Source organism: Pseudorca crassidens, chromosome 15 (assembly GCF_039906515.1).
Source record: "Pseudorca crassidens isolate mPseCra1 chromosome 15, mPseCra1.hap1, whole genome shotgun sequence".
NCBI lineage: Eukaryota > Metazoa > Chordata > Mammalia > Artiodactyla > Delphinidae > Pseudorca > Pseudorca crassidens.
The window spans coordinates 37925205-38142706 of record NC_090310.1 but is presented as its reverse complement, the minus strand read 5'-3'; the positions used below and the strand labels follow the sequence as shown (position 1 = coordinate 38142706).

The 217502-nt window shown below is 55.7% G+C and overlaps 12 protein-coding genes and 1 long non-coding RNA gene across 30 annotated transcripts; 6 read left to right on the top strand and 7 right to left on the bottom strand.

Moving 5' to 3' along the window:
- Positions 1 to 1107: 1107 nt before the first annotated feature.
- Positions 1108 to 2637, bottom strand: LOC137206382 (tryptase-2-like). Its single transcript, XM_067705134.1, has 5 exons — positions 2569 to 2637; positions 2230 to 2401; positions 1853 to 2118; positions 1537 to 1700; positions 1108 to 1463 (listed from the first exon to the last, which is right to left on the bottom strand). Exons 1-5 carry the CDS (start codon positions 2627 to 2629, stop codon positions 1299 to 1301), a joined length of 828 nt encoding a protein of 275 aa, XP_067561235.1. The 5' UTR covers positions 2630 to 2637; the 3' UTR covers positions 1108 to 1298.
- An 18640-nt stretch (positions 2638 to 21277) lies between these two features.
- On the top strand, positions 21278 to 22805 carry LOC137206381 (tryptase-2-like). The gene is made up of 5 exons (XM_067705133.1): positions 21278 to 21346; positions 21514 to 21685; positions 21797 to 22062; positions 22215 to 22378; positions 22452 to 22805. The coding sequence occupies exons 1-5, from the start codon at positions 21286 to 21288 to the stop codon at positions 22614 to 22616; spliced, it is 828 nt and encodes a 275-aa protein (XP_067561234.1). The 5' UTR covers positions 21278 to 21285; the 3' UTR covers positions 22617 to 22805.
- Positions 22806 to 29399: 6594 nt separating this feature from the next.
- On the bottom strand, positions 29400 to 35620 carry LOC137208025 (tryptase gamma-like). Its single transcript, XM_067708487.1, has 6 exons — positions 35593 to 35620; positions 35024 to 35136; positions 33747 to 33835; positions 30923 to 31166; positions 30506 to 30571; positions 29400 to 29582 (listed from the first exon to the last, which is right to left on the bottom strand). Exons 1-6 carry the CDS (start codon positions 35618 to 35620, stop codon positions 29400 to 29402), a joined length of 723 nt encoding a protein of 240 aa, XP_067564588.1.
- Positions 35621 to 62193: 26573 nt separating this feature from the next.
- On the top strand, positions 62194 to 64880 carry LOC137207361 (uncharacterized). The gene is made up of 2 exons (XR_010935047.1): positions 62194 to 62279; positions 64466 to 64880. It is a non-coding gene; the product is annotated as an uncharacterized lncRNA (long non-coding RNA).
- A 3381-nt stretch (positions 64881 to 68261) lies between these two features.
- UBE2I (ubiquitin conjugating enzyme E2 I) lies at positions 68262 to 83621 on the top strand. 3 transcript variants are annotated; one of them, XM_067707144.1, is made up of 7 exons: positions 68262 to 68379; positions 74231 to 74306; positions 74478 to 74561; positions 75502 to 75574; positions 80198 to 80307; positions 80432 to 80511; positions 82996 to 83621. In XM_067707144.1, the coding sequence occupies exons 2-7, from the start codon at positions 74241 to 74243 to the stop codon at positions 83057 to 83059; spliced, it is 477 nt and encodes a 158-aa protein (XP_067563245.1). In that variant the 5' UTR covers positions 68262 to 68379; positions 74231 to 74240; the 3' UTR covers positions 83060 to 83621. The 3 variants fall into 3 exon arrangements, with proteins under 3 accessions (XP_067563245.1, XP_067563243.1, XP_067563244.1); XM_067707142.1 differs by lacking the exon at positions 68262 to 68379 and adding an exon at positions 68644 to 68793; XM_067707143.1 differs by lacking the exon at positions 68262 to 68379 and adding an exon at positions 69084 to 69147.
- A 6174-nt stretch (positions 83622 to 89795) lies between these two features.
- Positions 89796 to 104000, top strand: BAIAP3 (BAI1 associated protein 3). Of its 2 annotated transcripts, none has more exons than XM_067707124.1 (34): positions 89796 to 89927; positions 94010 to 94150; positions 94405 to 94492; positions 94645 to 94725; positions 95047 to 95154; positions 95644 to 95703; positions 95835 to 95901; positions 96010 to 96205; positions 96454 to 96498; positions 96627 to 96704; positions 96816 to 96918; positions 97230 to 97337; positions 97430 to 97525; positions 97657 to 97760; positions 98000 to 98120; positions 98574 to 98698; positions 98791 to 98881; positions 99030 to 99086; positions 99195 to 99292; positions 99396 to 99447; positions 99536 to 99666; positions 99822 to 99945; positions 100024 to 100167; positions 100260 to 100352; positions 100453 to 100644; positions 100724 to 100792; positions 100890 to 100969; positions 101038 to 101146; positions 101563 to 101634; positions 101779 to 101859; positions 101944 to 102064; positions 102148 to 102271; positions 102354 to 102559; positions 102652 to 104000. In XM_067707124.1, exons 2-34 carry the CDS (start codon positions 94020 to 94022, stop codon positions 102753 to 102755), a joined length of 3459 nt encoding a protein of 1152 aa, XP_067563225.1. In that variant the 5' UTR covers positions 89796 to 89927; positions 94010 to 94019; the 3' UTR covers positions 102756 to 104000. The 2 variants fall into 2 exon arrangements, with proteins under 2 accessions (XP_067563225.1, XP_067563226.1); XM_067707125.1 differs by lacking the exon at positions 89796 to 89927 and adding an exon at positions 89949 to 90302.
- TSR3 (TSR3 ribosome maturation factor) lies at positions 103784 to 106399 on the bottom strand. 2 transcript variants are annotated; one of them, XM_067707140.1, is made up of 6 exons: positions 106205 to 106399; positions 105906 to 106104; positions 105336 to 105529; positions 104672 to 104851; positions 104435 to 104498; positions 103784 to 104157 (listed from the first exon to the last, which is right to left on the bottom strand). In XM_067707140.1, the coding sequence occupies exons 1-6, from the start codon at positions 106314 to 106316 to the stop codon at positions 103998 to 104000; spliced, it is 909 nt and encodes a 302-aa protein (XP_067563241.1). In that variant the 5' UTR covers positions 106317 to 106399; the 3' UTR covers positions 103784 to 103997. The 2 variants fall into 2 exon arrangements, with proteins under 2 accessions (XP_067563241.1, XP_067563240.1); XM_067707139.1 differs by having other exon boundaries at positions 105885 to 106104; positions 106205 to 106398.
- A 9-nt stretch (positions 106400 to 106408) lies between these two features.
- Positions 106409 to 124458, top strand: GNPTG (N-acetylglucosamine-1-phosphate transferase subunit gamma). The gene is made up of 11 exons (XM_067707141.1): positions 106409 to 106518; positions 106647 to 106704; positions 106789 to 106856; positions 123042 to 123096; positions 123163 to 123246; positions 123328 to 123421; positions 123489 to 123603; positions 123688 to 123770; positions 123850 to 123981; positions 124058 to 124139; positions 124234 to 124458. Exons 1-11 carry the CDS (start codon positions 106467 to 106469, stop codon positions 124329 to 124331), a joined length of 921 nt encoding a protein of 306 aa, XP_067563242.1. The 5' UTR covers positions 106409 to 106466; the 3' UTR covers positions 124332 to 124458.
- On the bottom strand, positions 124436 to 169542 carry UNKL (unk like zinc finger). 13 transcript variants are annotated; one of them, XM_067707127.1, is made up of 15 exons: positions 169415 to 169541; positions 167916 to 168125; positions 157147 to 157323; positions 156666 to 156799; positions 153719 to 153854; positions 152148 to 152265; positions 150663 to 150747; positions 150033 to 150118; positions 143441 to 143503; positions 137073 to 137250; positions 129720 to 129812; positions 128676 to 128903; positions 127875 to 128077; positions 127532 to 127789; positions 124436 to 126185 (listed from the first exon to the last, which is right to left on the bottom strand). In XM_067707127.1, exons 1-15 carry the CDS (start codon positions 169489 to 169491, stop codon positions 126039 to 126041), a joined length of 2193 nt encoding a protein of 730 aa, XP_067563228.1. In that variant the 5' UTR covers positions 169492 to 169541; the 3' UTR covers positions 124436 to 126038. The 13 variants fall into 13 exon arrangements, with proteins under 13 accessions (XP_067563228.1, XP_067563231.1, XP_067563239.1 ...); XM_067707138.1 differs by lacking the exon at positions 124436 to 126185 and adding an exon at positions 126410 to 126857 and having other exon boundaries at positions 127528 to 127789; XM_067707126.1 differs by lacking the exon at positions 124436 to 126185 and adding an exon at positions 126410 to 126857.
- Positions 169543 to 172664: 3122 nt separating this feature from the next.
- UQCC4 (ubiquinol-cytochrome c reductase complex assembly factor 4) lies at positions 172665 to 173744 on the bottom strand. The gene is made up of 2 exons (XM_067707121.1): positions 173588 to 173744; positions 172665 to 173511 (listed from the first exon to the last, which is right to left on the bottom strand). The coding sequence occupies exons 1-2, from the start codon at positions 173617 to 173619 to the stop codon at positions 173136 to 173138; spliced, it is 408 nt and encodes a 135-aa protein (XP_067563222.1). The 5' UTR covers positions 173620 to 173744; the 3' UTR covers positions 172665 to 173135.
- A 7831-nt stretch (positions 173745 to 181575) lies between these two features.
- Positions 181576 to 182452, top strand: PERCC1 (proline and glutamate rich with coiled coil 1). Its single transcript, XM_067707120.1, has one exon. The coding sequence runs from the start codon at positions 181576 to 181578 to the stop codon at positions 182371 to 182373; it is 798 nt and encodes a 265-aa protein (XP_067563221.1). The 3' UTR covers positions 182374 to 182452.
- Positions 182453 to 183029: 577 nt separating this feature from the next.
- On the bottom strand, positions 183030 to 192415 carry CCDC154 (coiled-coil domain containing 154). The gene is given in 18 exon segments (XM_067707123.1): positions 183030 to 183169; positions 183287 to 183402; positions 183404 to 183475; positions 183766 to 183849; positions 184282 to 184399; positions 184772 to 184848; positions 184923 to 185042; positions 186065 to 186202; positions 186281 to 186407; positions 186757 to 186878; positions 186961 to 187089; positions 187162 to 187263; positions 189190 to 189313; positions 189664 to 189759; positions 190086 to 190132; positions 190320 to 190494; positions 190583 to 190802; positions 190917 to 192415. Coding segments are annotated over 18 exon segments (1959 nt in total). The 5' UTR covers positions 190927 to 192415; the 3' UTR covers positions 183030 to 183087.
- A 151-nt stretch (positions 192416 to 192566) lies between these two features.
- CLCN7 (chloride voltage-gated channel 7) lies at positions 192567 to 217179 on the bottom strand. Of its 2 annotated transcripts, XM_067707118.1 has the most exons (25): positions 216952 to 217179; positions 209360 to 209431; positions 206122 to 206193; positions 205962 to 206027; positions 205439 to 205571; positions 205097 to 205206; positions 204367 to 204447; positions 203433 to 203495; positions 203235 to 203318; positions 202635 to 202728; positions 202306 to 202370; positions 201796 to 201912; positions 201056 to 201110; positions 200658 to 200718; positions 199925 to 200063; positions 199026 to 199119; positions 197726 to 197895; positions 196185 to 196236; positions 195820 to 195947; positions 195548 to 195633; positions 195174 to 195303; positions 194545 to 194604; positions 194267 to 194443; positions 193925 to 194005; positions 192567 to 193775 (listed from the first exon to the last, which is right to left on the bottom strand). In XM_067707118.1, exons 1-25 carry the CDS (start codon positions 217102 to 217104, stop codon positions 193689 to 193691), a joined length of 2430 nt encoding a protein of 809 aa, XP_067563219.1. In that variant the 5' UTR covers positions 217105 to 217179; the 3' UTR covers positions 192567 to 193688. The 2 variants fall into 2 exon arrangements, with proteins under 2 accessions (XP_067563219.1, XP_067563220.1); XM_067707119.1 differs by lacking the exon at positions 209360 to 209431.
- Positions 217180 to 217502: the final 323 nt, after the last annotated feature.

The following is a 217502-nucleotide window of genomic DNA, read 5'->3' as shown; positions in this document are numbered from 1 at the left end:
CCTCTGGGCTGGGCTAGGTGGTGGGAGGTGCCATCCAGGGCTCTACCTGGCTGAGGCCGGGGCCTATTTGCTCTGACACGGGTGGGCAGTGAGTCCCCAGCATAGGGCCCAGGGCTGCACCCAGCCCCTCCCCCACTCTCCACCTGCCCAGCCCCTCCCCCACTCTCCACCTGCCCAGCCCCTCCCCCACTCCCCACCTGCCCAGCCCCTCACAGGAGGTGCCAGGGCTCCCTCTGGTGGAGGCTCCTGGAACTGCAGGGCTTCCCAGAGTGGGCGGCCCTGGTGTGGGCTTCGGGGCGGGGCACAGCTGGACCTGGAGTGATGGGGTCTGCAGACTCTCCTGCATGTGACCTTGGCCTCAGTTCCCACAGGGAGAATATGCTGACCTGGGCCGGACCCAGGGCTGCGGCAGTGGTTCTTCCCCCAGGCCCAGCCTCTGGCCTGCAATCTCCCTGCTAGAGAGGGGTCATAGGTCAAGGGTTAGAGGGCAGGAGGATGGGACAGTTGACTAGTTTCTGTGTAGAAACAAGGATGCGGAGCACAGCCCCTATCCAGTTCACCACACCGCCTGCAGTCAAGACCTGGCCCCTGGCCAACTAGAGGCCCTCCAGGTCATCCTGGAGGCAGAGGGAGTCGGGGAGTCCCCATCCTCAGCCTCGCATGCCAGGGACTGCCTGCCGGCCCTCCCCGGGGGCCATCCCCTGGGCTGGGTAGTCCTGGTGGTTGGTCTTGGGATGGGTGGGGTGGCGCTGGGGGAGGGGACAGGCTGCAAAAGCAAAATGGAGGGACCTGGCTGAGGGGGGTGATGCTCCGGCCCTTGACCCCATTGCTGGGTACCTGGTGCCCCGAGAATCATCTAAATGGCCCGTGTTTCTTTATCTGTCCCGAAACCACGATGCCACTCACCAAAAAGAGACACAAGCCAGTGTGCAGAGAAGTCAGCCCCGGGCACAAGGGGCAGGGTGAGGGCCATCCCCACAGCAAGGCATTTGCTCAGGGACCAGGGACCAACAGAGAGGGTGGCTGCACCTGGCTGGGCCCTGGACCCTTCCCTCTCCCTCAGCGACACCCACAGCCAGAAACACAGCGATGACCACATCTGCTTTTCATGATCTTTAATAAGCGTTAGTGCCCACTGCCTGCTCCCTGGGCTCGGGGCAGGGGCGTCAACAGGGGGTGCTCAGGGCAGGGGGCCAGGGAAGGTGGGGAAGGATGCCGCCTCAGCAGGAAGCAGCGGTGTGGGGACAGGAGGGGACTGGCTTCTCCGCTGATCCAGGTGGCAACCCTGGGGACCGGGCTCAGGGCTCCTCGGGGACGTACTGGTGGATCCAGTCCAAGTAGTGCGTGATGCGGGTGTAGATGCCTGGCCGGTTGGGCTGAGCACAGCCGTCGCCCCAGCTGACCACACCCGCCTGCAGCCAGGTGCCATTCACCTTGCAGACCAGGGGCCCTCCGGAGTCGCCCTGGGGAGGGGAGGGGTCAGCGGTGGCTGTGAGGCCTGGGCGGCTGGGGGCTGCAGGGGGACGCGAGACCCACCTGGCAGGAGTCCCTCTTGCCATTTCCGGCACAGAGCATGTCGTCCCGGACGATCGGGATGTTGTTCCCTGTGTACAGGCCAGTGTGGTATTTCATGTCACAGATGCTGTTTTCCACGACGGGGACCTTCACCTGCTTCAGGGGAAATGGCGGTGGCAGGGGTTCTGGGGGTGAGAGGAGAGGAAGGATGCTGCATCAGGAGAGTGTGGGATCACCGCCCTGAGCTGGCCGGTTGGGACCCTGTTCCCCAGAGGAAACCCCAGGTGGTGGAGCCGCGATGTGCCCAAGTCCCCCTCCAGCGGTCCCTGACACTCACGTCCCCTGTGCAAGTTGCCCCAGCCTGTCACCCAGCACCGAGTCCCCGGGCGAAAGGTCTCCGAGGCAGGGGGCAGGGTGACCGGATGGACGTGGCTGGAGATGTTCACGGGGTCCCCAAGCTCCAGCAGGGCGATGTCCGCCCCGTTCTCAACTATGTAGTAGTTGGGGTGGGGGATGACCCTTCTGATGGGCAACAGCTCGTCCTGGTAATAGAGGTGCTGCTCCCGCAGCTGCACCCTGAGGACTGTGGGGTCTTGGACTTGCCTGGGGAGAGAGAGGGCCACCTACTCAGGGGCTGAGCCACCTCCGGGACACCCAGGAGCGTGAGTAGAGCCCCAGGCCCACCCCTACCCGCCAGGCCCTGTGGAGACTCACGGTCCGACGCAGTGGGCCGCGGTCAGCACCCACCAGGGGTGGATCAGGGAGCCCCCGCAGAAGTGTTTCCAGTACTGGGTGCTGAATCTCAGGCTCACCTGCCAGGGCCACTTGCTCCCAGGGGCCTCCCGTCCCCCTACGATGCCTGCTCGCTGCAGGGCCTGGTCTGGGGCTGGGGCAGGAAGTGCCTTCAGGACACGACACGACCCAGCCATCGGGCTCAGCCCTTCCCTGTGCCAGCACCACCCTGGGCTTCTCTGAACCCACCCACCCATCCCTGGGCTTGTGGGGAGTGGGGTGAGGGGACAGAGACAGAACGGGCCCAGGGTCAGGACTCACCAGCGGCCGCATGGACCAGGCTCACCAGGAGGGGCAGCGCCAGCACCAGCAGATGGAGCATCTGGAAGGAGCGCGGAGGGGCAGCTGGAGCTTGGCTGGGGGTCTGTGGGGTTTGGGTTCTGTGGGGTGGGGTGTGTGTGGGGTGCGGGGTCTGCAGGGTGTGGGGTCTGCAGGGTATGGGGTGCAGGGTGTGGGGTGGAGGTGGAGTCGGGGCCCCTGGTGATCAGGGGCTCTGTCCAGGCCAGGGGGTCTGGGGCCTCAGTGCTCCGGATCTGAGGCTCGGCCACCCTGCTCCACAGTGACACCCAGATGTTGGGGTCCCGCTGGGGGTTCTCACCTCGGTGGGCCCAGCTGCTTTTGCCCAGCCCTCTCTCCCTGCCTCTTATCCTCACAGAGCAGGACAGGGTCAGGGGAGGGATGCTGGTCATCCAATCCAGAGGGAGGAAGTGGATGACTCAGACCCAGTGCCCGAGTCCCTCTGGCCAGGAAGGGGCCCTGCCACACATCCCTGCCCCCCACCCTGCGATGGCAGAACCGATTCCTCAGTGAGGTCAAATAACGTCCATCTCTGGGTGTTATCTGAGCAGTTAACTCTGCCATCAGTGGAACCTTATTATCTGGGGATCTGAGTGCCATCCGCAGAGGGAAGTGAGGGGGAGATGACAGGAGAGGCCAGTGCCAGCCTTCGCTGGACACTCCCCACCAGGCCCACCACCCCTGTCCCCGGTCCGTCCATCGACCCCACTTCCTTACTCTCCCCTGGGCCTGCTCGTCACCCAGGGCCTCCAGCCCACCTCCTCACCCTACGGCATCCTGGACCCCTGCTTCCCCCGACACCGCCACCTAAGTGGCTCCTCCTGTGCCCTAAGGGAGCCTTGCCCTGTCCCCACCCAGGACACCAACCTGGCTCTGGGGCCCGCCTGTCCCTGGCTATAGCAGAATCCGTCCCAGGTGACCAAGTGCTCAGCCCTGCCCCCTCCAGATTTTGTGTCAGCTGTTTGCCCTGTAACCTCGGGTCTCTAATGGGATCAAGAAAGTGTGTTGATTTGCAGTTTGTCTGGGGTGTGAGCAATGCTCTGTCTGGCTGTGGACATCTCTGAGTCTCTGAGTTGTGTATGATATTAGGTCAGACCCAGGCTCTGATTTTCCCATCAAGGTGTCTAGCTGTTTTAACACATTTTTGAAAAAACCATCCTTTTACCCACTGAATTACCTTGTCATCTTTCTCACAAATCACCTGGCCTTGTGTACGTCTATTTCAGGCTTTCTCCAGTTCCGCGCATTTTAACTAGAGCGCACTGTTGGGATTAGTTTGCTGAGAATTTCTGTTCGCCACAAATGGGTGTTGAATTTTGTAAAATTCTTTCTCTGCATCTAAGGAAGCGATAATACTTTTGCTGTTTTAGTTTGTTAATATGGTGAGTTACCTTGATTGATTTTCACATGTTAAACTAACCTTATATTCCTGCAATGAATTGTACTTGGCCATGATCTGTCATTCTTTTTATATTCTTAAGAACTCAATTTGCTAAAATTGTATTAAGTATTTTGGTGTCTCTTTATAGGACAGATGCTGGTCTGTGGTTTTCTTTTCTTATAATGTCTCTGTTTGGTTTTCTTATCAAAACTCCTCTTGGTCATGATGTATTATCTCCCTTGTATTTCTCTGCATTCAATTTGCTAATATTTTGTTTAATTCTTGTATCTATGTTGATAAGGGATATTGGTTTGTAGTTTCCTTTCTATAACGTCTTTGTCTAATTTTGGTAGACAGAGTAGTCCTGACCTTATCAAATCATTTGGGAAGCGTTTCTTCCTCTTCTATTTTCTGGAATAAATTATGTAGGTTTGATGTTATTTCTGCCTTAAATGTTTGGTAGATTTACCAGTGAAACCACCTGGGTTTGAAGTTTTGTTTGGGCAGTTGGGAGAGGGGGGCTAGAAATTCAATTTTAAAAATAGACATAGGACTACTGAGTGTATCTATTTCTTCTTAAGTGTTTTTGTGGTAGTTTGTATCTCTCAATGACTTAGTTCAATTCAAATTTCTGGGTACGGATTATTGACAATGTTCATTATCAGTTGGACATGTCGCAGGTCTGCAATGACGCCCCTCTTTCCTTCCGGGCGTTGGGGTTTGTGTCTTCTCTCTGTTTTTCTAGTATAGTCTGGATGACGTTTAATCCACTTTGCTTCTTTTCAAAGAGCCAGCTCTTGGGCTCGTGGGTTCTTCTTTGTCACTTCCCAGAGAGCGAGCCCCGTGCTGTCTCTCTCTTGCCTTGGATTTCAGGTTGGTTGTTTGCCCTGCAGCCCCAGTTCCTGAGACTTCAAGAAAAGCTGTGAGCTTGCAGTTTGTCTGACTTTTTGTTTTCTTTTAATGGTGAGAGTGATGCTCTTTTGAGTGTCTGAGGTCCCCAGGCAGAAGCCAGCACATGAATTCATTCTCTGCGTGCTCAACCCCCATCTAGTCTTTTTTTTTTAATAAGTTTATTTATTGTTGGCTGTGTTGGGTCTTCATTGCTGCGTGTGGGCTTTCTCTAGTTGCGACGAGCGGGGGCTACTCTTCATTGCAGTGTGCGAGCTTCTCATTGCAGTGGCTTCTCTTGTTGCGGAGCACGGGCTCTAGGTGTGTGGGTTTCAGTAGTTGTGGCACATGGGCTCAGTAGTTGTGGCTCGCAGCCTCTAGAGTGCAGGCTCAGTAGTTGTGGCACACGGGCTTAGTTGTTCTGCGGCATGTGGGATCTTCCCGGACCAGGGCTCGAACCTGTGTCCCCTGCATTGGCAGGCAGATTCTTAACCATTGCACCACCAGGGAAGTCCCCCCTGTCTAGTCTTGAAGGCAAGCTCCTGCCACACCAGGATCCCAGGCCTAGGCTCTAAATCTACCCCCTGCCCCCCCTCCACACTGGCTGCGTCTCCTGCAGCATCCTCTCATCTGGATCGGAACGCGCCCACTGACAGCCATGGCTGCACAGTTTGGTGGGAGAACGTGAGGGCCTCGGAGTGACCAGGCGAGCACGCTGATGCTCCCGCTGCTGGCAGGCCTTTGAGGGTGACCACAGGTCAGGGGGAGGGGCACCTGGCCCTCTCCAGACCCCTCCTGCCCTCCTTCTTGGCCCTGTGCCCTCACAGACCCCAACCAAACTCAGGCCCCAGGGCTCTGCTCTCTCAGGATCCGCCTCTGTGCAGATGGCCCTTGATGGATCTGACCACCAGGACCCTGCCCAGCCAGATGGAGGGGGATCAGTCACTGCAGGGGGTGGTGGCAGGAGAAAGAGCCTGGGGTGCTGAGGGCTGGAGACAAAGGTCCCTGCAGATGGGCTCCCGGAACATTGGGACAAAGAGTAGGGAGGGCCAGGGTCCATCGGGCAAGGTGGGTGCTGAGGGCCCCGGGGTTCCCCATCCTGAGCGAGCCCTTGCAGCTATTCTATGGCTGGAAGAGGCTGCTGTTGCCCTGGCGGATCCCAGGGTCACTCAGTAGAGACCGAGTCACAGCAAGATGCAGCCTGGGGGAGGGAGAAGGAGAGGGTCATGGCACAGCCCCAGCCCCAGCCCCCCTCCCGGCGTCAGGCTGCTCCCCCCGAGGATGGGCAGATGATGGCCTCCCGGAGGAAGCTCCTAACTGGAGCAAGATCTGAGGCAAGCAGCGCCCCCGCTTTGTGGGTTCTCTATGTCGGGGGCACCCTGGGCCTTGGAAAGGGGCGGCAGGGCTCGGGGGCGCTTCTACCCCAGAGAAGGGCCAAGCTGAACCAGCATCCTCCCTAGGGGATGGCACCTGGGTGCTCAGGGCCCTGCACTCCGGGGCCCCGGGCTTATGGGCTGCAGGAGACCGCCCCAGGCCAGGAGGGCATCGCTGGGGCCAGGATGCCCCTCCCTGTGCCTCCGCCTGCTTGCCTTCAAATGGGGACAGAAACAGCACCATGTCACAGAGACCACGTCCAGGGGACCACACAACAGTGCCAGGATGGCCTCATTGGCCCGTGGGCTGTGCCACCACTTGGAGCCCCACACTCAGAAGGCCTCGTGCCCACTCACTGCTCTGCTGTCACCGTTTTGGGATCTGGAATAATTTTTTAACAAGGGGCCCTGCATTTTCAGTTTGTGCTGCCACCTCCCCCACCCCACCCAGATTACACAGCGGATCATGGGTGCCTGTGGCGTTTCTTCCAGGCAGCAGGCCTGAGCCCTGCAGGTAGGAAGCCTTGCGGGGAAGTGTGGTGTGCTCCTTTCCCATGGCCTCTGGAAGGAGTTACCAAACTTTGTCGTGTACCGACACATTTATTACCCTATGGTTCTGGAGGTCACGTGTCTGACATGGGTCTCCTGGGCTAAAGTCAAGTGTCGGCAGGTTGTGCTCTTCCTGGCGGCTCCAGGGGAGAATGTGTCTCCTCACTTTTGCAGCCTCTGGAGGCACTGCGTTCCTGGGCTCCTGGCTCCTCTGCCATCTTCAAAGCCACGTGGTGCAGCTCTCTGACACTGCAGCCTTCTTCCTGGCTCCTCTGACCACAGCTGGGGAAGAGTCTGTGATTTTTAAGGACTCACATGATGACATTGGGCCCATCAGGTAACCCAGGGTAACCTCCCATCTCATCACCAGAAGCACATCTGCGAAGCCCTGTAAACTGGCAGGATCACAGGTTCCGGGCATTAGGATGAGGACATCTTGGAGGGGCCATCCTTTTGCCCCCCACATATGCGATGGGGTGCAGGTGGGGAGTGGGGTCCCCAGTGCTGCAGTGAATTGAGCTGGGACAGGTGAGGGCCCTGAAGTGGGACCCAGGGATGGCCCTGGGGGTCCCAGAGTCAGAGGACCTGGGTCTTTCCAGACCTGCCTCCGCCCTCCACACAGGGTGACCCCAGGCCTCCTGGGCCCTAGGAGGGGCAGCCTGGGCTCCGATTCCACCCTCCCCCACCCTGTGCCTGGCTGATGGGGACAGGTCTCCTCCCCCAAGGCCACCCTCTCAGGTGTGTGGTCCTCACAGGCTCAGCGCAGGCCCCGTACACAGAAGTGGTGTCACTGTCATCCTTATGCGTATTTGTCACCGGGTCAAACGTGGAGCATGCGCTTTTTAGCCGCGGCTCCAGGCCTGGTGCTGGCGGGAAGGAGACAAGTCTGTGCCCCCCTCCCCCACCCTGTGGATCATCAGGCAGTTCTCCACCCTACCCCGGGATTCAGTTTCCCCCCACCTAAGAGGGGGTGGCTGACCTAGAAGATCTCAGAGGGACCCACAAGCGTGTGCTTAGGAGCCGGGCTGGGAGCTGGGGCAGGAAGGAGGGAGGGGCAGGAAAGTCCCGGCCCCTCCCAGAGGCCCTAATCAGCTCTGTCATCAGGCCCTGGCCGCACAGAGGACGGTTAGGAAGGGCAGCTGGGCAGCTGGTGCTGTGCCTGACTGATGGAGACCACGGGACCTGGGGACAGGGACACTGGGCAGGGGGGCGAGCTGGCACAGAGACTCCAGTCACAGGGCCTGAGCTATCTCCACTGGGCTCAGTCTGGGCCTCAAACTGTATTCTGTATTTCTTTTTTTTTAATGTAATTTTTTAGAACAAGTTTAGATTTATAGAAAAATTTCAACGTTAGTGTAGATGCACCCGTGTATTCCTCATCCAAGCTCCTCTCTTGTTTTGTTTTGTTTTATTTGGTTTTGCTGGGTCTTAGTTGCAGCAAGCAGGCTCTTTAGTTGCAGCTCAAGGGCTCCTTAGTTGTGGCATGCGAACTCTTAGTTGTGGCATGCCTGTGGGATCTAGTAGTTCCCTGACCAAGGATCGAAACCAGGCCCCCTAGGAGCGCGGAGTCTTAACCGCTGGACCACCAGGGAAGTCCCTTCCTCTCTTGTTAACATCTTCCATTGGTATGAGTCATTTGTTAAAATGATGAACCAATATGATGCATTACTTAACTAAAGTCCATAGTTTATTCACATTTCCTTACTTTTCCCCTAGTGTCCTCTGTCTGTCCTAGGCCCCCTGTCCAGGCCCCACTTGACATTTAATTGTCTCATCTCCCTGGGCCCCTCTGGGCTGGGACAGACTCTCCAGGCTCATTTGGTGTATTTCCTGCCTCAGTCCCAGAATCGGTCCCAGCATCATTTCTACGAGGAGACCACTTCCCTTTACTGCAGGAGGACTTAGAGACCCAGATCCAGGCACAGGATGTGCTCGTTGCTCTTGGGGTGTCATTGCCCTCAGGCCCCCATGGCTGACAGAGCCAGGCTGTGTGTATACTGACTGGTGTGTATCCTCATAGCCATGGTAACTTTATACGCATCCACCTGCGTCTACGTGAAGCTGCACTCTACTTCAGACTCACATCTCCACCTTGGATGCACCAGCACAGGGGTCACTCCAGCCTCCACCCCTGATGATCTGGAACCTCCCACCCAGGCGAGAAGCTGGCTCCCTCGGGTCCCCATCCCGTCCCTCAGCTGCTCACGTCCAGCCTGGACGGCAGTGGGGAGACTACTCCCTACACCCCATGGGAACTGACTTCATCAACAGAGTGCATGCCCTGTGTGGCCCCTTAGCCCTCAGTCTCACGGTCCCACTCAGTCCTAGGGTGACCCAGGCAGCACCTGGTGCCCAGGGAGGTGGTTCCAAACACTCGTGAACGGTGGGTTGTCCTGCCTTGTCTGCACTTGGGTAGCAGGACTGCACCTCAGGATGTTCATCTCGCACCTGCGGGGGGACTTCTTGCTGTTTCCTGTTGGGCGCATGAACATGGGGCTGCTGTGAACGGTGCTGTTCAAGTCTTTTTGTGGAGGTCTCAGCTCTCTTTGAATGTTTCCCTGAACAAGAGGATTCCAGGCCCCTCCCGTCACTTCTCCAGGGAGCCCAGCGCCTCGGGGGCAAATGGTGCTTAGAAACCGAACCTTGTGATGGGTGACGCTGAGGCTCTTGGGGTTTCCTGGAATATAGCTAGGGAATGCGCACACGGGCTGACACGTGAGCACACACGGGCTCCCACACCCCACATCTACAGTTCAGTATCTATATTGAAACCACCAGCTCTCCCCAGTCCCAGTTCCACACTGCGGGGTTTACTGCAATCCCCTCACCTGCCGGCAGCCCTCTCTGGCAGGTGAAACCTGGTTCCAGTCCCTAATCCCTCAACTTGTTTGGGTAGTGCTCACGTGTCACCATCTCCCACCCGTTACTCTCTCCCGAGCACAAGCCTTTTCGCTCAGCAGCACCCTCGCCTCTTCTCTGCAGCGTGACCCCCTCTCGGGCGAGCACAACTCCCACCCGAATCTGCCCAGCCCAGGCTTTGGACTGCACGGCTCAGAGGAAGGTGGGGGAGACTGTGGGCAGAGCCCGTGACTTTCCAGCATTTCAGAGGGTGTGTGGCAGCGTCTCCTTCCATCTGCACTTTCCCGATGGGTGAGCAGGTGTTTCTTGGTTGTGGTTCATGTTTGAGGAAGTATCTACACAAGCTGTTCCCCATTTAAATCATGTTGGGTGTTGTCTCAGACGGTTGTAAGAGTTCTCTCCCCTCCCTCCTTTCTTTCTAAATCTGGATACAAGTCCTTTATCAGATACGTGCATTACAGATATTTTTCTCCAGTTAGGGGATTGTACTTTCATTTTCTTAACAGTGTCACTCTAAGTGTAAGTTTTAAATTTTGGCAAAGTCCCATTTACCAACTTTTTGTTTCTTTCAGTGCTTTTTGAGTCCCCTCTGCCTTCCTTCAGGTCATGAGGATTTTCTGCTATGGTTTCTTCTGGGTGTTTTACAGTTTTAATTTCTACATTTAAGTGTAAGATCCATTTGGAATGAATTACAAGTCGAGCATCAAGTCTCTTGTCTTCTCCCACACAGGTGACACAGTTGTTCCAGAAACATTTGTTAAGAAGGCCACACTTACCCTCTCTTGAAAACAAGTGACCATGTACGTGTGGGTCTTTTTCTGGGCTACTGTTCTATTGATCTGTACATTACCCTCCATTAATACCACACTCTCATGGTTACTGCATCTTTGTAGTAAGTCACCAAGGGCTCAGTGTGCAATCCACACTGTGAGTCGGTGCCTGGGGTCCCATGTGTGGACTTGTATCTGGGTAACTCCACAGCACAGGGCTGCTGCCCCCCTTTCCCTACAGCCTGTCCCCTACCCCAGAGCCTCCCCCACTGTCCCTCAGAGACCACCAGCCAGGAATACCCGGCCCAGGGGGCAGCCCCAATTGGCCAGACATGCTGTGTCCCCACGGCCTGGAGGCATGCCAGGCGAGCCCAGGCATGCGAGGCAGAGGATGGGGACTCCCTGACTCCCTGGCATCCTGGTCCTAACCCCACCCTGCCCCCAGGACAACCTGAAGGACCTTTGGTCGGCCAGTACCTGACTGCAGGTGGTGTGGTGAACTGAGTGAGGGCTTTGGCCACCCTAACTGACCCACATCCCAGGCTCTCCTGCCCTCCCGCCCTCTGACCATTGACCCATGACCCTTCCTGGCAGGGAGGGCGCAGACCACAGGCTGGGCCTGGAGGAAGAACCACTGCAGCAGCCCTGGGTCCGGCCCAGCTCATCATCCTCTCCCCGTGGGAACTGAGGCCAAGGTCACACGTAGGAGAGTCTGCAGACCCCAGAACTCCAGGTCCAGCTGTCCACCTCCCACGCCCACGCGCAGTGCCGCCTGCTCCTCGGAGGTCCCAGGCCAGGGACGCAGCTGCAGTCGGACCTCCACTCTGCGACCGCGACCCAGTGGGCAGGTAAGGGGTGGCCGGGCGTCGAGTCCCTCTTGCCCCAGCATCTGTCCAGCCCTGCCCGGCAGGTGCTACGGGGCCTCTGCTTTTCAAGCCAGGCGCTCCCTCTGGTGGACACGCGGGAAACTGCAGGACTCCGGACGGAGCTGAGCTCGCGGCAGAAATAAATCCACTTTACTTGTGGGTGACACGATCACATACATAGAAAAACAAAAATCTTCTGCAAACACCAGAATAAATGAATTCAGCGAGGCTGTGAGGCACAAAATCAATATGCAAAAATTACTGTATTTCTAAATATCATCCACCAGTAATTGGAAAATAAAAAACACAAAACAATTTCCTATAGAATTAAAAAAAAAAACCAAAACCCACTGATGATACATTTAAAGAAAGGTGTGCAAAGTCAATACAACAAAAAGTACAAAACGTCGCCGAGAGACATTTTAAGAGCCCTAAAGAGAGATGTGTCATGTTTCTGGATTGTTAAGATATCAATTAGATCCATTTTGATTTATAGCCTCATGCAATCCAAATCAATATGCCAGCGGCCCTACCTCTTGCAGAGATTGACAGTCTGATTCTAAAGTTAATATGAAAAGGGAAAGGACCTGGGATGGCCAAGAAAATTTAGAGGAAAAAGACAAAGATGGCTCACTCATCCTCTCCAACATCAAGACATACTCTAGAGCTGTAATAACCAAGACCATGCATTGGGGAAGGATGCATACAAAGATAAAAGGAACAGAACAGAGTAGATATAGATCCCAGAACTGCAGGACCACTTGATTCACGACCACGATGTCACTGATATTGAATGGGGAACGGGTGGCCTTTTCGATCAATGGTGCTGGGCTGATAAGATAAGCGTGTGGGAAGAAGTGAAACTGGGGCCCCATTTACATCAGACACAAAACTTAATTCACGATGGGTTTATGTGAAACGGGGATGTTGACACAATGAAGCTTCTATACAAAACAGGAGAGTATCTTCAGTACCATGGAGTTCTTCTCACCCACAGAACGGAGTCAGTTCCATATGCACACAACCACCTGGGTGGAACTCAGCATCGTTCCGCTGAGCAGAGGACATCCGCACGGCACATGTGACACTTCCATGTGCAGCGTTAGAATCAGCAAAACTAACCCACAGTGACAAAAATCATAACAGCGGCTGCCTCTGAGGGTGGTGGAGGAGGGTCTTGACTAGAAGGAGACATGAGGAAACCTTCCAGGTGATATGTCTTATTTTGGGTGGTGGTCACACAGGTGTTACAATCGTCACACTTCATTGAACTGGAGTCTCACAGTCCGTGAATTCTGTTGTATATTAGCGTTATCTCAGAAAAATATACATCTATAGACTTCCAGTTTCTGCTCTGACACATAAAGAGCTTGGAAGTCATGATTTCCATCCTCACAACAAGAAAGTGAAGAACAAACTGAAGGCCAAGTGAAGTCCCATGGGAGAATCCAGGTCACAGGGCAAACCTCTGTCCCCAAACTGGACAGGCAGATGATTACAGAGAAGCTCCCACTGAGCAGAAGCTGCAGAGCCTGAGAACACATGCAGAGTGGCTGCTGGACACTGAGCCTGGAAGCTTGGGCGTTAAAACTTCCTGGGGCACCAGTCCTGGGCGTGCTTGCACTTTGATGAGAGTTTCCTGCAGGAGCTGCACCAGGCTCTCAGAGAGAAGATCCAAGAAAAAAAGCCTTCAGGTTTCAAGCAGGGAGAGCGGAAATAATCAACTAGAAATGCACCCAGAGCTTTCTGTTGTCTGTGACAGAAGCCTGCCCTCAAGGAAAACCACTTCACCAGACCTGGGGAAGGACAGGTAGGCCACTCAGTCCCCTCCAGCCTTCCTGTAAGCCCACTAAAAAACTGAGACTTACTCATGGGATTATTGAACCTTTCCCCCACCCAATCAACAGGGCTCCAGCATAATAACACTGGATCACAACTGAGAGGGCTGTGGACACAAACTCTATTTAAGGAGGAGCTTCTAGGGAAACCAAAGGCAACAGAAGAGAAAGGACCAGGACACCAGAGGAATTTGAAACCTCACAAACAGTCAACACACCCCAAGTCCAGCCAGGTAAACACAAATCCTCACACTAAAGACCTATTTGTCTCGGCTCCTATTAGCCAGTACACTGTAGCCAGTTTCCACCAAAAAAATCACAAGGCATGCTAAAAGCAAGGAAAACAGTCTGAAAAGATAAAGCAAGTAATAAAACCAGACTCAGATAAGGCAGAGATTGGCAACTATCAGACTGAGAACTTAAAATAACTATGATAATATGCTAAGGGCTCTAATGGAAAGAGTGAACACTATGCAAGAACAGATGGGTAATGTAATCAGAGAGATGAAAACTCCAAGGAAGAACCAAAAGGAAATGCTAGAAATTAAGAACACTGTAACAGAAATGAAGAACTTCCAGTCAATATCTTACTGGAGTCCTCAATGATGTGATAAGAAAAGGAAACAAAATGTGTACAGATTGGGAAGAAGACATAAAATTTTCTCTGTTTGAAGATGCCATGATTGTCCATTTAGAAAAATCCCAAAGAATAGACAACAAACAAATTCCTAAAACTAATATGGTATTGTAACAAGGTTGCAGGGTAGGTTAATATTACAGAGTCAGTTGTTATATTTTATATATTGCTATATACCAGAAGTGAAGAATTGGAATTTGAAATTAAAAACACAATGCCATTTACATTAACACTCCCCAAAATTAAGTACTTAGGAATACTCTAACAAAGTATGTATAAGATCTATATGAGGAAAACAACACAGTTCTGATGAAAGAAATCAGGAGTCTAAATAAATGGAGAGACATCCATGTTCATGGATAGGAAGACAGTGTTATTAAGATGCCGAACATTCCCAACTTGATCATAGGTCCAGCACAAACCCAATCCAAATCCCAACAAGCTATTTTGTGAATGTTAACAGACTGATTCTAAAGTTTACGTGGAGGCTTCCCTGGTGGCGCAGTGGTTAAGAATCCGCCTGCCAATGCAGGGGGCATGGGTTCGAGCCCTGGTCCGGGAAGATCTCACATGCCGTGGAGCAACTAAGCCTGTGCGCCACAACTACTGAGCCTGTGCTCTAGAGCCAGTGAGCCACAACTACTGAAGCCTGCGCGCCTAGAGCCCATGCTCCTCAACAAGAGAAACCACCGCAATGAGAAGCCCATGCACCGCAACAAAGAGTAGCCCCCACTTGCCGTAACTAGAGAAAACCCACGTGCAGCAATGAAGACCCAATGCAGCCAAAAATAAAATAAGTTAAATAAATAAATAATTTTTTAAAAAAAGTTTAAAAATATAAATAAATAAGGTTTACGTGGAAAAGCAAAAGACACGAAATAGCCAACATGATATTGAAGAAAAAGAACAAAGTTAAAGGACGGACACTACCCAACTTCAAGACTTACTATAAAGCTATGATAATATTGATGAGAGAATAGACAAATAGATCAATAGAATAGGATAGAGAGCCCCAAAATGACTCATATAGAACAGTCATCTGATCTTTGACAAAGGAGCAAAGGCAATTCAATGGAGAAAAGACAAGCTTTTCAACAAATGGTGCTCAATATTGCTCGTCCACATGCAAAAAATGAATCTTAACACTGACCTACCACAAAAATTAATTCAAAATGGATCATAGACCTAAATGTGAAATGAAAAAATATAAAACTTCTAGAAGATAACATAGGAGAAAAATCTAGATGACCTCGGGTTTGGTGATGAGTTTTAAGATACAATACCAAAGGCAAGATCCATGAAGGAAAAAAATGGATAAGTTGGACTTCATAAAAATTATAAACTTCTGCTCTGTAAGAGACACAATTATAAGAATGAAAAGACAAGCCACAGAATGGGAGAAAATCTTTGCAAAACATGAATCACATAAAGGACTGTTATCCAAATATACAAAGAATTCTTAAAACTCAACAATAACAAAGCAGGCAATCCAAATACAAAAATAGGCAAAAAACCTAACCAGACACCTCACCAAAGGAGATATAGAGATGGCAAATGAGCACATGAAAAGATGCTCAACATCATACGTCATTAAGAAACTGCAAATTAAAGCAACAATGAGCTACCACTACACACCGATTAGGATGGCTAAAAATCAAAAACACTGACAACACCAAACGCTGGCGAGGATGTGAAGCAACAGGAACTCTTGTTCATTACTGGTGGGAATGCAAAATGGAACAGCTACTCTGGAAGACGGTTTAGCAGTTTCTCACCCTATGATCCAGCAATCATGCTCCTAGGTATTCATTTTCGCAAGTGAGTTGAAAAATTATGTCCACACAAAAACCTGCACACAGATGTTTATAGCAGGTTTATTCATAATTGCCAAAAACTGGAAGCAACCAAAGGGTCTTCAGTAGGTGAATGAATAAGCAAATTGTGGACCATCTCGACAGTGGACTATTCGGTGATAAAAAGAAATGCGGGGGGTGGTGGTGGTGGTGGGATGAATTGGGAGATTGGGATTGACATATATTGACTAACAAGAACCTGCTGTATAAAAAATAAAATAAAATTCAAAAATAAAAAAGAAATGCACTTTCAAGCCATGAAAAGACCTTAAATGTATACTGCTTAGTGAATGGAGCCCATCTGAAAAGACTGCATACATATGATTCCAACTCTAAGACATTCTGGAAAAGGCAAAACTATGGAGACTATAAAAAGATCAGGGGTTGCAAAGGGTTCAGGAGAGAAAGATGAATCGGGGGAGCACAGATGATTTTTTAGTGCAGTGAAACGCTTCTGTATGATACTGTAATGGTGGACACATGTCATTATGCATTTGTCAAAACCCATAAAATATACAACACCAAGAGTGAACCCTAATGTCTACTGTGGATGTTAGTTAATAATAATGTATCAATACTGACTCATCAGGACTGACTTCCCTGGTGGTCCAGTGGGTAAGACTCTGTGCTCCCAATGCAGGGGGCCCAAGTTTCCCTGGTCGGGAACTAGATCCCACAAGCCACAGCTAAGAGTTCGCATGCCACAACTAAAGACCCCGCATGCCATAAGTAAGACCTGGCACAGCCTAAATAAGTAAATAAAATAAATATTTAAAAAATACCAACTCATCAATGATAACAATATACCTCACTAACACAAGATGTTCATGATGGGAAAATTGTGGGGGGCGGGTGTATCGGAACTCTGTACTCTCTGCTCAACTGTCTGTAAACCTAAAACTGCTCTAAAAAATAAAATTTTAGTTACTTTTAAATGATTATACAACTTCACATACAACTTCGCTTCATAACAATAGGCTTTAAATGTCTGCAGATCTTTTGTGTTACTGTGGTCACATACTTTACCTCCAAGTAGGCTATAAACCACACGGTACACTGTGTCAGTTGTTGCTTTAAAATAGTAACTTTTATCCTTTAAATGTTTTTTAAATGAGAAAAAAATATCTTCTTATTCAGGCATTTCCATTTCCAGAGCTTGTCTTACTTTGTCCAGCTGTAGAGTTTTCCTCTGCTATCACATCCTACTGTCTCCAGAACATCCTTTTACATTGCTCGCAGTGCAGGTACACTGGCAATAGAGTCTCTCGGCCATTGTTTGACTGAAAAACTTTGTTTCACATTCCTTTTGTGAACGATATTTACTCTGGTTAAATAACTCAATGTACATAGTCTCTTTTTCTCTTTTCTTTTTTTTTTTTTTTACTGATTTAACGATGACTCCCCCTCAGATTTTTTTTTTTTTTTTTTTTGGCTACTTTGGGTCTTCGTTGCTGCTCACAGGCTTTCTCTAGTTGCGACGAGCGGGGCCTACTCTTTGTTGCAGTGTGTGGGCTTCTCATTGCGGTGGCTTCTTTTGCTGCAGAGCACGTGGACTCAGTAGTTGTGGCTTGTGGGCTCTAGAGCGCAGGCTCAGTAGTTGTGGTGCACAGGCTTAGCTGCTCTGCATCATGTGGGATCTTCCCACACCAGGGATCAAACCCGTGTCCCCTGCATTGACAGGCGGATTCTTAACCACTGCGCCACCAGGGAAGTCCCCTGTCTTTGTTTCTGTGTACTGTGTTTTTCCTCCTGGGGATGTTTTTAATCTTCTCTCTCTCTCACTGGCTTTCAGCAATACACGACGTGCTTTGGCATGTTTTTCTTTAGGTTTATTCTATTTGGGATTCATTGAGATGGTTAGATCTCTGGTTATAGTTTCACCAAATATGGAAAGTTCAGGGCCATTAATTCCCCAAATATCATTTTAGTTTATTCCTCCTTCTCTCCTTCTGGGGCCCCAGATAATTTATGAGAGACTGTTCAATACTCCCAGGTGATTCTGTTAATTTTTTCCTGGCTTTTTCTCTCTGTGCTTCATTTTGGATGGTTTCTGTTAGTATGTCTTCAATTTTACTGTTCTTTTCCTCTGTGTGTAATCCGTCAGTAACTCCATCTAGGATGTATTGTTTTCAATGTAGAGATTTTATCGTTTGTGTCTAGATGTTTCATTCAGGTCTTTTTACAGCTTCCATTTTTCTCATCACACTCACGTTTCCTCTACCTGAACATACTTGTAACAGCTCTTTCAGCATCCCTGCCTGTGAACGCCATCATTTCTGGATCTGTTTAGAGTGACTGACTTTTTTTCTGGTTACAGGTCATCTTTTCTTAAAATTTCTTTTCATGCCTGGTAATTTTTAAAAACTTATTTTTTTAACTTGTTTCAAAATACGTATAACATAAACTTGACCATCTTAACCATTTTTCAGTGACAGTTCAGTAAAGTACATTCACATTGTGGTAAACCAATCTCCAGAACTCTTTTCATCTTGTAAAACTGAAACTCCATCCCCACTAAACAACCCCCCTCCCCATTCCCAAGCCCTGGCACCCAACTTTCTACTTTCTGTCTCTATGAATTTGACATCTCTAAGGACCTCATGCAAGGAGAGTCATACAGAATTCATCTTTTTGTGACCGTGCCTAGTAGTGTTTGATTGGACGCCAGACCTTGTGCACACTCTATGGTTGGTGGCTGGATTTTGCTATGTTACTTCAAACGTTTGGGGCTGTGTTCCTGAATGCCATTAAGTCATTTGGAATCTGCCAGATCCTTCTGAGCCTTGCTCGTCAACTTTGTCAGGGTGGGTCTGGAGAAGCGGTCCCTCTTGTGCTAACTTCACTCCACTGCTAAGTTGATGGGACTTGGCCAGAGCCGGGTATCACAAGGTTTCTCCAATCAGCTGGGGGACCATGAGACGTTCCCAGGCCTGTGTGAGCTCCCAGAATCCTCTGCCTGCTCCCCTCAGATGGTTCTTGTCCCTGACCTTGTTCCTGGTGTTGATGCTTTCCTCTCAAGCACTGGCAGGACCCCAGGGGACCCCTCCGGGGGCCTCTGGAACTCACTGTGTGCAGGTGTCTCCTCCCTGGCTCGCGGCCTCACGAGTTCTGGCTGCCTGGGGCTCCCCACCCCCTCACAGCTGCCTCCAGGTGCACTGTGGTCACTGTGGCTCTCGCCTCACCCTTTGCCCTTCTCTCAGGGGCAGTCCCACGCTGCCCCGTGCCCAATGTCTGAAACCACTATTTCGTGTACTTTCCCCAGTGTCTAGCTGCCTACAGTGGGGGGGTTGCACATGTCCCCTGTAACCCCATCTTGGCCGGAAGCAGGTATCCTGGGTGGAGGATCCTTACTGACCTCACTGGGCTGGATTCGGAAAGGTGGAGACGGCCTGGAGCACACGTTACCCTCACACGGAACGAGCTCCCCTCCCAACACAGCAGAGCCTCTTCATCTCTTCTTTTCACGAGAACAGCGCTTGGAGCATGCCTGGTGGAGACCCTGAGGGTCCTGCGCTGGCTGTGTCCTCTGTCCTTCTGTTCACACTGTCCCAGATGTTACAGGGACCCTGAACTCCAGGTAGTTTGGAGAATATGGGCCAACAGTCCAGGGACAGGAGCATCTCTCTCTCTGAGATGGCTGGCAGGGTGGCTGTGCCTGTCCTGGAAGATGAGTGCCATGGGACACAGGCCATGTCCTCAGTGGATAGGTCTTTCCTTTACTCGGCTGTCACCAGGGCTGCAGAAGACAGTCCCCCCCACACACACACATGCCCCCAACTCTGATCTCCTCCATGCTCCCCCTGTCACCCCCAGAGCCCACCCCTGGGGAGGCCCACCCCCCAGGTCCCTCCTCCCCAGGGCAGCAGCCCACCCACCAAGGGTGGCCCAGCCCCACTTTCCTCTGGGTACCCCTGTCCCTGGCTGGCTGAGGCTCTCTGGGCATCTCCCAGGCTCCTCCCTGGGAGTCCTCCCCCTGACCCTTCTTACTTCAGGTCCCACCTCAGGCCAGTGGCTTGCGACGCCTGGGGAAGCAGGACCCCCGTGTCTGGCCCCAAAGACCACAGCCTCAGCCAGAGACCTCCCCATGGGCTACCCTGGAGCTGAATGCACCCATGGCCTTCACTTGTCACTCACTCATTCCACAGTTAGAAATCCACAGTAAGGTCAAGAGATCACTTGTTTTAAGGCCCTTGACGACACCACTTGTCAACAGCATCTCTTCCCAAGCCCGTGGGACACGTGGGACACAACCTTGCAACACAGGGAACTGCGTCTCAGAAACCTTGCAAACGTGACCCCCAAGATGATCGCTCAGTTTATATTGCATTTTCGTTATTAACTAGGTGAAATCTTTCTAATGTGCACATGGTCATTTACATTTCTTCAATGAATTGTTTATTTATTTGGTTATTACTGATTTTATATGAGGGACTTAAACTTTTTGTTATTACTGGGTTGCAAGAGTGAGGAGGTGGTCCTTGTGTACTAAGGATACTCACCTGAGAGGGTCTTCAGGGGGACCCATGTGGGATCTGTTAACTCCTTCTCATCACCTAGCCCCCTCCCACCCCCTTCGGTCTGGCCAGGTGTTGGTCCAATGTTAGCCAGTCAGAGCAATCACATCCTCGAGCTGCTGATTGGTCTGCTTCCCAGGGCTGAGCCAATCAGAGTCTTCCTTGGAGGTGCGGCCCTCTGTGCTCCCTAAGCCCCGCCAAGTCCCCTGGCGGGCCCTGGGCACCAGGGTGTCACCTGTTGTCCCTGCCTCCTCCACCGTGGTCTCCTAGGGTCCCATCTCCATCAGTCCGGTGCATGGGACCCGGATGCAGCACCTGGAGGCGCTGGGACCAGTTTGTTGAGAGAATAAGTGAGCACCATCTGCTAGAGGGAGGCCTGAGGTGGGGCAGTGGGCTGGAAGCCAAGGGTGACCAGCAGGCTCAGGGGAGAGTAAGGAGGTGGGGCGGATGGACGGACAAGTACAGTGGTCGCCTTGGCACTGCAGGACCGGGGACAGGGGTGGTGGGCCTGGTGGGGAGTGTCCAGCGAAGGCTGGCACTGGCCTCTCCTGTCATCTCCCCCTCACTTCCCTCTGCGGATGGCACTCAGATCCCCAGATAATAAGGTTCCACTGATGGCAGAGTTAACTGCTCAGATAACACCCAGAGATGGACGTTATTTGACCTCACTGAGGAATCGGTTCTGCCATCGCAGGGTGGGGGGCAGGGATGTGTGGCAGGGCCCCTTCCTGGCCAGAGGGACTCGGGCACTGGGTCTGAGTCATCCACTTCCTCCCTCTGGATTGGATGACCAGCATCCCTCCCCTGACCCTGTCCTGCTCTGTGAGGATAAGAGGCAGGGAGAGAGGGCTGGGCAAAAGCAGCTGGGCCCACCGAGGTGAGAACCCCCAGCGGGACCCCAACATCTGGGTGTCACTGTGGAGCAGGGTGGCCGAGCCTCAGATCCGGAGCACTGAGGCCCCAGACCCCCTGGCCTGGACAGAGCCCCTGATCACCAGGGGCCCCGACTCCACCTCCACCCCACACCCTGCACCCCATACCCTGCAGACCCCACACCCTGCAGACCCCGCACCCCACACACACCCCACCCCACAGAACCCAAACCCCACAGACCCCCAGCCAAGCTCCAGCTGCCCCTCCGCGCTCCTTCCAGATGCTCCATCTGCTGGTGCTGGCGCTGCCCCTCCTGGTGAGCCTGGTCCATGCGGCCGCTGGTGAGTCCTGACCCTGGGCCCGTTCTGTCTCTGTCCCCTCACCCCACTCCCCACAAGCCCAGGGATGGGTGGGTGGGTTCAGAGAAGCCCAGGGTGGTGCTGGCACAGGGAAGGGCTGAGCCCGATGGCTGGGTCGTGTCGTGTCCTGAAGGCACTTCCTGCCCCAGCCCCAGACCAGGCCCTGCAGCGAGCAGGCATCGTAGGGGGACGGGAGGCCCCTGGGAGCAAGTGGCCCTGGCAGGTGAGCCTGAGATTCAGCACCCAGTACTGGAAACACTTCTGCGGGGGCTCCCTGATCCACCCCTGGTGGGTGCTGACCGCGGCCCACTGCGTCGGACCGTGAGTCTCCACAGGGCCTGGCGGGTAGGGGTGGGCCTGGGGCTCTACTCACGCTCCTGGGTGTCCCGGAGGTGGCTCAGCCCCTGAGTAGGTGGCCCTCTCTCTCCCCAGGCAAGTCCAAGACCCCACAGTCCTCAGGGTGCAGCTGCGGGAGCAGCACCTCTATTACCAGGACGAGCTGTTGCCCATCAGAAGGGTCATCCCCCACCCCAACTACTACATAGTTGAGAACGGGGCGGACATCGCCCTGCTGGAGCTTGGGGACCCCGTGAACATCTCCAGCCACGTCCATCCGGTCACCCTGCCCCCTGCCTCGGAGACCTTTCGCCCGGGGACTCGGTGCTGGGTGACAGGCTGGGGCAACTTGCACAGGGGACGTGAGTGTCAGGGACCGCTGGAGGGGGACTTGGGCACATCGCGGCTCCACCACCTGGGGTTTCCTCTGGGGAACAGGGTCCCAACCGGCCAGCTCAGGGCGGTGATCCCACACTCTCCTGATGCAGCATCCTTCCTCTCCTCTCACCCCCAGAACCCCTGCCACCGCCATTTCCCCTGAAGCAGGTGAAGGTCCCCGTCGTGGAAAACAGCATCTGTGACATGAAATACCACACTGGCCTGTACACAGGGAACAACATCCCGATCGTCCGGGACGACATGCTCTGTGCCGGAAATGGCAAGAGGGACTCCTGCCAGGTGGGTCTCGCGTCCCCCTGCAGCCCCCAGCCGCCCAGGCCTCACAGCCACCGCTGACCCCTCCCCTCCCCAGGGCGACTCCGGAGGGCCCCTGGTCTGCAAGGTGAATGGCACCTGGCTGCAGGCGGGTGTGGTCAGCTGGGACGACGGCTGTGCTCAGCCCAACCGGCCAGGCATCTACACCCGCATCACGCACTACTTGGACTGGATCCACCAGTACGTCCCCGAGGAGCCCTGAGCCCGGTCCCCAGGGTTGCCACCTGGGTCAGCGGAGAAGCCAGTCCCCTCCTGTCCCCACACCGCTGCTTCCTGCTGAGGCGGCATCCTTCCCCACCTTCCCTGGCCCCCTGCCCTGAGCACCCCCTGTTGACGCCCCTGCCCCGAGCCCAGGGAGCAGGCAGTGGGCACTAACGCTCATTAAAGATTATGGAAAGCAGATGTGGTCGTCGCTGTGTTTCTGGCTGTGGGTGTCGCTGAGGGAGAGGAAAGGGTCCAGGGCCCAGCCAGGTGCAGCCACCCTCTCTGTGGGTCCCTGGGCCCTGAGCATCTGCCTTGCTGTAGGGATGGCCCTGCCCTGCCCCTTGCACCCAGGCCCACTTCTCTGCATGCTGGTTTGTATAGAGCACACATCTCCTAAAGGGAAGAGCCGTCCCCTGCTATTGTCAGATCTCAGTCCCCAGAGGACTGCACCCCCCACGATTGTCTCATTTCATCTCACAGTCACGCCTGTTTCCCCTATCTCCCATCTGGCTTTTATTGGGAGTGTGTTCCTATTTATGAACAAGGCTGCTTTTCGATCTGCATTCTAGCACCGTCTCCTTATTGGTGATTGTGCTCTGGAGCAAATTCCCGGACAACCCCCGGGGGCGTTGCTACATCATTTCCAGAAAGGCTGTTCCCCTGTCTCCTCCTACCCGTGCACATCACAGCACTCCCCTCATAACTGCCAATGACAGAGATTCTTTGCTTGATCAAACTTTAGTCAGGCTCCTGAACCTTCTCCTGGGCCCAACTGTGCCCTTCCTGGTTATCTCCCATTTTACCAAGAACCCTGCTGAGTTGGTTTAGCAAGAACCCCTGCCCTTGGTACCCAATCTCCCTTGATATCTGATCAAAACCCCTCTCTCCCCGCCCTAGGTTTCATCTCCCTGGGATGTGTCAGTAGAAGCCTCTTTAGGGTGGTTTAAACAGAATTCCCCCAGACCTGCTGTCTCCTCTTGGAAATTCTCTGACCACCAACCCCTTGCTCCTTGGCTACAATCCCCACTTGTCCCTGCTTTCTTCGGAATGGCGCCCAGTTCTGTACTGGGGTCTCTTTTCCCCTGTTGCTCTGGTTTTCTTTGAATCCAACACCGTGACACAATGTGAAACACACTGGATACAAATGTGAGACGTAATATATCGTGTCGAAGTGTAATAATGTAAACATGATACAAGACACATAGTGTAATACATGTAATACACAAAACATAATCAAATCAATGTATCATACACTACACTGTGGGCAAAAAGGCATCATCCATATTCAGCATTTGAAATTCTTGTAATGAGTAGCATCCTTTTGCTGTTTCATTTTGCAGATTGCATTTATCTCATTCCTGGGGTGAGGGGAGGTGAACACTCCCTGTGTTTGTCTAACAGATCATTTCCTCCAGCAGCTCTGCTTCTCCTTGTTAGTGAGGCTCTTGGAGTCCTCGGTTTCTTTTCGTCATTTTAAGGTATTCAATGAAATGACTGCATTAACACTTTGTCTTCCACAGTTGCTGAAAATTGTTTTGTTGGCTTTGCAAAGTTGGAGGTGTTTGTGTTTACAGATTGAAGATTTGAATTGTTGCACACACAGGCACAGATACACTCATGCACATGTGTGTGCACTCACACACACAGACATACTTTGACGTTAATCCTCTAGAACCGATTTCCACGTCAGGTGAGGCTCCAGAACCACTGAGGCAAGAGTTTCCTTTGTGTTTCCAAGTCCTTCCCCAGCCCCACCGGCCTCTGTCCCTGCATCCCTGCCGAGACTTGGGGACCGAGGGGCACTGAGGGTCCACCCAGCAGAGCCCTGGGGACCAGGGCCCTGGCTCTACACAGGCTCTCCCCCAACTTCCGACTCTGACTTGAAGCTACGTAATGGGGGAGGGGCCAAGGCTACTCATTATTCCTCTTAGTCTTGAATCATTTTTAATTACAAACGTGGAGCATGCCCACTGTAAACCCTTGAAGGATACATACATGTTACGAAGAAACCTCCTTCCCCTGTCCCACCAGGGATCATTCCTATCTGTTGTTGGGGTGATGACTTCCAGAATTTTCTTAAGCCTGTACAACATGGCCTTGGGCTGGATGGAGTGTGGAGGGAGGGGTATTTCAGGGGATCAGGTAGGTGGGAGGGTAAGAATTGGGCACTGGAGTCCCGGAGCTGCAGACCTGAGATGCTGCAGGCCGGGGGTGGGGCAGAGGAACAGGGCAGGGCATGAGCTTACACCCGGGGTGTCCCCGTATCCCTGAAAACCAGACCCAGATACTGACTACAGGTAAGAGTGAGCACGGCTCAATCTGGGAGGGTCAGGGCTCGGGCCAGAGGACAGTCTGAGTGGGTGAGCTGTTGGTGCCAGGGGTGGGAGCCAGGAGGAGGGTCCAGTCCTAGATTTGGGACTGTCCAGGTGTCCTCCCAACATGTGGGCCCACATGACCCAGTTATGCTGGGCGACAGGGCCCCTCACCCCGTCCTGGGCCACGAGGGCATCCCCAGGGAGGGAGCACTTCGGGCAGCACACACCCCTCCCATGCCCCATGCCTCAGTTTGCCCTCCTGTCAAGTGGGAACAGAAACAGCACCGTGTCACAAAGATATCAAGGGGACATCGAGGGGATGGAATTCTGAGTTTCTTTCTCAACAGCAGGCTGGAACCCTGGGGGTGTTAAGGGCCCTGCAGGGAGCCATGTGATGGGGTGCAGGTAGGGAGAGAGGTCCCCAGTGCTGGAGTGAGTTGAGCCGGGACAGGCGGGGGCCCAGAAGTGGGACCCGGGGATGGCACTAGGGTTCCCAGAGTCAGAGGACCTGGGTCTTCCCAGACCTGCCTCCGCCCTCCATACAGGGTGACCCCAGGCCTCCTGGGCCCTAGGAGGGGCAGCCTGGGCTCCGATTCCTCCCTCCCCCACCCCGTGCCTGGCTGATGGGGACAGCCTCCCAGGTGTGCGGTCCTCAAGGGCTCAGCACAGGCTCCCCACACAGAGGTGGTGTCACTGTCATCCTTATTTGTCCTTATTTGTCACCAGGTCAAACATGGAGCACACATGTCCAAGCCGTGGCTCCGGGCCTGGTGCTGGTGGGAAGAAGACAAGTCTGTGCCCCCCTCCCCCACCCTGTGGATCATCAGGCAGCTCTCTACCGACCCCTGTGCCTCAGTTTCCCCCCACCTAAGAGGGGGTGGCTGACCTAGAAGGTCTCAGAGGGACCCACAAGGGTCCCGGTGCTTAGGAGCTGGGTTGGGAGCTGGGGCAGGAAGGAGGGAGGGGCAGGAAAGTCCCAGCCCCTCCCAGGGGCCCTAATCAGCTGTTATCAGGCCCTGGCCGGACAGAGGACAGTTAGGAAGGGCAGCTGGGCAGCTGGTGCTGTGCCTGACTGATGGAGACCATGGGACCTGGGGAAAGGTGGGGGGAAAGAGACAATGAGGGGAGGGGGTGAGCTGGCACAGAGACTCCAGTCACAGGTCCTGAGCTGTCTCCACTGGGCTCAGTCTGGACCTTGAACTGGGACCCTCCTGAGAAACCCCAAAGACCAGGGTTGAGGAGAGGAGACAGTATGCTCAGCAGGAACCAGGGAGGGCTTCCTGGAGGGGGTGGCACTGACTCCAATCCCTGCCCAGGTGGGGAGAAAAGGCTTTGCAGCCAGGTCGCATAGGGTCTGACCTGGCCCTGCTGTAGTCTGTGTGCCCCTGAGTCGGCCACTTGCTACCAGGCCACAGTGTCCACATAGGGACAAATGCAGGTGACAGGCCCTCCCTGCCGGGTGTACAGAAGGAACAGGTGGAGCCTGCCAGTAGAGCCTGGCCTTCAGCTCCTCCTCTATCCCTCCTCCCCCATCCTGGGACTTCCCTGCTCCCTCTCCAGTTTCTGTGTGGGGAGGAGACTGGTTGCAAAGGGACAGGAGGGAATGTTTGGGATGGTGGGAATGTAGTAAACTTGATGGTGGTGGTGGTTACAGGGCTGTATACTTTTGTCCAAGTCTTTGAACTGTAGACTTAAAATTGGCAAATTTTAAATAAGTGGTTTTTTTTTTTTTTTTTTTTTTGCCACTTTGCAGCTTGTGGGATCTTAGTACCCCAACCAGGGATCGAACCCGTGCCCCCTGTAGTGGAACCATGGAGTCCTAGCCGCTGGACCTCCAGGGAAGTCCCAATAAGTGTGTTTTTAAATGATACCATAATAAAGCTGAATTTTTTTAAAAAGTTTGAATCATGGAAGTCTTTTTCCAAAGGTATTTGTCTTGAGATATGTGAGCACAAACCCATATTTGTCCCGGAAAAACAGTAACTTAGCATGGACTGAGCTGTGGGCACACAGACTTTCAGCTAATGAATATCTACAAAGCAGCCCCTGGGATGTGGTCATTTTCTAGCTGTGAGACCTCAGGCCCGTCAGCAAATCTTCCTGACCCTCAGCTGATTTCATTTATAAAAGGGAACTGACGTCGTTCCTTGGGGTCGTGGTGGATGAAGCATGTCACGTGTGGGTCTGGAGCGGTGGGCGGCCCTGGGGCTCACGGGTCCCTTCCTCCTTCCTAATTTCTGGCCCTTGGGAACTCTGGCCCCGCTCAGAAGAAATCTTGCGAGGTGCCTAACCCACGCCACTGCTGCGTCTTGCTTGCTCCTCAGCCTCTCCCAGTGCCCCCACCACCCCACTACCAGCCCCTCTCATCACCCCCTCCCTTCCAACCCTCACTCAGCTCACAACAGCAATTTGCTACCGAGTAGGATGTGGCTGAGATGCTGGGAGACGCCTCACGCACCCAGAAGTCTCCATGAGGTGCCTGCACCCTAATCAGGAGAGGCGTCCTGAGCCACAGCACCAGGGGGCCTCAGTCAGTGGAGAGCCTGATTCCAGGGCTCGGAAAGGAGACCCCGGGTCCCAGAGGGTGCTGGACCTGGACAAAAGGGAATGTCTGCGGCTAGCTCAGCCCTTCTCCCAGTGGTCGGGGGCATTGGTGATGTGAGGGAATGCAGGTCTCCCGCCTCCAGCCAGGGCTGTGTGTACAGGTGCCTATGCACTTGTGTCTGAGCATCTCTCTCTCACGTAGGCTACCCTGCCCCCGGGGATGAATCCCAGGACTTGGAGTTGACACCAAGAACCCAGGGAGGAGGATGTGGGGGCTCAGGTTAGAGGTGCCCAGGAGCTGAGTTAGAGCATCTATCCCAGACCATCCTTGTATTAATGAGGAGTCTGGGGACCAGGGGGGATGTACTTTCCTGAGGCCATACAGCAGACAGCGGGAGCCGGGGGTTCTCAGGATCCATGCAGCCCCTCACCCAAGTGTCCCCTAAGAGCAGCCTCTTTCTCACACCCAATCAGCACACACGTGCACTGGGCCTTTCTCCGTACGGACGCCAAGGTCAGTCTAGCTGGTCAGCATCGGGAATCCAGAGGCTCCACCACAGTTTTTAGGTTTGGTGGGGGGGCCCCAGCAGGCTTTCAACAATGACCGTGGATTCCTCCAGGGAGGGAAGAGGCCTTCCCAGGCTGGGACAGGCTACAGCAGCCGGGCCTGCCCTCCGCACAGGAGGCAGGGCAGCCGGGGGTTGCTGAGACGCGGACAGGAGGCAGGGGGTGCCTCGCGGTTCCACCAGGGACTCCAAGGCCCCAAGACCCCACCGCAGTCCCCTTTCGGCCTTGTCTGGACCCAGGAGCTGGGGCCCTGCCTGCTCGACCCCCGGACTGAGGAAGGTCCCCTCGGACCCTCTTCCTAGCCAGGGCCCGGTCCGGGTATAGGCAAGAAGCGGGGCCGAGACCCCCTTCCCAGCCAGGCCCGCGGGATTAGGCCAAGTCCTGGGGACCGAGCCCGCACAGGGACCCAATCAGGGCCTCCCTCCCTCCTTCGCCAGGGGCCACAGGGCGGGCCGGGCGCGCAGGCGCAGACCGCTGAGCTCGCTGCTCTCTCTGTAGGACGCCAGCAGAGCCTCTGACTTTAGGTGTGTGGCACAGGCAACTGGGCGGCTGCAGGTGAGGTTGGGAACTGGGGGTGCGGGAGGCACACCACAGGGTGGGTGTGGGGGGGCGCTCACGTTCTGTGCCTGGAAAGGCTGAGCAGGGCGGTTTTGGTGAAAAGTCCCGGTGAAGTCCCGGGATGGCGGAGCTACTGAGCAAGGTGGGGCAGGCCTGCTTCCCTACCCTCCCGGCTGCGCCCGCCCTGGAAGCTCCGCGCTTGCCCCGCAGTGTCCCGTGCCCCGAGGAGCGAGACTCATGGAGAGACGCCAAAAGAATGGGAAAAAGTCATTTCCTGCTTTTTAAACAAGAGACCCTGCCAATTACACAGCCTACCCCGCCTAGGGCGAGCACCAGGCCTCTGCTTTGAGAGCTGGCACCGTCCACAGCCTGCCCCCCTCTCCCCACCATACACACACACCCCACCCCAGACCACGGGCACACAGAGCACCCCTGGAGGGTCTCTGCTGAGGATAAGTGGTCCTGCAGCACCCCCCTGCCCCATGACAGTTCAAATGAACAGGCCAGAGAAACAGGTTACCAAGCGTTTAGTGTTGGTGGGTGGGAGGCGGGTGGGTGCCGGCAGCCCCCAGGGACCCCCCAGCTTGTGCTTCCATCCTGGCCCAGCTCTTTGCCTTAAACAGGTGCAAGTCAAACCGCTGTCATGCCTTGGCCATCTTTTGTCCGCTGGCCACATGGGGGTCAGGGTGGGGGTTGGGAGAGGCAGGGACAGCAAGGCAGAGTGGGGAAGAGTCGCTCAGAAACGGGCAACTTGGGAGAGACGATGCAAGAATGGCAGGCTGAGCCCTGGGGAGGGGTCAGCCCCTGTGCAGGTACCCTGGCAGGAACACTTGGAGCTGGATCCAGGGCTGGTAGGCAGAGACCCTGGCATACACCCCCGGGAGGCTGGGCTCAGCGCAGCCCCTGATGGAGCTCACCACTGCCACCTGCACCCAGCGCTTGTCCTGGAGCTGGCAGACCAGGGGGCCTCCAGAGTCACCCTGAAAGAAGCAAGAATAGCAGACAAGTCCAGTGGGGCTCAGGTCTAGGCTGCAGGGGGTGCGAGCTCTCAGACTGAGGCTGAAGTCGGGGAGCACAGGGACCGAGATGGCTGGATGCTGGGGCGGGGAGTGGGGGAACGCACAGGGCAAGCTCTTTGAGGCTCCAGGTAGCCAGGCAGGATCTCTGTCCTTGATCTGGTCCTCCTAGCAGCCCTGCATATCAGCTCTATCTGCCTCTTTTTTGTTTTTAAGAGCTGAGGCCTCTGAGGCTCAGAGAGGTCAAACAACTCGCTGAAGGTCACACAGCTAGTATACAGCATCGCTGAAATTCAATCACTTTATTATTATTCTGAAGCCTGGATGCTTCCTCCGATGTATGCTGCCTCCCTTACTAGTCACGTGGCCTTTTTGAGCCTGGACTCCTCTGTGTCTTTGCGGCACCTGCTCACCTCCCTGTGACAGCCGGAGCCCGAATTTTCTGGCTTTTTATTGTCAGAATGACTCTGGACCCATTCTTGTAAAAAGTATTCATCGAGCTCTGACTCCAAGCCAGACACTGTTCTACCTCGGGGATGAGACAAAGCCCCCAACCACATGGAGCAAGATTGTAATATGTCCCCCCTGGCCCAAGTCCAGGACCCAGCCTGCCTCTTGGGGTCACGTAGGGTAAGAGGGGACCTGGGGAGCCTGGCTAAGCACTGGGGAGGTGCATCACAGATCCTCTGTGAATGGGCCTCTGCTTCCTCACCCCACTGTACTTAAGGGGAAACAGGCCCAGAGGGAGCCAGTGACTCCCCAGGCCCTGCGGAGGATCGGGCCAGGAGCACTGGCCAGGGGTCCGACTTCGCAGAAGCCCTTCTGGCCCTGGAAATAGCCAGCACACAGCATCTCCTTGGCAATGGGCTCTGGGCGGTAGAACCTGCGGCACCCTGCAGGCTGACGATGCGCACATCCACCTCCTGCAGCCGGTGGGGGCTCCAGCAGAGCCACTGAGGGCAGAGTGGGCGTCAGGGTGGGAGAAGGGGTCCTCGGGGACCACAGGTGGGGTGTGCAACCACGCCTGCTCTCTGGGGATGGCTAGGAGCAGCGATGGATGCGCCCCCTCCCCGGGTGGCCAGCTGCACGTCGTGTGGGCGGTGAGGCAGATGCCTGACCCGAGGTGAGTGGTGGTGCAAGATGAGGGCTGGGCCAGGCCCTTGGGGACAGGGTCGGGCAGAGAAGCTGTGGGTGACTCACTGCCTCCTCGCAGTGCGTTCTGCTCCACCTTGGGGCAGCTCCCTCCAGCCCCAGCCCCTTGCCTCTCACCCACCATTCTGCCTGAGGTCACCCCAGCCAGTCACCCAGCAGAGGGTGCCCAGCAGGAAGTAGGAGCCTGGCGAGGCCAGAGGGGCCGATCTGATGGTGCAGGAGAAGGGCACGGGGCATGCCAGCTTCACCAGGGCCACGTCGCTGCCCTGCAGCACGTTCCCGTTGAAGGAGGGGTGCCGGACGATGCTGATGACGGCTGTGGAGACGGAGTCTTGGGGATTGGTGTACAGGACAGACTCTCCGAGCTGGATGGTCAGGTCCTGCAGATTCACGGAGCTACGCGGGAAGCAGGAGGAGACATGATGGGCCATGAGGACAGAGAGTATGGTGGTGTCGGCCCCACCCAGACTGGCTCCTGCGGGGGGGAGAGGACCATGCACCTGGGAGCTTTGTTCAGTCCTGCAGACCCTCTCTGCTCAGCCCTGGCCCATGGGTCAGATCTAGGCTTGGGGGACACAGGGCTGGCCGCGTCTGGATGGGGAGAAAGACTCCAGCGTAAACATCCAGCCATGTGATAAGACGATTCATCCTTTGTCCAGAGCCCTCTGTGAGGCGGGGCCTGTGCTGCTGGGGGACAGAATGGACTGGGCCCCACTCTTCCCAGGCTAGACAGACAGAGAGGCAGGTGGTGCCCAGATGGTAGAGGGTGAGACCAGCAGTGGGCGGCAGGTGGGTTCTATGCCGGCAGGTGGGCAGGGCGGCCAGGGGAGCACAGTGGTTCCACAGGAAGTTGGGGAGGCATGTTCTCTGCAGGGGGTGGGGTGGCGGAGGGAGGCGGATGACCCCCTCCCAGCATTTGAGGACAGCTGAGCTGAGCCCTCAGGCAGGTAGGAAGTTGACCTGAGATGGGGACAGAAAGGGATCCCCTGAAGAGAGGAGTGTGCAAAAGCCCCATGAGGCAGGGGACTCTTGATCAAAGCATCTTCTGAATTCCCACCAGGAAGCTGGTCTCTGCCCGAAGCCCTGTGCTTATTCAAGAGTGTCCTTGCCTTCCGGACACTGAGCGAGGTTTAAGTCACCCTGCAGGACTGTTCCTATTCCGAATGTCCCTTCTCAGGGTGTTGGGCTCACTGGGGCTGCAGAGGGACCCACACTGCCTGGGTTCACATCCTGTATCTGCCGCCTGCTTATCATAGGGCCTCAGGCTCTGTGCCTCAGTTTCCCCATCTGGAAAATAGGGGTTTTAGTACCTACCTCAGGAGGTTGTCACGAGCAAAAAGTGATCCATGTAGTGTGCTTGGAACCATGCCTGCCTGCAGGAAGCCCCCAGGGACTGTTGATCATTATTCCTGGGACTTAATTCTACCAGGAACGTTCCAGAAAGTGTTCCAGCACCAACAGAAAGTGAAAGGTTTATTTACCCCCACATTACACTTGGGACCAGCCAGTTAGGTATTAATTATTGCACCTGTTAAAGTTAAGCTGACACCTTGGTTCAGCCTCGAGAGGGACTATCTTTGATTTCGAATTATCTCCGTGTGGAATTCAGCCTTGAGTTGTTTTAGGTTGGCTTTGTTTTGGTTTTGGTTTTCAAATACTGTCAAAGAGCATTTTGCTCTTTAAATGTTTTCTGCTTTCATGTACACCCATGTTCTTCACAGCGTTATTCACAATAGTCAAAGGTGGAAACAACCCAAGTGTCCATCAGTGGATGAATGGATCAATAAAATGTGGTCGGGGCTTCCCTGGTGGCGCAGTGGTTGAGAGTCCACCTGCCGATGCAGGGGACACGGGTTTGTGCCCCGGTCCAGGAAGATCCCACATGCCACGGAGCAGCTGGGCCCGTGAGCCATGGCCACTGAGCCTGCGCATCCGGCGCCTGTGCTCCGCAACGGGAGAGGCCACAACAGTGAGAGGCCCGCGTACGGCAAAAATAAATAAATAAATAAAATGTGGTCCATCCATACAGTGAAATATTATTCAGGCTTAAAAAGGAAGGAAATTCTGACACCTGCCACAACATAGATAAGCCTTGAGAACATTATGCCAAGTGAAATAAGCCAGATACAAAAGGACCGTTCTGTACGATACCACTTTTGTGCGGTCCTTACAGGAGTCAGATTCATAGAGACGGAAAGTGGAAGGCTGGGACTTCCCTGGTGGCGCAGTGGTTAAGAATCCACCTGCCAATGCAGGGGACACGGGTTCAACCCCTGGTCCAGGAAGATCATGCTGTGGAGCAACTAAGCTCGTGTGCCACAACTACTGAAGCCCGCGCGCCTAGAGCCTGTGCTCCGCAACAAGAGAAGCCACTGCAATGAGAAGCCCACACACCGCAACGAAGAGTAGCCCCCACTCGCCGCAACTAGAGAAAGCCTGTGCGCGGCACCGAAGACCCAATGCAGCCAAAAATAAATTAATTAATTAATTAATTTAAAAAAGAAAGTGGAAGGATGGTCGCCAGGGGCTGGGGGAGGGGGATGGGCAGTTAGTATTTAATGGAACAGAGTTGCAGTTTTACAAAATGAAAAGAGTGCTGGAGAGGATGGTGGGTTTGGTTGTCCAACAACGTGAATGTATTTATTACCACTGAACTGGACACTTAGAAATGGCTGAGGTGGTAAATTTTATGTTATATGTATTGAACCACAATTTTAAAAATAGGAAAAAAAGTGCCTACTTCCAAGTACTGTCAAATAATTAAAATATGTTTTCTTTCACAGTTTGAAGAAAATGCCAGTGTCTGAGGCAAATTGCTGAAGGAAAGCTGGATGCTGGAGTGACCCCAGCCTGCGGGCATCTGAGTCACCTGCAGGGGGCTGCAAACGGCAGTGAGTCCTGGGGGTGGTCGGGGGCCGGCACTGTCTTCCCCTCTAGCTGCCTGGGGCCTCTCAGCGAGTGGGAAGCAGGACTCACTTGGAGAAGAAGTGGGCGGCGGTCAGCACCCACCGGTGGCTGACGAGGCTGCCTCCGCAGACATGCTGTCCCTGCTCTCTCAGGCTTACCTGTCAGGGCCACTGCCAGGGGGACGCCACCATGCCCCCAACGATGCGGACCTCTGGGACAAAGCCGATCACTGGTGGAGAGATGGGTGGAAATGGCCCGAGGGTCACGGGTCAGCCCAGCAAGCCCCCCAGGTGGCCCCCCTATGAGAACAAGGCCCAGGGGTGGGGCCCAAGGGTTGGCTCCCCTCCCACCTTCACCTCTAGATTCTGTCTAGATTCTGAACCCCAAACAGCTGCCCCATGGAACTTTCCACAGTGATGGACATGCTTGGTACCTGAAATGTGCTTGTGTGACTAAATTTTTAATTTAATGTTAATTAATTTAGATGCAAATGGTCCCTGTGGGTGGTGGATGGCTTCCAGGTTGGAGACCTGGGGAGGCCTCAGTCCCCTTGCTGGGAAGAGAGGCAGGGTCCCCTGGCTGTTCTGAGGTTTAGGTGAGAGAAGGCCCGGGAAAGCTCGAGCACGTGGGGGGTTAGAAAGTCTTGGTCCCCCTTCTGGGTCTCAGTTTGCTCCTGAGCTGTGCACAGATGAGCTGCCTTGGGGAAGGACTTTGAAAGTTGTAAAAGGCACAGGACTATGCGGATTCTCACACAGACCCGCAGGGCGCAGGGAGCAGGTTACGGTGCTTCAAGAACCGGTTGTTTTGGATGCAATCCCACACCTGTCTCTTGGGGGACAGAGCTGGGCAGAAAAAGTCAGGACAATTTGAGGGCCCAGGATGGACCTCAGAGCGAGGGGGACACAGGTGACTGGCCCCTGCCTCCCGGCCAGAGAATACCCAACACGGAGGGACCACAGACTGCCCAGGGGGGTTCTAGGGCAGCCGGACGCCCTGCCTCGGGACTCAGCCCTTTCTCCCAGGAAGGGAAACACGAGGAGCGCCAGAGGCAGCCACATCTACAGGCGGAGGAAGGTGGAGGATGCTGAGCCCCAGCACGGGGATGAGGGGGGGCAAGAGAGGCCTCCCAAGCTTTCCCCACAGCCATGGCCACGGCTGGGACGTGCTGCTGCCAGGGCTGGGGCACCTTTGCTCGCGTCCCCCCGCTGGAAAGACCAGGGATGCTGGAGAACCTGGCTCAGAGACGGCTTTGGCCCGGGGACCTGCCCGTGGGGGCCACAGCACCCCAGTCCCAGAAAGGACCACAAGAGAAGGTCTTCCCTCCTGCCCTCCAGGGACCCCCTCACCTGGAGGGACGTCTGCCGAGGGCCCAGTGGGGACTCCAGGTTCTCCTTGTGCCCTGGCGCCATCTGACACGGGGTTTGGGGCTCGGGGATCTGGTTCTCCACGTGCCAGCAGCCTGCGGCCAGGGTGATCAGCTGATCCCGGACAAGGCAAGGGCATTCTTCACTCCTTCCCTGCCCAGCCCGGCATCGCCTCCCCCACCCCTACCCCATGGGTCCTGAGCAGGCTGAGAGCACTGTCTGGTGGGCCCCACCGGCCCCACCCAGGGCTGGCTGTGCCCCTGCCCAGCAGGGGGGTAAATCTCTCCTGGTCTGGGCTTACCTCCCATCAGGCCTGAGCCCTGTCCCCCCTGCAGGAGCGACCACAGGGTCCCCTGAGCATGAGTCACTGCCTGGGCCCTCTGGGCTTCCTCCTCTGGAAACTCTGGCCTCCAGTCTGTGGCCACGAGCCCCAGGGTGATGGCTTTTCCTCAACCCTGCCCCTCACGTCCAAGCCCCTCAGAAGTAGCACTTCCTGAGGCCTGGGCTACGGCTGGAGAGGCTCCCAGCCCAGCTCTGTCCCCTCGTCCTACCCTCCCCGGGGAAGAGGGCCTGGTCCATCGCTGGCCACCCGGACCCCAGCTCTAGGCTCAGGGACATAGCTGCCTGAGGGAGGGACCTTACCTGGGGATCATTTTTCAGGGAACCAGGTGGGAATTCAGGGGAGAATCCCTGGCCTTGCGTGACGTTAAGTGTCTGCCTGGTCCAGGTACTGAGGAAACCAGAGGAGGAGGGACGGGAGTTCCGGGAGCACCTGGCCTAGGAGCTGTGTCCCTGTTGACTCTGACAAGTGCCCGCGACACTGCAGCCGCCCTTATCTCTGGGCCCCTCAGCCAGTCACTCCCCTGCCTGCACCTGCCCTTGTGGCCCTTCAGCCTCGTTGGTGGAGGAGTGGTCGGAGGTGCTTAGAGCAGAGGCCCCAGGCTGAGGCCTGCGGACTCAGTGCCTGCGGACTTGCTGCCAGATCCAGGCCACAGGGCCCCAGAACGAGGCAGGAGGCACCGGAACAGGCCGTGAGCCCAGTGCCCGCAGGTGCCCGGTGGGACCTGTCACAGGTACAGCTGGACAAAGCCTGGAAATGCAAACAGGGTCCTACCCATCCTGGAGGCATTTGGGGAGGAGACCCGGCAGCTGGGGGAGACCGCTCCACTGGATGTTTCCTGTTTGAGTCGGTTCTTGGAATTATGTAAGATGGAGCAGCTGTGTCATGGCTACAGTCTGGTTATCCTGTAGTTAACGTTTTCTTTTCCAGCCTTGCCACACAGCTTGCAGGATCTTAGCTCTTCGATCAGGGATTGAACCTGGGCCCCTGCAGTGGAAGCACAGAGTTCTAACCACTGGACCACCAGGGAATTCCTGCAGGTAGCTTTTTTTTTATTTGGTGGGAATTTCAGTATCTACAAAACAGCTCAAAGAATATAGCTCAGAATATTATCTGTGGCCCTTGAGAAGACACTAAAAGTCCTTGACTTTGTTCAATGGCTAAACTATTATTTTTTTGTCTTGCTTGACTGTTTTCCTTTGTTTCTGCATTTTTCTCATTTCTCTGATTAAATGTATTCTTTGGCTAAAATTTTCCTCCAGACAAGAGGCAGACGGAGGCATGGGGAGAGGGAGTGGCCTGTGCAGGGAAGGCCCCAGAGGGTCCTGTGCCATTACAACAGTGCTGTAACTCGGGGTTCCCAGAAGCTGGGGGACGGACGCCACCTCCCTGGATGTTCACATCTTAAGGAGAGACCCCCAGGTCCTTGAGAAAGACTCTCCGGGGTCACAGAGCTGACAAGAGACCTGTCTAGGCTTCAGAAGGGTTAGCAGGCATTTCAAAGAGAGGAGGGTGTTTACCCGTCTTCTAAGTAAATGATCTGAGGGAAGGGAGGGGGGATCTCTCCCCTTATTTTCTTTTTTAAAAAATTTATTTATTTTATTTATTTATTTTTGGCTGTGTTGGATCTTTGTTGCTGCGTGCGGGCTTTTTCTAGTTGTGCCAAGCGGGGGCTACTCTTGGCTGCGGTGCACAGGCTTCTCATTGCGGTGGCTTCTTTTATTGCAGAGCATGGGCTCTAGGTTCGTAGGCTTCAGTAGTTGTGGCATTCGGGCTCAGTAGTTGTGGCTCGTGGGCTTAGTCCCTCTGCGGCATGTGAGATTTTCCCGGAGGAGGGATCAAACCCGTGTCCCCTGCATTGGCAGGCAGATTCTTAACCATTGCGCAACCAGGGAAGCCCTCTCCCCTTATTTTCTTTTTAATTAAATTAATTAATTACTTAACTTTTGGCTGCCTTGGGTCTTTGCTGCTGCGCGTGGACTTTCTCTAGTTGCGGCGAGTGGGGGCTACTGTTCATTGTGGTGCACGGGTTTCTCATTGCAGTGGCTTCTCTTGTTGTGGAGCATGGGCTCTAGAGCGCAGGCTCAGTAGTTGCGGCGCACGGGCTTAGTTGCTCCGCGGCATATGGGATCTTCCCGGACCAGGGCTCGAACCCGTGTTCCCTGCATTGGCAGGAGGATTCTTAACCACTGTGCCACCAGGGAAGTCCTCCCCTTATTTGCAACGGGGAACTAAGCCTTTTATTTTAATCTTATTTGTCCTTAGAACACACACACTCACAAGTATTGGGTGCTTTCTGTGAAGAATTCCACAGGGAGGGAACAATACACTGGATACCACAGTGTCCACCAGGAGCTGAGGAAATCTTGTCTTGCTGTGATGGCTCTTTACTTTGTTGTTTTGGGTTTTTTTAAATTTTTTAATTGAAGTAGAGTTGATTTACAATGTTGTGTTAGTTTCAGGTGTACAGCACAGTGATCCAGTTACATATATGTATGTATTCTTTTTCATGTTCTTTCCATTATAGGTTATTAAAAGATATTGAATCTGGTTCCCTGTGCTCTACAGTGGATCCCTGTTGGTTGTCTATTTTATATATGGTAGTGTGTGTCTGTTAATCCCAAACTCCTAATTTATCCCTTCTCCTCCCCTTTCCCCTTTGGTCACCATAAGTTTGTTTTCTAAGTCTGTGAGTCTGTTTCTGTTTTTTAAATAAGTTCATTTGTATCATATTTTAGATTTCACATATAAGTGATATATGAAATTTGTCTTTCTCCCACTGACTTCACTTAGTATGATCATCTTAGTATGATAATCATGTTGCTGCAAATGACATTATTTCATTCTTTTTTATGACTGAGTAGTATTCTGTTGTATATATACCACGTCTTCTTTATCCATTCATCTGTCGATGGACATTTAGGTACAATTCCATGTCTTGGCAATTGTAAGTAGTGCTGCTATGAACACTGGGGTGCATGTATCTTTTCCAATTAGAGTTTTATCTGGATATATGCCCAGGAGTGGGATTGCTGGATCATATGGCAACTCTATTTTTAGGTTTTTAAGGAAACTCCATACTGTTCTCCACAGTGGCTGCACCAGTTTACATTCCCACCAACAGGGTGGCAGGGTTCCCTTTTCTCCACACCCTCTCCTGTGTTTGTCGTTTGTAGACTTTGTGGTGATGGCCATCTGACAGGGCAACTCTGCCTTGAATATGCTGCAGAGGAGCCGGGTGGCGCTCTCACTGTAGGGCGCGCTGCTTCACTCACTTGGTGTTTTCAGTGGGTGATGCCTCGGCATCCGCGTGCCCAACCCTGTCCCCGTTCACGCACGTCTGCATCTGCAGTGACACCAGCATCGCCTCTTTCCGCGTCTGCCTGCAGTAGCCTGGACGGTAACAGGGCCACCCCCAACTCAGTCATTCATCTCAAACCTCAAGTTTGAGGTTGTGTCCTGATTCTGCTACCACAAACATGCACAGGGTGTTTCTGTTTGAATCAAGTGCTGACAGGGCCGATCTCCCACCTCACACCCCCGAGGGCCGGCGGCCTGGCTCTGGAGCCTCACGGCCTCCAGCACCCGCCCTGCAGAGTGGTGGCACCTGTCATTGGCCTGAGAACGTCTGTATCCCTCGTTCTCCCATCTCTGGGTACCATCCTCTCAATCTTTACCCATCTGGGCTGCAAAATGGTACCTTCTGGATGCTTTAAAGAGCACTTCCTAGGGACGGGGCTGGGGGACCAGTTTTCTAATGCTCACATTCTGTCCCGTATTCTGAGAAGCCCCCTCAGTGTTTGTGGTCTGTCTCTGGGGCTGAGACTTGTGGCCTGTTCATGGCAGCACATGGCACCACGTGGCACCACGTAGCCTGGGCTTGGAGCCCCCATCACTCCCTGTCCTCACCCTGCCCTCAGCCTGAAAGGACCTCAGATCCCTGTTCTCCCGCATAAATCCCATCCAGATGACAGGAACCAGCTCAAAACTCGGCTCTCATCAAACGTGCCTGGTGAGAGCAGGGGCACGTGACCCACCTTCTTCTCCATCGTCAGGATGGAGCCCCATGTCAGCCACGCAGTCTACAGGTGAAGACTCATCCCAGCAAAGACTCTCACACCCTGGCCCTGCTGTCGGTGCAGCTGGCTCACCTTCCAGAACCTGCACAGCAAGACGGGATATCGGGCAGTTCCACCCACTGATGGGCTGGCTCCCTGGTCCCTCGGAAGGAATAACTCGGAGCCATATGTTCTCCTGGCTCCCGAAGAGCCTCGGTTACCCATAGTGGGAACACTCTCCACACACGTGTCACCAGCCATTGTCTCTTCCCCGCCACAGTTCCCTTCCTTTCCACATGGTGCCTCCCCTGAATCTTCCTCTCAGGGCAGAACTGAAAAAAAAGGCAGCGTGCAGCACCCTCCAGGGGCAGGGCTGGGCCGGGTGAGTCAGGCAGTTGGGGGATCCCGACTATGCCTAACATTTTGAGAAGTCATAGATCATTTAAAAGAACACAAACCAGATGTTGTATCAGATCATTTGACAGCAAGTGGTGAAGAAAACAATTTAGAAGCAATTGAATGGCTATTTGAGGATGAGGGCAACATAAGCATATTCTCAGAAACCTTTGAACCAGTTTCAGTAAAGCTCTCATAAAAGGAAAATGTCCCAAGAGATATATTCGGCAAAGGAAATCAAATCTCATCATCAAGCCTACTGTTATCTTTCTAAAATAGATCATGTCAGAGAGAAAGAGAAGAGAGAACCACAGTAACCCAGAATTAACAGTCTAAATGATATCAAGATGTCAGATTCGAGGGGATGTGAGACCAGGAGATGTGAGCAGCTGATAAATGTCTTCTCTTATTGAGATTACATACAGACGTCTGTTCTAGAAGAAAGGGGAGAAGGAGGAAAAGACACAGAAATATTGGAACAGTATAAATGAGTAAATTAAGGTGGGAGAAACCAGTCTGACCATATCAGTGATTATATAAATGCAACAACAGTGAAGTCAACAATTAAAACACCACTGTTGAAGGTGGGTATCAGAAACACATCCGGATGCACACTGTTTACAAGAGAGAAGCAAATGTGGAAAGTAAAAGGATGCAAAAAGATATTACAAGCAAATACTAGCCAAAGGATAGCATGATTCATAAAAAGAAAATTTGGGATAAATTGATTTCACCACAATTTAGAACCTATGTTCCTCAAAAATCACTCCTAAGAAAATGGGAGGAGGAGTCACAGGGAGAAAATAATTGCAAAGCATAAAATACTTGTAACCAGAACATATAAAGAATTCCCCAAATACCATTGTGAGAAAACAAAAACCCAATTAGAGAAATTGTTCAAAAGATGTAAACAGTTTGCAAGAGAAGCTATGAGGATGGCAAATAAGCACATGAAAATGCTCGATGGCCTTAGTCATTAGGAAAATGCAAATTAAAATAAAAGCAAACCAGTTAAAATGGCATTTTAATGCCATTGACAAAGCCAAGGGCTAGTGAGGATGAAGCAAAACACAGGCTTTCCGTGAACAAGGGAAATGGAAGCACATTCCCATGAAAACCTATATAAAAGGTTCAGGTTGGCCTTATGCATAATCACCAAAAACCTGAAACAATACCAATGTCCTAAACTGGTAAATTCAGGTGAAAAAAAAAAGAAAGCAAGAAACTTCAAGTAAAAATAAATGAGAGGTCTTCCCTGGTGGCACAGTGGTTGGGAGTCCGCCTGCCGATGCAGGGGACACGGGTTCGTGCCCCAATCCGGGAAGATTCCACATGCCGTAGAGCAGCTGGGCCCGTGAGCCATGGCCGCTGAGCCTGCACGTCCGGAGCCTGTGCTCCGCAACGGGAGAGGCCGCAGCAGTGAGAGGCCCGCGTACCGCAAAGAAAAAAAAAAAAGAGAGGTAAGCAAACAGCAGTGTATGCATGCAGGGGACAATGGATGCAGCCCAGAGGCCAGAGGCTGGGGCTGGGAGCGTGGCACACGGGGATTTTTTGGAGTGAGGTCATTGTTCTACACCTACAGTACAGTGGTGCATCTGTCAGAGCCCATAGATCTGTATCCTAAAGTTGACAAATTTTACTGGATGTCCCTTACACCTCAATAAACCAGACCCTACAGAGAGATCATGGAAACAACAATTTGTGAAAATAATCATGAAACTGGGTCCATACAAAAAATCTTAAGGGAAAAATAAAAGCTCCAGGCATGGATATTTTAAAAATGAGCTCTACCAAAATTTCAAGCAATTGATCAGCCCAATTTTACACAAAGTCTTCCCCAAAGAGAGGGAAAGAGGGAGCCTTACACATCCTATTCTAAAATATCACCATAAGACTGATGTTGACACCAGATCAAAATCATAATAAGAAAGGAAAATGTAAACATCAACAGGGTTCTAAAAATTAATAAGTTGTACCCACCTGGGAACACAAGATAACATGACCAGGCTGGGTGTGTGCAGGAATTCAAGTTTGGCTTATTAATAATAGTCCATGAATGTAATCCACCACGTGGACAGACTAAAACAGAGAAATCATATGATCATCTCAATAAGCACAAAAAAAAAATCATTCAATTCATTAGGTAGAAGAATAAATCTCTTAGTCACAAGTGTTAGAAGGAAATGCCTTTACCTAGTAAAGCACATCTATAAAAATAAAAACCTAGAGGAAACATTACCCTAAGTGGATAATGATTAGAAGTTTCTTCTATAAAACAAACCAAAAAATAAGCCAAGGAATACTAGCCCCACTTTTATTTACCATATGGTACTGGAAGTCCTAACAAGTGTAATGAAAAGAGGGGAAAAAAGTGTCGCCTTTTTATATACCGTCAGCAAACAGCTAGAAAGTCTAATGAGAGTACACCATTTTCAGAGTCTCTAGGAATAAATCTGTTAAAAGGGGTGCAAGAACTCTAAAAAGAGAAACTGTAATACATTATTAAGATTTTTCCAAGTTTTTATTGTCGTAAAATACACATAACATTTATCATCTTAAACACTTTTAGCGGACAGTTCAGTGGTATTAAATACATTCGTATTGTTGTACAACCATCCCCACCATCCTCTCCAGAACTCTATTCATTTTGTAAAACTGAAACTGTTTCCATTAAACACTAACTCCTTATCCCCCTCCCCCAGACGCTGGTGACCACTATTCTACTTTTTGTCTCTGTGGATTTGACTCCTCTAGGGACCTCATAGAAGTAAGATCATAGAGTGTTTGTCCTTTTATGACTGGCTTATTTCACTCAGCATAATGTCCTCAAGGTTCACCCATGTTGTAGCCTGTGTCCCAATTTCCTTCCTTTTTAACCTGAATAATGTTCCACTGTACATATGGACCACGTTTTGCTTATCCATTCATCTGTCAATGGACACTTGGGTCGCTTCCACCTTTGAGCTATTGTGAATAGTGCTGCTATGAACATGGATGTACTATTCGGATGCGTTTCTGAAGAGACCTAAATTGATGGAGAGATAGATCTTCGTCTTGGATAGGACAACATATCATGGAGATAGATGTTAATCTTTCTCCAAGTGACCTGCAGATTCAATGTGATTCCAGTATAAATCCCAGCTGGATTTTTTCATTGACTTTAATGAGATTTTCTGAAAGTAATACAAAATTCCTTTGGGCCAGCGATAGCACAGACAATTCCAAAGAACAGGGAGGGAGGACTTCCTCTATTAGCATCAGGACCTATTACCGACTGTTCTGGGGTCGTGCTTTCTCCCACTTCAGGTCAGATTGACTCTGGGCAGCCTGCCCCTCCCCCTTCCTCCTGGAGGGTGAGTGCTTGGCTGCCCCGTGTGGCCCCAGGTGGAACTGCAGGTCATTTGGCTCATCTGTCAGGCCTGTCCAGGAAGGTCCTTTGGGGGACAGGGGCAGGGGGGGTGGGGTGCGCCCAGGGGCAGGCAGGCAGCAGGTGACTTCTGCCTCGGTAAATGCAGCGAAGCTCCTGGAGCAGTGCCCAGTGCTGGGATAGTCAAGGGTGGCCCTGCTCAACCTTAGGCCGCCAGTCCCAGCCAGGCCCGCCCCAGGGACCAGACCCCCAGGAGTGCTATATCAGAGGGGGTTCAGCTCCCGGCCTTGGGGGCCCAGCATCCCAGTGCCTTTTCCCTCTGGGAACAGCCTGCTTCCGACGGTGGTGGTCTCCACCCACTGTCCCGCCACATCCGAGGCTGCCGCCATGGGTACAGGTCCTCCACAGTCTTGTGGGGTCGTTCCCTGTGGTTTGAAGGTGCCCACGGGGGCCCTCCAGGATGGGGAGAGCCTCCTCTGCCCATTTGAGGAAATGTGCTCCCGTTTCATGGAGGGGGTGGCTCGCTACCCCAGGGCTGTCCCCCTCCCCGTCACAGTCCGATTGCAGGTGTGTTCATCTACAGGAGGACAGTCAAGGTCCAAACACCTCCCAGCGGTTGCGGTGAGGACCACGTGAGAACCACGGGAGTGCCTATCGTGGCCTGGCAGAGAATAAAGGCCCCGAATCCCCACGAACCTGCCCATCCGAGACCCCGGCCCTGTGCACATTCAGGTTCAAAGCAGAATTCCCCTCAAAAGATCAAACATAGAATTAGCATATGGCCCAGAAATTCTGTGCCTAGTATAGACCCAGAATAATTGAAAACAGCTGCTCTAACAGGTGCTGGTAGCCTCAGGCTCACAGCAGTGCGATTCTCAGGAGCCAAAAAATGGAAAACACTCAGGTGTCCATCAACGGAATGTGGTCCATCCACACTGTGGAATATTACTCGGCCATAAAAAAGGTCCATCCACACTGTGGAATATTACTCGGCCATAAAAAAGGAATGAAGCACTGACACTCACTACAACGTGGACGAGCCTTGAAAACATGTTCAGTGAGAGAAGTCAGACACAAAAGACCACACGATGTATGATTCCATTTATATGAAGCATCCAGAACAGGAAAATCCACAGAGATAGAAAGTAGACGGCGGTCGCCAGAGGCTGGGGAGGGGGAGTGAGTGCTTAATGGGGACGGAGCTTCTCTTTGGGAGGATGTTCTGGTGACGGATGGTGGTGATGGTCATACAACCATGTGAACGTACTTCATGCCCCTGAATTGTACAGTTAAAAATCATCAGAATGGTAACATTTTGTTGGGTATATTTTACCACAGTAAACAAGGAGAGGATTCGCCCAAATCACAGAGAATAAAGCATTTTCAGCAAAGCCACAAGCACCTGTATTCAGCTAACATGACCCCTGTACCTCCTGGTCAGACTGGAGTAGGTGGCCACTCGATCCAGTGGTCGATGTCCTTGTAAGAAGAGGTGGAGATACTGGGAGATACACAGAGAGGACGGCCATGTGACCACGGAGGCAGAGGTTGGAGTGACGCAGCCGCCAGCCCAGGATGCCGGCATCACTGTAAGCTGGAGGCATCCTCCCCGGAGCCGCCCGGACACCTTGGTTTGGACTCCTGGCCTGCAGACTGTGAGGGTGCCTTCCTGCTGTTTTAAGCGCTCCCCCCACCTTCCCTAACCTTGATGCCCTCACCAGGAAGATCCCACCCACCAGCTGCCTTGGCCACACCCACAGGTAAGGACACAGCCCAGAGCCTGCTTTTCATGAGCTACAGAGGGAGGCAGGGGTCCTGGATACTCCCCCGACCCAAGCCCCATTTTAGGGCACAGTCTGGCCTCTACTTCTCAGCTGAGGGCAGGGCCAGGTGGGAGAGTCTCAGGGCAGGGGGACGGTGGAGGACGCCAGGTGAGGTGAAGAGCTGGCATCAGGGGCCCCGAACACGCTGGAGGGTCTGCCTTCAGCTCGTGCCGGCAGCCCCCTGCTTCCTGCCCAGGGCTGAGGGGGTGAGCGGCCGCAGCGGTGGCCCCAGCACAGGTAGGTGGTCACTCCAGGAAAGCTGGGGCGACTGCAGCCCTCCGACAGCTCACCACCCCTATCTGGAGCCAGGTTCCCTTCCAGGTACAGCACTGCACCGAGGCGAGGCCAAGTCTCCAGAGACCCTCACTCCCTCTTAGGGCCAGAGTCACTATCATCCTTGCCAAGATCCTGGTTACTCCAGGGGGGCCCAGAATCCCAGGAAATACTCAGGAAACAACCATGATCCAAAATGGCTGGGGGGGCAGCAGGGAGGGGGAGTCCGCGTGCAGGAGGGTGGGGCCCCGGGGCACAACCTCTGGGTGGGTGAGGGGCTTCCTCCCCTCGTCCTCTGCTCACCGGCTGTGGTGGTTGTGAGTTTGGGGCCTGTTCCCAGGGTCCAGCTGACAGGACAAGTCACAGAGGTGACAGCAAGAAGCCACAGGCCCTCGGGCCAAGCCTGATGCTGGAGCCAGACTTCCCGTCCCCCAGGGCCGGTGACCACAGCTTCTGAGAGGAGCCCCTGAGAGGTCCCTGGGGGCAAAGACAGCATCTGAACGTGACCCTCGGATAAGCCAGAACCAGAAATAAGAGGTTTGAGGGTTGTGGGAAAAATGTCTCACGACTATTATTGGCAAGTAATAGGATTTTCTTCCCGGAAAACCCAAAAGCCTCAACTGAAGAGGTTTTTAAATTAAGTTTCTTAAAGTGTCGAGAAGGAAGATAAATGTTTTAAACACAAATAAGTAGAGAAAGAAGAAACTCATTCTTGTTTCCCAGTAATAACTGGGAGGGGCCGTAATGGTAAGGACTCGGTTTACAGCAGCACCCGCAGCACTGCACCCCCCATAATAGCTTTACGAGAAACGTTCAGAGTCCGTGATGACTACAAAACTCTCCTGAAAAGGAAAACAAAATGTCATGCAAGGTTACTGTCATCAAATGTCAACTCTTCAAAACTCCAAAGTGACATGAACTGCAGGAGAATCCGGTCGTTTTCATGAATGTTGAAGTGATTACCAAGTTTGTCTTGAGGGAGACACAGGGGAGGACGTCCACGGAGGCCACAAAGCAGAGCACGGGGCAGCCGGTGTCACAACGTTGTCACGGTGAAGACCAGGGCCTTCCAAACACACAGCAGTGGACGCGCTGGCTCTCGAGCTCACCCCCTAAACCCTAGCCACAGAGACGGCAAAGTGGCTGCAGATAAATGGCAGCGAGGGACTTTCCTGGTGGCACAGTGGTTAAGGCTCCACGGTCCCAAAGCAGAGGGCCCGGGTTCGATCCCTGGTCAGGGAACTAGATTCCCACATGCTGTAACTAAGAGTTCACATGCCACAACTAAGGTGCCCACCTGCCACAACTAAGAGCGGCACAACCAAATAAATAAATATTTAAACAGCATCAACTCAGGGGGACGAAGACAGAGGCCACAGCATCGATGTTGGACAGGCAACAAGCGAGTGTCTGGACACCGGATGGAGGAGACAGAGAAGCGGGGCCAGGGGAGCACAGCCCACTTTGCTGGTGGATTGAAGCCCCCTCACTCTGCTAGGAGGACACCTGGTGAAGGAGCCGCCGTGTTCTAAGGGACCCAGGCGAGGGGGCTGGAAAGACAGTGTCCTCACAGGGTCTGTGAACAGGGAGGTTGTTTGAAACTCTGGTCACAGAGCTTCAGAGCCTCCTCGGGCGGGACGATGAGTTGCCCACCCGGGACACGGGCCCAGATTTACTCTTGGCAGAAAGTGAACAAGACTCAAGGCTTAGGACCACCCAGCACGGAGGAGGGTGGCAGAGGGGCATGAGGCTGAACACAGAAGGATTAGGAGGTCAGGGGAATTCCCTGGCCGTCCAGTGGTTAAGACTCCGAGCTTCCACTGCAGGGGGCACAGACGGGTTATATCCCTGATTGGGGGACTAAGATCCCACATGCCGCATGGATTGGCCAAAAAAAAAAAAAAAAAGGATTAAGAGGTCAGGACCCCAGCCTCCTTCCCCCTCCTGCACCCAGGGTCATGCCCCAAGGAGGAGGCTGAAAGATCCAGCTCTAGGTGACTGTGGGTCCCAGAAAAGACCAACAAACATGGGAATGGCACCTGGGAAGCCCAGTTTCTTGCCCAGTCATCTTAGAATAAAACAAAATAGTCGACAAGCCCAATGAGGGTGACAGATTCAAATCATCACCTGAGAGCCTCACTCTTATTGAACTTTTGATAAACACAGTTGTTCTCGTCCATTAGGAAAATACCCTTGGCTATTCTGGGAGCTTTGGACATAAACCACCCTTAAAACCTAGGGATTTATTCTTTTTATCTTTTTTCTTTTTTTTTGGCTGGGCTGTGCAGCTTGTGGGATCTCAGTTCCCTGACCAGGGACTGAACCCAGGGTCATGGCAGTGAAAGCACCAAGTCCTAACCACTGGACCGCCAGGGAACCCCCTTACTCTTTTTCTTTTGTTTTGAAGTATAGTTGATTTACAAGGTTGTGTTAATTTCTGCTGTACAGCAAAGTGATTCATTTATATATACATACATTCTTTTTCATATTCTTTTCCATTATGGTTTATTACAGGATGTCGAATATAGTTCTCTGTGCTATACGGTAGGATCTTGTTGTTTATCCATTCTAAATATAATAGTTTGCATCTGCTAACCGCAAACTCCCACTCCATCCCTCTCCCACTCCCCCTTCCCCTTGGCAACCACAAGCCTGTTCTCTATATCTGTGAGTCTGTCTCCTAGATGAGTTCATTTGTGTCGTATTTTAGATTCCACATATAAGTGATATCATGTGGTGTTTGTCTTTCTCTTTCTGACTTACTTCACTTAGTATGCTAATCTCTGGGTCCAGCCATGCTGCTGCAAAGGGCATCATGTCATTCCTTTTTGTGGCCGAGTAGTATTCCACTGTATATTTATATACCACATCTTCTTTATTCATTCATTTGTTGATGGACATCCAGGTTGTTTCCATGTCTTGGCTACTGTAAATAGTGCTGGAATGAACATTGGGTTGCATGTATCTTTTCGAATTATAGTTTTGTCTGGGTATATGCCCAGGAGTAGGATTGCTGGATCATATGGTAACTCTATTTTTAGTTTTCTGAGGAACCTCCAAACTGTTTTCCATAGTGGTTGCACCAATTTACATTCCCACCAACAGTGTAGGAGGGTCTAGGGATTTATTCTTAAATAAGAAGGAAACAGTTGGGGGTCCCCGGAAAGTGGTGAATTAGAGAGTTAGAAACCAAAGTATAAAAACAAACCAAAACAAGTTATTCAAAGCTATTCAACTAACAATAGAGAGAATTAGAAGTTTAAGGAAACTCAGGGAGAAGATGCTGCTTTTATGAAACAAGAACTACATACTGTGTGTTTTTTTAATATAAACTTATTTATTTATTTATTTTTGGCTGTGTTGTGTCTTTGTTGCTGTGCACAGGCTTTCTCTAGTTGCGGTGAGCGGGGGCTACTCTTCGTTGCAATGCTCAAGCTCTAGGCATGTGGACTTCAGTAGTTGTGGCACACGGGCTCCGTAGTTGTGGCTCGCAGGCTCTTTAGGGCAGGCCCAGTAGTTGTGGCACACAGATTTAGCTGCTCCGCAGCATGTGGGATCTTCCCGGACCAGGGCTCGAACCCATGTCCCCTGCATTGGTAGGAGGATTCTTAACCACTGCGCCACCAGGGAAGTCCCACTGTGTTCTTTTAATATGAAATAGAGAACAACCAGGTGCCCTTGAAAATTAAAAATATAACAAATTAAACATTCCATAAAAGAGTTGGAAAATCAATTCAAGGAAACTTCTTAGAAAATGGAACAAAAAGACAAAGAAGGGGTCTTTCCTATTCTCTTGACAACCTGAAAAGAGAACTGAGCTCAAGGTGGCCCCGTCCTGGCTGCACCAAGGGCTGTGCCTGCCCCAGCTGCCTGCCCTTCCCCCGGGGCAAGATCTCGGGAACAGCCAGACAGAAAAGCAAACAGCTGTGACTCAGGCATAAGCCGCCTCAGCTGGGGAGGCAGCTGTTACTGGAACTCCACGGAAGCCCAGCCGCCCGGAGCCCATGGGCTCCCAGGGAGCCATTGCATGAGAAGCCAAGCTCTGGAACAGCCCAGCATTTGGGAGAAGTTGCAAAGTTGCAACCGTGGAGCCATCAGACACGGCTAGCCATTCTGGGTCACTCCAAGAGAGTTCCTGGGGTCACACTCTGAAAAAGTCCTGCTTTCTCCACAAGAGTGATGTCACACATCTCAAGAGACTGGAAACGAGGGAGGGGGCTCAGAATCCTCTACCCCCAGGGTGCAGGCGGAGTGGAGGTGTACTTGGCATGCAGAGACTCAGAGCATGCACCCCAAGGTCCCTGCTGCAGGTAGAGGGCAGTGTGCAGGAGGTTTCTGGGGAGTCAGCCCCGGAGGGAGGCCCTGCTTCTTCCCAGCCAGGCCCTGGCCTTGGCAAGTAGACCCCGCTTTCTCTGCCCTGAGCCCCCGGCGGCCGGGCTGCGCTCATTCTCAGCCTTTAATTGCTCGTTAATCGCTCCCAGCTTCTTCTCTTTTAACGGGCACCTCCACCGGGTTTACAATCACTACTAAGCTCCCGGGACCCAAAGCCCCCATCCTCCCCAATTTCTCACACTGCCTGCTCCCCCGGCACAGCTGGACCCCACACTGCAGTCTCGTGCTACCCAGCGTCAGTGTGCGGGCCCAGCTCCAAGACCCCGCCCGGCTCCAGCTGCCATGGATCAGGCTCAGGAAGCCCACACTCAGGCGGGACTAGCACACAGGGAGTTTTATGAGGGTGGGGAGGAGGGCAGGACCGGGCAGAGGGAGAAGCTGGGCTGCCACGCAGTCAAGGGCTCAGCCGATGCCACATGGGGTTTGGGAGCAGGGCGGCCCCAGGCAGGAGGCTGGGGGGGGCCTATATAACCTCCTGTCGTCCGTTCGGGATACGGACGCCCGGGAGGGGGCCTGGCCTTGGTGAGCGGCCCCCCAGCCGTCCCTTAGAGATGAAGCGTGAGGGGCCTGCCCGCAGCCCTCCCAGCAGCGGGGGCAGCCGGGTCTCCCCAAAGGGATGTGTGAAGGGCATTTCTGAAGGAGCCACCGCTGACCACACAGCGCGTCCCAGGGCTGCGGGAAGGTGAGTCGGCCTCTTGCTTCTGTTCCTGGACAGGCTGTGTGGCCAAGCCTGATTCCCACAGGCAGGGATGCATGACCCACTTTGGGGGGACAGTCACTACAGGGGCACAGACTAGGGTGGTCGGCTACACACCTCCCCATGTGCCAGGGAAGGAAGGAGAAATGGAGTTCCAGGAACAAGGGGAGCAGCACAGGGAAGGGCCTTCCATGCACCCTGGGATCCCGTGATGGAGGGAACCCGAGGAGGAGGGGTGCCGGGGCCCACAGGAGGCCGTGACACCCCTGTAGTGACGGTGGCTATGCAGTCAGTCATCCCTGGAGACCTGGGCGGGATGCCATGAACCAGGCCCCGGGTCACTCCCTCAACAGTTGCACCAACGTCCTGGCATGGCCCCACCTCCCCCCAGGCCCTGGAGGAAGTGGGGGCCGTGCAGATGGCCGGCCATTATGTCCTTCCTCCTGCTTCAGAGGGGGAGCCCCTAAATGCCCCAGAAGGAAGGGGAGGGAGCTCAGGACCCTCCGCTGCAGGGTAGTCAGCATCTCCCAGCACCTGTCACCATCCAGGTGTCACTGCTGAAATCTGCCCCCGTTTCCCACCCACCACAGCCCACCTGCAGGCGCGGCTCGGGGCTCAGGCCCCGGCGCCCTGGGAGGGGTCCCCACAGCTCAGCGCTGACCCCGGCCTGGGGAGGAGTCGGGGAACTGCACTTTCCTCCACTCCGACCCCTCTCCAGCCGTTTACTCCAAAGCACCAGCCTTCCCGGGAGCCCTTGAGGGCAAGGCCGGGTCTCCAGTTTGTCTCTGGCCCCCGGGGGCTGGGGGGCTGGGCACGGAGTGGACACGTCTGGCGTTTGCACCACCCAGACGCCAACAGAAAACTGCCCAGGGGAGGGCGTCCGGCAGGCTGCGGCCACCAGGGGGCGGCAAAGAGCAAAGGCAGCTGCTCCTGGGAGTCCTTAACCTCCCCCATCTCCTGCCCCACGTTTTGTCTTTAAATTTGTTCAAATGTTGAATGAAACCTGGAATTTAAAAATCACATTGCTGTCGGAAGTGGAAAGCCAATATCACATTTCATGAGCAGAAAACCGACATTAAAGTGTGGAAAGTGGAAACAAAACATCTCTCGGCTCTGGGAGATGGGGGAACTGCCTGGCTCTCCAGCCCAGGGTGTGTCTGATGTGGGGGAGGGGAGAGAAACTGCCACTGTTCGGGGGGAAACCCCATCCCCTCTGGGCTCCAGCCTCCTGGCTGCAGATGCAGGGCAGGCAGGTCACGGGAGCCTCAGAAACTGGGTGCTGTGGGCCCTCAGCAAGGCTCTTGACCTCTCTGAGCCTGGGCTTTTCTGTCTCAAAATGAGGGGCGTTGTCTGCCCCTGGGGCATGGGAGGTGCAGGAGAGCTCAGGTCCTGCCTGGCCAGGCAGGCAGGAGGAAGACCAGGCTGTCGTGCTCGGAGAGTGAGGGGCCTCCATGTTCAGCAGGGTGATGTCTGCACCCCGCCAAGGCCAACAGGCTTTGGTTTAACTCGGGGTGCTGGGTAATATGGGTCATCTTTGTCGGCTGGCTGTGGTGGTAACATTTCAGCTGCCCAACAGGGACCCCATGTTTTGCAGTTATATAAGAAAGTGGGGGTGGGGAGTTCTGAATGTTGGCTGTGCCCCTTCTGGAGCGTTCTGCAGGGAGTTCATCTGGTCTCTTCTTGGGGAGGGGCTGGACATCCCCCCACAAAACTTTTTAAACAAGATGCTCTTCTGTAATTGTCAGGTTGGAACTTGATGCAGGAAAAGCATCCCCAGGGGCTGACAGGGTCAGAGGGGACCCAGCTTGGTGGGGATCATCCAGGGAAGGTGTCGTGTAGGGAGGATACATACCTTTGTCGGACCGACAGAAGGCATGACATGGAACCAGCCTGGGGTAGACGGGGGTGGTGGTGGGGCTTCAGCCAGCAAGACTGTGTCCATATCAGATCATCAGTCCTAACATGGGCACCTCAGGATGAGGATGGCCACAGAAAACTGTGTGAGACCTGGACTTCCTGACAGTTTTTCTCTAAATCTAAAAATGCTCTTGGGAATTCCCTGGAGGCCTAGTGGTTAGGATTCTGGGCTTTCACTGCCGAGGGCTCTAATTCAATCCCTGGTCGGGGAACTGATATCCTGCAAGCCACATGGCATGGCCAAAAGAAAAAAATATATATTCTTAAAGAATAAAGCCTAGGGACTTCCCTGGTGGTCCAGTGGGTAAGACTCCATATTCCCAGTGGAGGGGGCCTGGGTTCGATACCTGGTTGGGGAACTAGATCCCACATGCATACCGCAACTAAGAGTCCACATGCCACAACTAAGACCCAGTGCAACCTAATAAAATATATTTTTTAAAAAAGAATAAAGTCTAGTTTGTATATATATATATATATATATATATATATCTTTTTTTTTTTTTTTGCCTATGTTGGGTCTTCGTTGCTGCGCGCGGTCTTTCTCTAGTTGCGGCAAGCAAGGGCTACTCTTCATTGCGGTGCACAGGCTTCTCATTGCGGTGGCTTCTCTTGTTGCGGAGCATGAGCTCTAGGCGCGTGGGCTTCAGTAGTTGTGGTGCACGGGCTTAGTTGCTCCGTGGCATGTGGGATCTCCCCGGACCTGGGATTGAATCCGTGTCCCCTGCATTGGCAGGCCGATTCTTAACCACGGTGCCAACCGGGAAGTCCCAAAGTCTATTTTAAATTGCTTGTAATTAACTAGGGGGAAGAAAAGAAAGTCTAAGACAGGCTCAAGGCATAGAGGGTGAGCTGGGGGAGGGGGGGCAGGTGTGGAGGTGACCAGTGGGGCCAGGCGGCCACAGAGCAGGATGCAGAGTGAAGGCACCACCAGATGGGCCGGCGTGAGATGTCACAGGAGACGCTGCATGTCCGGTCGCCAGGTAGAGTCCTCGGGGAGAAAGTGGCAGGAGCAACCCTCTCTATCCGCCCACCATGTCCACGGGAGAGAGGAGTGGTCCCTTCACTTGGCTGAGACACAGGACACCAGCGACCCCTGCCACCTGGGCCTGCAGGACCTTCTGTCACCCAGGGGCAGAGGAAGGAAGGTGAGAACATCTGGCATCTGTGAGGACACCCTGCAAGTCCTGGGGACACATCCACGAGTGACAACTGCTGCAGGTGTGGGCAGAGCAGGGTGGAGGGGATGAATTGGGGCGCACGACCCACTGACCATGCACCGGGGCTGCAGCCTTAGGAAGCCGTGTGTAGCTGCATGGCCGTGGGGTAGACGTGCAGGAACGTATGGGTTGGAAGTTACGTATCACCCAGTAAGCCGGGCAGACCTACAGGATCGGGGTGGGGGTCTCTTGCTGGCCCCTGCCTATGTGCCACCCTGCATCACACCGGTGGCGGTCCCCTGACCACACCTCTGGCTGACTCCTTGGTCAGTGACACCTGGGTGCCAGCCTCAGACACTGACTTCGCTGACTCAAGCAGAAGAGGGATTTCAGGAAAGGATCCTGGGAGTGCAGCTTCCACCTGGCGGGAAATAGGGCCCCATAGACTCCTGGCTCCCTTTCCCAGACTCAGTGGATTGGAATAGCATCCGCAAAAAATCCTGTCCACCCGGAACCTCAAAAGAGGACCTTATTCGAAAATACGGTCTTTGCAGGTGTAACAAGTCGAGGTCATACTGGATTAGGGCATCCTTAGGAGAGAAGACAGAGGCAGAGGGTGGAGTGATGTGTCCACAGGAAAGAGGATGACAAGGATGGCCAGGAGCTGGGAGAAGCCGGGGGGGCTAGAGCAGGTGCTCCCTCAGAGCCTCTGCAAAGAACCCACCTGCTGGCACCTCAATTGCAGACTTCTGGCCTCCAGAACCTTGAAAAAATTAATTTCTGTTGTTTTAAGTCATCCAGTTTGTGACACTTTGTTACAGCAGCCCCAGGAGAACAATACACCAGCCGAAACAAAATAATACCCTGGGAGTAGAAGGACGTGTGAGTTGGGGGCTGGGATCCCCGTGACAGAGGGCAGCCAAGGCCTGGCGTTGAGGGGAAATGGTTCAGGGCAGCAAGGACACCAGGACAGAGGGCTGAGCTGCTCACTAATTTCTCTGCCACATCAACCAGGCCGAACGTGAAGTCTTGCGTGATTGTGTACTTCTGTCAAAAACTCATCACATTGTATACTTAACGCTGATGAGTGTTATTAAATTACACCTCATTAAAGCTGCCTTTTTTAAAAGAGACTTTACAGGTACTGAAATAATGCACGCAGGACATTGGTGCAGAATTCTAAAGATCAACCGTCAGAAAGGAAAAATTTAAAACCTAGGTAATAACAAAATTTGGGGGAAGGCAGAGAAACGGGCGCTCTCGGTTCCAAGGTGAGTGGACTTGTTTCCCATGGCTGCTGTAACAAGCACCAAACTGATAGCTGAAAACAACAGAAATGTGTTAATTTTCTCTTTTTTTTATTGGCGTGATGGCCACATCACTGCTGTCTCTGCCTCCATATCCACGTTGCCTCCGTGTCCCCTACGTGTGTCTATTATTAAGATGCATTCGGTTGCATTCAGGGCCCACACATGAAATCAAGACAGGCTCCTCCTCTCAGGAGCCGTCATCACATCGTTTGCCATATGATGTAACACCCACTGGTCCCAGAGGTGACGACACGGACAGATCTTTGGGGGTCAACATTCAACCCACTGCAGTGGAGTGGCGACAAGCACGGTCATCGGCCTGGTACTTAGTGAAGTGAGGCGTGCCTGTGCCCTGGCCTGACGTTTGCACCCCGGGCAGAGAGCCCAGAGAAGATTCCCTCACGGAGAATGAGATCACAAATCATCAAGATGCGAGCAGCATATGGAAGAAGAAGCAGCACATGAGAAGTTAACTCAGAGATGTGGCTGGACTCCCCAGGCTTCACGCTGAGTGAGAGGATGAATCCCGGACTTCAGCTCTGCTTGGAGGGAACCTGACCCCAGATGGGCCCAGAGCAAACACCTGGGGGCGGGCTGGCAGGGAGGCCCTCCTGACCCAGCAAGTGTTGCAGCAGGGTTCCACCAGGGGGCGCAGCAAAGGCGGGTGGGAAGGACTGGGCGATTTCACACCCCAGGAGTATAAATCCCAACCGCTCGAACCCAGCACAAAGAGCAGGGCCCTCGGTCTTTCCCTCTGGGTCCTGATTCACCTTCCCTGAGGCAGGCGGGGCTGAGATACGAGGAGACGCATCCTCTCTGCCCTCAGACCTTCTGTCTGTCCACCAGGCTTCCTCCCCTCCTCTCCACAGCCCCGGGGTCACTCCCACACCTGGCTCCGAGGGCAGGAAGAAAACTGCAATGCTAGAGGTCAAGGGTACAGACGGGGCCAGCAGCACACTTCACACTACAAGTGTCCACAAGAACCATGCGCGCGAAGGTGGAACTTTATAACCAAGATCTTTTTTCCCCTCTCAAGTCCCTGGTCTGTTTGAGTCAGCCAACTCAGTGCAGACGTTTCAGTTAGTGACCAGCGAGGGTTTGGCACGCAAATGTGAGCAGTTTCTGCAGCCCTAAAGCCCGTACCCGGAGCAAGAGTTTAAAAATCGGCGGTGGGTGGAGTTTACAGCGCCCGGCCGGCCGGCCCCCGGGGGGTGGGGGGCTGGGGCGTCCCAGCAGCGCCGCCCCCACCTGCAGAGCCGCCAGGTGTCAAGAGACTGGTCCCACCTGCGGCCCGACCTTGGCCACGCCCCTCCTCCCGGCCCGCGCGCTCCCGTGTGGCCTGGAGGGGTAACTGCAGGCCCCATCTTTTTTTTTTTTTTAAGATTTTTTTTTTGCTGTGGACAATTTTTAAAGTCTTTGTTGAATTTGTTACAGTATTGCTTCTGTTTTATGTTTCGGTTTTTTGGCCGCGAGGCATGTGGGATCTCGGCTCCCCCAACGAGGGACTGAACCCGCACCCCTGCATTGGAAGGCGAAGTCCCAACCACTGGACCACCAGGGAAATCCCTGTTTTAAGCATCTTAACAGGCAGCGAGCAGTCAGTGCGCGGGCGGTCAGGGCCCCGCGGTCCTGCGGAAGCTTGTCCCCGTGTCCCACCCACCACAGCCCACTTGCAGGCGCTGCTCTGGGCTCAGGCCCCCGTGCCCTGGGAGGGGCCCCCACAGCTCAGCTCTGAGCCGGGCGGGGCGCACTTCCGTCCACTCCGGCCGATCTCTGGCCGTTTCCCCCAAAGCACCAGCCTTCCCGTGTCTGCGGTTTGTCTCTGGTCCCCGGGGGCGTGGGGGGAGGGTGCCGGGCACGGAGTGGACACTCCGTTTACACCACCCAGAGGCCAACAGAAAACTGCTCAGGGGAGGGCGTCCGGTAGGATGCGGCCACCAGGGGGCGGCAAAGAGCAAAGGCAGCTGCTCCTGGGAGTCCTTACCCTCCCCTATCTCTGCCCCACGTTTTGTCTTTAAATGTGTTCAAATGTTTAGCTAAGATCTGGATTAAAAACAAAAACTATATAGCACAATCAGAAACGGAAGGCCAGTGTCACTTGTCATAAATAGAACTACAACACAATAGTTAAAACGGTGAAAAATAAACTCAAAATGGATTAGAGACCTAAATGTAAGACTGGACACTTAAAACTCTTAGAGGAAAACATAGGAAGAACACTCTTTGACATAAATCACAGCAAGATCTTTTTTGATCCACCTCCTAGGGTAATGGAAATAAAAACAAAAATAAACAAATGGGACCTAATGAAACTTAAAAGCTTTTGCACAGCAAAGGAAACTACAAACAAGACGAAAAGACAACCCTCAGAATGGGAGAAAATATTTGCAAACAAATCAACGGACAAAGGATTAATCTCCAAAATATATAAACAGCTCATGCAGCTCAATATTAAAAAAACAAACAACCCAATCAAAAAATGAGCAGAAGACCTAAATAGATATTTCTCCAAAGAAGACATACAGATGGCCAAGAAGCACGTGAAACGTCTGCTCAACATCACTAATTATTAGAGAAATGCAAATCAAAACTATAATGAGGGGCTTCCCTGGTGGCACAGTGATTGAGAGTCTGCCTGCCGATGCAGGGGACACGGGTTTGTGCCCCAGTCCGGGGAGATCCCACATGCCGCGGAGCGGCTGGGCCCGTGAGCCATGGCCGCTGAGCCTGCACGTCCGGAGCCTGTGATCTGCAACGGGAGAGGCCACAACAGTTAGAGGTCCGCGTACTGCAAAAAAAAAAAAATGAGGTATCACCTCACAGCAGTTAGAATGGGCATCATCAGAAAATCTACAAACAACAAATGCTAGAGAGGGTATGGAGAAGAGGGACCCCTCTTGCACTGTTGGTGGGAATGTAAATTGATACAGCCACTATGGAGAACACTATGGAGGTTCCTTAAAAAACTAAAAATAGAACTACCACATGATGCAGCAATCCCACTACTGGGCATATACCCTGAGAAAACCATAATTCAAAAAGACACATGCACCCCAATGTTCATCGCAGCACTATTTACAATAGCCAGGTCATGGAAGCAAGCTAAATACCCATCGACAGACGAATGGATAAAGAAGATGTGGCACATATACACAATGGAATATTACTCAGCCATAAAAAGGAACGAAACTGGGTCATTTGTAGAGATGTGGATGATCTAGAGACTGTCATACAGAGTGAAGTAAGTCAGAAAGAGAAAAACAAATATCGTATATTAACGCATATATGTGGAATCTAGAAAAATGGTACAGATGAACCAGTTTGCAGGGCGGAAATACAGACACAGATGTAGAGAACAAACGTAGGGACACCAAGGGGGGAAAGTGGCGGGGGGGGGTGCGGGGGTTGGTGGTGTGATGAATTGGGGGATTGGGATTGACATATATACACTAATAGGTGTAAAATGGATAACTAATAAGAACCTGCTGTATAAAAAAATAAATTAAATAAAATTCAAAAACAAAAACAAACAGTGAAAATGGGGACTTCCCTGGAGGTCCAGTGGTTAAGACTCCAAGTTCTCAATGCATGCGGCACGGGTTCCATCCCCGGTCGGGGAACTAAGATCCCACATGCCGTGTGGTGTGGCCACAAAAAAAAAAAAGAAAAGAAAAGAAAACGGTGAAAATGAAGCATTGTTGCCAGATTCTGACTCTGTACTGCTGTCCATCAAGAGGTGCCACCTCCTCCATCCCAGGACTCAGGGGAAGGAGGACAGAGAGCAGTGAGCCCCGTTTTCCCAGAGGGAAGTCTCAGATCCGCTGTGGAGCCTTTATGGTGGGAAAGCCTTCTCCTCTCCCAGCCAAGTCTGTAAGTCAGATGCAACAGGACATCCAGCAGGACCAGCCAAGACCGGGCCACACTCAAGACTGCAGTGATGCAGGGTGGTCCTCATCACGTCCCCTGAACACACCACTACAGCCCTGCAAAAACCACACAGATCCTGGTGGATATTTGGTAACTTTGACTGTAGATGCTGGGCTGGAATCTTCACCAGGACAGATCAACAAGCCTATGGCACCTGGAATGTGGCTACGGATCTGGTGGGTGTGTTCTTTCCAATCCTCATCAGCAAGGAGGATGGAAGAGTTTACCTGGGGGGGACACCAGTGCATGCACGTGGTCTTGCCCTGGAGCATCCAGCCATCCCGTTGATGACATCATGATGATGGGACTTGGTAAGACACACACCTGCCAGGGGTGTGGTTCATTGATGAGTTTTTCAGGGTACAGTGCTTTGGGGGCATCCCTTCCAAGAAAAAGGACAACTTCCATGTTGCACCTCCTGCTGTCAACAAAGCAGCACAGCACTCAGCAGCACCTCTGGTTCTGGAGGTGTGTGGACCACACTGGGAATGCTGCACCAACACGTTATCAGGTGAGGACCAATTATCAACTGCCGATTCTGAGTGGAGCCCAGCAAGAAGGGGCCCCACAGCAGACTCAGGCTAGTCCAAGTGGCCCTGCTGCCTGGGCTGTACGACTTGGTGCTGTGAAGGCATGATCTTCCCAGGGTCTCACCGCGTAGAGCTGGCACTGGAATTCTGTGCCCCATGGCTTGTGGTCTATTCAGACCCCCTGAGCATTCAGCACACAGGACTGGGGCTGGGGCAACGGCTGGGCTTTCTCCCACCTCACAACGACCACGCCCACACTCCACACCCCCACTCCAGCCAGGAGATCCATCCCAGGTGTGAAGAGGCCCTCCCGCACGCTCTCTCTGCCTCAGGATCGGGCTGGTGTGAAACAGGCAGAACACTCCTGCCCTGTGCTCCCAGTTCCTCCCCGGATGCAGGAGTGCCATTCCCTCCTGCCGGGCCTTGGTAACACGTCCTCCCACCCTCCCGCCTCTAGGACTTCTGAGCCCTCCTTTCTGAGAGCCCCACGCGATTCATTCATTTGTTCATTGATTCAACACGCCTCTCCCCAGGCTCTCTGCCTGCGCTGAGCACCATGAAAGTGGCCTGAATAAGACACTCCCCCGCCTCAGGGCTGCTGCACCGCTGACCTGGAGCTGCTCCAAGGATCCCTCAGGCCCCTCTGCACCCGCCTGCCACTTCTCCCCCTGAGCAGGCACCCCTGCTCAGCTCTCGGCTCTCTGCCCTCTGCAGACCACCAGGGGGCACCACTTAAATAGCAGGCCCCGTAGGTGGGCAGCCAAAGGGCCGGACACATGGAAGGACAGTGGACAGTCACCCAGGCCTCACAGCAGTGGATGGTGTCTCAGTCTGCTCGGCCCCGTAACAAACCACAGACATTTACTTCTCACAGCTCTGGAAGTGGGAGGTGCAGGACCAGTGTGGCTTTAACGTAACAGATTGGCAGGGTCACAATTCAGCCCAGAGCAGACAGTGTGAGCACCCAGTCCTGCCTCGCACCCTGAGTGATCTCGGAATCTGAGCGTCACCCCTCAACCCGGGCAGGAGGCGGTGTCCTGTGGGGTTCCCCCCACTCTTCTTCTCCAGCTTTGCTCCCCAAGCTCTCCTGCTCACACATCCTTCCTTGCAAGGCCGCGGAGAGGCTCAACATCGACCTCCACACGTTCTCTGTCCCAGTCTGTATATGGTGGTGACCTGCCATCCTGACCTGTCCAGACTGAGGGGGCTCCCAGGAGGTGAGATTTCAGGACATTATTACAGTATTATTACCATTATTATTAGAAAACACACAACATAAAATTTGCCGTTGTAGTCATTTACGGTGAAGGATCCAGTGGCATTTAGTGTATTTACAATGTTGTGCAACACCCACCTCTTTCTGGTTCCAGAACATTTCCAAGCCCCAAAAGGAACCCCATCCCCATGAATCCATTGCTCCCCATTCCTCCTCGCCCCCAGCCCCTGGTGACCACCGATCCGCTTCCTGTCCGTCTGTGGATTTCCCTGTTCTGAACACTTTGCCCGGGTGGAGACACACGCTCTGTGGTCTTTAGTGTCTGGCTTCCCTCGCTCAGCACGTTGCCGGGCGCGTCCACATGGTGCGGGGCGTGGGGCCTGACGATGCTCCACTGTCTGGATGGAGCAGTCTGCTGCTCCCTCTTCCGCTGACGAGCCTGTGAGTTGCTCCCGCTTTTTGCCTGTCGTGAACAGCAATGCTGTGAACACGTGTGTACACATTTTAGTGTGAGTGACTGGTTTCAATTCTTTTGCGTCTACGCCTAAGAGTGGGATTGCTGGGTCCTATGGGAAGGGACTTTCAGTGTTAAAACCAAACTGGGTGGTGGGCCACCCCCCGCCCCCATATTGCCTGACCTCCCAGCTGCCTTCACCCCACTCTTCTGGGCTCCTTGACAAGCTGCCTCCGCCATCCTGCTCCACATCCACTCCTCCGCAGGCTCCTCTGCCCGAGCCCTGTAAGTGGCATCACAGCCTGCCAGGTGGGGAGTGGTGGGCAAGGCCAGGGAGGTGGCAAAAGTGGCTGTCAGCCCCTGGGAGAGGCCCTGTCGGACAGGGGCCCTGGTGACAGGGAAGGTGGCAGGGGAGCCCATGACAAGGCTGGGCTGCCCTCCCTGGCTCAGGGCTCTGGGCCATGCATCTGCCGCCTGAGACTGTCCCCCTCCTCAAGGTCAGACTACCAGGGACAGAGACCCCGGTCAGCTTCAGGGACACACACGCTTGGTCCTGAGCATCACTGAGACCTGGAGACCAGGGTGTGGAGTCTGAGCACCAGGCAACTGGGAAGGGATGCATCAAAATGGCCTTGGAGCATGTTGGCTTTGACTCTACGCAAATCGTTCAGAGTGGGGACAAGGAGAACATGTGTCCACAGATGGTTCTGGGGGCTCAAGGAGCCTGTGTTTAAAAAAAACATTGAATTATAGAATGAAGGAGACATAACAGTTTCTTGTAGAATCCCTCAGATTAAAACAAAGAGAAAGGTTTCCCTTTGGGCCACTGTGGTTACTTTTTTTTTTTGGCCATGCAGCATGTGGGATCTTGGTTCCCCCACCAGGAGTTGAACCCGTACCCCCTGTGGTGGAAGCGAGAAGTCCTAACCACTGGACAGCCAGGGAAGTCCCTAGCCACTGTGGTTGCTCTAACACATCTCCAAGTCCTGGCGTCCTCGACCCCTCCCACCCCCCACCCCCACTTTAACAAGGACAGGTGCAGCCAAAATCTTGTCAGGTAACCTTATCAGGCTTCAAACTCAAAGTATGGTCAAGTTTGCACTGTATTTCTTTGGGTGCAAGGCATAGGGACCCAGCCCCTATTCAGCTGTGATGGGAAGCCTCCTTTCATCACGCTTACTTGCCAGCTGAGTGAGCAAACAAATGGCTAGCCTGCCGCCGCAGCACCTGGCACACAATGGGGCGGGCGGGGGTCGAACCTGCGTTACCTGCCGCTGCCTCCGTGGGGCGGGGGCGGAGAAGCGGCGCTTTGCTGCCACTTGGCGGCCGAGCGCAGGGCAGGGAGGCGCCGCTGCCGCATCGGAACAAGCCGAACCAGGTAAGCGCTGTTTCCTGATTCTTCCGCCTGACACATTATAAACTCCTCCCACCACCTGGGCGCAGGTTGGGAGGGAGCCCCCCAAACCGAGGGTTGTAGCTCCAGCGAGCAAGGCCTTCCAGCGCTGGGAGAAGGCAGGGAGGGGCTGGGGTTTAGAGCAGGTAGGAGGGGAGGGGTGGAGGGAGCCACCTGGCTGCAGTGTTGGGGGAGAGGAAGGGAGGCCGGCGGAGGGGACAGCGAGCAGAGGCCTGGAGGCGGGAGCGATTTGGTGTCTCAGCCTCATCCTTTGAGGCAGAGTTGCTGCGGGGGGTGGGGGCGGAGGGGCGAGATTGGGGGATTTGACCTGCCCAGATGGGCGAGGAAGAATGCTGGCAGCGGCTCTGGGGTCCCCAGAATGCCTATTTAGATGTGGAGGACTGAGTCTGATAGGGGGAGATGCTGAAGCAAGGCTCAGGCTGGGCGGGGGGAGTTCTGGCAATGCCTCCAGGAGCGTGTGCACCTGCGGGGGGGTGGAAGCCAGGTCCCTCCACTGTGTGCCCAGCTCCCGTGTGCTCTCGATCCATGCCTCTCTCTCTCTCCCTCTCTCTCTCGCACACACACTGTCTTGGGGTAGCAAACATATTCTCCAATCTTAAGATGAAATAAAAACCAACCAACCCTTCTTTGGCCCCACGCTCAATGACCAGGGAGAGAGGGAGTGAATGAATGTATGACCAGGTGGGAAGTCACCTGGAGAGAGAAGGAGGCCCCCCCCCACCCCATGTGTCCTCCATCTGTTTCATGGGGGTTGGGGCCCAAGCTCTGTTAGTGCCACATTCTTCCTACACAGCAGTGAAGAGGCTGTCCAGCTGCCCCAGGCAGCCTTATTCTCCACTCACGGAAATGCTCCTGACAATCAAAAACTATCTCTCATCCTGGTGGCTCATCTCTCTGCAGGCCAGGGGGAGTGGAAGTAGAGACTCACCCTCTCTGAGTCCCACCACCTGGGCGCTGGGAGGGACGCACAGCAGGGGGTCCACCCTCCGCCAAGTTCTGAGCATCCAGCCTGATCCCAGCCTCTCTCTTCGGTGACAGTGGCAATTTAGCAGCCGGCAGTGATGGGCATCCAACGACCATCTTCCTTTCTCATTTGGGACACAGAAAAGCAATCACACCCACAGTTCACAGCACAGGCAATCAGAGACAGTCCCAGACTTTGCTCCTTCCTGTTCTAATGTACAAAACCATCCAGTGGATGAGACAAGCAAGCTCGGGGACCCTGACCAGGTTAACACGTGCACAGATGGGGGGGAGTGACACTTTCACACGGCCCCAGCATCCCAGCTTGGGCCTCTAGAAAGCGTCCTCTGGGCCCTGTGGGGCCAGGCCAGGGCCTGAGGAGCCATGCGGGGGTCTGAGAGGTGCCCCAGCCCTTTCAGGTCAGAGGGTTCCCTCGGGGAGCTTGCAAGGGGAGCCCCTTGAAAAGGGAACAGTAGAACCCATCACAGCTGAGTCACTGCTACTTAGGAACATCTTGCAAAGGGCTCAGCCTGGCTCAGCTGGACTGCAGCGGGGGAGTCTGTCAGAGGCTCAGGGGGTGTCCTCTATGGACCTGGAGAGCCTGAGGGCAGCACTGCCCACCAGAGCCTGGAGGACGAAGCAGAGGGCACTGGGGCTGGGCCTGAGGAGAGGGAGACTTTGGGGAGCAGATGTGGGCACCCATCCAGTGCCTCTCAGCACCCCCTGCAATCCACATGTACCCCCATAGCAGAAAGATGGGGCTCCTCATCCTCCAAGGACTGTTCCCAAGCTCAGGGAGACAGATGCAGCCCTTCCCAAGCCCCTGGCCTTCCCGCCTTCCAGATTTTTCCACAGCAACTGCATCATTTTACATAACCACCAGCAATGCTCAAGTCTTCCCGTTTCTCCACATTCTTGCCAATGCTCATTATTTCCTGTATTTATTTATTTATCTGCCACACCGCAGCAGCATGCAGAACTTCCCTGACCAGGGTTCAAACCCATGCCCCATGCAGTGAAAGCGCAGAGTCTTAATTAACCACCGGAGGCCAGGGAAGTCCAGTTTGTTTGTTTTTAAAATTACCATCCAATGGGTGTGAGGTAGTATTTTAGAGGGGTTTGATTTGCATTGTTCTAGTGACTAGTGGTGTTGAGCATCTTTTTTTTTTTTTTTTTGCGGATCACAGGCTCCGGACGCGCAGGCTCAGCGGCCATGGCTCACGGGCCCAGCCGCTCCACGGCATGAGGGATCTTCCTGGACTGGGGCACGAACCCGTATCCCCTGCATCGGCAGGCGGACTCTCAACCACTGCGCCACCAGGGAAGACCTGTTGAGCATCTTTTCACGTGCTTATTGGCCATTTGTATGTCTTCTTTGGAGAAATGTCTTTTCAGACACTTTGCCCATTTTTGAACTGGGTTTGTTTTGTTGATGTTGAGTTGTAGGAGTTCTTTATATATTCTAAATATTAACCCCTTATCAGGTATGTAATTTGCAAATATTTTCTCCTATTCTATGGGTTGCCTTTTTACTCTGTCAATAATGTCCTTTGATGCACAAAAGTTTTCAATCTTTTTTTTTTTAATACATTTATTTATTTATTTTTGGCTGCATTGGGTCTTCGTTGCTGTGTGCGGGCCTTCTCTAGTGTGGCAAGCAGGGGCTACTCTTCGTTGCGGTGTGCGGGCTTCTCATTGAGTTGGCTTCTCATTGCAGTGGCTTCTCTTGTTGCGGAGCACAAGTTCTAGGTGCGCAGGCTCAGTAGCTGTGGCACATGGGCTTAGTTGCTCCATGGCATGGGGGATCTTCCCAGACCAGGGCTCGAACCCTTGTCCCCTGCATTGGCAGGGGGATTCTCAATCACTGCGCCACCAGGGAATTCCCGAAAGTTTTAAATCTTGATGAAGTTGGATTCATCTAGTTTTTTCCTTTACCTGCCTGTGCTTTTGGTGTCACATCCAAGAAATAATTGCCAAATACAGTGTCATGAGGGTTTTCCCCTGTTTTCTTCTATGAGTTTTATAGTTTTAGCTCTTATGTTTAGGTCTTTGAGTTGGTTTTGTATGTGGTGTGAGGTAGGGATCCAACTTCATTCTTTTGCATGTGGACTTTCTTCCTTTTTAATCCAGCCCCTGGAGCAGCAGCCCCTGCACACAAACCTCCCAGATGCCCATGGCCTGACCCTCAGCAGGCACCCGGGGGAGCTGGGGGTGCTGCCCCTACTCTAGGCAGCTCCCAGTCACACTTACCCGCTCCCCACATGGTGGGCACATGACCTGGCTCAGTCAGCCAGAATCCTTCCCCAGGGCTTTATATTTACTGACATTGCACAAAGCTCCCCCCCTGCAAGCCTCAGTTTTTCCGTTGTACCCAGGGAGCTGGACCCAATCAAATCCCCCCTCTCTCACGAGAACTGTTGCACTTTGGACACAGCAAACTCCCCAGCACAGTGGAAATGTCACTTGTGGTCTGGTCTCAACTGCCTATCCCACCCCACGCCTTCCCCTCCTCCCCTCCCCCTTGCTTGCTCTGCCCCATACACACTGGCCTTTCCCTACTCAGCCCACCTCCCTCTCCTTCTGCCGGGAAGGCTCTTCCCCCAGCCCTCCCCATAGGCCTGTTTGGAGGTCACCTCCTCGGAAACCTCCCTGTCTAAACCAGGTGCTTTAGTCAGTGCTTGCTGTGTAACAAGTCACCACAAACTCAGTGGCTTTAAAGAAGGCACCTCTTTTTTTAAAATCTTGGTTTCTGTGCATCAGAAGCCCTGGCTTAGTGGGGTCCCCTGCTCAGGGTCTCGGAAGACTGGGGTCACCTTCTCCAGTCCTCTTGGGGCTCAGGGTCTCCCGCAGACTCCACGATTGTTGGCAGCTGTCAGCTTCTTGCTATTGAAGGCTTGGGATCCCTGCTTTCTTGCTGGCTGTCAGTGGGGGGGCCATTCTCAGTTCCTGGATGTCACCCCCTGTTCCATGCCATGTGGCCCTCCCTACAACATGGCAGTGTGCTTCTTCATGGACTGTCAGTTCTGGATACACGTTTGTGAATGACTGATGAGGGGGATCACCGAGAGGCCACCATGGAGAACCTGTGTGCAGGGGTGCAGGCTGCTCACATAAGGCTTCTGAAGGTTGAGGATTCCAGAGCCTGCCCACTCCCTGCCCTCCTCCAACCCACCCTCCAGCTAAACGTCCCTCCTCTCTCCAACGATCCCAGCACCCTTTCTCCCCGCCAGCATGAGGACCCCACACCACCTTCCACTGGGATAGGAGTTCTCTTTGCTGGTTGGAACTCAGCCACCTGGGCTGAGGGCCACACCTCCGCCACCTCCGGGTGTCCCCTCACCAGGACTTTGTCTTGCATCTCCTGCTCCACAGCCTTCTATGGCTCCCCATGGCCCACAGAATCAGGCCCAGGCCCTCCACAACCACATGCCACATCCAGTCTGCCTCCTCACACTATACCCACCATTACCCCTCCAGCCCACCTGCCCCCACCTCACTGTGAGCCCTACCCTCTCTTTGCCCCCTTGACTGTGCAGAGCCCATGTGGGCCCCTAGTTCTCCTCTCCTTCCTCCAGCAATGGCCACCACCTTTCACTGGCCACTGCTACTTGCTGGGTGCCTTCCTCATGCAGCCCTGTGCAAACCTCCTGGTATTCTCACAAGAAAGATGGCACTGGCACCTGAGACCTATGCTCCTGGGGTTTCTTAAAGTGTAGCTCTGCAGCCAGGTGCTGTGCAGCAGGCCCACCTGGGGCATTTGTTAAAATGCACACTTGCAGGACCACTCAGAGCCAGCGAACCAGGGCTGGGGACCCAGAGAACAGATGTCTCAGACAATCCCTGATCCTGGCATTTGCCTCAGTGGAGGGACAAAGGGAGGCAGCGCCTCAGGCCAGGCCCACGCTGGGTCACTGTGGGGACCCAGGAGTGGGCAGTCCCTTTGGACTTCAGAGCCTAGGAGAGACTTGGAATGCTCACATGCGGCTCAAGGGGGCTGGGCCCTCTGGCCTTTGTTACCTGGGACCCCAATCACTATAACCAGGCCCTCTCGCTGGGCCACTGCTGACCAGGAGGTACCCTAGACAGACCCCCTCTCCAGCCCAAGAGAGCCACCAGACCCAGCAGACTACCCCCGACACACACCGCTGCCCACCCCCCATCTCAGGGCTTGTGGCCTTCCTCACTGTACTCCTCCAGAATAACAGAACTGCTGGGAGCACACGCAATTCATCCACTGAACACCCGCTGAGAGCTTTGGGCCAAATGTGGGCCTTGGGACACCAGACCTAGGGTCCCTGCCCTGGAGACCAACAGTCTCAGCACAGTGCCAACTAGGGGACTGGGGTGGGGAGGGGGAATGCAAGGAAATGGAGGGAGGAAGGAGGAAGGAGACAGAGGGAGACTGTGAAAGGGAAAGAAGCAGTGAATGAGAGCAAGCCCTCTCTGCTGTCCAGGGCCGCCAGGAGCCCTGCACCGGCCGCGCGGCCCGGGTCGGGGCCCGGGACACCTCTCGCCACCTGATCCCAAAGCGCCCAAGGGCGAGGCGGCCTGACCTTGGAAAGCACCCTCTCCCACCGCGAGCGGGGGAGCGGGGTTCAGGGGCCGCCCGACGGGGAGGCGCCCAGCGTGGTCGGGAAGGACCCGCGTTTGCACACAGGTTCAGGGTGGACCGGAGACCGGGACGTCAGAGACTTGGCCGTGATTCGGCCAGCCTCCTTTCCCCTCCCCCACCTGCTCCCAGCCCCGACGCCCCTCCCCCCAGTGCCAGCCCTCGGGTTAGGGAGCGTCCGCACTTCTCCTTCCGTCGGTCGGGCCAGCACTCGGCCTTTTGTACGGGGTCTGCTCATTGGGCAGATTCGACAAACGCCCCGCCCAGAGCCCCGAACTGGCCAATTGCAAGGGGCTTCACAGTGTGCCGTACTCGAGGGATCGTCACCTTGCTGCGACGCTTTGGGGATCCCTAGGCCTCAGTAGTCTTTGCTCCCCTGCCCCGGATCCTAGCCTCAAGGAGACCTCTGGGAGCCGTGCCCGGGGAGGTGCCCGCGGGGCATCCGGGGAGCCCTTGGAGATCTCGGCCTCCCCGTTACCCCGCCGCTCGCCGGTGTGTCCTCGGGTGGACGCGTGCCCCGCGAAGGGGAGTTTGCAGACGCTCCCTCACATCGGGGACGCGGCTCCTTTAAGAGAGCAGGTGTCCAGGGCGCCGCCTGACTGGAAAGCCGCCCCCGGGCCGGGCTCCCGGGCCGGGCCCGGGGCGCGGGCGCGCGGCGGCGGAACGCGGGCGGTGGGCGGCGAACGGCCTAGCGGGCGGGGCGGGGCGGGCGGCGGCGGCGGCGGCGGGTTGCGGGGCAGGCGCGCGGTGGGCAGGCCTCGCAGGCCCCGCCCCGCCCCGCCCGCTCCGGGGTCCTCGAGCGCTCGGGCTGCGCGCGGAGCGGGCTCGGGAGGGAAGTCCCGAGACAAAGGGAGCGCCGCCGCCGCCGCCTCGTCCGCCTCGCTCGCCGGGCCGCGGCCGCCCGAGGTGAGCGCGCGGGGCGGACGGGCCGGGGGCCAGGCCTCGGCGGGCCGCAGCCTCCGGCGCTGTCGGGCCCGGCCGGGCGGGCGCCCTACACCCGCGGCCCGGCCCGCTCCCGGGAACCGGCCCGCCCCGGGCTGCTGACGCCGTGGCGGGGGCCGACCCGCTGGGCTCACCGGCCCGCGGCCCGAGCCCCGGCCCGTCGCAGCCCGGGGGGGCGGGGGACGTTCGCTCGGGCGCGCGCTCGGGCGGTTCGCGGCGCGCGGGTCGCGTCCGGGGCCGCAGACGGCGCCCGCCGCTCGGGCCGCGGTGACAGGAGCGCCGAGCCCTCCGCCAAGGCGGAGCGTTTCCGGGGTCAAGGTGTGCGCGCGAACCTGTGGCGCGTTCTAGCCCGGGAGAGGACGCACCGCACAAAGAGTGCAAAGCCGCGCGCTGCAGAAGCGCGGGCGCGTTTGGGGGGGTGGCGTGTGATGCCTAGAAATGAAAACAAGTCCGAGCTCTTGCGCCTCCGGAGCTCCGCTCCCAGTTGGTGGGACACTGAGTGTTAGCGCTCCCCTTAACGGGGAGATTTCCTCCCAAGACTGCTTTGTACCAATTGCATGGAGGCTGGAACTGGTAGTTAGGCGAGTAGGAGGAAGGCGAGGCGATGATTAGCTGGGATCATGGTAACAACGACAACACCTGCTCCTAAATCACGGAATTAACTGGTCTGGTTTGTATGATTTGGAAATAAGCTTAGTTCTTCAGTTAGCAAAGTTACTGTTCTGTGTTTGCGGAACTGGCTTTTGTTGGTCTCCTTTTAAAGCCTGTAGTCGTAAATGTTTCTTGTTCTTAAGGAAACCGTGCGTTTGGATAGAAAACCTACCCAACAGAAAAGAGAGATGGATCCCAAGTTTGTCCTGACTTGTTTATGGCCTTTCGGGTGGTTTAGGCGTGAATTTTGTATCTTGTTGCACCTTTGTCTGGTGAATCTTGCTGGGGGTTTGGGGCCTTGCTTCAGAAACGGCTTGGGGTCCTGGGAAGTAATGTCAGGAAAGAACAGGGAACTGCACCTGGTCTGGAGTGTCTCCTGAGTGCAGGGTGCCTACATCAGGTGAAGCCAGTGCCTTCCCCTGGGGAGTTTACTTTGGGTGAAAAAAACCCATCCGGGGCTGCTGATCCTTTATCAGTTTCATCCCCGGCCAACCTGTGGGGTCACAGTGCTATTGTCCATTTTACAGGTGAGAAGGTTGAGGGTGGTAGAATCCACTCGCCCACATATGCAGCCAGTAAGTGGCTCTGAAGTCTCCTGTCAACTAGAAGAGCGGGTTCAAGTACAGCCTGATCTGGAAGAAGGTGACGGCAGATTTCCAGGGTCTCCCTGGAGAACCCGGGTCCTCCCCTGCAGGCTGTGTTTAGCAGTTCATAGATATCTTATTTTCATATCTTATGATTTTGCTGTTTTAAAGTGTCTAGTAACACTTAACTGCTCCTTAAGTGCCTCTCTGTCATTTGGGGAAGGCAGATTCGATCCTAAGTGCGATTCTGAAGTAGTGGCTCCATGTTGTAATTAAAATGTACCAAATTGGCTGCTTTCTCCTGGGGAGCAGGAGGCCAGGTCTCTGCTTGGGACAGTGCAGGTGTGCACCTGTGGCTGTTTGCCCTGGTGGTGGAAGCGGTCTTTTTGGTTCCCACTCTGGTCCATTGGCACCCCTAAGGAAGGGGCTGCAGGAACTCCTGTGGGGACCCCCCCCCGTTACCTTTTGCACCTGAGACAACCACAGCTGGTGCTTGGACAGGGCCTGCAGAGGCAGCTTTGTCCGTTGTCAGCAGAAGAGGTGGCCTGTGGCAGGGTCCTGGCATGCGGTCAGTATACAGGCGGTGCTCAGGATTGCCCTGCTGGCCTCTCCTGCGTCCTGGCCCAGCCCTGCCCCTCCAGAGCCGCCCGAGTACTGGCTTGCCCATTCCGGAATCCACGGATCCTCGGTGTCCAGAGTGCTGCCCTGGGGCTCCAGAAACCAGTCTTGATGCCTGGCCGAGCGCAGACTCGGGAACCTCACGCCAGCTGCTTGTCTTCTGCTGCTGAACTTCTGCGTTCATTAGTTCAGAGGTGGCCGCCAGCCTATGCTGCGTGCTCTGCCCTGGCTGGTGAGGGGCTTGCTGTGGACATCCTCCACATCCCTCAAGCCCCGTGGGGAGGGGTCGTTCCCACCAGCCCTGGGGATGAGGTGGGGTTGAGCCCTATTTAGAAGAGCCATTTGAAGGGTTTGAAAAAGTCTCAGGAATGAAGGTTTTACAGTTTTACAGACTTTGGGGTTACTGCTCTAGCCTCCGACAAGAGAGTCTTAAAGACAAAAGCGGCTGGCGCTCTCCTGTGCCCTGATCCGCTGCATCTCCCCGCCTCCCTCAAGCAATCCCAGGCCCTCAGGACCAGTGCCCACCCTTCCGGCTCTTTCTTATGTTCCTGCACTGAGCCCATTGCTGCAGGCTGTGTCCAGGCAGCCACCTGACCACCATTAGGACCCAGGTGCCGCCCGTCTCGTAGTCGTCCTGCTTTGTGTCTCCTGGCACCTAGCACTTCTCCCCATGTCAGCCGTCCGGGCAGCGACACTCATACCATTCCTCAATTTATGTTGCATGAATGAATGAAAATAGCAGATAGAGGTGTGCCATCCAGGGAAGGAGATCGTAGACGTGTTACTGACGGTCGGGTCCACGGATGGGGAGGAAGCGGGCAGACCAGAGCTCTGGGGTTGGGGGTGGCAAAGAGAAATTGTGTTTTGGGTGCAGGCCTGGTGTTACTTGTCTTGGACTTAATCTTGAGGTTGGGCAAGTTTATAGCCTTTTAGAAGGTGTGCTTGGGTCAGAGTGCTGCCAGGGCAACAGCTCCTGTCACCATGCCTGCTGAGTGGGGGCTTTGATTTTTTTATATATATAAATTTATTTATTTTTGTCTGTGTTGGGTCTTCGTTGCTGCACGCGGGCTTTCTCTAGTTGTGGCGAGCTGGGGCTACTCTTCGTTGCCGTGTGTGGGCTTTTCATTGTGGTGGCTTCTCTTGTGGAGCACGGGCTCTAGAGTGCAGGCTCAGTAGTTGTGGTGCAGGGGCTTAGTTGCTCCACAGCACGTGCTCGACCAGGGCTCGAACCCATGTCCCCTGCATTGGCAGGCGGATTCTTAACCACTGTGTCACCAGGGAAACCCGGGCTTTGATTTTTGACCCTCGCTTTTTTTCATGATGACATGAGTATATGTGTTTCTTGATGACACACCACATCCCGTTGCTCTGGTGTTTTGCAGTAACTCACCCCACTTCCTGAGACCTGGGCTCGTGGGTGATGCTGGAGGCTGCGGTGGCCATCCCAAACCCGCCCTCCCCCCCAGCTATGCTTACTTCTTGGGGAGTCGTCCAAGAGCCAGATCCCCGCAGAGTTCCTGGCTCCATGGGGCCACTGGGCCTGGGGACGTGCCCTTGTAACCAGCACCCAGTGAGGTAGCCGCCCAGGGCCCCACTGATCGGCTGGTCTGCTGTTGCATTGTTGACCTGACTCCACCTCTCCTGCAGGAACGTGGGCGTGTTTGTGTTGTCTGAGGCCTGGGGGCAGAGTGTCCCAGCAGATGCTGCAACAAGGTTTTGATTTGGATTGCTGGAGCACTTGGGGGTCAGCCTTAGCCAAGGGAGGGGGCTGCAGGAGTGAGTATGAGGCAGGGGCTGCAGAGAGGAGCAGCCCTCCTGCCGGAAGTGGGAAGACCCCCTGGGTTTGAGTTGAGGCTTCTCCCTCAGTGGGCAGGTTACTTCTGATCTTCCCTTCTCAGGTCTAAAACGGGCTTGGTGGTCCCCAACTCTGGGTCAGGGCCGGCACAGCTGGGAAGCACGGCTGGTTTCCAGTTCTGTCTTTGGCAGAAGTTTGTTCTTCTGTGCCTGGTTGAGAGCTGTGTTGTGGTTGCGGAGGGTGCCCCGTGTTGTCCTAGGGAACTCGAGGTGCTGGACCTCTTCCCTGCCAGAGGTGCAGAGGGGGCCTGTCCCCGGGCCCTCCAGTGCAAGCCTGCAGGGTGGGGACAAGCCACCGGCCATGCACGTGTAGGATACACTCTCTTCGGTCTTGTTAAAGTCTTGCTTAATGGAAATACTTGATTCAGGGTATCTTTAATGTTCCCATGGACTCTGAAGACCAGCAAACACACTTGGGATCAAATTCTTCAGCAAGTTTTTGGGTCTTAGTTGCGGCGTGTGGGCTTAGTTGCCCCGCGGCATGTGGGACCTTAGTTCCCCCATCAGGGATCGAACCCGCATCCTGTGCATTGGAAGGCAGATTCTTAACCACTGGATCATCAGGGAAGTCCCTAAGGGTCGCGTTCTTGTGGGCAGAAGGAGGCCGAGGGCAGCAGGGGTTACGATAGAGTGCCACATGCCTGGTCTGGTCTGGTCTGCGTGCTGCATTAGCAGCACCTGGGCAGCTCCGGGCAATGAATCTGAGTGGCTGATGCCGCCAAGCCCTGAGGGTCTGTGGTCCAGAGGTGCAGGGGAGCCGATATTCAGGAGAGACCAGGAGTTTGCGTAGCTTGGCTGCAGGGCCTGCTCCCCCTTTTGTTGACTTTCCCAAAGTCACTGGGAGACAGGTCTTGGCCCACTCACAACAGGTGGAGTGGCAGCGGGTCCTAGGGTGGGGCTGTAGGATGAGAAAGTGGCAGGGGCCAGGGAAGGCCCGAGCCCCCAGGCCTGGTGACAGGTGGGTCTGTTGGATGCTGGTGGGAGGGGGGGTGCTGCCTCTGGACTTGTGCAGCCCCCACCCCTTGCATGGTTAAACTGCTCTCTGCCCAGGGCTGCCTTCCTCTTGGTTGCCTTCCAGGACCAGGGCTCTCCTCCTGGCCGGGCATGAGTCTAGATTCTGAGCCCCTGATTCTGGGCCGGAGGCCTGCCAGCACCCCCACGTCCCTGCACCGGGAAAGGGGAGTGCTCAGAGACTGCCCCTCCCAGGTCTCGGGCCTGCGCTCTGGACATCCCCATCTTGTCCCTGCCTTTGCTACGGAGTCTGGTGGAATTGGGGTCCCTGTCACTCCAGCAGGTGCACAGGAGAAAGAGGGCAGGGCTAGTGGGCAGGTGGCTGCTGCGAGTGCACGGCGCCCCTCCCCATGCAGCACCTGGCAGCTATGTGACCTGGGCCTGGGGCTTTGCTTCTCTGGAGCTCTGTGTCACCAGGAAATGCAGGTCACAGCGTATGCCATGGGGGCCTGGGGATGGGAGACCCGCTCCCTGTTCCCTGGTGAGCTGCCTGCACCAGGAGGCTGGGAGGCTGGGGTGGGGGGAGCCGTGACAGCTTGTCCAGAGCGGCGTGTGGGGCCGGGCGGGAACCTTGGTTTCCCTGCTTCTTGGAAGCGAGTCTGTTGGGCTGGGCTGGGCACGGGGTGAGGGGGCAGAGGGCCCACAGCTGCCGGTGCTCATCGCACACTGCCCATCTCTTCTAGGGACGCAAACATGTCGGGGATCGCTCTCAGCAGACTTGCCCAGGAGAGGAAAGCTTGGAGAAAAGACCACCCATTTGTAAGGAAAGCTTTACTTCTGCGTGTGGCAGGGTGATGGTTTCCCCTTGACAAGAACGTCAGGTCCCTGCGGGTCAGCCATTTGGCCTCTGGGCTGATGCTGGCGGGTTTATCCCGGGAGCAGGGAACTGGCTGCCACGGCGCTGATGTGCCCTGTGTTGTTTTCTCTCAGGGTTTTGTGGCCGTCCCAACAAAAAATCCCGACGGCACGATGAACCTCATGAACTGGGAGTGCGCCATTCCCGGGAAGAAGGGGGTAAGAGGGGCTGCCCCCCTTCAGAAGGACTCAGGTTCAAGTGTGTGTGATGATTGTGATGGTCACGCGGGCCGTGGTCCCATCCCCTGGCCAGGGGGACAAGGTTAGGGTGACATGTGGCCCTCCGGGCAGTCTTAATTCAGAAAGAAGCTGGGCTCTAGCAGATGGGGAGGGGTGGCGTCATGCAGCCCCCCTGCCACGTCCCAGGAGCAGGAGGAGCCCTGGAGGGGGTGGAGGGGGGCTGAGGTTGAAGCAGCCCGGACATGGTGGTGCTCTGGGGCACGGGGGGTGTGGGTCTTGAGCCTGGGACACCTGCAGATCCTTAGACACAGAGGCCCGGCATCAGCCACCTAAGACAGCCATGTGGGGCCCCACATGTCCTGCACTCATGGGCCACGGTGCTGCCTCCTCCGCTCACCTGAGTGTGCCTGGGTCCGTTAGGACTGGCACGTTGGAAGCATTTGGGAGGGAGGGTCTCTTCTTGGGTGAACTGGAAGGAAGGAGGAGACTCCTGAGGTGTCTGGGTGATGACAGAGCTTCATCGTCTCCATTTTCTCCTACCCATGGTTGGTTGTAAGCATACAGCAGTAGGCCTGGGGGTGGCGGGTGGGGAGGGGTGTTGGGCCGTGGAACTGGGAGGTTGCCCAGGGACCCATGGGACCTGAGGGAGGAGCCTCACAGAGCCGCCAAGTCTTCACTGTACCCACTCAGTGTCGGCGGGAGCCCCCAGGGCCTCCTGTCTCTCCAGGGAAGGCCCTTTCCAACTCGGGGGTCATGGAGGCCCCAACAGTCCTGCTAGTGGGCTGTGAGCCATTAGGAGCTGCCTCTGGGGGGCCCTCACCATCCTGGGGTGCAGCTGGAGCAAGCTCCTTGCCCTTCCTGGGCCCAGCCCGCCGCAGAGACCCGCAGCACACCTGATCACAGTTTTATTTCCCAACAGACTCCGTGGGAAGGAGGCTTGTTTAAACTACGGATGCTGTTCAAAGACGATTATCCATCCTCACCTCCGAAATGTAAGTAGAACGCAGTCCTCAGAAGTCGGTCGGCTTCTGCCTGTTCCTTCAGAGAGCTTGGGCCTGTGGAGCTTCAATTATGTCCTGCTCTGCTCCTGGGGTGGCTCCAGGGACTCTGATCCCTGGGGCTGGCTGTGGATTTGAGTCTGTACCCCCAGTGGCTAGAGGTGCACATAATAGGCCCAGTCTCAGACCCAGAATCCCAGCTCTCATCACTGAGAGGTGGGCCCTTAGTGCTACCAAGTTCCAGCCCTGGATGGGGTAGACATGCAGAAGGACAGCGGTCCAGAGCCTCACCCCACAGAGGGTTTTGTTGCCTGTTAGAATTTGATACTTATGTGGTGCAGCGTGTGCACCCTGGGTGGATAGCGTGCTGAAGTCTCCAGAGAAAGCGGCAGGAAGAAAGAGCCAGGGCTGCATCTGAGATAGTGCAGTGGCCAGACCATCAGAACACATTTCAGCAAAACTCAGAAGGGACCCCAGGTCCCTCCCCTTTTGTAGCTGGAAATGAGCAAATGCTATCTGTGTCTGGTTAATTGGGTGTTTTAACGCATGCCCCAGCATGTGAAGAGTGCCCCCAGCACCAAGACTGTCAGCGTTCACTCTGGTGATCAGTAATTCAAGATGTCTGTTATAAAGACACAACCAGAAGAATTTCTAAAACTAACAGTTAACCACTGGGATGGAGACTTATTTCATTTGGGGTGGTTCTTTGCTGTTTGAATTTTTTTGCCACGTGCAGGTATTACCTTAAAGAATGTCTTTAATCAGGGACTTCCCTGGTGGCGCAGTGGTGAAGAACCACCTGCCAATGCAGGGGACATGGGTTTGATCCCTGGTCTGGGAAGATTCCACATGCTGTGGAGCATCTAAGCCCATGTGCCACAACTACTGAGCCTACACTCTGGAGCCCACGTGCCTGGAGCCCATGCTCCGCAACAAGAGAAGCCACCGCAATGAGAAGCCCGCACACTGCAATGAAAGAGTAGCCCCCTCTCGCCGCAACTAGAGAAAACCCATGCCAGCAACAAAGACCCAATGCTGCCCCCAAAAAATTTAAAAAGAATATCTTTAATCAAGAAATGAGACATTGTAGCTACGTTCATCACTTCTATTCTACATTGTATTGGAATTCCAAGAAGATAGAGCCCGACAAGAAAAAGAAATCCCAGCAGAAGAACTGGAAGACAAGACTGCAGACAATCTTTCCCTGAGTCTAAGATTGCTGAATAAAAGACTAATTCACAAAATTTTTTATTTAATTTAAAAGGGGGGGGGGCTTCCCTGGTGGCGCAGTGGTTGAGAGTCCACCTGCGGTTGCAGGGGACACGGGTTCGTGCCCCGGTCCGGGAAGATCCCACATGCCACGGAGCGGCTGGGCCCGTGAGCCATGGCCGCTGAGCCTGCGTGTCCAGAGCCTGTGCTCTGCAACGGGAGAGGCCACAGCAGTGAGAGGCCCACGTATAGAAAAGAAAAAAAATAAATAAAGGGGGGGACTTCCCTGGTGGTCCAGTGGTAAAGAATCCGCATTCCAATGCAGGGGACATGGGTTTGATCTCTGGTCAGGGAACTAAGATCCCACATGCCGTGGGGCAGCTAAGCCCGCGCACCACAACTACTGAGCCTGCGTGCCGCAAACTACAGAACCTACGCCCTCTGGAGCCCGCGTGCCACAGCTAGAGAGAGAAAACCTGCACACCACAACTAGAGAGAAGCCTGCACGCTGCAACGGAGTATCTTGCATGCCCAACAAAGATCCCACGTACTGCAACTAAGACCCAGTGTAGCCAAAAAAATAATAAATATAAATTTAAAAGGGAATTCTCTGGTCCAGCTTTCACTGCCAAGGGCGTGGGTTCAATCCCTAGTCGGGGAACTAAGATCCCACAAGCCCCAAGGCGTGGCCAAAAAAAAAAAGATCTCTCCGCTGAAAATGATCAGATGTTTCTGCAAGGATCAGGGGCAGCCTTGATCCCTGGCAGGGCAGGCCGTGTGCACAGCTCGGAAGACTGAGTGCATGTGCCTGTTCTCTCCCAGCTCTTCTGCAGGTTCAGTGTGATCCCAGTCACAACACAAGCAGACTTTTTTGGAAACTGTCACGCAGACTCTAAAATGCAGGAAATGCAGGGTGCTGAGAACAGCCATGCCCTTGGAGATCTGTGGGGGGAGATTGTGAGGCCTAGGCTGAGGCCGCTTGGGTGAGGAGAGCACCCAGACCTGTAGGACGGCAAGATGGAAAGCGGGCTGAGATCTGCTGCAGGGACACTGAGACACAGGCCTGCAAGGCAGAGTCCAGAGAGGCCAGCCGTATACAAGCTTGGCTGATGACAGAGGCAACTCTGGGAGGCATGGGGGGCCCAGTGGAAGGAGAGCTCGCTCTCCTGCGGATCTTGGTGCCCGGTGGGAAGTACAGCTGTGGAGGAGACGGGAGGACCTCTCCATCACGTGGGCAGGCTGAGAGCACTTTAACCATAAGGAGAGAAAGGATGAGGTGGACTGCATTTAAATCAAGACCATCTCCTCATCAGGAGACACCAATGAGAGTGAGGAGAGAGATGGGATGTGTTTGTCAGTTCTCGTTCCAAATACATCAAGAGCGTTTGCACTTCAGTGAGAAAGGGCAAACTGCCATTAGCTCAGGCCCTTCCCAAAAGAGGCTCTCCACCCAGCCAGTGGGCACAGGGGAAGGTGCCTGACCTCATCACCAGACACTGCAAGTGACAACCCAGCAGGAACAGGCAGGCAGTGGGGAGCGAGGGGCCCAGCTCTAGAGAGCACTTCCCTCGGAAAGCTCTCGGTTTGTCTACTGAGGCTACACTTAACACCTGCCCTGGGACCGGCTGTTCACTGAGGAGAGACCCAGTGCAAGTGTGCACACCGAAAGGCCTGGGCGGCATGTGTCTGGAAAAAGCTGGGGGCAGTGCAGGTGTCTGTTCACAGTAGAATGGACAGATGAACAGTGGGACAGTCTGCAGCAGAGAGAAGGAAGAGTCTGTGAGTGTTCATGACATGAGTGAGTCTCCCAGATGCCAAGGAGCTGGACCAGGTTCCGTTTGTGGAGGTCAGCAGTCCATGTGATGGCAGTGTTAGGAGTCAGGAGGGTGACCTGGTGCAGAGGGAAGGCAGCCAGTCACCTGAGATGGGGGTGAGGGGCTGAGGGGTGCTGGGAGACAAATAACAAAGGGCCTGTGTCCTGCGTATATAAAGAGCATCTGCAAGTCAACAAGAAAAGCGTGTGAGAGGTTTAAAGAAGAGCTTCTCCAAAGAAGCAGCAAGTGTGTCGCAGGGAGTGAAAGGAAAATGCAAATCAGAACCATGAGAGGCAGCCACTGTCATCAGGGTGGCTGAATTCCATGGCTGACACCACCAGGGGCTGGCAAAGTCACAAAGCGTGGGAACATGCAGACCCTGCTGGCGGCATGTAAGTTGATACAGCTGCTGTGGAAATGAGCAGTATCTACTCAAGTTCAACATGGACACCTTAAAACCCCGCATTTTCACATTGTGTGCACTAGAATTCACGTTCAGGAATGTTTGCAGCTTCAGTCGTAGTAGCTCAGATGTGCACCTACGGTGGGGTGGGCAAGTCCATGGGCAGCTTCTCCCAGCGAGGCCTGTGTGGCAGCAAGGTGCAAACTGACCCCTGGGTGTAGAGCCGCGAGTCCTGGTCTGGGGGTGGGGCGGGTGTACAAGTTGGGATAATGAGGCAGGTGAGGGAGGGAGTTTTCTGGAAGCTGTTGGTATGAGTGGGTGTGTTCATTTTTGGTAATTCATCAAGTGTACTAGCTGAACTTTTCTGGGTATAATTAAATAATGTTTTAAAAATCAAGAGAAAGGGGGAAAGCGCCCAGATGAGAGAAAAACACACGTTAGGTGAGTTAACGGACCCTGGGTGGGGCTCATAATGGCAATTTTTTCCTACCTTTTTTTTTTTCCTTTATTATTTTTGTCCATGTCACAAGGCACGCAGGATCTTAGTTCCCCAACCAGGGATTGAACCTACGTCTCCTGCAGTGGAAGCGCAGAGTCCTAACCGCTGGACCATCAGGGAAGTCCCTGCTGCTCTCTGCTCTTTTATGTTTTCAAATTTCCTACATGTATTCTTTCTTATTTTTTTTTTTTAAAAAGAAAATTAACTTTTTTTGCTTTGTGTTATTTTATTTTTGAAGGAAGAATGTGGGGTCATAAAAGTCTCTGTTTTGAAGCAGGATGATCTGCTTTGAAAATGGCCACTTGTTTGGAAGGGCCTCTGAGTTTCTGCCCTTGGCCTTCCCGCAGGACCCTCCTCACCTGCTGCAGTGGCCCCTTCCCATTTTCCTGAGTCGGGCCGCAGCCCGGCTGGGAGGACATGGGGGCAGCCATCTGGGGCTCTGTGCTCTGAATGCCAGTACCCCGGGTGGCGTCCTGGGAGCACGTGGCTTCCCCTCTGAGTCTGTCAGGAAGGTGGCTGCTTACTCCTCCCACCTCAGGGCCAGTTTCGTTTTTCTAAGTAGTTCTTGGCCAGGTGCCTGGTGACCAGCCGGTGCCCCAGTGTAGGGGGAGAGGCCCCGTCGGGGCAGGACATTACTTGGTAGGAAGATACCTGCCACCAGAAACATGTTTCTTTCATTCCCTTTGCTCCAGGCAAGTTTGAACCGCCGTTATTTCATCCGAACGTGTACCCCTCAGGCACAGTGTGCCTGTCCATCCTGGAGGAGGACAAGGACTGGAGGCCGGCCATCACGATTAAGCAGGTATGGAGTGCGAGCTCCCTCCACCCTTCAGGGCCCGAGGGCCAGTGGTCCTCCATCCCGGGAAAGTTTGCCTTTCAGCCCGCTGGCCTCTCATCTTGCTCTGTTTGTTTTGTCTCTTACACAGATCTTATTAGGAATACAGGAACTTCTAAATGAACCAAATATCCAAGACCCAGCTCAAGCAGAGGCCTACACGATCTACTGGTTAGTAGCAATCCAGCCCCGTTTGCTGCAACTTCTTCTTGGCCTCCCTGAAGTCTGGTCTAGGCTGCCCCTGACAGCCTGGCTGGGAGGCAGCGGTAGGGGGGGTGAGACACGGCAGCCGGGCTGTCCTGCAGCCAAGGGAGCTGCGTGTGCAGAAACAGGTGACCCGCGGGGGGGTGGGTGTCAGGAAGCCAAGCTCAGGTGTTGGCCACTTTGTGTCTGAGCTGTGGCCGGGCCGACCCTGGGACTCTGGTCCAGCTCAGAGGGAACATCCCCCTGAGTGGGGCCCTGAGGGAGGGATGTCCAACAACCCAGCTCAACCAGGGACCCCAGATCTTCCACCTTGGCCCTCCTGCTGCTCTCCCCATCTCCAGCCCCTCTTCCTGGTCCCGCCTGGGTGTGGTGCCTCCAATGGGGGTGGTCAGTGGGGGCGTGGTGATCAGGTTGCTCTTGGCCACCCAGCTGCTGTGATCCCTACCCCCCCACCCCCCAGTGCCAGGCGTCCACTCCATGCCTGGCCCTTCCCCGCATGGCACGTGGGTCCTGCGTCCACTCTCCATGATGAGGGAGGAGGCCTGGTATGACGTAATTGGGGTGAGCAGTGGTTAAACGTGGCGTGTGAGCCTGTGGTCCTCCCCAGGCTGGTCTGGACGGGGCCTTAAGCTAGTCTGGGGCTCTGACGCCCATTGCTCCATCTGCCCATGTTCAGAAACCCAGGCCCACACCTGAGGGGAATTGGGGAACGGAGAGTAGCATTTTCTGAGAACAGTGCCCAGGTGCCCCAGTGGCCTGGGACCCAAGGGGCTGGCCCTCGGGAGAGGCCAGGCAGGAGCCTGTTCCTTCCTGGAGGGCATCTGGAGTGGGAGGTGGAGGGTAAAGCAGAGGCTGAGACTGTCCTGGGGCTGCTCTGAGCAGCCGGCACCCCAGCTGTTGCGAGTCCATCTGAGAGAAGCACCACGTTGCAGGAGAGGTATTTCTCTTCCCAAGATGGCTCAGGTCTCTGGGCCCAGCCCAGTGTTGTCTAAGGGCAGAAGAACCCCCCGGCAGGGCCAAGGTCCCAGAGCCCCCCGGCCCACCCCCTCCGGACTTCAATCTGGCCTTTTCCCTGGGGCTTCCCGCCAGGGGGCATTGCTCAGTGGCTCGAGTGGAGCGTCAGCGACTCCTGCCCTGACCTTAAGCTGGGCGCTGTGTGCTTTCACTGCCGCGCCCCGTTGGCCCTGCACCCTTTGTAAATAAGGCCACTGGGGTACTCGTTTGAGCTGAGTCCTTGCGACAGAGGCGTGTGGCCCTCAAGCCTGAGATGTCTCCTTGCTGCTCATAGAGCAGAGCCGGGGTTTCCTGGGTTCTCTGTGTTGGTGGCAGCGGCATGTGGCCAAGGTACCATGGGACACTGCTCTGCACCGTCAGGCACCGAGGCTCTTCTGGTTTTGTGGTCGGTGCTGGCCCAGGCTGGTGGGGTCTGCCTGTATTCCCACCTTGCTCCCAAAAGGTCACAGGGCACATCCTACACTGGCAGGTGCCTGCAGCCCCGTCCCGGCCTTCACTTGGTCAGTGGCGGAGCTGGACTTGGCTGTTCCGCCCACTCCTTCCAAAGCTCCCCGGCCACTGCCTCCGCCCTGGGGCTGTGGTGGCCTGGGCTTGACACAACACTGGGAGCCAGGGTCGAAGGTTAGGGGCCGGGGGTGGGTGTGCTCAGACCACTGTAGGCGCTGGTCCCGTGACCTCACTCTCCAGCTCTCAGGGCCACACCAGCCTCCTTGGCGCTGGGCCAGCACAGGGCCGCACCAGCGGCTCTGCCTCTCCTGCTGCTGGCACTGCAGCCGTTCCCCAGGGAGGCCACAGGCAGGGTCCTGGGCACTGGAGCCGTCGGCGCCATGGTGCAGCTGAGGAGCTTCTGCCACCCCGTGCCTGGGCTGTGGTTACAGCTGGGCCTCAGGCCGTGGGCTGCGCTCTGAGGGGCCTCGCTGGTTGCACAGCACAGCTTGGAAAGACCCCTGACTTTCTTAGCGGGGGCTTTGCACACCTTCGTGAGGGTCACTGACCAGCCCCAGCACTGGGTGTCCAGGAACCCTGTCTGCAAATATCTCCTCTCGGGGCGATGCACATTGGCCCCTTTTATCAGCGGTGGTTCTCACCCTAGAGCCCCAGCTGGGGTCCTGCCTGGCTGCCGTAAGCTGCTCGCACCTTCTCCCATGGTACTGAGAGCTGAGGGCAAACCCCCCAGAGGTTTGTGTCTGGTTTTGAAGCAGATGGTACTGGGAGATCTGTTTCCTCCAGTGACGGGTATGATGGATGCTGCCTCAGAGGTGGGGAAAGAAGCTGCTGGTCGCTGGCTAGACCGGCAAACCCACAGGGCTCACCCTTCTCCCAGTTTGGCCCAGGACCGGTGCCCCCGAGACCTCCTCGCTCATGCGCTCCAGGCTTCCTGGGCGCCCTCGGGCAGCGGCCGCACATTCTAACATGTCTCTCTTTTGACCTCCTCAGCCAAAACAGAGTGGAATACGAGAAAAGGGTTCGAGCACAAGCCAAGAAGTTTGCTCCCTCATAAGCAGCGACCTGTGGCATCATAAAAAGGAAGGGATTGGTGTGGCAAGAACTTGTTTACAACATTTTTGCAAATCTAACGTTGCTCTCTACAATTACTGGTCACCTGGGGAGGGTTGGGCGGGCGCCATTTTCCATTTCCGCCACTGGTACAGTCTCGGCTCGCTGAATCGCCCAGTTTTTCATACAGGGTCTCTTCCTTCAGTCTTTTGTATTTTTGATTGTTATGTAAAACTTGCTTTTATTTTAATATTGATGTCAGTATTTCAACTGCTGTAAAATTATAAACTTTTATACTTCAATGAGTCCCAAGGAGCTAGTTCCTTTGCTCGCGGATGCAGGCATGCTTCACGCCGTCTAGAGCTGCACTTAGCCTTCAGCTGGCTGCACGAAACAGAAAATCAGACCTGCCCCGCCCCACCGCCTCCTCTCCCAGAGCCCGGCTTGTGTTGCTTACGAGCCTCAGATCCACAGTCAGCCAGCGTTGCGTTTCCGCATCACTTCCTTTGTGTTTATATGGCGTTTGTCTGTGTTGCTGTTTAGAGTAAATAAACTGTTTATATAAAGGTTTTTGTTGCATTATCATCATTAAAAGTGAGGAGGTGACCTCTGTGTGCCCAGCACCCCCCACTCGGCCCCATCCTCTGTAAATAGTGTTGTGTATTCTGTCCCCCCGATGCCAGTGCTCTGGGTTGCAGAGTGCTAGAGAGTTCTGGTCTGGTCAGGTTGGAACTGGCATCGAGACATTTGTAAAGCTCGCACCGCCTGGGCCATGAGGAGGACAAGATGCCTAACCCAGGCCAGGCGGGCCCGGGGAGGACTGCCGTTCAAGCAGCTCACCCCCTCAGTGCCATCGCAGGCGGCTGAGGGTGGCGGGGCCCTGACAATGGAGCCCAACCTGCGGGTGAGGCGTGTGGCCTCCTCTTGCCCAGCAGCGCCCTGGCCTCAGCAGCTGCCCCAGCCTCTACGTGTAGCACCTGCGCCATCCCTCCCCGCAACTCCCACCAACCCCCACTCCTGTGCTCGCGCATCAGCGTCCCCGTGTCCCCGCCAGACGCAGGTGGTCCTGGCACCAGGACACCCTGAAAGAGCAGCAACCGGCCACCGCCTGCCCCTCAGGCTCTTCCCTTTTCCTGAAGCATCTGATCCTGCTCTGCCTGGAGGCTGCTCTCCTCAAAGCACCGCGGATGAGGCCGCTGAAGCTGCAGAACTTCCTTGACATCCTCGACACTGTCAGAGTGGGCCTGGGTCCCGGCTCAGCAGGAGGTGCCGAAGATGGAGCCGGGAAGTGGCAGAGGGGGCCGGGCCCGTGTCCTGCACCCCGGCACTGCCAAGGCGGGTACTTGGCCTCCGGGTCCCAACGAAGCCTGGAGCCGGCCTGCCCTCCCACCCTGAAGACCCTTGCTGGGGGACCCCTGCACCTGTGGCTCTGGCCCACAGACCCAGGGGCAGGATGATCCCCATAGGAGCTCGAGGAGGACTGGTCACCCGGGCCCCTGGTCAGGAAGGGCCAAGGCGCGCCTTGAGAAACATGTGGCCTGGCAACAGGATCGTGGTGGAAGTTGGGGGCCCCTGAGCCCACAGCACCTGTGGCTCAAGGCCCCAGTGCCTTCCCAGCTCACTGAGCTGGATGTGTCGAGCTGCTGAGCTCCCAGTTTGATGTCCACAATGTGTTGGGCACAGAGGGCCTTCGGGGGATCCAACGGGTTGTGTATTTGTAGCCTCTCCCAGAATGTCTTATTTTGTAATGACCGAACTACTCTTAGTAATAGTTATACATGTATATGGTTAATATATATGGAAATTCAATATATTTTCTAGTTAAAGCATTCTAAAGTAATCAGTGTTTCTAGCAAATTGTCGTGACTTCGGCTAATGAAATGTCCTTTTGTGCCACAGTCCTTGGCTTAACAAAGATGTGAATCTTGTAACACAAGAACTATGAAATGCGATGATTCTGTTTCTACTGTAAGGGAAGAGCGTGTGTTCCCAGCATGAGGCGCCTAATAATTAGTAAGGAATTGTGGGCTATAGATTAACCACTGTATCTAAAAATCCTCTAATTAAAATATTTCCACTAACTGCCGCCTGCAGGGTATCCTTTTCCTGCTCCGTCTGCACAGGCTGCTTCATGCTCGGTGTCAGGGGGGCCACGCTGGCCAATTCCAGGGTCCTGTGCTGCTGGCCCAGGAGCTGCTGGAGCCGCCTCCTCCCTCGGCTTCCAGCATCAGATGCTCAGTGACCCGCAAGTGGCAGAGGGTGACATTCCCTAGAGCCAAGGTTGAATCCCCCGGTCTGTGCCTCTGAGGCTGGGGCGTGGGCAGCCAAGGCTGGGCCCACATCCTGCACTGACCCCTGGCCCTGTCCCCTGAGTCTCGCCTGTACCTCCCTGGCCTACTGAAGCAGGTTCCCCCCATGGGGACCTCCTTCTCACCGCCAGGGTGGACCTCCCTGGGGCACCAGGATGCCGTCCTCATGGTGCCAAGGTGCCTGTGAGCCCTTGGCTCAGACCCTGACCAGGCCCCTGGGACACTGTGTCCAGGACTGGCTCGGGCCAGGCTGTTACATGGGTGCAGAGCAAGGAACCCAGCGTTGGGGCTTCTAGGAGAACTTGACCACAGGTAGGACAAGCTGGGAGCCTATCTCCCCAGGAACCACTCTGCCTGGAGCCCAGATAGGCTCCTGGATGGGCTCTGGGTCCCTGGGGGTCCCCCCCGGCCTCCCTGGACTGTCCTGGCCGAGTCAGCACCGTGTCCTCACACCTGCCCGCCCCCATGAGGCCACCTTGCTCCCTGACCAGGCAGCCCAAAGCCCTCCTACAATACATCAGGCCCTGCCTCCAGTTTGAGCTTGCCATGGCGACGTGTTGCCAGGTTGGAGGGCCCCCGAGCACTGACTTGGGCCGGCTCCAACTGGTCTAAGTCAACTCCAGCAGGGAGGGGCCCAAGGAGTGCTGGTCCAGATCTGCCCCCAGCCGACCCTGGTGCTGAGCCTGGGGGTGTCCTGCCTCAGTGGTCAGGAGGCTCATCTGGAGGCCTCCAGACTACTGTGACCCCATCTGCAGAGGCCATGGGCCTGGCAGAGGAGCTAGAGCACTGGGTCCCATCCACCCTTAGTTCCTCAGACCCTACGGACTTTGCCACTTGCCCAAAGCCTCGGGCCTCAGTCAGGAAGCTGTTTTATCTGAGCTTTTAGAAGAAAATAATGAGGGAGCAGCAAAAGAAAGTTACAGGGCCCCAGCCTGGGTTCTTCCCTCCCAGCCTCTGCTCTTACAGGTGACCCATCCCAAGGGGTTTTTTCTTGCCTTGAGGAAGGAATCAGGGGCCCCAGAGCCAGGACAAGTGCCTCGGCCTCCTGTGTGCAGAGGGATGTGCGTGGAGGAGCCAGGCACCTGACCCATTCCCAGCTCTGCCGCCAGTCGCCTGGGCCTCACGCAGACCTGCAGAGCCCTGGCTGGGCTGCTGCTCTGTCCCCACCCCCAGCCCCACGAAAACCTCGGGCCTGAGGCCCCAGAGCACCCAGCCTGGCACAGGCTCCACCCGCACAGATGCTGGCAGCAGGACCCCCACTGGGCTTCTGGTTAAGTGCCCCAGGCAAGGGGTCACATGTGGGCCAGACCCCCTCTCAACTGGAGCCACCACTTCTGCTGGCAGAACCACCCAGGACAGCACAGGTAATGGGACAGATTCCTGCAGTCCCTCAGGGTCCTCCAGCCCAGGGCAGGCAGGGACGCTGACCCGAATTCCCGGGCTATGTGCCTGTGAGTTCCCTGTGATCCACCTCCCTTCCCGCTTTTCCTGCCATTGTCCTCCGACAGGTGCTATGGGGGTCAGAGAGCTGTGGGAGAAGCCTGACTGCTAGGAGGCTGTGCCTGCAATTCCAAGGGCTGCCACCATAGGGCGTGATTTCATGCATTATTAAAAGTGATGGCAGTGCCCTGGACTTACCAGGATGCCTCTCACCTCTGAGGCCCCTTCTCCCTGCCCGTCAGCAGCCATCAGAATGTTTGCCCAGAGCCTGGTGCTTTTCTCCTGGCCCTAAGAAGGAAAAGCCACTCACCCTGTCTTCCAGACCCTTTCCAGCTGGAAGCTCCACGAGTAAACCCACCTCCCCACAAGACCCACCGAGCCCTGATCCCCATAGGCAGGGTGTCTTGTGCCCTAACTCCTGTGCATGCCCCGAGCTGCCCCCTCACAGCCCGTCAAGCTCAGAACCGCTGTGGGGGGCCTGGGGCAAGGGGGCCAACGTAAATCCTTCAGCTCAAGGCCTGGGGCACAGGCACAGGGCAAGGGGCGTCCCTCCCTGTCCTCTACTGGCTGTGGGATCGCACAAGGATGAGCTTAAACCTCCAACCTGCGGAGGCCAAAACTAAGTCCCTGAAGGAAAGAGACCCTCCCAAGGCCACTGGAGGGTCCTGGGCAATGGTGGCTCCAGTTCCCATCCCCCGTGGACTGGAGGAGCTGCAGCTGACTCTAACCAGCACTTGCTCCGCGGTAAGGCCATCCCCTCCCCCTGCTGAGAGGTGGGCTCTGCTGCTGCTATCTCCGTTTTACTAATGAGGGAAACTGAGGCCCAAGGCAGTGGAGGAGTGTGGCAGGGCAGGAGTCTGACCCAGGAGGTTGGGGGACAATGAAGGGGTCGGCACGAACGGGACCATCATTCCCTCCCCAGGAAATGTTTGTGGAGGGAAGGACCCTGAAGATTATGCTTTCCTGGGGAAACAGAGGCCCAGAGTTGGCTTTGGGACGCAGCCTGTTGCTGTGTAGCCCTGGACAAGCCCTTTCCCCTCTCTGGGCCTCTCTGGGCCTCAGTTTTCCTACCTGCAAAAGAGAGTGGTGAGGCCTCCAGGCGCCCTCTGCCCCGACAGGCTGCGTGGTGTTAGTCTTAGCGGCTGGTGCATCTTCGTGACGTCGCTGGCCCCCAGCCCCTTAGCTCCCCTCAGAGCTTGGGATGGGGGTGTGAGTAGGGGCCCCCTCCACTGGCAGCTGCCCCTCCTAACTTCCTGTTTACAGCAGCTGCAGGCTCTCCTAGGCTCTCGTCTCTTCACCCCAAAGCCATTAGGATCACCATGGCAACCAGGCGGTGTTTGTTCCAACAGGTTGGCAGAATCTGATGCAAGACTGCAGAGGTGGGGGGCATCAGCTACAAGACCCTGGCTCAGGACCTGCCAAATCCCCAGGGAAGGACATTAGCTGCCCCCAAACCATTCCCACCCCCTGCAGAAGGAAGCCAAGGGGCAGCTGGTGGCATGGGATCCAGGCCCCTCCCCTGCTCACCTGACTCATCTGTCCCAAGCCATTGTGCATTTCCTGAGCACCCCCTCCCCCATCTGCCTGGCTGTGCTGGGTCAGGATGGAAGCAGGGCCTAGGGCCAGAACTTCCAGAAGGAGAACCCACCCTTCAGTGCTGTCTCCCACTCTGCAGGGCTGTCTTCCCCGAACAAGGTGGTTCTGTGTCTTATCCTGCACAGACAGGCACGCATGGCATGGCTGTGAGTCTGGGTCTAGAAATTGAGACAGGTGGTGGCCGCATCCTGGGGCGAGGGGAAGCACCTGGTCTCCTCTGGACTGGGGAGTGAAGAAAGCACAGGTGGGCTGCCTCCCAGCATGCAGCTCTGTTCTGGAACCCTGCTCCTCCAGACTCTGGCCCTCTCCTAAGTTCAGCTGACCCCTGGCCTCCCCAGCGCCAACTGTCTTTTGCCTCTGGGTCTGAGCTGAAGTGGGTTCCAGGTCTGTCTGTTCCCCATCTGGCCTGGAGTACCTCCATTAGAGACGAAGTCTCTGGGGTGAAAACTTATCCAAACCACAGTCTTGATCCCCAAGTAAAAGGTGCTCTGAGGGTCCAGCAGGATCCGCCAAATGCAGGGAAGGCGCTCTGAGGGTCCAGCAGGATCCGCCAAAGGCAGGGCTGGGATACAGGGACCCTGTGCGTCTCTGACAAGTTCAGAACCTCTGAGCAGCCCCCAGGGTTCTCCAAGTGTGGTGGGAGGAGCCTCAGATGATGGGGCCCCAGCCCAGACTTTGGGAATCAGCAGGTCCCGGGTGGGCCGAGCAATCTGTTTTTACAAGCTCTCCAGGTGACCACGGTGCGGTGGAGGGGCACCGAGGATGGGCTGGGAATGGCGCTAGAGGGGGTCCAGCGCATGACGGCGGTTCCAGCCAGAGGGGCAACCCAGCAAGCGACCCAGGATGGGCCATGGGGTTCGGTCACCCCAACAGGTGATCAGGATTGTTGTGGGCATCCCGGGTTGGTGCCTGCAGCACCCCCTTGCCCCGGGTGCGGACTGTCCCTTCTGAGAAAAGCGATTAGGCCCGCGGTGGAGGAGTCCCCAGACCAAGGTCCGCTCCATGTTTGTGTTGGGGACAGCTCTGAGCTGGTAGGGCGACTTCGGAGATGACTGCGCAGGCTTTCCAGAAAAGTCTGCGCTGCGGACCCGGGCATATCTTGTTCCGTTTCGGCGACTCTGGCTTCCCTGGGGCCCCCAGGAGGGGGTCCTGACGCAGAGCAGATCCTGCTCCCGCGCTGCACCCACCTGTGGGTTGACTGACAGCCCCGAACCCCGCCCCTTGGGGGAGGGGGTGCCCGGCAGAGCACGGGGGTCGCGGGGATCCTCGCCCGGCGCTCCTTGCGGCGGGGGCGCGGTGGTGGGACTCAAGGGAGGCGGGGGCGGGGCGGAAGCGAGCCCGGAGCGGCGGGGCGGGGCGGGGCGAGCAGACCCGGCCCCGCCCCCGGACCCTGCAGCCGCTGCGCCCGCGCTGTGCTGTCTGCTCTGGCAGCTGCGAGTGGTTGCGCAGCCAAAGCCTCCCCGGAGCCGGTGCCGAGCGCGGCGCTCGCAGGAGCACTGTCCCCACTTCTCAGCCACCCGGCCCACGGTGAGTGCCGCGGGCTCCCGCCCGGCCGTCGAAGCTCGGCCCGGCGCCCCACCGACGTACAGGAGAGCCGCCGGTCCAGCTCCCGCGCCGCGCTCGTCGCCACCCCGGGCCCCGGGAGGTCGAGAAGACAAGCCGTCTGCCCCGGGGAGACGGAGGCCGGCGTGCGCTTGGAGGAGCGGCCCTCGCTGTTGCGGCCCTCGGAGCGCGGAAGCAGGACCCGGCGGGAGCGGGGTGCGCACTGCGCAGGGGCGGGGTGACCAGACCTCCCTGCCGCGGGGGGCGCGGGACTCCAGGACCACCGTCTGCCGGCGGCCCCCGGGATGCGCAGGGTGACCCCGCTCCTACCCGGCGCGCCAACCCCGGGGGAAGCCGCAGGTGGGCCGGGGCCGAGGACCTCCCCGCCCTGCTCCGAGACGCTCCGCGGGGGTTTCCCAGCCAACCCTCCAGGGAGGAAGACGCCCCTAGAGCCCAGTTCCGTCCCCCTCCTGCCGATCCTGGCAGGACCCCTTGCTTTCCCCAAATCCCTCCAGACGTCTGGGTGGGTCCAAAAAAAATACACCCTCACCAGGTTTCCAAACTGCCCCAGAACCGAGCGCCCACCAACGAGAGAAGCACCCCGACAGAACTGGGGGGCCTGAGGTTCTCACGGGGAGCTTCGGGAAGAGGGGGGACGGGAGGAAGGGGCGAGAGGGGATGTCACTGAGAGAAGTGGGAGGGAGGAACGCCGCGTGAACAGGTGAGGGAAGACAGGTAAGAGGGGGCCGGCCTGGCCAAGTGGGAGGGGACCTCGGAGGATTTCATTTTAAATGCGTTCATTCTAGAAGCATCTAGCTCGCCTCAAGCTTCAGAGCTCTAGGTCCACCTACAGAGTTGGTTACAATACAGATTCCCAGGTCCCTCCCTGGGGATTAAGTGGGGATGAGACCCTAATATTTGTAATGGGCACGCCAGGTGATTTGCAGTGAGGCACTGCAGCTGTGCTGTGTGCAGGGGAGCACTGTGTGCAGAGTCAATGAGGACAGGGAGAGGTGGGAGCCGGAAATCCTACAGGAAGAGTGAGGGGGGTCAGGTGGGGGCTGGGCTGGGAAGAGAAGACCAACAGGGCAGCAGGGACAGCTAGCTGGTGGGGCCAGACATCCTGCCACCCCCTTACACATGCCCACGGCGGCATCAGTGGACCCCCGACCCCCAAGTCTCCAGGGACTGATTTCAGTAAGAAGGCCCCAGCGCCCTGAAAGTGTTTATTCACTCCAAGGGTGGCCAGCTAGCCACTGAGGACTCTGACTAGAGAGAGAGCTGGCCCTCCAGTTCAGCTCAGCTGCCCCAGACCTACCTGCTTCAGTGCCACCCCGGCTCCCCAGTGGGCTAGCAGGAGACAGCTTGGCTTTGAGCCCTGGGCTCGAGGCCTGGCTCAGGGCAGCTCACCCCAGCCCTGGGATGTGAAATGGGACAGTGACATCCACTTTGCAAATTATCATTTCCCATTCAACCCTGGGCCTTGGGCACAGCCCGGGAACACGGCGGGCCTGTCACTTTCAGCTGGGCCCGGTGCCTGTGTGGCGTTCAGCTCCTTGGCCCGCGTCACTTTGTTCGTTGGATAAATGGGAACTGGTGGCCAGGCATACGCAGGGGTATAGGCATGTCCTGCTCTGAGCTGCCGGCCAGACCTGGGACCGAGAAATGGAGAGCTCAGGAAGGAGTCCCATGGGGCCCATCAGACAGATGGGGGGGGTCCCCTGCAGCCCTGTACCCAGCTCACTATGCCCTGTACAGGCTGAGGGCCCCTGCAGCCAGTGACTGCTTCCTGGGGGTCGGCCACATGCCCACTGTCAAAGGCAGCTCTGGGGGAGGTGCTGGCTGGCTCCCAGGCTATTGGGTGCAGTGAGGTCATCACTGCTCAGGCGGCCCAGGGTTTCCAGGGGAACAAAGGGAATTTCTGGGCTCTCAGGATGAGCCATGTCTCCTGGACCCCTGCACCCAGACGCCACTATTGCCCCATCCTGGCAATGGGCTGAGGAAGGGAGCAGGGAGGGGCCGCGCAGCACAGGGGAAGGCCACCCCATCTGGATGGACCCCAAGACTCAAGCCGAGCCAAGAGCTTAGCGCTCGGACACCAGAGCTGGGGAGACCTCGACTCCATTCCGGGCCTCCTGCTGGCTCTGTGGCCTTGGGTGGGTTCCTAACCCCGGGACCTCAGTTTCCTCATCTAGGTGGGGGAGCAGAGTGGCACCCCCTCTCCAGGGCTGGTCTGAGGATTATCAGGGGAGGTGGCCTGCCTTGCCTTGAACATTTCGTTCTCACAGAGAAAGCCCCCAACCCTGCAGCTCAGGCCACTTGGCTCCTGCGTCATCTTCATCTCTGGGAATGTGAGCCCTGGAGCCCCTGTCACATGCAGACGCAGCTGGCGGTTGCCGTGGCAACAGCTAAAGCAGTGGCTGCTCCCTGGCTTTGGGGGTCTGTGGGGGGAGCAGCCTCTTCCACTCAGCTAGAGAGGAAAAGGGGGCCTGTGACGCCTAGCCCCCTCGGGACCTCACTGCCAGCTGTAGGGTGACAGCTTCGGGAAGTGCGTGCAGAGGCTGCGGAGCCCCCATCTTGGGTAGAGGCCCCCAGGGGCAGGCGCTGACAGGTATGGTGGGGGGAGCTCGTGGGGGCTGAGCCACCTGCCTTCCCTGTCCCAGCTCTCGTGTCTGGCCAGATGAGACCCTCTGAGCCCAGTGTCCCCTGGGCCCCACAGGTCCGGGGTTGGAGGATCAGGGAGCAGGACGAGGAGCTAAGAGCTGGTGGGGGTCGCAGACCAGGGATGGCAGCCTGGGCCCACCTAGAGACAGACCTGGTTTGCTCAAAAAGTCTGTTTAGGACCCACGAGGTGGCAGGCGTGCCTGGCCCTGGCTCTCCCAGCAGAGCATAAGAGTCCAGGAAGGGGCAGCGCTGGTAAACGGAGACTTGCACAAGCACAGGCCCAGCCCCTGAGCAGCGGGCGCACAGGGCAGGGGCGGGTCTCACCTGGCTCTCACATTGCTAAGTGCCTGTGAGATCAGGGCAAGTAGAGTTGGATCTGGCTGGGTCCCCATTTCCTATTTTGTCAAATGAAAATGGCAGGCTCAGGCTGATGTGCCTGGCCCTGTGGGGGCGGGGGAGTGCTCAAGAGTGGACAATGAGGGGACCCAGACAGTGGGAAGGCCCCCAGGTGGGCCGAGGGGAGCACGGTGTGTCCTGCACAAGAGGCTGGCAAGCTTGGGGCAGGGAGCCCGAGTGGTGGCACCGAGTGGCAGAGGTGGCCCGGGAAAGGGTCTTCACTTTGCCCTGATGGTTTTCAACGGGGGAACAGAAGACCACCCTGGGGATCCAGGGGGCCCAGGGCTGGAGGTTGTTGCCTGACCCAGGGGAGAGGTGGGTGCCTGGGCCAGGCCATGGGGTGGAAGAGGCAGGCTCAGGGGCCCTTGGTGGCTTAGCTATCATCTTGCCCTTCCCAGCGGGGTCTGCAGGGGACACTGAGATCCCTGGAGGACGTGTGTGGGTGTAACAGCAAAGGCTGGTCAGGCCGGGGGAACTGGAGTTGGCAGTGAGAGCCGCTTGCCCCTCAGGGGCATCCCAGGGCCTAGCCACCTGGACAGGAAGGTGTCCCCAGAGCAGGGCCTACTCCTCTTTTGGCAAGTGTGGGTTGTGGGTCCACAGCTCCCGCTCACTCTCCTGTCCGGCTCCAGTTGCCCATGTTGCCATGGCAGCTGAGCCACCATGTAGCATCCTGCCTGGAGCAGCCCAGATACCACTGGGACGGAGAGGGATCCTCTGTGTTGAGTGAGGAATGGGCCCCGGGCATCCCCTGAAGCCAGCTCAGTACTTGTCATTCTGGTCTGGGTGGCCAGAATCTGTGGGAAGGGATAGGGCTTGGACTGAGCAAGTCTGCAGCCCTGTGAGGGGCTGGAGCCCATGACCCCAGCAGTGGGCACCTCTGAGCAACGGGGGACACCTCAGTCATTGCTCAGGGTGGCATCTGATTTGATCATTGGGGACAGTATGGCAACACCAGCGAATGAGCAAGTGGCCCGACCGGAGGTTGTGGCTGTGCTCTCTGCCCGCAGGCCACCCACCATGTCCACCTTGCTGGAGATCAAGAGCAGCGTGCTCAGGCAGGTGCAGGTGTGCCCGTCCTTCCGCCGGAGGACTGAGGAGGAGCCGGCGAGCAGCAGCACCGAAGTGCAGGAGCCCGCGGCTGGGGCCTGGTGGGTACCCCACAGCCTGCTCCGCATGGTCATGGTCACCTGCACCGGGCCCCCCTTCCTTTGCTGACCTCACACACCAGCTGCCCAGCATGGCCTCTGGGGGAAGCCCAGGAGGCTCTGAACCCAAGGCCATGGGAGGCATCATACCTCACCCCCAGACATGCAGAGACCCTTGAGTCGTGTGGGCCGGCACGTGCCGTGAGCTGTAGCTTCGGGGAGGGTCTGCTGACCCCGAGTCTGGGCTTTCTTGGCAGGAAACCCGGAGATGGTGTGGAGTTCTTTGCCCAGATGCGCCTCATCCTGAAGAAGGGGGAAAGCAGACAGGGCCTGCCGTGCCCCGAGGTGCGGATAGCACGGGCACTGCTGCCTGGCATGGGGTGCTGGGCCAGGCCTCCCCACCTGCCCCTCCGCCCTCCACTCCCTCCCTCCCTGGAGCACTCTGCGCCCCACTGGCCCCGGGAGCCACAGAGGCCCTCACCCGGTGCCCTTCACAGGTCCTCCTGCGCAGTAGCTCCCCAGCCCCCACAGAGCCCGTGGACCCCAGCCGTGGCCTTAGAGCCCTGACCCAAGAGGAGGTAAGGGGGAAGGGGGCCTGGCCCCAGGAGGGGCTGTAAGTACCTCTGTGTGCCAGACTTAGGGTCTGGGGTGGGTGGGCCAGGCCTCCCCATGGAAGCGAACAGAGATCAAGGGTGAGGAGGGACCCCCAATGGAGGGCCTGCTAGGTGCAAAGGCACAGAGGCAGGGATTGGGCTCTGCCAGTGGGAGGAGCTGCTGGGGGCTGGGCACACAGGGTGGACTCGAGGAGCCTGAGACCCCCTGTGTCCAGAGCCCGGGGCTGAGGAGAGACAGGGACAGGGTGGCCGGGACTCAGCATGTGCTCCCCTCCCCACCTGCAGGTGGAGATGCTCTATGAGGAAGCCTTGTACACAGTCCTTTACCGCGCAGGGACCATGGGCCCCGACCAGGTGGATGACCAGGGGGCCCTACTGAGCTACCTGCAGCAGGTGAGCCCCATTGGCCCCACCCACCCTCCTGGCCTGGCCCCTCCCCATCTCTGGGGAGGACTGAGACACTTTCCCCCACGTGCTTATGTCACTATCACCTGAAGAACACACACAGATTTGCCCCATGTACACAAGACACACACACACACATGCACAGGCAGACACAAACGGGCTGATAGGCATGCCCAGAAAGATGGAGTGATGGACGGACACACAGACACATTCAAACAGAAGAACACAAAAACAGACAGATGAACACAGAGACAAATATAAACAACACAGGAAAGGACAGGTAGACAGATATAGGACATACAAAGAAAGATGGACAGACAGACACACAGAAAAAAAGTAGAAAGGACAAACCAACAGATGGACAGACACCTTTATTCCTCACTTGTGTGTGCTCCCCCAACCCCGTGAGGCCCCCAGGACAATAGCCAGCCCTGCTTCAGCGGTACCTGGGCCCTCACACCTGCCTGCCCTGTGCAGGTGTTCGGCACCAGCCCCGAGCAACATGCTGAGGCCATGGAGCGTGTGAAGAAGGCCAAGGTGAGGCTGCTGCCCACCTGGGCAGACGCTGACCAGCGCAGTGCTCGTGTGCAGGGGCTCAGGGTGGAGGGGGCACAGGGCTGGGTACACGCTGAGCCCCGAGAGGCCCTCACACCCCCACCCACCCACAGGCTCCCACATATGCCCTGAAAGTCTCCGTCATGCGTGCCAAGAACTTGCTGGCCAAAGACCCCAACGGTGAGTGGGGTTGGCTAGCTCAGCCGGGACGTTGGCTAGCTCAGGTCTGGGGGTCACGGGAGGGCCTGGGGTCAGGGGTCGGGGGCTGAGACACCTGCCATGTCCCAGGTTTCAGTGACCCGTACTGCATGTTGGGCATCCTGCCGGCCTCAGGCACCCTGAGGGAGCCGGGCCCACACAAGGAGCAGCGCTTCAGCTTCCGCAAGGGCAGCAAGCGTGGTGGCCCACTGCCGGCCAAGTGCATCCAGGTCACTGAGGTCAAGAGCAGCACCCTGAACCCTGTGTGGAAGGAGCACTTCCTCTTGTAAGGCCCCTTGTCCAGCTGGATGGCAGGGTGGTTGGGCAGGGTCTGCTGCGGTGCCAGGCTGGTCCTGGGGTTGTATGTGGCAGCTGTGCCTGTATGCGGTCTCAGTGCCTGCCCCAGGGAACTGAGGGACTGGTCCTATGCCCATTTTTCAGAGGAGGAGACTGAGGCTCAGAAATGGTCCCTGCCCCAGCTCCGGGCAGAGGATCACCTGGACCCTAAAGGGTATCTCTCTGTTCTCCTTATAGTGAGATTGAGGATGTCAGCACCGACCAGCTGCACCTGGACATCTGGTATAGGCCCCTGTGCCCTGCAGGGCAGGGGATGTGGGCGCCTCTGGTCTGGGGAGAGCGGGAGGGGGCAGTCAGGGCCAGGCTGGGCTCCAGACCAGCCAGGTACCCCCACCTCGCCCCACCCTTAGGGATCATGATGATGATGTGTCCCTGGTGGAAGCATGCAGGAAGCTGAATGAAGTCATTGGCCTAAAAGGCATGAGCAGGTATGGCAGGTGGGACCCTTGTGCTCCTGACACTCACAGCTCGGCCACGGGGGCCAGCAGGTGGTGGCTCCTCAGGGACCTCAGGTGTGACGCCCACCCTACCGCCCCCAGGTATTTCAAACAGATTGTCAAGTCTGCCCGCACAAATGGGACAGCAGGGCCCACGGAGGACCACACCGATGACTTCCTGGGGTGCCTCAACATACCCATCAGGGTGAGTGGCTGTCGGGGCGTCACTCATGGAACACCTGCTCATGGGTGCCCCGCCTTCCTGCGATACCACTGCTGGCTATGTCCTGTGATTCCCCCAACAGTCTCCCATCTTTCTGGGGCTGGGGGGGCACCATGCTGGGAGGAGTGGGGGAGGGACAGCCTCCAGGGGTCCAGGCGCCCCTAAGCGCTCCCTGTGCTGGTTACCCGTGTTCAGTGGGAAGCGGAGGCCTGTTTTCTCCCCACGGTCCTGCAGACAGTCTGTGCGGGAGGAAGAGGGAGGCAGAATCGCCAATCTGAACCCCCTTTCCCCAGGAGGTGCCCGTGGCTGGTGAGGACCGCTGGTTCAAACTGGAACCGCGCTCCAGCGCCTCCCGCGTGCAGGGGGACTGCCAGCTGGTCCTCAAGCTGATCACCACACAGGTGGGAAGCCAAGGGGGACCCCCGGCCTGCGGCCCTGCGCCCCAGCCCATGGGCTTGGGCAGGGCTGGTGACCGGCGGGCCCTGCGTTCCAGAGGGACACGAGCATGAGCCAGCGCGGGCGCTCGGGCTTCCTGTCCTACCTGCTGCTGCTCAGCCGTCTGCTGCAGTTCGAGCACCAAGCCGAGGAGGTAGCGCCGCCCTCGGGCCCCCGGGGCAGCCAAGCGCGGCGTGGGGAGGGTGAGAGGGGGAGGCCGGGGACCTGGGGGACGAGAGGGGATGGGGGTCTCCCGCCTCCACCCACACCCGGCCCGTCCCCCAGCCCAACTCGAGCAGCTGGCGCGGTGAGCTCAGCGGGCCTGCGGCCACCGTGCTCTGCCTGCACGGCGCCCAGAGCAACCTGTCGGCGCTGCAGCTGGCTGTGCTGTGAGTGGGCGAGGCCGCGACGCAAGAGGGCAGGGCCCCGACGGGGCGGAAGGGCGGTGGGAGGGGCGGAGCCTCAGCGAGCGAAACTGCAAGTACATGGGCGGGGCCGTGTCCCGAGGGGCGGGACACTGGAGGGGCGGGTCTCGGAAAGGGGCTGTGCTGTGAGTTGGAGGGGCGCCGGTTTCCTCCTGGTCCCGGCCCCAAGGCCGCTGCCCTGAGCCTGGGCTGGGGCCCCGCAGGCACTGGCAGGTCAGCAGCCGCCACCATCAGACGCGCACCCTGGACTACGGCTACCTTCTGGGGCTGCTGGAAGATATGCAGGCACACTGGGAAGAGGCGGCCTCGCTGCCCCAGGAGCAGGTGGGCTCGGCTGAAAATGCTGTTTCTGGGGGGTGTGCTGTGGAGCTGCTCGGGCTGGGGCAGGCAGGGACGGCCAGAGTCCTGCCCTGGTGGGATGCACAGCCTGCGGGTGCGGTAGGTGGTTAAAAACAAACGGACAAACTGCGGGACCTAGGAGAGGGCACGTGCTGTGCGGTCCCAGGATCGGGTGTGCGATACCTTGATGGAGTCCCGAGCAACAGAGGGAGTGGGCCAGCTCGCAGGAGGCACAGCTGGTGGTGCAAAGGCCCTGAGGGCGTCTGTGCCTCCAGGGGGAGCTGCGGAGGCAGGGGCTGGAGAGGTCATCACTGCAAGGCCAGTGGGGTTGGAGGTGGTGGTAGGGAGGGTGCTCCTCAGGGCAGAGCCTTGTAGACTGGCTGGTTCTGCCGTGGAGCGGGCACTCAGGAGTCAGTTCTTAAGGGCCCTGTCCCCCAGGAGGAGGGACTGGCAGACAGCTTCTCCGCCTTCTCTGAGTTTGGGCTTCGGTTGCTGCGCCAGCTCCGAGACTACTTCCCTGCCACCAACAGCACAGCCGTCTACCGCCTGGAGCTGCTGTTGAAGTGGGTGCAGCCGCTGGCACGAGGGGTGGGGGTGGGGTAGGGGTAGGGGACTGGGTGGGGCACCCCCAGTCAGTGGGTGACCGGTCGCCCAGGTGTCTTGGCAAGCTGCAGCTCTTCCAGCCTTCCTTTGAGATCTGCCCCTTCGAGACGGAGCTAAACATGGACATTGCTGCTGCCCTGAAGGTGTGTCTGGTAGCTTGGTCTGGGCTAACTGCTAACTGCTCCGGCCCTGCCCGTGCCCCTGCCCCCGCCTGGACCTGCTGTACCACACACACTTTATTGTCCTTCTTCCCTCCCACCCACCACGCTGCTTTGGCGGCTTCCCTTGCAGAGAGGGAACCGTGAATGGTTCGACAAGCTCCTGAACTCCCAGAGTCCTCGTGAGCAGGTGTGACTCAGGGGGGGGCATGGGTCAGGGGGAGCAGGTGTGGCTCAGGGGAGGGGGGGCAGCATGTGGGTGCAGGCCAGAAGGTCAGTGTGCTGGGCTTCCTTGCAGCCGGGGCCACAGCGCCTTGCAGGGCTGGTCAAGCTGGCTGACACTGTCTACGAGGATCTGCAGTCCTGCTATGGCATCTATGCCAGCCTCTTCCACAGGTGGGGCCAGCGCTCTCCCTGCTGCCCCTGCATCCAGCCCCTCAAGTTCTGCCGCTGGACTGGGGAGCAGGGAGAGCAGATGTCTGAGGTGTGTCCTTTGCAGCATCATCAAGATCGACTTCTTCACTCTCACCTTTCGGCAGCTGGAGCGTCTGGTGAGGAGGTCGCCTGGGGAGAGCCCCCTGGCTGGGAAGGGACCTGGGTTTCCTGTTGTTGGCAGTCTGACTCCACCCTCCTGGGCAGGTGGCTGAAGAGGTGTGGGTGCTGACGGAGGAGCTGAGCCCGAAGATGACCCTCGAGGTGGCCTCAGGGCTTTTTGAGCTCTACCTGACCCTGGCAGACATCCAGTGCTTCTGGAGCAGCATCCCGGGCCGGTGGGTGTCCTGCCCCCCACCTGTCCTCCAGTCTGCTCTAGGAGGACTCTGTGCAAGAGACTCTCCTCGGGGCCTCCTTAGGCTAGGAACCTGGGACATGTTGGCTCAAGGTGTCTGAGTTGGGGTGAGCTCTGACTGCTGGCCTCCCGCTGCAGGGACAGCCGCTCCCTTGCCCTGGCTGGCATCCATGCCCCATTCCTGCCTGCTGTGAAGCTTTGGCTGCAGGTGCTGCGGGACCAAGCCAGGTGGAGGCTTCAGGGAGCCGTGGATGTGGACACGGTGAGTGAGCACCTAGACCTGAGGGTGCTGGGCTCATCCAGGGCAACCTCACAACCAAGGCTTCCCCCTGCTTCCTAGCTGGAGCCCATGGATTCCTCCTCCAAGCACAGCAGCTCCGCAGCCACTGCAAGCCTCTGCTTCAGCCACATCCAGGAGCTGTGGGCCCGCCTGGCATGGCCAGACCCTGCCCAGGCCCAGGGGCTGGGCACCCAGCTCAGCCAGGTGGGGACTCCCGAGAGGAGATCGGGGTCTAGAGGGGCAACAGGGCCAGGGGACATGTCCCACAACTCCTGAGCCCCCATCTTCCACCCCAGGACCTGTGTGAAGCCGCCCTCTTCTACACAGAGCTGCTGCGGAAGAAGGTGGACACTCAGCCTGGGGCAGCAGGCGAGGCAGTGAGCGAGCCAGTGAGCCGACGGGCGGGGAGGGGCCAGTTGCGGGGAGGAGGAGGCACGGTGGGGCCACCACCTGACTGCCAACCCACACATGTCCGGCACACCTCCCCAGCTCTGCGTGGTCCTCAACGACGTGGAGCTCCTGCGCAAGGCTGCTGGCCAGGCGCTACGTGGCCTGGCGTGGCCGGAGGGGGCTCCAGGGCTCGAGGGTGTGCTCCCGCGCCCCCTGCTTAGCTGCATGCAGGCCCTGGATGAGGACCTGCAGCGGGAGGCCCGAACCGTGACAGCACACCTGACCTCCAAGGTGGGCAGGGATGGTGGGGCGGGACCTGGCTGCCCCCTCCCTGCACCCCAACTTGGTGCTGAACGCCGTCCTCCCACAGATGGTGGGTGACATCAGGAAGTACGTGCAGCACATCAGCCTCTCGCCTGACTCCATCCAGAACGAGGAGGTGAGTGCCTAGCCAGGTGAGGGCTTGGGCATGGTGGGGAATGCGTGTGTGGGGTGGGGGTCCAGGCTCAGTCCCAGCCTGAGGACCCTGCCTGCAGGCCATGGCCCCGCTCCTGAAGTACCTGGACGAGAAGCTGGCTCTGCTGAACGCCTCGCTGGTGAAGGAGAACCTGAGCAGGTATGGTCCCGGGCAGGTGGAGCAGGGCTGGCCCAGTGTCCAGTCACAGATGCCGAGTGTCCCTACAGGGTGCTGGAGGCCCTCTGGGAGCTGCTGCTACAGGCTATTCTGCAGGCTCTGGGCGCAAACCGTGACGTGTCTGCTGACTTCTATGGGCGCTTCCACTTCACGCTGGAGGTAGGGCCATGTGGAAGAGCCCTTCCTGCTGCAGCTCCCAGTTCCTGGCTCCCCCCAACCCCAGGCCCAGGGCAACAAGGCTGCTGACCCTTCCCAGCTGCCCTGCTGCACCGTGCTGGGATGCCAGGCCCTCCCTGGACACCCCTCCTCTGGGAACCCACCAGGGCAGCATCTCCTTTCCCCAGCCCACCTGTGTCAGAAGCACCTGGGCCACCTGTTAAGACAGCTATCTGGCCTCAGGCACCGACATTTTCCCAAGCTTCCTGGGGGCTTCTGATGCGCCCCAGGTGTGAGTGGCTCTGCCCTGGGCTCCCGAGAGCCCGAGCTGGGTGCTGCTCAAGTCTCCATTTGTCTCCACTCTCGGTCCCCAGCACCCACCTCGCCCCTGATATCTCTCCCTTCTTGCCCCGCCGCAGGCCCTGGTCAATTTTTTCCACGCTGAGGGCCAGGGTTTGCCCCTGGAGAGCCTGAGGGATGGAAGCTACAAGGTGAAGTTTGGCCCTGGGGCCTCTGACAGAGGAAGGGGGAGGGGTGGACACCAGAGACCCAAGTTTGAGTTCATCCATGCCCCACACGTGAAATGGGGCCGTGAGGAGCTGCCGGCATCACCAGGGGCCGCCTCCTTCCTGCAGAGGCTGGAGGAGGAGCTGCGCCTGCATCAGTGCTCCACCCGGGAATGCATCGAGCAGTACTACTTGGACAAGCTCAAGCAGGTAGTGCGGCCCAAGTGTGGGCACGAGGCCCCGCCTCCGGGAGTCCCCGGGCTCCAGCTCACCGGCCCCCTGGCTTTTCCACAGAGGTCCCTGGAGCACAACCGGTTTGGGCGCCTGAGCGTCCGCTGCCACTACGAGGCGGCCGAACAGCGGCTGGTGGTGGAGGTGCTGCACGCCGCCGACCTGCTCCCCCTGGACGCCAACGGTGCGGGGGAGGGGTGCGGCGGGGCGGGGCGAGGCGGGGCTGGCGGGGACGGCGGCGTGGTCCGCTCACAGCCGTGTCCCTAGGCCTGAGCGACCCCTTTGTGATCGTGGAGCTGGGCCCGCCGCACCTTTTCCCTCTGGTCCGCAGTCAGAGGACCCAGGTCAAGAGCCGGACGCTGCACCCCGTGTACGACGAGCTCTTCTACTTGTGAGTGTCCCTCCCTGCCCTGCCTGTCCGGAGCCGGGAGCAGGGTTCCAGGTGACCACCGCCCGCCTCCCCCCGCCCCCAGCTCCGTGCCCGCAGAGGCCTGCCGCCGCCGGGGCGCCTGCGTGCTGTTCACCGTCATGGACCACGACTGGCTGTCCACCAACGACTTCGCAGGGGAGGCAGCCCTGGGCCTGGGCAGCATTGGTGGCGTCGCGAGGCCCCAGGTGGGAGGGAGCGCGAGGGCCGGGCAGCCGGTCACCCTGCACCTGCGCCGGCCCAGAGCCCAGGGTGAGTGAGGGGCGGGGCAGGGGCAAGGCTAAGGGCGGGGCCAGCCGGGGCTGACACTGGCCCCGTCCCGTCCCCCCACCACCCGCCCGCAGTGAGATCAGCGCTTAGGATGCTGGAGGGCCGCAACAACAAGGAGGCGCAGGAGTTTGTCAAGAGACTCAAGGAGCTGGAGAAGTACATGGAGGCGGACCCCTGAGGCCCTGCGGCCGCCAGCCAGGCCCTCCCCAAGTCCCCGTGTTGTTCTCTCGCCGTGGTCAGCTTTGTGCAGCCGGGCTCGTGGTGCCCCTTCCCCTGCTTCGTGGTGTGTATGCTGTGGCTGGACTCCCTGGGCTCCCTTTTGCCCTGGTCATGTCTCTCTGGTGTGTGCTGTGAACCTTCTGTGCCCAGTAAGCCCCACCCCACTGGATCAGGACGGCCGACTGGGCAACGTCTGGCCAGCAGCTACCCCCCCCACCCCGGAGCAGAGAGAGAAGGCCTGGCCACCAGGTGAGCTTCCCACCTTCCCTCAGGTTCCACAGCCACAGGGCAGGAGGGTGCTGGTCTTAAAGCAGGGCTCTCGTGGGGCAGCCTTGCCCCCCAGGGGACATTAGGTGCTGCCTGGAGACATTTTTGGTAGTCAGTCACAACTGGGGAGTGGGTGAAGGCTGTGCTATTAGCACCAGTGGGTAGAGACTAGGCTTGACATCCTGCCATGAACCCTCCCCCCCCAACAAAGAATGGTTCACCCCTAAATGTCACCAGTGCTACAGAGGACAGCCCTGTCCTAAAGGAAGTTCTGTCCTCGTCTCTCCAGGGCTGAGGCAAGGCCTCACTAGCTGGAGAGGCAGGAAGGTGCGTTTTGAGTCTGGACAATCCAGGCTTTGGAGGGCGAGGGTGAACATGTGCAGTGTCCCCACCCTTCTCCAGGGACCCTCCATCCCAGAGGGCATGTGGAAGGTGGTTTGCCTGAGAGCTGCACAGGTCTCCAGTCCCCACCCAGCTGACAGGCCCAGGGTCTCTGGCTGAGGATGTCATTCAAGGCTGGTCAGTGTAAGGGGCTCCATGCCAACTGGCCAGCTATCTGGCATTTCTTTTCACGAATGCATGGGTGCCCACACAAGACCTACCCTGCAGCCCCATCCCCACACCCCAGACCCCTCTAGGCAGGGTCTGCCTCACTAGAGGCTGAGGGTCCCCCCAAACCCCCAGGCCAAGCGCGGAGAAGCAGAGGCTCACACAGGGTACTCCTTGGCTTGCAGCTTCATTGGGAGGGCTCTGAGGCAGGACCCAGAGCAAGGCCGGGTTAGAAGCACAGGGAGAAAACCCAGACAGAGTCCAGTCCTGCTGGCAGCTGCAGGGGCTGAGGCCACCAGGCCTGTGTGTGTGTTCCCGCAAGTTCCACTGCCATCTCTAGATGTCCTCGTCACTCTGCCTCGGAAAATATACATGTCTGCAGCTTTCAGTCTCTCTGCCGTTTCTTGATTCCTTTCCAAATCTCTGTGGGGACCCTGGTCTCTGTCTCTTCAGGGCTGCTGCTGCTGCCTCCCCCGTCCTTGGAGTCAGGCCCAAGTTCCTCAGACTCCTCCTCGGTGTCACTGTCAGCCCTGTCTCTGGGCAGCCTGGGAGGGAGGGGTGCATTCACTGGCCAGTCTGAGTTAACATCCCTCCCCACTCATTCACCAAAGCCCCTAAGCTGAGGACAGATTCCTATTCCCTGTCCTCTCAAAACTGAAATCCCTCCATTAGGACCTCCACCTTCCCTTCTCCGCACTCAGAAAGGCATCCTGGTGTTGTTTAGGACACCACCCCACCCTGCAGCAGGAGTGGCTGAGGCCAGAGGCGGAGAGGAGCCCTGGGTCTGAGCTGTCATGAAACTTGGGAAGCCCGAGGACCTACCGGGGGCCAGACACAGGCCTGTTGGGGTTTGCAAACTCTCGCCCTGAATCCACATCAAAGGGATCTGAATCGAGGAATCAAAGAGGAAAGCGACCTGTAGGTGAGCCTGGAGCAGAACCAAGCATCCCACAGCTGTGGCAGGAAGGCTCCCCCCAACCCCCAGGCTTCTCAAAGAAGGTGGTAGGCCTGAGGGTGCTGGCTCCCACCCAGGGGGCTTGTGTCTGTGCCAGGCCTCACCGATTTCCTCCTCTTCCTCGGGGTGCTCCTTGGTGTGGGCCAGGAACTCCTGCTCTGCCTGCAGCACCTCCTCTGGGCCACTGCAGGCTGCATACTTGTCCAGGAGCTGGCGGTTCAGGTCTAGGAAGCCCTTGCCCCACTTGAACTTCCGTAGCAAAATGACAGCAAGGTCTGAAAAACCTGTTGGTGCAGGAAACAGGAATTCCAAGGATGTGGACAATCCCTCTCCTGTCACCCTTGCCGCTGGTTCCTTCTGTCCCAGGAACTAAAAGTCCCGCTGACACTTTCCCACGGTCCAGAGAGCCCATGCCCACTCACGAGCCTCTGCCTCAGTAGCCCATTAAGTCCCTCTCCCCACAGGGAGTCTCACAGGGCCACCCACCTGGGCCTCCATGTGGACCATAAGGTCTCTGGGGGTGAGCTTTGGTAACAAAGGACTCTCAGGGCGGTGGTGCCCTGACAACGAGGGCCAAATACGGGTGCATGTAGGCCAGCGAAGTGTTCTGCCTCCACCTCAACCCCACGTGGCGAGGACTTAAGTGGGAGTTAGGACGAAACCTTGGCCACCTCCCCGTACATGGTCATGCTCCTCCTGGGACTTGCAGCAGAAAACACACTGCTGGGAGCACAGCCAGACTCCAGGCTGCCAGGCCCTGACACTCACCCAGGATGCAGAAGGTGGCAGCAAAGGCCTCCACGCAGGAGAGCCTGCAAGGCCGGCCATAGTTCACAGGGTTGGCAGCCACCAGGTGGGGCAGGATCCGCAAGTGACTCCCTCTCATTTTCCCAAACGGAGTCTCATCCAGTCTGGCCCAGGAGCAGTCGATGACAGCGACCCCGGACTGTGCCACCAACTGTCTGCCAGGAGCAGCGTAGGGCTTGGTTCTGGGGTCAACTTGGTGCTGGCCCCACTGGGGATTCAGCGGCATCATTTCCCCATCCCAATGACCCCCAGGGACTCTCATGGGCCAAGCTTTTGAGGCAGCTGGGGGGGAGGTGTTCCTCGACAAAGCTCATTTATTCACTCAACAAACGTTTATTGAAACCTGCGGCATCCTGAACTTTGCCCTAGGTAATGGGGGCAAACTAGACAGATCAGTGCAAATAGGTGAGCCCTGAAAAGAAGGATGCGCCAGAGTAGGGGACTCATTAAGAAAAGACCCAGGAGGCACCCCACCCTCCCCGCCTCCACACCCTGTCCTCTCCCGCCTACCTGTCTGCGGGGGACACGTACTGGGAGCCCACGGGGCTGAGCACGAGGCCGCCGAACCTGTGGCCCAGACGTAGGCAGCGCACCAGTCCCAGGCGCGCCAGCTTGCGGCCGGTGCAGCGCCGGGGGTCGCAGTGGCCCAGCTCCCACATGGCCAGAGCGCAGGGCAGGTGCGCAGGGCCCGGGGCGCCCTCGTCCTCGGCCGCCTCTGACTCCACGGACGCTACACCGGGCACAGAAGGGGACCCGGCCTCAGCCGCGGCTCCGCGACCCGACCCTGGGCCTCCGACCCCCGCCCCCGCTCCGGATCACGCCCCACTCACCGCGTAGCGCGGCGCCCACCTCCTCCGCGAAAGCCTCCAGAGAGCGGCCCGCGGGGCGCCGAGTGCGGCCACCTTCGGCCCCCGGCCCACAGGCTGCCCTGCGGCGGCCCATGGCTAGGAGCAGGGCCCGGGAATCCCGCCCGCTCGCAACTTCTCAGGCAGCCGAGGCGCGCCTCTGCGCAGGAGCCGGACGCCACATCCGGTTCCGGCGTTCATGTGATAAGTGCGCTCACGTGACCACGCGCGGCGGCGGCGGCGCGAGATGGTGGCGAGGTTGGCGCGTTTCGTGCTGCTGCTGGGGCTCGCAGCGCGCGGTTAGTGTCCGGGCTGCCGACGCCCGCGCCCCTCCACCCATGCCCAGGCCCCTGCGTCCCGGAGCCCCCTCCTCCCCGTCCCCGCACCCCTGCCGCACGCCCGCCTCCTCACTGCGTGTTCCCCGTAGGGCCCGCGCCCGCAGGTGCCGCCAAGATGAAGGTGGTGGAGGAGCCCAACACGTTCGGGTGAGCGGCGTCGCGGGGAGCGGCGGCGGGGGGTTCCCGCGGCGGTCCGTGCCCGGTTCCCCCTGACTGTGTCGCTTGTCTCAGGCTCAACAACCCGTTCCTGCCCCAGACCAGTCGCCTCCAGCCCAGGAGGGATCCTTCTCCCGTGTCTGGTGAGTTCGGGGCCCTGGCCGCGGGCGTGCTGGGGGCCTGGGAGGGAGCAGGGAGCTGGCCTGGCTTCCCGACCGGTGGTGCGCGTCAGCTCTCGGGAGCCTGCTCCAGGGGGGCAGGGAGGGAGGGAGGCCACGGATGAGGGGCCCTGAAAGTTAGGGCCTGGAGGGTCATGTTGTCGTTTGTCAATAATTCTAAAATTATTTTTAAGTGCGCGGTAACATTCCAGACTGTGATTGTACCAAGTTGAGTAGTTATCCCGGATATAGTCCTTAATTTTTTTCGCTAGAGTTGATTTTTGTTACAGTTCGGTGTTTGTTTTTCCAAACGTTTTTTATGCTTTTACAAGAAAAAACGTGTAGTTTTGTGTGTGTGTTTGTGTAAATTATTTTTGTGATGTTTGCCTTTTTTTGAGCAGTACTACTATACAGGTGTGCTCATTTGCTGTTGTTGCTCACGGTGTTTCTTCACGGTGGATGTGGGTCTTCACTGTTTTCACTTGGTGTTTGGTATTCCATAGGATGGCTCTGCATTCTTTTGTTGTCCAGCAAAGTGTTGTTTATGGTTTTTGGTCACTAGAAACATTGCTGAGGAGAACACCCCTCCAGGGACTGCCGCCTTCTACTCTTCTGTGAGTGGTTTCCTGAGACAGGATCTAAGAAGTGGAACTGCTGGGTTGTTAAATGAGTATTAAATATAACAAACAAAAATCCAAGAATTTTTTTTTGGCTGTGTTGGGTCTTCGTTGCTGTGTGCGGACTTTCTTTAGTTGTGGCAATTGGGGTCTACTCTTAGTTGTGGTGTGCAGGCTTCTCATTGCAGTGGCTTCTCTTGTTGCGGAGCACAGGCTCTAGGAGCGCGGGCTTCAGTTAGTTGTGGCACGCGGGCTCAGTAGTTGTGGCACACAGGCTTAGTTGCTCCACGGCATGTGGGGTCTTCCCGGACAAGGGCTCGAACCTGTGTCCCCTGCATCGGCAGGCAGATTCTTAACCACTGCACCACAAGGGAAGTCCCAAGATCTTTTTTTCTTGAATACTACCACATGTCAGGGTGTGTCTGTGCTGGGGATGTAGAAATGAAAAAAACATACAGTGTGCTCATGGAGTTGACAGTTTAAGTGGGGGGGTAGATAGGCCATAAACAAAAAAGTAGGTAAAATGTGAAATGCTTGATGGTGAAAAACACTGTAGGTATGGAAAGCACTGAAGAGTGAGTGGGGGGGTTGTTTTGAGGACTGCTGTTTTAAATGGGTTCAGGAAAAGACTGAGAAGTGAAATTTTGTTCAAAAGTTGAAGGGGAACAGGAGTAAGGGATGTGAATATCTGGGGAAGAGTGGTCTAGCAAAAGGAGTGGCCAAATAAAGGCTTTGAGCAAGGATGCCAGGGCCAGAGGCATTGGCCGCAGGGGTACGGTGAGATCAGAGATAGAGGGTACAGCTGTGAGCTTTCACACTAAACAAATCGATTCCAGCTTTTTACTGTGAAAATATTGAATAGAAAAATGGAGGAATGTGGCTGTGCACAGCAGCATACTCTCCACCTCAGTACAAGAGTTGACATTTTGCCATGCTTGCTTTATCTTCTCGTTTTCACTTTGAAAAAAGTGAACTTCCATTTTGCTGAACCATTTGAAAGTCAGCTACAGACATCATGACGTTCTATTCCTAAATATTCACAGTATGGATCTCCCACTCCCCAAGTTAGCAGAAATTCTATAATATAACCAATTCACATCCACATTTCCCTGTTGTCTCAGGAATGCCTTCTACAGCTGTCCCAGGACCCACCCCACACGGGAATCAGTCAAGGGGTTGTGTGCCGGGCCAGTTGTCTTACAGGATGTTTGACCAGATCTGTCTGGTTTGTGAGGTCATTAGCTTGTTCTGCTTTCCCCAGTATATTCTGTAAATGGCCTGGAAGCTTGATTACAGTCAGGTTAAGCAGTTTGGGCACAAATACTTTGTAGGTAGGCATCATGTCAGAGGGCTGCAGTCGACTGCGGCTGAGTGCTGCCAGGGTCTAGCGGTGGGAGGCAGGTTTCTCTGCCCTCAGCGTGCCGTCCGTGAGCACTCCTTTGGTGCTGAGTGGACATGCTGCCCCCGGTGGCCTCCTGCTTCAGTCTGATGGGGTAGAGGAGTGCAGAACTCTGCTTCTCTCATGCCTTCTGCATTTATTGTTGGCTGGTGGTCTCTGGTAAAGAGGAGTGTTCCTTTTCCCCCGCTTTCTTTCTCTCTCCTTTTTGAACATCATTATTGGCTCAGATTTAAACCCTATTTTTATTGAGGTATAATTGACATGTTCAGTTTGATAAAGTTTGTAAATTGAGCACATGAATGTAATCACCACCCCCAAACAAGACTGAGAACATTTCCACCACCCAGAAGATGCCTACGTGTCCCTTTTAAATCCCCCCACCCATCACTTTCTGGCTCAGATTCAAACCCTATTTTTTTATTTTTTTAAATTTATTTATGGCTGCGATGGGTCTTCGTTGCTCTGCATGGGCTTTCTCTAGTTGTGGTGAGCGGGGGCTACTCTTTGTTGCAGTGTGTGGGCTTCTCACTGCGGTGGCTTCTCTTGTTGCGGAGCACGGGCTCTAGGTGCACGGGCTTCAGTAGTTGTGGCTCGTGGGCTCTAGAGTGAAGGCGCAGGCTCGGTAGTTATGGCGCACGGGCTTAGTTGCTTTGCGACATGTGGGATCTTCCTGGACCAGGGATTGAACCTGTGTCCCCTGCATTGACAGGCGGATTCTTAACCACTGCACCACCAGGGAAGTCCCTCAAACCCTATTTTTATTGAGGTAAAATTGATATGTTCAGTTTGATAAAGTTTGTAAATTGAGCACATGCATGTAATCACCACCCTCAAACAAAACTGAGAACATTTCCATCACCCAGAAGATTCCTATGTGTCCCTTTTAAATACCCCACCCCATCACTCTCTGGCTTCTATTGCTTTAGAATAGTGTCATCCGTGCTTGGATTTCAGCTGAGCAAGTCAGCATACACTTCCATGTCTGGAGTCTTCCTCAGCATCATGTTTTTGGGATTCATCTGTGTTGTTGCATGTATCAGTAGCTTTTTCTTATTGCTGAACACATACAAAAACTGAAATCCGAGTACGGTTTGTAGTCTAGTTAGTTGTATTGTGCCAACGCCAGTTTCCTAGTTTTGGTGATGTACTGCGGTTGTAAGTTTATGATTATTTCAAGGTAAAAAGCATGCACACACATACACACACATAGATGTATTTGTGCTGGAAGAATAGATGAAACCTATGTGATTTTAAGTTTCAAATTGAAATGCAGTATTACAGGGTTTTTATTTTCCCCATTCTTTTTTTTTTTACTTTTTTAAATACTTTATTTATTTTGGCTGCATTGGGTCTTCATTGCTGTGCGTGGGCTTTCTCTAGTTGTGGCGAGCTACTCTTCGTTGTGGTGCGCAGGCTTCTCATTGCGGTGGCTTCTCTTGTTGCGGAGCATGGGCTCTAGGCACATGGGCTTCAGTAGTTGTGGCATGCGGGCTCAATAGTTGTGGCTCACGGGCTTAGTTGCTCGGCAGCATGTGGGATCTTCCCAGAACAGGGCTTGAACCCATGTCCCCTGCATTGGCAGGCGGATTCTTAACCACTGCGCCACCAGGGAAGCCCTCCCCTTTATTTTCTGCTCCTGTCTTTTCCCCTAACACTAAAAAGCTGGGTTCTTTAGTCACATAAATACATTTACTGGGTTTTCCCTATAATTTACATAAAATAGTTTCAGATTTAAAATAGCAATATTACTACTAACCATGAAACGAGTGAGGTTTTCTTGCAGTTTATTTTTTTATTTTTTTTTTTATTTTTATTTTTTTTTGCGGTACGCGGGCCTCTCACTGTTGTGGCCTCTCCCGTTGCGGAGCACAGACTCCGGACGCGCAGGCTCAGCGGCCATGGCTCACGGGCCCAGCCGCTCCGCGGCATGTGGGATCTTCCCGGACCAGGGCACGAACCCATGTCCCCTGCATCGGCAGGCGGACTCTCAACCACTTGCAGTTTATTTTGGAGTGTATCCAGCCAAAGATGGACAGCAGGGCACTGTGGTCCAGCCTTCACCAGGTCATTGTTTTCTCTGTCATCAATTTGACTTGCAGTTGGATCCATAACGTTTCTGCTTATGTTCAGTTTTAGTGCTTGCCATACATATTTTTACTTTTGTTTTTTCCTTAACTTAAAAAAAAATAGTGTGTTACAATTTCAAGCACATGCATAAGTGGAGAAAGGGTATGTGAGGCACCAGGCAGCCTCACCCAGCCCCGACCCTCACCCTGCCACTGCAGTTACTTTGAAACAAATTTCCCACAACTTATTTCATTTGTAAATATTTTGGTATGTGTCTCTTCAAGGGCATAGCCACAGTATCAAGCAACAAAAATCCCCTCTGTGCTTCTGTATGTTGCTAATACTGTCTCATAATTTTTTAATATAAATTTATTTATTTTATTTATTTATTTTTGGCTGTGTTGGGTCTTCATTGCTGTGCGCGGGCTTTCTCTAGTTGCGGCGAGCAGGGGCTACTCTTCTTTGCGGTGCGCGGGCTTCTCATTGCAGTGGCTTTTCTCGTTGTGGAGCACGGGCTCTAGGCGTGTGGGCTTCAGTAGTTGCGGCATGCAGGCTCAGTATTTGTGGCTCACGGGCTCTAGAGCACAGGCTTATTAGTTGTGGCACACGAGCTTAGTTGCTCCGTGGCATGTGGGATCTTCCCGGACCAGGGATTGAACCCATGTCCCCTGCATTGGCAGGCGGATTCTCAACCACTGCGCCACCGGGCAAGCCCCAGTCTCATAATTTTTAATAGGTGGTTGGTTTGTCTGAGTCAGTATGAAAGGTCTGTGTGTTGTGTGTGCTTGACACGTGTGCTTCAGTTTCCTTGAATCTATAGATGCCCTCCATTTTCTTGCAATTTATTGAGGAAACTGGGTCTCTTGTTTCCCACATTCTGGATTTTGTTCATTGCATTCCCGTGGTGTTTAACGTTTCTTCATCTATTAGCTGAAGTGCAGTTGTGTGCCTTCACCCTGGCTGGGCCTCCAATTTCGGGAGAGCAGTGGGGAGAGGCTTCCCCCCACCTGGCCTCGGTCTCCCACCTTCAGTTCAGGGTCTGCAGAGGGGCATTTGTAGCCCTTTCTCAGGTGGAGGACCTTCCCTGCTGTTCCTGGTCGCTGAGTTTTTACCACGAATGGGTACTGGGTTCTGTCAAATGCTTTTTTTAAACCTATCAAGAGGATGATGGGTTTTCTCATTTAGGCTGTTTACATAGTGGGTAGCATTGGTTTTTGAATGTTGAGCCAACACTGTGTTCTTGGAGTAAGCTCCACTTGGGCACAGTGAATACATATGTTTTATATATTGCTGGATTTAAATTGCTAATTATTTCTGACTTTTTTAATTTCTAGACTTTCTGTTCTTTTTCTAATTTCTATTTATCTGCTGAGATTCCCTATCTCTTTATTACCATGTTTTACTTTACACCCTGGAACATAGTTACAATAGCTGCTTTAAAATCCTCTTCTACTTCCAACATCATCTGTGTTTGTTGGGGTCAGTCTCCCATGTTTGCCTGTTCTCTCGGGGGTGGGTCGCATTTGCCTGCTTTTATGTCTAATACTTTTGGATACACCCTTGGCCCGGCTCTCCCTTGGGAGAATGTGGTGTGCTGAGGCAGCTGGCTGGGCAGAGCTCACCCAGGACCGACCTCCCTGCTTGGTGGTTCATGCATGCAGGGTTCAGCCAGAGAGCTGGGCAGGCTTCCCTCCCTCCACCCCCGCTGTCCTTTTTGATACCACCCCACGCCTTCCAGCTGCTGGGTAGGCTCCCTCTGTCCCAGATCCTATGGCCAGAGACTGGGGCGGGTTATGCCATTGCCTGCCCCAGGTGGGAACCCACAGGAATCAGTGCCCTCTTCTTCCAAGCCGGCCCCGCCGCACCACGCCGCCACCCCCCCCCCCCCGCCCCTCAGTCCCCTCCACAGCCTCAGGCCTTAAGACATTCTCTACAGGGGGATCTGTAGGAGACTTGGTCCCATGTTAGTGGCTGTGGCTTCTGATACCTGGTATCGTCACATGGTCATTTGCTCTATTCTACAGCACATATATAATGGCCTGAAAACTAATATGGCATTACTGCTGTTAACTCATTAACAGTACTTGTTCTTAAGTCACTGAGAGTGATTCTTCTTCCGGTGAAGTGACGTTACTAACTGTGTATAGTTCGGTTCGTTTGCTTTGATTTCAGCTGTAGGGGCTTTAATGTCATCCTTTTATTTTACCTTTGAGCACATTAGCATGCCTACGTGGTTCACATGTAAACCTTAGGACAGATACGCCCTGAGCTCTCCTTCCTGCCTTGTGCTCCCTGTCCAGGGCCATTTGCTGTTTTGTTTGTTTGTTTGTTTGTTTTAAGGGATAATTGACATATTAGTTTCAGGTATACAACATAATGATTCACTATTTGTATATTTTGCAAAATGATGGGAATAAGTCTAGTTATTCTCTGACACCACACAGTTACCAAAACCTTTTTTTCTTCTTGTGATGAAGACGTTTAAGATTTAAAAAAAAATTTTTTTATACAGCAGGTTTTTATTACTTATTTTATACATATTAGTGTATACATGTCAATCCCAATCTCCCACTTCATCCCACCACCACCGCCCACACCCCAACCCTGCTTTCCCCCCTTGGTGTCCATATGTTCTCTACATCTGTGTCTCTCTCTTTTTTTTTAAATTTATTTATTTTCGGCTGTGTTGGGTCTTCGTTGCTGTGTGTGGGCCCTCTCCAGCTGCGGCGAGCGGGGGCCACTCCTCGTTGTGGTGCATGGGCCCCTCATTGCGGTGGCCTCTCCCGTTGCAGAGCTCTAGACATGCAGGCTTCAGTAGCTGTGGCTCACGGGCTCCAGAGTGCAGGCTCAGCAGTCATGGTGCACGGGCCTAGTTGCTCTGTGGCATGTGGGATCCTCCCGGACCAGGGATCGAACCTGTGTCCCCTGCACTGGCAGGCAGATTCCTATCCACTGCGCCACCAGGGAAGTTGTGTGCCTCTATTTTTGCCTTGCAAACCAGTTAATCTGTAACCATTTTTCTAGATTCCACATATATGCGTTAATATACGATATTTGTTTTTTTGACTTGTTTCACCCTATGATTGTCTCTAGGTCCATCCACGCCTCTACAAATGACCCAATTTCGTTCCTTTTTACGGCTGAGTAATGTTCCATTGTATGTATGCACCACATCTTCTTTATCCATCGTCTGTCGATGGAACATTTAGGTTGCTTCCATGACCTGGCTATTGTAAACAGTGCTGCAGTGAACATTGGGGTGCATGTGCCTTTTTGAATTATGGTTTTCTCTGGGTATATGCCCAGTAGTAAGATTGCTGGGTCATATGGTAATTCTATTTTTAGTTTTTTAAGAAATCTCCATACTGTTCTCCATAGCGGCTGTATCAGTTTACATTCCCACCAACGGTGCAAGAGGGTTCCCTTTTCTCCACACCCTCTCCAGCATTTGTAGATTTTCTGATGATGCCCATTCTGACTGGTGTGAGGTGATATCTCATTGTAGTTTTGATTTGCATTTCTCTAATAATTAGTGATGTTGAGCAGCTTTTCATGTGCTTCTTGGCCATCTGTATGTCTTCTTTGGATAGGACGTTCAAGATTTACTTTCTTAAGATGTGGTACATATATACAATGGAATACTACTCAGCTATAAAAAAAAGAACGAAATAATGCCATTTGTAGCGACGTGGATGCAACTAGAGATTATCATACTAAGTGAAGTTAAGCCAGAAAGGGAAAGACAAATACCATATGATATCACTTATATGTGGAATCTAAATATGACACAAATGAACATATCTACACAACAGAAACAGACTCAGACATAGAGAACAGAGTTGTGGTTGCTAAGGGGGGGGGTGTTGGGGGAGAAATGGAGTGGGAGTTCGGGGTTAGCAGATGTAAGGTTTTATATATAGAACGGATAAACAACAGGGTCCTACTGTGTAGCACGGAGAACTATATTCAATATCCTATGATAAAGCATAATGGAAAAGAATATATATATGTATAAATGAATCACTTTGCTGTACAGCAGAAATTGAGCACAACATTGTAAATCGACTATACTTCAATTTAAAAAAAAGATATACTTTCTTAGCAACTTTCAGATACGCAATTCAATATTATTAACTGTAGTCACTGTGCTGTACATTATATCCTCAGGACTTATTTATTACTGGAAGTTTATATCTTTTGACCATTTCACTCACTTTGTGTCCCCCCCAATCCCCTGCTTCTGGCAAACACTGATCTGTTCTTTGTATCTATAAGCTTGGTGTTTTGTTTTCCACATAAGTGAGATCATAACGTATTTGTCTTTCTCTGACATATTTCACTTAGGATAATGCCCTAAAGGTCCATCCGTGTTGCAGATGGCAATTTCTTGTTTTACGGCTGAATAATACTCTGTTGTATATGTATACTCCACCTTCTTTATCCATCAGTGGACACTTAGGTAGTTTCCATATCTTGACTATTGTAAATAATGCTGCTGTGAACAGGGGGGTGGAGATATCTTTCCAAGTTAGTGATTTTGTTTTCTTTGGATAAATACCCAGAAGTGGAATTGCTGGATTATATGGTAGTTCTATATTTAATTTTGGTGGGAACCTCCATCCTGTTTTCCATAGTGGCCACACCAATTTCCATTCCTACCAACAGTGTGCAAGTTTTCCTTTTCTCCACATCCTTGCCAACACTTGTCTTTTTTATAGTGGCTGTTCCGATAGGTGTGAGGTGATATCTCATTGTGGTTTTGATTTGCATTTCCCTGATGATTAATGACGTTGAGCATCTTTTCATGTGCCTGTTGGTCATTTGTCTTCTTTGGAAAAATGTCTATTCAGACGCTCTGCCCATTTTTTAACTGGATTGTTTGTTTTTTTGCTATTGTGTGAGTTCTTTATACATTTTGGATATTAGCCCCTTATGTATATGATTTGCTAGATGTTTTATCCCATTCAGTAGGTTGCCTTTCATTTTGTTGATGGTTTCCTTGGCTGTGCAGACCTTTGTAGTAAGATATTGTCCCATTTGTTTATTTTTGCTTTTGTTTGTGGAGTCAGATTTTGAAAATCATCACTGAGACTGATGTCAAAGAGCTTATCACCTATGTTTTCTTCTAGGAGTTTCATAGTTTCTGGTCTTACATTCAACTTAAATTTTTGTGTATGGTGTAAGATAGTGGTCCAGTTTAACCAGCACCGTTTATTGAAGAGATTATACTTTCCTCATTGTATATCCTTGGCTCCTTTGTTGTAAATTAATTGACTGTATATGTGTGGCTTTATTTCTGGACTCCCTGTTTTTATGCCAGTGCCATACTGCCTTGATTCTTTGTATGTATGTATGTATTTATTTACCTGGCTGCATTGGGTCTTCGTTGCTGCACGTGGGCTTTCTCTAGTTGCAGCGAGCGGGGGCTACTCTTTGTTGCGGTGCGCGGGCTTCTCATGGCAGTGGCTTCTCTTGTTGCGGAGCATGGGCTCTAGGCATGCAGGCTCAGTAGTTGTGGTGCATGGGCTTAGTTGCTCCGAGGCATGTGGGATCTTCCCAGACCAGGGATCGAACCTGTGGCCCCTGCACTGGCAGGTGGATTCTTAACTACTGTACCACCAGGGAAGTCCCATACTGCCTTGATTCTGTTTGTTGTTATTTTATGTTTAGTCTTCTGGTGTTTCTTTTTGCTAGTATAAGAAAATATGAATTACCCTCTTTTTACTGTGGTAAAATACACATAAAAATTACCATTTTAACCATTATTAGATGTTCAGTTATTAAGCACATCCATATTGTTGGGCAAACATCACCTCTATCATCCCCAGAACTTTTTCATCTTCCCAAACTGAACCTCTGTCCCCATTAAACAACTCCCCACCCCTCCCAGCCTCTGGCCCCCGACATTCTACTTTCTGTCTCTATGAATTTAATGACTCTAGATCCCTGCTGTGGTCACTGTGTGTACACAGGTTGAAATTCACAGGTTGAAATCGTAACTGAAAAAGATGATGGTGTTAGGAGTTGAGGTCTTTGGAAGGTGCTTAAGTCATGAGAGTGGAGCCCTCAATAATGGGATTGATGCCCTTATAATAGAAAGAGGCTCCAGAGATCCCTAGTCCCTTCTACCATGTGAAGACACAGTGAGAAGGCACCCTCTGTGAACTAGAACACGACTGTGCTGGTGCCCTGATCTTGGGCTTCAAACCCCCACAGAACTGTGAAAAATAAACTTCTGTAGTTGTAAAATTACCCAGTGGTATTTTGTTATAGCAGCTCGAATGAACTAAGTACCTCATGTAAGTGGAATCATATAATTCTTGTCCTTTTGTGACTGGCGTGTTTCACTTAGCATAATATCTTGAAGGTTCATTTATGTGGCAGGATTTCCTTCCTTTTTAAGGCTGAGTAATATTCCATTGCACATATATACTACATTCTGCTTATTCATCTATCAGTGTACACTTGGGTTGTTTTTACTTTTTGGTTACTGTGAATAATGCTGATCTGAACATGGGTGTGCAGCATCTGAGTTCCTGCTTTCAGCTCACATACCCAGGAGTCGATTTGCTGTATCATATAAATCTACGTTTAAGCTTTATGAGGAACCACCAAACTGTTTTCAACAGCGCTGCACCGTTTTACATTCCCGCCAGCAGTGCACAAAGGTTTCAATTTCTCCACATCCTAACCAACATTTATTCTTTTCTGTGTTGTTGTTGTTGTTGTTGTTGTTGTTGGATAGTAGCCATCCTAATGGATGTGAGGTGATATCTCATTGTGGATTTTATTTGTATTTACTTATTTTTCACTTCTTCAGGAAAATGCCTAGTAATCCTTGGCCCATTTTTTAATTGGGTTGTTTGGGGCGTTGCTGTTGTTGTTAATAGGAGTTCTTTATATGTTTTGGATATTACCCTTGTTAGAAATGTGATTTGCAAATACTTTCTCACTTTCTGTATTTCAACACTTCCTTGCAAAGTTTTAAATTCTGAAGTCCCATTTATCTAGTTTTCCTTTTGGTGCCTTTGCCTTTGATGTTGTATCCAAGAAATCATTTCCAAAGCACAAAGCCAATGTCAAAGATTCCCCTTATGTTTTGTAGTTTCAGTCTCAGATCCATTTTAAGTTAATTTCTGTACACGGTGTGAGGTAAGGGTCCACTTTCATTCCTGTGCATATGAACATCCAGCTTCCCGACTCCATTTGTTGAAAAGTCTGTCCTTTCCCCCACTGAATGGTCTCAGCACCTGACAGATCCTTTGAGCATATATTCAAGGGTTTGTTTCTGGGCTCTCTGTTCTGTTTCGTTGGTCTACATGTCTGTCTTTATACTGATGCTGCACTGGTTTAATTACTGTAGCATTGAAGTAAGCTTTGTGGGGTTTTTTGGTGTTTTTTTTTTTTTTTTTTGACGGTGTTGCGTGTCTTGTGGGATCTTAGTTCCTCAACCAGGGATCAAACCTGGGTCCCTGGCAGTGGGAGCACCAAGTCCTAACCACTAGACCACCAGGGAATTCCCCTTGAAGTAAGCTTTGAAATCAGTAATTGTGAGTCATTCAACTTTTCTATTTCAATATAGTTTTGACTATTTGGGGTCCTTTGGGAATCCAGCTTTGTTGCTGCGTGTGGGATCTTCATTGTGGCATGTGGGATCTAGTTCCTCCTGACCAGGGATTGAACCCAGGCCCCCTGCCTTAGGAGCGCAGAGTCTTAACCACGGGACCACCAGGGAAATCCCTGGAATTGTTTCATTGAATTTCCTTTTTGGGTTGTCTGTTGGGTTGTCGTATAGAAACACAACTGGTTTTTAGTGTCACTTCTGTATCCTACAACTTTGCTGAATTTAGTAGCTCTAATATATTTCTGTGGACTCTTTAGGGTTTTCTATATATATGATCATGTCATCTGCAAACACCGCATTGTAATTTTATTTCTTCCTTCCTAATTAGGATGCCTTTCCTTTTTTTTGCCTAATTGCTCTGGCTAGAACCTCCAGTACAGTGTGGAATAGTGAATAGTGCTGAGAGCTTCCTTGTGTTCCTGCTTTTGGGAGGAAAGCTTTTTCAGTCTTTCACCGTTCAGTAAGATACTCACTGTGGGTTTTGCATATATGGCCTTTATTGCGTTGAGGAAGTTTCCTCCTAATCCTCCTTTGTTGAGTGTTTTCATCATGAAAGAGTGTTGAATTTTGATAGGTGCTTTTTTCTGCAACAATTCAGATGATAATTCCCCCCCTTTATTCTGTTAATGGGGTGTATTACATTAAAAAAAATTTTTTTTTTAAATTTTGAACCATCCTTACATTCCAGGAACAAACCCCACTTTTTCACACTGTAGAATCCTTTTAATGTGCTGCTGATTTCAGTTTGCCAGTATTTTGTTCAGGATTTTTGCACTGATGTTCACAAGGGATGTTGACGTCTGTAGTTTTCCTTTCTTGTCAGGTATCTTTTTGGCCTTGATATCAGGGGAATGCTGGCCTCATAGAATTGAGTCAGGAGGTGTTCCCCCTTCTTCAATTTTCATAGTATTTTCTTGTAATCCTTTTTATTTCTGTAAAATTGGTAGTAATGTCCCCTCCTTTTGTTTATGATTTTAGTAATTTGAATCTTTTTTTTAATTAATTATTTTGGGCCATGTTGGGTCTTTGTTGCTGCACACGGGCTTTCTCTAGTTGCGGCAAGTGGGGCTACTCTTCGTTGTGGTGTGTGGGCTTCTTATTGCAGTGGCTTCTCTTGTTGCAGAGCATGGGCTCTAGGTGCGCAGGCTTGCTTCAGTAGTTGTGGCTCATGGGCTCTAGAGCATAGGCTCAGTAGTTGTGGCGCACGGGCTTAGGTGCTCCGCAGATGGAATCTGGAAGATTCCATCTTCCCAGACCAGGGCTCAAACCCGTGTCTCTTGCATTGGGAGGCAGATTTTTAACCACTGCCCCACCAGGGAAGCCCATCTTCTTTTTTGTTACAGTAAATCTAGTTTAAAGGTTTGTCGATTTTGTTGATCTTTTCAAAGAACCAACTTCTGGTTTTACTGATTTTTCTTTGTTTTATTTATCTCTGCTCTAATCTTTATTTTCTTCCTTTTGCTTGCTAGTTTTGTTTGTTTGTTTTTTGCTGTGCCATGCAGGATGTGGGATCTTAGTTCCCCAACCAGGGACTGGACCCACACCCCCTGCATTGGAAGTGTGGAGTCTTAACCACTGGACCACCAGGGAAGTCCAGCTTGCTAGCTTTCTTTTTCTAGTTTCTTAAAGTGTAAAAGTTAGGTTATTGATTTGAGATCTTATTTTGAATATGTTTACAGCTGTTAATTTCCCTCTTAGCATTGCTTTCACTGTATCTGATAATTTTTGGTACCTTGTATTTAGAAAATATTTTGAAACAAAAACAAGTTTCCCTTGTGAATTCTGTGAGCCATTGGTTCTTTAAGATTGTGTTAATTTCCATATGTTTGTGGATTTCCCACATTGCTTTTGCTATTGATTTCTGGTTTCCATTGTGTTCAGAAAAGAAACTATGATTTCAGTCTTCTTAAGTTTGTTAAGTGGCCTAACATATGGTGTGTCCTGGAGAATGTTCCACGTACACTTAAAAAATGTAATTTCTGCTGTTGTTGGGTGGGATATTCTGTATATGTTGATTAGGTCTGGTGGTTTTAGTGTTGTTCAGGTCCTCTGTGTCCCTAGAACTGGGGTGTCGAATGTCCAAGGATTGTGGAACTGCCTGTTTCTCCCTTCAGTTGTCAATGCTTGCTTTGTTTTCGAGCTCTGGTGTTTGGTGCCCATATGTTTGTAATTGTTATAATCTTGGTGAATGGACCTTTTTTATCAATGAATAATGTCTTCCTTTATCTCCTTTAACAGTGTTTGAATGATAGTCTTTTTTTTTTTTTTTTGGCTGTATCGGGTCTGTCAGGCCACAGTTGCGGCAGGGATCTTCATTTTGGCATGTGGCATCTTCTGTTGCAGCGAGTGGGCTCTTCGTTGCAGCGCAGGCCCCTCTTTAGTTGTGGCACGTGGGCTATCTAGTTGTGGTGCGCAGGCTCAGTAGTTGTGGCACGCAGGCTTAGTTGCCCTGAGGCATGTGGGATCTTAGTTCCCTGACCAGGGATCGAACCTGAATCCCCTGCATTGGAAGGCGGATTCCTAACCACTGGACCAGCAAGGGAAGTCCCTGATAGTCTATTTTGTCTGATGTTAGTGTGGCCATTCCTGCTTTCTCTCATTATTTGCGTATCTTTTTCCATCCTTTCACTTTCAGCCTGCTTGTGTCTTTGATCTTAAATGCGTCTCTTACAAACAGTATATATAGTTGGATCACATTTTTTTTACCCATTTGGCCAATCTGTGCCTTTTGAATGGGAGAGTTTAACCTGTTTACATTTAAAGTAGTCATTGATAAGGAAGGATTTAGAGGAAACAAAACAGCAAAATTTGTCTTATAGTTTTTTTGTCTCATTCCCTCCATTCCTTTTTGTTGACTTACTTCTAAGTGACATGTTTTGACGTCCTTTTTACTTTTGTGTATTAGTCTGTGTAGCTATTTCCTCTACTGTTGCCAGGGGATTACATACGATCATAAAGCTGTTACGTCTAATTTGTACATGATTGAAATTGGTATAAATTCAAAGACTTCTCCTGTACAGCTCTGTCCCTCCCCCAACTTTGTTATTGATTTCAGAAATTACCTCTTTAAATGTAGATTTGTAATTATTTTTATGCATCTTTTTAAACCCTGTAGTTTGCAGATCAGAATCACATACTGCTTTGGGTTTGCCAGTGTATTTGCCTTTACTGGAAGGACTCTCTCCAGGGCAGGCCTCGTGGTAATGAAATCCCTCAGCTTTTGTTTATCTGGGAGTGTCTTGATTTTGCCCTCATTTTTGGAGGATAGTTTCCTGGATGTAGACTCCTCAGTCGACAGTTTTTTCTGCCATCCCACAGCTTTCTGGCCTCTGAAGTGTGGCAGAGAAATGGGCGGGTAGTCTTATTAAGGATCCCTTGATGTGATGAGTCACTCCTTGCTGCTCTGGACTTGGTTTTTGACAGTTTTCTTCTGTGTCTTGGTGTGGGTCTGTCTGAGTTTATTGTACTTGGAGTTCAGTGAGCTGCTTGGATGTGTAGATTCATGTGTTTTGTCAAGTTGGGAGAGTCATTTCCTCAGATACTCTCTCTGCCCCTCTCTTCCTTCAGGGACTCCCACTGTGTGTCCTGCCATCTCTTCACTGGTTCTTTTCTCTGCTCAAAATCTGTTAACCCCTTTTGTGGATTTATTTCAGTTGTATTTTTCAGCTCCAGATTTTTTTGGTTCCTTTCGATACTGTTCGTCTCTCTGCCTACATGTTATTTGCCTGATAGACTTTAGTTCTTTGTGTTTCCCTCCAGGTCCTTAAGCATATTTCAGACATTTGTTTAACTGAAGTCTTCTATCAGTCCAGTGTCTGGGCTTCTCCCAGGTGGTTCTGTTGGGTTTTCCTTTGAAGAGGCTGCAGTTCCTTTGCAGCCTGGCCCCATGCTGGGGCAGCCTTCACCACCAGGCTGGGTGTGTTCGGAGTCTAGGGGCAGCTGTGTGCACGCTGCTCCTGGTTGTCTTTGGTTCTCCAAGAGTCTCACCCCAGCTCCTCCTCAGGTCCTGGATGGCCTGTTGTGTGTGTCCAGCCATAACCCCTTGCCCTGCTGCAGCCCTCGTGAGCAGCTCCCTTTCCTTCCTGGTGATCTGAGTTGGGCAAAACAGAGACCAGTCCTCCCGGCAGCCCCCAGCTAGGCTGGGATGTTGCAGATGAGGTCAGCCTGCTCCTCACAACCACGCTGGGGTGGTGGCTTTGCTGCGTTGTGCTCACTTGGTTGCTGTAGACCTGATTTGCAGAACTGGGTTAGCTCAGCTGGTTTGTAGTGGTTCACTTGCTGTTTTCACAGGGATATGAGCTTGGAGCTTCCTAGTCTGGTACTTTGCTGATGTTGCCCCAACTCTTTTGCTCCAGTTTTAAAGTTTAAACTACTGGATCTTTTCCTAAATGGCCCTGGTTCTGTGGCTTTCTGCACGCCTGCTCTTTGCACTGCACTCAGCGGGCCGTGCTCTCCCCTTCCAGGGCCCGTGCATCTCTCCAGACTTTCTGGCAAGTGCTTCAGCCTGGTGGAGTCCACGTGAGTGAGGGCAGGGGCAGGCGTGGCCAGGGCCTGGGACGCCCCCTGACAGCGCTGTGCCCCCAGGTACAAGTACGAGCTCTGCCCGTTCCATAACGTGACGCAGCACGAGCAGACCTTCCGCTGGAACGCCTACAGTGGGATCCTCGGGTGAGCAGCGCTGGGGGTGGCTGCGGCTCCACCTGCCCATTGTCCACCCCACCCAGCCTCACCCACTCTGCTCCTCCCCAGCATCTGGCACGAGTGGGAAATCGCCAACAACACCTTCAGGGGCATGTGGATGAGGGACGGTGACTCCTGCCACTCCCGGAGCCGGCAGAGCAAGGTGGGCTGGGCGGGAGGGTGGGATTGGGGCCTGCTCCCCCCACCCGCTCACCAAGGTTTCCCACCAGGTGGAGCTCACCTGTGGCAAAACCAACCGGTTGGCCCACGTGTCTGAGCCAAGCACCTGTGTCTACGCACTGACGTTCGAGACGCCCCTCGTCTGCCACCCCCACTCCTTGTTAGGTGGGCGCCGGGGCCGGCAGGGGGCACTGGGGGACGTGGGGGGCAGAGGGGCTCTGCTTAGTCTGGTTTCTGTTGGATTCTCAGTGTACCCGGCCCTGCCCACGGCCCTGCAGCTGAGGTGGGATCGGCTGGAGCAGGAACTGGCGGATGAGCTGATCACATCCCAGGTGAGCGACAGGGCGGGCACCGCCTGGGCAGGGAGCAGTGCAGCTGCAGTAGTGCTCCCTCCTCGTCCTCCACCTGCAGGGCTACGAGAAGTCACTCAGGGCGATTTTTGAGGATGCTGGTTATTTAAAGACCCCAAAACAAAGTGAATCGGTGCAGCAGGAAGGAGGTGCCAAGGGCCTGGTGTTTCAGACGCTGGAGAGCTGTAACGAGGTACAGACGGCGCTCCCAGGCCTGGGACCGGCCTCCCACCAAGGGCCTGACTGCTCCATTTCAACTCCTGTTCTAGGCTCATAAAGCCCTGTCAAAGGAGATGAAAAGACTTAAAAGCATACTGACCCAGCACGGCCTCCCCTACGTGAAGCCTGCAGGTCAGTTGTGCCCAGGGGTTGGGGCTAAGCCCACCTTGGGACCTGCCGCCCTGTAGGTCAGGTCCTGACCTCCTGCCGCCTGGTGTTTTGGCAGAAACTTCCAGCTCTGAGCACTTGGGTCCCAGGACACCCACGGACAAGACAGCAGAGCTGCTACGAGGCGACCCTGGACTGCGTGGGAACACCCTGTGATCTGGGGCAGGAGGAGCAGGGTGACAGGTCACAGCCAGAGGACACCTTCCTGTTCCTTCTGTGCCAGCAGGCTCTCGGGGTTGTGTGCAAAGATGCAGACAAAATAAAGATTCAAAGTTTTAATTAATTTCCCTACTGATAAAAATAATTCCATGAATTCTGTAAACCATTGCATAAATGCTATAGTGTAAAAAAATTTTGAACAAGTGTTAACTTTAAACAATTCACTACAAGTAAATGATTATGCATTATAAATACTACCTTCTGGGTTAAGAAAATTCCATTCCAATAACATTCTCCTCTAAATACTCAAAACAGACATACAGATTGGGGCTTCCATAAATTAATCCACATGAAGCATCCACACTGAGTCGTGGTCTTCTGCTGACCACAGTTACACAAATGGTGTGACAATGTAACATCACCGCTAATACTGAACACTCAGGAGCTGACAGATTCGGCAACAAGAACGGCCTCGCCGAGCACCACGCAGCTTCAGCTGCTACACCCAGCGCCCCCCTTCATCACCTGACTGCGGGGCGGTGACACCCTGAGACGCCGAGCCTGGCTGAGCCCAGCATGGGTGGCCCCTCAGAACACCAGGGCCACCGCAGACAGGCAGCAGGGGTGGGAGGGCCCCGAGGTAGCCCTGGGAGCTCCACTCTGGGTGGTTCTTTGGTCTTCCCACCACACACCTGTCCTCAGAGCCAGCGAGTGCCTGGGAGGGGGCGCCTCCGAACCCCACAGAAAGAACTGACCGGAATAGCTTATAAATACACCTAAAGCTTAATTGTTCTTGCTTATAATTTGAAAATATCTAGGCTAGATGTCAATAACAAACGTCCTATTTTCCCCCCAAAAGACCAAAGGCCTGAAATGGGAAACAAGTGCATAAATATTAATAAAATAAAGAATTTTAAACAGTGATAACAGTAGCACAAAATATACGTAATTTCTAAGAGCTACTAAATCATTATCAGTATAATTAGAAACAAAGTAGATTCACTACAACCAAGTCATATAGTTACCTTTAGCAGCGGGCGAGCTGCACGATGCCATGGACCCACCTTAAAAAATGACAGCTTTCCTATCAGTTTGTCTTATGTTAAAAAAAAAAAAAAGGTCTTAAACTTCTCACTATAGTAAATACATTCTAATTTGGTCACTGATAAAAATTTTTACCTAGTCACCTTGCACTTAAAAAATGCTATGTAAAGTCTTTGGCACAGCCCCAAGCAGGGGGCATCCTGTCCCTTCCGGGCCAGGGCCCAGCCCCTGCTCCGCACCTGGCGGCAGACTCTGGGAAGATTCTCAAGCCAATCTGGATCTGCCACGAGCAAAGTCTGGGTCAACTACAGACAGGTTTTACTTCCTCCCAGATTCCTAGGGAAAGTGACCCAATGCAGACAGAAAAGACTGAAGCCGGCACTAAAATCTGACCCGTTCCCAGCAGCCTTTCTGCCACCCTGCCCCCGCACGGCGGCCGGGTCCTCCCCAACCCCATGGTCCCTCGAACATAACACTTGCACAAACAGATCCAGTGCAGTGTCGCCCTGGAGGCTGGCTAGGGTCTCCCACATGGGTGGAGAGAGGCTCCAGCCAGGATGCCTGCCAGCAAGCTCTGGGAAGGGGGAGCACCACATGGCTCTGCACAGTCAGTATGACGCCCGCCCCGTCGGGTCCCCCACCCCACTGCCCTGCTCACTGTCACCGCGCTGACCAAGTCCAGGGGAGAAAGGACAGCACGCAGCTCCTTGGCTTTCCTAGGCGCAGGCACTTGAGCGGGAGGCCGCAGGCGCAGGGCGCTGTCACTGACGCTCCAGTTAATGTGCACGTGTTCAGGAAATGAGTTCCCTTCATAAAATTAAAAACATCTACATGTATATGTGTCTCTCAATAATCACTCTGCTATAAATACTATTAGTTTGCACTTAATTTGGAAACTGTAAAAATCCTAGGCATTTCTCACTACTAGATAAATGCTCACTTCATAAGTACTAATTTCAGATATGAAACCTAATGTGTTTACCGTACTATGGATTAACAATAGACCGATAGGAAATACTCTGTTCACAGTACACGTATAAAGCTTCATATTATCGCATATTAAAAACATGAACCTCAAAGCAGCTTATAGCAACTTGGAACGTCTGCCTAAACTCTTCCGTCTACAAAGTGCTTCTCGGGATGTGAACTCCCAGGATCCGGTCACAGTGGCGTCAGGACCACAAACCCCGCAGAGTCACCCTGCCCGCCGAGCCCCCCACACGGCCTTCAGGGTCTGTGAGGAGAGTACGAGACCGTGGGTGGTCTGTTTGGGGCTGGGGTCCCGACGTCGGTGGCACCAGGAGGCGGGCGACAAGGCGGCCGTCACCAGGGCAGGGGCTGGCCCGCGCAGTAGGGGCACTCGGGTGCGCTGGCTGCGCACGGCTCGCAGAGCACACGATGCTGGCAGGGCCGCAGGACAGCGCTGCGGGCCCGCTCCCCGCACACCCCGCACTGCTTCGCTTGCAGCTGGAAGATCACCTGCGGGGGAGACGCAGTCAGGGGGTACCCCGCCCCCACCCAGGCCGGGCCCAGGGTCAGGGTGGGGTGGACTCCCCTGCTGGGGGCCACCCAGGAACAAAAAGATGGGGTGGGAGAGGCTTCACCAGAAGACCCTTGGGTGGGGACGGGCTCCCGGGGCCAGAGCCACCACGTGGTGTGGGAAGAGTAGCCAGGCAGGTGGCCACACGGAGGGGCCAAGTCAGGATGGACCCCAACTTGGGACCCAGCCTCCGGCCGACAGCAGCCAAAACCTGGATGATGGCGCCTTGGAGATGGATGCGAGGTGTGCATCCCAACGGCCTGGGCCGTGAGCCAGGGAGGGGACAGTGTTTGAGAGGCAGAGCTGTGGAGCCTTCCCAATGCCCCAAGTTCTAACAAAATGCCCGGGTGTGGAAGGATTTTCCAACTAAGCTGAGGGCAGCAGCTTTCACGCTACACCAGGCAAGGGGGTGACCAGGGACCCTGGAGGGTGACCCAGGGAGGTGCCCCAAACACCACCAGACCTCCAGCCGCGTGAGGCGACATGGCCCCTGTCCACGAGGGCATGGCCTCCAAGAGGAGGCGAAGGTGGGAGTGGACGGAAGCTGCTCGGCCGGCTCCCCACCACCTCCATGCACCCCCTCCAGTGCCTTGAAAACGAGACCCGGACTCACCCCATCCACTGCTTCCAAATCGAGGCGCAGCTGACTCTGCAGCGAATGCAGCTTCGGCAGGGGGATGGCGCTGATGTCACCACAGCCGCGCAGCCCGGGGAGCATGGAGGCCAAGCCCCGGCCCTCCAGCTCCTCCTGCAGCCGTCGGAACTGGGCCTCCACCTCATCCTTCTTCTGCAGCGCCAGCTGCCGGGCGCTGTCGGCTGCGAGCGCCCGCTCCTTGGCCTCCTTGGCCTCCCGCTGCCACGCGTCACAGGCCTGAAACCCAGGGGCTGCAGTGACGGGGCCGGCAGCCGCCACACACGCCTGTCTCACCTGCGCGGCGGCCCCTTCCCAGGCTCACCTGCTTCACCTGTTGCCAGGACTCCTCCCACTGCCGGATCTTCCTCTTGGCCTCCTCCAGCTGCCGCCTGACCCGCGCCAGCTCGGCACTGTTTGGACTCGCGCCTGAAGGGGCCGTGGGGCCAGCATTCAGGATGGGTGACGGGCTGGGAGAGAAGCTGCCAGAGACAAAGTCCCAGATGCTGCCGGGGACGCCATTCAAGCCTGAGTGTGGAGGAGCCGGATGTCAGCCTGCTTTTGTGCTGGGACCTCACAAGCATCTCCCCAGCAAGCTCTGGGGACCCCAATCTCTCCACCAGAAAAGGAAACAAATCCGTTTCTGTGGCTGCATCCTGGAGGCAGCAGTGCTCAGACTCTTGTCCCAGAACCCTTTACGCACTTAGAATCTGGAGGACCCCAAAGGGTTTTTGTTTGCATGGGCGACATCCATTGACATCCATGTTTCATTAGAAATTAAAACAGATACTTTAAAATATCAACTCTTTTAAAACAAAACAGATCGCATAACATTTCTCAAGGAAAGAAATTTAAATCAAGTTTCCTGTTTTTGCAAATCTGTCTGGTTCTGCGCTTGGTCTCTGGCGACATCACACCCCCGCAGCCTGCAGGTGAGACAGGTCTCGCCGTGGTGGTGTCACGAGAGCGGCTCGGGGTCCCAGGCACAATGACACCCCCACAGAGGTTCAGGTGCAAACCCCAGGCCCCCTGCCCAGGGCACCTTGCGCCGAGCAGCAGACACGGGGATGGGATGGGCCACACTGTGGCCGCCTCCCGCACCTGGAGCCCCAAGAGCCCCGCTCACCGAAGGAGTTGTAGGACGGGGCTGGGGGGCCCAGCGCTCGGGGCTCCGACTTGAGGGCTTGAGGCTGCTGGGGGGGCGTCATGGCTGAGGAGACGAGCGGCCCCGACAGGGACTGGGAGAAGGAGCCGAGTGGGGAGGCGGACAGGGACGACGAGGACTGCAGGGACGGGGAGCGGGGCAGGCAACCTGGGATGGCCACGGGCGCCGAGCCCCCCAGCGACCGCTGACCTGCGTGGGGCGGAGGGGCCGGGTTAGCGAGGGGTGGAGCAAGATCCTCTGCCCCAGGAATCCCCCAGCACCGCTCCGAGCTGATGGAGCGGGTGGACACCGGGGGTGGGGGTGCTGGGGGGACCCCCACCCAGAGAGGCGTGGCTGCACCCCTCACTGCTCAGACACCAGGCCCTGCCCGGCCGACCTGTCCATGGGCATGGTGGTCCCAGTACTTTTTGGGCCCCCCAGAAATGGTTTCTTTTAATAATAGAAGAGGGATTTCCTTGGTGGTCCAGTGGTAAAGAATCTACCTTACAATGCAGGAGACGAGGGTTGGATCCCTGGTCAGGGTACTAAGATCCCACATGCCTCAGGGCAACTAAGCCCTCGCGCCACAATTACTGAGCCCGGGCACCTCAATTAGAGAGCCTCCATGCCGCAAACTACAGAGCCCATGCACCACAACTAGAGAGGGAAAACCCACATGCCACAACTAGAGAGAAGCCTGTGCGCCGCAACGAAATATCCCGCATGCCTCAACTAACACCTGACACAGCCAAAAATAAATTAATTGAATAAATAATAAATAAATCTTTAAAAAAGTAACAGAAGAAGAAAGATAAACTTTTAGGTCAAACAGAATGATTCAGTATCTAATGTTAACACATTTGTCTTCATGCCAATGCAGTGGTTAAACATCTCAGAAGGGCCACAAAGCCCTGACCCCCACCTCTGCAGGGACCTCAGGGTGGGGGGTGCAGGGATGGAGACAGGACCCCTCCCACCTTAGAGCCACAACAGAAGGCCCTGGAAAGCACCGGGTGCAGGCACTACCTGTGGGTCCGAGGTCACGGCTGTCGTGCTCCTCCAGGTCCTTATCTGGGGGCACGAGGCTGATGTCACCGAGGTGAAGGTCTAAGGAGGATCCTGCAGGACAGAACCGGCGTCATCGCAGGGGAAAGCCAGGCTCTCGTGGCGGAGGGGACCCGTCTGGGCTTGGGGCCAATCTACTAGCCTCAGCAACACAGCCCTCATCTCACTGACTCAACTTCTAATCATTTGGTAAAATCTAACCAAATAAACATGCTTGACTAGTAAAGAAAATTCCAGGACGGCCACGTCCAGGGGAAAGCGGCTCACGGACGACTCAGGTGGCACCTGCGCTGACCTCCTCAGCCAGGTCACAGCAGAGACCCACATCCATTCTCCCCTGGGGCACTGAGCTGGGTGTTCTGCTGCAGCCCTCGGTGCCCCCCAGGCCTGTCTGTTAAAGGGACAGGGGAATGGAACACGGCCCCCTCGGCGCTGAGCCCACCTGACACTCCCTCCTGGGGTCCTGTACCCTGGGGACCTGACACCAAGCAGGAAGCTGTCTTGGGGTGGCCAAGATCAGGCCTGCCAACCCCCGAAGTTCCCACAGCCCCACAGGGTCGACTCAGGGAAGTTGTGGACTGGGAACCGAGGGGAGGGGCTGCAGGAGCTCCTGGGACACAGCGTGGGGCCAGAGAGACCTCCCCAGCACAAAGTCACAGGCAGGTCCGCAGCAAACCATGGTGACATCGAAGGCACAGCACACAAGGAGCTCTGCCACCTCAGAACCTTTCTCCCCAACCCCCCTCTGGGGTCTGCTCTCCCAAAGCACCCCTTCCAGGAGGCAGGTGAGCCTCTCCTGTGTGGCTCAGTCCCATGCCCCCTGCTGGCCGCAGGGCCCCTCAGTGCCCCATGACGCCTGGTCAGATGCACCAAGTCCCATTTCAAGAGGCCACAAAGGCACTCAACGCCCCCAGCCCAGGGGTGGACCATGGGGACCCTCGTCAGAACTGCCTGCTCTGGGTCAGCCTCCCACCTCTGCCCCTCCCCCAGCTGCCTGGTGCCAAGTGTCAGAGTCCCTGGACAGTGTCCAACCCAATGAGCAGCATCAAGTCAGACCCACCCCAGAGAGGAGGAAGCTCAGCTCTGACTACGCCCCCCCACCCCCTGGGGCTCAGCCAGACCCCCAGGAGCAGAGGAAGGAGGAGCTGGGAGGCTGGGGTGGCCGCATTTGATCCAAGAGTCAAGAGGGCAAGGTGGGGACTTCCCTGGCGGCACAGTGGTTAAGAATCCGCCTGCAAATGCAGGGGACACGGGTTCAATCCCTGGTCTGGGAAGATCCCACATGCCGCGGAGCAACTAAGCCTGTGCACCACAACTACTGAGCCTGCACTCTAGAGCCCGCGAGCCACAACTACTGAAGGCCACACGCCACGACTACTGAAGCCCATGCACCTAGAGCCCATGCTCCGCAACAAGAGAAGCCACCACAATGAGAAGCCCCCACTCGCCACAACTAGAGAAAGGCCACGGCAGCAACGAAGACCCAACACAGCCAAAAATAAATAGATAAACAGATAAATTTATTAAAAAAAAAAAAAAGAGGGCAAGGGGATGAGACTGTGGCTCTGGAACAGAGAGACCCACGCCCAGGGAGGGGGCTGCTGCCTTTCAAATGAAAGACCCTCTACCACACTCAGGGGGGAAAAACGGGGCAGGAGACGTGTGACTTCTGAGGAGTCAGGAGCCAGACACATGCAGAGCAGACTTGGGGTCCAGCCTAATGGGCAGCCCCATCCCTTCCCTGCCTGGCCCCCATGGGGACCACTGAGCCAACCACGGGGAGGGCTCCCACCCGATGCCAGCGCTTAGCGGCCCACTGGGGTCCCAGCGCAGCTTCTGCCCCAGGGCGAGGCTACCATGCGCACCCGGGAAGGCGGACGAGGGGGCCCCGTGTCTGTTTCCTTCCCTGTTTCATCCCCGCCACCTGCAGACACGACCTGGTCCTGGCCCCACTGGCAACGACAGCCAGGAGCACGGAATGGGGCACAGGCTCCCTCGGCCCAGAGGGATCCCCCGACTGTACGGCACTGCAGGAAGAACTATTTGAAGGGCTGGTGAACACAGGGTGGCAACCGGGCCAGGGCCCCTGGAGTTTCCACCTCTGCTCTGGGGTGTGAGGAGGCCAAAGGAGCTGAGCCTGTGACACCGGACGCTGTGGACATCAATGCAGGCCCTGGGCTGGCAGCACCCCAAGCTCCTCAGTCCTGGGGCAGCTGCAGGAAGACGTGAAGCGCTGCTCACAGCGCTGTCCCAACTGTGACAATAGCGCCTGCACAGCTGGACCAGCCCCGCCAACAGTTTCATGTGACGCACCCGATGCCCACATCCAAGGATGGAGGCGACTAGAAGGTGGCCTGATGCAAGAGTGGTGACAGGAAGAAAAGACCAACCCGAGCCCCTCAGGGAGACAGCGGGGCTGGGACCGTGGGGGCAGCACCCGCCTCTGGCCTGCACAGTCCCCCTTTCCTCCTGGGGGCTCCACTCCCCTCTGTGGGTGCCCCCTCCAGGCCCTGCTTCTCAACGCTTCTTTGCAGCAAGTGCCTCCTGCTCCCCAGGATGCCTCCCGACATCTAGAAGCACGCAGGGCCATTCGTGTCCGGGAGCCGCCAAAACCAAGCACCACATACCAGGTGGCCTCCAGCAACACAATTCTACTCATGCAAATCCACTCTGGGGCCAGAGGCTGAGGTCAAGGTGCACAGGGCTGGGCTCCCTCTGAGGCTCCAGGGACTCTCCCTCCTGCCTCTTCTGCTGGCAATCCTTGGCATTCCTTGGCTTGTGGACACACCAGCCCTACCTCTGCCTCTGTCCTCATGTGGTCTTCCCTCCCCTGTGTTTGTGTGTCCAAATTTCCTTCTTATAAGAACACCAGTCATATCAAATTAGGGCCCATCCTAATGGCCTCATTTTACCTTCATTACATCTGCAGAGACTTGTTTCTTTTTTTTGGCAGCACCGCACAGCTCGCAGGATCTTAGTTCCCCAACCAGGGATTGAACCCGGGCCCGTGGCAGTGAAAGCGCTGAGTCCTAACCACTGGACCACCAGGGAATTCCCTGCAAAGACTTGTTTCTAAATAAGGTCACACTCCCAAGTACAGGGGCAGAGAGTTTACAGCGGAGGCATATCTTTTGGGGAGCACATAATTTAACTCACAACAATCGAGACCACCTGGAAACACCCCCCCACACACACACCGACCTGTCCTCTCCAGGCTGTGCTGTGGTGCTCGAACGGGTGCCTCCCGCAGACCTAGGGGCCCAGACCTGTCAGGACTCCTCCACAGACAGACCTGTCTCCTGTTAATGTGAACTCCACACAGAGGGTACAGCCTCTGGCTCCCACCTGCTCCCCAGGACATGACCACAGGCCCTGTAGCCCCTCACCCAACTCTGCCCCTAGTCGGGTGACCCCCTCCTTCTTGCTGTCCCCAGTTTCCAGCTCACTCTTTAAACTGTCACCCCAGCCTTGCCTTCCAGCCCTGCACTGTACCCCCAAACCCCTCCGGTCAAAGGTGGCCCTGTCCCTCTTTCCTCCCCTGCCTGGGGCCACATCCTGGCCCTGCCACCCTCCATGGGAGCCCGGCAGCCCCTCCTGTGCCTGGTCCACACCCGGACACAGGTGACTTCTGCAGTGCTCATCTGCAGACGCCCCAGCCGTCCCCCAGCATGGCCACACTGCCTCCTCCTAGCAGGAGTGGCCCCACTGCAGCATTGGCTCCTTATCAAACCGCACACAGGTGCCTCCTTTGAGCTGGTGCACCTGGGCCCACATGCTGAGCAGAAGCCCAGAGGAGCCCTCAACTCCTCCTCCCCTGACCCACACCAGTTAGGGCTCCCAGCTCCAGCCATCTCTGCAGGCTGCCCCTTCACCCCGACCTGCTCTGTCCCAGGAGTAACCTTTCTGTGATGACAACCTCTTCATGTCCTGAGTTCTGCCTCCCAGAAAGGATGTACCCCTTGGCGAGCCAGTCCACACTCCCCCAGCAGGACCCTTTCCCACCCTGCCCCTCCCCACCCCAGCAATGGCTCCTCCTTTGTCTTTTAAGCCATGACACTGCTGTGGGCTACAGCCTGCCACAGCTTCCATTAGCCCCACTAGTCCTGAGAAAACTCCTGCCCAGACTCCAAAACCCTTCTCAGAATCACCCCCTGCTCCATCCCTGCATGTCACCTGGACTGTGCGGTCCAGCCCAGGCCTGGACCACTGCTGGCTGATGTGCAGACTTACCCGCTGACAGCAAGCACCCTGACCCACCCACTACACGCCTGACCTGCCACCACCACCCACGCTCCCTGTGCTGGCCTGGCACATCTGCTCTGCCTGGGGTCCTGAGCTCCTGTCCTGGACATGCTGGTCAGGAGGACCTGACAACATGGACTTAGCCCTTCACACCTGGAGTGGTGGGATCAGGTTAGGGGTGGTCTGCTTCAAAGCTGGCAGAGTTCCAGAAACATTTTTTTAATAACAAAGGCACATAAAATGAAGGAAGGGATGGACGGATGGATGGAAATAAACTGTGTGCAGGAGCCTTTTCTTACCTTGAAGTGATTTATCTCATCCCACTCCCCCACCCCCACCCAATGACTCAGCATAAAGGGGCACCTCTGTTGCCCTGCCCCGCTCAGGTGCAGGCAGGGCACAATAGGGGCCAAATCTCACCCGACAAACCACAGCCTGTGTTGCGGAGGCGGGGGTTGGGGGGTGGCGGCGGTTACTGGCGTTCCCAGGAGGTGTCCTGGCCCACTTTTTCACCAGCACTATGTCTCTTATCCTATTACACACCCCACTGTTCCCTAAGATCAGACCCAGGTCTTCTGAGATGTTCTCTTAAAGGAAGAACTGACAACACTCAAAATCTATGTGAACCCAGTTAGGTAAACTGTGCCATGTGACCCGGAGCCCGCCTTGCCAAAGTACCAGTAACCGCCCAGATGTTAACAAGCAATTAGCTGAAAGCTGCTGAGTAATGGCCCTGGCAAAGCTCGGTTCCCGACGTGACACAGCACATTCAAGAGGTGCCCAGGTCCCCAGGACCATGGGACACACGGGAACAATGCACACAGTCAGTGCTCGAATTAGAGGCCAGAATGGGGAACCCCTGACGTGGGGGTGCTCCCCTGCACCCACGGGGAGGGGGCAGGATGCCCCCTGGCGGTCTGTCCTTCCCCTAACTAGAGGATGGAGAAGCACCTGGCAAACCCGCTCACTGCTGGTCTGAGTTTCCGACAGTGCAGGCGGCGATTCGATTCGCAGCAGGACAAGGCAGGAACCCCGTCCTCCTCGGGGAGCGAGAGACCCCCTTCCGTCCTCGGGGAGCGAGAGACCCCCTTCCGCTAGGCGATGCAGGCTTCCCTGGAGAAGCCCGCGGCTGGCGCCCACGCAGGGAAGCAGCGGGCGCCTCTGCAGAGCAGGTTCCTAAAGGGGGGATGTTTGTATTCGCCTCATTCCGCAACCCCGAAGACCTTGGTACCAACCCCTGGCTGTCACACCTGGCCCGGGGCGCGGGTACCGCAGACCGGTAAGAGGAGCACCGGGAGGGGAGGGGAAAGATCTGGGGGAGGGGAGGAGGGGGAGACGCACCTCACATGGGAGCGGATTTGGCCCACCTGGAGAGACGGGAGTTGGCCCACCTGGGGAGAAGGGAAGGCGCACCTAGCACAGGGAGTTGGCGCACCGCTCTATCTGAAGCTCCGGGTAACGACGACCCGCACCCTGACGGCGCGGGACTGACGATGCTGACTCACCGTCCCGGCGTCCGGCGCCCCGCGCTGCTGCTGCTGCTGCCGCCGCCGCCGCCGCTGCCGATTCAAACACGGCCCTCGCCCCGCCCGGCCCGCGCCGGCCCCGCCCCTGGTGACGCAAATGTTAGATCGCCCCGCCCCCGACTTGCCCCGCCCCGGTGACGCAAACCTCGGGATGCCCCCGCTCCCGACATACTCCGTCCCACCCTGGTGACGCAAGCCTTAGGCTGCCCCGCCCCTCACCTCCTCTTACCAGCACCTGCCCCTCCCAGCGCTGCGAGGCGGCGTGCCGGGACCTCGGACCCAGGTTGTGCGAAAACCATCGCGGGGCCGGGCTGCTTTGTTCGGATTAAAGTGGGGTCTCCGCGGCAAGTCCCGAGCCCTGCCGCCTGCCGGTTGCTCCTACCCTGCCCGCCTGCCGCGGCTCAGGCTGGACCCCACTCAGGTAAAACATGCTCAACCCAACGCCATGTGGGTCAGGATGAACAGGCCGTGACCCTGCCCTCGGAGGTCACTTAAGAGTCAGCTGCCCACAGCCCTGAGGTCCCTCCACAGTCGATCTAGTCTTTCCACCCTTTGCCAGCCACCCAGCAATGAACTCCGGAGGTTCCCGCCTGTTCATATGAAGTGGAAGGCAAAAGAAAGGAACCTGCCCAGTGGCCCTGAAATGATTCCACTGAATCCATTAAACACAGAAAATCTGGAACCAGCACCTGTTTATTTCAGAGTTTACCCCTTCTATTCATGCAGTGCATTAGTAAGGATACAACCTGAATGAAACTACATGGGAAAACAATCCAGTCTACACCTGTTAGCCCCAAAGCGGGTGGGGTGTGCACTCTGGGTCCTGGGTCCCAACTGCAGAAAGGCCAGCAAGGGCCCTCCTCCTGGGGCCAGAGGGCAGTTCTGAGGATTCCGTTACTTCCCAAAACTGGCTAGTATTATTGGTGCAGCCAGGTGCACCCAGACGTGGCCTGAGAGGGCCAGGTGACCCGTATGGCCCTGACAGGCACCATCTCACCCACCAGCTCCACTCTTCCCTTAGCTTTCACGACAGCCCCAACCTGGGCTCTGCGCCTCCATCCAGCTGCCAGACAGGTCCCCCAGGTCCAATCACACCAGTCATCAGTCCACAAACCCTCAAGGACTCCCAGCGGCCAAGAACCCCTCTGCAGCCGGTAGCCGTGCCCATGCCTTGTGACCTCATCCCCGCTCCTCACTCTTGTCACCGTCCCCCGTCTTCAGGTGCCCTCACCACCCCTCACAGCCCCCATTTCATTTCTCTGAAGCCTCCTGTTGTTGGTGGTCTCAGGCTGGGTGGCACTGCCCGCTCTGCCTTGCCCTGTGGGGCCTGTCCAGCTGCCCCACCTGAGGGCTCCTCATCCCCTCTGCAGCCCAAGGCCCCCAGCGAGGCAGGCATTTCCTAGACCACGGGCAACACAGCCAAAGTGGCAGGTGACCGAAAATGCTCTTCTACAAACTGAGCATGAGCATACACCATGCATACTGGAAGGCGTCAAGGGAAGTGCAAAGAGGCGTCGGGGAGATGGGAGCAGAGCCCCGGACTTACCTGGGACCGCCTCGACGGCGCTGCCAGTGGGGTCAAGAGGGTGGGCACGAGCTGAGACAGTGGGCAGAGCGGTGGGCGAGGAGCCGCCTGAGCCAGTGCTGGATGCCAGGCTGGATGCGAGGCTGGAACTCACGCTGGGAGCGAGGGGGTGACCCACTGCCAACACTGCCAGGTGGCTCTGTGCAAAGACATAACAAGATGAGCCAGCGCCCTGCTCAGGGACAGCAATGTGATGGCAGCACAGTGACAGAGAATGACAGAATCGAGACGGATGGGCTGGCCCACTTTTATCCCCAAAACAAAATAAAGAAAGTCGACTACTTTTCCAGAGATTCTAGAGAGGCTTTAAACATCTGGTTAGTTACAATAACTATGACAGCAGAATCACGAGCTGTCGATCACCCAGGGACGGGAACAAATGTATCCAGGGAGTGTCCCATCTAATGATGATAATAAGAATCATGATAATAAAGATTCAGAGAAGGACGTTCACAAGCAGATGAGGCAGCCTAAGAACAACCCACCACAGACGTGAGCAGACAGCCAGCACTGCTTCTGAAGACGTCGATAAAATAATCCTGTGAGGGGCTTCCCTGGTGGCGCAGTGGTTAAGAATCTGCCTGCCAATGCAGGGGACACAGGTTGGAGCCCTGGTCCGGGAAGATCCCACATGCCGCAGAGCAACTAAGCCCGTGCGCCACAACTACTGAGCCTGTGCTCTAGAGCCCACATGCCACAACTACTAAAGCCGCGTGCCTAGAGCCCGTGCTCTGCAACAAGAGAAGCCACCACAGTGAGAAGCCCGTGCACCGCAACGAAGAGTAGCCCCCGCTCACCGCAACTAGAGAAAGCCCGCGTGCAGCAACGAAGACCCAAAGCAGCCAAAAATAAATTTATTAAAAAAAATAATCCTATGACCTCATTACCCAACAAAAGAAAAAGATTGGGGCAATTCACATTATCTTTGATAGATTAAAAGAATTGGCACAATTTTGGATGAATAGCCAGTAGTGTGGAGGGCACTGTGCACAGAAAAGGATGTGATAAAAATGAACCAGGACAGACCTACGAAGTCAGACCTCAGGGCTTTCCACACTGTACACAGTCATGTCTGGGTGCACACTCAGAGGCTGCTAGGAAATCAAGAGTCAGAAGCTATACTAAAGTGAAATGGTATGTCGTCTGGGTTTTGCCTCAAAATAATATAGGAGAAGTTAACCGTGGTGGGGGGGGAGGGAAGGGGTGCTATAAGACCAAGTGCAAGGAGACGGGGTTCCTAGTGAAATTCTCATAATAAAAAGGAAATTCACTGAACAGTGTGTAAGAGACCAATCTGGCACAGAATAGCTTCTCCGAGCAAGTGTTCCCAGCCCTGAGGCCTCCTTCTTGGCGTTCACGGTCTACCCCCAGCAACTGGCTTTGCTCAAGAGAGGCCCCAGGTGACAACCCATTGCTCCATGACTGCAGAGACCCTGGGACTGATCGCCATTGTATGCTTGAGACTAAAACTTAAAAATAGTAACTCGGGGGCTTCCCTGGTGGCACAGTGGTTGAGAGTCCGCCTGCCGATGCAGGGGACACGGGTTCGTGCCCCGGTCCGGGAAGATCCCACATGCCACGGAGCGGCTGGGCCCGTGAGCCATGGCCGCTGAGCCTGCGCGTCCGGAGCCTGTGCTCCGCAACGGGAGAGGCCACAACAGTCAGAGGCCCGTGTACCGCAAAAAAAAAAAAAAGTAGTAACTCAAACTACAGAGGTCTGGAGAGCAACGTCCCCCAGCTCTCCCTGGGCTTCAGCTCAGAGGTGGGCCCACCTGCCCATCCACAACCTGGCTTTCCATCCCTCCAGCCGTGGGAGGTGTGACCACAGGCCTTCTTCCTCTCTCCCGCCGCAGCCAGTGCCCCGTCCCCGGGCGAGGCAGGAATGGCAGGAACCTACCCATGGCACTGCAGACACCCCATGTTAAACCCCACGCATGGAGCCTAGCTGGGAGCTGCCGTGACTTCACCCACCCAAAAAATTCATACTGCAGGAGCACGTGCCCCCTTGAAGACATCAGGTGACACTTTGTCCTGAAAATCGATGACAACATCCTGGTTGGTCCTTTCCCTGAGGCCACCCACGGTGATTACAGATGTAGCAGGATGGGTGGAGAGTGGGGTCTCTGTCACCAGGAGAGCCAGACGTGACACAGCAAAATGGGGGAGGCGTGCCCCTCCTTACGCCAGCTTTGTCTGCACGGTTTCTCTTTTTCGTGGTAAAATACACATAACATAGCATTGACCATCTTACCACTGTTAAGCATACAATCCAGCAGTATTAAATACATTGACAGCTATGCAGCCATCACTACCATCATCTCCAGAACTTTCTCATCTTCCCAAACTGAAACTCTGTCCTATTAAACACTAACTCCCCACCCTCCCCGAGTCCCTGACACCCACCCTTCCATTCTCTGTCTATGAATTTGACAGCTGCAGGGACCTCATATAAGCAGGATCAAACAGGATCCCACTGTATGGGGTGGGGGGCATCCCACTGTATGGCTGCTCATCGCAGCATGTAGAATCTTGGTTCCCCAACCAGGGATCAAACCCTCACCCCCTGCAGTGGAAGTGAGGAGTCTTAACCACTGGACTGCCAGGGAAGTCCCAGGATTTGTCCTTTGTGTCTAGCTTATTTCACTGAGCATAATGTCTTTGCTGTGGACTGTGTGTCCCCCCAAAATCCGAATGTTCAAGCCCTAACCTCCAATGTGACTGTATCTAGAGAGCGGGCCTTTAAGGTGACAGTTAAATGAGGTCATAAGAGGGGGTTCTGATCCGATAGGTCTGGTGTCCTTATAAGAGGAAGGGACTCCAGGGATGCACAGGCACAGAGGAAAGGATGTGCAGGCACATAGCAAGACGCCAGCCACTGGCACCACACCTGCCTACACTTTGATCTTGGATGTCCAGCCTCCAGAACTGTGAGAAAATAAATTTCCAGTATGTTAGCCAGCCAGTCTAGTGTTTTGTTATGGCAGCCTGAGCTAACACAGTCTTCAGGGTTGATCCATGTTGTAGCATGTGATGGAATTTCCTTCCTTTTTATGGCTGAATAATATTCCACTGTATGGATGGACCACATTATGCTCATCCATTCATCCGCCAATGGGCACTTGGGTTGCTCACACCTTCTGGCTTCATGAATAATGCTGCTGTGAAAATGGGTGTACAAATACCTCTTCGAGATACTGCTTGCAATTCATTTGGGTATATACCCAGAAATGGGATTGCTGGATCATAAGGTAATTCTATTTTTAATTTTTCAAGGAAACACCATACTGTTTTCCACAGCGGCTGCACCATTTTACATTCTTACCAGCAATGCAAAAAAGCTTCAATTTCTCTACATCATTGCCAACACCTGTTATTCTTTGTTTTGTTTTTTTAATAGCAGCTGTCCCCTAATGGGCATGAAGTGGTACCTCATGGTGGTTTTGGTTTGCATGTTCCTAGAGACCACTGGTATTGAGCATCTTTTCATGTGCTTGTGGGCTATTTGTGTATCTTCTTTGGAGAAATGTCTACTCAAGTCCTTGGCCCATTTTTTTTTTTTTTTTTTTTTTTTTGCGGTACGCGGGCCTCTCACTGTTGCGGCCTCTCCTGTTGAGGAGCACAGGCTCCGGATGCGCAGGCTCAATGGCCATGGCTCACGGGCCCAGCCACTCCGCGGCATGTGGGATCTTCCCGGACCGGGGCACGAACCCGTGTCCCCTGCATCAGCAGGCGGACTCTCAACCCCGGCGCCACCAGGGAAGCCCCCTTTGCCCATTTTTTAATCAGGTTGCTTGTTTTGTTGATGTTGAGTTGTAGGAGTTCTTTCTATGTTCTGAATATTAACCCCTTATCAGATAAATAATTTGCAGATATTTTTCCCATTCCATGAGCTGTCTTTTCACTCTGTTTGTTGACAGTGTCCTTTGATGCACGAAAGTTTTTAATTTCAATGAAGTCTCATTTATCTATTTTCTCTTCTGTTGCCTATGCTTTTGGTGTCACATCCATGAAATTGTTGCCAATCCCAAAGTCAGGAAGCTTTCCCATCTGCCTGTCTTTGAGTAGCAGAGACACACTCGTGTGCTAGGGTAAGCTTGGGGTGACCTGGGGACTCATCAGACTGACAACTTGGAAAGCCCGCCTGTTCGCTGAGAACTGAGTCCCCCAATTGCTCTGCTCTCACGGGGTGACACCACTGGCTGCCTCTCAGAGCGGGACAGAGCGAGTCCTGGAGGGCTGGGGTCTGCGCACCGCGGACACTGTCTCCATGGTCTCGGAGCCTGGACTCTGCAGCGATGGGCGGCTACAGCACGGAGCTGCTTTCCTCGGCAGGAACCACCGAGTGCCGCCCAGCAAGCAGGGGGTGTCTAAGAAAGGGGCCCCCTGGGAAGGAAGACGGACACTGGGGAGTGGGCTGGGCTAACCAGCGAACTGAACCGCCTCAGTTTATCAAGGAAAACACCACACGCCCTGTGTTCCCCACTCTGACCCAATGATCGAAGGCCCAGAAACAAGAGCTGCTGCTGAGGCCCAGGGACATGGGGTCCTGCGGCCGCCTCAGAGGAGATGGGAGGTCCCAGGGACAGGTGGCCAGAATTCTCCTCCAGCCAGAGCGGACGGCGCCCACATGCAGGGAAGGGGTGCCTGGAGCAGCATCTGAGCACCATTCACCCGAGAGAGCCACCAGGCTGGCCTCATAGCCACGGCGTCCACTGGGCATTCCAGCCGACCCTTCAAACAGAGCGGGAACTTCAGGGGTCCCAGGGGAAATGCTGGGACCAGTGAACCTGGCCTAGGGGCCCTCTGGCTTTCCAACCGGGCCTGGCTTTGGGACAGGATGGAGGGGGTCTCTGAGTGCAGGTGAGTGCTGGCTGGTAGATGAACTTGGCCAGTCTACTCACAGCGCCCAAGGGGGAGGGCAGCTCGCACACTGGGAACCTCCCAGCCATCTTGGGCTCCCCCGCCGTGAGCCCCACTCCTTTCCAGGCCCTTCCTCCTCAGCCCTGAGACTGCGGTCACGTACCCTGTTGGTTACACTACTGTTAACATTTCATGTTTCAGATTCTTAATGAACAACTTCTCGATTTCAATCTCTTTAAAAAAAAAAAAAAAGACAAGATAACTGGGTTGTATTTTTACTTTCAACCACCCTGCTGATTTCAAAAATGTGCTTCAGAAGCTTCTAATGGAAAAATAGTGCCTGAACATCTTGCCCTGAAAAATCCCCCAGGAGGTACCTTCAGGGCACTAAGAAAACCAGAAGAAAAGGAACTGTGAGGGCCTGTCCACTTGGGAATTTAAAATAAAGCTCAGAGCAGAGACAGGTGACAAGCCGCCAGAGAGAGTGAGTGCTCGCTGCGCATCCTGCCAAGCCCAGGCCTTCCGGAGCATGTAAAGCTCCCTCTGCCTTTTACAGTGATAGGAAAACAAGCATCCTTGTGTCCAGAGAAAAAAACCTGTTTCTCAAACAACTTGGTTTACCAAGCGTACAGGAAGCTATGTCGCACAGAACAGAGAGAAAGGGCCTGACTTAGCAGAAGCCTGGGGGCGGGGGCGGGGGGGGGCACGGCGGGAAGCCCCCATGTAGCCTCCCTTGGAGGAGAAAGAATGCATTGATCACTAGTTTCTGATCACTAGTTCTCTCAGAGGTGAAAACAACTCCAGACTGTGACCCGAGAGAGGGAGACCAAGCCAGGCTCACCCTGGATGCTGCCATGGGCTCAACTGTGCCCCCAAAACTCAGATGTTGGGGTCCTGACCCCCAGCACCTCTGAACGGGACCTGCTTAGAGTCAGGGTCTTTACTGAGGGAATCAAGTTAAGACAAGGTTGATGGGGGGGGTCCTGATCAATAGCACTGATGTCCTGATGGAAAAGGGACCACTGGAGACAGACACAGACACAGAGGGAAGACGGCGCCTGCAGGCCAAGAACGGAGGTCCCCAAAAGGAACCAACCTTGCTGACACCCTTGTCTCCGACTTCGGGCTCCAGACGGAATCACTGCGTGTTGTTTAAGCCTCGGTCTGTGGAGCTTTGTCACGGCTGCCCCGGGGACGCTCACACAGAAGGGCCACGAAGGGCACCTCTTATTTCCCCGTGGGGGAAACTTTAAGAGGTTTTGGTTCTGTTGTTTCCAAGGTACGGCACACTTTTTAAAACATTAAAACAAAGGACACATGGAACAGATGACTTTAAGAAGAATATAAGAATGTAGCTGTTTTATAAATGGATGTTAACCAGGTCACGGCGTGAGTCAGGGGTAAGTGACGGGCTACACAGGCAGCAGTCTAGTCGCAAAGAGAACGTGAAATCTCGCCTCGGGTAGTACCTGCTTACTGTCCTGCTCGCTGGCCTTCTGGCTGCCTTCAGCAGGTGAATCTCTCCGCTTTGCCTGCAACAGAAAAAGCACTGGCTGTTGGAAGAAAAAGCAGCTGATTAAAAACACACAGAGACCTAAGCTTTGCTCGGAAGGCAGAAAAGGCTGAGGACTAGGACTTTCCTGGTGGCGCAGTGGTTAAGAATCCACCTGCCAATGCAGGGGACACGGGTTCGAGCCCTGGTCCAGGAAGATCCCACGTGCCGCGGAGCAACTAAGCCCGTGTGCCACAACTACTGAGTCTGCTCTCTAGAAGCCTGTGCACCTAGAGCCTGTGCTCCTCAACAAGAAAAGCCACCATAGTGAGAAGCCTGCGCACCGCAACAAAGACCCAACATAGCCCAAAATAAACAAACAAATAAAGGGGGGAAAAGAAAAAGAAAAGGCCAAGGACTGAAGTCCATGAAACAGAAAGGCTTTCAAATCTGCTGCCTCTGCATCAGTTTTCTTGGATTCCAGTTCCTACACCTGATGTGGATCTCTGCGCTCCTTGCCGGTCCGTGTGAAGGCAGGTGAGAGCTCCCTGAACCCACAACGGCGAACCCCAAAGAAAGCCTCCCAGGCAGGGCTGCATCTCCAGAGCCGGGAAAGTCGTGGGAAGTCCAACACCTGAGACAAATGATTTCCTGGAAGGCTATTCTCTGCCCTCACCCTTTCTGCCTGGAGACAGCCTATAAATTTCCCTTCATAAAGGCGATCCCTTCCCTCCCAAGAGGAAGGGAACAGCTTAACCACCTGAGAACGCTAATCACCCAAAGGACTGCAGGAGGCTGAGCCTCACAACAAACTCACTAAAATAACCCTCATCCTCCCTTACTTCCCCCATATCTTTACCTTCCCAAATTTAGTTCCCTGTAAGCAGAAACCCTTTTTGTCTTGTCACTTCTCCACAATTTATTGCTCTTTGTTAAAAGGGTAGATAAGCCCCCAGGTCTAGCCTCCAAATGAATAAGAAATAAACATTTTCTCCAGTTAATTTGCCTTTGGTCAGTTTAATTTGTGGGACCCCAGACACTAAACCTAAATGGATAGAGGGAACAGTTTTGGTTTTTTTTTTAAATTTATTTATTTATTTTTGGCTGTGTTGGGTCTTCGTTGCTGCGCACAGGCTTTTCTCTACTTGCGGCGAGCATGGGCTCCTCTTCGTTGCAGTGCGCGGGCTTCGCACTGCGGTGGCTTCTCTTGTTGCAGAGCACGGGCTCTAGGCGCTCGGGGTTCAGTAGTTGTGGCTCGTGGGCTCTGGAGCGCAGGCTCAGTAGTTGTGGCGCACAGGCTTAGTTGCTCCGCAGCATGTGGGATCTTCCCAGACCAGGGCTCAAATCCGTGTCCCCTGCATTGGCAGGCGAATTCTTAACCACTGCGCCACCAGGGAAGCCCGAGGGAATAGTTTTTTCCTCTCTCTCGCATGTAAAAATCCTGACTCCCATGAGCCACCTTCTGGGGAAACTGCACGAGGATGGCTTTGCATGCAGAGCTCAGGACCTGTACTCTCAGGTCAAACATAAGCATGAAAACTGCACCAAGGGACTTTCCTGGTGGTGCAGTGGTTAAGAATCTGTCTGCCAATGCAGGGGACATGGGCTCAATCCATGGTCCAGGAAGATCCCATATGCCACAGAGCAACTAAGCCCGTGTGCCATGACTACTGAGCCTGCACTCTAGAGCCCGCGAGCCACAACTACTGAGCCCACGCGCCACAACCACTGAAGCCCATGCACCCTAGAGCCCACGTGATGCAACTACTGAAGCCCACGCGCTCTAGGGCCTGCATGCCACAACTACCGAAGCCCATATGCCTAGAGCCCGTGCTCCACAAGAGAAGCTACCTCAATGAGAAGCCTGCGCACCACAATGAAAAGTGCCCCCCCTCACCACAACTAGAGAAAGCCCACACACAGCAACGAAGACCCAACACAGCCAAAAACAAAAACAAAAAACAAAACAAAAAAACGTTCTTTAGATCTGAGTGTTATTCTGATTTTTGTGCCTAATCTTATGTTAAGTGAACTTGAACTTGTGGCGGTGGCTTAGGTCATCGCTTCCTTCCTTGTTTGATTTCTGGATTTGTAGAAGGACCCAGAAGATTCACAGAAGGCAGAGAAGAAGCCACAGGCCCTGACTGGGGCTCCTTCCTCCTGCCTGATGCCCAACACCCAGCTCAACTCTGAGCCCGTCCTGGTTTCTCTGGTTTCCTTGCATTCTTTTCACCCAGAAGTGACCCCCCTACACACCCCAATTTGGTTGTTGGCCTCCGAAGGCCTTGACCAGAGACCTGAGACCCTCGCTCTAAGGAGAAGCTACATTGTGAAGAAACCAGGTTGCCCTGAAACAGCTCTGCTCGCCTTCAGGATAAAGTCCCAGAGCTCCTGCGTGGGGCCTTGTCCCCGTCCAGGGGCCCTCCGACTCTTCCCTGGGCCTGCACCTGTGCTGGGCGGGGAGGGGAGCTCATGCTCTGCAATGTCAGCAACCCACCATCACACAGGAGCTTTCAGGTGTGCTGAGCAGGCACCTAGCTGTGCGTGAATGTTCTGGAACGGGGCAAGAGGGCGGCCGGTGAGAGCAGCTTGCCCCGGATAGAGCACAGAGTTCTTTCACTTACGTTCAGTTCTGCTGTCAAAGTTGACTGAGATTCAGGAAAATGGGGAAGGGAAGCTGTCCTCTATTCCTCACCCCCAATTTAAACGAAAATGGTTCGTTTGGGACAGTGAGACCCATGCTGAGGTCCGAGCTTCTCCAAACACCCCAATCGACGTATTCCCTTAAGGTCACGACCAAACCACATGCCCCTGAACCCATGCCCAGAGGCGGCCCGAGTTGACCCCAGCGCCTCAGATCCCACATGATTCTTGGATGCTCAAAATCTATTTGAGCATGTGCTGAAAATGTCAGACAGGAGGACGAGCCAGTTCCCAGTTCCAATGTTGTGGTCCTCCAGGGGAAGACTGGATGTTTCACATTGAAACACTTTGCTTGAATCTTTTTAACAGAAACTTTGTAATAGGGAAGAACAAATCTGACTCCATATTGGATTGTTTCTTTTGCTTTAACCTTTGTATTCTATTGCTTTTGCTACAAGTTAATCACTAAAAGAATGTTGCCTATAGCCTGAAATACACAGGATAGCCCATTCTCAAAGTTCTGACCTTTAAAGGTTTATCACTTTTCCATTCATATAGAGATAAAAAGTTGCAAAACAGAGCATAACATTTATCTTGTTGGAGGTTTATAGGAACGTGACCAGACCTATGCAGACAGCTTTGAGAACAAAGGATTCCAAGAAGTTCGCAACAACTAACCATACGCCCTCTCCTTTTAGTACAAAAGAAGCCTAAATTCTAACTGGGTTCTTTGGGACACTAGTCCACTGTCCTCCTGGTCTGCTGGCTTTCCGGATAAAGTTGCTATTCCTTGCCCCAACAACTCATCTTTCGACTTACTGGCCTGTCATGCGGTGAGCAGTACAACGGACTCGGTAACTTCTTGGAGGATTTTAACTTCTCCCTCAATTTCCAGTCCTGGCCTTAGGCCCACCTGAATGAGTTCTGTCTCACATAAGGACGAGCAGAGGTGGTGGCCACACGAGGCGCTGCTGTTCATTCTGAAACGGTTACACTGACACACTCGAGTCCCACCTCAGGGTAACTGAGGACCTGTGAGGTGGGCGAATCCAGGTGCACCCTGCCTAAAGCAGCTGTGGGGCTGGAAGCCTGACCCGGGGAGCAGGGTGGGCATCACCCAGGAGAGCAGCCCAGCTCCCTGCCTCACCAAAGGAACTCAGCTGCGTCTGCAGCCAGACATGAGACGCAGCACGCAGAAAGGTTGTGCTAAAGTCACAGCTGGTGAAGAGGAAACACTCCTCTGTGACACTCGCTACCTGGAGACAGCACAGACCCCCACAGACTGAGGGCTGTTCCACGAGACACAGCTGCACCTCAGACGCCAATCCAAGTCCCAAGTTGTCACCTGTGCGCCTGACCAACCAGCTGTAAACCAGGGTTTCCATGACCCCCTCCTTGGGTTCCATCTACAATGGAACCCAAGCCATTGTACTATAGCTCACAGAACTCCAGGAAACATGTAACTATGTTTACTGGCTCATTATGTAATAGAGGATGTGATAAAGGACACAGATGCACAGCCAGGTGAAGACGCACTCCGGGCAAGGTCCGGAGGGGTCCCAAGTGCAGGAGCTTCTGTCCCCGTGGAGCTGGGGTGCACCACCCTCCCGCACATGGATGTGTTCCCCAACCTGGATGCTCTCCAAACCTCATACTTTAGAGATTTTTATGGAGGGTCATCACGTGGGCACGATCCACTATTGACTCAATCTCCAGCCCCTTCCCCCTCCCCAGAGGATGGGGGTAGGGCTGAAAGTTCCAGGCTTCTAATCACACCTGGTCTTTCTTGTGACCAGCCCCATCCAGGAGCCCACCAAGAGTCACCTCACTGGAACAAAAGAATTATGAGGGTCTTGGAGTCCTGTGTGAGGAGCCAGGGGGAGAAGAGACCAATATACATATTTTCTATTATTTCACAATGTGTTTCTGTTGAGAGATGCCAGCAGGTCACATGATGTGGCCAGTTCTGGACACAGTGAGGAGAGGGTGCCGGCAGCGGGAGCCGACGCACAGCTACGTGGGCCCCACAGCCGGAAGCAAGCAGTGGGGAAGCCGCTTCCCTCTCCCCGGTCGTAGAGGAGGGATTCAAACCCAAGACAGACTCCTCAAACCCAGGACCACATCTACAGGTGATGAGACTCCAGGCATCTCTCCCTCACCAGGGTGAAGTATGCATACTGAGGTTCATGGTTTGTCTGTTCACCCAGACTCTCTCTACACTGAAAAGGAAGCAGCGGGAACACCCACTGTGCACAAGGCTGGATTCGGGACTTGTGACAATCCTCACAAACAAATATACTCAGGATGGAGGGGGCAACCAGTAGAGAATGAGAACCTCGCCCCCCCAACCCCACCCCCCGCCACCTGCCCCAAGCACAATGCCCTCCCCTGCACGATCTTCCCGTTCAGACCTGGCAGGGCTGCCGGGCGCTCCCTGCGGGGCTGCTGCAACAGGAGACCTGAGAGAGACAAAACCAGGGCTCCCGCTCAGCCAAAGTCGCCCAACACACAGCTGGAGCCCAGCACCATGCAGGAAGATGGTGTTGCCAGGCCTGCCCTGAGGCTGTCTACGTCCTGGGCCCGAAAGTCAGAGCCAGCCCCAAACAGGATGCTTCATTACTTTTTTTAGTTTTTTAAAAAATCGCGGCAAAATTCACACAAGAGTAATTTTTAAAAAGTGAAGGATTCAGTGGCATTTGGCACATTTACGATGTTGTGCGAACCCCACCTTTATCCAGTTCCACATTTCCATCTGCAAAGGAACCCTCCCCACTGAGCCCTCACTGCCATCCCTTCCCCAGCCCTGGCACCCACTATATGTTCTAGCACGGTGACTTTTAAGTTGCAAAATAATTAACAAAAGACAAAGGATGCCCTGAGAGTCTGTCTGCAGGGGTGGGCGCACTGTTCTGGCACCGCCCAGCAGCCGGAGGCGCCTCCTGCAGGGTCCCAGCTTCCCCGTCCAAACACCCTGGTTGTTGCTTCTTCAGGTACAAGCCACACCGAGGATCCATCCACCCTGGCCCTCAGTGGGAGCCAAGCCAGTGGCCCTCTGACCACCACCTGAAACCATGACTGTCACACCCCCTGGGAGCCACCAAGAAGGTGAGGAGGGGACTAGCTTCTGCCTCTGCCAAGCGCCGGCTCTGCTACTGGAAGAGAGTGGCAGTCCCGAATGCTCCTTCGTGCTGAAGGAGCAGTGATGAACTGTGTGCCTGGCAGGGCTCCTCTAAGCAAACCCCACCTCAGCTGTCCTCACCTTTCCTGTCCTTCTGTTTTTTCAGAAAAGCACCAAGTGGAAAGAAAGACAGGATGGGGAAACACCTGAGTTTTCTTCAGTTTCCTTCCTAGAACCAATCCCAGGCGGCCACCTCCTCAGTGACACCAACACGACAGATAAAAACGCGTGCGAGGAAGAGGATCATCCTCAGAGACGTAAGGCAGAGCCAAGGAGCCCACAACCATGCCCACGACCATGCCACAGTGACGGACGGGACGCAGGATGGAGCCCCCCATTGTCCCCTCCACCTGCACGGGCACAAGGGTCCTAACCCACAAGGCCCCCCATCTCTCACTGCACAACTCTCACTGAGACGCCTGGGTCTGCCCTCACACCTCGTTGGGGACCCGCCTCTCCTGCCCTTCAGGGATCCCCATGGACTCGGGGCCCCTCTTCACACTCAGCCAGAGACCGCGCCTCGCACATGGCCAATATGTGCGTGTCTGGCAAAAGGCAAGGCCAGGCAAGTACACCCGGGCCAGGACTCAGCCAGGATTCTTCTAGACTCTTCTATAAGGAGCCGCCAACCCTGCAGGCAGGCCGCCTCCAACCATGTCACCCAGAGATCACATCCATCCGTGTACCTAATGCTGGATTCAAACCAAACAGCAGAGCGGGCACCCTCCTCGGGACGCCGTCCACTTACGTGTCCGGGCTGCCCGCTGGGGGCCACGGGGCCGCTGGTGGAGGTGAGGTCTCGGCAGCCCCAGTCGCTGGCCATTCCAAGACTCTCTGCCGAGAAAGGGGGTGGCAGGCTTTGAGTGGCTGCTGGCTGAGACTTTGGTTAAAAAGACCCCACAGATCAGGGAGAGCAAGCGTGCGCTAGTCTCTAACGGGTCGGCCAGAGCCGCTGTGAGCCGAGCCGACCGCATGGGACCCTGGCGTCTTCCAGAGCAAATCATGAACAACTCCAACAGCAGAAAGTAATGGAAAATTTCAACAGGAAAAGCCACCCTCCCCATTAAAATAAAAAATAGTAAAAGCAGAATTTGCAACTATGCTCATAAGAACAGGAATCCCAAATCAAAAAGCTTTAAGAGGAAGCTCTCGGGAACCCCGGGGAAGGGCCGTGTCTATGCATTTCCCGTCACCGACATGGTTTCTGCCTTTGGGGACTTTATGGGCTCACCTGGCCAAAATTACTACACTCATGGCCCTGGGGTGTCCAGAGGCAGGGCCATGCTGAACCCCATGAAGCCCAGAGCCCCGCCGACCCTCCCAGCCGCCCCCGACCGAGGCTGAGCCCTGCCTGCTCCGGGTGCACCAAGGTACTCACTCTCCACGTGCGCAAAAGCACAGAAGGGGCCCCGAGGGCAGTGCCCAGTCTGTCGCATGTCGTTGCACTTGGTAGACTTGTAGATCTAGGAAATGAAAATAAAACAGCAAATAGAGAGGCTGGACTGGAAACCTGTTTCCGTGGGAGGCCCAGAGCTGGCTGGGCCTGGCCTCCTCCTTCCAGCTGGAGGCCCAGAGCTGGTAATCACAAGGGGGTATCCTGAAAAAGAAGGATGTGGACACCGCACCCCTCGTCCCCACTCCTCCCAGCAGTCCCAGGACGCCCTGTCTGCGCAGGGCCAGTCAGCCTGGGAAACCGTGTGGGCCTGAGGCTGCTCCTGCAGCACCTGTCCTTGAAATCACATATCAGGTCAGCTTGTCCACTTGGCACTTCCTGAAAGATACACCTGGTTCAGTGCCTGGTATACAGCAGGTGGGCAAGAAATGCCTGTTAAGTGACCACGTGCGTCCACTCCATGGCCAGACCCAAGGCTGCTTCACTTGGGTGTGGCCCCGCAGCACAGCCTGCCCAGAAGGGACAGCGGCCTCTAGGCCCCAGACACCCTCATGGGTGCTGCCACCCGCCCCCTTCCCTGCCCGAAACACTGCTCGTTCCCTGTGGCTCTTTGACCATCCCCTGAGCACCTGCACTGAAATTTTAAGGGTCACCAACAGAAGCAATTTCAAAAGGTCTCCAATTCAGAACTCCAAATATCAGGAATCTAAGTGTTGTTTTATGCACGCTTTGAAGCACTGAATCTCTAGACAGAAGAAACTTTTAAGAAATGAAACACCACAGCCTTTCAGACCAGGAGCCCACCCCTCCCTGGAGCCCAGGTGCCCCAGTGGGCACAGCTGGGCGCTCCTTCACCGCAGAGCCTGCTCCCAGACTGGCCCTGATCCTCCTGGTCCCAGTGCTCTGATGCTCTCCCATTGGTCCAGGGGCTTTGTGTGCTTGTTCGTTTTTAACACAAATCCGAGTGTGCAGCAAAGGGTTAACTCCATGGCTTCCCTGTCCATACCCGCATGCCCCAAAGGAAGGACTGGCTTTGATGGGCTCAGGGAGGTGATGTCTGAGTCCCTGGAATGTCCTGCCTGGTCGGGTCTCTGTTTACCTAGGGCCCTGGGCCATGCCACATGGTGACTTAAGGTGGGCCTGGGCCACGCAGCATTGGCTCAGCCTCTGCAGGGGCCAGAGACTGAGGTTAGCCACGTCTGCTGACCGACCCCCAGTAAAAACCCTAGATGCCAAGGCTTGGGTGACTTCCCAGCTGGCAGCACTGTGAGTATGGCCACAAATACGGCCACACACGGTGGCTAGGAGAAGGACACACCGTCCACAGTGCGTGCCTGGTCTCCCCAGGACCCGCCCCTGTGGCCTTGATCCTTTGCTGATTTTAATCGCATTCTTTCCGTGTAAAGAACCATAGGTGCTCAGCCCTGCGAGTCCTTTGAGCCCGTCCCTGGACCGAGGGTGCTCCCGTACCTCGGGGTGGAACTGCTGCTCTGTGCGCGAGTGGCAGTACTGACAGCTGTCCCCGCTCTCGCACCTGGAGGGCTCGCCCCACTCGTCACCGTGCTTCACGCTGGGGCAGGGGGTGGACCTGGGGGACAAGGAGGAGTCAGCGGAGGATGGATGTCCTCCCCACATGCCCTGGGGCGTCAGGCTGTCCGCACAGTGCTGAGCACACGTGCACCACCAGGGGACATGGGTGCCAGCCCCGGAAGCACTGGCCCCTTCCTCACCAGGACAGGCAAAAAAAAAAAGCAGGGCAGGGATTTCCCTGGCCGTCCAGTGGTTAGGACTCTGCGCTTCCACTGCAGGGGGCGTGGGTTCGATCCCTGGTCAGGGAACTAAGATTCCACATGCCGCAGAGGGCGGCCAAAAAAAAAAAAAAATAAATAAATAAAAAGGAGTGCAGGTGCCTGGTGGAACCCAGAAGGCATTCAGGAGCCCGTTTTCATTTTCCACAAAATGTGAAGTGAGTGAGTCAGAGCCACCGATGCCACTGTGACAAGCACCTCGGAGACGCAGCCAGGCCTCCTGTAGCAGGAGGAGACCAGGCCCAGCCCCCGCCCAGCCCACCAGGGGACCACACTCTGTCTCCCCGTGAAACTATTTCAAAATTGAACCTGAGACTTTGGTCCTACAATATGAAAACCCTACCCAATACCCTCTATTCTTCAGGTACTTCCTGACAGCTTTATTGTATTGGATTTATTTAAAAAATTATCATCTGTGGGAAATAAAACTTTTATTTTTTACGATTTTCCATCCCTTTGATACACAGTAAATTCACTTCACCTTCTCAAGATGACATCGGGTGACTAAAAGCCAAAGGTTCTCTGTCCCTCAACTGAAACTACTCAGAACAGTGACTGTCATAAAAACAACTTTATCTGAAAGTGAGGGCTCTCGGGCAGGTGAGGTGGCATCCAATTATTAGAGAGAGGCTCTTTGCTCCAAGAACAAGCTCTACACAGAGCTCGGGACCCAAGGGAGGAGCGAGGTGAGGGCCAAGGTGCCCAGGCACCGCTGGGGTTCTGTGTCCCCAGTCCGCCACCCCGCTCAGTGCCAGGTCCATCCAACAAGTTGGCAAACCCAAGGCTAAGCTGGGCACCAAGGTGAGGGCAGCTGGAGTGAGGAGGAGACGGCCTAGGAAGAGACCAGGACTGCCAGGTGCATGAAACCAGATGAGGCCCAAACCCACCACCCCGAGGACATCAGTCCCCCGGAGAGGGTGAAGTTAGGCTGTGGGCACTGGGACTCTCAGCCTCGCAAGGGCCAGTTCCTTGCCAGTAGGTGCTATTGCTGGCAGGGACACACAGGTCACAGGAGGGAGGCCGGGGGAGGGGGGGAAATGGAGGAGCCACGCCCTGACCGCACCTGCCGGCTGGCTGGACACCAGAGCCTCTGGGGAGAGTGAAGGGAGCAGAGGGGTGGCTGCCTAAACTAGAGCCTCGAGCCAACGTGAGTGTGAACAGAGGGGACCACCGGGCTGGGCCCACACCAGAGAAGTCGGCCAGGGCCCTGCGGCGCCCGTGGCCCAGGCTCACCTGTACTGGAACCTCCGGGGGTCCCGCCGCCGGTCCCTGCTATTGTGGAAGTGCGGGCATGCGTAGCCCTGGCGGCACAGGCGCGGCGGCTTGGGGCACTGCTCTGTCTTGTAGCTGCCTAGCACGAAGTTGGTATCTGAAAAACAGGGGTCCACACGGAAACGTGCACACGTGTGCTCACGGCAGCCACACAGCCAAAAGGTGTCCATCAGCAGATGATGGGTAAACGCCATGTGGCCCAGCCATGTGGTGGAGCATCACTCGGCCATGAAGAGGAGTGAAGCACTGACACGTGCTACAACGTGGATGAGACTTTAACAATCTGAACACACAATGCTCAGTGAGAGAAGCAGACACAGAAGGCACATGTTGTATGATTCTACTTATAGGAAACATCCAAAACAGGCAAATCCATAGACAGAAAGTAGATTAGTGGGTATCAGGGGCTGGGGCTTCCTTGGGGAGACTAGATAGAGTTTTAGAACCAGATAAAAGTGATGGGTGCACAACACTGTGAACATACTAAAAACCTCTGAAATACACTTTAAAATGGCTCATTTTACACCCAATAAAGTACCATACAAATTTAAAAAATAAATAAATAAAAATAAATTAAATGGCTCATTTTAACCCCAAGGTAAATGATGGGCGCTGGGTGATGCTGACATGTCAATGCAGGCTCTCAGCTGTGACAAACATCCCACTGCAGGGGGGCTGCCGTGTGTACGGAGGTACCAGGTATGTGAGGACTCCCTGAACTTTCCACAATGTGGAACCTAAAACTGCTCTAAAAAAAATAAAGTCTATTTTTTAAGTAGTTAATTTCATGTTACCTGAATTTTATCTCAAAGCAAAAATAAACACAAAAACCACCAGGGGTCATTTAAAAGCAGTAATGGATGAAAGGAGATTCTTGAAAATCATACCCATTCTTGGGTTGGTTAATAACTGACCCTCCCCATTTTTTTTTTTTTTTTAAACAAAGGACATTGTTTTTAATTACACTTGCCCAGGGGGGCTGACCCTCAAGGCATGGAGGGGAAGACAGTGGAGGGAGGCTGTGTTGCCGGGCCAACCCCGGGAGCCACACCCAGGACACGCTTCCACACCCACATTTAATGGCACCACCCCCCACACACCAAACTCAGTTCCAAATAACTGATAAAATGACAAGGGACGTGAACCACACAGCAGGGCACAGAGAGGACAAAAGGAGTTTAAACAGAAAAGACGATTTTAAGAAAATAAAAATTGTAAGACATTTGTTCACAAGCATTGACAGAGGACCTCCAACAGACATGAGGTCCTGCGCTGAGTGGCATGAACCACAAAGAAGTGAGAGGCGTGGCAGTGCCTATGAGTCACAAGGGCTCCGGGACGCCCTTTAGTGGGTGACGGATGAGCGGTCCTCCCAGATGTGGAGAATTATTCAGCAATAAGAAGAAAGGTGCTAAGATAATATGAGAAAAAAAAAGAAGAAAGGTGCTACCAAGCCCCAAAGAGACACAGGGAGCCCTGAATGCACAGCACTAAGTGCAAAGGCTACACACTGTGTGATCCCAACTGTAAGACAAAACAATGGGCGAAAGATCAGTGGCCACCAGCAGTGGAGCAGAGAGGACCTTAGGGCAGTGACACTACCTGCATGACATCATAATGGAGGATCCGTGTCTTTACACATTTGCCCAAACCCGGAGAATGCACAATGCAGGGGTAAACTGTGCTGTTAATTAATAATCATGTATCAATATTGGTTGTCAATTCTAACAAATGTTACCTCATCAACACAAGACATTCATGATGTGTAATTTTTTTGTTAACCGAAAACTTCCCTAAAAAATAAAATCTACTAATTAAAAATCCAAACCATGGGCGCTGAGGGTTAGTTACCCGGCCAGACCCGACCCAGCGCCTCCTCCCACCTTCCCTTCCTCAAGCTCAGCCCACCTGACAGTGACAAGAGAGGACCTGTACCCCCACCTGCACCACAAGCCAGAGCTCACAGGTGGAGCCTGTGGTCCAGGACCAGGGAGACCGAGGGGCTGCAACAAGAGAAGGACAAGCCCCGAGGCAGGGAGCTGTGGGCGCAGCCCTCCCTCTGTGCAATCCTCTCCCCAGAGGGACATGGCGATGCTGGGACCCCCATATATGCTGTGGGTCCAGGCCCCCCACACCACAGGCGCGATGGAAGGCTAGGATCCTCAGCGCTCCTGCAGGGCCCGGCCTGAGGCCTGGGCATCAGGAAGGCCTGGGCAGTCACCTTTGTTAATTCGTCCCTGGGCCCAGGGTGGCATAGGATTCGGCGGGTGGGGGAAAGACCCTTGTAGGGAATTCATCACTGAAGTAAGCGCAGCCTTGAAGCGTTTACGTGCGTGAGAGCAAAGCCAGTCCAAGGAGACATGGCATTACTGAGGGGGTTTCTCTTAAAACCGCACCACCCTCGGGAAACATCCAAACAGGCAGCTCCACGGAGACACAGCCAGGCTAGTGGGTGCCAGGGCTGGGAAGGGGAGACCACTGATGGGCACGGGTTTCTGTCCGAGGTGATGGAAATGTTCTGGAACCAGACAGAGTTGATGGTTGCCCAACACTGTGGTGCACCAAATGCCACAGACCTGTGACTTTCAGATGGTTAAAATGGCACATTTACATGATGGGTATTTTACAATTAAGCAAACCTCACTGCCCATAGCCATCATCTGTGGAGGCTGCTGGGGACCAGGCTGGCTCTGGGACCAGACACCTAGCAGGAGCTGTGCCAGCCGTGCAGGCCCCTCCCCCAGAGCAGCCTGGGGACCAGATGGGCTGCTGGAGGGGCTGAGGGTAATGTGCTCGAATGGAACCTTGGTCTCCCCTCCTGACCTGTAAAGGGGGCGACGAGGTCCACCATGCAGGCATTCTACAGACAGAGGTGAGCCCCCCGCCCCAGCAGCGGCTGCAGGGTTACCTTGCCACCGGGGGTCCTCGCCCAGGATCTTCTCCATCAGGGCCTGGCTGGCCAAGACCCCAGGCTGCAGGTCAGGGACGCCATCCCCAGCACTGAGCTGGCCGTTCTGCAGGGCTTCCTGGGCCTGCAGCTCCCTGCAACCAAACGGCACGTGGTCACGGTGCTGCAGCCTGTCCGAAGCCTCCAACAGTGAGATAGCCACCGGCTTCTGTCACTTTATGAAGCCGCCTACGTGAGGGTTCAGGACGTGCAGCCCACAGCCTTGGGGCCCCCGTTCCAGGATGACAGTCTTGGCCCAAATCCCAAGAGCCTCAGAGCCGAGCGTGCGAGACGCCACAAGCTCCCTCGGGTCCGGGTCAGGAGGGAGGAGAAGGGTCACTTTCTCATTAGCAGTAAAATCAAGGCTCAGAAAGAGCTGCTTGAGGCAAGCAATGCCCGAAACACAGGGAGGAGAGTGGCTCCCGGCAGGACGGCCACTCACCTGATGTCACACACGGGCGGCCGCAGGTCCAGGGGGCCGTGCGCGAAGGCGCAGTGCAGCCCGTTCTTCACGCAGTGGCCCCGGGCATCTGTCTCATGGATGCATGTGCCCGTCTTATAGTAGCGCAGGTGATACTTGCGCTCCGTGTCCCCGGTCGTCCGGTGCAGGTACGGACATCTGGGAAGCAGAAGACGACATGCACCGTCTGGGCCCTGGGGCCACCACGGTGTCAACCTGCTCCCAGCAACTGGTTCTTGTCTCCTTTTCCCAAACACCTGCTCTAGTCGGAGGATGAACAGCACTGGACAGAGCACCCGTCCCTGCTCCAGACCCTCCCCCACGGCACTCAGACCCCCACAAATCCCTCAATTACACATGGGAGAAAAATACAACACCCAAGTTACCCGAAAATCACCCTTCATAATTTTTTGAATAAAGTGGAAAACAAAGTTCCCCCATCAAGTAAGGGGCTGGCGGCCTCTCCCATCCCCCGTCCAGGTCCTTTCAGGGACCCCTCGAGGGAGGTGGAGGAGACTGGAAGGGCTGGAGAAGGACGCTGCGGGGAGACAGGCTGGGGAGAAGCAGCTGGGGGGAGGCACGGATGGGGCAGCATCCCACAGGCCACACAAAGGCCCAGAGCCACGCACTTCCAGGGAGAGCCACACGCGGCTCCCTGAGCAGCAAGGGTTAGGGTTAGGGTAAGGGCTCCCGCTGCAGGGATGTGGCAGCGGCAGAGGTGGCAGTGGCAGAGGTGGCATGGACGGTTCCAGAAGACATGGGGCAGGGCACTGAGCCCGCCTCAAGGTCAGTCCCTCCAGACAAGAGCCAGAGACCCAGAAGAAAGAGAGGGGATACGCAGAGAACTCTGAGCAGCCCCGGAGTGGCCCAAGGCCAAGGCAGAGCCATGGCTGCAAGTCCCCAGATCTAAAAACAAGGGCATCACCCCCAGAGATGGCTGGGGAGCACTGTGTGGGGCTTGGGAAAGGTCCACTCCCACCTCGCTGCCTTGCAGGCTGTGGACCTGGGTGCTGGGAGCACCTGTGGGGGTGGGGGGCTCCCCATGCAGAGCACAGATGGATGGACAAGACCAAAAGTAAAAGAAAAAACGACTTAGGGACCAACCAGTTTAAACCCCCATCTGGTAAGATGAAGAAACAGAGGCTCAGAGTTCGGACAGCTCACCCCAGACCTTAAGGAACACCTTGGGTGTGCAGGCCATGAGAGCAGGACAGAGAGGACGCCATGCCCCGGCAAGTCCCCGGGTCCCCTGGAGCCAACCAAGCAAAAGGCAAATGCTGTGGGCCCAGAAGATCCAGATGCACTCCCGGAAGAGCTGGGGTCTCGAAGATACATGTGCCCCCACGATCACAGCAGCACGAGTCACAAGAGCTTAAAGCTGGAAATAACCCGAGTGTCCACCAGCTGATGGATGGATGAACAAAAACATGGTCCATCCAGACAGTGGAATGAGCACTGGTACAGGCTACAACAGGGATGAACCTTGAAAACATTCTGTTAAGTGAAAGAAGCCAGACACAAAAGGACAAATACTGTGTGGGTCCATTCCCATGAGGTCCCTAAAGCAGTCAAATTCATAGCAACAGAAAGTAGAGAGTGGGGGTAGGATAGGGAGGGTGGGAGGGAGGGAGATGCAAGAGGGAAGAGATATGGGGACATATGTATATGTATAACTGATCCACTTTGTTATAAAGCAGAAACTGACACACCATTGTAAAGCAATTATCCTCTAATAAAGATGTTTTAAAAAAAAGAAAGAAAAAAAGAAAGAAAAAAAATATATATCATGTACTACCTAAATCTTTTTATAGCATGCTGATGAAACAGAGAATAATATATTACTGTTTCAAAGAACGTGTTTGAAAACAATTATACTAAGCATTTTCTCATTTTTATTAAGTCAATAAATATGTATTAAATATGTGAGTATAATAAACAGAATAAAGAAAACAAACAAACAAAAAAAGAAAGTAGAGGGTGGGTGCCAGGGGCTGGGGGAGGGAGAGGGGGAGTGAGTGTGTAATGGGACAAAATTTCTGTCTGGAAGGAAGAATCTGGAAATAGATGGAGGTCATGGTTGTACAACTTTGTGAATGTAATTAATGCCACTGAATTGCACATTTAAAAATGGTTAAGTGCACCACAACTACTGAGCCTGCGCTCTAGAGCCTGTGAGCCACAACTACTGAGCCCATGTGCCACAACTACTGAAGCCTGCATGCCTAGAGCCCATGCTCCGCAACAAGAGAAGTCACCGCAGTGAGAAGCCCCCGCTCGCCAGAACTAGTGAAAGCCTGCACGCAGCAACGAAGACGCAACGCAGCCAAAAATAAATTAATTAATTAATTTAAAAGATGGTTAAAATGGCAAACTTTATGAATGTTATCACAACTTTAAACAAAGCCCATTGGAGACAGAGAAGAGAGAGATGGTCTCTATGTTTGTGTTGAAATACACCACACTTACAGGGAAGTGTGTCACAGGTCATACCTGGATGGCCTGTGGCATTTCACAAACTGACACCTGAGTGACAGCACCCAGTTCAAGAGGACAGAACACAGCCAGCCCCTCGGGCCCCTCACATGGGCACAAGGTGGAGGTGATGACCACACTCTCTTGTGAGTGGCGGGAACTGAAAATGAGGCAATTCCTCCAATTAACTCTGCACAAACACTTCTGGGGCAATCCCAGCTGTCGTTGCCAATCACCAAAGATCCGTGAGAAAAAGGAAAAGCAGAAGATGGAGAAAGCAGTTTAGGAGACTAGCTGGTCCCCACCTTGTGAAAAGAGAAAAGAAAAAACTTAAAGAATTATGACTGCATTACATACAGACAAGAAAAAGGAAACACTGCCTGTGCAGACAGTGCTCTCTGTGCCCAAATAGGAGCTGTCTCCTTCGTGTGCTTAAAGATAAGTTCCAAGGAACATTTTCAGGACGTGTGAGTGAAATGGTCAAATATCTGCTTAGGATTTTTACTCTATTAGGTACTGACGCAGCCTTGATTAAAATCCCTCACTGTAGAGTTACATCTTACATTTTGAGCTCCTCCAAGAGCTCCTGTGCATCTCCTCACAAGCACTGGTGTGTAACTCAGTCTCTGGGTCCCCAGAGAGGTGAGGCTGTCATGGAGCAGTCTCTGCCACACCAAGGAACCTGTTCTAGAACAAGGAACCCCCTCCCACTTTTCACATTAATATATAGACTAATATCACTAACAAAGAATGTGTAGAAATAGAGACGCCAGGAACTCACAGAACAATGGGCTAGAGAAATAAACAAGGAACTTATAAAAGAGAAAATGCAAAGGGTCTCGACCACTGAGAGGCACTCATCTTGCTTCTGATAAGAGAAATACACCTGGAGGCCCACCTGTTCCCGGGCAAAACCCCAGGAGCAGGGCTATAGTAAACCAACACTGCTGCTGGCAAGAACGCCAAGTGAAAGGCATCAAGAGGATAGGTGCCATTACCCTCTGTCCCAGCAATCCCCAAAGACAGACTGGCACACAGAGGTAAAAAGAAGTTTTGTTCGTAATCACCAAAGGCTGGAGACAACCGAGTTGTGGGATAAACTTCAAGGGAGCTCAGCGTGGCTTGGAGGAATGGGCAGTCTGTGTGGACGGCTTTGGAGGGGGCACCACGTGGTACCGTGAGGGAAAAGCACTAAGAAGAGGGAGTGCAGGACTTCCCTCGTGGCACAGTGGTTAAGAATCCGCCTGCCAATGTAGGGGACATGGGTTTGAGCCCTGGTCTGGGAATATCCCACATGCTGTGGAGCAACTAAGTCCATGTGCCACAACTACTGAGCCTGCGCTCTAGAGCCCGTGAGCCACAACTACTGAGCCCACATGGCATAACTACTGAAGCCCACGCGCCTAGAGCCCATGCTCCGCAACAAGAGAAGCCACCGCAATGAGAAGCCCGCACACCACAACGAAGAGTAGTCTTCGCTCGCCGCAACTGGAGAAAGCCCGCGTGCAGCAACAAAGACCCAACACAGCCAAAAATAAAATAAATAAATAAATAAATAAATTTATTAAAAAAATAAAGAAAAGGGAGTGTCGCACCCTGTGGTTTACATCGGAAGGTGGGGGAGGGGAACAAGAATACAGATACGTCTGCTTATATCAAAAATTATGGAAGGAGGAGCTATTGTTTCATGGGGACAGAGTTTCAGTTTGAAGATGGAAAAGTTCTGGAGGTGGATGATGGTGATGGCTGCACAACACTGCAAATAAACTTAACTCCACTAAACTGTACAATTAAAAAAGCTAAGATGATAAATTTAATGTTATGTATGTTTTACTACAATAAAAAATAAAATAAAATGACTTTAATAGGAAAATGGTCATTTTGCAAAAACAGTTCCAATCTTCAGAAACACTCACAATCTACTATAAGTTAAAGCAAAAGAATTCCAGAGTCTGGGGAGAAGGGGACCAGCACATCAGAGCTGAGGCACTGCCTGTTGGTTTATCTACAGAACCCAGTCCGCATAGCCGTGCTGAAGCAGGACCACACGGACCACAGGCATCGCCAATGCGCTAACTGCAGGGTGTGGCAAAGGCTGCGTGCACCCCCACAGCTCAGGGGAGTGAATGTGGTGGGTGACACCTCCCCCATTTCCTCATGTTCCCTAATGGTCCCTCAGGTCAGCTCTAAGCATCATTTTGTTTCCTTGCCAGTACCATCACTGGGGCAACCAGAGCCCGGCCAAGGTTCCCCCTCTCGCCAGCACTGAGCACCGAACAGGCAGTATTATTTCACTAGGGGCATGTCACCTCTGCGTATTACATGACTTCAAAGCATAAGCTAAGATTAAAATATTGGAGGACATTTAATGAAAAGAAAATGGCTTCACCTAAGAACATCTAAGAGGCAAAAGGGAAAACCTTAGAGAAAACACAATGGCAGAACGTAGACCCTCACTGAAGCGGGGAAGAGGCTGGTGGGAACCCCAGGGGTCAGCCCAATACCACGTGCAGATGCTTCCTCACCACAGGAGTTCACTCATCCATCCGGGGGGGGCCACTGACAGCCCTGTAGCACCTGTAATGTGATTCAGTTCCACAGCCCGCCAAATTCAGGGTGGCACCTGTGGTTCTCAAAACCATCCATGACAATTAGTGACCCAATCAGTGTAAATAAAACAAGGCTCCATGGATGGTGTGATGCAGCAGTACATGCCAGACACAGGTCTGCCATGATGCTCTGGAACCACTGAAACTAGGAGGGAGGGGTAAAGAGGAACATGGCAGGGGCTTGAGGCTGCTGTCTGTGTTTCCAGGAGAGCCAGAAATCATCCCCTTCCTTCCTGAAACTCACCCAAAACAAAGGTGGACCCACAAACTCAGTTCCACTATACATCAACATCGGTCAGCAAGCCAGGCTGGAGCGCATCACAACCACCTGGATGGTCTGCTAACCCCAGACCATCTGATCTCGGCGGAAACCTTGGGTAGAAACTGCTGGCAAGTTCCCAGGTGATGCTGCTGCTGCTGATCTGGGGGCCGCAGTGGGAGAACCACTGGGCTGAGACGGACACTCAAGCACAACATGATGCTCTCCTAGTCCTCAGGGAGCTCAGGCATAGGTGGGGACCAGAATACAGCACAGAAAAAACTGAGGTGTGAACTGGACCAGAACCGAGCAGCGGATATGGAAAATGAGTGGGAGCAGAAAAATGGGAAAAGGAAGACCTGTGTGCCACAGACAACTGGGGATGGCGAAAAGGTGGGGCTTGTGGGGAGAAGCTTGAGTGTCCCCCTCTTCTGTGACACTAGGGGTGGGGGGTTGCCAGTTAACCCCATGTGGACCACACACCCATCCATTCAGCCCGGCACCCCCAGCCTCTGGCTTCCAAGGGCTGCCCTGGACTCTCGAGCCAGGCCAGCGACCCCTCATTAATCCCTAACATGGACCATCAGCTTGGCAACAAGTCCACCTCCCTCCTCTGTGCCCAAAAAGCTGCCACCCTCTCCGAGGAACCTGTCTCTGCTGAGGCCGTCTCCCCACTAGCCTCCAAGGAGCACCAGAGCTCCCTGTGCCAGTCGCTCCCTCCCAGTCACCTCCTCATCCCTGGCCCTTCAATCAAAGCAGGAGGGCCTGAAATGCTACAATCACTCTCACATTCTTCTGCTTCTTCTACATACTGGTCTCTGACAGGTCCAACTCAGTCACCTAATTGTAATTTCTTTCCTTAAGTTGGCTGATTTGTAAAGCCTGTGTCTTCCTCTAGACTGTTAAGTAGCTCCCTGACTCCTAAATATTATGTTCTAACGTGGCCTGCCCTTGGCTTTCACCTCACCCCGAATGCCCAAGCAGAGTTCACTTATATGGTCAGTTTAAACAGCAACAGCTTATAACCATCCTGAAGTGAACGGACTTTCACCTAAGCCTTAGGTCCTAGGATACCTGACTTTTTAAAATTAAACATTGCAGGAGCATCTCTCAACAGACAAGTCAGACTAAGGACAAGTATGACACAGCAGGCACAGCAAGACTTGGGCATATAGAAAAGTTTCTGTACATCAGCAAGCTCCCACAGTGCCCAAATTCACGGCTGGGAGGTCCCAGGCAACGTGCAGAGAGGAGGGAGGGAGCTGTGGGGAAAAATGCTGGGCCTGCCAGGTGAAAACATGGTAGGGAGCCCTACCAACAACAAGACAGATCTCTAGAGCCAATCTGGAAAGTTATAGCACAGTAATGGGGCAGGCTCACGTCTTATTAAAACCAAGAAAACCTATCAAATGTGGGGTCTGGAGGGCCGCCTCCAGGGACTGCCTGCTTGTGGGAGAAGGAGGGTTATCAGAAAAGAGGATGGTCACTTTGTACTCTGTATAGTTGGGGACTGCTTGTATTGTCTGCCAATGAAAATGTTCCCCTGGAGGGGCCCCTCAGACCCCTGGAAGGGCCTTTGCTTTTTATGCGTCAGAACCTACCTCTGTAAACGCACCTGACATGCATTTACAAGCACAAAACGGACACATGGTCTCCTGGGAGCGGAAGCACACCTAGGTTACAGGTGGGAAGACCCGCCCTGACGGTCTATGGTCCAGCGCAGCAAACAGGACTAGCTGGGGGCTGGGTCTGTCCCCACCCACTGCCTCTCTCAGAGTAGATTTCAGGATGTGGCTGGACCGCGACAAACCTCCGGCCAAGCTTCGCTCCGGCAAGCAAGCGTCGTTTTCTTCAAAATCCCAGCCTGAGAAATACCTGCGACGGATCCGCACGGGTGGGAACAGCGACCCTGTGGGGTGGGCCGGCCCTCAAGCTCGGAGGCAGCGCCCGCTCAGCCGACTCGCTCTTGGCCGACTACAGAGGGCGCGTAGCGAGCTGCAGACCCAGGCGGTCCAGCCGCGCCGCGGGGAGGCCAGTTCCCACGGGGGCGGGGCGGGGCTCACGTGACCTGGACGGCCAATCGAGGCCCGCGCCGGGGAAGGGGCGTGCCCGCCAGAACAAAGGGCGCCGCGAGAGGGAGGACCTGGGGCGCTAGCACTGAGGGGCCTTCCCGGCCACAGGGTGCCCGCTGGCGGAGGGTGACAGCGGGGTGGGGTGGTGGGGGGATGTGGCGGACGGGGAGGGGCCACGGAAGGAGGGGTGACAGAGAGAGGGGGAGGGTGACTGCGCACGGAGTAAAAGGGGTGACAGAGGGGGTGCCCATGGGGAGGAGGAGATGAGGGGGCTACCCAGAGATGACAGCTGGAGTACTCACAGGGGGTGGAGGTGACAGATGGGGAGGGGTCACTGGGAGGAGGATGACAGTGAGAGGGGAAGGGTGACGGACTACCCGCTAATGAAAAGGGGTGACAGCGGGGGTGTGACAGCGGGGGAGGAGTGCCTGCAAATGAAAAGGGGTGACAGAAGGGGAGGGGGCCCCAGGAGGAGAGGTGACAGCAAGGGGGGAGAATGACCACCTGCCTAGGACAGGAGTTGACATCACAGGGGTGCCAACCCTCTTGGGGGTCCCACCCTCCTGGCCACGGCTCAGCCCCACAGCGCCCCCATCAAGCTCCAAGAACTTGTGCTTATGTCACCTGATATTGGCTGAAGGGTCTTTGGTCTCTGATACATATTCATGATTTACAATAACAGGTTGGTAGTACATATGCCCAAAATAGACATTTCAAGAACCAATGAACTGAAATAAAAGGAAAGCCCTTTCCTTGCTCTGAAAAGTAGTATCTATTTACAGATTCCATGGCAACGCTGCACGAGCTAGAATATGTAATTCAACAGGACAAACTCTGGGAAAGTCTATCTCCCGTGGAATGAGTGGTAATTACTAAGGAGAGATTCTCAGGGGAGATGTCTGGCCTGTCAAACACTTCCTATGGGACTGAAGCAAGTCATGTCTTGTGCTCACTAAAAGTCACAAACAAAATCTTTAATAAGACACATGTACTTTCATACTGTGTGTACATGTACACAGGATGCACCCAAAACAGTATCAAACAACCATCTTAGTCCCATTCTTCTTCTCAATGATAACCTGCTAACCTGCATGCTATCTGGACTATATGTTAATTTTTTTTTTTTTGGCTGCACCATGCGGCTTGTGGGATCTTAGCTCCCTTACCAGGGACTGAACCTGGGCCCTCGGCAGTGAAAGCCCGGAGTCGTAACCACTGGACCGCCAGGGAATTCCCCATGTTAATGTTTTTGCAATAAATAATTGTAATATTTAACTAATATTTGAGTCCAGCTTAAAATGACCATCCACAGGTAGGTGTCCACTGCAGCACTCTTCATTCCGTAGGAACTGGACCCCACCCTGGATATCCAGCAATGGGGCCAAATCCATACCAGGACATTCAGACTCCGGAACCCAAAACAGCTGTTAAAATATGCTTTCTTTCTGGCACAGTGGTTAAGAATATGCCTGCCAATGCAAAGGACGCGGGTTCAAGCCCTGGTCTGGGAAGATCCCATATGCTGGGGAGCAACTAAGCCCGTGCACCACAACTACTGAGCCTGCACTCTAGAGCCCACGAGCCACAACTACTGAGCCTGCATGCCACAACTACTGAAGCCCGCGCGTCTAGAGCCCATGCTCCACAACAAGAGAAGCCACCACAATGAGAAGCCCGCGCACCACAACGAAGAGTAGCCCCCGCTCTCTGCAACTAAAGAAAGCCCTCACGGAACAACGAAGACCGAACACAGCCAAAAAATAAAATTAATTAATTAATTTAAAAAATATATATGCTTTCTTTTCATGCATTAAAAGCATCACCAGTTAAAAAAAAAAAAAAAAAAAGCATCACCAGTGAGGGGACTTCCCTGGCAGCCCAGAGGTTAAGAATCTATGCTTCTGCTGCAGGGGGTGCAGGTTTGATCCCTCATGGGGGAAACTAAGATCCCACATGCCATGCGGTGCAGCCAAAAAAAAAAAAAAAAGCTTCACCAGTGAATACTGCCAAATAGTCCAAATAGTCCCCCATCCTGGACTCTGGAATGGGGTCAGACATGCTAGGTGACTGGATCCCTGCATCAGGGTCTCAGCAGTGGCCCCTGGGGGCAACTCAGGACTTAAGGTCCAGAGAGGTGACTGACGTGGCCAAGGGATATGAGGGACCAGAGGCCAGGCCTTAGCTAGACAAAAATATCTCTCTTCTGTAGACCCATTTGCAGAAAACAGCAGCTCAAGATGCAATTAAATAATGCATTTTTAAAACTTCACAGAAGTATAATACCATCTTAACCAAAGTGGAGCTGGCTACATTATTTCCACAGGCTCCAGGCTGCCTTAACAACAACCCTATGTAACTATCTGGTGTTCAATTAAAAACCTTTCAAGAAATATATAAAGCTTTTAAGATGATCACCATAGGTCAAAAGTTTACTCCCTGACCTAAGCATTTTTGAAAATGAAGAACAGATTCACATGGGTCTCCCTGTGCAGCAGCGTGAAAGTTGTCTTTAAAAGGGACCATACCTGGAGAACCACCTCCCTTCAGAGGGTCAGGGGAGGAAGCCTACAGCGCCTCCCCCAGATCAGACCAGGATCCAACAGAAGCTGAACAAGCTGCTCTTTCCAAGAGGCCCTGGGGCACAGCGCCACCACCTCACCTCCAGGTGGGGATGGATAGGCTCTTCTCAAACGGCCCACAGGAAAAAAGCAAGACCTCCCTCTACCAATCTCTGCCAGTTATATGAATGTACAATCTGACTTGTACTTTCCGTGTTTTCCTATTCTACATATTTCAAAATGAAGACATCTGTTCACAACACCATTAGAAAACTTGTGAAAAAAAAAAGGCAACCAAAACAAAACCTTGATTTCCTAAACTTTAAAAGTGCTACACAAATAACTTTCCTATCAATTTTTAAAAAAATAAACATATAAACAGAAAGAAAGGAACCATTCCAGAAACATTTGCACAATGTGAGCAAACCTTCTAACAAGCTCTCTGACCAAAAGGCAACTGACAACTACAAAATGGTTCTAAACTCAAAAGGTTTACCTCATAAGGGTTGGTTCTAATGCAGGGAATTTACAGAACTGGGTGGCAATCAAAAGTGGGAAGTGCAGCAAAATCGGTTTGTCCCGTACAGGGTTATCCCCCAGCCAGATGTGGTTCTTCCCACACTGGCCAAGAAATAGGGAAATGTCCCCACCAAGACCAGCGGTCACGGGAAAACTTCATAGTGAAGACTGGGCCCTGCAGGTGCCAGGTGCTGGAAAGCCCAGGTCCGCCACCCACTCAGGTGTGGGGGCCATGCTGCCCCGCGGAGCCGCGCACACTCACTCGTCGCCGTCGGGGCACAAGCCGCTGGCCTCGTCGTACTTGGAGCAGTACACGTCCGGGCTGTAGTTAAAAGTGCCGTCGCGCCTGCGGAGCGGTCTGCGCCGACGCTGATTTAGGAAATGCCAATGGAAACAGGTAAATGGCCTGTGCTGGGTGCACTTGTGCTGCACAAACAGGGAGCACTGCTCTGTCCTAAACTCCTTTAGATACCTAAAAAGACAAACAGCGTTGGGGTCGCTTCCGTCGCCACCGCCGCCGGCGGGCGGCCCGAGAACTCGTGGGCAGGGGTCAGATCCCGTGCGCCCGAGGGCCCCGACCCCAGGCGCGATCCCCCACTCTGCCGACCCCCTTCCCGCCTCTCCCCACCCAGGTGCGTTTCTCAGACCCCAGGCACGATCCCACATCCCCGACCCCAGATGCGACCTTCGACCCCAGGTGCAAACCCCCATCCTCTATCCCAGGCATGGTCCCAGATTCCAGGTGCGACCCCAGACCCCAGGTGCAGCCCCCCATCTCCAATCGCAGGCACAATCCCCTAACCCAGGTGAAACTCCCCATCCCCGACCCCAAGTGCGACCCCCGACCCCAGGCGCCGCTATCCATCCCAGACCCCAGGTGTGATCCCCAAGCTCAGGTGCAACCTCTCACTCCGAGTTCAGACACCCTACCCACCCCACCCGCCCCCGCAAGCCCAGTCGCGTTCCTCGGGTCCCAGGAATGGTTTGCCAATCCCAGACACGGTCCCCGACCCCAGGCGCGACCCCGCAGAATCCAGGCGCGGACTCCTGGCCCAAGGCGCAGCGTCCCCCATCTCCGATCTCAGGCGTAACACCCACTCCGACTCCAGACGATCCCTGACGGCCTCCCCCCCGCGGAGCCCGGGCGAGTTCCCGGACCTCAGACGCGATCCCTCAGACCCCATGCACAGCCTCCTCATGCAAAACACAGACGCGACCCCCAATTTCAGGTGCGATACCCCGACTCCAGGAACGCCCGGGTCCCCAAGCCCCGGAACCATCCCTGACCCCAGGAGGAGGCAGCCGGAGCCCAGATGGCCGCCCTCCGCCCGAGCCCAGACGCGGTCCCCAATCCCCGACTACAGGCGCGTTCTCGGCGGCCCCCGACCCACGACCCCAGGCGCTGTTCCCCGATCCCCAACCCAGGCGCGTGGACCCCCGACCTCGTCCTCCAGCCCCCAAGCCCAGGTGCCACCCCAGACCCTGGGCGCCGCCTCCTGAGCTCAGGCGGCGGTAGCTGAGTAGGATGGTGGTCCACCAGCCCAGACTCCAGGCGCGGCGCGGAGGCTGGAGGGCCGGCTGGCCAGGGGGCTGCAAGGGAGAGGCAGGGGGCGGGGGGAACGGGGAGAGGGGCGGCGCGGGGCCCCAGGCCGCACCCGGAGGCAGCTCCCAGGCCCAGGGGCGCGGGGACGCGGGCCGGGGGTGCGCGGGGCCGCCCCCTGCCCCGCCCCCGCTCCCGCCGCGGCCGGCCCGGGCACTGACCTGTAGTGGGTCGGCTTCTCGGTCTGCGGGGGGGACCCGCTCAACGCCGCCGCCGCCGCTTTCGAAACCGACGGCATTTTCAGTCAAAACAATGCAGCGCGCATGCGCCGCGCGGGCCCGCCCCCGCCCCTCCGGATCTCCCCCCTCGCGGAGCCCACCCGCGCCCCCCGCCGGGACGGCCACGCCCCCGCCACGCCCCCATCCGGCGCCCAGCGCAGTGCCGGAGGCCCAGTGAACTTCCCAGCACCAGGCGCCAAGCGGGGACCCGCGCGCACACCAAACCACGCCATGCCCCGAGCCCGCCGCCTCGGCCGGACGCCTCCACCCACCGTGCCCCCCCGGCCTCCACGTTCACAGCCCATCTTGCACTTGCTTGGTCCCGTTCCCGCTGCCGCCTTCAACGCACCACGGCTGCCCCACGCGCCCTGAACGCCCTGACAGCGCCCTGAGCAGCTCCAGGCTCCGAGACGGAGCCAACAGGTCCCGAGGAGACAGCGCGCCCAGGCTGCTCACACTCGCCTTCATTCGTTCTATGACCCCCGGGTTGGGTGCTGACACCGCAAAGAGTGGCTACAGTTGCTTAGGGCTTGGTGTGGGGGAGAGAGGGGGAAAGGAGGCCTGACTGCTCATGGGTAGCGAGTTTCTTTTAGGAGTACGCACAGGCCCTAAAATTACATCGTGGTAATGGTTGCCGCTACGAATACACTAAAAAATCAATTGTATACTTTAAATGGGTGAATTGAATAATATGTGAACTACATTATCAATAGAGCTGATTTTTAAAAAAGAATCCAAAGGCTCGAGGTCAAGGGGGAGACAGACCGACAGACACACACAAACACACACACACACAAACACACACACACACGCGCGCGCGCGCGCGCGCCCTCTTCATCAACAGGGTGGGCGGGGATGCACAGAGGGTGGGAACTCTGGGAGGCAGGCACCAGCTGCCACCCCCGGTAAGCCCTACCACTCAGGGCCCCAGCTCATCTGACCCTGGAGGAGGAAGCAGGGCGTGTATTTCGGGAGGGAGAACCCAGACCCAGAGTACATTGTTTTGTAAATATATAGCATGAAACACTTTTTTTTTTTTTTGGCCGGGCTGCACGGTTTGAGATCTCAGAGTTCTAACCACTGGACCGCCAGGGAATTCCTGAGACATTATTTAAAATTTTCTACCTCGCTAGTAATTTTTTTTAATGCAAATTAAAACAAGGAAGAGCCCATGGAGCAGGCAGACTTTTTGTTGTTCTTAACAGCAACCCACAATGCTGGTGACCTGCAGCAAGAAAAGCCCTTAAAGGAAGTGTGGCTGGGAGGACGAATGGGTACTGACCTTTACAGAAAATAATCTGTTCCATTTCTAGAAACTCCAACCTAAAAAAGAATGAGATTCAGACAAAGATGTACAAAGATAATTATCAAAGTTATTTGGCAAAAACTTAAAGAGCACCTCACAGAGAATGACAATGCTTCCTGAGAATTGTTAATGACAAGAAAAATGCTCCTACTTAAGTAACAAAACGAAGCAAGATACTGCAATTCCATACGTTTGTTCCCAAGCATGTAAGTTTCTGGTTTTTTTTTTTTTTAACACAAGTAATACAGTAAAATAAGCCATCACTTGCTGGTGGGATGAATGACTACTTTCTTTATATGTTCACATTGTCTAAAGGAATTACTACCTCTACAAACATTACATTTAAACCTGGAAATTAAAATGGCAAAAAATCAACATGATACTTTTGAAGAAAATCAAGCAGAAGAATGAAACAAGGCCCATGAATTCTTTGGAGGAGGACTAAACAGATCTTGAAGACTGCCAGGATGCAGGGAATGAGAAAGAAGTTTAGGATATTTCCAAAGTCCCGAGCTGGGAAGGATATAGAGCAAAGAAACAGGTTTGGGGAGAGCTTAACTCTGTTTTGGACCTAAGGAGCTTGAGGAACCTGTAAAGTCCAGTAAAGAAGTATAGAGAGCCACCTCGAGCTTAAAAAAGGAAGTTGGGGGCTCAAGATAAAGAAATTTGGGGATCTTTGCTGTAGAGGTGGGAGAAAAGATGCCTACCCAAGAGGCACCTTCCTTGAAGAGAGCAAAGAGAACTGTGACAGGCTGTAAAGATTGTCATTTTTCATGCTTTTGAAGAATGTTCTTAAAAGGCTGGAGTAGTACCCAGACGTTAAAATTTTTAAAAATCCAAGGAAAAGAGGTTACCTAAGTCGATGGCCTCATATCTTCCAAGCCTCAGCAGCTTGGAAGATATGAGGCCATCGACTTAGGTAACCTCTTTTCTTGGATTTTTTAAAATACAATCTTCTCCATCTTCTGCCCAACAGTGCTCACAGCAGTTACCTCTAGGTGGTGGGATTATTACTGTTTCTGATTCTCTACCTTTTGCTTATTACACTGTTTAACTTTTCCAGATAAATCATATTGCTTTGGTCATATGAAAATTATTTTTAATTAAAACAAAATTTCTTCTTGTTAGTTCTGACTTTTTTTCCTGCAGAAGCTAGTGAGAGTAAAGTCAGGGTTCAGGTTTGAATGACTGTTGCTCAAATAAAATGGTTCACAACCAAATAGGTCACAACCACACCAGGTCAGAGAAAGGACATCTTAGTTCTTTGCTCCCAGTGGAACTAATGATGTAGCCTGAGCCATGATTAGGTCAATCCTTCTGAATCTTGGTCTCTTCATCTTTAAAAAAAATATATACTTGTCTTAGCACCACCTCCCTGACAAGCATAATTTACCAAGGCGGGCCAGACCTTGGCCAAGGCCTTGTGAGAAGCCAGTACACTGCCATACAGTCAGTGGTCTTCAACCATCCGAGTGAGAGAAATTTCCAGTTAACTTTGGCACCAAAGATATGCCATGATAAAACGTTCCACTAGAACCTTAAGTAAATAAAATCTTCCCTTTTATGCATCTTGTATTTAATCCAGAATTAAGAAAGTTTCCTACTAAGCAGTACTTGAAAACATATCATTTACATACCCCAAATATTGCCTCTAAATTGTCCATAAAAATATTTATCAATGTTATTCCACTCAGAAAGTTGTTGCCTTGCTAAAATTAAAAACTGGAAGAGAGGTGAGAAAGTGTTCCACAATTAACGTTTAGGTTTCTTTCCTCAGTTCCTATTCTGGAAAAAACAAACAAACAAACAAAGGAACTGAAAAGACTAGAAGGCTCCCTTTTTAAAATGAAATGCAAAAAAAAAAAAACCAAAAAACCAAACATTGGCTTAATTCCACATTACCAAATTAATATTTATTGTTAGTCTGTTAAACTAACATCAATTTATACACATCATGGTACACTGTAAAACAAAACGTTTAACTCTTGTGCCAGTTATTCTGTCTCGGAAAGCAAATGACCTGCAAAGTGGATCACACTGGATTACAAGTGTCACCAGCATCCCTTTGGAAACGTGATAATGTTGTACAAAGACATCCCAAATCCAACAGCACACGCTGCAGCCAAAACCCTTTCTATAGACCTGAAAAGTCTTTTGGACGTATTCGATGGCAACAAGTATCAGGCAAAGAGCCGGTTCCGATTTGCTGACATTCTGCTGTGCCTTCAACGAATCAGCTTTGCCAGGCGCGCCATCCAAGTCCTTCAGTCTGGGGACGCGCATAACCAGGACAGAAACGGTCAAACGCGATGTCAAAGCCTAAAGACTGAGGTCTGTTCCCTCGCTGCTGGCACCCCGTTAAGTTCTCGCCCCATGGGCCACCGGACTTCCAGGCTCTTCAGAACGATCGCTGGGCTCCGGTACCTCTTCTTCCAACATCCGTCCCAACCACCGGTCCGCGCTGGTCTCCTGTCTAAAAAAGCACCAGATGACCAGAACCATGAGGCACAAGCTGAAGGGCAGCACCCTCCACCAGGGCCGCTGCTGCTCCCTTCCTAGGGAGTGCTTCACTGTCCAGCGGAACGGGACGGCTTTGCTGGAGGAAAACTGAAGGGGGCGGTCAGGGTCAACCTCTTCCTCACCCTCGGCCGCGGGCTGGGCACCAGCCCGGCCACCGGGCGGAGGATGCAGACTTCGGAAAGGCCAGCGCACGAGCCTCAGTACCCGGAGGGCCCTGGAAGAGAGAGAACAGTGAGCGCACCCGCCCGCCGTTCTCACCCTAGGTCCCGCCGAGACCGCGCGGACCTCACCCAGCAGCCGGCGCCCGCAGCACGCAGCTCATCGCGACCCCGGCTCCGCACTCGGCGCCGCCGCGCGCAGCGTCGCGTCACTTCCGTCGCGCGAAGCCGGAAGCCGCGCGCTGTTCCTGGCCTCCGCTCACGACTACAGAACGTGGACCCACTCGCGCAACGGAAATGACTCACGGCCTCAGGCGGCCTCTTCCGTCGTAGACCCGCCCCCGGCCGGCCGCGCTGGCATGCCGGGAAATGTAGTTCGCCGCCGGTCCTAAGAGGAACTAGCGGGCAGGTTCCTAGGCTTCCGCGCCGGGCTTGAGGCCGGCCGACGGGGACGGGATGCTGGCGTCGTCCTCCGACGAGCTCGCATCAGCGCGGGTCTCACCGTCGGCCGGGCTCGCCTGAGATCGGCGCCCTGAGCCCACCCTCCACACCCTTCCCGCCAGGCAGGCGCAGCCCCTGGACGCCTCCGCCCCGGGGCCTGGCGACGCCGTTTTGCTCTTTTCATTGGACTTTCAGCCACGGAGTCATCTTGTCCCCTCGACTAGTGTCCGCCGCCCCATGGCCGCGGACCCTCACCCAGCCCTGGCGCTTTGCGTTGCTCTGTGCTGCGCACGAATAGCCGCGTCTACACCACCCGCCCTGCGGGACAGGCATTTCTGCGCACTGCTCAGCCGCAGGGCCGCCATCTCTCACCCACCGCAGCAGAGCACGCCCACGGCTGTCACCGGGAAGCCAGCAGGCACTCGGACAAGTCTCTCTCTCCAGGCCAGCGGAACCACCAGTGCAGAGCCTAGCGCGCCATCATCTTTGTGGATGGAGGCTGCAGCCTGCTGGGGGGAACCTTCCCATCCACCTTAGGAGTCAGGCCGGGAGGGTCACCCTCGGGCTGTCCTGGGACTTCCTGTCTACCCGGTTCCCCAGTTGACTTCATAGGGAAGCTGCTGGAGCCTTCTGCCTTCAAGGCAAACTAGCCCTGGCTCTGCTGAGCCGTCCTGTCTGGAGACCACATAGGAGCACCCAGGCGTCATCGCAGACTATGTGGAGACGTGGAGATGTGCTGGGGGTTGGGGGTGGGGGTTGACGGTGACAAAATCAGGTTACGAGGCCACCTTGTGAACTGTGACGACTGAAAAAAAAAAAAAAAAGCACAACGTGTGAGTTTTTCTGCCAGTTTTTGCCAGAGCACAGAGGGCCTCATTCCTGATCTCTGCCCTGAACTCCTTTAAGGGTGTGTTGAAGGTCAGTGACTGCAGTGTCAGGTGACTTCATTCTTGTAGAACCGGGTGACAAGCAACAATTTTCAGTTGGCAGCTGTAATGTGCTGCCTCCTGGTTCAGAATCTTTGCCTCTGGAGCATCTCCTGCACCTGCTTTCTAGCAGGAGAAGCACCAGCCTCGGGGACCAGTTCTTCACCTCTCAGGAAGTCTAGAGACACTTAAGCAAGGGTGGCGGGCTGGAGGTGTTCCTAGCTCAGCAGCATCTGGGAGATCTCCCCACCCTGGGAAGACCAAACCTGGACGCCTGGTGGCAGCTCAGCTGCAAAGCCAGGACTGTGTTCAGAGCTGCTGTGTCAACAGAGGCACCTGTGTGCCCACATCCTCCTCACTGGGCCCCACCCCACCTGTTCCACCCCAGAACCCCACCCAGAATCACTGCCAAACCAGTTCGACCACAGGGAACCCCAGGAGCACCTACTGTGGGCGGGAGGATGGACCAGAATCATTCTGGTGTGCAGCCTGTAGGGCTTCCTGGAGGAGGTGGAGATCAAAGAGGCCTGAGGTTGGGGTGGAGCTGCTGACTGCAGCTTATGCAGCCACCTGATTGGTATGCTGATTTAGGGCATCTGGGTAAAAGCTGCCCTGGGACAGCAGAGGGGGTGCAGAGCTGGGGGTCAACGGCAGGGGCTAGGGCTTCACCCCCAGGCAGGGCAGCCTCCAAAGGGTCACTAAACCTGTCCCACTGCTTTGGATGGGTGACAGAAATAAGACATCTCAGACAAGCACCCCTCGAGCCTCTGCTTCCTCAGTTGTAAAATGGGCATCTCCTGTCCTTCGCAGGCTGCTTCCAGGACTGGTGCTATGCCTGGGAAGCCCTCTGCCAGTCCCTGAGACAGCTGTTAAGACTGATAAGGGGACGGCATGGAAGTGTCCTTCCATCCTGAGGCAGTGGAGGGCTCCTTTACTGCCATCAGGCTCCTAGGGTGCTCTGAGGCCAGAGTCTGGGAGGAGCAGCGCAGGCCCACAACAAAGACTTAGCAAATCCACATGTCCAGTGGACCTCTCCTCTGTCCCCAAGTCCTGCTGGCACTGGTCTCCATTCTAGGTGAAGGCGTGATGCAAAGGACGTGGGTCCTGCAGAGTCTGAGGAGGACAGCAGGCCTTGATCTCCGGGAGCTGGCCTGATGCTCAGAGCTGGGCTCTCCTGTAGGATGTAAACAATTTCAGAGAACACCAGTGTTGGACCAGGCTTCTCCGTGACCATGGTGGCTCAAGACCCCTTTATAATCACATCTGAACACAGGCAAAACATGGAAGTGGCCCAAAAAAGACCAAATACCCCCTTCCTGGCTGATGGGAGGGACCCTGGTCCTTTACCAACCATGGCTGGAGCCTTGCCTCATCTGCCCTCCTTCTGGATCAGATATATTAAAGATGCTATACTGGGTAGAATGATGTCCCTCCAAATTCTTATCCCCCTGGAGCCTCAGCACGTGACCCTATTTGGAAATAGGGTCTTTGTGGGTGTAATTAGTTAAAACTATGTCATAATGGATAGGGTGGGCCCTAAATGATGTCCTTATAAGAGGAGAAAAGACCCAGAGACGCACAGGGGAGCAGGCCATGTGAAGAGGCAGGCAGAGACTGGAGTGATGCGGCCACCAGCCAAGGAACACGGAGGACTGACGGCTACACCAGAAGCTAAGATTCTCCCCCAGAGCCTTCGTGGTTTCATATTTCTGGCCTCCAGAACTGTGAGAAAGTAACTTCTGTTGTTTTAAACCAGCAGTTGGTGGTCCTTTGTTATGGCAGCCCCTGGAGACTGATACAGATGCCCAGTCACAGTTACCCTGCTTGCTGACAGCACACAGCCCAGAGCAGAGCCCCTCACCCAACAATGGCTGAACCCAGAGCCCATTCTAACGCCCGCCTCCTGAGACACCCATGTCCCGGGCTGTGAATTCTCCCTTGTGAAGTCCACCTTGTTCAGTGACACATGTGTCCCTGGCAGCCTCTGGCTGGAGGGTGACAACAGCCCCAAATGCTGTGGTTTGCTTGACCCTCTCTGATGCGGTGGAGCCCAGAGTGGGAAAAGCCACAGCCAGATGCGGCCGGTGGCCCGGTGTCTCCAGGGCCCTCCCCTTCCTGACCCCAGCAGTCTCGGCAGGGCACTGGGTGACAGGTGCCCAGCACTGCCAGCGATGCCGCTCTTGTCCAAGGTCCCCCTCCTCCCAGAGGCATAAACCAACACCTCAGCCTTCATTATCTCAAAGCACACAGAGAAACCTCACACGAGGACTAATGTCCCACTAATGGGAGGGAGGCTGCAGCCCTTGTGTGCCCGATGGCGGGAGTAATTTACTGTAGCGCCACTTGAGAGCTGACATATTGGAGCTATTGATTTTCCCTGGGAAGATCAATATGGGGTGCATGGGGACAGGCAGGGCCACCACCTTTGGAAAGGCAGAGCCTTTCTCCCAGGGGCTGAGGCCTGACAGCAGGGGTGGGGGCTGGTGGGGGCAGGGTGAGCACAGAGCTCTGAAGGCCCCATACTGCCCACAATGGGGGCCTGGCTGGGAGCAGATGCCAGGGCATATGCTCAGGCCCCAAGCCTGGCAGCCTGAGTGCCTCAGCCCCCAGCCCCAGCCAGGAGCCCCCATGGGCACAGGGGGCTTGGGACACCCATGCCACTTGGCCTGGCACTGGCTGGCCACCCAATACCGGCGGGACATGTGTGGGCAGTGATTCTGGGAAAGTGCGTCTCTCCACCTACCCAGGGTCCCCCTGGCTGCCATAACCCAGCCCAGCCTCACCTGTAACAAAAGCTGGAGTTCAGCCTCCACCCACCAGACTCCTGTGTCTATCTTGAGCATGGCTCTGACTCAGGAGGGGCAAGGAAGGGGATAATTCCACTAAGACCCAAGATCTGCTTCTTGAATCCCTCTCACGCCTGTCTCCCACCCTCACCTCCACATACTGTGCCTTGTTAGGCCCCATCGTTGATCGCTAGGACTGGTGCAGTGGCACCCTCCCCAAGTCTCCAGTCTCAGGCCTCCTGTGTCCAGAGGCCCACCCCACACTGTGCTGCTGAGGTTCCTCTCCCCAAACACCTGCCTGCTCTGGGTTCTCTCCGACTCTAGAACTCTCCATCCTAGACTGGGGTTTCCTCCTTGTCTCTGGTCAGGCAGAAAAAGGCACTGGGATTCTGCCACCAGAGGACAAGTGTCTGGCTGTCTGTGGACAGTCTTCCCACAGCTGGCATGAATGGACACCTCGCTGGGTCACTCTTGGGACCCAGAGCCCTTTCCACAGCCCCAGTTCCACTGACTGGGAGCCTGAGGCAGAGGCCAGGATGGAAAAGTGGGCCTGTGGGGTGGGGGGTGAAAACCACCCTGGGGCCTCTTTCCTGCAAAAGCCCCACTGCCACTCTGCGATTTGGTTCCATTGATGCTGGGAAGAGCTGAGGCCCTGGCCGACTTGGCTCCCAGTACAGGAGGAAGGTCCGAGCTCCAGGGCCAGGCCAGGAGGTCCTGTGTGCCACCCACCCCATTTTCCAGCCAATGCTTCCACCTCTTGGCTTCCTGTTGCTGCTGAAACAGGGAGCACAAACTGAGTGGCTTAAAACAACACTGATTTGTTGTGCAGTCCTGGAGGTCCGAGGTCCCAAGTGGGTTTCCCTGGCCCCAAATCAAGGTGTCTGCAGGTTTGTGCCCTGAAGGCTCCAGGGGAGAATCTCCTTGTCTTCCGGATTTTAGAGGCCGCTCCATTCCTTGGATTGCAGCCCCTCCACCTTCAAAGGTGACCTTCTGCTTCAGTCGCCACATCTCCCCCCACCCCCACTCGGACCCTCCTGCTTCCCTCTGTGACACACAAGCCCACTGGATAATCCAGGGCCATCTCCCATCTCAGGGTCCTTATCTCAGTCACCTCTGCTGGGTCCCTTTGCCAAGTGGGGTGAGGACGCAATTCCCAGGGATCAGGGTGTGGACATCTTTGGGGCCATCACTCAGCCTACCACAGGGGTGCCAGCTCCTCGCGATCTGGTTCCTTTCCAGGCTGTCCCCTCTGCCGGAACACCTTTACTTCCCCCGGCTTGGCTGGGTGAGCACCTGCCCCAACAGCGCCTGCAAACCACCTCCTTTGTGAAGCCCCTCCTCTGGCCACAAAGGCCAGGACCTTCTCCATGACAGGGCTGCATCTCACCTTCCCCAGCCCAGCCCCCATGCCCAGCACTTCCCTCGGGCCCCTGAGGCCCCACCCTGCGGGGCTGACCCCAACCCAGCCGGTCTCCAGGCCCTTCCCAGACCCCGGCCCTGGCTGTTCCCAATAGGCAGCAGTGGGCACTGCAGCTACAGCCAGAACAGCTGCTGAGGTCCAGCCCTGGGTCCTGGGCAGGTCATGGTGGGCATTCCCTGGGCTGGCAGAGGGGCAGGGGCCGTATCTGGGCAAAGAGGGATTCTGGGGTCCCAGCAGTCCTGGGGAGCCACCGGGGACCCCAACCCCCAGCCTCCCCCAGGTCTTGGCTGACATCTGGGCTGTGCTGGGTCAGAGAGAGGCTGGCTAAGGCTGGGGCAGGGTCGACCCACAACCAGGACCTGGCAAGTGTCATTGGACCCCAGGGTATAAGGACAGAACTGTGGCTGTGGCCAAGGTCGGTTTCCGGGGACGGGGAAACTTGGACTGGACTCATGGGACTCACGGTGAAGGGGCTGTAATGGTGGGTGGTAACCACAGTGAGGACGCCCCAGGGCAGGACCCACGGGGCTGGAGGGGCCACCAAGCCCCTTAGGGGAAGGCACAGGAGCTAAAAAAGGAGCCAGAGAAGGGAGGTGTCACCTCAGCCTGGACGTGGGGATGAAGCCCTTGGGGGAGCAGTGATTCAATGGGGTTTGTTGCAAATGCACCTGCAGCTCTGGAACGGTGGGAAGTGGCAGGAGGGGGCTGGGCAGGGACTCTGGGGTCCCCACCTGCATAAACCCACCACCTAGGCCCTGGCTGGTGGTCCCTGGCCCTCCTGGGGCTTCCCAGGTCCTGCTGCTGGCCCAGAGCCCGTTCACCCAGAGCGCTGCAGAAGCAGGATGTCCTCTAGAGAAGGCTACTCCAGGAGTCAAAATAGCATGAAATTTAATTTTCCGCCTATTTGACAAGGCTTGGTCCAGGCCCCAATCAGCGGTGGAGATAAGGGTCCTCGGCCCCGGGTGTGAGCCAGCTGGGCGAGCGGCAAACACTCCACGGTCCCCCGGGCAGGCTGAGGCTCCCCCCGGCGGGGCCCTGGTTGCCGGGCGCTAAAGCAAACGGGCTCTATTTGCCCAGTCTGCGATGACAATGCAGTCACCAAATATTTGCCAGCCGGGCCAGCCACAGAGCTTGGCTATAAATGCTTGAGCCCAGGTGGAGGTGGGCCTGCCCAGCGGGAGCTGCAGGCCTTGGCAGGTAGGAGCCAGGCTGGGCGGCAGGCGGGAGGGTGCTGGTGGCAGAGGTCCTGGGAAGGCTGTGGGGTTCCTCTGCCCTGGTGGTCTTTGGGGACCACCCACCCACAGGGAGGGGTCAACAGCAGGGCTGAGCGGGGCTGGGTCATTGAGGTGGGCTGGCCAGGGAAAGGGGGGCACCTGAGTCTTGGCTCCCCACCAGCGGCCATGCCAACGCCCAACGCTGGGGCCACGGTTCACCCCAACAGGGAAGAGGGGCCCTAGAACTGCAGAGCATGATGGCAGGGAGGAGGGGGAGGTCCGAGAGGCCCCCCTGACTCTGAGGGCGGCCTGTGGACTTCCCGCCCCTCCCCCCACATGGGGAGTGGTTTCCTGAAGCTGTGAGCCCCCCCTTCTCTCTAACCCCTCTTCCCTTTCTTCCTTCCCCTTGCCCAGGGCTCCCGCTAGAAGGCCTCCTGGTCCAAGGGCTGGCCCCCCTGCCTCCCTGCAGTACAGGAGCTGGGGCCCTGTTCGGGGGGGGGGCCTCCCACATTCACAATCAGCTCCCCTAATCCCACCCCCTCCACAGTCCTGCCAGCGCCCCCCCATCCCCAGGTTAGAGATGCTAGAGGTGACCTCACCAACCCTCCACCCCCGACAGGGAGCACAGGGAAGCCTGCGACTGTGGGGACAGAGAAATGGCTCTGCCCTCCCCTGAAGATCCCCGGAGCTCACCTCATAGCCCCTGAAGCCTCTGAAGCCCCTGAAGCCCCCAAAACTGCAAGGGACAGAGCACCCAGGTCGAGGCAGCCAGGCCCGGCTCCCGGGCTCAGCATGGTCACTTCAGGCACAGAGGGACCCTGCCAACCACAGACACTCAGGGAGGGGATGTGTCAAGGGGGTCCCTCCCCACCCTGCACCTGGGCAGACTCTACGTCAACAAGCCTGTTTATCAAGAGCTACAGCGACCCTGAGCTGGGGCGAGGGCTCTGCTCTCCAGACCCCAAACCTGCCCGAAGCCCAGCCCCTGGGCCAGCTCCCTTCCCACCTGCCCAGCTTCTCTCTCTCCAAGTCACTATTCCAACAGCACTGTCAGCCACCCTCCCTACAGATGTACCCTCCTCTGGCGGGTGACTGAGGCCTGCACCCTGCAGCTCACCCCTGCCATGCCCCCCCCGCCATGCCCCCCCACCACAGTGCCCACCACCTCCGTCTCTCCAAATGTCACCTGCCTCTGAGCTCAGCGCCCGCCCCAACCCTGCAGTGACTATTCCCCTAGGAGGGCTGCGGGCCCTGACTGCTAACCTGTCCCCTCTCCACCTCCCTCCCCAGCTAGCGCCCAGTGCCCGAGAGCCCCCAGAAGCTCGGCGGAGAGATGGCCGCGGGTGTGATCTGGCCTCTCTGTGACTTCCGGCTGCCTCTGCCATACCATGGGCCCTTCCTGCCCTCAGACCCGGAGCCCCCAGATTCTTCTGAGGAGGAGGAGGAGGAGGATGGGGAAGAGGAACTGGAGGTCGAGGGGCCAGAGGGCCACAGCCCGGCCCCCCAGAGCTCAGGTTGGGTCCCAGAAGTGGCCCCTCTGGACCCCGGTGGCCCAGAGACGCCGCTGCAGCTCCTGCGGTTCTCTGAGCTCATCAGTGGCGACATCCAGCGGTACTTCGGCCACAAGGACCGGGGGCAGGACCCCGACGCCTGCGACATCTACGCCGATGGCCACACGGCCAGGAACTCAGCCAGGGAGCTCTCCTGCGCCAACCTTGTGCGCCTGGCCCAGGGCGAGGCCCCAGAAAATGAGGCCACTGAGCCCGGGGTCTGCTCCCCTGGGGCCCCCGAGGGGCAGGCGTGCGGGCCGGGCCTCGGTGGGGAAGGGCTGCAGCCGCTGGGACCCCTGGCCGAGCTCTTCGACTACGGGCTGCGGCAGTACTTGGGACCCAGGGCCGCGGCCGGCCGCCGACTCAGGCTGGAGCAGAAGTACGGCCACATCACCCCCATGACCCAAAGGAAGCTTCCCCCCTCCTTCTGGAAGGAGCCGGCACCCAGCCCCCTGGGTCTGCTGCACCCCGGCACGCCTGACTTCAGCGACCTGCTGGCCAGCTGGTCAGCAGAGGCCGGCCCCGAGCTGCTGGGCTGGGGGGGCCAGGCCCTGGAGGGGGTGCAGCTGGCCGAGGCCTAGTGATTGAGCAAGGATCAGCGGGGGTGAGCTGAGGGCAACAAGGGCCCGGACTCTCCTTATTGCTGTCCTGAGAGGAGCCCTCGGGGACCTCCAATCAGGGCAGCCACCAGGGGACAAATCAGCTCAGGTAGGGACTTCCCAGGCCAGGGCAGGGAATGGGCAGGGGCCACCCAAGAGCTCTGCCCACAGGAGGGAGGATGGGGCAGGAGCTGCAGCCTCTTGGAGGCGGTGGGCTCAGGGCGTCTACACGCTGAGTTCCCCTCTGGGCAAGCCACATTTCCTCAAAGACCAGCCCCCAAAGTTCCAGTCAGTGGTGAAGGGCAGCCCTCCACGCTGCCCATCCAATTGGCCCCAGGGTGGCTCTTCCTCGTGGCACCCGCGCAGGTGGCAGGGCCAGCTACCATGGGGGTGACGGCTTTCTTGGAGGGGCAGGAAGGGGGGCACTGTCTGAGTGGCCAAGCTAACGTGCTGTTGGCTCCGGGTGGGGCTCGGGCTGCAGTGCCTGTGGGTGGGAGGCCCTGGGGAGCGGTGGGGTCTGGGGCTCAGCAGCCAGGACAGGGGCAGGGGTTCTGGGAGTCTAGGGAAGGTCCTCTTGGCCACTCCCCTGCCCAGGGCCTCCTGAACCCCTGGAGGGAACTCCAGCCTCAGACAGGTGTGGGGCGGGCATGTTTATTTCTGGGAAAGGAGCAGGGACAAGAGCTAGTGGGCGGGCTTCTAGCCGAGGGGCTTCTCCGAGACCGCCCTTGGCCTCCGCCAGGCCGCCAGCTTCACGAGGACCGCTTTCCACCGCAGCCACCTGCCCAGAGACACGGCTCATGGCCCGGAACCCGCCTCCGCCCACTGCCCTCGGGGTCCGCCCAGCCCCGAACCCGGGCCTGGAGGGGGCTCTGGAAGGCGGCTCCCCGCTGCCCACCTCACGGCCTGATACATGCCCCAGTGGTTCATGGGGACCACCTCGTCAGGGGCCACATCCTTGATGAAGAACTGCTGCCTCACCAGGGACATGAGGACCCTCCTGCTGCCTAGCGTCAGGGCCCAGGGGGCCCCCCTCGCTCCACAGGTGCATCACGCTTGACAGCGGAGTGGCCATCTCCTCCGTGCGCTGTGGACACGGGAATCAGACCAGAGGGGCGGGACAGCCAACGGGATTTATCTCCCTCTGGGCTAGCCTGGGCCTTATCTGCCCAGAAACTCTGCTTGGGCCAGACACGCAGACAGACGGCTGGGCAGACCAAAAAGCTACAGGGTGGCCAGGCTGGGGGTGGTGAGGGCAGCTGGAAGTCAGGCTCTGCACAGAGAAAGGCAGCCCACCCACAGGGCCTGGTAAGCCCTGGAGCTTGGGTGGTGGGGGCGGGGGCACGGCCAGGGCCCAGTTCAGGGGCCACCTCTCACCCGCTTGGTTTCTGTATTAAACTTGAGATTCTGAATGGTCTTGTACTGGATGCTGCTTTCCAACTTCATCACTTGGTTCTGAAACTAAACACGGCCCCCATTTGTGGGCACAGATGCAGGAAGTCTGCAGACTCGGGGGAGGCCCCCGCCCTAATCACTCGTGGCAGGAGCCGGCCTCTGACACATGGGTCCTCGCCCCTCAGTGGGAGCCGGTCGCATCACTCAGCCCGATGACAAGGGGGGACCCGGCCAGAACTCAGGGCTGCTCTTTTCACTAGCTGCTGATGCACCTCAGCATCTGGGGGCTCCAGACAGAAGCCCCCACTTGGTACTTCCAGAGGCTGATATGTGCAGAGCCGCCCAGCAGGATGGCTGGTTCCATGCGCCTCGCCCCCCACATTCCCAGGGGGGTGTCCTGGATCTGAGCCTCCCTGGGTCGGGGGAGGTCTGCCCCTGTCTGAGCCAGCCCCCCACCGCCCCCCACCGAGTGTGCCAAGCCCAGGGGCCCAGGGGTACCGTGGCCAGCTTGCCCTGGATCTCGGCGATCTTCCGCCCGGGGTTGCCCTCTCTGAGCAGCTGCACAGAGGACGGCAGAGCAGCCAGCTCCTGCCTCACGGCCTCGCCCTCGAGCTCTCTGTGAGCACAGGAGGCCGGGGCTGACGGGCTCTGGCGGGCATCTGGGGGGTGGGGCAGCTGGAGGGAGGAGGCCCTGGGCAGAGCATAGGGTGCTCGGCACTGCCGCCCCACCAGTGGGCACTGGGGGGTCCCCAGCAGGTGATAGAGTGAAAGGCTGCCCCCAGCAGGGGCCAAACCCAAAGCTGGGCCAGGCCTGGGGTGGGGAGGGGTCGGGACTGCCACAGGTGCAGGGGCTTGGGGAGGATGGACCACTGTCAGGAAGCCCTGTGATGCAGCAAGGTCATTCTGAGACGGCTGTGCCCTCCTGCAATGGGACCAGCCCACTCCCTGAAGGTCCTGCCAGGCTATGACAGGGAGCCGGGGGCCTCACCTGGCTTTGGCCTCGGCAGGGATCTTGAAGTCTGAGTCACTCTTGTGAAGGATGCACGTGTCGGCGATGGCCTCTATCTGAAACGCAGAGCCGGCGGGCGGCTCAGGGTGGGCACAGCGGGGAGGGGGAGGCCAGCCCAGCCCTCACCCACCTGCCGGGGCAGGCTGTCCACTCTCTGCTGCACCTCCCGTAGGTGCGCCTCGGCCTCCTCTCGACACCGGGCCAGGCCTTCCCGCCATCGCTGCTCTGCAACTCCCCACTCACTCTGTGCCTGGGGCGCAGACACCAGTGAGGGCTGGAACCCGCCCAGAGAGAGTGGACAGGCCGACTGACTGGCTCCACTGGAGCCATAGTCAGACCTGAGACGGCGAGTCCCACGCAGCAGAGCTCCTGGAGGGCACAGGGCCCCTGCCTCAACTCAGAGCATGTCCACACTGACCGGACACAGCCCGGGTGGCCTGGCCTGGCACAGTCTGGGTGCCCCAGTCCTCCCAGGCAGGGCCACCAGGCTGAGCAGAGCCACATCCCTAAGAAGGCCTGGCTTCGCTCCCTCCCCTGAGCCAGACCCAGCTGCCTGTGAGTCGGCAGCGACAGAGAACAGGCAGCTGGCCTACAAGCACAGGATGGGGGACCCAGCCCCGCTGCCAAAGGGTGTATACCTGTGTTCACGGCAGCACTAAGGGCTTCAGAAGGACACCAGCTCAGTGTCATCAGCTGACAAATGAATAAGCTATGATCCATCCACACAGTGAAATGTGACAGCCATAAAAAGGAAAGGAGCACTGACACATGCCACAGAGTGGATGAACCTCAAACATGGAACATTCAGCGAGAGAAGCTCACAAAAGGCCACAGAGCATTTGATTCCATTTATACGAAATGTCCAGAGCAGGCAAATCCAGAGAGACGGAAAGCAGACCAGTGTTTGCCAGGGGCTGGGGGAGGGGTTGTGACCTCTAATGCACGGGGTTTCCTTTTCGGGGATGGAAAAGTTCTAAAAGTGATTGTGGTGGTGGCTGTACAACTCTGAATAGACAAAGAACCACGGAAGTACACACTTTGAAAGGGGGAATTGTCTGGTGGGTGCACTGAACCTCAATAAAGCTGTTAGAAAAAGAGCAAAAAGAACCCAAAGGTGTAGGCTGCTTTGCTGGTCACTCAGTGGAGCCCCCGTGTGGTTGGGGCCCTGGGCCTTGTGGACAGCTGTTGGGTGGGTTGGGACCTGCCGCCCTGAGGGGCAGCAGGACCCCTCCCACCTAGGTGCGCCTTCCCCGGGCTGCTCTGTGCACTCACCTCGCACAGCCTCAGGCTCAGCGTCTGCTCCTGCAGGTCCAGCCTCCAGCTCAGGGCCAGGAAGTGGTCACTCATGTCCTTCACCTGCCTGACCAGCTCAGCCACGGACACCTCCAGGGCCTGGCTCTTCTCTCAGAGCTGTGGGAGGCTGGGCTGAGTGTACTGCCTGCATAAGCAGGGAACCCTGCAGGCCCGGCCCTGGCCCTGCCGTCTCACCAGCTCCAGGGCACTGTACATCTCCTGCTGGGCCAGCTCGCTGGCCAGCTGCATGGTCTCCAGGTTCTCCTGCAGGTAGGTAGCCAGCTCCCCAGCCCGGCTGTTCTCCAACTTCCCTTTAGCATCCCTAGGGGTGGGTGCCACTGAGAGAGACTGTCCCTCAGCCAAGGCTGGCCCACCCCTTGGCATTGTGCCAGGGCAGCGAGCCCGGCTACTGGCTTCAGAACCTTCCAGGTGGCCCCAGGGAGAGGATGAGGGTCATCACAGGGACCACCGAGACAGGGCTGAGTCCACCGCTGCCACTCAGAGCTCCCCCGCGAGGGACAGGCTGGGGGAGGGATGGGAGCCCCCCACTAAAGGGCAGCTTCTCTGCCCCAGGGCACCCTGCTGGGCCTCGAGCCAGGCTCAGGACGTTGGGGTCAGGGGAGCAGGGCCGTTCCCACCTGCCCCACCTGAGGCCCCGCTCGGACACCCACCAGGCCTTCTGCTCGGCCAGCAGGATGTGGCTCAGCGATGCTTGGTTCTGACGCACGAACTCGGTCAGCTGGACCACGGCCTTGTCCAGGCCCCGACACTGCTCCAGGAGGTGGCACTCTTCCTGCTGCCAGGCAGAGGCAACCTGAGACCTGCCCAGCTCCAGCCGGGGCCCCGCCTGTGCTGGTGCCCACTGTGCCACCCACCTGCCTCTGCCCCTGCAGGGCCCACGTGCACTCTGCGTCCAGCTCCTGGAGTTGCTGCCACTGGCTCTCCAGCTCCTCCCATAGGCCGCTCTCCGGTGGCAGCCGTGCGCTCTCTGAGGCCTTCATTCTCTGTGGGGAGACCCCGCCCGCCATGAGCTGGGGAGAGGGGGACTGGATGGCCTGCCGCCGGCAGGCACTCACCTTCTCCAGGGCCAGAAAACTCTTCTGCAGGAAGCTGCATAGCTTGGCCTCCCTCTTGAGAAAGCGGAGGCTCATCTCCTCCCTGAGCTTGGTCATCTGGGCCTGTGGAGTGGGGGCCACATGGTCACCGTGCACCTCCCCAAGGGCGTCCCCCTTGCCCATCCCCATACCCATAGCGCCATCAGGGACTTGCTGTTCTCCTGCCCAACCATCTCTGTCGGAGGGGACCCTGGTCCTGTGTGCCCTGGAGGGGTGGGCCTGTCACACCCTCCTCAGGAAGGAAGGCAGGGCAGGCAGGGGCCACATGTCCCAGAGAGCCAGGCGCAAGGGCTGTGAAGGGTCTGAAGGCCACGCTCCACGGGCCCAGGACACACATGGTCCTCACAGTGACTGCCAGACCCCACCAGGGGAGGCGGCAGAGCAGCCATCGGATCATACCCCTGCCAGGAGCCCCGGGCAAGGAGGCTGAGTGTACATGTGAGCACACACTCACACATGTACACACACTCATGCACATGTGCACATCCCCGTTCACACGTGTGCACACACACACTGTCTGCCCTCGTCCTCCAGGCCCAGGGTGGGACCCCTTCTCTCTTCTCCCTCCATCAGCTCCTTTCCTGCTGCACTGAGGGTCTGGATGCAGGAGACGGGGGTCTAGGCCCACAGGCACAAGGCACCCTCTCCACGGCCACAAGTCCTTCTAGGGCCAGGAGGGCTGCCCACAGCCCAGAGCAGGTGTGCCCTGAGCCCCCACCAGCCTCCCTGTCCCATGCAGGGTGACCCAGAGCAGGGCTTGGCTGTTTCTATAAAGAACCAGAAGGCAGGGCTTCCCTGGTGGCGCAGTGGTTGAGAGTCCGCCTGCCGATGCAGGGGACACGGGTTCGTGCCCCGATCTGGGAAGATCCCACATACCGCGGAGCGGCTAGGCCTCTGAGCCATGGCCGTTGAGCCTGTGCGTCCGGAGCCTGTGCTCCGCAATGGGAGAGGCCACAACAGTGAGAGGCCCGTGTACCGCCAAAAAAACCCCCAAAAAACAGAAGGCAGACGTTTGGCGTTTATGGGCCACAGTGTCTCTGTCCTAACCCCTCAGCTTTGTGGTTCCAGCACAAAAGCAGCCGTGGGCAACAATAAACGAATGGCCATGTGCCGATAAAACTTTATTCACAAAACCAGACAGCAGTGGCAGGGCACTGACCCCAGCTCCATGGCACACTTGGGGAGATGCGTGCCAGCCAGGCATCGGGGATCCCGGGCCCCAATGCCGCCTGGGGCTCCTGCCTCTCAGTGGAGCCAAGGCACCAGCTTCCCACAGGGCAGCGGGAGGGGCACACATGGAGCTGGGCAGCTGAGCTATGAGGGCAGCAGCTGGGGACGCGGCACAGTCCCTGGTCTCTATTTGCAGAGCTGAAGAGGCTGGGTCCAGAGGCGCCCCACCCCGGCCCCTGCCCCACCTTCTAGGCCACACGCACCAGCCGGGAGCAGGGCCACCGGAAGATGCGTCTTCAGGAAGGGACTTCCACTTTGCACGGAGGGAAGCATTGAAGCTGGAAATGGCCGAGGAAGGGGCCTCGGGCTATGAGATTCTACTTCTTGGTCTGGGTGCTGATCACATGGGGAAGGGGAGGTGGGGGAGCAGTGACCACAACAGCACTCGTGCTAATGATGGACTTTCTGTGATGGAGGACGCACTCCACCTCAGCACAGCCAAATCGACAGCCACCAGCCACAGGTAGCCACAGTGCACTGCAATGTGGCTCCTGTGACCAAGGAACTGAGTTTTAAATTGCAACAGAGCCACCCGTGGCCAATGGCCACCGTAGTGGACAGTGTAGGACTTGGGGGTTGGCCACCAGGTCCAAACACGTGAACGGAACCAAAAGGAGAGCTGGGGTGAAGGAAGACCCCAGCAGTGGAGAAGATGTGGGATGGGGAGTTGGGGGTCTCCTGCACAGACTGCCTTGTTGGCAGCTTGCTGGCTGCTGATGCCAGAGCCCTGCCTGGATCTGCCCCTGGCCTCCCAGGTACCTGCATCCTGGCCACCTCATGGTCCACCCTCTGGCTGGCCTCCTCCTGGCTCTTCTGCAGGGCTCCACAGGCCACCTTCCGGTCCCGTTCCTCCTGCTTCAGCTTCTCGGTCAGCTCAGACAACCTAGGGGCAACGGCTGCAGGTCACAGCACCCCAGTCGGCCAGAGGCCTGATGGGGAGCCTCAGGGAGGCTGGTGGGGCCCTGGACACCAAATCCTTTTCAGGCCAGGCCTGCATCCGGGGGGCCCAGGCTGACCTAGCAGGAGGTCCAACCCTGCCCGGGTAAACACACAGAGAGGCCAGAAGCCCACTCTGTGTCTCCACCTGGGACAGAGAGAGCTAGAATCCCCGTGAGCGTAACTGATGGGGAAGGGGAAGAGGTGGGGACCCTGGGCTGGAGGGTCACCTGCCCTCCTTGATGACTCCCACACAACCCCTCGGTGGGTCCAGAGTCAGCCTCCTGAGGGGCCCACCAAAGGCTGGCCTCCTGCTCGGCGCCCTTCCGCTCAGAGTCCTGGAGTGCCTGCTTCCTCCTGATCTGGGTCAGGGCCTCCCGGACCTCCACCAGCCTGGCACACAAGAGCTGCTTCTGCCTGGGGCCTGCCCTGCCACCTCCTGGCAGCCAGGAGCAGGCTGGGCAGCCTTTGGGGTGGGGGTTCAGCCAAGGGGCCCAGCAGCAAGCCTTCTGCCCCTTTCCCAAGCTCCACAGGCTGCCGGGCTCCAGCAACCTGACCTTCTGGAGTTGGGCCGTGGATGTGTTTGCTTACCTGAGCAAGATACCAAATTGGAGACAACAAAAGCCAGGGGCTGATGCCCAGACTGGCCTGGCAGCAGCCGCTGCTTCCCCAAAGCCCCCCTCCCTCCTGTTAAGCCTGCTTCAAGGGTGCAGGGGTACCTCTTGTCCAGGGCCTGCATCTGGTTCTGGTTCTGCAGGCTGGGGAACTGCAAGGTGGAGGGGTGAGCTGAGTGCAGGCCAGGGGCCCTCCCAGCTCGACCAGCACGGACATGGGGGCCCACGGAGTGGGACCCGAGGCCCTGGCCTGAGCAGCAGGGGCTGAGTGGGGCTCAGGGTCCAGGAAACAGCTGCCCTGACACCCGGGGATGTCGCCTCCCAGCTGACGCATCCCACCTGGAGAGCCTCCTTCTCGGGGGCCTGAGCCGCCTGCTGAAGCCTCTTCAGCTCTGAGTCCTGCAGCTGCAAGCAGGTGTGGACCTGCAGCAGCTCCTGCAGCAGGCTCAGCGTGGTACGCTCACAGCAGGACTTGTGTCCCCGCAGCGACACCACCTCGTGCAGGTCGGCCACCCTGGTGGGGTGAGGAGCGGGCTGTGTTGGCTGCGTGTGCGGGGCACTGACTACGTGGCTCCCCCGCCCCTGGTCTCTAAGGGGCTTACCAGTGCTCCAGCTGCTTCCAGTGCTTGGGGGTGTCCCGCTCTGGGACAGAAGCGGTGGACGGCAGGCAGCTGGACTCATACCTCTCCGAGCTCTCCTCCAGACTCAAGGGCTCGGAGCTGGCCAGCCCGTCCTCCAGGAGGAGTTCCAGGTCCTCCGGGGTGATGGTGCCCGGCTGGGAGGGTGGCGAGGTCCCTAACGAGAGGTTGCTGTCTGACGGCTCTACAAGAAGGTACCTTGGGGTTTGCCTTTAGAGCCAACGGGGGGAGATGCTCGCAAATGGAGCCCAGGATAACAGGGATCCAAAACCTTGCTGAGTGCGCCCACTGAGCTCACCGTGGCTCATCCCGCTGGGTCCCACAGCAAGGCCCAGCTCTCACTGTCCATGTAGGAAGCTCAGCCTCAGAAAAGTCCAGGGCCCCACCTGAGGACACACAGCATTGGGCAGCAGGAATGGGACAGTGCCTGCCTGGCCAGCTTCAGATGGAGCGCCTGGGCTCTGAGGAGAGCTGGGGGTCAGGAAGCAAAGCCGTCCCACGTGGCCCAGACCCTCGTGCAGGCTCTTGCCTGGTGGTCTTCCCAGCTCCGCTTCAACTCACCTGATATAGCTTTACCAACAGCCCTGCCTGTGGTTTTGGCCGTTGCCAAGCAGCCCTGGGCCTAGCACCCCACGGCTGCCCACAGCTGGACCCCAGGGCGGTTGCAGGAGGGGGATAGGGGAAGGCGGAGAGAGGCAGGAAAAGTCAGAGCTGAAGGCTCTGGGATCCAGGGGGAGCACGTGAGGTGTGGAGTGGTAGCTCTGCCCTCACATCTCTCCTTCCAAGACAAAACCAAGGTAGGCAGGGCAGCGGGGGCTCTTCTGGAACCTTCTTTTTCTCACCAGAACCTCCTGACTTCACAGCCCAACTGCCGGTGGAACCTGAGCCCTCAGCTTTCCCATTCCGTCAAGGCCTCCCCAACTGCCCGTTTTTAGAAGGATCTGAGCGGGTACCACTTGGCCAGCCAGCAGGGATGGCTGCTGGCCTGACACGGGCAGGAACCCCCTGGCCTGGGCAGGAAGGGAGGGAGGCCCAGGAGCAATCACTGGCCCTCTGGTCAGAGAACCCGAGCAGGGAAGCTGGAGCCCAGGACCTGCTGAACACAGCCAGCCCAACAACCAGGCCGAGGGCACAGGGTGCCACAGGGGGACATGGCCAGAGCAGAGCCACCAAGAAAGGGTGCCGGCCACAGAGCAGTTGCACTGGTGATTTGAGCAACCTCAGTGAGAGAGACAGGTGGAGTGAATTTTATTTAACCCAGTGTAACTACAATATCACCCCCTTAACACATAACCAACACCTGAGCAGCTGAGAACACAGTGCCTGCGCTCTCCCCACACCGGGTCCTGAAGCCGGGTGCGCTGTGGCCAGTCTTGCTTCAGGCCAGCACTGACACTCAGGTGCCTCACCCCACCCAGGTGGCCCTGCTCTCTACTGTTGCCCAGACCCGCCCACGAGGGCTGTTGGGGGGCTTCCCTGTGACAAGGTCAGTGTCTCAGAGGCAACCCCTTGCCCAGGAAACCCAACGCCCCGCAGCCACACCACACACCTTGGAGCCCAGCGGGTCTGCGTGCTGACGGGGCGGCCCGTGTTTTGGGTGCACCTGAGCTTGCAGACAAGGACAGTGGCCAGGATGCAAGGAGAGGGAAAGAGTGCCTTCCCCGAGGGCTCTGCAGCGGCCCCAGGAGCAATGGGGACAAGGATGCAGTGGCCAGGGGCCTCCCTTCCATGGGCGTGGGGCGGCCCCAGGTGCTTCCCCACTTGTGGGTCTCTGAGCCTCTCGCCTGCATCTCTCTCTCGGCGGTGTCCCCGCTGGGGCACTGCCTACCTGCACCACACATGAAGGAGGGCTGCATCCTGGGTTGCCCCCCCCCCCACCAGTGGGCCTGTGAATACTGGGAAACTGGACCGTGGCCCACGCTGGATGGGAACGAGAAGCTGGCACCAGTTGTCTGGGTACAATTCCTTTATTTCTCCCATTCAGATCCCCACACTTGGACCCCTGTGCCCCCCATGGAGGGCTCCCCTGCCAGGATGGAAGAGGTCTTTTGCGGCCCCATCCCCTTGAAAGAGGCTAAAAGCCAGGTGGAGTGCCCGCCAACCTACCACAAAGGAATCGACGGACCTCATCACAGAAGTGGGCTGGGGACGTGAGTCACTTTAGAAAAAAAGTCCCGTGGGGCACTGGGGACACAGGATCCCAAATCTGGCACTGCCCAGCCTGGGAGGGGTGCATCCCTGCTCTGGGCTCGCCAGCTCTTCCCAGAAACAACCTGCCCCCAACACACTGGAAGCAAAGCTGCCCCAGAACATCACTCGGGGCTGGGGGTCCTCAGGGGCCCATGGGGCCCCCGTGTGCTGAGAAGACCCGCCTTCCCTGTGCCGTCCACATGGGCGCTGTGATAGAGGCATGGCTGGACTTGGGGGTCCGGGCCCACAGGAATGTCTCAGCTCTCCCCTTTGGCCCAGACCCCGGCTCAGAGCCCACTGCACCAAGTGGGTGTGGCTTGGGGTGCACGGGTGTCTGGGAGTGCGGCTCCAGGGTCTGCTCTCCAGGTGGTCCTGCTCCCCCGAGCCCTCGCCTTCATGAGTTCAGCTTGTGTTTCTGCCCAGACCCCAAATCTCACGGCTGCAAACTGAGCTGAGGGCTGAGAGGGACAGGACCAGAGGCCTCTGCTGCAGCGAGTCGCCCAGGCCTCCAGCTGGCGGTGCTTAGGGTGCACTGCTTCCAGGCAATGGGCCCGTCCTGGGGGCTGCAGTACTTGGACCCACAGGGCCCAGCCTGCCAGCTGTCACACGTGCACACACATGCAGATACATACGCACACTTGCGGTCTCTCAGAAAAAAGAGCAGCAGTTCTACAAACTGACTCCTCGAAGTCAGGAAACAGGAGGCTGGCGTGTGAAATCTTGGAGGGTGAAGGAATGAGGTCGGGGGGAGGGGGGCACTGAGAACACGAAGAGACCACATGTGTCACACGCTGGCTGGGCTGTCCCCGAGGTCTGGAGGACGCTGGATCCGCCGCTGCCTGGGGAGCGAGGCAGGCACCCCGGGGGAGGTGCCAGGGCCTCACGTCTGGGCCAGAGAGAGCTCCTCTAGGCCCCCCTTCCCAAGCCGGTACCTGGCGAGGTCCTTCCTGGTCACCAGCCCGACCACCTGTGGGAGCAAAGCCAGGTCATGGGATCTAGCGGCCTCTGCCTCTGTGGATGCCGCTGTCCCGTGTGCAGAGGACAGCATAGTCTGGGGGAGCCCTGCGGGTGGGCAGGCAGGTTGGTAGGCTGCAGGCAGTGGGCTCCCCCCATCACCTGATTGCAGTTGTCCACCACCACGAGGTGCCTGAGGCCCAGGGCCCGAAACAGCTTGAACACCCGCGGGAGAGATGCCTCCTGCAATGCAGACGCAGCCTCAGCTCGCCCGCCGGCCCCTGCCCCACCCCGGGACAGGAGCGGGCCAGGACCTGCCGCCCCCCTGCCACACCCCCGCCTCAGCTAGCACATCCTGCTCTGTAGCCACCTCCACCCTCCTACAAAGCTCGCCCCCCACCCGTCTGCAATGGCCAGTGAAGCCAGAATGCCACCAGGGGTGGTGGCTGCATGAGGCTCTGGAAGTGGGGGTCAGGCCCCTGCTCCCCACCGCCCCTGCGGCACCTGGGGCACCGTGTAGGGGGAGGGGTTCATGAACTCGGAGAGGTCCATGGTGCACTCCCGCTCGTCCTGGGACACATGGATGGACTGGATGGGGGGGAAGCGCGGGTAGGCATCACGGAAGTCCTTCAGCCGCAGCCGGCGCCGTAGCAGGCCCATATAAGAGCGTTCTATGAACACCTGCGGGCGGGGGGCAGGCAGTGGGTGGCAGCGCCTCAGAGCCCAGGGCCCTGCCCGGCATCTCCTGCCACCCCCTTCTCCTGCCACCCCTGACAGCCTACCTTGTGCTTGAGCAGGACGATGAGCTGGGAGCGCAGGATTAAGCCCTGGAGCCGGGCTGGCTGCACAAGAAACAAAACACCCTTGTCTGCGGAGGACCTGGGACTTGGGACCTAGGGCCTGCCCTGCTGGCTGGTCCAGAGGGGCCAGGCAACAGCACCGGGACGCCTGGGGGCTCCAGCCAGGGTCCCCAGCGATGCTGGCTGCCTATGGGCACTGGCCCTGCTACAGGCATTTCACCTGCACAGGCTCATGGATCCCCAAACGCCCAGGAGGGGAGGCAGGACCCCAATCACGAGGTGCTGAGAGACCATAGCATTTGTGGGGGCGAAAAGCGGACCGTGGCCCAGACGTCGCTGCACCTTCCATCAGGACCTCCTGACAGGCACAGCTGTGACTCCTCAGCTGGGGGTGCAGCTTGGGGTGTGACCACAGGACACATAGGCGCATCAGTAACTACCCAAGCTGCGGGAACAGCGCTCACATGGACCTGTCTTCACAGCCGTGTGACCAGCGGAATTCTTCCAGAAACCCCAGAGCAGGGCGTCCACATTCACGGGAACCATGGCCCCCAACACGCCCCACTCGCCAGCACAGATGATGAGCCCGGCTTCCTGCAGCTGGGTGGTACCTGCGTGCCGTCGGCATCCTCCACCACAGGGAAGCCATTATGATTGGACGCCGTGCTGCTCAGCACATCCACAATAATGCCCACCTTCTCCCTCCTCCGCAGACAGGTGACTGGTGTGCTCATCACCTCCCTGTAGAAGAGAGACACTGTGATCCACCACGGGGCAGAGGAAGCTTCCCGAACAGCTCAACATGCAGGAAGTGGCCGGACTCAGGAAACCTGGAGACAAGGTGGGCCAGGAGCGCAGACCCCCAGGTGCTGCCCTGGGGGAACCAGCCCTGCACCCACGTCCTGCTCCAGGCTGCCCCCACCAAGCCTCCCAGGGCGTCCAGCACCCGCCCCCCAGCCTGCGGGCCTGCCCCGGGGAGGGGTACCTGGCGGTGAGCGAGTGTGAGGTGACTGGGGCTTCCCAGTGCAGGAAGGGCACACTCTGCAGCTGGATGTGCATGTCGTACAGGCCCTGGGGAGAGGACGGGTACGGCCATGCAAGAGGCTGCTTGCGGGGCAGCCTCCACAGGGCCCCCTCCCTTGCGGCGGCCAAAGACCGCCAGTCTTTCTCCCAGCCTCAGGCTCCGAGGCCAGGGGCACGGGGAGGGTCTGCAGAGCGAGGGCGAGCAAGGCAGGCGGCCTCTCCCACAGGCCGCACCTCGATGAAGACATCCCCGACAATCTTGGCGGTCATCAGCACCAGCATGATGGGGAAGCCGTAGGTCACATTGCTGGTGGCCTCCATCATGATGACTGTCAGGCTCAGCGTCATCCTCACAATCCCACCTGCCAGGAGGCGGGGAGGGGAAGGGAGGGTTGGGGGCACGAGCCTCTGCAGGCTGAGCCGCCGGCCCCTCCCATGTTCCCGTGCCGTGTTCCCTGTGCAGCTCCCGCTCTGTCCGTGCAACCCTGTGTACCGGCCCCCCCAGATAGCACCAGATGGGGACAGTGACCCTGCCCAGCCACACGCTGGGGGAGTGGCCCTCCTGACCTCCGGATGCCCATGTTGCAGCCAGCACTCACCCAGCTGGGCAGCTGCTCCCATCAGGGCGTACTTGCCAGGGTCTGCCCAGACCTGCAGGGAAGACAGAGGGGATGCTGGGGGAAAGTGGCAGCCAAACCCACCAAGATGCACTGACAGCACTGGGCCCAGGAGGAAATCCTACAGTTTACACAAAAAATGGTCTGTGGCAGCATCACCTGAGTTTGTAAATACCCTAGCTGTGCCCGCTCAGGGATGCACTGAATGAACTCTGCCACCTGCAGAACTCGGCAGCCTAAGACAGGAGGGTACGCACTATGGCCGGGGCGGGGGGGCGGGGGCACCCCGCGTGTGTGCAGTGACCGGAGTCCGTGGACAAATGCCTGCGCCACACCAGGGAGCCTAAAAAGGAGTGAAAATCGGACTCGTGCCACAACATGGATGAGCCCTGAAAACATGGTGCTCAATGATGAGGCCAGACACAGAAGGCCATGAAGCGTGATTTCGTGAATCTACAACAATCAGAAGAGGCGCATCCATGGAGGCAGAAAGCTGATTAGTGGCCACCAGGGGCTGGGGAAGGGGGACACAGATGTGACTGCTTAATGGGGACAGGTTTCTTTTTGGAGTGATGAGAACATCCTGGAACTAAGCAGTGATCACGGTTACACAGCTCTGTGAACAGGCTAAAGAGCCACCCAACCGTTCACTTACAGAAGGAGAGAGTTTATGGCAGGGGTCCCCAACCTCCGGGCCATGGACTGGACCGCACAGCAGGAGGTGGGCAGTGGGCAAGCGAGTGAAGCTTCATCTGCTGCTCCCCACTGCTCGCATTACTGCCTGAACCATCCCCCCACCCCCGTCCACAGATGTCTTCCACAAAACCGGTCCCTGGTGCCAAAAAAGGTTGGGGACCACTGGTTTATGGTACGTGAGTTACGTACCAATTAAAAAAAAACAAAATTAAACTAAAAACCGTGTCTGGAAGGAAACCTGGGACACATGACCTGGACCCAGTGAGGGGAGGCTTGCTGTGCGTCTCTTACAGTTTTTGTTTTTTTTTTTTGCGGTACGCGGGCCTCTCACTGTTGTGGCCTCTCCCGTTGCGGAGCACAGGCTCCGGACGCACAGGCTCAGCGGCCATGGCTCATGGACCCAGCCGCTCCGCGGCATGTGGGATCCTCCTGAACCGGGGCACAAACCCGTGTCCCCTGCATTGGCAGGCGGACTCTCAACCACTGCACCACCAGGGAAGCCCCTCTTACAGTTTTTTAAAGTCTTACTTGAACAACTAAGATGCAAATAGAAGACTCACAGAATAAAGACCAAGGAGCCCACGGAGGCAGGTGGGAGGAAGAAGCCAGAAGGCAGCTCCGGGGCCAAGGCCTGGACACCGCACTCCCAGGCCCCAACTCCTGCACCTGCCCCCATCCTTCTACACCACGCTCTCTCCCAACACCCGTGCCCTCCCTGAAGGCCACACGCACGCACGACCCCTGCTCTGGCCCACAGTGGCCCTAGTGGGCACCGGGAACACCGTCCCTTCCTCCCAGCCCAGCCGGCCCCTAAGACCCCCACTCACTGCGGCCCCGGTGAGGTAGGACAGGGAGATGCCAAAGAGCCGGCCCCAGGCAGCTCCGATGAGCAGGGATGGGATGAAGACACCGGCCGACACCGTGAGCCCGTAGGTCCAGCAGGCCAAGAAGAAGTAGACCAGGGTGAAGAGGCCGAGCGTCATGGGGTTGTAGGAGCCTGCAGACAGGGCGCTGGCCAGGGCTTGCCACACGGATTCAACCCCAGGCGGAGCTGCCTGCCCAGCAGCCCGTCAGAGCCTCCTGGTCACACCCAGACCCCCAGAGTCACCCCCTTCTCAGAGGCCAGGGTGCCGGGTCTTGGGGGCCCAGCACTCAGAGTGTGAGCACGGCAGCCCAGCGGGCAGGGCAGAGGGGAGCTGGGGCCACCGGGGCCCAGAGCTGCCAGCAGGATGGTGACCTGGGCCAAGGGAAGGTGGCTGCTGAGGTCTGCATGGAAAAGGGTGGCACTGAGACCACCAGGGGTCAGGGGAGGGTGCAGGAGGGAGGCCATGGCTGCCACGGCCACCACCCTGCACCAGATGACTCCAGAAGTGGGAAGACGTCACACAAACCCCGGAGCCAGCACCCCCAGGGGGCCTGTATGGCCCGCTCAGCATCTTTGGGGGCTCGGCCTCCCCCCCGTTTAAAAGTCTTTCTGCTAAATCGCGTGAACTCCCACAGCGCGCGCGCGCACACACACACGCACGCATGCGCGCGCACAAATGTGAGAACCAGGGAGTTCCCAGAACTAGTATGTCAGGAAACAACTAGAGCCACAGACAGACGGGCAAGCACGTCGCAGCAGCCACTCTGGATCTCGGGGGTGTGCCCCTCCTCCCCGCCCCCACCCCGCGGAACCGAAAACAGGGGAAGTGGAAGCAGGTCTGTGCCCAGTCTGAGCCTGTTTGTTATTAAGAACATGAAGCTGGGCAAGGCACCTCGCTGGTATACGAGTCACCAGGCTGTTTTCTGACAGAGTGACCTCTGCAAGCAGCGCCCAGAAGAAAAACTCATCCTGGGAGGTGAGACTGTCTTAATGAATGACAGGACGGCCTCCAGGGAGGGAAGGAGACACGTGGGGAGCTTGGCTGGGCCCCTCCCAAGCACTGGCCACCAGCCAACCCCAGGCTGCCAGCCCCCACGCTCCAGTGCACTCAGCCCTGCAGGGAGGCAGTGGGGGCTCGGCCAGAAGCCATCAGCCAGGCCTGGGCCCAGTGTCTGTGGGCTGGCTGCAGACCAGGCCAGAGGGAACAGGCCCACATGGGGACCTGCGTCTGACAGCACAGAGTGCAGAGCATGGGCACACACCTGGGGGGTCGTGGAAAAGGCTGACCACGCTCTTCTCTGGGGTGTTGAAGAAGGCTGCAGCCATCGAATTATACTCGCCATCGGCACAGAACAGCTGCAAAGTCAGGAAAGAGAACAAGCCAGTGGGACACAGTGTCCTGGCCTGGACAGCATCAGGCACCAAGCACACAACAGGCGGGTCAGGCTGCTGTCTTGGAGGGGAGGCAGGACTCAAGAGCCAGACCCTGGCCCAGTGAGGGCTTCAGAAGCCATCCGGCCAGGCAGGGGCTGCATGGCGAGTCTGTCCCTGGGGTACGTGGGGATCCAAAGGCTCACGTTTGGAGCACGCTCCCACAGTTCACTGGGCAGACTGTGGGTCCCTGCAGGCCTTGACCAGGGCAGGGGCTCCGTGCAAAGCTGTGTGGGTCAACCCCACAACCCCACCAGAGCCAGCCATGCACCCCAGACCCACATCTGTGACAAGCCTGTGAGTACACACTCCACACCCACCGGCAACCAGCAACCGCTTTCGGTTCTGGATGTTTCCCATAAACAGAAACCACACGATGTGTGGCCCTTGCTGTCTGGCTTCTTTCACTCAGCAGTGTTTGCCAGGTTCATCTGTGTGGGAGCACGTGTCAGAGCTCCAACCCTTCCTACAACTGAGGAAACCCACTGTGTGGACCGATCAGGCCGTGTTCACCTGCTCGTCACTGACGGGCACAGGGGCTGCGGGCAGTTGTGCCGCGGTGAGCGTGTGCACGCGAGTTTCCGCCTGCAGGCCCACAACCCCACCTCCACAGTCCCCTTGCAGAACCTGTCAGGCCGCTGCTCTGAGAGGACCGGGGTGAGACCCCAGGCCGACGTGGCACCCACCCATGTCTGGGAAGGCTCACCCTGCCCCTGCCCCGGCTGCCTACCTGGAGTGGATAGGACACGGAGCTCCCCTGCAGGGGCTGGCAATCCCGGGACGAATAAATCAGCACGAAGGCAACCGTGGCCGTGACGGCGGCCACCAGCATGGCCTCGATCACCTGAAGGCAGGGCCGGTGGATGTACCTGGAGCAAAGAGCCGGGGTGGACTGAGCTGTGGGATGGCTGGGGCGGCAGCCAGGGCAACCTGAGCCTGCAACTCGGGAGAGCCGTCCAGGATGCTGAGCTCATCTGATGACCAACCCGCCCTGGCTCCTGAACACTCTCAGGCTGCCTCCTGGATGCTCCCCAACCTCATTTTATGTTAGTGCAAAAAGACAAGAAAGGAGAATGCCAAGACCCACCCCTACGGCTTCAGAAAACCAGAAAGCTCTCATGATGGCTCTCCTAACAGCAGAGGACCTGTGTTGGACCAAACGTGCCCAAGTCAGGACGGCCCCGTACAAACCGCGCTGGCGCTGACATGAGAGGCCCAGAAGAGCATCAACCCAGGGCCGCGCCAGATCCATGGGCTGTGCCTTCCCTGCCAGGGGCCATCCTCCAGGCCCCACCCGTCCCCCTGCCGAGTGGGTCTGTCTCCTCAGGTACAAACCACCGTGGAGGAGTGTGCTTGGCACGTGGCTTCCCCACGGCCCCGTGGGCAAGAGCCCATGACCGGTCAGTTTTCAGATGCCCTGTGTGGCCGCACCTCTCAACTCAGTCCCTGAACAGGTTTCTCACCTGATTCGAAACATCGTCAACCAGTAATTCAAGGCGTTGAACACAGCTCCGAGAATGCCACCTGGGACAAGGAAGGAGCTGCGTGTCCGGGACTCGGGAGGAGAAGCAGGCTGCCCAGGCAGCAAACGCCCGCTGGGTGGAGGGCTCACGTCCCACGGGCTTTCAGAGTAAGGAGTGTTGCCCAGGTCCGTCTGCTTCCCAAGGGGCTGTCATCAGCCAGAGTGCAGCTCCGGTCCTCCCAGGGTCGGGCTCCCTCCCCACTGCCCCGGGCGGTCCTGGGACAGCCAGCAGGGGTGGAGACCACGTGCTTCTCTGGCCCTCGAAGCCGGGTCAGGCCTGGAGCCCCGCAGGCCCTGTCCCCACTGGTCGGCGCTGTCCCACGCGGGGACGGCCCTTACCCACCACGCCCATGGCGATGAAGATGGGGATCTCATGGATTGTGTACACCATCGTCTGTGCAGAGGGAGGAAGAGGAGACCTTCTGTGAGGAAAACTGCCACCAGCTCCTGCTCAGACTCGGGATCGGACGTTTCACAGGACACACCTGTGCACGGGAACCCTGGTGCTTTCCTGCAGGGCGAGGAGGTCCCCAGAGAGAAAGGCCGGGTGCTTGGGCAGACCGCCTGCCTTCTCACACGGCGGCTCCGGGGGGCCGCCTGAGCTTTTGCCAAAGGGTAAGTGAGGGGCCATGAGCAAGGGAGAGGATGCTGGTGACCTAGCCACCCAGGACCTCTGACGCATCCACAGGTGAGGACCAGCCCCTGAGAGGCTCCCTGGGCTCAGCAATGGCAGTGTGCAGCGCAGGCCGCCCCAGAAATGCTGCCTGCGCCTCTCGGCCTCCAGAAACTGTTGCAGGAGCGCTGGCCACCAGTCTAGTGATGTTGCCTGACAGTCTGCAGGCACCTGAGCCACTCCTGGAGTGCCCGCTGGCTGACGGGCGCCACAACCTGTGTGGCCGGGTCACGTGCACCCTCCTGGAGCACCTCCAGCTCCAGGTGCTCACAAACAAGGGGCCTATCCCACGGCTAACAGCTAGACCTTTCCAGAAGCCCGGCTCTCAGGCCGAACCTTGAGTAAACAACCTGGGCCCTGCTCATAGAAAGAACCAGAGAAAAAAGGGGACGATGCAGTGGGTTACCTCAGTGTCAAATCTTCCAAAATTGATGAGACCGGGGCTGGACAGATCCCACACGTTTCCATGGTAAATGCTTAAGACGAAATTCAGGGTGAAGGTGGAAATCATGGAAGCAAAGAACTGCAGGCGGAAAAAGACGAGTGCCGTCAGAGCCGTGGTGATGAGTTGCGGCAGTGTGTACAGCGGCTGAGCCCAGGGCCAGAGGGTGGGGAGGGGCTGCAGCAAAAGGGCTGTCTCCCCTCCTGTCACCTGGGTGGTGCCTAGACCCTCCGAAGGCTGAGGGAAGGTGGCTCGGAGCCCCACTGGCTCGGCCAGGGTAAGAACGTGTGCGGGGCCTGGGGTCCCGATGAGGACGGAGGAGAAACAGGCCTACGGCTCAGGGACCCACCAGCTGGACGGGAAGCTCAGGTGCAGACCCCACAGTGTGGGCCAAGAGCCATGCGTCCACCCAGCCATGAAGGCCCAGTGCCAGGGCTGCCCGAACTCGGGAAGGTGGCCGTCCCAGGCACTTACAATTCTCCACGTCAGGAACTGATTCCAGAAGGATGCACCCTCCTCCAAGCTGAACAGGACCCCACCTGGAACAGCCAGTGGCCCAGCCCTGAAGTGCCCGCCCAGCCACAGACAGCCCCTCACCCACTGCCACCCACGCCCCCAGACCCCAGGACACCAAGCCCACGACAGAGGCAGCCATCGGGGCCTCTTGAGAAGCCCACCCCACACCCTCACCAGGCACTGAGTCCATAAACCCCAAAACCACCCCTCTCACAGCAGGGAGAGCCTGGCTCCCCCTACACGGGCAGTCACCAAGCTCTCAGACCAGGCAGGGCCGCCCTCCTCACCTACAGGGGCCCCAAACGCAGCAGACACTCCAGCCGCAGCTCCTGCTGAGACAAAGTCCCGTTTCTCTGTGTCTCTGCGGAAGTACTCAAAGATCTGAACCAAGACAGACGGAGACAGGGTCTCAGCCAGTGCCTCCAAGGGCACTTCTCTCAGAAAGGGGGGAGGTGGGCCCAAAAGTGAGGAGGGGGGGAGGGAGGAATGTGGGGAGGCCTCTGGACAAGCCACTCATCAACCATGGGGCTCACAACCCGCAGGACTGAAGAGTTGGGTCTCGGGCAGCTTGCCTGCCCACCAACATCCAGAGAAAATAACCCATTCACAGCAATACGTAAACACTGAGGTTTGTGCAATAAAGACCAGAACTGAGCACCAGCAGCCCACACACATGACCTTCCCGACCTCTCTAGGCCACGCATTCCTGTGAGCTTATAGCTACAGGTCATTTCCTTGCAGAAATGCACACTCATCCAGAGCACCAAGGCAACAGGATGCCCCCATGGACAGGATGCTAGGGACCCTCAGAGGCGAAGGGAAGGAGGCTGCAGGGGAGGCAGGGGCCCAGCCCTGGGGGTATGGACGTGGGCGCAGGGAAGACCCACCTTGAAATCCCGCTTCAGTGACGTGGACCTCCCCTGGGAGACCCCAGCAGCAATCACGGAGCCCGAATGGATCATTGGTCCCTCCTGGAAGGCACAAACGGCTGCGTTCAGATGGGCGCGGCTCCGGGGCGGGGACACACCGGCCCCAGGCCCCACGGGTGCAGAGGGACTCAGGCAGGGGTAGCTGCACTCTGTTACCTTCCCCACAGCCAGTCCCCCAACCACGGACAGGATCACGCCAGACACTTTGATCACCAGCGTCTGGAACACAAAGGAAATTGCACCAAGTCTGATTAAAGGCCACACGTGGTCCAAGAACCTGAGCGACAAACTGCACACGGGAAGGGACCTAATCATGTGGGCCCTCGGCAGGCATGAGCACCAAAGAGGGGGCCGGCACCCACGGTGGGCGTCCTGGGGGAGGGGGAGCTGGCAGCTGATGCTCTCCTGACGCCCATCTCTTCAGCCCTTCTGTCCCAGGTGGTCATGTACACACAGAAGACACGCAAACAGCAGCTATCACTCCGTCCTCGGGCTCCGGGCTCCAGGCTCCTGCACCCGCACCTACCTCGGGCCCTGCCCTCCTGCTGCAGGGCACGGAGCACAGGCACCCCCACCCCTCCTGTCCACTCCCCGGAGTACCTCCTCCCCAGACAGAGCAGGAGAGACGCTGCCAGCAAACCCCAGACCAAGGCACACCAGCTGCACACCCTGAAATGATCACGGGAGGAAACCTGACCTCCCAACCCCCTTGGAATCAGTGTGTTACCCAGAAGATCATGCACAAGGAGATTAAGGAAAATTCTGAAAAAACTCACCACTCAACACAGCTACTCTCATTCTGAAATACTAACCACCGTATGGAACTTAAAATGTCTACGTGGTTGCAATCGTGACAGATGTACCTTCAAGTATTTTTGCGTCATTCAGAATGTACGACAGTTTTACCATTTTCCAAAGAAAGTTCCCATAAAACCTGCCAGCACACCCACACGCAGGCTCGTCAGCAGCAAACAGCACGGGTCTGGGCGAGTTTTGGAGGCGGAGGTGGACAAATGACACACTTCTCACCCAGCAAGGAAGCCCCTTGGGCTAAGCCCTGAGCTCCCGGCGGGGCCGCCTCGTGTCTCACCTTGAGCCGGACCACGTGGGGGATCTTCACCCCATTGAGGAAGCACTTGATCTGGGGGATCCCGCTGCCAGCAGCGACTGGCTGGAAGGAGGGGCGCCAGCACTGAGTCCGCAGGCCGAGTGAGCCGCCACTGCCGCCGCCACCACCACCAGGCCCAGGAAGACGCGCCACGCAGTGCCCAGGTCGCCCAGGGTAGCGGCTTCTCGCCTCTCCCCACTGATACACAGAGCAACCACCGAGGGGAGGAAACGCCTCGGGCATGGGAAGGCTTGGTGTCCCCAAGGCAGGCGGGGGTGCCCAGGATGATGGGAGGCCCACGTCACACACCCGCTGAGGGGCCAGCACTGTCGCACCCTCTGGGGGACACTGCACTGCACCCCAGACAGAAGCTCCTGGACGCTGCCCCTTCTTCCTTCCAACGCCCCGAGGGAAAAGCAAGGGGGCACAGGAAGGAAGGGTGCCCCAGGAGCGTCTGACCCCTCGGGTGGGTCCCTCCACCCGGACCCCTGGGCTGAGCGCTGCCTCTGCTCCCTGCTGCGTGAAGTGGGCGAGGGAGTGTGCGGGTGGATGGGCACGGCCGCCAGGGCCAGGGTTGGAAGGCCCAGGTGGGCTTCGTTTTGGCTGAACCGCCTGATGCCTAGCAAGGATTCCACTACAGTCTAGCCAGTGAGTCTCACCGGGAAGACGCTGCGGGGGGTTGGGGTGGGGAGCGGTGGAGGGGCCCACCTACCTCTATGAAGGCGACGATCACAGAGCCCAGGAGCACAAAGGCCACATTGAGCGAGGCCCACAGCAGGAGGGAGAAGGACAGCCCGCCCCGCGCCGTGAACTTGTCAATGTCTGGGCTCGTCAAGGACCACGCGGGGTGGTGTCACCCAGGCGCCACTCCCCAGTGGGCTGCACTCTGGACTCTGGGACCTGGAGCACTTACTGGGCATCTCAGGGTCACCACAAAGCCTGACCCCCAGACATGCAGCCCCCGCCCAGTCACGTCCCCTGGCCAATGGCATAACACAGGTGGGGGCTCCTCCTGTGGACCCGCTGGCTCTGGGCAATCACAGACAAAGGATACTGTCCTTGACGACCCGGTACTTTAGGCCGGCCAGCTTCTCCACCACGATGTCGATGAAGCAGGCCACGAGGCCCGTGAGGATCCCGATCATGGCACAGATGACCCAGCGCTTTATCTCCACGGTCCGGAAGGCCTGCGGCAGCGGGCATGAAGGGGGGCGCTGTCACAGGAGGGTGCAGAGGCGGGACGTCCCGTCGTGGCCTGCTCTAGTGACTGCCACCACGCACAGGGCTGCCCTCAGGACCCTGAGTCCCAGGAAGAGCAGCCCCACCGACATCTCAGAGGCCGTGGAGCACTGGTGGGACAGAACTCCCCAACCCGGTCATAACTGGATGCTGACGCTCCAGCCGCCACAGCCACCACCCCTAAGAACAGCTTCCTCAGTGGTAATGATGTGACACCCGCACAGGTCTCTGTGCCGGGCAGCGGCCAGCGCTCACTCCGGGACACCAGCTGGAGCCAAGAGGGGAGGGAGGTGGTGGGGACACCGTGGCCATGAGGCCCAGCTGCCCGCCAGACTCACTGTGTGATTGATGCGCCGCTCCTCCTCCAGGAACAGCTGGTTCTCGCTGTTGTCATAGTCCAAGCTCTGCGGACCGGGCAGTAGAAACACTAGTAACTGACCCCAGCTCGCAGGTTCAGGTCGGCCACCGCGGGAGAGGGCAGGGAGCAGGGGGGCCCACCTCATACTTGAGGGACAGAAGCTTCTCGTTGTGCGGGATCTCCTTGGGGAAGGGGTGAAGGGGGTCCATGTCCTGCGGGAGGAAGAGGCAGAGCTTGACAACCCAGCATATGTAAGAACGAAGCAGAACGAGGAAAGGGCCATGCTCACTCGTCCCGCAGGGCGGGGACTCTCCTGAGCCCAAAGCTAGACAAGCACAAGGCAGGAACTGGCAGACACAGACTCTCCACAGGACACCAGCAGGCAAGGTCCCACAACACCACAGCCAGGCGGGTTTATCCCAGGAACACAAGGTGAGTTGACCCCCAAAAAGCAATTAGTGTGGTGGGTTGACCCCCAAAAAGCAATTAGTGTGGTGGGTTGACCCCAAAAAAGCAATTAGTGTAAGATGTCTGTGGTCCACGTCCAGGTTCTGGCACCAGCCTCTGACCCACCCGCTTGGCATCTCTGGGTGACGAGTGTGTCTGGGCTGGGCTGGAAGACCATCACAGGATTAGCGGGCTGGAGACACAAGCAGCTCATCTCTAACGGCCAAGGATTTAATCAGTCCTGCCTGTGTAATGCAGCCTCCACACAAACCCCAAATGGAGGGGTTCAGGGAGATTGCAGCTGGTGAATGTGGAGGTGCTGGGAAGGTGGCTCCTAGGGAGAACGTGGGGGCTCTGCACCCCTTCCCACACCTTCCCGGGGCATCTCTCCCACCTGGTTGTTCTCAAGTCATGTCCTTTATGATAAACCAGTAACATAAGCAAAGTGTTCCCTGAGTTCTGCAAGCCATTCTGGCAAGTTATGGAACCCGAGGAGGAGGCGTGGGAACCCCGATTTACAGCTGGTCAGTCAGAAGCACAGGTGACAGCCTGGACTTGTCACTGGCATCTGAGGTCGGGGGGTCTCGTGGGACTGAGCCCTCAGCCTGTGGGTCTGCACGGATGCCGGGAAGTTAGGGTCTGAACAAACTGACCTGCAGGACACTCAGGTGGTGTCTGGACAATCAGAGGGTGAGTTGGTATGAAAGTAAAAACAGTTTTGATACTGTTCCAATAGAATAAAGGACCAAGTCCACATGAAATGAACACCTCAGTAGTCACAAAAAGTATCTGACAAAACTCAACCCTTCGTGATAAAAACACTCAATAAACCAGGAATAAAGGGAACTTCCTCAACCTGATCAAGACACCTATAAAAAACCCACAGGTGGGCTTCCCTGGTGGCGCAGTGGTTGAGAGTCTGCCTGCCGATGCAGGGGACGTGGGTTCATGCCCCGGTCCGGGAAGATCCCACATGCCGCGGAGAGGCTGGACCCGTGAGCCATGGCCACTGAGCCTGCGCGTCCAGAGCCTGTGCTCCGCAACAGGAGAGGCCACAACAGTGAGAGGCCTGCGTACTGCAAAAAAAAAAAAAAACCCACAGGTAACTTCATGCTCAGTGGTGAAAGACTGAAGCTCTTCCTCTGAGATCAGGAACAAGACGAGGATGCCTGCTCTGGCATTTCTACTCAGCACTGTCCTTGTCCAATTAGGCAAGAGAGAAAAGTGAAAAGCATCCAGATTAGAAAGGAAGTGAAACTCTTCTTTGCAGATGACATGGTCTTATGTGTAGAAAACCCCCAAAAGTACACTAAAAACAATTAGTATTAATAACACATTTAGTAAGATTGAAGAATATAAGATCAGTATACAAAATCAAATGCATTTCTACGTACTTGCAATGAACGATCCAAAATGAAATTGAGAAAACAACTCTATTTACAATAGCATAAAAAGATACAGAAAATAAACTTATTCCTAAAACACGTTTAACAAAAGAAGTGTAAGACTTGTACACCAAGAGTTGCAAAATATTGTTGAAAAAAACTGAAGACGTTAATAAATGGAAACCTATACTGTGGCTCGGGACATCTGATGTTAAGAGTCAATGCCACCTCTAAGTTCCAGCTGGCATTTCTGAAGAAACTGACAAACTGAGCCTAAACCCCACACGGAGATACGCAAGGGATCTCGAAAGGCCAACACCTCCTTGAGAAAGAAAAACGATGTGGGATGATTCAAAGTTCCTACTTTTGAAACTTACTACAAAGCTAGTCATTAGCAGAGTGTGGCCCGGGCGCAAGGACAGACAGAGAGCCAAGAAACAAATCCGTAATGCAGACCCAATGCAGCCAAAAATAAATAAATAAATTTTTAAAAAGTGAAAAAAAACCCCACAGAAACTGACCTTCAACAATGGTGCTGAGACAATTCAACAGGGAAAGAGTAGTTTTCTCAAGAAATGGTGCTGAGAAAACTGAGCATCCATATGCAAAAGAATGAATTTGGACCCTTATCTCATACCATGTACAAAATTAGCAAAAAACAGATCAAAGATCTAAACTACAGAACTCTTATAAGAAAAGACGAGCAAATCTTTGTAACCTTGGCTTAGGTGATGGTTTCTTAGACATGACACCCAAAGCACAAGCAACAGAAAACAGATCAAATGGACTTCATCAAAATTAAAAGCTTTTGTGCTTCCAAGGACACTGACAGAAAGTGAGACCACCTATGGACCAAGCGGAAGTTTTTGCTAATCCTGTAACTGATGAGCAACTTGTGTTTAAAGTATATGAAGACCTCTTACAGCTTCATTATAAAAACACAACCTGATTAAGAAACATGCACGCGGTCTGAACAGAGTTCCTCCAGAAGACATGAAGGACACACGGTACCAGCAGCCTCAGGGAAATGCAAGTCGGAACCATGAGCCACCTCCAAGGAGGAAGTCAAGTGCAAGTCTGGGGGAGGGGGTTTCGGGAAATGCTCCCCTGGCAGCTGCTGGACAGTTCGACCCCAGCACAGGGGCAGGAGAAGTGGACATCACCCATCCAAGGGCCCACCACCCCGAGACGCCCTCCTGCAGGCCCCACACCTGCCCACGGCACCTGACCCCCAGCTCGCACACAGCAGCTAGCTCAACGGTCCTGGCCTGACATGTACTCCCCAACCTCTGCTCATCGGGCAGCCTCAGGGGACAGGGCCCCGCAGAGCAGCCTTCCCTGGTCGCCCAGACTCTGCAGACCCCACTGTCTGCACGTCACTCTGTCCCCATGCTCTGCACAGAACCGCCAGTGTCTGCCATCCTCTTGTTCAGGTTTTCCGTCTGCCCTCTGCTAGGCTGTGGCTCCACAAGAGCAGGCCTGACTTTCCCAGGAAGGGGCCTGGCATGAGCAGGAGCTCCAAAAATGGGAAAGGACGACCACTCACAGGGTCCAGAAGCTCATCATCCAGTTCCACGTTGCTCATCTGTCCGATCCGGAAAAATGCTGAATGGGGTGACTAGAAGCAGAAGAGAAATCATAGGCCACTTAGCTATGGGGCCGGGCTGCACTGTGCACTACCCCATTGCCTGGCCCTGCACTGTGCACTACCCCATTGCCTGGCCCTGCCTGTGGAGCACAGAGCCGCACCTGCCGTGTGGGAGACTCCAGCAGGGCCAGTGCTGGACCCCAGGCCCATCCCCATGACCCACAGCCTGTCACTGAGGAGCCCAACCTCCAGATGGGAAGCCCCACCCTCCACTGTTCTACAGTGTCCTCCTGGCCACCCTCCTTCCCCGGCCTGGAAAACCCTGGTGATTGAGGGCCCCTCCTCCAGGAGCCTTTCTATCCCCCCACCTCCAAACCCCATCTTTCTCTGTTCAGCCCCATCATGACACTGAGTGGCTACCAGGTGGGGACCCATCACAGGCCTCCAGGCAGGCCCCCCAGATATGTGCCCCTTTCCGGGGCAGGACCTTTCTGAAGCGGGGCTGCACTCCTGGGCACAGGGGCAGGTCAACCACAGAGGACGGACACCCTGGCACATGACTGCCCTCACGCCCACTGCCAGGCATGGTGGAGGCCAGGACTAGGGAACAAAACACAGGCTGCTCACAGATGCATTTCAGAGAAACAAGTCATGCTGCAGGACACAAACACTGTGTGGAACATACGGCATAAAAACACAACCCGTGGCTTCCCTGGTGGCGCAGTGGTTGAGAGTCTGCCTGCCAATGTAGGGGACGTGGGTTCGTGCCCCGGTCTGGGAGGATCCCACATGCCGCGAAGCGGCTGGGCCTGTGAGCCATGGCCGCTGAGCCTGCGCATCCGGAGCCTGTGCTCCGCAACGGGAGAGGCCACAACAGTGAGAGGCCCGCGTACCACAAAAAAAAACAAAAAAACAAACAAACAAAAAACACAACCCGGTGCTCCTCTGAAACGTAGCCTGGCGCCCTGCCCTGCCTCTCCTCTGGCGGAAACCACGAAGCAGTGCAGGAACAAGGACCACAGAGCCCGCCATGCCAGAGCCCTGAGCACACAGTGACTCCAGCACAGAAAGTTTAATTCAGCAGCACTAGCCCTACTGCTACTGGTGGTTACCAGAGGGTAGGGGGGATGAGGGGGCTTTGGGGACACTGGTGACTCCTCTGGGGGATGTCGAGCCTCCTGGGCCTGCTGTGCCCAATCACACAGCCTAGGCGTCTGAAAAACAAGAAACGTGTTCTCTCCAAGCTCTTGCACCACAAGTCCAAACTTGAGGTGTCAACAGGGAGGGCCCCCTCTCAGGGTCGTGTGGAGGATCTTCCAGCCTCTGATGGATGCCGGCAATCCTTAGTGTTCATTCCCTGGCTTGTGGCCACATCACTCCAATCTCTGCTCCGTTGCCACCGGCCTCGTGTGTGCGTGTATACATGCACGCATGTCTCTCCTCTCCCATGAGGACACCAGCCTGACCACATCGTAACTTGACCACAGCTGCAAAGGTCTCAGACACGGGTTCCAGGTCAGGGGTGGAGACATTCCGGGGGGCACTGCGCACCCCACGGCAGGTGGTAACTTGTCAGGTGTGTTCACTAGATCATCATCCTGCTCCACCGTGTGACTGCACTTTTCTCTATGTATATACAGCAAATGTCGGTACAATAGGTGGGTGAGGAGAGAAATATAGCCATTTTCTTTCTTAAAAACAATCGACAATGCCCCCAAACTGCTGAATCTGATGAGAAAGGCAGGGCGGGCCCTCCAGCTCCAAGCACGGGCAGGAATGCCTGGCCCGCTGGCCCAGAAAGGATCCCAGTTCCAGAGTGAACTCAACCCAGGAGGGGGCCCGGAGCTGCAGCCTCTGCTCCCTATGCATACACGAGTCATCAGGAAAGGTGTGCCAGTCGCCAGCCCGTCCACAGCAACACGGAACAGGGACGTCTCCACGGAGAAGACGGCGTGCAAAGACAGGCAGAACTGAAAGTCGGACTGTGAAAACAGAAGACCCATCTGCCGTCCAACCCAAGACGGAGGCCACAGACCAGGTGGTCTGGCCGTTTGTACCTCACTCTTCACTGATGGACTGCACCCCATGATCACTCCCACCACACCAAGTCAGCCCCCGCAGAGCAGCGCCTCTGCCACCTAAACAGTCCCCGAGACTGAGGCTGCAACCGCGCACACGGCTGGGGGAGAGGGGGGCAGAACGGTCCACATGGCACGGACTCACTCGCTCAGGTGACAACGGGTCCTCAGCACCCGGCCGGGAGGACGCCAGGTGAGCACACATCTGCACCAGACAGCTCCATTCTGGACCCGGAAATGCGCTCATGTGGAGATGGCGCCCCCATTACAACTCCCAGGCACACCCTCTCCCACCTCCAGCACCTTCCTGGTTTCATCACCTCTTTTCTGAACTTTATGGGCATCTCTTAGGAAATATCTTTTGTGATGAAAGAAGCCATTTACTGGAAGTTCAGTGATTCATCTGTTCTGTCTGTTCCTTTCTCATTTCTTAAATGCAAGTTAATTACTAGCAGTTCCTCAAACTATTGATACACACAACAGCCTGGATGAAATCTCCATGCTTTCGAAAGAACTGAAAGATTTCAGACCATGTGGCTCCAGAGACTGGATGTGCTCGTAAGGTCAGACCCGGAGGGAGGACAGATTTGGGGGGGAGGGGGTGACTGTAAGAGGCAGGACAACGGCACTGATGGACGTGCTCACACACATCCACACGTGTGACAATGGCAGGGTGCTACTCACACACACTGTGCCAACATCAATGCCGGGTTCGGCACGGTACTACCGTGAGGTAAGACGGAACCATCTTGGGAAACTGGAGGAAGGCACACAGGCCCTCTCTGTACTGTCTTTTCAACTTCCCGTAAGTCTACAATTATTTTAAAATTTAAACGCAAATGATACTACATCAAAGTGAAGAACTTCTGGGCTTCCCTGGTGGCGCAGTGGTTGGGAGTCTGCCTGCCGATGCAGGGGACGCGGGTTCGTGCCCCGGTCGGGGAGGATCCCACATGCCGCGGAGAAGCTGGGCCTGTAAGCCATGGCCGCTGGGCCTGCACGTCCGGAGCCTGTGCTCCGCAACGGGAGAGGCCAAAACAGTGAGAAGCCCGCGTACCGCAAAAAAAATTTAAAGAAAAAGTGAAGAACTTCTGTGTACCAAAGGAAACAACAGAATGAAAAGGAACTAGCCCTACAGAATGGGAGAAAATTACAGATCATGTAACCGATAAGGGTTAATATCCAGAATACGTAAAGAACCCCTACAACCGAACAACAACGAACAAGCGGATTAAAAAAACAGGCCAAAGACTTGGGACATGAAGATCAAAACCACAATGAGATACCACCTCACAGCTGTGAGGATGGCCAGGGTTAAAAAACAGAATAACAAGCACTGGTGAAGATGTGCAGAAACAGGAACCCTTGTGCACAATTGCTGGGAGTGTTATATGGAGCAGCTGCTGTGGAAAACAGTATGGCGGTTCCTCAAAAAATTAAAAATAGAAATTACCTTATGATCCAGCAATTCCACCTCTTGCTATCTACCCAAATGAACTGAAAGCAGGGTCTCAAAGAGGTATTTGTACACCCACGTGCACAGCAGCATTTTTACAGTAGCCAAGGGGTGGACGGAGCCCAAATGCCCATCGACAGATGAATGTATAAACCTAAGGTGGTCCATCCACACAATGGAATATTATTCAGCCTTAAAAACAGGGAAATCCTGTCACATGCTACAGCATGGATGAACCTGGAGGACGTTGTACTAACAGAAAGAAGCCAGTCAACAAAAAAACAAATACCCTATGATACCACTGCTATGAGACGTCAAATTCACAGAGACAGAAAGCAGAATGGCCTTTGCCAAGGGCTGGGGGAGGGGTGGGGAGTCAGTGTTTACTGGGACAGAGGTTCAGTGTGAGAGGATGAGAAAGTTCTGGAGGTGCTGGGGTGATGGCGGCACGACACTGTGGATGGACCTCATGCTGCCAGACTGTACACTTAGACATGGTTAGGATGGTAAATTGTGTTATGTGCTTTTACCATCATTAAAACAAAGTTCACAGACAATTTAAAGGCCGCCTGCCGCCCACTCTGCCACTTTGCATTTTAACCGCCCCTCCCAGCCCAATGCCCCCAAGCACTGAGGGCACAGGGCCTCCGTAGCCAGGGGCTTACAGTCAGAAAAACCAAGCTTCCCATAAACAAAAGTCAGTGTAAACCGTGAGAAAGGCTTTGAGGGCGATGACAGAGCCTGAGGGAGAGGCCTGCCCGATTCGGGGTTGGGGAGGCGCATTAGGCTGAGACCTGATGAATAATGTGCAGAGGGGGCCGGATGGGAACAGCCCTGCCACTGCACCTCACTTTCTGAGTGCTGCAGCCTCTGCCCGGAAGGCCTCCCAGGACCCTCTGACTAGGCTGGGCCCACCCTGGTCCTCAGCTCTCTGCACTGTCCGGTGGTACCCACATCCTCTCCTGCCCTCCCCCAGACTCTGAGCCCCTCACACTAGACCTGGGCAGGTACCACTAAAGGCCTGAGGGAGTCCTCAGGGGAGGGTCAGCTGAGGGGGCAGGCCTGGACTCTGCAAAGCGGGGGAGGAGGGGGAGAAGGAGGAGGAGGAGGAGGATAGTACAGGGCGCTGAGGCAGAGGGACTTCCTGGAGGGGCTGCCCTGGGGCTGGGAGCCAGCTACGAGAAAGATGGGGTGCTCCCTTACATTGAGCAGAGCTCAAGGGGCCAGTGGGGATGGTGATGACCTGCCCCTGCAGCTTGCCTGCACATGACCCCCTCCTGGCCCCCCATACTCCGACCGTAGCCCGTGGCTCCAGGTCACCAGGGCAGAACACCCCAGTTCCCAGAGGAGTAAGTGCCCCAAAACTGATACTAAACACTAACCTGAGGGTCCTACCCCTCAGGCTGCCTCAGGCGGAGCTTCCCGAAGCTGAGGTCCCTGGAAAGGACCCGCACTTACAACACTGCAAATACCCACCCCCACACCCGCAGCCTCTGTTTCTGGCTCAGATTTCCCTCTGTAAGTTTTCAAAATGCTCTGCTTCCTGCTGCCCACATGACCATGACTTGCTGGCTGACCTCACCCTCTCCTTGCCCCAGGGGTGGACAGGCAGCAACTTGCTGGATGACCCACCCTCACCCCACACTCAGGCACAACAGGCCGAGGGCCGGAGAGAGGGTAGAGCAACCCTGAATGGCCTGGTTCCAGCCAGATGGAGGCTGAGCTCAGGCCGGCCCCCAGCCCACCCTGCCTGGGGCTGCCCAGAGCAGCCACCTCATGGTGCCTGGCAGGTTCCCATGCCAGGTGCAAGAACACCAGCCTCCAACTCTGGACGCCCTGCAACAAACCATGAAGGACCAGGAGGTGGCAAGACAAGCTCTCCTGTCCAGCTCACCAGAACATTCTCATAGAGCGGTTGTTGGCCTGGGCTGTCACTTTAGTTCAAACGACCCTGGTCTGAGAGCAGCTTACAAGCCGCCGTCTGCTACAGCGAACTCAGCCCTCTGGTCCAGAGCCGACCCTCCTGCAAGAAAGCCGGCCTCGAGGAGTTCAGTCATTTGCACGGGAGTCGCCCCAGGAACAGCAACTCAGAGATGATCACTTCCAAGCTGCCGTTTTTAATACCTCTGAGAGTAACTAGCGTTTACCACCTTGTGACAGGTGGTGCTCGGGGCTGGAAGCATATTAGCTTTCCTGCTGGTGAGGAGCCTGAGGCACAGGAGGCTGCAGCACTTGCCTCTGCTGGTCCAGAGCAGAGTTCCTAGCACCAATGCCTCCAGTGCCCCCCTACCCCATCCACGCAAGGCCGTCTAAGGATCTTTCAAGGCTGGACTCTCCAGCTTCTGAAGGATTCTCCCACAAGATAAAGCTAAATTCGAAGCCCGCAGCTGTCCCCTGCAGGTCGACCCCGGTTCCTTCCCCCAAGCCTCCACTCCCCACTCCGACTTACTTCCCAAATGCTCACTCCCTTTATCTTTCCCCTCTGTCCACCCGTCTGAGGATCATGCACTCTTCCAAGACAGGCCTAGTGTGACCTCTCCTGCTTTTGGGGTCCCTCACACCTTCCTCACAGAGCACTGGGCCTGGTTTTCCAGGAGCCTGGAGCCAGGAGGAAGGAAGCTGTATCATGTACCTCTGAGTCCCAGGCAAACTGCATGCAGCCGAGGACACGACACGCACACAATAAATTATGTTTTAAGTCACTTAAGAGCAGCTAGTCACTTGTTATTAAATGCAAATGAACAAACAAAAAAGGTCGCAAAGGTTCTTTTAAGGGAATGAGTTTTAAGGGAAGAAATCAACAGGTTATTTCAAAAAAAGCCAACTCCTGTGTCTATGCATAAAGAAAAGTGGGAAACTCTTGAGCACATTCAGTCCCGAAATAAACCCCAATTCAACCTCGAAGCTTCCAATCTCTCTACCTGTCACCCTTAAAGCCAAGCCAGTTTCATACTTCTGGTTTGTAAACTTCAGATTACCTTCTTTTAAAGAGTAAAAAAAGAAGCAAATGTTGTGAGAAGAAAACAACAAAGCATCCATATCCCCACCACTGCAAATTCTCCCCTTTCACATCACTTCTCATGCAGACACAGAAAGCACTTCAACAGAAAATCCCACTCAAGGAACAGATTTTGACCTTCATTGTCTGATGCATTTCTGGGGGCTGGGGAAACCTAGATAAGCTCTAGACAAACAGCCTGATACTTGAATTCTTCCTCATTAAACACCACACAAGTGTTTAATGGACAGATCTAGGATAGGAGGAGAAAAACGAAAAAACAATCACAAAACCGAGTAAGGCCAAGCAATCAACAAAAGAAGTTCATTAGCTCAAAATTAACACACACGGAAATTCACTTAAGGACGCAAACTTCTGTGCTGACCTGCAAAGCACATTTCAACCACTGTGCTTCAATTTCAATGAACTGCTAAGGGAAACTGAACGCACATATTTGTCATTCCTAAGGTCGCCCTGAAGGCCTGTCCCGCTCCCTGTAAAGATGCAGCCCCCCAGATATTCCCACTGCAAAAGCAAACTCTGCAACCTAAGCTCTTAAAATCTCTTGGGGTTCAAAAGCAGTAAAAATAGTTGCTCGTGTATACAGTGTTCCAAAAAAAAGAAAAGGAAAAGGTTACCTAAGCAGAAGACCATCTGCCTTCCCTTTAAATCCACTAAGAAATAAACTGTGAGGAGATAAATTAGCTTCATGCTACCGGGACTCTACAGCAGCGTGCGACTGGGCTCTCCCACGCTCCTTAACACCAAGATAATGGGCCGGCTCCTCGACCCCGGAAGTCACCGGGCCGAGCGCCTCCCAGCGTCTCCCAGGACTCCAGAACCCCGGGTCCCAGGTTCCGAGCTCGCCCTGCCGTTTACCAAGCGGTACCCGAGGCGCGTTCCCGCCTCTGCCACTAGGACTGCCCGAGCACGGACTCGCCGCGTCCCCGCGGGCCCGGCTCCCGGCACCGGCAACCGCGGCGCGGACCCGACCCGGCCCGCCTCTCCCTGGGCTCACCGCGCGGACGGCCGCAGGCCCAGCCCCGTTCAACAGCGGCGTGGCCTCCCCGGCCGGCGCCCCAGGCCGCGCCGCCCTCCGCAGCAGCGGCGCCGCCTCGTCGTCGTCCACGTCGCGTCCGGACCACGACACCTTTTTGGAGACGTTGGCCATGTCCCGCCGCAGAGGACCAGCCAGGCAGCGCCTTGGCCGTGTTTGTTCTCGTGACCCGCGCCTCGGCCACGTGACCCGGACGGCCGTCACGTGGCCCAGACGGCACCCGCGTGCCCCGGCGGCGGCTGCGGGGCGCGCGCGCGCGCGCGCGGCCTTCTGGGAGTTGTAGTCCCGTCGCCTGGTGGACTCGCCTGTCAGGACCGATCACCACGTAGCAAACGGTTGTGCTGAGGACACAACACAGCCCTGTGGCCTTCCTGCGGAAAACGCTCCACTGATCCCATCCCAGGGGGAAAATGCAGATGAACCCAAATTGAGGGACACCTGCTAAACAGCTAGCCAGCTCGTCCCGTAGTGTCAGCGTCACGAAAGACCAAGAAAGACTGAGTGACTGCCTT

Bases quoted from the DNA above. Each gene is read 5' to 3' on its own strand.
- LOC137206382 (XM_067705134.1), bottom strand. From the start codon at position 2,629: ATGCTCCATCTGCTGGTGCTGGCGCTGCCCCTCCTGGTGAGCCTGGTC. The intron at 2,119-2,229 runs GTGAGTCTCCAC...CTCTCTCCCCAG, and splicing joins GCGGCCCACTGCGTCGGACC to GCAAGTCCAAGACCCCACAG. The intron at 1,464-1,536 runs GTGGGTCTCGCG...TCCCCTCCCCAG, and splicing joins GCAAGAGGGACTCCTGCCAG to GGCGACTCCGGAGGGCCCCT.
- LOC137206381 (XM_067705133.1), top strand. From the start codon at position 21,286: ATGCTCCATCTGCTGGTGCTGGCGCTGCCCCTCCTGGTGAGCCTGGTC. The intron at 21,347-21,513 runs GTGAGTCCTGAC...TTCCTGCCCCAG, and splicing joins CCTGGTCCATGCGGCCGCTG to CCCCAGACCAGGCCCTGCAG. The intron at 22,063-22,214 runs GTGAGTGTCAGG...TCTCACCCCCAG, and splicing joins GGGCAACTTGCACAGGGGAC to AACCCCTGCCACCGCCATTT.
- LOC137208025 (XM_067708487.1), bottom strand. From the start codon at position 35,620: ATGGACCAGGCCCTCTTCCCCGGGGAGG. The intron at 33,836-35,023 runs GTGAGGGGGTCC...TGGCCCTGACAG, and splicing joins CTCGGCAGACGTCCCTCCAG to GTAAGCCTGAGAGAGCAGGG. The intron at 31,167-33,746 runs GTGAGTCCTGCT...CTTCCCGCGTAG, and splicing joins GCCGCCCACTTCTTCTCCAA to CTCCGTGAATCTGCAGGACC.
- UBE2I (XM_067707144.1), top strand. From the start codon at position 74,241: ATGTCGGGGATCGCTCTCAGCAGACTTGCCCAGGAGAGGAAAGCTTGG. The intron at 74,307-74,477 runs GTAAGGAAAGCT...GTTTTCTCTCAG, and splicing joins GGAGAAAAGACCACCCATTT to GGTTTTGTGGCCGTCCCAAC. The intron at 80,512-82,995 runs GTTAGTAGCAAT...TGACCTCCTCAG, and splicing joins GAGGCCTACACGATCTACTG to CCAAAACAGAGTGGAATACG.
- BAIAP3 (XM_067707124.1), top strand. From the start codon at position 94,020: ATGTCCACCTTGCTGGAGATCAAGAGCAGCGTGCTCAGGCAGGTGCAG. The intron at 99,946-100,023 runs GTGAGTGAGCAC...CCTGCTTCCTAG, and splicing joins GAGCCGTGGATGTGGACACG to CTGGAGCCCATGGATTCCTC. The intron at 101,635-101,778 runs GTGAAGTTTGGC...TCCTTCCTGCAG, and splicing joins TGAGGGATGGAAGCTACAAG to AGGCTGGAGGAGGAGCTGCG.
- TSR3 (XM_067707139.1), bottom strand. From the start codon at position 106,316: ATGGGCCGCCGCAGGGCAGCCTGTGGGCCGGGGGCCGAAGGTGGCCGC. The intron at 105,530-105,884 runs GTAGGCGGGAGA...TGCTCCTGGCAG, and splicing joins TACGTGTCCCCCGCAGACAG to ACAGTTGGTGGCACAGTCCG. The intron at 104,499-104,671 runs GTGAGGCCTGGC...TCCTCGATTCAG, and splicing joins CGAGGAAGAGGAGGAAATCG to ATCCCTTTGATGTGGATTCA.
- GNPTG (XM_067707141.1), top strand. From the start codon at position 106,467: ATGGTGGCGAGGTTGGCGCGTTTCGTGCTGCTGCTGGGGCTCGCAGCG. The intron at 106,857-123,041 runs GTGAGTTCGGGG...CTCCCCTTCCAG, and splicing joins GGATCCTTCTCCCGTGTCTG to GGCCCGTGCATCTCTCCAGA. The intron at 123,771-123,849 runs GTGAGCGACAGG...CTCCACCTGCAG, and splicing joins ATGAGCTGATCACATCCCAG to GGCTACGAGAAGTCACTCAG.
- UNKL (XM_067707138.1), bottom strand. From the start codon at position 169,491: ATGCCGTCGGTTTCGAAAGCGGCGGCGGCGGCGTTGAGCGGGTCCCCC. The intron at 156,800-157,146 runs GTGAGTGGCCGT...GTTTGGTTGCAG, and splicing joins CCGCCCGTGTGTGACATCAG to GGAGCTGCAGGCCCAGGAAG. The intron at 137,251-143,440 runs GTACTACCCGAG...GTCTTTGCACAG, and splicing joins GCGAGCAGGACAGTAAGCAG to AGCCACCTGGCAGTGTTGGC.
- UQCC4 (XM_067707121.1), bottom strand. From the start codon at position 173,619: ATGAGCTGCGTGCTGCGGGCGCCGGCTGCTGG. The intron at 173,512-173,587 runs GTGAGGTCCGCG...TCTCTCTTCCAG, and splicing joins CTGCGGGCGCCGGCTGCTGG to GGCCCTCCGGGTACTGAGGC.
- PERCC1 (XM_067707120.1), top strand. From the start codon at position 181,576: ATGGCCGCGGGTGTGATCTGGCCTCTCTGTGACTTCCGGCTGCCTCTG.
- CLCN7 (XM_067707118.1), bottom strand. From the start codon at position 217,104: ATGGCCAACGTCTCCAAAAAGGTGTCGTGGTCCGGACGCGACGTGGAC. The intron at 203,496-204,366 runs GTGAGACACGAG...TTTGTGTTCCAG, and splicing joins CCCACGTGGTCCGGCTCAAG to ACGCTGGTGATCAAAGTGTC. The intron at 194,006-194,266 runs GTGCCGCAGGGG...TCTGCATTGCAG, and splicing joins CCCCCTACACGGTGCCCCAG to GAGGCATCTCTCCCGCGGGT.